The sequence below is a fragment of the Eupeodes corollae genome, chromosome 1 (genome assembly GCF_945859685.1).
Source record: "Eupeodes corollae chromosome 1, idEupCoro1.1, whole genome shotgun sequence".
Taxonomy (NCBI): Eukaryota; Metazoa; Arthropoda; class Insecta; order Diptera; family Syrphidae; genus Eupeodes; species Eupeodes corollae.
In genome coordinates, this window is record NC_079147.1 from 8072429 (window position 1) to 8296715 (window position 224287).

Below are 224287 nucleotides of genomic sequence, written 5' to 3' on the forward strand. Positions count from 1 at the left end.
CTCCATCTGGGAAGGGGCAACGTTGAACCACACAGGACAACCATAAACGATCATTGGCCGTATGAGGGCCATGTAGCAAATTACCTTCACTCTGGGGTCAAGCCGACTGCTAAAAAACAGCCGTTTCGTCAGAGCGAAGGCTCCTCTGGCCCTGGTCAGAGCAGCATTTATATGTCTGTCGAAATATAAATACTGATCTAACCAGTTACCGAGGTACTTCACTACACTTTTGTTCGTTAATGGCTGCCCGTGAAGATCAACGATGACCATCTTGCGCCAATTCATACACGTATCCCTCGTGACCCTAGCCAACGGAGTCCGGAACAGAATTGTCTCTGATTTCTGGACATTTATTTTCAGTTTCCAGTCGTCGCAATATCGCTGAATCTTGTCGAAATCACGCTGCAAGAGAATTCTAATAACCTCAACCTTTCGGGCCGTTCTGTACGCAATAAGATCGTCGGCGTACGCAATTGCCTTTGTAAGACTGCCTATCAGATCGCTGGTGTAAATGCTGAAGAGAATCGGCGAATTCACCGCTCCCTGTTGAAGACCATTTTTAATTGAGAATGTTGTGGTAGAAGTTACATTGCCACTTTTGACAACAAACTTTCTACCGTTAAGCATATCATAAAGTATATACAACAATGGCTTGCTTATGCCAAGCCTGCTTAGTTTTAGGTAAAGACCCTCTAACCATACGGTGTCAAAGGCCTTTTCCAAATCAACCAGAACAGCACCTGTGCATTGTTGTTTTGATTTATTCCATTGGATATCAGAAACGAGTTTAGACGCAGCATGAATTGTGTCATGACCCGCCTTGAACCCGAACTGTTTATCCGGAATTATTTTGTTGTCCGCAGCCCACTTGGTCAGAGCCCTATTAATGATTTTTTCGAAAACTTTGCTGATGCTCGAAAAAATCTGTATATCGGTAGCAATCTTTGAATGGATCTTTTTTTATTATACCCGCAATTTTTCGTTCATCTCTTTCTGTAAGCTTGCGCGGACGACCAGACCTGACTTTATTTTCGATTCGGTGTCCTTTATTGTAACAGTTAATCACTTTTTGTATGGTAGATTTGGGTCGTCCAACAATTTTATTAATATCCGCATTACTTTTACCTTGCTCATGGCAATTAATAATAATTTGACGCTCATTTGCCGTTAGTTCTTTCCTAACCATCGCTTTTTTGGTTTTACACAACAAAATTTCTTTAACCTTAACCTGCACGACCGATCGCTTTGTACTGATTGACACACACATGTCATATTACAAGCTTCATGTAAAAAAAAAAACAAAGCCAACAGGACCGTTACAAATTTAAACATTTAAAACTAGTAAAGTGCAGAAGTACCTAGACTTTTGCACTACTTTTTTCCATAGATTTCAAGGTTTTATTATTTTTTGCTAGAAAATAGAATTTGTTTTAGAAGTTTTTCTATTGGTAAAACAAAGAATAAGGTTTTATCATAATACATAACTTGATGCATGAAAATTAAGTTCTTAAGTTTTCTTTTCTTTCAAGGCTTATGCTCGACACTGTATTTATTTGCATAGAATAAAGCATTAGAATTTTACATGAATTAAAGTGAATACACACAGCTTGCACAGGGATATGATATTTATTTTATAATCTTACAACTGGGGAAAATATATATTTCGGTATGGCAAAAGAGATGTAGAATGAAAAACTATAGAAGGAGAACTACGGAGAAAAAACCTTCATTTAACATTTGAATCTTAAGCTAAGAATTTCTTTATTTTAGAAATCTGTTTGATAGATAAAATGGGCTTAACACTAAGGAAATTACCAGATGATAATGAAATTGCTAGTTATTTAATGCATAGATAACAAGATACAAATAATTGAATAAATAAATCAATAAATAAATAATAAAAAGATAAATAAATAAATATTCAAACGTATAAATATATAAATAAACAAACAAATAAATAAATAATGAAATACATAAATAAATAAATGAATAATTAAATAAACAAATGAAGAAACAAATAAATAAACAAATTAATAAACAAATAAATAAATAGATAAATAAATAGGTAAATAAATAGATAAATAAATAAATACATAAGTAAATAAATTAATCAATTATTTAACAAATAAATATATAAATAAATGAACAAAAGAAACAATAATTTAACATTAAAAGTGACATTGATATTACAGAGATTTGTTTGAATTTTTAACAGTTAAATCCAAACTGGTTGTTTGGTATAATATGGTTGTTTTCAAGAAAATTTAATAGCTTAGCTTTAATCACTTTTTCCAAGATTTTACTAAGGTTGATTAAAAGACTTCTTGGACGGAAGCTACTAGCTTTATTTGGTGGTTTTCCTCTTTTAAATATAGGGATAATTCTTGCCATCTTCCAAGTTTCTGGGAATTACTACAATTTGATACAAGCGTTATCTATGACGCAAATAAAACGGATAGCAATTTTTGGCAGATTTCATCATACAAAATCAAATAACCAAACGAAATTCTAAATTAATTAACTATTAATCGTCTTTTCACATCAGTCAATATAATGTTTTTTACCACGTGAAAATAGTCAAAACTAAGTTTTGTATGTACCTACGATTATAGGCATACATATAATAATCAGCAGGCACACACAAACACTTTTTAGTATTTAATTCATTCAATTATAGCGGACTGTATCAATTAATTTTTAAGAATTCTGGCTCAATAAGAAATCCGGCTCGAAGGACCAATATGTTAGCGATAGAACCAGCAGCAGCGAAAATCCAAACAATTTAACTAATAGAATAAAAAAGGAAAAAAAATGTTATGAACAACTTTATTTTGATATGTTACCATGTCAACGATCGGATTCCAAAGAGATCGATGGTCATGAGATTAGAAGTTAGGAAGATTACAATTGAGTAGATTTTGTAGACAATATATGTGTGTGAAAGTATGTATAATGTAAGAGAGAAAGAATTTCGGAGTTACTGTTTAGGCTTTAACAAAAATTAACTGTGTTACTCTTGAGTAACTTAACTAACTTAACTAACTAATTAAACATAGGGTACTTCATTTATGTTTGTGATATGTCAGCAAATAAGATTTTGTAAAAAATATAAATTTAGCTTGTAAATTAAATTGGTGTTACTATAGACAAATTATTTAAGTATTAAATCTCAAACACTATCCAAAATACTTTACGTTATAATTTCAACCTTTTCGTCTACTTATTGATTATGACTTATATTTTCTAGTTCACAGGGAGTATCTCGAAGGTATCTTTTCATTCTTGATCGAAAACTATCCCAATTTGCGTTTCTTAAATCTAAATATTGCACATTTGATCTTTTACCACTTAAAAGAATATCACATTTCAAAGGTACATGGTCGGAACTAAGAGCATGTATAGTAATTGGTTGTGTGACTAGTTCTACACAATTTGTTAACATCAAATCTATTGTTGAAGGTGAACCCTTGAATATTAGAATGAAACAACAACAACTTGTGTGTGCTACCACCAAGTTCATAGGCTGGAGTTATAGCTATTTCACGGGGACCAACCCGATCATCAGACTCCTTTAGTGGTGCTTAATCGCTTTATGTTCAATTTAATTTTTGAAGAACTTTTTGCCCGAGCTGGGCTTGAACAAGCGATCTAGCGTGTGAGGAGCTAGTGCACTACGCACTACGCCACCGCACCCACATGAAAGTTGTAAGCCAATGACAGGTTTTTTCGTTCTATCGAACTATACTGAACCGATTAGCATTTTTCTAAGCCTTTTTATTAGCTGGAAAATGTGTTGGACCATTAGGATTTAGCAAGCAAATAGGGTTCCTGGTGATGAAATCAAAAAGTAAATTCCCCCATTTATTTGCTCTTATGCAACCCCAAGAACGTTGTCTGCAATTAAAGTCGCCAGCAATTAAAAATTTTGAATCATTTCTCACTAATTTTCTTAAGCCACTTTTAAAGAAACTAATCTTTTGTGCATTTTGTGCTCCACCGGGGAAGTATATAGATCGATTATCGGAACAGGGGGAAAATCGTGAGTGCTCATATAATTGGGCACAGATCTCTGATATTGAATACGGTTTGTCTGATGACGATGAGGTGATCGATTTTTACTAGGGATTGTTGACCCTCTAATTTTCATATACTTTTCTCTACGTGGGCATGTTGAATCAGTTGACTTCTGGTTGCCGTTGCAGTTAGCACACTTAGACATGCCGATTGCTTTGCAGTACACTGTTTTGTGGTTTTCGGAACAATTACCACAATAAGTTTTCACTCTGCAATTTCGCTCTCCATGACCATACATTTGACAGTTATGGCATTGGGTGATTCTACCTTTAGATTTTCTTTGGAACTAACAACGAACTTGAGTGCGAAAAATATGTGTAATGTTTTTCCTTAGATCTGAAATTTTTATAGATCCATTTTCTAAGAACACAATATAAAAAACGTCAGTGTATTTTTCGTAGTTTTTTTAAATCATTTTTAAGTCTTTTATTTTAAGTCCAAGTGAGACTAACTCGGCTTTTAAAGTTTCAATATTGAGTTCATCTAACCTAAATAGTATTATTTTGAATTCTCTATCACTTTTATTATCATGAGTGATGAATCTAAAGACTCGCAAAATATTTTAATACCAATAGAAATTCTTTTAATAAAGTAGTCTTCGATTTTTAAATTTTTTAATAAGCTATGAACGAATTCACTAGATTTGAGAAGTAATTTTATAGGCGGTGTTTTCGCCTTTTTAATATTACGCGGATCGGCGATAGACATTTCATCGTCGTTAACATCCGAATCCGGATGGGTTTGGAGCTGGGCCTAATAATCACTATTTTTAAAGTTCATTCCAGGAGGATAATTTAACTGAGAAAACATATCGTTCTTTTTCATTTTAGCGATTGAAGATCTAAGATCATCATCACTTTTACTACGTTCTCGCTTAGGGGCTATTTTGACTTTCACTTTGTAAACAAGAAAGGTGCACGTCTGACTTATAAGATATCACGACGAGAACTGATCGTATTACTAAAGACGGATTTATGTTCTTACTTAACACCATATCATCCGACATTACTACACGCAGAAGACAAAATGCTGTTCCGATTATCATTAAGTTATCAGCAGCATTAAAATTTTTGGCAATAGGATGTTACCAAAACCAAATCTATGGTGACAAGAACGCTGAAATTGCACAGCAAACCATGTCAAAAATACTTGCCAAAGTTTTGACCTCAATCGAAAGAGTCATGTGCCTGCTGATGATGAATTTTGAAATCAATGACGAAGAGAAACGAACGTTCAAACGCTATTCTTAGAAAAATCACGAATTTCAGGTGTGATTGGGGTGGTAGAGGGAACTCATATTTAACATTTTACTTACACCTTGACAAAAAAAACTGCGCTCGCAAACACATTTGTTAGGTTGGGTTATAGTGGCTGTCCAAGATGGAAACGGACACACTTAGGCCAGTTTATTAGCCCATTGTGATACCACATGAATCTTAAGGCTTCCTCCTAAGCTCAATGGAACCAGCTTGAGTCCCTTACGAAACGTGAGAGGCTGTTTATACCGATATGATTTAAATTGTTTAGATCATTAAAGAAGAATTCTCCTAGGTAATTATTGCGTTTTCGAGCTAGAGCTTCCTCGTCCATACAGCTTCTGCAAAAGTCATTTGAGAATACGCCTAGTCTCGTGGCGTGCTTTCCTATTAGACAATGTCCGGTTATGACACCTATTATCGAGCTTATATGCGATCTGCTTAGAGAGAGCAAGCACCTTGACCGTTTTAAATCCAGTGTTGACCAGATGTTTTTTGTGGCTTGACACGTGGTGATGTTGGTCCACCTGGTGCCTGCCCTCCTCGCAGCGTCTTGCATTAGCAACAGTTTACAAGTAGCGATTGGTATGCCAGTACTTGCCAAACGTGGTAGGATGGGCTGTACTGTACCGTTCCTGGCGAGTTCATCTGCCTTACAGTTACCTGGAATGTCTCTATGGCCCGGCACCCAGCAAAGGTGAATTTTAAACTGTTGCGCCATCTCCATTAAAAATCATCGACAGTTATGGACTGTTATAGAGTTTGTAGAGACAGAGTCCAGAGATTTGATAGCGGCCTGGCTATCAGAGAAAATACAGATATCAGATGTTGATATATTGGAGTTTCAGACTCGGAAGGTCATTGTCATTCTTTTTCCTGAGTATCTTGTACATTTTAGGGAACATACTAGGGTCAAGCCACATCCATATTAAGAAAAACTTATTTCCAAGTGGAAAACGGAACTTCAGGAAATTGTGTTCAACTCCAAACTGAAGTACTTACAAAAAATGTTTAGCTTTTACTTTTTGTATAGCTAATTGTTGTTTGAATAAGGAAACGATCTTTGGCATAAACTTAAATGGGGCTTAATGTAAAATATTAGAACGAGTTTAATTTATTTACTTAAATTGCAATACAAAATAAAACTTAAGCATTTAAAAATCATTTTATTATTTTTTGTCTATATTGAGCTTAAGTAATCATTATAATTCAAAGCTTATTAATTTTTTTTAAACAAATGGTTCAATACTAATTTCAACAACAGAACAAGGAGTAGTTAACTCAAATGCTTGGAGAACAGTCGGATGCAAAACTCCAATTTTGCCAATGGGAGTATTTTTATACATAACATTCGCACATCGTCCAGGAAAGTAACTAGAATCTGAAAAAGGAATTTTAAGTTTGGTCAATAATATCCTTTCACATTTGGAAGTTTTCAATTCTCTTACCCTCAGATGCCTGTAAATAATATCCTTCTCCGGCCTTCCACGGAACTTCTAGAAGTTGCATTACTCGGTCTAACAAACCGTGGACAACTTCAAATCCAGCTGATTTACTACAGTTAACTGCGCACAATCTGCGTTCGTTCCTTGCACCAACTTCTACATTTGAAACAAATAAAGGGATAACATAAGTGATTTGTTCTTATTTTAAAAGTTACAAACCTGAATCGTCTTCAGCCAAGACGACATCGCTAACTTCAAATAATTTAAGTGGAAGGGGCATTTTACGATTGGCGACAAGAGTCTTTAGAAGACCCGGCAGCAATGAAGTTCTAACCACTTGGAACTCAAGGGTTTTGGGATTCGAAATATGAACCGCGGGTAAATCCTCAATCAACTTATTCACCTTAGTTGCTATATCATCACGCGAACATAATGTAAAAGTCAAAGCTTCAGTAAACCCAGCCTGAGCAACTTGCTCACGCAGTTGCTCCGTCAGCTTATTCAACGGATACTGCTTTGCAATATGCATGAAAGATGGCAACGACTTTGTGATATTATTGTAACCATACGCAATAGCAACATCCTCATAAATATCACAAGCGTGTATGACATCATGCCGTGTGGGAGGGATTCTGACATGCAGTTCATCTTGACCCACCAAAGTTGTTTCCAAGTACATCTTGGTTAACATGTTGGCCATTTTTTGAGGTTCCTCCGTTATGCCCACGGCTGCGTTTGCTTTGGAAGCTGATATAATTTCAGTTCGATACGCTATTTCGGGGTAAGTGCATACCGATCCGTCGGGGTTAACAACATTGCATGGCTCAATCGTAAACTTATCTGCGCAGTGAGCTGAGAACATGCATACAATGGTATCAAGTACCACTTTGGCTTTCGTTAGATCCGTGGCAGTACATTCGATGAAAACATTTTTAGTTTTTAAAGAGATTTTAGAATGATCTCCGTTTATAATTGGCGGTAATGATAGAACGACTTGGTTGGAGTCATAAATTACTGGGTATACGGGAGAGTCTCTTATGATGGGAAGGAATTGCTTCAATTGAGCGTGATTCGTGTAGAACTCCATAAGTTCGTTTCCATTCATCTTTTTGGTCTGGTTGAGAGGAATGAAGCTGATATCTTGTGGTGCACGGGCTTCATAGGTGAAAGGACCCTTGATCGTGTCGAGGTCATGTGTGCCAATGGCAACCAGAGTACGCTTCCTACAAATGTTGTGGTGCAATTTATCCTAGAAAGCAAAAGTGTTATTAGAATTAATAATTATTATTATAATTTATTAACATAAAATTAAAATGTACATATTAATGCATAAATGAGCACTAGCTGCTTGGAGCTTTTGGCTCTTAAGTGAACAAAAATGTATGTTAAATTACTGTACATTTGTACAATATTATAATGTTTTGGAGAAAATATTAGAGTTAAGAGTTTATATTTCAATCTTGTGTGATTTGATAAATTTACATAATTTTTTAATATTCTCAGGGTCTAAGTTATTCAAGATCTCTTCTACTGATGAAGTTGGGTTATAGATGCTGTTGTTGGATGTCAATGATTTGCATGCTCCTATCCCAAGGATGTGTTTCAAGTCTATTGTTGTTTGACAGAGAGTGCATGTTGGTGGGCTTTTTTTTATAAGATGTTGGTGGGTGAGTGCTGTGTGTCCTACACACACTGTTATTGTCTGACAATAACAGTGTTCATCTGCTTTGAGGTGGTGATTGGGTAGCATGGTTTGATTTTTTCGATGTTGATTAATTTGTATGGGTGTTGACAGTTGTTGTGCCAGTCACTTAGTTGTTGTTTCGTGAGTTTGTTTTTGGTTTCGCTCAAGAAATCACGTTTGGTAAGACTAGCAATCGATTTGACTGGAGCAGAGAGAGCCTCATTAGCCGCCTTATCAGCATGTTCATTACCAGGAATCCCGACATGCCCAGGTATCCACATTTATCTTCATTTGATCGGATGTTTTATCAGAAGATCTCTTATTTTGCTTATTATAACAGTTGTGTTGTTTGGATTCAGAATTGCTCTTAGAACTGCACGACTGTCTGAGCATATAACAAAATTGTTGTTTAACTTTGTCATTATAGTTGCGGATTTTAGGATCGCTGATGCTTCTGCCGTAAAAATAGACGCCATATTATCTAATAAACCTTTAGATACCAATGATCCGTCTTCGTAAGTTGATGAGAATGATGTGCTAAATTGGTTTTTCAAACCAACAGTGTATACAAATTTCCAACCATTCGATTTAATCTTTGTATATGAAAACTATAGTACTCTCATGACCAAAATTTTTTAGGGCAACAGGATGCCGAGTTATTGGCGTTAGTATCGAAATTGGAGACATTTCGGGGGAGCGAGAGAAAATATTATTTCCATTTCCATAAGCAGCCAGCAGAATAAGGGAGATAATTATTTTTCCACCCAAAATATCTACACAATTTCCTTCATTCTATTTGAGTCTATCCTCGTATAAGTTTTCATATACAAAGCTTCCATATGAAGGCCAATGAATTTGTTTTTGTTTTTTCTTTACATCAATGCACTTTTATATAAAAAAAGGTAGAGTATAACAAAAATGGCTGAACATTCTGTCCAATAAGGGGATGAATAAAATTTTTGTATGCTTACATCCCCTATTAAAGGGTCCATAGACACCACACTTGTGTTCACACTTGTGTCGGTGTGCGGAAATGTGTGCCTTGTGTGGGCTGGTGTCGACACCGATTTTCGGTGTGAGACACGGAGCGAGTAAAATCAAAAGATTTTAATTTTTTTGTGTCGGTGTCTCAATCGGTGTGATGTGTATGGGGATGCGCGCGCACATTTCCTATTCAGTTGCATGTGAATCGTATTTGAGTGTGGTGCGTCGCATGTTGTGTTAATAAAATGAAATTTCTTTCACAACTAATGTGTGTATGATTTGGTGTGTAGTGTGTGGCGGATGCCACACCATTTTCCAGTGCACCGGTGTGAACACAAGTGTGGTGTCTATGGACCCTTTTAAGGATCTTTTACCGATTTTTGTTTTTATTTACATTCATAAGGCTGCTTCTCCTTGTGTACGATCTTTATACATATATCTATGCACAAAGGTTTGTATTATGAATACAAAGCTACGATGCGATTTTTGTATTGCAGATCTTTGTAAAGAAGAAGAATATGGGGGTAGTTATACGTTTGGATATAGTTATGTATATTTTGGCTGAGAGGTATTTTGCTTTTATTTGGCATTAAGTTTTTCTGCAACATTTGAAGATTAGATTTGTTTGACCTTTAAAGTTTAAGTTTTTTTTGTAGATAAGTTATCAATTGGTAGGTGATTTTTTTTTCAGGATGTGGGTTTGATCTCAAATTCAAATTTAAGATAAAAAGGTATTGGTAGCTCGGAAGGTATTTCATAAAATTTCATAGGGAATTCCTACTAGTATCCGGACAGTGATCATATCCGTACACTTAACAATTTGCATACGTCAGTACGTTCGCGAAGTTTTTTTACTCCTCCATAGCTAAATAACAAGTAGAAATATCGACCTCAAATACATTTTTTTTTGTAGATATTGAAGCAAAAATATACGAAAAGGGCTCTAAAATGTTGGTTAAAATTTTAGTTGACTTAAAATATCAAAAAATGATTTTATCTCCAAAATAATTGTGTGCAACAAGTATAACGTTTTTGACATTAATGTTAAAATTTGAAGACAAATCGATTCAAAATTTCTACACGAAATCGCAATTCACCTGCCTTTGTCTTATCATCTTTGTATAGAAAGTCTACCGTTTTGCATATGTAAAAATACAACCAAACCAAAATTCAAACACAAAGAAACAAATGTGTATTCCCCTCGCACTCAGACTTTCGTTAATTCACTATAGTCTTTCTCTATTGCAAATTATAAAATTTATAAGTCTCCCGACTGCAATCGATTTCTCCATTAATGTCTTCGCTAGACGTTCCACAAAAAATATGTAGATGCCGCCCTATTCGACTTCCACCATGAGAGTACTATAGTTTTCATATACAAAGACTTAATAAAGTTGTTACGTCATGATATAATGCCCGGTACATATTGCTAGATGTATTACACTTTTCGTGGTCTGTCGTATCCATTATAAAAGATAATTTTTCTAGTACCCGTGGCATGATGGTTAGTGCGTTGGACTGTCATGCAAGGGGTCTGGGTTCAATCCCTGCCTGTGCCACCTTAATTTAAAAAATTAATTTGCGCGGGTACTGCCTCTTGCGAGGAATTGACAATTCCTTCAAGAGTAATTCTTGTCATGAAAAAGTGCATTCTCAAATTAGCCGTTCGGATTCGGCCTAAAATTGTAGGTCCCTTCCAATTCTGACAACAGTACTCGCACACAGGAATGGTTGCGAGTTGTAAGTCACTAGGCCCTGGTTCACAACGGACTGTTGCGCCGTCCAATTTATTTATTTTTTAAGCCTAGTACATACTTCCTCGTGAAGTGAACGTTCGCCAGTGGAGAAAGTGAACTTTTGACATTGCTCACTGGTACACACTTGTGAGTACACGTTGTGAACATGAACAAACCAAATGTCAAAGCTTCACCAACAGTTCCCGTACATTTTGCACGTGAATTGCCCGTGAACGAAAACTCTCCACTTTGTTCTCCACTCAGCTTCACAAGCAAGTTCACGAGTGAACCAAAAACTGAAATTTGTATGGGTTCACGAGATGGTTCACAAGTATGTACTAGGCTTTAAGGTGAAAAAATTGGGAAGTATTTACTGTTTTTAACAACTTAATGTCCATTTATCAGCTAATGGAGTGCGCTTGGGATATTTTGCTTTTAACGAGAGCTTAACATAGAGCTTTACTGTGCTTTCAAGAATGCGTTCATCAACATCAACTAGCTTGGCGATACGGGGCTTTGATAATATTGATTGTTGTTTTTGGAGAGTTACCATATATAAGAATACCATAATCAATCTTACTTAGTATAAGAGATCTTGTAACGTTACATGGAGTTTTTAAATGAGAATTCGATTAATTAGATGGAAAATATTTAACGATATTAACTCTAGCAGCTAGGCTTTTTTTTTAAATCAATGCAATGGTTTTTAAAATTATGTCTACCACTAAAAACAATACCTAAGATACTTAACGTATTTACATTTTGTATTTTCACATTATTAAATTTAAAAGTATATTTTTTACAAGATTTTTACGGCATATATGTAATCTTTTGCATTTGTCTACAGATTATTTTGCTCCGGGAGTATCAGACCAAGTTAAAATGTCCTAAACAACGCTGAAAATATATTTTGTTGTTCTAGAAGACTATTATGCCTGCATAATATGTAGACATCATCTGCGTAGATACAATGATCAAATTGTGGATAGTTTGTAATTAAATAACTTTATATTTCATCAAAAGTAATCAAAAACAGTACTACTGATAACGGAGACCCTTGGGGAATACCATTCTGTAAAGGGTAATAATTAGAAAAGCAATTGTTTGTTTTGACACAAATTTTTCTATTGTTCAGAAACGATTTTATATAATGAAATATCTTCGGGCCTATACCCCAGGCTTGAATTTTGTTTAAGACTTGATGAATACCAATTATATCGAAAACCTTTTCGAAGTCAAGTGACAAAATAGTCAATGGTTTCGAGCCGATAGAGCTTTTGTCACATAATAATCGAGGTGTAGGAGGGCGTCGGTCGTAACAGCCTTTGTTAGCTTTAAAAGCGACTTGCTTAATAGGTTTCTTGTTTCTAGAAACCACAGCAGTCTTTTTGCTACAATTTTTTCCGACACTTTTGAGTAAGTGATATTGGACGGTCCTCGTTAACACTCGTGTTTAATTTTGCTGGCTTTGCTAAAGGCAGAATTTATTTTTTGTTTTACTGGACTATACGTATTTACACCAGATAATCACGATAAAGCAGTTTTCGCGAACTTTGGAAGGTCCATAACTTACGACGCGGACACTAAATTTTAGGAGGCATACAAACATTTCTTGCCTAATATATCAAATTCCAAGGTTGAACCACTTTTTGGCTTTTTTTACTGAAGATATGGCTTAGGTTCTTGGAACATGCAGCAAGTAATATGCCATCTAAAAGAAACTTTATAATTTATTTGTTTTAAAGTTTCGTCGTTAAAATATGTAGGACTCCAAATGGCGGTAGTTGCGGGAGATTTACCAAAGTGGAAACTTTTTTTTATAATAAGCGCACACTCTAGAGCATAAAGCGTTAAAATACGGTAAAAAAGGTTAGACAAGAAACTTAACGACGATGTTCATGCGAAGCAAATGAACTTATGATGATATTAACACAATCAATTTAAATGCTCTACGTTCAATACTGTCCAAGAGGCTTTAATTAGTTTCAGGAGCACCAGCTCAGAGATGGGAGTTATACTCAAGCTTTGGACGTATATAAGTCTTGTAAATAGCGGCCAAATCAGAAGGGGATACAAATTCCTTGTATCGCCTTAGAACACCCAAACCCTTTGCCGAATTTTTGTCGAAAACGCGAATGTGATCGCTCCACAAGATGTTATTGGTGACACACATACTGAGAACATCGAGATGTTCAGTCACATTAATGCAAGTGCCATCTATGGATAATGGAAAGGCTTTTTTATTCCCCCTTTAATGAGCTTATCATATTTTGTAGTTGCAGTACCACACTCGAAAAAAAGGATGAAAGTATGAAAACGAATAAGAAAAGCTTAGAGTACTATCGTCACCGAAACAATGAGTTGGATTAGAAGTCGCAGACCGGAGATCATTAATAAAAATGAAAAAGAGTGATGGAGAAGAACAGAGCCTTGGGGCACACCAGCATTTAGTTTGTGGCTTTCAGACTTTAACCCATCAAATACTACTTGTATTGAACGATCCAAAAGGTAATTAGTAATTACTAATTCAATGAAGGTGAGATAGGAACCAAAAGCACGCATTTTCTATCAAATGCTTTTGAAATATGAAGTGCAATAATCTAACTTTCTCCCAAACGATGTAAAGATTTGCTCCATCATTTCAGCTCGATTCGATAACGCTAAATGCTCAAAGTTTCAAAAAACTCTTTATTCTCTGTTTTGCGAAGTAAACTAGCCCTAGATCCCAAACAACTGTCCATATTCTCATTATTTATACAGGGTGTCCCGTAAGTAATGGATAACCCTGAAATGCCTCATAGTAGACTTTATGACCGTCCTGAAAACTGATAAAAAAAGTTCTATCCCAACCACAAGAAAAGTTATATGCATTTTTTTGTTCTGTGCTTTATTTTTTTTTTCTTACTTTACATTTTTAAATACCACGGCTACATGTGAATGAGTTCCATCATTTTTTTCAGGAATATTTTAAATTACTTGTGCCAACACATAAGTAGAAGAAAATTATTATAACTGTTGGACTTCTTAGACTTCTTATTTAACATTGAATTTCAATGCAAAATGTGAAAACAAATAGTTTTTGAAAAAGGTCTCGCTTTCTCAGGATCTTACAATTTACTATAAAAAAAAAAAACAATTAAAATTAAATCAGAAGACTTTTTGTTTGGAGAAAATAACAAATAAACTAATAGCAACCAACAAAATATTTGATGGGTTTGTTAAAGCCCAATAGAACAGGTAAAATTCAAAACAAGCTAGAAAATGTAACCGTTTTTTGCACTTTTTGACATTTTTATCAATAATGTATTCGGCCCTAGAAGTTGAAAGCTTGGATTTATCATTAGGACAACATCGTAGAAACCGCCAATAAATCAAAAGTCTGCTTTGTTCAACGCTTGGCATTATTTTAACGTTTACTGTGCTAATTTTGAAAACTTTTGTTTTTTGCTAAATTTACTCTAGTATTGCAGATTTTTACCAATAACTTGCTATTGACTCTAGATATAATAATAAGTAATACCATTTTAAAATCTGCATTAAACGCGCATTTTCTAAAATAGTTGGCCACTCAGTTCATGCATTTTTTTTATACCAGCTATGATTTAACTTTTTCAAAAACTATTTGTTTTCACATTTTGCATTGAAATTCAATGTTAAATAAGAAGTCTAAGAAGTCCAACAGTTATAATAATTTTCTTCTACTTATGTGTTGGCACAAGTAATGTAAAATATTCCTGAAAAAAATGATGGAACTCATTCACATGTAGCCGTGGTATTTAAAAATGTAAAGTAAGAAAAAAAAATAAAGCACAGAACAAAAAAATGCATATAACTTTTCTTGTGGTTGGGATAGAACTTTTTTTATCAGTTTTCAGGACGGTCATAAAGTCTACTATGAGGCATTTCAGGGTTATCCATTACTTACGGGACACCCTGTATAAATAATGAGAATAGGGACAGTTCTTTGGGATCTAGGGCTAGTTTACTTCGCAAAACAGAGAAAAAAGAGTTTTTTGAAACTTTGAGCACGTGTCGGCAGCATTTAGCGTTATCGAATCGAGCTGAAATTTTGGCTAGCTAAAAATCTGCAAAGACTGATCATTTTATGGGGTTCCCCCGACCCAATTTCGAAAATCGATTTATTGCGGTCACTCTAGTGGACATTAAGAAGCTTTCGATCTTGGAGATGTTTCTAGGGTTATAATCAGGGCCGGATTGAGGGGAAGGCAACCGGGATGGAAGACTTAGGAAAATTTTTGTTTCAAATTCTAACTAGAAACACTAGTTAACCCCTTTTCCCTTGATATGTATTTTTTTTTTTGCTGGGAAAGGCAGCTGCTATCGGCTGTTCAATTTCTTGATTTCGTGCAGAATTTGTACACGTTTTTCACAGCCAGTACAGTGCGGCACCGAATTCTGATTGATGAAAAAGCTCAGCGACACGCTATTTGGAAATCAAAGAAGCTCTAACCAGCATATCTTCCAATAAAGAGCAAAAAGACATCGTGAGGAATAAAGCAACGCACCTTTGTTTGCAACATTTTGAAACGATATCTTGGGTCGATTCAACGCTACAAACAAGATGTTGAAAGGCCAGAAAATGATTCATGAATCTGCAATGTGTACACTAGAATCATTGGAATCATTCGTGGAATACAAACGAAATGATTTTGATAAATACTAGGAAGCAGCCGCATAAGAACGAGAAACGTGAGGTTGAATCCACTCGATTACGGGAAAGAACAAGACGCAAATCTGTCCCCCAAGGAAAAATACGAATTATCCGCCTTCATCGCAGTGATTGGCCAGCTTTTTGTTTCTCTTACTGAAAGATTGCATGCCTATGAAGCTGTACTTTTGAGATTTGGATTCCTGAATCACATCGAGAAGATGGATGCTGAAAATTTGCACGCTGCAACAGAGGCATTGAAAGTTTATCTGGATGATTTAGAGCCTAGTATTGGTAATGAATTGGTTCAATTAGTGTCTTTGATTGAGTCATACAAAAAGGACTATGAAACATATCAATCATCGGAACTTTTTTACAGCCAAATTCTCGAAAATCAAAATTTCAGAGCTAAATTCCCAAACTTCGGAATTGCATTGAGAATGTAATTTGTTTTGATGGTAACAAATTGCACTGGAGAGCGTTCATTTTCAAAAATGAAAATTATAAAAAAGGCTTCGAACCACGATGGGACAAAATCCTCTATCGAAGCTTTCTCTCCTGAGCATTGGAAGCGATTTCCTCCGAGAACTAGATTTCAACGACATCATCAACGATTTTTCGGCCAGAAAAGCTTGAAATGTTCCGTTCGTTAACCCTAAAATTTAATCTCAGATAATTCCTTTTTCCGTTTATATTTATACAATCTTATACAATTACTTGGTTTCATAATAATTGAAAAGCTCGAGTGAAAAAAATGGTTTACTTTATTTTGAAAATAATTTGGGGTGAGGGGGCCTCCGCCCCTTTATTGCATTGCGTTCCCATGATTCGCATTTTTTTGGGGATTGGCGGGACAAATTCTGTTTTCCATCCGCTCGAAACGAGACCTCAGTAGTACAGATGAAAAAGCTTACTGAGTGGTTTTACCAGTGTTGAAAACACCTCTTGAGACCAATAGCGGAGATACTTTCCGCACCAGCTAATGTATGTGTGTTAAAATTTCTAAGGACTCTTGCCATAGTACGAGTGCTTCCATAGAATCACTAACTCGCTCAAGAATTGGCGGCGAACTGCCTAGCAAAGAGATTAGGTTTCTCTAAACAGCAAACAAATGTCATTGACAACTAGCGTAGGAACCGAGGAAGAATACCTCATGTTTTTTACAAATGACAACAAATTTGTACTGCCTTTGAGACATTGCAGTTTTTATTTTGAAGTAATGTTTGGTCATGTATGAATTGGATCCATCGAATAAGGGCGTTACAGGCCTTCCTGGGTTGTTTTACTTTTTTTTGGGTTTCTTCAGTAGGGTTGGTGGAGGTGTGTACTCTGAACGACCGAAATTAAGTCTCTCATTCCGCCTTCCCAATCATTGTAGCTTTTTCCAGGCGGAACTTTTGGCGATTAAGGAAGTCTTGTCTTGGCTCAAAGAAAACGTAATATCAACATCTGATATCCGTATTTTCTCTGACAGCCAGGCCGCTATCAAATCTCTGGACTCTGTCTCTACAAACTCTATAACAGTCCATAACTGTCGATCATCACCCTTTGCTGGGTGCCGGGCCATAGAGACATTCCAGGTAACTGTAAGGCAGATGAACTCGCCAGGAACGGTACAGTATAGCCCATCCTACCACGTTTGGCAAGTACTGGCATACCAATCGCTACTTGTAAACTGTTGCTAATGCAAGACGCTGCGAGGAGGGCAGGCACCAGATGGACCAACATCACCACGTGTCAAGCCACAAAAAACATCTGGCCAACACTGGAGTTAAAACGTTCAAGGTGCTTGCTCTCTCTAAGCAGATCGCATATAAGCTCGATAATAGGTGTCATAACCGGACACTGTCTAATAGGAAAGAACGCCACGAGACTAGGCGTATTCTCAAATGACTTTTGCAGAAGCTGTATGGACGAGGAAAAGGAAGAAATGGTTCTTCATCTTCTCTGCACATGCCCTGCTTTAGCTCGAAAACGCAAGAATTACCTAGGAGAATTCTTTTTTAACGATCTAAATCATATCGGTATAATCAGCCTCGCACGTTTCGTAAGGGACTCTAGCTGGTTCCATTGAGCTTAGGAGGAAGCCTCGAGATTCATGTGGTATCACAATGGGCCATTAAACTGGCCTAAGTGTGTCCGTTTCCATCTTGGACAGCCACTATAACCTAACCTATCCTAACCTCAGTAGGGTTGGCTTTATAGCATAGGAACACATATGATAAGCGAACACTTAAGGGGATATTACTACCCTTATTATGTAAAGACACAGTGTGAGCACTAGGAAGAGGAGACAGAGGTAGAAATGAGGCCCTAATAATTTCTTCACAGGTCGTATCTGTTTTGGATTTAGTCAAAATTGGCACAATTTTGTCGTTTTCTCTTAACTAAGTACTTTTTAACATTTTCAGAACTGTAGAAGTTGTCAGGGAAGTTTTCTAGTTTTTGATGCACAGTTAAGTTATAATATTGTTTCGCTATTTAATAACGCTTTTATTTAAAATTTGTTTTAAGCACGTTTGAAATTAGAGATTTAATATAACCCACCGTGTATTTCTCAAGCAAGAACTTACTCATTAAACCTAAAGTCAACTTCTAAACAACATTTGGCCGAAGTAAATTAGTTTTGTAAACAATACTAAACCCTATTTTTTAACTGAGTTATAGTCCATTACAACTTTTCTGGAAGTAAGTAAAAGAGTATTGTTGAAAAAACATTAGTAACTCACTTGCAAATCAATGAACGAATTGTACGACTCTGGAGTAAATGTAACATTCCTTAGAACTGCAGCCACTGCAAACGGACGTATCTGAGCGGTTTCAGGTAGAATTTTTAAAGTTTGACGAGCTTCAACTCCGCCTTTGGGTTCGACCAATTTAAACTGAGGAGGTTTAATTCTAGAATGAGAACAAAATATAATGGACTTCTAGATTGTTGTTCCTTTAAAAATTAGTTACTTTTCTTGGAAAACCAGTAATCCAGTTACTAGACCTTCCATGCATAGCAAATCGTATCTATTTGCTGGAATATCAATGCGGTAGATGATTTCTTCAGACGCATCCTTAGCTGCTGCAACATCGCCTTGTTCTTTAGTAAGCATTTGTTTTTCAGTTGTCTGGATAAGAAAGACGACAATGGAAATGTTTATTTTTGGTAAATTTCATAGAGCACATAATTTGCATGATTTATTGTTGATTTATATTGATTTATAGTTTTACTTACCACTTCATCCAACTCAAGACCGAAAGCAAAGCAAAGTTGCTGGAACTCATCATCAGCTAAATTAGAGATTCAAGTATAGTAAAGTTAATTCTGGAATTCTGACACGAAACTTATAATTGACTTACTGTATTTTTTGCCCAGAGCATCGAAAAGTAAATCACGTTTCACACCAATCGTCGGCATTTTATTGACAATTTAAAATGTTACTTTAAATAATATTTAATTTAAAATTGTTTAATTTCCAACTTGCAATGTGGCTGCTACCCTCCTACCGTATCTTTGGATTTGACTTGACTTGACAGTTCTTAGTTCTTACAAGAATCGTGTATCACCTAATGGATAATTTGCTTACCTATTCATCAGTAGATGGCGCCACTTAAGCAAAAAATAATTTATTAAGCCTCAAACATAATATAACTCTGTTTCACACGAGAAAATTGGTGACAGTATCTATTTTGAATAGATATTTGGTTCTTTTATTACTATTTCTTTCGAAGTTTATCTTAATAAAAACGCAAACTTTTTTTTTGGGATCTTTTTAATTTTAACGATTGATTTATTTATTTACATAGAGTTCAAAATAAAATGTTGATGTGAATTCTTAAGGCTATAACAGGCTGGTTTGAGCCATTTAATGAATACAAATGTTCTAAAGCATCGGAAGTCCAAAATAATATGGCTCGATCGTGTGAACCCCTGTCGAATTCTACGAAATTCAACGAAAATGTATGTCTGTTGTTGATCTTAAATTAGAAGCAAGATTCCTAGTATCGCGAAATTACTTCGAAGACGCAATGCAAGACAGGCAAGCAAGTCCTTATTAAGAAATGCGTTTATTAATTGAAGTTGTTAAAATTCAATACTTCTCGAAAATATGGACGAAATCTTTTTATTTAACACCTTTTTAAAGACGAAATTTGTGAAGCAGAACAGGCCAGAAATGTGTAAAATTTCATGAAAACGTTATTTTGTTGCAACTATATATATATTTTTTTTTAATTCATTTTTATTAATTCATTCTTAAACCTATCTAAGCTAGACAAAAATTCATAAAACTAGCCTAATTATCCATTACTTACAACTAACTTAATGGTCCCATACGGACACTCTAAGTTAAACTATAACACTTAAAACTAATGCCTTTCGGCCCTAAGATCTATTTTACTTCATTTAAATTTAATTTCATTTATTTTTGAATTTATTAGAAAATTTGAAAAAAAAACTAATATCAATATCCTTTTTTATTTTTACTTACAAACTACTTAAAATAATGTCCTTAAATAAAACTTAAAACTAACTTAAACTACCTATTCTACCTATAAACTACTTAAAACTAGAACAACCACAGCAGCAAATTTAACTATCTAACATTTTTGTTTTTCATATTTTGTTGTTTTTTTTTTAATTTTATTTATTTTCTTTTTAATGTTTTTTTTTTTTTATTTTTTTTTTATTTGTTTTTTATTTTTTTTTTTGCCTATTCTACTTAAAACTAAACCCTAATACTATTAAACAAGTATGTAAGCCGGCCAAGGCTTAAAACCCCATCACGACTTCCCACTATCAAGTGCCGATTGAAGCCACCAAAACTAGTTCTCCTGCTTCACCCTATCAATTCGGTCCCGTTCGGTCCCTGCTGAACCGAAGGAGCTCTGCTCCACCTTGTGCCATGACGTCCCGATTGTACAGGAGTCGCCTAAAAAAGAGGAATGCCTCTGGTGGAATCAAGCCGCTCAAGCGTGCACTTTCAAAATACTCGTCGTTCGGATAGAACGCCCGAAAATTAAATTGTTGGTCGAAGACATAGCTCTTGCAATGTGACCTCGAACGAGTTTTATCACGAAATTGTCAATTCTGTTGATTCGAGCCCGTTGTATAGGACCTCGTTGGAAAAGTAATGCACATAAGAAGACTTGGCTGTTCGATATAAGCCGGTACAGCGTCGTAAACAATGCCGTTCGAACACCCGAAACTTCTCCATCTGGGAAGGGGCAACGTTGAACCACACAGGACAACCATAAACGATCATTGGCCGTATGAGGGCCATGTAGCAAATTACCTTCACTTACGTTTCGTCAGAGCGAAGGCTCCTCTGGCCCTGGTCAGAGAAGCATTTATATGTCTTTCGAAATATAAATACTGATCTAACCAGATACCGAGGTACTTCACTACACTTTTGCTCGCTAATGGCTGCCCATGAAGATCAACGATGACCATCTTGCGCCAATTCTTGCACGTATCCCTCGTGGCTCTAGCCAACGGAGTCCGGAACAGAATTGTCTCTGACTTCTGGACATTTATTTTCAGTTTCCAGTCGTCGCAATATCGCTGAATCTTGTCGAAATCACGCTGCAAGAGAATTCTAATAACCTCAACCTTTCGGGCCGTTCTGTACGCAATTAGATCGTCGGCGTACGCAATTGCCTTTGTAAGACTACCTATCAGATCGCTGGTGTAAATGCTGAAGAGAATCGGCGAATTCACCGCTCCCTGTTGAAGACCATTTTTAATTGAGAATGTTGTGGTAGAAGTTACGTTGCCACTTTTGACAACAAACTTTCTACCGTTAAGCATATCATAAAGTATATACAACAATGGCTTGCTTATGCCAAGCCTGCTCAGTTTTAGTTAAAGACCCTCTAACCATACGGTGTCAAAGGCCTTTTCCAAATCAACCAGGACAGCACCTGTGCATTGTTGTTTTGATTTATTCCATTGGATATCGGAAACGAGTTTAGACGCAGCATGAATTGTTTCATGACCCGCCTTGAACCCGAACTGTTTATCCGGAATAATTTTGTTGTCCGCAGCCCACTTAGTTAGAGCCCTATTAATGATCTTTTCGAAAACTTTGTTGATGCTCGGAAGAAGACTTATCGACCGAGGATTTGACGGGTTGGAGTTGTCCTTTCCCTTTTTCGGGAGAGGATGAACCACAGCAGTCTTCCAATGCACTGGATAACATGCATTATTCAGTGCATTATTGAAGAGCGTGGTATATATGTCAATTGCTTCCATCGGTAAATGTCTTAGTACAACGTTGGATATACCATCGACGCCTGCTGAATTTTTGTTTTTTATTGAATTGAAGATGAGCTGAAGCTTAACCTTCGTCACTAACAACGGACTTGGTCCCGTTTGCTCGGCGATTATGGCATTTGCCAAGGAATCGTCATTGAACCGCATGAAACCGCGGTTCTCAGATCGCCAATGTGTGATATCATTACGGAGGTAAAAGTGATTAAGTACCTAGGGCTCTGTTTTCCAGGTTGGGGCTAATGCTGACATTCACCTTGTACACTTGCTGGAAAGCAGCTCCCACCGCCTCCACTTTTTCCTTCGGATTTTCAATTATGTAAAAGTCATCGTCAAAGATAGCTTCCTCTGGATTTATTTGCGCTGTCATGAGTACGTCTCTGTTCTCTTTAGTTCTTTGGAGTTTAAGGCACGGAAGGTCATTATCGTTTTTTTTCCTGAATATCTTATTGATTTTGGGGAACATACTAGGGTCACTCGAATTAACTGACCGGATCTTGAATGTTGCAACCATAACCATGGTGGCCATTTTTCAGATATGGTTTTTTTAAATCCCTTATTGGAAAACGCTCTACACAAAGACTATCGAGGCCAATCTTGGCAAGCGAATGGTTTGAATGTGTACAAAAATTGGTTGGTTGACTCATGAACAATTTTATAAAGCCTTTTTTATGTTTTGGGAATCTCCTGATTTGTTTCTGTTTCCACATGAAAATTCACCCTTATATTGAAAAACAAACAATAAATTGATCGAAATGTAAATTATCATTCGTCTATTCATTCTTATCAGAGAGAAAAAACTAATCCTAAACTAAGCCTCTGAACAGCTGACTACATATGCCATTTTTCAAAGATGGACTCCATTTTTCAAATGTGGGGAGTATGCACGTCTTCTTGCATAAGGATTAGTTCCCCACATTTTTTTTATATAGAGTTAATACATATGCAAATTTATGTGCAAATCGCAGCTTGTAGGCAGAAAGCAACAGTCCAAGTTGGTTCTCTCGCTTAGTTTTTTTCTCTCTGATTCGTATATTCACCCTTATTTTGAGATTCATTTTCGATCGAAAGTTATTCGAATTCGAGAAGATTTTATTTTGAGATTCGAATGTTTGCTGATTCAATCGAAACTTCAGTTAAAAAAACACTAAGTAAACTTTGACTTTCGAATGATTCGAATTAAATGTCATTTTTGTGTCGTTCAGATATTTTCTGGTGAATAACTAAAGAAAGATATAGGCCTAGTACATACTTGTGAACCATCTCGTGAACCCAAACAAATTTCAGTTTTTGGTTCACCCGTGAACTTGCTCGTGAAGCTGAGTGGAGAACAGAGTGGAAAGTTTTCGTTCACGGGCAATTCACGTGCAAAATGTACGTGGCGAAGGGTTTTTCTGTAAACTTTATAGATGCTGACCCGTTTTGCAGAGATGCTGCCATGAAGCTCTATAGCCATGGGCCTGCGTCTAAAGACGGTGGTACCTACATTGAAAAAGGTTTGTAAATAAAATAAGTGAAGTGAAAGATAAAAATGTTCGTTTTCAACGTCTGTGCTGATTTCAATGATTTGAGCAAACATTTTTTCAATAAGGCCTTTCGGTTACTTTGTAGAGCTTACAAAAATCTTTATTATATTATAATAAATACAAAAGGCTTTACAATAAATTTATAAATACAAATTGAAATGATTAGCGAAGCTAATTGGGTAGTAATAGTTCAATTTTATAATTATTTATATACATATATTTACAATTTCTAAATAAAATTACAAATTATATTCTTACCAGAAAGAGTAAAAATCATTAATAACTTACTAAATGATCCACATAATACATATTTTTAAGAAAGCATAATAAAATGTAAACCTAACTTAACCTAAATAGTCTTTTAAAAAATGACCGTTTCTTTAAAGGGAATCCTTAGCGTGAATGTTAGATAGTTAATATCATATAAAAAAAGGACTTGTTTTCCTATAGCATACGTTGTACTAAAGTTCTTAATATTTTGTAATAAAGCATTACCTCAAAAGATTAATAATTTAAATAATAACAACTCAATGCAAATAAAAACTATAACAAAACAATGCTATTAAAATAGCCTCTTAATCACCACTAACAGCCATGACTGTATATTCAGGCATATTTGACTTGAATAAATAATACTTACCCAACCGTCCAGAATCCACCTTCATGTGTTGATGCCTAGAAAGCTTAGCATCTACTAAAGTTATAGTAGGTACTAGGTACTTACATAAACACTTGTGCCCACTGATAACAACAACAGCAGAATCAGAATAAAAGTTGTTGATAAGCCGGTTAAGTGTCGTTGCTACGTCTGTTAAAAGCCATTGATTGTCCTCTTAAAGGCCTTTGATAAGTCCCAGCAATCGAAGGAAACCTATCTAGGAGGCGAACAATTTGAAGACCATCCCTCTTGTACAGACACTACAGCGGAATGCCTATACCGTTCACAAAGTAAGTGGGTGCATAGACAAGGGATTCTGATTAGCTAAATCTAACAACAAAAATAGTTGAAATTTCTCCTCCGACGTAGTGTAAAAATTTTGACTGCAAAGTTAGTGTGCACTGATTTTGACGTTACACAATCAGCTGTTAGAAAAATTTACAAAAAAAATCAAACATTCAAAATGAAACTAGTTCAATACTACTTCAAAATAGAAGCAGCTGAAGATATTTGCAATCAAATCTTAACAGCTAATGTTTTTTAAGTGCAATAAACAAAACAATTCACTTAACAATTTTGTTTCCGATCCAGTGCATGCCGCAGCATTCATGTAACAAAACTTGAGGGCACAAAATGCGTAAGATACGGAGCAAGGTAAATTTTAGTTATCTTAAATTCTTTCAATGCAATAGTAAGCTAAAAAATATATTTAACAAAATTATTACAGATTTCGTATTTCTTGCAATTTTTCGTCTTTCGCTTTGCATACGGTTCAACATCGTGTTTGACTCTTTGGACAAGTAATTTGACCTCTACGAGGCCTGCTCGAAGTTTACACACTTCTTCCTTAACCTGGGTTATAGTGTCTCATAAACTAGTTCTAAAATTAAAGAGAGTTTTCAATGCCAGACCTCAAAAGTATTTCGAAAAAGTCTAACTGCTTAAATGTATGTTCCAAATGAGTTCCACCCCACAATGTACATTGATGACAAATACAACATTTGCAAGACCAACAGTAAACACTCAATTTCTCCTTATGACTCGGACACAAGTCCTGCTCTTCAAATTTAGTTTTTTTCTCTCTGCACTGGAGGAGGAAAAGGTAGAAATCGCACAAAGGGCGCTAAACGAATTAAAGGAACTGCGAGTGCTCAAAACAGAAAAAGTTGGACTTTGAAATACTAGATACAACGAATGATTTATTATCGATTCAAGTTATCCAAACATAATTGGTTTTGGACATTGGCTTACTATTAGCAGTCAAAAATTATGTTAATCAAAAACTAAAATCTTTTAGTACATTCATTTATTTTGATAAGAATATTGTAGTTTATTTAATTTCCGTTAATATGTTTAAATGTAAAATAATTTTTTGTTTGTATAATATATGTAATAAGTTTTCAAGAAATCATCTGATTAAGCGAATCCAAATCCTTCAGAACATTCATGAATTGCTTTCGTTAAACATGTCCGCAATTTTTCGAATGATTTATAAAGTGGCAGATCCAGTTGATTGAAACTGTAAAAATAATAAATACAAATAATAAATACATATTTTAATATTTAAACAAATATTTTATTACCATGTATGAGCACAGGGCAACCGATCAGTTGATCTATCATCTCTATGGATTTGGAACTTTTGTATTCCATTCATGCCTTCGAGGGCTGAAAAACCCTGTAAAGGAACTTTGGATGTTCCAGTAACAAACTGCAAGAATTTTGCGCGATCAGCTTGATCAAAACTCCGTAATGCTCTCCAAAACCATTGAATCTGTAAACAAAATAAAATGTTGTTATACTTAAATGAAACCTTATTCCTTTATTAAAATTTACCTGTGGTGACTTCGAATTGTACTTATGGTATTCGGTGTTTTGCTTCAAGTCTTCTATGTCAACATTTGGGAGACCCGATATAAGCAGTTCCAATTCCTGCTCATTGAAAATCGATATCAACCGTTTCGGTATTATATCATAGAACCCTTCTAAAAATGCATTCAACCTAAACGTTGGAAGACAAATTATTGAGTCAACACTTTAACAGACATTGAAATTTAATTAAAAACTTACTGCTGACGAATAGATCCACTCATTTTGAGCTGACAAACCAAACGAATATAATCAAATTTATTCTTTTCAGTTACTGTTATATTTCTTCCGTTCGGTACAAGATCACGAATCTGTGTGACTCCAAATTCTTGTACTTCTGTTGAAAATGTTAGATCATAGCCAAGCGAAGAAATGTCATTGCTCATAAGGTATGCAAGACCCTTATAAAATTCATAGTCCTGTGACTCCATGTCCGTGTATTTGACTTGGATTCCAAGAATATGTTTGTAAAATGAACGTGTGAAGTAACACTCAAGAAGTTTATTGTCGTGTATTGCTTTGGCTTTAAGAAAAAGAATTAAGAAAAAGTTATACTTTACCCGTCTTTAAATTTAATTAATTTTGTTTACCAATGACACGCCCAACAAACTTAAAGTAGCATAAATGATTGGGGTTTGCATGACTGGATGGATTTATCATATAAGTCACTCGGTCACCAGGCGAAACGCAAAACAGAGCGTACATCGGGTTAAAGATTTCCCTCGAGATAATCACGTACCATTCTCGAAGCAGACCACCTGCATCCTGACCCTCCTCGTCTATTCAAATATCAAATATATTTTGTATTGTGAATTAAAGTAAACAACAACAAAAACAAACCTTCGAACACTATATAGAAACGGTTTTTCCATTCCTCTGGGCCACGTCTGTACAACTCTCTGAATGAGTCTTCAAAAACTGTTACACGCCTTACATTGACGGTCAGCTCTTCACGTCGAACTCCCTCATCCATTCGTTCTAACTCCGTTCGGAAGTACTTCCTCTTCACGTCAAAATCTAAAATGCGAGTATGATCGACCAGCACCGAAAATGGACCGTCCGAAAGGTGCGTAGCTGATTGGCGCAGAATTTGGTTGAGAACTGTGCGATGTTTTTCGGCAAATTCAAGGAATTTCTTTTGATCACGTCGTTGTATTTCAGCTTCTTTAGCTGCGGCAGTTGCTGCGCCAGATGTTGATGGAGCAGTGTCGGTGCTTTTACTTGAGCTGCTAGCGGCAGTTAGAGATGCTGTATCACTGTCTTCCACCGTTGCAGAATCACTATTTTCTTGTTCGGTAGACTCGCCAACGCTAGCTCTGCTTGGGGCATTGCGCTGTGGCATCCTCTCATTAATTGTAAAATCGAGAGTATTCGGAATTGCCGGGGATGCTGTCGAAGAGCCGCCAATTGGACGTCTGGTAATTGTAAATGTGTCCGAACGATGATTGCCTGGCCGAACTGTTTTGGTAGCCTGTTTCTTCTTCGAAGCATGAATCAAAAAGAACGCCTCAACTGCCGGTTGTAGAATGAGAACTGCATGTTGATCGTTTGTCTGTTCCAAATGCACCAAACACTCGCTCAGAGTATCCCACAGTTCATTCAGGCAAATGATCTCACTCAGTGGTTCTATTTTTGTAACTGTTTGCAAAGTTTTGTAATCAACTAAATCCCGAACTTGCATGAAAACTTTAAGCGTTCGTAAGAAGAATGTTTGCGAAGAGGATTTTGTCAATAATGGACTCATGCTGGGCAATTGTAGCTCACAAGTAGGTTTCGATTTAGTTGGAGCTGAGATCACTACTTGAGCAGCCGTAAACCGATCGTTTATTATTCCACCACGACCCATTTTCGACTGGTTTTTGCTTGCAGCAGAAGAATCACTTTCATTGTTTGTCTTGAGATTATTTTCCTTGACTTCCTTCATGAGACTTAATATTTGCATGCGCACCAATTCTGCTAAGCCCATTACCCCTTGGATTAATAGTTGAACGACAATCTCATTGGCCTTAGCTGAGCACTGACTTAAGTGAACTATTAATTCGGTGACATATTCCAGGCCCTCTTCAGAGCAACTCTTTGTTGTTAGAACTTCAATTGCAATTTTAAGTTGCTGAATTCTGCTTGGGTAAAGTAAAGTCGGTCGAGCTTTCTTAGCATATTTCTTGCAAGGTTTGTAGCTTTCGCTTTCAGAATCTTCATCGCTGCAGGGAATGGCGTCGGGCTCACTGTCACTGTCATGGACATCTATAACGTGAGGTTTCGCCACAGGCACCACTGGCGTTTCACTTGCAAGATATGCTTTGGGTGTCTCAGTGTCAACAGTTTCAACTATTTCATCGTCTATTGCCACAGGGGTTACTTTGTCTTCTTTCGGAAGCTCAACTCCCAATGAAGCGAGCAGACGAACAAGTTTATCAGTAAGTTGTTGAGACCTTTTGACTACACTCGTTGGGAGAAGTGACATCAATTGTGCAAACGGAGAGTCTTCAAACGATAAAAAGTCCAATTTTGCTCTGTGAGGCAGTGGATTAAGAACAAAGAATGCTTCTTTGGAGCTATTGTTCGCTTGGAAAGGTCGAGTCGAGCAATCCAACTTAAGAAGCACGTCAAATACTGATGGAGTTTTCTTCTTTACACCTGCGGCCGTTGATGTACTTGCTACTTTTGATTCTTCCTCTTTGGGCACAGTGGGTGACGGTGAATGAGAAATTTTTGGTTTCTTCGCAATGTTAGTACACCAAACACCGGCAGCTGAACTCAAGCTTTGATTAGTCGACGGGTTTTGGGTACTAATTTGTCCATCCTTTTCTCCCCTCAATTTTGAATCTATCGTGTCGGTTTTTTCTGTGATATTTTCTATTTCTCTAAATGGTACAAAGTCTCTTGGGAAGTATCGAGCCAACGTTATCAAAAGATCAAGCGAGTTTCGGCACACCATTTGTGCTGCCTGGGGATGAATTCGAATGGCATTACCTTCCGTTCCGCAATAGGATGTTTCCTTACAGATTTGTTCAATACCACGTTTAATTAGAAAAACGCTGGAGCGATAGCCGAGAGCTGCATCAACTCTTAACGTCAGGTATTGTGGTCTACTGATGAGCTTACCATCTGTTCTCGTGATATCGGTTTTATCAGCCATTTTAATGATGGAAATCAACGAATCAATTATCCACTCTCTTGTCCCACTGTTATAGCATAAATGACGAATTACACGATGCAGTCGAAGTATGTTGAATTTTGCATCGTCAATGAACAACATTAAAAGCAATGCAGACAAGGCGTCTACATCGAGGAGACTTCCTTCGGTTTCCATCAAAGCCAACGCAACTGGTTTACCCTGGAGCTTTTGGAAACTTGCATCGCCAGGGCCGTTAGATGAGGATGAGTGAGAATTGTACCAGACGGAATTTGTGTGCCAGCTCGGACGACCTCGTAGGTTTTGGATGGATGGGATTCTTGGTGGAATATATGCTGTTGGTGAGAAAAAGAGATATTTTGATTTGGAAATTTAAAACAAAACCATTCTATTAAGAATTTTTGGATGAAACACATTTTGTTCCTTCGCCTTTATAAAGAAGATATTTATTATCTTGTAATTTTTATATTCTAATGATAGCAAAATACTTGAGAAATGACGATTTTAATTTAGGACAGTCTTTCACTCAAATGTAAGTCGCATTCTTATGTAATTTCCAACATACCTGTTCCACCAATAGCTGGAGTTGAGTTGGCTTGGGAATGAGTAACTAAGCGCTCATGCAGAGTTTGGCGATTGCGGTGTTCCCAATCACGCCTTAGATTTTGCGCTTCAGCTACTAAATCAGGTGGCAAACTTGCGATCTGAGAGTCTTCCATATCAGTCAAAATCTATAATTTAAAAATAAAACAAATGTTAACGTCATGCATTTAAAATTTAAAACAATTATTAAGATTTAATGGAACACCTACCGCTTGCCTGAGAGATGGTTGCAAATTTTGGAAAAATGCTGCCGCATCTACGGGATCATTCGGATTAGCAGTTTGCGCTGCTTGTCTTTGTTGTTCAATACGTTGTTGTGACAATACCTCGGCTTGAATGCTTGGAGGCAGTGCAGCCAGAAAATCAGGATTCACTTCAATTAAGGATTCATGTTCGGTTTCAATTGCATTCTGTTGGGCTCTTTGACGGTTTCGTTGTGCACGTAAATGTTCTTGAATAACTTCTTCACGCATTTCGCTTGGCAGAGCAGCCAAAAATGATGGATCAACGCCTTCAGGTATTTGAAGATCACCAAGTACCTGACGAACTTCTGGACTCATTTCGTCAGTTGCGGCAGATGCTGTGCCAGACGGAGGTGAACCTTCGGCGTCGATTGGTAAAGAACTTGAGGACAAGTTATCAGTTGTAGAAGGTGGTGTATTGGCAACATTTGAAGACGTTGTTGGCAAAGTTCCAAGAGTTACATTCAATAGAGACGATGAAGTTGTTGTCTCTGATGCTTCTGAATTGCCTTCAGTATTACGATCTGATTGATATGAGCTTGTTGTAGCACTTTGAGAAGCTCCTGTCATACCTATCGAACTAGACAATTCCTGAGGATGTGTTGGCGCCGAGAACTACACCAAATAATTATAATTTATATTTATATAGTTATTTATAATTTTATATTTAAAATGTGTGAGTAATATTCAACTATGTAGACCATTTTCCGTTACCTGTGATAAGACATTCTGGATTTCATCATCAAAGTCCATTATAACATCTTCTACATTAAGCTCTTCATCTTCTCCTTCATCCTCGTTCTCATCGTCATTGTCGTCATTATCAATTTCTTGGCGTTCCTCCGCTTCAGCTTCCTCCTCTTCATCGTCATCCTCATCTTCTTCTTCATCATCGTCTGGCAATGGCACCAATGCGGCTTCAGCTAATGCAGCCACAGCCATTTCCGTGGTTATTCGTTGGTGTAAGTTTGTAGCTAATATAATTTGAATTTCATAAAATTAAGTTCAAATGTAATTCGATTCCAAATTTTACCTAAACTTTGGTTTGCTTGAGAATCAGATTGGTTTGAAGCATCTTGGGGTGTAAGAGGTTCACCTTCTGAGTTAGAATCATCACCACTTTCAACAACGTCTGGTTCTATAATTTAAAAAAAAAGTAGTTCATTGTATTTTAAAATACCGTTTGATAAATTGAGTTACAAGAAAATATTACAGAAACCGAAAATAACTCTCCAATATAAGGGATAAGATTTGAAAGACAATTATTATTTTGGACACGAAGATCGACTTACCTCTTGTTGCATCACGGCTAGTAACGGGCGATAGATTAACACTTGAATTTTCTTGTGTGTTTCCACCATCTAAACAAATAACAAAGCGTTATTTAAAATACAAAGACAAACAAATTAAAGTCATATTACTTGTATCAAGGTCTTGGTTATCAATTTCTTCGTCATTTAGTGAATTGAATTCAATTATAGGATCAACAATATCAGACGACGAATTTGCATCACGTGCATCTGAATTTCTTGGGAGTAAAATGGGAATTGCACTCCGTCTGCTACTAGGTGATGTATTGCTTGGGACGGCTGGTGTAGTTACATTAGCACTTGGTGTACTAATTTCAGTTGATTCTTGTCCTTGAACCTTTGCAGATTCATCAGTTGATCCTGCTTGAGCTATCACAGACGCTGTTTTCCTCTTGCGCCTCTTTGTTTTAGCGCGCAATTCTTGCAATACGGGTATTAACTGATGAGCAACTGTTAAACAAATATCTGGTTGGGATTCCATATCCAAATGTTTGGCTTCCTCCAGCCACCAATGAAGTGCTAAAAAGTGACATAGAATGCAAAGAAAGTTAATTTTGGAATTCAAAGCGAACAATTTGTGAAGAAATCACCATCTTGATTGAAAAGTTCATTTTGATTCTCATCGGAATTGTTAAATGAATGAGATGTACAGTACTGTTGATCAACTAACAGCAATCTTCGAGAATCGCGTTGCAGTCTATTATTTGAGCTGGGAACGCGTCCTTCACTTGCATCTTCAGCACCAACAGTGGCATTAGTGCCAAACTGAACGCCACCAGATGATCCCAAAGCACCACCGCCACCTAGTTGATTACTCATACTGCTGGGAACTGGAATAGAAGCCGTCCCAGTTCCACTCGACAATGATTGTCCATGATGAATATAGTAATTAAAACGTGCAATTAGATCTGAAAATAGTTTTGTTAGCATTGTTAGACAATTATTTGTATTATGCTAATATTTGTTACCATCGTCAATGCTGTTATTATTTCTAGCACTTGTACTTGGACCAGTGGCTGGCGAAGAACGAACGATGCCAATGTTAATGCTTGGTAGTTGTTGTTGATGAATGGGATTGAACGAACGGCTCAAAACACTGGCGTTGGTGTTGCGTTGCCGAGTTTGGTGCACTAGAACTAAATTGTCAAGGTTGCTACCACTACCGGCGCCGCTGGTTGATGCCCCACTACTCGTTCCAGATCCTGATGGATTCAAATTAGCTAAAATAATAAAAATATAAATAAGATGGTTTAAGTTAAAACAATTTCAAACATGTTTTTCTTTGTTGAAAAATACACTTCATATACAGTGGCTCCCTCGACTTATCGGACAAATAGAATGTAAAGTTACGCATTGCAGGATTTATAATGTGCCCAGAAAATTAAAAGAAAAGAAGCTGAAGACAAACGATGAGAAGCTTCTTTTTACAACAACTAAAACCCCTTCTTATCTTGGGATACTCTAAAGATTTTTTTTTGAAATCATGAGTAAAGAAGTCAACAATGAAACAACCATAAGAAGAAGCAGCATCATCAAAGTAAGACCGAAATGGCCATGCAACTATATATAAAAAGCTAAATCAGTGAAAAAGTAGAAATTAAAGAATTAAGTTTGCTAACGAACATATGTATATCACAGGATACGTTTTATTGGAATTAGATGAAACTACATATATTTACGGCGGAAAACAAATAAAGAATTTGCCCGTTGCATTCTCGAGCTATTGTAAAGCTCGAGTTACCGATTGCACCTCATCGTGAGCGCATGCATCGTGGTCCATTTGTGTTGTTTGATACTTTTAATTGCTTTTATATACTCGATACCTAACAAAATTAATTTAAATAATTAAATTATCGCAGCCCAAGTATGGATAGTAGTTCGATTTCAAACAAATTCGATGCACTGCCCGACTGTATCCATTTTCCGCACAATGAGATCGATTTTACGGGCGATTTCAATGTTCACAATTCTTCGTGGCTGCGCTATTCTGGTCAGTGAACATACGAAGGAAGTTATATCGAAATTTTTGCTGAGTTAAACCACCTGGCTCAGTTAGTTGACGAGCCAACTCGGATTAATGACGTTGCAGGCCAATCCGCCAACACTCTTGACATGTTTCTTACCTCTGATCCAATATACTGTCAGTGTATTATCGCCTCTAGGCACATCAGAACATTGTGTCATATCTGCAAATTTCTCATGCCAAAAAACCCCAGTTTAAGTTAAAATACCTACGAGAACCGTTTGGCAATATGAGAAAGCAAACTGGGACGGTCTTAATGAATTCTTCAGGAGCTTTAACTGGTCACTATGCTTCCTCGATAGTGACGTGGACTCCAGTACAGATATGATTACAAACTTGATTCTTTATGGAATGAGAAATTTTATCCCTAATAGGGTAAAATCTATCAAACCCGAAGAAAACTCATGGTTTGATTCGAGATGTAGAACCAAAAATGTAAGTTTCCGGATTCCAACCCAACTGAGGAAAACCGGAATAAGTTCAAACAAGCTAGAAAGTCCTGTAACGGACATATAGGACGCATACAAATTTTGCATGATCAGAAATTACGGCAAAAAATACTACAATGTCCCAATTATAGTAAAAATTTCTGGTCATGTGTGCGCAACACTTATCATCGTCAGCTCAATTGATAAAGCTAATTTGCTTGCAGCACAGTTTGCTGTTGATTCGATGCTGCCAAAGAGTGATATGACTCTGCCTGTACTTGAAAGCGTAACCGGTTCTATGGGACGAATCTTCTTTCGCACTCGTTCAGTTACTAGAGTACTTAAAAATCTTGATATTCACAAATCCGCTGGCCCGGATAGTATCCCCGCTTTTGTTCTGAAGAGGTGTTCTTCAACGCTGGCATTATCCATAAATGGCACTTGCATCGAGGAAACTGAACATCTCGATATTCTCGGTATGTGTATCACCAAACACTTTTGTGGAACGATCACATACGCGATGTCGCTAAAAATGCCGCAAGATGTTTGGGTTTTCTAAGGCGATGCAAGAAGTTTTTCTCCCCCTCTGATCTGACTGTTATTTACAAGACTTATATATGTACGTCCGAAAATTGAGTATAACTCCCATATCTGGGCTGGTGCTCCCGCAACTTACTTAAGCCTCTTGGATAGTATTGAACGCAGAGCATTTAGATTGATTGATGATATTACCATCATAAGATCATTTACGTCCCTTGAACATCGTCGAAATGTTTCTTTTCTCACCCTCTTTTACCGTTATTTTAATGGTTTATGTTCTAAAGAAATAGCCAGCTGCATTTCTTAAACAGTTTAATGCTAGGAATGCTCATCAATATACCCTAGCGCCCAACTTCGGTCGTACTGTCAAGTACAGAGATTCGTTCTTTAGCCGTACTATGCGAATGTGGAATGCCTTACCACACTCTGTCTTTCCCAGCTATTGCAACATTCAGGAATTCAAAACCAATGTGCACCGACATCTCCTTTCAACCCCTCTCTCCCTTTCCTAGTGCTAACACTGTGTCTATAATCCTTTGAGTGTGCGCTTATTATAAAAAAAACACTGCTTAAGCTTTTCCTTCTGTCCTATTCTACAGGTCTCTTTAGGAGTGGATGGAAAACTGCATTTGTCCAGCCTGTTCCTAAAAAATCCTCCTCACCATCTAACTATCGTCTAATTGCACTTACGTCCCTTCTTTCTAAGGTCATGGAAACGCTGATCAATTTTCAGCTTAAGAAATGTCTTGAAGAACGGAAGCTTCTTAATGACCGGCAGTATGACTTTCGTTGCAATAGATCCACTCGTGATCTCATGGTTTATCTCACCGAACAGCGGAACAAATCTTTACATCGTTTTGGAGAAAGTAAGATTATTGCACTTGATATTTCAAAGGCATTTGATAGAGTTTGGCATCAAGCTCTCTAATCGAAAATGTGGTATTGATGAATCTCTTCTTTGTTGGGTTAGATATTACATTTAGGACCGTTCAATTCAAGTAGTATTGGACGGGTTTAAATCTGATATTCACAAAATAAACGCAGGTGTGCCCCAGGGCTCCGTTTTGTCTTCTACGCTCTTCCTTATTTTTATAAATGATCTTTTGTCTGAAAACTTCTAACCCACTAAATTGATTCGCTGATGACAGTACCCTCAGCTTCTCATATTCGTTTTTAGATTCTCATCCTTGTGCTTCGGATGCCACTATCCATGAGTGGTATTTGCATCGAGGAGATTGAACAGCTTTCAGTCCTTGGTATGTGCATTGTTGTGGAGTGATCACATATTTGACCTCGCCAAATATGCTAAGTGTTTAGGTTTTCTCCGAAGATGGAAGAAGTTTTTTACCCCTTCTGATATGGCTATAATCTATAAAGTTTATATTCGTCCGAAACTCGAGTACAATTCTTATATTTGGGCCGTTTCTCCAATAACACACTTGAGCCTCTTGGACAGAATTAAAAAAGGAGCTCTAAAATTGATAGGTGACCATTATTTAACTGAAACTTTTGTATCTCTACTACTTCTTCCATAAGCAATGATCTAATGAAATAGCCAGTTGCATTCCTCCCCTCAAACAATTCAACCGTAATACCGTTCTTTTTGGAATGCCCTTCAGTTTACACTTGAGCCGAATTTCGGACGTACTGTAAAGTACAGAGATTCTTTTTTTAGTCGCACTACACGAATGAGGAATGCTTTACCAGACTCAATATTTCCAACTCATTACAATGTGCAGGCATTCAAAACCTATGTGCATCGGTATCTCCTTTCCAATCCTATTCTCCCTTCCTAATTGCTCGCACTGTTTATAATCATTATAAGGGTATTCATATCCCCTTGAGTGCGCGCACAATATAAATAAAGCATGGGGGTAGGTCGGGCTATACGGATGGGGTGTTCGGAACTAACATTTTATGAAAGGTAAAAAGTATCATTTGGCTAACATCAATATTTTAAAACAACGTTTGGGGTCCAGTGTCATTGAGTTTGAAATACAAGACAATTTCATCATCTACCAGGACAACAAAATGGTTATAGAGTTTTACACTCTCTATACATTTTCTAAGAGAAAATGAATTGCGAAAATGTATATTTCATGTTTTCGATTTATACTTTCCCTAAATAATTTGTTAATAATAGTTTGTGGATATTTTGTTAAGGCAATAATTTTCTTGATAAAATATTTACTTGAACCATTGATTTAGATCGTTTGAAGAATTAATATATTATATAATTTCTTATCCACTGGGTATTGTTTATTATAGAAACGGATAAGAAAACATTTTCATTGCTACTTACATGAAACTGTATAACGAATTATAGGAACTCCGTCTAAACGACGATCACTTGTAGAAGCTCTCGGCTGATCTGGAGCATAGGCATGGTCAAAAATTTCAATAAACTGTCTGGTTTCTTCATCTGCATCAGCTTCACTGCGTTCTTCTCCATGTTCTTCATTTCCATCTGTAAACAAAATCCTCATTAAATCAATAAAAAAAAACTTTTGAAAAGTGAGTTGCTAAAAAGAGGTTCTTTTTGAACGTATTTAAATAAATACTTTTTAAATTGATAATGACTTACCATCATCATCACCATCTCTTTCATCGTTGTCTTCAGATGCATTCGATTCCGAATCACTTGATTCACTGCTCGTCTCGAAAGCGACATCAGCATTTGGGCTTTCTGTATCATTCAAGCCTACATTAAGATGTCGAAATACTCCATCATTAAAATATTCTGTATCATTTCCCAGAATACCATCGAACATATTATTGAACTTTAAAGAAAAATAACATATAAGTAACAAACACTATCACTCTGTAATTTCGCAAACCTGTTCGCTTGTTCTGGAATCGCCAGAGAAAAAGAAACCAGAAGCTCGTGGACGATCGGCCATCACATCTAGGATTATATGATCTGCATCTAAATCATTGGTTGATCGTCTTGATAATGTATGTATGGTGGTGGTTCCACTGCCCGAACCCTGTGCGGCATTTAAAAGCTGATCACGGCTGCGCCGATCACATTGTAACTGGGATGTCTTTTTCTTTGCTGACAATCCAGGAGAGATGGTAAGTCTTAGGAGTGTTTCCATTGGTTTGAGGACAGCATTTAGTGTTGTGACAGAGTTTGGATTGGAAAGATCAAGATGTAAAATCATTTTCGACAAATCTGTCATTATTCCTTTGCGCAAGAGTATCAAAAGAATTTCATTTCGATGCGGTGTTATTTTATTCAGCGGCATCGGATTATCGATCATTGTTGGCAAGAGCCCCACAAACACTTGTAAGCGCATGTGCTTGTCCGAACATTCTGGTAATATAAGAGCTCGTCTTATTGCAGCCTTGACCTCAGTTATTACGGTGTTCTGAACTGAAAGTTGGTCGACACAGTCTGAGAGTGATGTTATCAGAACACGAGCCATTGTGCTCACCTCACGATCTTGACAGTTCTCTTTGAGAGGCAAAAAATTGTCAAGAATAAATGATAGCGCCGACTGATCTTGTTTTATGAGAACACTATCTTTGGCGTAGTACATATGTTCGGTGATCAATTTGGGAGCAAATGTCTGGTAGGATCGAACTGCATCGGCAAGAATTTTTAAAATAGTTGACCTGGTTAGTAGGGGCTTATCATGCAAATGACTACTGCTCGGAACATGCCATCCACAGCATTGGTCACTTTGGCTGTCATCGGCTTGAGTTTTTTCAAAGGAGCCTGCATCTGTTGCTGAAGTTGATGCTTTCGGTGCAGATGTAATTCCCCCAAAAGTCAATGGTGTTTTTTCTTTGTACGCTGTTCTCGCTGCTGCCGGTGGTGGGAAATGAATGCATGGCAAGAGGAGAGCCTTTAGTAAGTCCTTGATGACGCTTGTTGATATATCATTTTCGCTTGAGTGCGAGTTACTGCAACTTGCCACATTGTCGTCAACATTCGAAGATGGTGTTGGCGCTGTCGTTTTTCTAACAATTGTTGATGCCTTGACTATAAGTCGAGTATCGTCATAGCAATTTGATTTGCCCTTCATGATGTTGTCTAAGCGAAGAACATTGGAGGCGGCACGCATGAAAGTCTTTGGATCACGTGAAACAGCTGAGCTCATTTGACGCAGGACAAAAATTAAGTCCCGATGATTGCTTGGAATCACTGACATAGTACGAGATGCAATAACTCGTTCCATAGTCGCAAGCAGAGTTTGAGGTTCTTCAAGAACGTGTCGGATCAGTAAAATGGCATACGTGGGGAATCCCATGTAGCCGCACATTTGACGCATACTCAATAAGAGATTAATGCCACCATTGTTTGCAAACACTTTTGCACTCTCTGCATCTTTTGTAAGCTTTACACATAGTTTCAAAATTGAATTTATTGTATCCAAATCAATGGCTAACTTGGGACGCATCAAACGCGCTAGACAACTCACTATAGCTCCTGTATCGTACTGTTGTAAACCAGTTGGCTCCTCATGAAGAACTATTCTATTCAAACCAGATTCCAATCCTTCACCGATGTCCCCTTCAAGCTTGCTGTCGTCATCGATTTCAAACAATCCAGATACACTCGATTCGGTATTACCAACAGCAATGGAATCAATACTTCCACCATCCGATGAGGATCGGGATTGGGGAATGTCGGCTGCTGCCTGGGAACCTGCCGACCGTGTGTTCACAGCACTTTGATCGGCGGCCTCTGATTGATCTCCGGAATCGGAGTCAGAAGAAGTTTCCGATGTTATGATAGAAGATTCTATTTTTGAGCTTCCATCAGTGACTTCGTTGACTTTAAGTCCCAATATAATCGGTCTATGGTTGCCAGTGGCTTCATTTACTTGGGACATGCAGTTAAAATTAATTGTGTATTTTTGTCGACCGCATGTGATGCGTACTGATCGCTCTCCGGCCACAAATGCTTTGTGAATGATTTCGTTGTTGGAACTTGAATATGCATTCCATTTGCCAGCGGGAGAATCGAACCATTTCCATGTTTTTGTTGTCACTGCGAGCATATTTGTTTTCCGCTGCATTATGTGGCAAGCATTGTCAATAGAATCAATGAATTCAATCAAATGTTGCAACCATCGGGGGGTAATCGGAGGTGCCCCCAACGCAATGTGTTCTTGTAAGATCGATTCAATTTTGTGCAACAACATTATTAGAGTGCTCAGTGACTTTTCATGTCGAATGGCCATGCAAAAGGTTTTACGCATATCCCTGTAGATATCGTCAAGAAGCAGACAACCAACCTTAAGCCTTATATATAGTTTTATTCCATAGCGACCTATAAGTATTTCTTCACGTTTGCTAGAATTCAAAGCATCACGAGCTTTAAGATTGTGCAACATTTTCTCCGCCCAATCTGTAATATTCTGAACTAAAGTTAACAAGAATTTTTGTTTCATATCTGGAGTGTGACGTCTATAGAGAACAGCCAACAGGTCAGCGCCAGAAGTTACAGTTTCTGGTAGCTGGTCCATTGTGTTGAACGTTTTCTTCAAGGCTTCTCTACAAAAGTTATCAATTGCAACTGCATCGGGTAACTGCACTGATTTCCAAGTTGTTTTGTTCTTCGATTCAGGTTCCGCTACCTGTGGAGCAGGTTGTGATGCTTCTGTATCTGACACAGATGTGGGTTTGTCAACGTTTGCGGGTTTGTCCTGACTCTGAACTTCTATTTCACTATTGTCCGCGCCTTCTTCATCATTGTCATCATCATCATCGTCGTCCAATTCTTGCTCAAAACTCAATAATCGTGACATTGCAGTTGCAGAAGCATTTCCGCTTGATTCAGGTCGATTTAATAGGAAATCAGTTGCCTGCTCTACTGAATTTGTGACAGCGAGAGCCTCGCTTACGTGCACTTCAGAGAATCCCATGTCCATGAATAACTTCAAATGATTCAAATTTACAGATTTTTTAACAGAATCTCTGTAAACCTTTCGTGCTTCGCCTTCTTCTTCGACCTTCTTAATTTCTTCTTTTCGCTTTTGGTACTTCTCACGAAGCATCGTTTCATTTTTAAGTATATGCTTCATGATAGCCATTATAGACTCAGCCATCCGAATGCCATAATTGGGAAGTGGTTTCTTATCCCAAATATCGGAGAGTGCGTTCAAAGCTAATGAATGAACCTTCACCATGTAGAAGACTGGTTCGAATTCAAGTAGTTGGCCTGCTGGTCCAGATGTGGGCCGCGAAGTTATATAATGCGGAGATTCGAAAATTGCTCGAGGATTTACCATTTTTTCAAGCAGTAACAACCATGCGTCTAAGAATTCGCCAGTACCTTCTGCGTACTCATTGCCTTTGATAAAGTTTTCCTTCTCTTCGTCAGCGCAGCCATAGGAGAGTGCCCATTTGAACATATCAAAGAAGGCCTCAAGGCCTCCTTCCTCACAAAACTGAGACAGCATTAAATGGAATGCGTAGCGTTTTTCATCAAAGAGCATGGGCCCAGTGAATCCAACTGAACAAATCAAGAAAGTCAACTTAAGCTTTGGAACACTTGGAGAGACTATCTTCTCATAACAAAAGCCATTAACTAGTATGTAACTTAACACTCTCGCGATGTCTCCTGCTTCTGTGCATGGGAAGTTGGCAGTAGATAGGAGTTCGTTTGTGCGTCGTTGGCGACCAGGTGTGCCAACACAAAGCTTTACCAAATTACCAAACAATTCAGCTAATGCTCGTCCGAGCCTCGAAGATGCCGCCAGTAGGGCTTTGATATAGCGCAATTGTCCAGGAGCTCCCTTTTCACGTCTTTTTGTGTCGCCGTCTATCTTCTCGCCAATACCTTGATCGGATGAGCATTTAGTTTCAGATTCTTCCTTTCCTGCGTCAACACGATTTGGAACATAAACTACTGAATCTGAAGACGATGTGGTCGAGTCAATTGAGATTGCCTCATCGTTCCCTGCAACCGTAGATTGAATTGTAACATCACTTACTCCCATTGCATTGGACGATGATGGGAATGGAGTCAAACATATAACATCATCATCGATGTCCATATCAACTCTGGCCTCTGAAGATTGTTGGGTAATTGTTTCGCTCGCAACCGTTGAGGTTGTTGCGAATGTTGAAACACTTTCACTTGCAGATGTAGTGGTCGCTGAGGATGATGGGGTTGAGACTTGTGGAGGAGTTTGCTCTGAAGACTCTTCATTAATATCAACGGTATCTCTTCTGAGTTCTGTTTGAATTCGATTTATCTCTTCATAATTATTGAAGTCGGCGCCTTTTGCTGCATTTGCATTATCTTCTGAGCACATTCCTAGCAAAATAGTACTCTCCCAAACCAAAGATGTATACAGTTGAACCAAGCTTTGCAGGAGCTTTTTGCCTCTGGCACAATCGATTCCCCATTTGCGCAGTAGAAGCATACGAACATCATTCTGGCTACTGCGACAGATGTGAACTAGCATTACAACATATCCATGGACTGCGCTCATTGCATGCAACAGTGGGGTGTAATCAGCGTTGGAAAATCCAGCTTCCATTCTCGGACAATTAGTCAACTCCTTAAGGAGGATACTTTTTTCTGGAGAATTCATATGGACAACTAGAGGATTGAGTTTTTCAACAACTTGTGAAAGTTGTTCGATTGCTACTTCAATTACTTTTGTTTCGTGGGCTAGATTCAAAACGGATTTGCAAACTGTTGCAACTGCTTGGGCTGTTGTTGTGACCGGAGAGTCAACTGGCAAATTGGGCAGTGACAATATTGAGAGCAGCGGCTGCAGTCCACCAAGGCTAACGAATTCTCGGCAGTGTTCTCCATTAGTACCATTACTGATAATGGCATCGAGAAACTTCATTACATTTAAGATATAATCAATCAATGGAACAGGCTCACGCTCCTCGGGGGTATTGCCAGAATGCTGGTATGTTGCACTTTGGGTAAAGGATGCTCTTGAGCTGGAGGCAGCGTTTTCGTTTCTATTTGAACTCCTCTGTTGAGAGGCTGATGAAATTTCCTCGTCGTCGTCGTCTTCGCCACTACTTCCGTTCCCATTGTCCTTGTTGGAATTCCGAGCTGCACTCGACTGTGATGCTGAACCAGTGTCAGATTTGGCATTGTTATTATTTGCTCGCCAGCAAATGAAGTGAGGGTCACTTCCAATACGAACAAGTTCGGTCAAAAGTTTTATTATGGACTTGGTGGCATCGGTACGCAAGCTTGGGTGGTGCTTGATTAGATCATCCATGGCATTGCCCAAATTCGTTGCCGTGTCACCTAAAGGATCTGAGCTGCGACGTCTACGCATTGCTATCAAGTAGTCTGGCGAAAGTAAGACTTGAAAGAGTCTATCAAATGGATGATAAGAAGAGAACTCTTCTAAGCCGCGCGCATTCAAGCACAGTGCAGAAAATACATTCGGGAGTGAGCCTAACACTTCTCTCGTAGCTGGAACTTCCTTACGTAAAAGTGAACGCAAAACTATATCTGTTAGACCACTGTCTTGCAATGTGCACAACAGAGACGGTTCCTGGAAAACATAGACTGTAACTACATCTGTTGCAAGCAGAAATAATGAGGGACCATAATAGTCAGCATTGCTGATTATGTTGCGCAAGGAACGTGGCAAGCTGCTTTCCATTACATTTCTCATGCCACTATTATATGCACTATCTTGAATGCTCTTTTTCAAGAAGTTAAGCATTGATTTCAGAAGAGCAGCTCGTTGTGTTACACATGCCATCTTTTTATCCTTTTCATTGGAATCAGTTTCTCTTTTCGAACCAGAAGTGCTTGCATTCGAAGAAGAGGAACCCGGCTCATTGTAGTGCAGGGATTTTGTATCGCTTTCTGATGAAATATTGCTATCTTCGTTTTCGTCCTTGTCTCTTTCGTGTTCGAATTCTAAATTTATACCTTCGGCATCGGTCATATCGGAATCTTCTTCACCCTCACGAATGGGACTTTTGATGTCATGTTTATTTGTATAATCAATTTCAGCTGTCCTCCTCCTTCTCTTCTTTTTGCCATCTTGTTGGTCTTGACGACAGTGATGAACTTCAGTTTCAAGTCGCTGAATAAATGCTCCCAATCCGTTGTTACTGTGAAACGTGTGCATATCAATATTGGTAATCAAGTCAATGACTCGTACTGCTCTTGTCACAAAGGTTATATGCTCCAGATCAGCCCCCGGCCAATTGATAACACGTAGTAAGGATTCCATCATACCACAAGCCACCAGAGCCTCGCCTCCAGCTTCATACGAGGCCAAATGGTAAAGGAAACTAAATAATGCTGTGGCCAGTGATAGTGGAAACAGATTAGTTTGCTTGAATATGTCGAATTCGGTTATATTGGTATTTTCGTAAGCAAAGGTATATTGATGCATTACTGAGTAAGATGCAACAAGATCGGTTTCCTTTGCTTGAATGGATATTAGGTGATTAATGCAAGCACGTACTAGCGTGGGTAAGAATCCATGGTACAGCGCTGCTCCTGTAACCTCTATAATTTTTGACAAACGAGATCCAGGTTTCCTATAAAAACAAATGAAAGGGGACATAGTTAAATGTATTCAAAATAATTGCAAATCGAAACAGTGTTTAATTTTAATATTTTGCAAGTGTAAAAATTTTGCTTCTATTGGTGTGATCCTTATATTTGTATTCAAAAGCTACAATTGTGTATAGGCTCTCGGAGACGTATGCTTAAATGACAACATCCAGCAAGTTAATACATAGACAGTACATTTTTTTTATAATAAGCAAACATTTAAGGGGATATTACTACCCTTATTATGTAAAGACACAGTGTGAGCACTAGAAAAGGGTGAGAGAGGTTGAAAGGAGGTGTTGGTGTACATTGATTTTGAACTCCTGAATATTACAATGCCTTGGAAAGACAGTGTAGTAAGGCATTCCACATTCGCGTAGTACGGCTAAAGAACGAATATCTGTACTTGAAGGTACGACCGAAGTTGGGCTCGAGGATATATCGTAGAAGTGCGAGTATTACGGTTGAACTGTTTAAGGGGAGGAATACAGCTGGCTATTTCACTAGAGCATAAACCGTTGAAATAATAGTAAAAGAGGGTGAGACAGGAAACTTTACGACGATGTTCGAGCGACGTAAATGATCCTATGATGGTATTATCACCAATCGATCTAAATGCTCTACGTTCAATACTGTCCAAGATGCTTAAGTAAGTTGCAGGAGCACCAGCCCAGATATGGGAGTTATACTCAAGCTTTGGACGTATGTATATAAGCCTTGTAAATAACAGCCAGATCAGAGGGGGAGAAAAACTTCTGGCATCGCCTTAGAAAACCCAAACATCTTGCGGCATTTTTGGCGACATCGCGTATGTGACCGTTCCACAAAAGGTGTTTGGTGTGATACACATACCGAGAATATCGAGATGTTCAGTTTCCTCGATGCAAGTGCCATCCATGGATAATGGCAAGGGGGTTGTATTTCGCTTTAACGATACAAGAAAGCATTGGGTTTTCGAAGCATTAAATTCCACGCGGTTTTTTAATACCCATTGTAGAATGCTGTTTAGGTCGGAATTTAATGAACTAATAATATTTTGTCGTTACAGTTCCACGTCCGAAGAGGAGGAATGTAAGTCTAAAAACGAATAATAAAAGCTAAGAGTTCTATCTTCAGCGAAACAATGAATTGGATTAGAAGTTGCAGACAGATCATTAATTAAAATGAGAATGAGTGTTGGAGATAGAACAGAGCCTTGGGGCACACCAGCATTTTTTTTGTGGCTTTTAGACTTGAACCCATCCAATACTATTTGTATTGAACGATCCGAAAGGTAATTACTAATCCAATGAAGCAGGGAGTCGTGAAAACCGAAAGCAAGCATTTTCGATAAAAGAGCCTGATGCCAAACCCTATCAAATGCTTTTGAAATATCATGTGCAATAATCTTACTTTCTCCAAAACGATGTAAAGATTTTCTCCATTGTTCGGTGAGATGAACGATGGGACCACCAGTGGACCTATTGCTAAAGCCGTATTGCCGGTCATTAAGAAGCTTTCGATCTTCAAGATATTTCTTGAGCTGATAAATTAATAAGCGTTTCCATGACCTTGGAAAGAAGGGACGTGAGTGCAATCGGTCGGTAATTAGAGGGTGAGGATGAATTGCCTTTTTTAGGGATAGGCTGGATAGATGCGGTTTTCCATCCGCTCGGAACGAGACCTGAGGAGTAGGGCGGATGCAAAAGCTACGCAGTGGTTTTACCAGCGTTTAAGAGCACCTCTTCAGAACAATAGCGGGGATACCATCCAGACCAGCAGATTTATGTATGTTGAGATCTTTTAGGACTCTCGCAACAGTCCGAGTGCGAAAATAGATTTGCCCAATAGAATACCTAACGCGATCGCTGACAGGCGGAGTCATTACACTCACTGGAGTTAGCTTTCTCGAGAGAGCTAACAAATGGAGTGTCATTGACAACGAGTGTAGGAACGAAGAAGAAGAATTTCTCATGTTTTTTACGAATGACCAACAAATTTTTCTGCCATGGACATTGCAGTATTTTTTGCCATAATATTTGGTCATGTAAAAATTTGGTCCGTCGAATATGGGCGTTGCAGGCCTTCCTGACTTGCTTGAACTTATTCCTCTTTACAGCTCGCATCGAACCATGCGTTTTCCTTAGGTCATTCCCAGGAGAATCAAACTTGTGATCATATCTGCGCTGGCGTCAACGTCACTATCGAGGAAGCATTTTGACCAGTTAAAGATCCTAAACTAATTATTGCGACCGTCCCAGTTGGCTTTCTCGTATTGCCAAACGGTTCTCTTAGGAGCTCTTTCTTGAGTTTTGACACTAGAAATTTGCTGATATGACACAATGGTCAGATGTGCCTAGAGGAAATAGAACATTAATAGTGTACTTATCAGGGTCAGAGGTAAGAAACAAGTCAAGAGTGTTTTCTGCTCGACCTACCACGTCCGATATTCGAGTGGGCTCGTTGACTAGCTGAGTTAGGTGATTCAACTCAGCGAAGATCTCAGCACACACACCTTCGGATGTTGTCTGGCCCGAATGTTGAAGCCATGAAGAATTGTGTACATTGAAATCGCCCGTACAAACGATTTCAGTCCGAGGATACAACGAAACAATTCTTTGAATGGAGTCAGACCGAGCAGCAAATTCACGAGAAGTTGATTCTCTGTCTAAATTTGGGCTTCAATTAAGGAAGCAATAAAGAATGATTTGCTTATTTATGGAAAATTTAAACCACATGAAATTATAGAAAGAATTGGTGCAAAGACCATATATTCGGTATCCTCATTTACTTGAGTTTCACTCAGTGCCAAAACAGCTGACCTGTTCAAAACAGTATGGAAGTACGCAGAGAGAAAATTCGCTGAGTATAAATTGCACTGGTTATAAAACGCAATGCAATTTGATGCACATTCTAAGCCGTGCGATTGTTAGAGAAGAGGGGAAAGTGAAGGATGGTACTCAATGTGCTATGCTGAGCTTGGCTTATCATATTTTTTTATTGTATTGTTGTTATTTATATTAAGCTGTTTTTTTTTTGGTATTGTTATTTATTATGTATATTTGTAATATTTAATAATTTGTAAGACAATTAACACGACTGGACACAAGACTCAAACAAGACGCGCAAGGGACGAACGACGCACAACACAGAGGTGACCTTCTCCAACAAAAATTCACTGACAACTGTTTATTGTTTGAAAGTTTAAGAGAAATTTTTAAACTCTATTTTGTTGGCTTCCGAATCTTAGCGATTTTGTTCGCTGTTGTTCAACTTGAAAATCCAAATGTGAACAACTTCGCATTTGGTTTTAATTCTAAATTTGATCGACCAGTTATTGTTTTTTTACTGTTTAAATTCTCACCTTAAAAGTTTATATTCAAAAGTAGGCCAGCTTTCAGTTTTCAAAATAATATTTTACCCGAGGTATTTGAGAAAGATGTCACCTAAATATCAGCCTCAATTTTAGATTTGACATTTTTGAATACGCTTTTTCTTTATTAATTCATATTCATATTAACTTGAAGAAATTAAATGATATAAAGAAAAAAGTGCAAAAATTGTGTACACACCAAAAGAGGAAGATTGGCTTGTTAGAACCGTATTGTAGTACAGTTGAATTATAGGAAATAAAAAGACGGACGGTACTACGAATAACTGCAATTAATTGGGAGCGTTTAGCCACTGAGTTGCAGCAGGCAAAGAATCAACTTGCCAATGATAATAAAACTCAATGTATTTGTTCTGAAGAGATTCAAACACGAAACATTTTTCATTTTTAATTTATATTTTATATTTTTTTGACAACCGATTTCAAAGCAAACTGGCAGTAACTAGATTGAAGATACAAATTATCAAGTTAAGTTCTACTTTGAGTGAACAAACTTGCTCTAGAATTATCATTCCATTTTATTGCTTCTTCTGACAAAAATTAATCTTGGTTTAAATACAAATATTTTAAAAATATGATGATCCGAGAGAATTATTGGGAAAATCATCCGTCTTATGCTTTTGTAAGAAGTTGTTGGCGAATAAAACAAGATGATAGGGGTCGAGCACAAAAAATTGGACGACCATGTGGTAGTTGCTAAGGCTCGACGTGTTTTTATGAGCTCGGCGATTGTTGCAAAATTCATTCCAAAACTGGTGAATTTTGACCAAAAAAACAATCGCTCAGGAGCTGTTAAATGACGTCAACGACGATCCGAGTTTGTTTGAAAGGGTCATAACTGGTAATGACACATGGGTGTACGGTTATGACGTCGAAACCAAAACACAATCGTCCACCTGGAAGTATTTAACGTCACCAAGAGCGAAAAAGACAAGTCAAATTTGATAAAATGTGAAGGTTTTGCTTACTGTTTTTTTCGATTCTAATGGCATAGTGCGTCAAAAGTTCTCACCACAAGGTCGTACGGTTAATAAGAAGTACTGCCTTGAAGTTTTGCGCCACACGTTCGCATGAAGCAATCCGAAAAAAAACGCTCAGATTTATGGAAAAACAATTCATGGCTTTTGCACCACGAAAACGCACCTGCTCACTCGTCGTTACCTGTTCGTAATTTTTTGGCCAAAAACAATACCGTAGTCACGACCCCAACCTCCATATTCACCAGATATGGATCCGTGTGACTTTTTCCTGTTTCCAAAGTTGACGGCCTTTTGCCTCGATTAAAGTAATATAGGCCGAATCGCTGAGAATGCTCGAGGACATTTCAAAAAGTGAATATCAAGAGTGCTTCGAAGATTGGAAAAAAAACGCTGGCATAAGTGTATTTTATCTGGGGGGCTACTTTGAAGGGGACCACATTGGTGTAAACGAAGAAATAAAGTTTTTTTTTTGTACTTTATGAACACACCTCGTATATCGAATATTTCTCCGTTTTTAGTCTTTTGATAGTTATATTTTTATTGACTCGTAAAGTACATAGGATAGGGTTATGTATGGAATAACACATCGGACAAATGGCCTCCACGGCTTTGCATGCACATGCGCACTCTTTTGTTGAAATTTTCCATGACCATTCTGCATAAATGTGGCTGAATTTCGTTGATGCAGCGTTGAATATCCTCCTTTAATGCACGGGTGGTTGTGGGCTTGTTGACATAGACTTGTGATTTCAAATAACCTCATAAAAAGAAGTCTAATTGTGTTAAAACACACGATCTAGGAGGCCAATTTTGATCACCGAAACGAGAGAGTACACGACCTGGAAATGTCTCATGCAGTAATTGAATTGTTTCACATGCTGTATGACATATGGCACCGTCTTGTTGAAACCACATATTGGACACATCAATATCATCCAATTTTGGCAGAAAGAACTGTGTAATCATGTCGCGATATCGAGCACCAGTAACAGTCACTGCTTGACCAGCATCATTTTCAAAAAAATATGGCCCAATTATGCCTCCAGCCCAAAATCCACACCATACAGTCACGCGTTGTGGATGCATTTGTTTTTCGACAATCACATGTCAGATGTGTTAAATCACACGATCTAGGAGGCCAATTTTGATCACCGAAACGAGAGAGTACACGACCTGGAAATGTCTCATGCAGTAATTGAATTATTTCACGGGCAGTATGACATGTGGCACCGTCTTGTTGAAACCACATATTGGACACATCAATATCATCCAATTTTGGCAGAAAGAACTGTGTAATCATGTCGCGATATCGAGCACCAGCAACAGTCACTGCTTGACCAGCATCATTTTCAAAAAAATATGGCCCAAATGCGGCAATTTTGGCGATTGACAAAGCCATCAAGATCAAAATATGCTTCATCGCTTAGGATGATTTTGCTCGAAAAATCAGGGTCCATTTGTTGATGTTCAATAATCCATTCAACGAACTCTCTTCTCTGTCCATGGTCATTAGGCTTCAATTGTTGTGTTAATTGAATTTTGTAAGCATAAAGACACAGATCTTTGGTGAGTATACGCTGTAGAGAGGTTCTTGAAATTTGTAATTCTTGTCCAAGACGTCGAATTGAAGTTCCTGGATTGTCAGCAACACTCTCACGCACTTCTTCGACATTCACATTTGAACGGCTTGTTTTTGGACGACCAGTGTGTTTGGCGTCTCCAACGGATCCAGTCTCCATGAATTTTTCAATTAATCTCTTCACAGTTGAAGAAGTTAAAACACTATTCCGACCATATTTTGTATGAAATTTTCGAACTGCAGCCGCCAAGCTTTCACTATTTTTGAAATATTCTTTAATAATGAAGACACGTTGTTCTATCGTGTAACGCTCCATTTTTAATAACCCTATACTGTTAGCTGTCAAATTGCATTTTTTTTCAGGGTTGCCAACACTTCACTGCACAAATGGCGGCAAATTCAAATCTTGCGTTAATTTTGGGACACCCTTTAGCTATCTTTTCTATATATTGCTAAACATTTTCAATAAGCCACTCTTCCTCTTTTGTGGAATATACTACTTTTGCAATGCATTTCAAGCAGGATTTAGAAAGTGCTATTTGACTATAGACCAAGTATTCAGTTTGATAAACATTGCAGAGGACTTCAAAAGAAGGAAACAAAAATTGTACACCTTTTTTGTGGATTTTCGAGCTGCGTGTGATTCAATCGCCCGTGAAGCGCTTTTTTATAAGCTTTATAAGCTTGGAGTATCAAGTAAAGTTGTTACCCTTGTCAGAGCGATGTATGAAAATAATGCGGCCTACGTTTGGGATGGGGAGCATATATCTGAAGAGTTTTCAACAGAAATGGGAATTAAACAAGGCTGTGTGTTGTGCACACTACTATTTGCTTTGTTTTGGAGGAATCCAGTTCGGAAGTACTCGTATACCAGGTCTGATATTTGCGAATGATATTGTTTTTTTTTATCTGAATCAGTGGAGGGAATGCAGCGTATGGTGAACAGACTGGAGACATACTGTGAAAATTGGAATCTGTCAGTTAATTAACAGAAGTCTAAAATTATGATATTTCGGGGCGGAGGAGGAAGATATGCAAATAATGAAAAGTGGATGTATAAAGGTGAATATGTTGCAATTGTTCGAGAGTAAAAATACTTAGGGGTATATATACAACATAAAAAAGCAATTTGAGTCCAAGCTAGTGGAATCGAAAAGAGCTTATGTGTGGAAACTTTGCATCGATATTAAAGGTGTCGAGCATAGTTCAAAGTTAACATTTTTTCATGCGACAGCAGCTTCTATAATGCTTTATGGCGCTCAATTTTGGGGATATTGCCAATACGGTGAGGTGGAAAGGTTCCTCAGGTATTTCTTAAAGCGCATTTTTCGGCTACCAATTTGCACTCCAATTTATATTCTACATTTGGAAACAACTGAACCTCCATTGTACTTAAGAACCTTAAAGCTGCATTTTGACTACATTAAGGTGATGGAAATGGACGAATAAAGATTGCAGAGATAAGTACTTAAAAAGACTTTGTCATCCAGGGTAATCTAGTCAAAAAGTGGGAGGAGTTGACCCTTAGCTTAGGTGAAAGTATTGAATTTTTACCCGGTATTAGACTTTTAGATCTAAAAGACAATTTTAAAACAATAATAGAGAAGTTAAGCCATGTCGCGTATAGAAGTTTTAAGGAGGAAGCTCAATCTTCGCAACATAGAATGATTTACAGTACGAACATACCTCCTTAACCGTTTCCTCATAAGTATGATAAATGTTATATTTAAAGTTAGAGGCGCACTATTAAATTTAAATTACGTTCCGCATCGACTAGATCTGCCGATCCCATGAGACCTTTGCAATCTTAATGTGAGAAAATGTACACCACTTCATTGCAAGATGCCCTGTTTTGATAGAGTTTCGTATAAAATATATTGGAGCAGCTGTGATGGAACTGGCTGAAACATTGGAAGTTCTGAATGGAAAAGTAGTATTTATACAAATATATTACAAGTGCATTGCGCTATAGTCAATGTATCAGCGAAGGAGACTTTTAATTAAACAACTAGGTTAATTAAACTTAGATCCATTGTCAATCTGGTAGACGGCCACTGGCCAAACCATATTTACCTTGTGAATATACATAGTTTGATAATTGTTAATTTTAAAACCATTTTTTAAGTAAAGTTTTTCTAACTAACTAGCTTCTACTTTTGGAGACTTGGGTTTCTTTGGCTATGACTGTTTCTTTTTTTAATGCACACAAACAACTAGAATTTAAGTTTCACAAAAGTTGAACAACCTGAGAATTTATGATAAGTTGAATGAAAGTAAAGAAAGTACTTCTAAACATATCTTATTTTGTAAACATTATACTTCTTTGTATACTTACTTTGGAAAATGTGGATTTCTGTCCAAATGAATGATTGACGTCAATGTTCTTAAAGCAGCAGCTCTTATTTCTACCAAATGAATGTCTTTTACTTCCAAAAGCTCAACCAATTCCTCCAAAAATCCAGGATATAGTAAATTATGAATATTGTCCAGTATTGCATTTGAATACACCAACACCGAAATTGCTTGTAAGCGTGCTTGGACAAATTGTAATCTCATGCGATAGTTATGGAAAGTTGCTGCCAAGCGGATTCTAGTTAGAATGTGCATCTAAACAAGACACAAATTAATTACATTTTTTAGAATAAACTTATTAAGGTTGCTAAATAACTTCCACAGAAACTTACTAACGGCTCAACTTCCATATAATTATAATACTTAGAAACTTATTAATGGAAATATTTAGCAAACCTAATTCCATTGAAAGAATGCTGAATGTATATTATTTATAAACTTACCCTTTGATCATCTCCCAAGTGTGGAATTTTATCGCAAACTATTTTTGCCATGGAGGCGGGTGATTCTTTGATTTTATCAAGGCCAGGAACTTCTATAAAATCCAATTGCCCTCCAGCATTATAGTATTCAAAATACAGTGTTGATGATGACCGCGGAAGTCGGGCATCTTTTTTACAGCATTGCGCAAGTGAAAATCCGTTTTCCTTTCCTCCCCAGCTCTTAAAAATTAAATAATAAATTTAGAATATTTAAATACATTGAATGCTAAGGGCACTAAACGCATTGTTGAAAGTTATCAACGGCAAGAGAATTTATATAATCTACTAAACTTAACTTTTTAAATGGTGTACACAGTAAAATTATTAAATATATTTTGTTTAATCTCTTATTGTAACTTTATTTACTTACCTCAGCAAAGTTAAAAAGTTTATTAAGCAGGGACACTTTTTTTGTGCTATTCAACCTCGGTATAAAGTTGCTCCGTTTGGAGAACATATATAAAAGATTTAAGACACACATGACTATGTCCATGTTTGTTGATGAAAGTAATTGAGTCAAGTGTTCAATAGAATTATACAAATGTCTTGAAAATGAATGTTCTATCAAGAGGGTTGTAAAATTTATTACATAAAGCAAAAGCCGAACATCCTATTCCAAAAAAAAAGGGAAAACAAAATAAATATTAATATTTTAAATTTAATTTCGAAAGCTGTTTAAATTAAAACTTACCGATGGTGTATAATTTGTGTCACAATACAAAGCAAATTCGTTTTCTGGATTTTCTTTTGCAGCTTCTGCCAAGATGTCATCAAAACGATCTAAAAGCTCAATCCAGTGATAGAGTTCACACTTTCCATAAACCCAGCCACGGAGCTTCTCCAAATATTCCAAGAGCTCTTTTCGTGTCTTTCGCGAATTCATGTCCTCTATTAGTTGGCGACACTCCGGAGTTAGCTCCGAAGTGCCTTTCTTAAGCCGATTTGTATCGACTTTCATTTTGGTTTGGTTATTGAATAAGCTATAGCAGCTTTTATTCTAAGTTTTTATAAAATTATTACTTGTTTGTTGTCATTCCTGGAATGTGAAATGAGATTTGATTATAAATTTATAAATGTAGTAACTTAATGAAAATTAAGAAAAAATATATTTCATATTCTTAAATACGTTCCTAATTAAAATTTTCATAGGATATAACCGTGCACTTTGACCTTAACTATCCAACAACTATTACTATATAAATGCCACATTTTACAGTCTGCCATTTTTCGAAAACTGGACGAATGAGAATTTTGCTTTTCTATATTCTTAAGGTAGCGCTAGGGTTCATAATAAAAACCTCAATGAACCAAGTTTTAATTCGATTGTTGTTCATTAATTTATTCATATTGAAGTGGTTTAGATCCTTTTATGAATAGTCGCTCTTTTTGGATTTATACAGGTTCAAAGTTACAATGATCCTTCCCAGAATTTATTCAAAAGTGTAGGGTCATTATCAAACAATGGGTTCGCTTTAAAGAACACTAAGTTTTCAGCAAAGCTGGGATATTTCGCGAAATAGTTACCTATCAAAATACCTTTAAACGGAAATACGAAGCATGAAAACAATGGAATGAAATTAAATAGGATAATGTGTTAGAGGCTGGCACTTGACCGATTCAGGTACTTTTAAACCACTATCAAGTCATGGTAAATTTAACGATTCTAAAAGAATATTAATAACTTCAACCAAATTGGACAATGGTGTATACAAATAAATAAATTAGGTGGTGTAACAGTCCGTTGAGAACTTGAACCTAGTGACTTACAACTCTCAACCTTTCTTGTTTGTGAGTACTGTTGTCAGGTATGGAGGCGACCTTTAATTTTAAGCCCATTCCGAAAGGCTTTTCAGAAAGCACTTTTCACGACAAGGATTACTCTTGGAGAATTTGTCAATTTCTTGCAAGAGGCAGTACCCATGAAAAAAAAACTCTAGATAGGACAGGCTAAGACCTCTGACATGACAGTCTACCGCATGGGATATATGTATATATATTACAAAGATAAGTAACAAAATCAAAAACAAACAACAATCGCTAAATAATACTTTGCGGTATTCTATACCTTCATCCGCTTATAAATTGTTTGCATATTCAAACTCTAATATCCATGTTAAATACTTAAAATTTTAACATAATCAATACATTGATTATGTTAAACGTAATTATATGCAATCTAAAATCGATTTTGGAAAGTTAATTCAGTATTTAACGCTTAATAAAAATCTAAAATTACGCTTTAAAAAACTTGTAATAGCTGTAATAGCTTCAGCTCTTCAAATGTGGTACATAGTCAAAATAGTTTCGTCTTCGAAACAATAAATAGCCTTGAAGTACTGAAAACTATAAATACACTGAATAAATCAACCTCAATTGGTGTTGAGGGCGTTTCTAATAAATTGTTAAAAAAACTGCTTTATATTTAGTGGATGTTTTGACGCATATTTTTAATAAAATTGTTTTTTTCAGGTGTCTTCCCAAATGGCTTAAAATCTGCTTGTGTTATACCCATTTTCAAAAAGGGATGTAAAGAAAAAATTATAAAAAGTAGAACCTTACGATATCTCACAAGCAAGAATTACTTTAGCCCCTCACAGTTTGGATTAAGATCGGGAATGTCAACAGAAGATGCTTTATTAAATTTCTGCTGTTCAATACAACAAGGAGTGGACAAGAAAATGAAATGTGCTGCGCTTTTTGTTGACATTACAAAAGCCTTTGATATGGTCAGTCACTCTATCCTTTTGAAAAAATTGCATGATGTTGGTTTGCGAGGATTCATCTACAATTGGTTTGAATCCTACCTGTGTAAAAGGTCTCAAATAGTCAAAGTAGGTAATGGTTCTAAGTGATTCCATGGATATTAACTTTTGTGTCCCACAAGGGTCAGTTTTTGGGCCCATTCTTTTCTTGGTTTATATAAATTCCATCTTCAATCTGCCATTTTTAGGGAAAGTTAACGCATTTGCTGATGATATAGCAATTGGATACAATTCACATAGTCCATTAAATTTGGTTTCGGATATAAACTATGATGTACATTTATTAAGGCTATGGTTTGCGGACCATAAACTTTTAGTCAGTAACAAATCCAAACTTATGATGATCAGCAATAGACTAAATGACATACAATTATTGTTCCATGCTCCGTCTTGTCCTAGGTTTAAACTCTTCAATAGCAAATGTCTAGCATCTCATTTAATAAATACTTTCAATTCTGAAGCAAACTGCTGCAGTACCTACATGCTTCAATATAGAAATAGTGAAGGATTTTAAGTATTTAGGTGTCAAAATTGACCAACATTTAAAATGGACTGAGCACATTATGGATTTAAAGCCATATCTTCTTTCAACCGTAAGATGCTTTTATCGGTTAAAAAATATTGTTCATTATCCACGTTAAAAAAGGTTTACTATGGTATTTTCCACTCGAAGTTACAATATGGTATCAGTTGTTGGGAAGGTGCATACTTAAAAAAAATCCAACAATTAACAGTTCTTCAAAAAAGTGTCCTAAGAAAAATATGCAACGCTGCCCGCCTCGCTCACTCTGCAGATTTATTTAGACAAACAGGTATTCTACCAGTAAGACACTTGTTTTTTTTAAGGTTTTGAAGATATTTTTTATGAGGAGTGGTTATTTGGAAAGCCCTATGAGTAACACATATAACATGAGAAATTCTAACTCGGTTCGATCAAACATTTTTCGAACTACACTTTTTGGGAATTCTTACACTATCGTGTCTTGCAAATTATGCAACAGCCTTCCAGCTGAATTACGAAGCATTAGAAACCGTCCACAGTTCTTAAAATAAGTTAAATTATGGATTCTTAATTTCGATACTTATAACATTTAATCTTTGTTAAACTACGTCATTTGATAATATTTATTCCCTTTATTTGGATAGAGAAGAGAGTTAGTTCGTTGAATGGATTATTGAACATCAAAAAATGGACCCTGATTTTTCGAGCAAAATCATCCTAAGCGATGAAGCACATTTTCATCTTGATGGCTTTGTCAATCGCCAAAATTGCCGCATTTGGGGTTCGGAGAACCCACATGTGATTGTCGAAAAACAAATGCATCCACACCGCGTGACTGTATGGTGTGGATTTTGGGCTGGAGGCATAATTGGGCCATATTTTTTTTTAAATGATGCTGGTCAAGCAGTGACTGTTACTGGTGCTCGATGTCGCGACATGATAACACAGTTCTTTCTGCCAAAATTGGATGATATTGATGTGTCCAATATGTGGTTTCAACAAGACGGTGCCACATGTCATACAGCCAGTGAAACAATTCAATTACTGCATGAGACATTTCCAGGTCGTGTACTCTCTCGTTTCGGTGATCAAAATTGGTCTCCTAGAGCGGGTGATTTAACATCATTAGACTTCTTTTTATGGGGTTATTTGAAATCAAAAGTCTATGTCAACAAGCCCACAATCACCCGTGCATTAAAGGAGGAGATTCAACGCTGCATCAACGAAATTCAGCCACATTTATGCAGAATGGTCATGGAAAATTTCAACAAAAGAGTGTGCATGTGCATGCAAAGCCGTGGAGGCCATTTTTCCGATGTGTTATTCCATACATAACCCTATCCTATGTACTTTACGAGTCAATAAAAATATAACTATCAAAAGACTAAAAACGGCGTTTTCTATTTAATTCAAATCTTGCGTTAATTTTGGGACACCCAAACCTTCACTAAAATTGCCAATTGCCAACAATTTTTACCCAAATGCTGTTCCATAATACACAAAATTGATAATTTGGAGACAAAAGAGAGCGCTCACGAGAGAGTAAATTAATTTCTCTTCAAACAAATTCTGCACAAGAAATTTCTGTGGGAGAATTGATTGGTCTGTCGAATGACATACTGTGGTACGTAAATTGGCTGTTGTAGACAGTTTACGTAGTGGCAGTTTTCCTCGCTGAACTGATGTGGAACATTGTTATTCTATGGTGTAGTGGACCTGCATATATTTATAACTATCAATTCCCCCCTCATTAAAGTTCGGGTTGAAGAGATTATACACTTTTATAAGTTTCAATTTCCGTTGTCTATCATCTCTCGAGTCGAAATGTTTCGATTAGTTTTTATATTTGGTATTTTGTAGCCAAATCGATTAAACAAGACATCAGAGACACCTTTAATACCCTTGAACTGGAAGAAACAGTGTAAAACTCGTTTCACACTACACTGTTTTGACCTTAACGCAAAAAAGCGGACGGCGACATTTTGTTAGAGGCGTTAAGAAGAGCATATACGCTTTCATATTATACGGTCACGGTAAAATGACGGCTCCGCGCCTTGTAGCAACTGTCTACTGACACTACAGTATACGGCAGCCGGACGGCCGGATAAGTTTAGTGGCGTACGTGACGAAATGCATGTTTTTACATCATACGATTTTATTCGTGCGGCAGAGTTGGAACTAGACTTGTGAAAAAGTATACTAAGCACAGAAACCCTGCATATATCGCGTTTTACCGTACAGTCCGGTTTTTTGCCGTACGGTCATAACCGTGTAGTGTGAAACGAGCCTAACCACTATGAAAAGTTTTTTTTGTTTTATTTCACATATTTACTTTATGAGCTCTTTCACACATGACGACTTTCTCCGTACGGATAAAAACCGTACGGTTTAATAGTAAATTAATAAAATTAAATTAAAATTAAACTAATAAAATTAACTACAGCTTTCACACTGGACTGAGACGGGTTTTCCCCGTACGGACGATTTAAAACAGACGTCTCAACGACTGAAATATACGGCGACCGTGCCGTGGCCGTCTTATCAGTGGCGTACGTGACTACGCGAACGCATTCACAACGGACAGTGGCATCGGGGGTGCGTTACGCTTTAACGACAGGAGACAGCATTGAGTTTTCGAAGCAATAAATTCTACACGGTTTTTGAATCCCCATTGGACAATGCTGAGTACCTGTGGCATGATGGTTAGTGCGTTGGACTGTCATACAAGAGTCTTGGGTTCAATGTGCCTGCCTGTGCCACCTTAATTTAAAAAAAAAAAATAATTTTCGCGGGTATTGTCTCTTGCGAGGAATTGACAAATCCTTAAAGAGTAATTCTTGTCATGAAAAAGTGCTTTCTCAAATTAGCCGTTCGGATTCGGCCTAAAATTATAGGTCCCTTCCATTCCTGACAAACAGTACTCGCACACTAGAATGGATGAGAGTTGTAAGTCACTAGACCCTGGTTCCCAATGGACTGTTGCGCCTCCCAATTTATTTTATTATTGGACAATGCTGTCAAGATCAGAATTTAGTGAGCTTATCATATGCTGCCGGCCGTTGAAATTCCATATCCGAAGGACAAGGATGTGAATCTAGAAACGATTATGAAAAGCTGAGGGTACTGTGCTTGGCGAAACAGTTTAATGGATTAGAAGTGACAGACAGTAGATCGTTTATGAATATAAGGAAGAGAGTCGGAGACAAAACGGAGCCCTGGGGGACACCAGCATTTATTTTATGAATTTCAGACTTGAAACCATAAAAAGCACGAATTGTTTATAAGAGAGCTTGGTGCCAAGCTCTATCAAATGCTTTTGAAATATCATGTGCAATAATCTTACTTTCTCCAAAACGATGTAAAGATTTGTTCCACTGTTGGTGCATACAATTCTTTTTCGTTGTTATATAGTGTACTAATTTAGATTTGTTTTGATACAATATAATCTGATTTGTTAATGCACGATTTCCTGGATCAGTTCACAACTCATTTGCTTTCAATATGTCTAGTTTAAAGTAAATTTTTAAAGAATGTTATCTAAAATGGAACAACGAGTGTGTCTAAGGTAAAAAAATGTACTTCTGGCTTTATTCATAAATATGCTTTTTAAAATTAGCAGGATATGCTTTAAAATCATATCTTCCCATACTATTTAGGAACCCCAAAGAAGGTCCGCCTGAAATTGCGTTCCACCAAAAGGAATGCTAAATCAAGGAAACATATTACATTTTGTTGCTTCTAGACATCAGCTTCCTTACGAGTCGATCATAAAACAACAATAGAAGAGAAAAAAATTTAAAATCGAAACTTTTCGATAACAATCAACATTCGCAATATGAAATATTTAAATCAAGTCGATAATAAAAAAAATTAAAAAATCGACAATCGCAATTGGGGCCGTAGTCTTTTTGAGTCTATTTAAATTCATGTAAATAAAATTAGTGATGATTCTCTTTTTAGTTTCTACAGGCATAAATCTTAAATGAACGCGTAAGTATTTATGCATAACGGTTTTTGAGCACGGAAGCTAAAAACATTATTTAAATAATTTGTCGACATGTCGATTAAACACAGTTATCACATCGAGTTTTATATATAGATGAAAACAGGTATTTCACAATTCTTTCGAATTCTTGGGTTGTGCTTTATGAACTGCGTTCTTAACATCCCCCAACAAATTTGCGATGGGGTTAAGGTCGGGGATTTAGCGGGCTACTCCATAACGGATAATTTCTTCTGCGCAAACTATGATTTTGCCTTTTTTGACGTATATGCTTTGGGTCATAGCTTTGTTGGTATACGCAAACCAACGGCATTTCCTCTTCAGCATAGGGTAACATAACATCCTCGAGAATTTGTATTACTCTTATACCCCTCATGGGATAAATAGGCCCGACCCCGTTATATGGTTTTCTCACATATTCTCGACGACCCTTGGACCCAAAAAGGACGACTTTGCTTTCATCGCTCCACACATTGCCACATCCCTATGCGCTTTAACAAACTCCATTCTCTTTGCCACATGCCTTTTCGTCAAGAATGATACCTTGCTTGAACTTCGGACTGGTAACCGCGCTTATAAAAGATTCATAATATTACAGCGCTTACAGACAGTTAAAGTCCATTTGTTGTATTTCTAGAGCCTATGGAACGGTTCTGTTTTGCTAACTGAACAATTTTTCTGTCAGTTCTTTCAGTAGTCATCCTTTTTGGGCCTCGCGTTTTCAGTTTATTTTGCCATTTTAAGGCGTTACTGACCATTTTTGATGAGCATTCTAGGATGTCTTAAATATGTTCGTACATTTTTCTCTCCAAACGCAGTTTTCGAATTTCTTCAGTACAAAGCCTTGACCGTCCCATTGTTCATTTTTGAACTAATATTTATTAATTTTTTATATGCTAGTATGATACAATTACTTAAAACTTTAAATAGTGAAATATTTACTTATCGAAAAATAAAAAAAAAATTTAATTTTTGAACACTTTTTACTCATAAACCCAAGAGCACTGCTATTTTTATGAACACTCTATATCCAGAGAGTTTAAAATAATGGGTGTTCACCGGGAAAAGTAGGGTATAACTTCAAGCTAAAAGTCTTTAATATGAAAACGAAAGACCGTTAGATGCAAGTAACATGGTCGTTTTTTTTTTGTAAGAATTTTCGTTATTTAAATAATTGACAATCTAATAAAATGTGACCAGCACTGCTATGAACACAACTGTATATTTCAAGCCATGAAAGCAAAGTATTCAAGGCTTTTACATAACTTTATAGTCAGAGAAGTCCAAAGTCAAATAATACTAATGAGAGTTTTCAAAAACTCAGTTGTAACCGTTCGGATCAGGATGTTCTTGCTAGAATAAGAGTGACCAAAATAAATTCAACTATTTTTAGAAGTTAGGATTTCAAACAACTTTATGTTTACAACAATCTTGTTTTACGCTGGCCTTAAAATTTAACTGTATTCAATATGCTCTTATTTAGCAACAAAAACTATTCAGTTTGCTGCATTTTTTAATTTAAAAGGTGTATATTTCAAAAACCTGACCGCAGATAAGATGAGATTTTAATTTAGAGCAAATAAATCTTTTGGAAAAGAATTTTTTTGTTTTGTGAAAAAAGTGTTGACAAGTGAGTGTAATTACTGTGGCATAATTGTTAAGCCATTTTTATGAAACTTGGAGACAGGTTCAAAAAAGACAATAGAAGATCATTTACTGTTGTATTTTAATTTGACATAACTCAAAGTTTGCTGTCGACGTCTTGTTGAAGGACACTCATCATTTATCTCCTCAGTTGCACCACCACTCACATTTAAAGATATCCTTACGCACTTTATTCGTCACCAGGCAGTTGATTGTCTAATATTCTAAACATCTAATAAGAATCTTTCTACGCATTCGTAGGAAGTATGCTCTTCTATGATTTATTTTCATATAAGAAACCAATAGAAGTATTGAAATGCTCTTGCGACTTTGTTAATCATCGTGAATTATCTAGAACTCCGATTTTGGAATTAAATCAAAGGCAACGAATTGGTTCAGAACAAGTTTGCGAAGTGGCCTGAAATGTATTAGCTTCTGCAATCTGGATTCCATCCCAAGTAAAGAAAACTATTAGCGGTAGTTGATACTCATGTTATGTCGTCAATGTACATACATTTCGAACAAAAAGAAAGGGAATGGGACCTTTCTATTTGTTTGAAATCATTATTGTACTTTATGCAAATGAAATTTATTTAATTGATATATAGCTCAAGCATAAAGTTGTATTGAAGATATAACTGGAAAACCTACTATCATTAAAATTATTGTTTAAGCATATTTTAAACAGAAATAAGAACAATTCATGGGGCTTTTGGTTTCAAGATGGCGGATTATGTCTACCCTTTATGAAAGAAAAAGGAATTACACATTCTTGTAAAATGCTTCAAGTTCTTTTATAAAAACAATGCTTCAATTTATGTTAAATTATATATTAAAGTTATTTTGTCCATACAATTATTATTGCCTAACAATTCAAGTGCAAAACATTCAAGAAATAAAGAATGTAAAATTGCATGTATGTACATTGAAAAAGGATTGATTGCTATTATTTTTAGTAGAATTACTTACGACTGTTTGTTTTATTTTTATTTAAAACTGGATAAGAATGAAATTTAAAGTCAGTAGTTAAGTAATTACACACTTTTATTCCTTCTAAAACTAAGATTCATGTACTCCCCTGATTCAGATTCACAAATCAGGTTCACTTCACGTATTTTTTCTTTTTGTCTGAAATTTATGAACAAAATCACTCAAATTAAACGTCAACGAAAATATATACAATCAGTTGCTGAATGCAATTAAGACAAAATCTGTCAAAATGTAAGCAGGGATGTTAACTTTTAGATGTGTCCCACGGTCTTATAATAATCGAAGTGGGAAATATCGGTATGGCACCTTTTACAACAAGCACACATTTCATTTCGAATGTACGTACATTCTGTTGTTTTTTTTAACCCAGGATCCTAATATTTTCTTTCTTTATTCTTTATTTTTTCCATAGAATATATTTAACAAAATTAGTATAAAAGATTTAAATACATGGCTAATAAGCCGTCTGTCGGAAATGCAAATTATATGAATTAAATAAATACGTTTAGAGAGAGCTCAGTTTATAAATTTCATTAAACAATAAAATTATAAAACTAATATAAAAAAAAAACAAACATTATGGTATATGACATAAATAATTATTTCAATTATAATAAATAATAATAAATTAGAACAAAGGTATACGTACATATATAAAATATAAGTTAAACTATTTCAATACACAAATTGGGCCTTAAGTTTAGCTAAAACAAAGTTTATCATAAGACCGCACGTATTAAAAGTTAACTAGCCGACTTGTGCTCGCGTTACTTCGCAAATTGTAACCACAAACATTTTTTTATTCATCTGCTCATGTTCAGTGCAGTACAACTGACTTAACCTACCAACATTTATGTGCTCTTTTTATCGACGTCATTGTAAATACTTTCTTCGAGTTATTTGTAAAGAAAATTTTAACTTAATTTCAGTTTTATTGTTCGAGGAAGTGATACAAAATTGGTAATTCAAGCTATTATAATGAATTGGAAGAATTATAATGTATTGACTTCCTCGAACCAAAAAAATAAAAAACATCTTATTTTTCTTTAGATAAATCGGCATTTCATGTGCACCGCACTGTAGTTAATTAAATGTCCATAGTAACTTAAAAAAAAGAGCCCACACTGCTCAGCGATGTGACGATAGAATTAGAGACACAAACAAATAATGTGTGTGTGTAGGTTAGTTAGTGAACTATAGAATGATGGAAGGGACCTACAGTTTATGTGCCGAATCCGAACGTCTAATTTGAGAAATCACTTTTTCATGACAAGAGTTACTCTTGGAGAATTTGTCAATTCCTTGCAAGAGGCATTACCCGTGAAAAGACTTAAGATGGCATAGGCAGGGATCGAACCCAAGACCTCTGGCATGACAGTCCAACGCATTTACCATCATTCCACGGGTACTACAGTTGATGAACTATACAATACAGAAAAATTGAATATGTAGGTAGGTAGGTAAGAGAAAAAAACGTAACTATTAAATGGAACACATTTTAAGAGAAAAAGAGCATGGGAAGAAAAGAAAATTAAAAATGTTGGAATGATAATGAAATGAAACAAAGCATCGAACTCGCGATTGTGATGGAATCTAATTTTCTGGATAAAATAAATTCAAAAAGTTTATAATTTTACAATTTGTTTTTATTTATTTCTGAGGTTGTATGTTTAGTTTAGAAGTGGTTTAAAGCTTAAAATTTGCGCAACAATATTGACTTTATGAAGCAATGCTAATCTTTGTCGATTTTTGTATAGGTTTTAAGATATATGTATATATATAAGTCAACTAATGAAAAAAAATGTAAAATTAATAATATTTAAGTTTAACAAATAATTAATGAAAAGAATTAAAGCCATAAACACTCTCATAACAATATAGAAAATAATAAAATATATTTCAAATAAATCGGTTGACTACTTTCTGAGATCTTGCGTAACAAACTTTAAAATGGTTTCGCTTTTATATAATAGTATAGAGTATAGATATACATGTTTCTATATGCTAGAGCCTCTGAAGCAAATCGAATGAGAGTTTTCCATCCACTTTCTTCATTTAAAATTGCAAAACATTCTCCAGTTGTAAACAAAACTTTTATTAAAATATAATCTTCAAATTTCCTGTATTATTGGACAATAAGCTAAGAAATGGGAAATATTTTCAGCCAGATTAAGGTTACATAGTGAGCAATTCGGATTTAAATCAATAATTGAGTTCAAGCATTTCAACTCGCATTTAAAAGATGAGACTTATCTTATTGGCAGTAAACTCGTTTCAAAAATAGTTGTCATACTCGAGAGTAAGCTGTTCTTGTAGCAGACTCTCTTGCCCGGGTTATTGGTTTTAGATACATTGTTTCATATATAATAGAAATAAGGTCATAAATTTCGTTCCTAAGTGCTTCTAAATAATCAATACTTAGTGACAACGGATAGTTATTTTCTAATACCAAATCAAACCAGTCTTTAAAAGGAGAGTACCAACCCCGTAGAGCTATCAAAATAATCTTGTTTTTGAATATTGTTATTAGGTCTTACTTACTTACTTAAGGTGGCGCTACAGTCCGGGGCGGACTTGGGCCTCAACCAACAAGCGTCTCCAGCCAGCTCGGTCCCTAGCTAGCTGTCTCCAGTTTCGCACGCCAAGTTGGTTGAGGTCCTCTCCCACCTGGGTGCGCCACCTGAGTCGCGGTCTTCCTCTACTGCGCCGTCCCTCGGGATTGGATTCGAAGACCTTCCGGGCTGGAGCGTTGATGTCCATCCGCTCTACATGACCTAGCCATCTAAGCCGTTGGACTTTGATTCTGCTAACTAGGTCAGTGTCGCTGTACAGCCCGTACAGCTCGTCGTTATATCTTCTCCTCCATTCTCCATCTATGCGTACGGGACCAAAAATCACCCGAAGAATTTTTCTCTCGAAGCATCCTAAGACGCTCTCATCTTTCTTTGACAGGGTCCAGGCCTCAGCGCCATAATTATTAGGTCTACTCATGACTTTAACAATATAGTCTGCGTTAGTTTTGAGGTTTTTTAAGTAAATCGGAGGCAGACCAGTTTCAATGTAAATAGCGTAGTTTATTGTATTAGAAGGTAGTCTAAAAATACGTTTGAAAAAGTAGCGTTGGACTAATTCGATTACTTCTAAATCCTTGTATCCATAAACTTCATTAGCATATAAGAGAAAACTTTTGATAGTTGTTTTAAATACTTTAAATTTAGTCGACGCATCTATAAAGTTACTTTTGAAGAAGTTTGACCACATACAATTGATAGCTGCTTATGCTACCTTCACTTTGTCTTAAAATGAGCTCCAAGATTTAGTTTATGTGTTATAGTAAATCCTAGGTATTTGTAATCAGTCACTTCTTCTATGTTTGTGCTTAATATTCTACATACATACAAATTACTCCCAACAATCATGACCTACCATTTAAATTACTTTCCAGTTAATTCCTTGCCAAAGCGAATTGTGCGTTTCACATCCATCCATCTAACAAATGTATAAGCTTCTTATTCACACTTGCTTTTAAGAGACTCGGCTTTTTAGCTTATTGTGATTGACATCTTTGTATATAGGGTCGGTTGAAGTAAATGTGGACAGTTTTTGCATATTAAGAGAAATGTTTTTTCAGAAAATTTATTTGTATGAATTTTTTTTTTTAAGTTTGGAAAACCGAAATTATATAAATAGAAACCTAATATTCTTCTTATTATGTGTAAATAAATGTATAAAAACACAAACTCGATTTTGGACAGTGTTTACATTTACCCCTTCCTTGTTTACATTTCACCCATAATTTCAAAAATACTGGTGTAAAGGTGGCCAACTACCTTCTGTCCACTAAATGCTAGGAGATCGTGTATGGGGTTAAAATAAACAGATATAAATTTCATTTCAATTATTCACTTGGAAAATTGGTGTGTACATCTACCCCATAAAATGAATACTACCCATCAAAGACGAATTAGGGAATGACCTTCCTTTTTTTAAATAAAAACAACACCATTTTTACAAAAACAAATATATTTAATCACATGCTTTCAAAGCTTTTTGTTAGGAACAAGATACAGGTACCTGGGTAGGCCTAGGCAGTTATTAAAAGAAAACAATGTTTTCGTTCTTCAATTTTCTTTTACATTAATGGTTTTCGTGCTTTTAACATAATATTAAGAGTTGAATTCCAAGTATATCCCCCAAAAGAACTTTCCTTTTTTCAGTCGGCATCAATGCAAAGTAGTTTTTGTGGCGTCCATACTTTTCAATAGCACCACTCGAATTTCGTTTTCTCCAACGGACTTTATAACACAAACATTTCTAAAAGTAACTGATAGTCTGTTACTGTTAATTGTATCAGGAGAAACTGGCTTTCATTAAGTGTTTTGGAACCAACAGGTACTAATTGCTCATGGTCATCGTCATCATCAAATTCCTCATTCCATGAACTGTCTTCATCATATTGGTTAGGTTTTTATCTTCCATAACTTTTTGAAGTTTATCATAAAAGTCGTATACGACAAATGGGTTTCTAGCATCTTTTCTTAGTTTTTGCAGATGTTCTGGTTTTTTTGAAGTTATCTCCGGTTGGCGCTTCAAACATTTCAGTACCAGTCCTCACCTAGGGTATCGTCCTTGAATTGAGTTTTTATTCCGCTGTTTTTTAGATGTTCTCCAACAAGTTCCTTAACTTCATGTTTGTCGCAAGATAATCCCATGTTCACACGAGTAATTAAACATTTAACTATTTCATCTTCAGTCGCTTTTGGAAGGGAGGGTGATCGCCCTGACCCAATTGCATCTAATGATGATTTTCGCCCATTAATTCTTTGAAAGATGACCGATTTCGGGATTTTGTATTTTTCTCGGCTTCGCGGAATATAGTCTTTTTATTCAACACATCTCGTAAAGCGTTTTGAAGATCGTTAACACTTTAATTTACTTGTGGTTTCTTTTTTATATATGTTCAGGGATTTTAAACGCTAAAAATGGAGTTAATCGAAAAAAGTTACAGTAAAAGCGACGTTTACATTTACCCCAAAAATATGTTTACATTTACCCCATATGCTTCAATTACTAGGGCAAATGTAAACATGCAACAAAAACATACAAGTAATGACAAGAGCATGTTTTTTTTCACAGGAACTACTTCAATGCTATTTTAATTATATGTATATAACAAGAAAATAATACTTACGTTGGGAATAAAATCGACTTTTGTTAGAGGTCACAACTCACAAACTTGAATTTCGCTTTGCAAAAACAGCTTTTTTTCACAACTAAAATCTCAAGGAAATTCGAAGAACAACTCAAAGGCAATTTGTTTTTAGATGTGAAAATAACTGCCGTTTACATTTACCCCATGTTTGCAATTACCCCAACCGACCCTAATACCTGTACTAATATTATGGGGGGACAACAGCTTTTGCAGTTTTTTTACTCAACTTTTGTATAAGTACAAAACTTCTAACGCCATCTTGAGGCTACAGCGAACTTAACAAAAAATGCTCCATAGTAGAATTAGGTTTCAAATATAAGGCTGACATCTTTTTTTTTGGTTGATGTAAGAATGATTAACACGATGGAACCTATGTGGGGCTTAATTGTACTTTGCCTTTTACTTAACCCAAGGGTAAAATAGATTTTTTAAACAATTCTTTGAATCGCCATCTGTGCACGGGTGAATTTTTCAAAACCTTCGATAAATTTTGACTAATTAAATAACAGTGCTACACAAAAGTTTGCATACAAGCATAAAATAATTTGTAAGTGCATTTAAAAAAAATGGTTTTTAAGAGGATCGGTTCAGACAACATAAAATTAAAATTTAATTCAAACAAATATCAAAAAAACCTGGGTCCATATGGACACAGTCTAAATTTACCCGGCATACTGGATAATATTCAAACTTGGAAAAGGGTTTTAATAAAATTAATTACAATTTTCCATTTAATGGTTTAGAAAAATATGTTAAAATTAAAAAACTTGTCAGCAAAAAACAAAACCAACGAAAAGAATACCCAAACATAAAAAAGAAGGTAACATCATGACATCATGTATTTGTTTCCTTTAATTATTGTATGAGATAGACTGAGATAGTCATGTAAAGACGCCATACAATCTCACACCACAATACCTCCACCATCATGCTTCACAGTATTTGCATTGCATTTCGGATTAAGGGCATCATTTGGCCTTCTCCACACCCTAAGGCGACCGTCAGACCTAAAAATATTATACTTGGACTCGTCCAATAAAATTACCTAGTGCCAAAGGAAGAAGGCTCGTCAACGTACTTCTTGATACACGCAAGTCTACCTATTGATTTTATTCACTGGTTTTGGCCCATCATACTTTAATAAACCGCTTATCTCTTACTGAGAACTTTGTCAGCCGGATCATGCCTTAGATTCTACCTGCCTTGGTTCTCTGGATCATTGATCGTTCTTCTGGACGTTTGTTTCATAATTTCACTGTAGGACATTCTTTGTTTCACCTAAAGAAACTCTAAAAAACAGTCAATTCTCTAATTTGTCACATTCTAACAAACAACAACGAAACTTTTGCGGAACGAAAATTACATCTGTTTTCCTTTTTTTGTATTTATTTAAACAAGAATTAGAATTTATTTTGGATTATATCGATTATTTTTTTAAATATACTTACTTAAAAAACTTATCGCTTACCGTTCTCGAGCTATAATTATCCTTTTCCCTATTGTATCGCTGTACGCAAACGATTTCATCATTGAAATCTTTTTGACAGGTTGGCTATAGCTTTTATTGAAAATTTCTGTCACAGGACAATAAACTCCTAATTGGAATCAATAATTTTCTATCTATTTATTTATTTTAGGTGGAAATACAAAGATAATGGAACGCTTTTGTTTTGTTTTTTGACAGGTCGTTTATAGCTATCATTAATAATTTATGTCATTGAAAGAAATGTGGTGATTGAAAATCACAGACAAATTTTTACTGATCGAAAGCTGTCATTGGAATTGTGTGCAATTGGAACACAAATCAGTGAAACGATTCGTTTCACTTTTGAATATAAAAGTATCAGCTGTTCAGGATAATGAATTTCTGTCCGGAAAATAAAGAAACACAGTCAAAAATCGATTCAACAAATTTTCCGGATCAATTTCAATGATAGCTATAACCGGTTATAGTCATTAAATGTTTTTTTATTCGTTTTTCTGCTTTGTGCCTTAGGCAATTTGTTTACTGTTGCTTTCATCAGCAACATTTTTAATGATGTGATAGAAATTTTAACACCAACAACTATTCAGTAATATGAAATTTCATGATTAAACAAATTAAAATGGATTTATAAATTAAATAAAACTTTAAATCATTGCACATCATTCATCTTATTGCACATTGAAAAGGGTACAAGTATTTTTCAACTTTCAATTCTTTATAAACGGTAAAATACCGTTTTGCGAAAAATGAAGATTGTTTGTGATTTGCGATGTTTTTAGCGGGACATTAATTAGCCCGTTTTGCAATCAAAGAGTGTATTTTTAAAAGAAAATAATAATTTTTGAAGTAATCAAATATTTCTTTAATGATCTATATTTAATAAATAAAACAAAAATTAATTAGTAATGGCAAACGTAAAATGGTGCCCAAAAGAAAAAATAAGTCTAATCTTGAAAATGAAGTCAAAAGGGCGGAGGGTAACAGACATTTCTAAGTTGTTAGAATGCTCCAGGAAGCTGGTTTATAATGCCCTTCGTCATGTCAAAAAGTTTGGAGTGATTGAAAACGTTATACAAAACTCCCGGGCCAGAAAGACAACTACAAATGAAGATAGAATTATTTATAGGCTATCGACCTAGGATTTTAAACCTCCAGTGCCATTCGAAGTGAACTTTCAACGAACTATGGAGTAAATGTTTTCTCAAGGACCATACGACGCCGATTAAATGAAAACAATTTACGTGGGTGCGTTGCTCAGAGAAAAGCCCTTGTATCAAAAAAAATCTGAAATCTAGGTTACAGTTGGCCAAAGCTCACCTAGACAAACCAACTAGTTTTTGGTAAAACGTTTTCTGGAGCGATGAATCCTTATTCTGCCGGTTTGGATCGGATGAGAAAAAATATGCATGGCGTCCAAAAAAAACAAGGAATATGATCCAAGGTACAGCATTAAGACGGTGAAACACGATGAAGGCAACGTTATGGTTGGAGCTGCTTTTTCATGGCATCGCAAAAGTTGGCACCAACATGGACCAGAACTTGTACAGAGATTTCCTGTTGGATCATAATATGATACCCTACGCAGAATACAATTTGCCGTTATTATGACGCTTCATGCACGACAACGACCCTAAAAACACTTCAAAGTTAGTGAAGTGTGCCTTAGAGGTGAATAAATATACGTTTCGAAGTGGCCAGCACAATCACCCGATCTTAACCCGATCGAGAATTTGTGGAATAATGTTGAACATCACATTGAGCAAAAAAAAAAACAACTAATATAACACAATTGTGGCATGAGATTCAAAATGCTTGGTATGCAATTCCAAAGTCACGATATGAGGCGTTGGTTGAAAGTTTGCCAAGAAGAATTGCTTCCGTACTCATGGCCGTCTTTGTCCTTTTGGGGGCCTGGGCACTTTTCGAAAATGAGGCCCCTGCATGATTACATAAAAATGTTATGTTGTGTAATAAAATCGATGCTTCTGAGGATGTCGCTTTCGATTGACTTCATGGACAAACATATCAATCTTTCTTGAATCATTGTAGTCCTGAGTTCTTTTTTGATTCTTTTAAACTAAGAGAAGGAACGTTCCCATCTGCAATTGGTCACCGTCATACTTAAGAAAATTCTTAGTGTAATTTCAACATTTGGAAATTCATCTTCAATTTTATTAGTTTTTAAAAAGCTCTAGAATTTTGATTAATTTTCAAGGAACCTTTAATGTGTAAAATTTAGCAAAAGATTTGCAGTTCTCTTTTAAGTCTTCGGAATTCAGATTTCTTCATCGAAAAAAAAGTCAAAACATTGGCCAATCTTCGTATGCTGTTTCAAATGAACGCTTAGTGTGTTTTCAATTTTCCCAGTCATAAATTCTGAGGGTTAGAGAGGTCAAATAAAGTCTGGAGTGAGCTTTTTCACCTTGCATCCTTTCAGAAAGGTCCTTTTATTAGGAATCCGGGTTTTTTTGTCTGGCTGATTAATCAAAGTTATCAAAATTGTCCCTGAGCCCAATTACCTATTGCAGTTAGCAAATTTATGCAACATCCAGGGTAATATTTTGTTTTTGAATTAAGGTACTTCTTTTATAAATTCTTTGCAGAGTTCCAACATTCTGTAAGTATGGTAAATTCGAGCGTGGACATTTTTTTGCAAAAACTAAATGCTTAATGTCTGCCCTCTTGTGCCTGTCCTAAATCGTTCGCGATAGACATCAAAGCTTTTTTAATTTCCTGATATCCTTTATATTTATAAGGCGAGAAAGACTTTTTAAAACTTTTTTTGGACCTTAATGAGCAGTCAACACACTCCATCGACAAGAAGATACTGTAAAAAAGTTATACAATTTTTAATAATGTCAAAGAATTTGGTTGCTTCTAAGACACATCCAGTGGCATGCACTCCTACCAAGTTTAATGAGTGCCCTGCACAAGGTACAAAAGTGGCAAATTTACATTTTTCTTTTATTCTTGCCTGGAGACCAGAAGACTTTCATCACATATTTCGCGCGTTGTCGTAGCTTTGACCTCTGCAATCTGTTATCGAAATGTCATGATACTGCAAAAACTTCAGTATGGTTTCCGCTAAATAATCAGTTAATTGGAATTAAGTCCAAAAAACGTTTCAACAGACTCGTGATCTTTTACGTTACGAATAATAAATGTTAGGAAACGCTGATTAATTATCAGCTCAAGAAATATCTCGAAGAACGGAAGCTTCTTAATGACCGACAGTATGGTGTTCGTAGCAATAGGTCCACTGGTGATCTCATGGTCCATCTCACCGAACAGTGGAACAAATCTTTACATCGTTTTGGAGAAAGTAAGATTATTGCACTTGATATTTCAAAAGCATTTGATAGAGTTTGGCACCAAGCTCTCTTATCGAAAATGCGTGCTTTTGGTATTGATGAATCTCTTCTTCGTTGGATTAGAAATTACCTTTCTAACCGTTCAATACAAGTTGTATTGGATGGTTACAAGTCTGAAATTCTTAAAATAAATGCTGGTGTTCCCCAGGGCTCCGTTTTGTCTCCGACACTCTTTCTTATATTCATAAATGATCTTATGTCTGCCACTTCTAATCCATTAACCTGTTTTGCCGACGACAGTACCCTCAGCTTTTCATACTCGTTTATAGATTCACATCCTTGTCCTTCGGATGTGGAACTTCAACGGCAGCGTATGATAAGCTCATTAAATTCTGATCTTGACAGCATTGTCCAATGGGGAATCAAAAACCGTGTAGAATTTAATGCTTCCAAAACTCAATGCTGTCTCCTGTCGTTAAAGCGTAACCCACCCCCGATGCCGCTATCCATGTGCGGCACTTGCATCCAGGAAACTAATCAACTTTCAGTACTTGGTATGAATATCACAGATCACCTCTTATGGAATGATCACATATTCGATATCGCCAAAAATGCTGCCAGATGCTTAGGATTTCTCCGAAGATGCAAGAAATTTTTCACCCCTTCTGATCTGGCTATAATCTACAAAGCTTTTATCCGTCCAAAGCTTGAATATAATTCTCATATCTGGGCAGGTGCCCCCAAAACAAATTTAAATCTCTTGGATAGAATTCAAAAAAGGGCTTTAAAAATGATAGGCGACAGAACTATAATCGAAACATTTACATCGCTAGAACACCGTCGCAATGTTTCATGCCTTTCGTTATTTTATAGATATTTTTACAAACAATGTTCTGTCGAATTAGCCAGTTGCATTCCACCCCTTAAACAATTCAGCCGTAATACTCGCACTTCTAGGAATGCTCATCAGTTTACCCTTGAGCTCAATTTCGGGCGTACTGTTAAGTACAGAGATTCTTTCTTAAATCGCACATCGAGAATGTGGAATGCTTTGGCCAACTCTGTTTTTCCCTCCCATTTTGATGTTCAGAACTTTAAGACCAATGTGCACCGGTATCTCCTCTTAAATCCTTCCCTATTTTCCTAACGCTCGCACTGTGTTTAAATATAAACATATAAAGGGTACTAATAACCCCTTGAGTGCCTGCATATTATAAAAAAAAAAAAAAAAAAAAAAAAAAAAAGTTGATCAACATGAGACAGATCGGTTGTACTATCAACGCTAATTGATAAATATTTTGGCATTTTGACTTCTTTTACAATAGTTTTCAAAACCTGTTTTCCCACGATATGAATAAATTCATTACAGATATTTGCTGAAAGATAGCATGACCACCTGGATTTCGAAATTTGTTTAAATGATCTACGAGAAACGGTTCAAACTCGCTAAGCAACTCAATACATCCCAAATAATTCCCCTTATTGGAAGATCCGAGGATCTCAATGTCACCACGAAATTTAAGCTCTCTCGAAGCTAAAAACTTTACAACTGATACAATCATCTTCAACACTTTTTTTCAGTAACTTACTTTATTTTGATGTTGTGATATTAATACAGTATCTACTCTACCTGTCACTTTTGTTCGTGCTATGTAGGTCTTCATAGATTGTCTATGGGCAGAACTTTTTACATGTGAAATTGTTATTTTATTGATGTGTTTCCAATCGCTACATAAATAAAATTAAGTTAGCTATTCATATTTCTCTTTTAATTTGAATATAATTTCGCAGGGAATGTGATCTAAATTGTTAAGCAAGGAAAGTAGGAATTCTGATCAATTTGGGGGCCCCAGCGGATTACGGGGCCCTGGGCTTGGGCCCAGTGGTAAAGAGGGGTCTGCCTGTACTGCAAAATAAAGGATTCCCTACCGAATACTAAGAAAAACTTAGAATTGATAACTGTAAGTGAAATTTTTTCAAGAAACTGTTGAATGTGCTGTGTGTCCAGGCGAAACATTGATGTTTTTACATTCCATGCTTTTTTCATCTGTAATATGTTAAACATATTAGAGGAAGTATTATGAAAACATAGTGCTATGTATATGTAATGTTAATAAAATATAACTAATTGCATAATAAGAAAAAAAAAGAACATTAAATGGTTTTAATTTTCTTTGACAAGTGTGCTAAATTCTTGTCCACCACTGTAAGTCTGTAACATGTTCAAAAACTAAAAACAAACATTTTACTGACAGCAATAACCGGCCCCTAAATGGGCAATTCAACATCATCATTTGGAACTAACTGTAACAAATTTGAATTTCTTAATAACTTTCGGCACCTTACACAATTTGTTATTTCATTTATAATCTTTAGTTTATAATATCCGTGAAAATATTATTTTATATTGTCCGTTACTAAAAGCTTACCCTTCCTCCCTTAAGGTGTGTTTTTCTTTTCTATGGTTTCTTCTGCTGAAATTCGAGAAAGGTAAAAAGTAGTAAACAAACGTAATTGTTATTAATATTGATTATTCAGGTAAATTCCATTCATTTCCAATTAATATGAACATCTGAATCTGAATTTATTCGTCTCTTAATTAATATTTAGCGATTCATTTATGATTTTTGTTTTGTTTTCTGTTGTATATATAGTTAACATCCTACATTCACTAAATAGTATGTATAAATTAAATCTTGTTGGTTATCATTTTTATCAATATTTCGTGGTATCTTAATGCTAAATAATAATTATTCCAGTTATTTTTTTATTTTTCTTCATTAACTGTAATTTACATACATATATTTTGAATTATTTTATTATGCTTTTGTTTTTGTCTGTTTTATACTAAATAATTTATCAGTGCTAATATTATATACATTTTAAACATTAAGTAGTTATTCTATATTATTGTTTTATGGTACATAACTTAAAAAAGAAAATTATATTTAAAAACCATGTTCTAATTATGTTTTCACTTAAATAGCTGCATTTGAAATTAAATACTAAATACATGTGATGAGTTTTTATTAAACGGCCTTTTGTTTAAATTTTGTTTTATTATTTTGCTTGTATTTTGTATTATTTAATATATTTTATTTTATTTTATTTTATTTTATTTTATTTTAATCACTGGGTTGTTGCGTGTATAAATGTATTTATTATGTGTGTTTTGAATTTGTGTAGATGCTTAGAACACTAATAGTTATATATATCGTTTGTTTATAATTATTCTTATTTTGTTTTTCTTTTCTGTTTAATACGAGTGACATTTGCATTTCATTTATTATCATCATTTTTTTATTAATTCGAATAAACAATCTATAGGCAAGCTGTAAATTTACAACAATTGCTTTGTTTTTGTTATAACACAAATACGTAGTAAGTAGATATGAATATTAAATGAAAATCGAATTCTTCAGAAATCTTACAAAGTAAAAATTCTATTCGATATTTTAATTTTACAACGAAAAATGCTAGATTAATCTTTTATTTGAAATGTGTAGATGTAGACAACAGAAAATTAATATATTGTTAATAAAAATAATTGATGATTGTTTGTATTGTATAAATACGAAACAGTTTATAAAGCACAAAGTATAATATCAAAATCTCTTTTTTTTGTTTGTTTTATATAAGGTACATAAATATTTAAAAATATTATTTATATGAAAAAAAATTAACTTTAATATATTTTAATACTAAACATGACACACGAGGGCTTAAATCTAAAACACTTTCTTTTTTTGTTTATTAAATCATTTTTAGTTTCTCGGTAATATTTCTAATTTCTTATTCTTTTTATAATACATAATTATATATTTATATAAAAAAAAATAATTATTAAAACAAAAACAAATATATCAAAAAATTATTGCAACTGGGATGATGTAATTTCTAGCTTAGAATAAAATTTAATTTATTGTATTAACTTTTATTTAGTTTAATTTTATTTTAATTTATTCCCGTTTCGCACTTCTTAAGATGAAGATTTTACTTGACAATACAATTGTGGTAACATGAATTGGATTAATTTTGTTTTTTTTCTTGTGGTTTGTGAAATTTTATACTCATTACTTAATTTCAATTTTACCTATTTTGTTTACAGGAGAATTTTTATAGTCATCTACGCAAACACAAATATAATAATTGCTTTTTGTTTGATTACGTCGAATTTATTTTCGTTTGATAGGCATTTAATGTTAATTTTTGTTTTATTTCATCAATTTCATTTCTTGGTTTCTTAACTTCATTGAATGTTTTAAACATAATGCTTTTGTTTTGTGTAAGATATATATATATATATGTATATATATATAGTTATATGAGTAAGCCGTAATCTAATTGATTATACTAGTTGTTAAATGTAGTGTAGTTTAGTTAAAATAATATTTTGTTTTGTGGGCTTAAGTTCGTTTTTGTTTTTTTTTTTATTTTTTGTTTTGTTTAAGTATTAATTTATTAATTTGATTTTTGCATTTAACTCATAATTTTTGTATTCTCATTTATGATTTAATTTATTTAATTCTAGTTAAAATCCTAGTTTACCATTAAAGTGTGAGATTCCATTGGAGCTGCTGAATCATAGAGGGTGTCAGTATCTTGGGTGGGTTCGCCTTGTAACTGACATTGATTTGTTAAGGTGCCAGCACCGCAGTCACAAAAGAATCTATAAATAAAAATTTAATCAAATATTAATAATTATTTATAAAAAAAGTGATCCGTCACGGGACGTCTCGAATTTAATAAAAGAAAATGTAAGTACATTATTATTTGTTTATCCAATAAGATATACATTTGTCATACATTCTACTTCTGAATAAATTATTATCAATATGCGATACCAAACTTTTATAAAAACTTAAAAATACTTAAAAATAATATAACACCGAACCACAAGAGTTTAAAACGGTTGATAAATTAATAAAATGTTTTTAAGTGTATCACAACTTATATATATATTGCAATAATTGGGAAAGACAGTGTAGTAAAGCTCCACATTCGCGTAGTACAGCGAAAGACAAATCTCTGTACTGGACAATACGACCGAAGTTAGGGTCGAGCATTCCTAGAACCGCAAGTATTACGGTTGAACTGTTTAAGGGGATTCTGAAAAAGAATATGAAAAGCTAAGGATACTAGCTATTGAATATTTTAAATTATAAGTTGCAGACAGCAGATCAATTGGCATCAGGCTAAGTGTAACAATCTTACTTTCTCTAAAACGATGTACAAATTTGATCAACTGTTTGGTGATATGAACCATGAGATCGCCAGTGGAGCTATTGCTGCGAAACCAGTACAGTGTGTTATTAAGAACGTTTCGATCTTCGAGATATTTTCTGAGCTGATAATTAATCAGCGTTTTCATGACCTTGGAAAGAAGGGATGTAAATGCAATCGAGCAGTAAATAATGTTGTTCTAAAAGAATGAATACTTGACACTTGTTTATAATTTTAGCTTTAAACACTGAGTGAAACATCACTTAATTTATTTTTATAATAATAATAAATATATACTTTATTCTATTACTGATTATAAAATAAACATAGTTTTGTATTTCTTCCCGAATTATCTCGGTTTATTGTTTTTAAACCCGTTTTTCATCAGGTTATGGGCCCAGGTCCCGCAAGTTATTTGTTTTGTTTTTAAATTTTATTTTTAATTCGAAATAAAACTGATCATGGGTTCAAATACTGTGTCCGCAGAAAAACTGAAGGGACGAGAAAATTTTGATGTTTGGATGATTGCGGCCGAAACATGTTTGGTAATCAGAGGATTATGGGATTGCTTTGAGAATGAACTGGACGCTGCAGCTACGCCTGTCCAAATAGCAACTGATCTGAAAGCGAAGTCTGAGCTTATTTTGTTGCTTGAAACCCAAAACTATTGGTGCATAGCGGATGCTTTATCAGCTAAAAGTGCATGGGATAGCCTCACAAATGCGTTTGAAGATACTAGTCTTAGTAGGAAGGTGTATTTGCTGAAATAACTCGTTGAATTGAAATTGAACGAGTGTAATTCCATGGAAGACTACGGAACAAGATGGTTATGACGTCATAAGAGGTTAAAAATGCTGGACTAAACATTGATGATGAAGTTGTTGCGCCGTTGATGTTTGGAGGGTTGTCTGCAGATTAGAAACCCTTGGTTAGGGCTGTTGAAAACTGAACAAAAATACTAACTTGTGATGCTGTCAAGACTCCATTATTGCAAGAAGTTAAATACAATCCAAAATCAATTGGTAGTGCCATGTTTGTGAAACCAAAGTATAAGCAGCAAAAACATAAGCCACAACCCACAACAGAAGTTCACACCTAACAAGAAATTGGTCATTTCGCTGTGACTGTGTCCAAATAAGAAAAGAGTAAGAAATAATAGCCAAGAATAAAGTCTCAGAACGAGCATGGTTTGTAGATTCTGGAGCATCTGCACATATGACGATATGCGAACCTTAGGTCACCAACCCCCAAAGAAATTGTTGTTGCTAAAAATGCAAAGCTGGCGGTAGAAGGTATAGGTCATATTAATTTGACTCTTTTAGATGGTAAGAAGAAAACGAATGCTACAGTTTACGATGTACAATATGTTTCAAATTTATGCGCAAATTTGATTTCTATGAGTCAATTAGTCAAAAATGAAAAAAATAGTTGCAAGATTTTAAATGAACATAAAAAGGTTGGCATCTCTAGTTAACAATATGTATCGTTTAAATTGCATTATACATAAACCATCACCGCTGAACAATTCTATTGCTTTGCTTGCACAGAATGAAACGAATCTATGGCACCGTCGAATGGCGCTCATTTACAATTTGATGAAATTGAAGAATGCAGTCACTGGTGTATCAATCGGCGGAAAGGTACCCGTGCGAAAGAAGTTTTGGAGTTGATTCACTCCGATGTCTGTGGACCGATGTCAGTAAAATCATGTCCAGGATGGAAATTTTTTGTAACATTTGTGGAGGATTATAGTCGAAAGCTATATCTTTATCCATTGACGCAGAAGTCCGAAGTTTTCGAGACGTTTTTAACGTTCATGGCTCTTGTTAAAAACCAAAGTACGGTATGGAATATTGCAATTCAAAAAATATCTATCTGGATGTGGCATTCAACACCAAAATCAGCCCCTTACACCCCTCAACAGAACGGAGTTGCTGAAAGAATCAATAGGACGTTGAGTATATTCCAAATGGTTTTAACGAAATATAATGCTTGTTCAATAACTCGAAAATTTTATTAAACTTGGTTTTTCTCTATGGGAAATTTTGAAAATTTGCAAAAAATTTATTGTTAATAAACATGCCAACTATTTTGTGATGTTTATTGTTATTATTACTTTTTGTGTTTTTATTTGTTCCCGACGATAAAACTATAATAACAAAATGTTTGTTCATGTGTGATATTTTTGTAAATCAGTTGTCTGACAAATATACCAATGTATGTATGTAGAAAGACATCCTTCTGGCAAATTTATTGTTTCCAAAACTATAATTGTATTTATTTATTTAACAACAATTAAGAAAGATTACTTATGTTTTGTATTTACAAAAATTGTTACATATGGGTTATAATGGATAGAAGGTCCGATTCATCACTTAATTTTCTTCGTACCCGAATTATTTGTATTTTTTTTTAAATTTTTATTTTGTAACAAAACTAAACTACACCGAAACTTTTTTTCTTTAATTTGCTTAGTTATCAATGGAAATTAATAGCAGACGATACCTACTTAGCTATCGTGCAAACACTATCGTTTTGACGATTATCGTCTTACGTGAAGTGAGACTATCGTCGAAACAATATCGTCTGACGATAATCGTTTTACGGAATGACCCTCCTGAAGAATTATGGTCAAAAGTCAAACCAGATTTAAGAATGTTGCGTGGGTTTGGTAGCAAGGCTATGGTGCACATCTCAAGTGAAAAATGAAAGAAACTAGATGCCAAATCTGCAGAATGTATATTGCTTGGATTCAGCACTGAATCGAAAGCTTATCGTCTATTCAATATGGTAACACAAAAAGTTGTTGTGAGCCGCGATGTTGTTTTCTTTGAGAATTCTTGGAGTGAAAAGGTAATTGAAGATAAAGAAAGTGCAACTAACCCTTTTGTTTCTTTTTTGGAAAACTGTAATGAACTAAATGCCAGTTCTGAGGGAAACGATGAACAAGAACCGGCAATTCAGTGTGAATCGAATGCTGTTTCCTTATCTAAAATTCATTGTGAAGAAAGTGATGTCAGCAATTATGATACTGATGAAGGCGAAATGAGTTCCATTGAAACCGAAAACGAAACCGAAGACACAATACATATCGATGATGATGGTGAAGTTACAACTGGTTTAATTGAAGAAGATGTTGTTCCTGTTCGTATGTCCGATCGAATTCCTAAGCCAAATCCAAAATATCAGGCAAGTTTCAATGTTCGGTTTGAAAAAAATGACCCGGAAGATGCTTTGTCACGTCCTAAAGCACCTATGTGACAAAAAGCAATGGAAACCGAATTTGATTCTCTCTATTTTAATCACACATCGAATTTAGTAGACCTACTCAAAGACAAGCATCTTATCAAATGCAAATGGGTATTTAAAACGAAGCGAGATGTGAATGGCGATGTATTAAGGTATAAAGCTCGTTTGGTAGTTAAAGGCTGCTCGCAAAAAAAGGCATCTACTATCAAGACCCGTTTTCCATCAGTTAAAGGGTGAGGAAGATAAGCCTTTTTTGGATATGTACTGAACAAATTCTGTTTTACATTCACTGAACAAATTCTGTTTTCCATTCACTGAACAAATTCTGTTTTCTATTCACTCGGAACTAGAACTGGGGAATAGAATAAAAAAGCTAACGCATTGATTTTACCAATGTTGAAGAACATTTATTCAGAACAATAGCAGGGATAACATCCAGACCAGCGGATTTATGTGTGTTAAGATCTCTTAGGACTCTTGTCATGAAAATGAATATAATAATTATATAGCTTATTAAGGCCGTAATCATCCTTATGAAAAGACGTCTTTTAATTTTAAATCTGTTACATTTAAAGTATTGGAAAGACCTCCTTTAAAAGTCTCTACAATTTGTGTTGTCAATATCATCATGTCTCAAGACATTACATTCAGTAATCAGGATTTAGCTTTTGGTAAGGGTCCAGATAGAGAATTCTGAAACATTTTACTATTGAGCGTTTATAGCAATCAGTAAATTTATCCTAATAAATAAGAGAAAGTACCCGTGGCATTATGGTTAGTGCGTTGGACTTTCAAGCAAGGGGTCTTGGGTTCAATCCCTGCCTGTGCCACCTTAATTTAAAAAAAATAATTTGAGCGGGTATTGCCTCTTGCGAGGAATTGACAAATTCTCCAAGAGTAATTCTTGTCATGAAAAAGTGCTTTCTCAAATTAGCCGTTCGGATTCGGCCTAAAATTGTAGGTCCCTTCCATTCCTGACAACAGTACTCGCACACAGGAATGGTTGAGAGTTGTAAGTCACTAGGCCCTGGTTCACAACGGACTGTTGCGCCACCCAATTTATTTTTTATTTATAAATAAGAGGTATTAAATAGCCACAAACTTTTAGCCTTAACCAAGAATGTATTTTTGATTTGATCAGTAAATTATGCCATCGATTTAAAATTGTAATTGTGTTTCCAGATGCGTTTTGGCATTTAGAAACCAGATTTTCAGTGAAAATGAAATATAATCCTTAAAATTTTTAAAATGAAATTACGGAATAAATTTAACTTCAAATGAATTGTTTCATTTTGAAAAAAAACGTCTTGAAATTAGAAATCATCTTATGGCAGACATCACCTTTTGTTTAAAATAAAGCTATAGAGAATTTTACTGATAGCTACAACTGGCGACTAAGAAAATAATAAACATGCATAAAACATAAACAAAGTTACGGTTAACTATAGAAATAATAAAAACATATTTTTAAAGCAACTTAAAATATAATAAGATACATGATTTTTTAAACTTTTCCTTCAGTCAAGTAAATAAAGTATTTAATCTATTTTTTTTTACTAAAGAATTGTAATACAAGTGAAAAATTTTAAAACTCACCTATCATGCCTGATGAATTCTACATCATGGCCAGCGTGACAATTTTTAATGCAATTCACGCAAATTGCATTGCGATCGGTTGTATTGCAAGTTTGACATCTATAAAAATCATGCATTGGGAAGGAAGTATAACTGCTAATCTTGTACAAACATTGTCCTCCCGACACCGCCTTCTCGACTTCATCCTCATTATTGAAGATGTTATTACCACGAACAATAGGTTGTACTCCACTTGCCAAACACAAGCCACCAAATTTATTTTTAAATATTTGATTATGCTCCAGTGTAGCTGTGGCATTATTTGTGATCTCAACGCCGGCTGCCTGACCATCGTATATTCGATTTCTTCGCAGAATGGGATGACTTTGCGTTGAGATCAGTACACCAGCTTGGGTATTTCGGAATATATCGTTCTCTTCTAAAATGCCCTTTCCGCCGTTAAATATGCAAATGCCACCATCACGGCCATCGTAGATTTTGTTTCGTTTTAATGTTGGATTTGAATCGGTCTTGATCCAAACACCTGCCATGGCATTATCGAAAATCTCATTTTGTTCTAAAAGACCAAGGCCTCCATTGTAAACTAATACTCCTCCGTTTTGGCCACCCCATATTTTATTTCCTCTAATCACTGGATTGCTTCCTGTTCGTATCTGCACTCCCGAGTACAAATGGTTGAAAATGTCGTTATCCTCCAGCTTGCCATGGCCATTATCGTAAAAATACACACCGACCTAAACAAAAGAAGCAATACATTAATATATGTTATAAGAATTTTTAATAATCAAGGATTATGAACCTGTTTTCCAGAGTGAATACGATTTCTCCGAAGGACTGGAGTACTTCCAGTTGTGATCCATACGCCAGCTAATGTATTAGAATATACTTCATTTTCTTCAATAAGACCTTGGCCTTTCTCGTGCACGTAAATGCCTCCATGCTGGCCATGATGGATCTTGTTGTGGCGGACTATGGGATCACTGTTGGTGCGTATTTGAATGCCAGCCAGAGCATTTCCATAGATATTATTATGTTCAATGAGTCCACGTCCTTCCCCAAAAATGTACACGCCACCCTGATGGCCATTATAAATTTCATTTTTTCGAATGGTAGGATTGCTGTTGGAGGTTATCCAAACACCTGTAAAAATGAAATACAAATATTATGAAAAGTGTTGTTTTCGTCGAGAATTTTGTATTTTTTGACTTAAGTTAAATTTCTTTAAAATATCGCAGTGAGTTTGCACACGAATTTTAAATAAATTAGTATCCATTTGTTTATAAAATATATGGGGGATCTGTTTGATATTTTTTTTCTTAAAACTTACCAGCAAAATTATTGGAATGTATACGATTCTCTATGAATTGCCCCAGTCCATTCTCATGAACATAAATGCCACCAGTCTGGCCATGGTGAATTTCGCATTTGACTACAGTCGGATTAGCACCAGCTTTTACTTCAAATCCAGCAATTCTGTTATTGTGTATGTCATTTTTCTCAAAGTACCCCTTTAAAAAGACAATGTTCAAAATTTCCAAAAATTAAAAAAAAAAAAAAATAATAAATCATACCATTCCATTTTCGAATGTAAATATTCCTACATCACGACCATGATGGATATGGTTTTCCCTCATAATGGGACTTGCAAAATTCTTCACCCATATTCCGGCTAGTGCATTGCGACTTATTTCATTGTGCTCATAGGTGCCTTGGGCATAATCAGTCACATAGAGTCCCACATTTTCACAATCACTAATGTCACAGTTCCTTATCGCAGGATTGGCATTTAAACCTCCAACACACACAGCTGCCCCGACCACTGATGAACTTCGAACAATACAATTGTCTACAGTAGGACTACAGTTTTCACCAATGTCCAGGCAGTAGTGCTTGTGATGCGAAACAGTTGATGTTACGTCAGGCGAAAATTTGAGAGTGATGTATCCCACATAGGCATACTTTGCACCTTCGACAAACATTACTGTGGAACCTGCCTCTCGTTCTAAAATAACCGACTCTGCTACATTTCCCGGTGCGGCACCAATCAAAGCTATATCCGAATCGATGAATAGATATTCACCCTTATAATGGCCAGCGTGTAGGAATATCAAGGTGCCCACATTCTCTGGACTGGCATTATCTTCTGCTCCGTACAAGTTGGCAGCGTTCTGTTGCGAACTAAGGCCAGAAATACTATTAGGCATACCAATGTTAGCTGCGGCATTTAAAGCTGGGTTATTCGAAGAACCATGTGGCATTTTGTCGTCTGGATAATCCAGAGCAGCTTGAATTGTATTAAAGTGGATAATGTGGCGACCTTTCAACTTTTTATCTTGATAACCGGGGCGTACGTGGATGCCGCGATAGAGTTGCCGAAAGCTCTCTTTCCATGGATTAGCATAGTCAGAATCTTCCGCCTTTACAAAGACATACTTGCATATTTCTGGATTGAAAAGCGGTAGATCATATTCATAGACTGATTGATAGAGGCGCTTCCACAGTTCTGTGTCATTGGCGATTGTATTGAAACGCTTGCAGACTAGAGACAATCGACAGAGGTCCTGTTCTAGTAAGTAGGAAAAGATTGTGAGAAGGACCTCGTCAGGCATCTCGTATTGCAAGTAGTGGGCAGCAGATGGACCACTGGCTTCTGTACTTGTAGCCGTGTACATCCTCTTGGATCGTTTTCGCGCCGGCAGCATATAACAGCTGTCTTCACAGTTTAACGAGGCAGACGTAGACGTCGATGGAGTGATTGCATGATAATGAGAATTAAAGTTACCACCACACGCCACAACACCTGATGAAGGACCTGCCGTCGGAACAGTGGCTGCCGAGCATGATGCCGTTGCACTGCCAGCAGCACTGCTCGTACTAGCAACACACCATTGCTCATGGCTAGAAGATGGTAACTTGCGACGCAGATCATACGGTGACTGGTGACAACATCCTAGTGATGAACAACTGCTTACAGTTGCGGCTGCAGCGGCAACAGCAGTTGCATTGGCTGACGTTGAAGGCAAGACAAAGCTTGATGACGCTGCTGAAAGATTGCAAAATTATTATTTTATTATTTGTCTGCAACATATCGATTTAATTGGAGACACTTACTTGTATTAACAGCTGTGCTACTACTTGTGTTAGTCATGGAATTTGTGCTATCTAAAAATGGAAGAAAGAATGTTTTTAGATATTGAACGTTTCATCAGAGTTATTTTTTAATATTACTTATGCAATTGAGTGCTGAAGAACTAGTGCTAGTTGCGGCTGGGCCATTTCCACCATTTGTTGACGTCGCAGACGATGAAGATGACGATGACGATGACGATGATGTGGATGCTACAGTGGTTGTGGTGGATGTTGATGATGATGACGAAGAATTGGAGGAAGAAGATGTTGATGAAGATGATGTGGATGGTCCATTTGTGTTACCACTTGTATTGAATGCATTTGTAGAATTTGCAGAACCCGACGAGGAGCTTGAACCCCCAGTAGCTGCTGCAACACTCGGGCCACCAGTACCAGAAGGAGCAGCTCCGACAGTTGGCAAGTTTTGAAGTAATGGCTCCAGAACATTATCTATTTGGGGTAAATGAAAACGAATTGTGTTTGAAAAGATATTCTTTGTTTATGGTAATTATTCTATATAGTATTTGTTTTTGGTACACCTTAAGTAATTATTTACTGTAATATAATTAAGGTAAATTATCCCAATTGGTCGCAAGTGTCATATATGTATGTTTTGGGTATATACGCTTATACATAACTCTGATGGATCTCTAAAGACGTTCAAAAGTAAAAGCAAGGTTAAACTTAATAGAACGCACTCTCAAAGTAAATGTCACAGCACATAACTATTATGCAAATAATTTAAGAAATAAAAACTGTTTTAAACTTACGAATTGAAAGCTCTTAGCAGCTATTATTATAGCATGCTAACACTTACATTTTAATTTGTTGTTAATAAATTATAACATTAATAATAGTAGAACTTGGATAAAGCGTCCAAAAATTATCCAATGATATTTCAATTAATAACAAGTTAAAAACGGTAGAAATGAAGAGATGGATTGATACTGCATTGTATTAGGAATACCCATAGACTTTTTCTTGTTGTTTATTGATTGATTGATTGATTTGATTTATTTAGCATTTATAGTAAATATAAATTAAGCTACTTTATAATACAATTATTATATATCTTAAAAATTAGTTTTGACAAATTCATTTACATTGCGCTTATATATATTAAAATTTGTTTCCAGTTTAACATGTTCTGGCAAGGAATTAAAAATTTGAAAGCCTTTGTATATTACACTGTTTTGTGTTATTGTGTTTCTATAATTAGGAAGTCGCAAATTATTTACATTTCGCAATTGATATGGTTGGACTTCACCCACATATCTAACTAAATCACTAAAATAGCTAGGCAAATCTCCCATTCTCATTTTTTGAACAAACAATAGAACATCTACTACTAACTGTTGTTTAACGCTTAACCACTCTAGTCGATTTAACATATTTAAAATACTTGTATAACGATTACAATTTAATATTATTCGCATTGATTTGTTTTGGAGTTTTTGCAGTCTATGTATATATGTTACTTTGACTTAACAGACATAATACAGATGAACAATATTCAAAATGTGGTTTTATTATAACATTATATACTCTAATAGATGCATTGAAATCTAATTTACTTTTGATTCTTCGAAAAAATTGCACTTATCACACCTAAGTATTTTATTTGATCTACTTGTTCTATGTTTTCATTGTCTATACTTAAGTCTATATTGCACTGCGTTTTAAATATCATCGCCTTCGTTTTTTGAACATTTGTCTTCAGCTTGTTAGCTTTGAACCAGATGCTTATGCTGTCGAGATCTTCTTGTAGTTGCTGAGTTAAAGCTGACACATCTCTACCCACGATGTATATTAGGGCATCATCGGCAAACATGACTATTTTACAATGCTTCAAAACTTTGCATAATCATTTATGTATAGTAGGAACAAAACTGGTCCAAGTATTGAGCCCTGAGGCACTCCCAAAAGCGTTTGAGTTATCTCCGAAAGTTTCCCATTCACTGATGTTCTCTGAGTTCTCTGATCAAGGTATGATTTAAACCACTGAATTTCTTTTTCTCGGATACCATACTGCTTCAACTTTTGTATTAATATACCTCTGTCGATCGTTTCAAAAGCCCGCTTTAGGTCCAAGAACACTGCAATAATGGTAGATCCTGCTGCCATATCCTCTTTCCAATTTATGAGAACATAGTTTAATGCAGATTCACAGGAATGGTGACTTCTAAATCCAAACTGACTTTCGATTAAGATATTTTTGTTGTCTATGTATTTTTGCAGTTGAATTTTAACAATTTTTTCTATAAGTTTTTCGTACAATGGCAATGCGTTTACTGGTCGATATTCTTCACACCGCCTTGAGCCTTTCACTTTTTGTATTGGTGAGACCAACGATTCCTTCCATGAGCTTGGAAAACATCCTGAGAGTAAAGATTTATTTACAATTTTCGTAAGAACGTCCTCTATTTCTCCAAATGCATCCAAAAACATCTTTGGACTCATATAAAATCTTTTTTCCGTTTCATTGATGTCAATACTTCAGATAAATCAGAATTGTTCACATGACTGAATTTAAAGCGATACGGATATTCATAGCTTTTTAGTCCGATTGCATAAGAATTTTATTTTGAACGAAAAGTCCTTTGCTTTTTACTAATTCTTTTTTATACCGATTTCGCGTCCGCTTATAAGACTCCCAATCACTAATTTCTTCTGTTAGTAAGGCTCTATGGTAACAAGCTATCTTTTCTCTTTTTAAGTTTCTCAAATTATCATTAAACCACTCTACCGAGTTTTCGTTAACCACTTTTGTCTCAACATAGTTATTTACGATTCTTAACATTTCACTTGAAAAAAGATTACTTAAATAATGTACATCAACGAGTGGAAAACATATGTTTCTTAACTGACTTTGTCTGATGTCATTTATAAACGCATCTTTGTTGTACTTCATGAACTTAAAGGTTTTTTGTGGCAATTTAACTTTATTTTTTTCTTTCGATTTCAATTTCACTATTATTGTTTCATGATCAGTAATTTTTAATTCACTATTCCTTTCTGTGGAAACTAAGCACGAATTTGTAACTACATAATCTATTAACGTTTTAGAACTTGGAGTTATTCGAGTAGGGCTATGTTCGATTTGTGAAGCTGTATTTTCATAAATAATTCTTTGAATTTCTTTTTGATATGTAAAGTTTTTATCTAACCAATCTATATTAAAATCACCGACAATTATAAAGTCTTTCGCGTTTTCATTTAACTCTTCTAGCATATCTGCAAATCTATCACAAAATACTCGACACTCGAGTTATATAAAACTATGATTGTGATTGGAAAACCCTTGGCAGTTATATTTACACTCATCCACCAATGTTCGTATTGAAACTGCATTAGCTTCGGAGTACCAAATCGTATTCCTTTCTTCATATAGATACTAACACCACCTGTGTATCTAGAGATACTGTCACATCTTAAAAGTTCATAATTGTTAATGTTTAATTCACTTGTTTCGATTTGGTCGGTGAGGTGTGTTTCCGATAGTGCCACTAAATCAAATTTTTGTTCACACAAAATAGTTTCAAGTTCACAAAAGTTACCTGTTAATCCTTGAATATTAAAGTAGGCACAATTCAAAAACTTTGGTTGCTAATAAGAAGCCCGTTTTTTCTCAAACACCAAAAATATTTGGAATTGCTTGAAAGGCTAGTTTCAACTTTAAAAATGTAAAATTATACAGAAATTTACTGAGATTATCTAACTTCTGTAAATGTAAAATTATACAAAAATTTACTAGGATAATCGAACTGCTTTTGAAGACAGCAATATTTTTGATACAATGATTCATTATTTTTAGAATTACGGAATAATTTAAATGCTTTATTTTTGCGGTTATTCAAATTTATCAATTCCTTGTTAAAACATGGCGGTTTATTTGGATTTTTAAAGCGAATTTTTGGAACATATAAATTAATTGCCTTTTTAGTTTAGAAGTTAACTTTTCATAAGCATTATTTAATTCTAAATTGCTTAAAAGAGACAGTCAAAAGTATACAGATGATTTGACAATGAGATATAATCACCATTTATATAATCATAACTATGTATATTCATGTTCTAGACTGTTTACATTTTTAAAATATTTATAAAATTTGATGTTTAAATCAAATGCACAATGATGGGGGGATTTGGATAGAGGAGTTGAAGAGATAACATTTATATCAGCACAAAGTTCCTTGTCGATAAAAATTAAATCAAGGATGCAATTGAGATTATTCGAAAAGCTATTAATCTGCTTAAGATCAAGCACAGCTAATCTATCAAGAACTTCACTTTCTCAATCACATGCATAGCTAGCTAACATAAAAAGGCATTAAACATTGAAATTCCTTGTCATAAATTTATTTTAAAAATGGCAAGTTAAAATCTCTTAAAATAAGTGCATGCTGATTAATTTTTAAATATGCAATTATACAATTCCAAAAAGCTATTTGGAGGAATATAAATTAAAATAATAAATAAATCTTAAATCTTATCTAGGCTAACACAAACTATAAGTTGGTCAATATCATGACTTACATTAATACTTGTTGATAAGAAACCAATCTCAATACCAGAAAAGGATGATTTGACTGCTATCAAAACACCTACACATCTGTCAAAACCTGATGTGTTGGGACATCGATCTTTGCGGAAAACATTATAATCCTCGTTATTAAAAAGCTCGGAAGTACGATGATTTTCATTCAACCAAGTTTGTTCGAAGTCCACCAGTGTTAAGGTAGAAGAATAAATATGATTTCTCATGCGTTGGCAATAAGGTTTCGAATTAAGGCATGGATGGTGGCGTAAGACTTCCACGTGTTTCAGCATTAATACTTCCTCTTATTAGGTATTCAGGACCTGTAGATGTTGGCCGGATTCGTTTTTTGGATGGCTTAAAAACGGCTTAACCACAACGCCTATTGGCCATATGTCCGTCTGAATAGCTGTTTTGAAAGATGCAGCAGGAACACCAAGTTTGAAATTTAAAAATTCCCTAATTCATAGATGGAGATGGAGGGAAATGGATACAACTTTTTATGCCTTAACCTTAAGCATCCTTAGTGTTTCAAAAATGATTCTGATAAATAGCACATCAAACACTTGATAAAGCCAACTATCCTATGTTCAACATACGGGGCATATCTTTTGATGACTACACTTTTGCAAACTGCTCCACGATAGTCATGCGTGGGTCGTAAAGGAAATTGGACAATCAGTTCAAAAGGAAAACTTACGACCTTCTTTCTAATAATAAACAAACCAGATGGACTGCGTTTGTAAAGTCTTAGGAGAACATAGTATTACATTAAATAATGTTAATGATGAAAATATAAGAAAACTCTAAACTTGATTTCGCAGTACTACGATGATCACAACTTGTGAATTATTGAATGGAGCCACATATGTGCGAACAGGGTACACGGATTAAGTAACTCATAGAACACATACATGTATATTTTACTTAAAGGTATTTCTAGTATCTGAGTGGCTAGCTGCCAAAAAATTACAGTTCATGAGGAACCAGGGCTTAGTGACTTACAACTTTCAACTATTCCTGTGTGCAAGTAATGTTGTCAAAGATGGAATGGACCTACAGTTTATATGTCGAATCCAAACTGCTAATTTGAGAAAGCACTTTTCATTACAATAATTACTCTTGGAGGATTTGTCAATTCCTCGCAAGAGGCAGTACCCGTGAAAAAAGTTAGGTCGCACAAGAAGGGATTTTACCCAAGACCCCTTGCATGACAGTCACGCTGAATTTGTATTGCATTAAGTTTTATTTTCCTGGACAACTTGTTTTGTAAGTATGTAAGCTAATTTTCTTTATTTTAAGCAAAAACTGTGAATACCTGAAAGTTTTTTGTTCAATGCAATCTGAATAAAACCGTAAATTGAATGTTTAGCAGAAAAGATTAAGTTTACAAAATTCAATTCAAAAGTATGGATAGTAAGATGCCAAAAAAGTCAAATGAATAACTTCCAATCAGCAAAGTTGATGATAATCCTCAATTTTATCAAAAGCTATTACCTAGAACTATAAGGCGTCGTTGGAAGATAGACTTCGTGGAAACGGGAAAAATTTTCTATGCTATTCCTGAATAACCCTTTGAGATTTTGGAAAAATATGCTCTGCAGCAACTAATCTAATTTAAGAATGTTTGTTTAAAATGGTACAATTTAAGTCAGATGATTTCAAAACCGATACCTAAATGGATTCAAAATGTGCACTTTAGTAGAACCTTATCCGTTTTCTCACAGAAACGAGTGTTAGTGTATTAGCCAGACAAAAGTACGCACTTGAGTCCTATGGAAACGTAGAGAAGACCAAAAAATATCATAAAACAAACTTGTTCTTTTATTAGTGTGTGGACTGGACAAATCTAGTGATCACTGGACCAAATCGACAGCCACTGGCGAATAAAAGTGTAGTAAAGTACCTTGTCATTTGGTTGGATTAGTACTCGTATTTCGACAGACATATGAATGCTGCTCTGGCCAGAGCTGGGGAGCGTTTGCCCTGACAAAAGGTTGTTTTTTAGCAGCCGTCTTGACCACAGAGTGAAAGTGATTTGTCCGGCCGATGATTGCCTATGGGTTCGCGGTATGGTCCAACGTTGCCCCATCTCAAATGGAAAAGATTCGGGTGTTTGAGAGACAATGTCTGCGACGTTGCCTTGGACTACACAGAACACCAGCGTCGGAGTTCAAACATTACTATTCCAACCAGGTTCCATACAACAGAGCCAACATAAACAGAACAGGTAAATTTTTGCTGAAGCTTGGCAGGGGTCACATTGCGAGAGCAGTGTCGTCGACTAACAGCTTAATTTTTGGGGCTTACTACCCCAACAATGAGTACTACGAAAGTGCACGTTTAAGTGGCAACATTCCACCCGAAGATTTTGTTTATTTAGACAATTGAGGGCTGATACAGGATATGGGGGCGGTTCCGCTAATCTACCATGTCAGCCGTAAAATTGTAGAAAGGCGACTTTATAGGTAATGGATTAACATAGAGCACCCGCAAAGGCCAGTAAGATATTTTTTAAGTTTTTGAAATTTACGCTAGTTTTTTTTAAATTTTTGTGCTCTTTTTGCATAACACCGTCCGCGTTCTCACTACACATCTCCAAAAGCTCTCTACAGCATGCGATTCTCACTTTTTTCTGAGGCGCTGTGAGCAGACGTGGCACCCACCTTGCACTGACCTTTGAAAGGTTAAGATGGTCATTAAGGATGGTGTGAATGGTACCAGTCGAAAGCTTGGTGATCTCTGCCATCATTTTCACCTTTATTCGGGCATCCTCGAAAACAAGTTTTTCGACTTCTTTGATGCTTTCTCCCGTACAAGCACTAGGTGGGGCGCCGGACCGGGGGTCGTCTTCAATGCTCTCTCTGCCTCTCTTGAACTCACTTGACCACTTTTGCACAGTTGATAATGAAGGTGCGGAACCCTGGTAAACTGCCACCAATTCTTCATGAATAGTTTTTTGACTTTTTCCTTGTTAAGGGAGAAATTTAATTACAGCGCGATGCTCAATTTTCACTATCATCGTCTCAGTTGCCATTATGATTCTGTTTAAATAGAGATTTAACGGTAAATAATAATCACATTTATATGAAATTTTACATGAATGCACTAAAATAATAGTATTAATTTATAAATAAGTGAATTTATATTGAACGCCCCTCGTAATTAATTACTTTAGCTTAAAAAGAAATTAACTAAATCAATATTTAATTCTAATTAAAAAATATTACTTAAGTTATATAGCGTGGTTAAATTTGGAGGGCATATGTTAAACGTGAATCACTCCTAAACGTTTTGTTTTGCATTTAATTTGACATTTCTCAATTTCAGACTAACTCAATTTGAACCAAGAAAAGATATACAATCCAGCAACGCGTCGAAGTTATTCAGACTAATTACGAAAATTGGACTTCGTGAATTTGCGTATAATTGAAAAAATCGTGCTAAAATTTTAGTAAAACGGGTCTGTAGGAGATGCAAAAACACAGAATCAACAGAAAATATTGATTCTGTTCCCGATAGTGTGACTGAAGAGCCATCCACCTCAACTCGTCTTCGTACCCAACAATTGCACAACCCAAATTCTTCGCTGATGAATATTTTGCATAAAGACTTGCACTTACACTCTCACACGGTGCTTTTGACTTAAGAACTTAAGTCTCTTGACCATTTCAATCTTCGTCAATGGCCAGAATGTTGGCAAGAAATGGAAACAGTGTATGATCATTTTTCCAAGAACATTATCTTCAGTGATGAGCCACATTTTCACATCAGTGGATTTGTCAATAAGAAGAATTTCCACATTTAGGAGTGATTATCTAAAAACCAATGCACCCACAGAGAGAGATAAGCCAGTAAAAATTCAGGAGCTAAAGGATGAGATAATTCGGCACAATAACGGAACTTCGAACCTTAATTATGCCTCAGCGTCTTCGAACATTTGGACCATTGGATGGAGGTGCAGCACGCCGATTTCGCAGCAGCCATTTGGCCCATATTTTGTTTCTTATATAATTGAACATTAAGATTATCATAGTAAAAATAAATGACAATAATAACCAAAATAATTTGTGTTTTATTCATAATCAATATGTGTCCTTAACCACTTTTATAAGTTACTATCAGTTAACCTTGTTTTGAGTAAGTAAGTTATTTTATAATTATTAGATTAATTCACAGTCCCTGACCATATTATTAGACGCACTTTAGATTTAATGCAATATCTTAATTTCCAGCTATTTCAATCAGGTTTTCGAATGCGTATAATTGCAGAATAAAAACTACTTACTGGAAATAAAGCAACAGATTTAAAGTATTTTTTTTTAAATTAATATTTTCAGTTTTGTTTGTATTTGTTGTGTTTTTGTATTTTTTTTTTTCCATAATTTGTTGAACCTCCTTTTGCTTTAATAAAAGCCTCAATTCTACACGGTACACGGCATGATTTGACTGATTCCACCATTAGTGGGTAGTGATTCCACACGTGAATTACTCTTTCAATAAGTGACCACATCTTCCCTCTTCATCAGCTCCCACACTTTTTTAATTGGGTTCATATCAGGGCTGTTTCCAGGCCAGTCCAACATAGGTATGTATTTTTTCCTCAAATAAGTTTTTATGGACCGGGCTGTGTGGCATGGAGCTCCATCTTGCATTAAAATGTAACCATACATCCATTCTTGAACGTTAAAAATATTGCGTATAACCTAATAATTATAAAAATTCTGCAGTGCGTCTAATAATATGGTCAGAGACTGTAGGTTAAAGTGGCTGAAAAAGCCAACACACTTAGATCAGTAGTTGGTCACAATTGTGATACTACAAGCTTTTGGGGCAATAAATGTCAACATTTATCAGAGCACTAGGCTCATTATAGAAGAAGTTGAGTCTTCGTCTTTATGATATACATAGAAGCACATGATCATAGAAGATAAGAATCTGTCTCTACCTCCTCTTCATCCATACAACTTCTTTAAAAAAAAAACATTTGCCCGAGCTTCAAGACCGAAATCGTGTCTACCTTTTAGGCAGTGTCCAGATAGGAAACATTTCACGAATCGTATTTGCTCTCTACCAAGATACATATGTATATGAGTCGCCTTGAACGTTTAGCATCAGATTTGGGCAAATTATTTCATTTGTGGTTTGCTTTCTCTAAACCTAATAGCTAAAGGTAGATAATAAAGGATTTGTTACTAAACAAAGATAGATTGGTTCCATTTTGTAAACTTCCTGGAATGTGTGTCTGACCTGGCACCCAACAAATATCAATATTGAACTGTTTTGTCTTCTTCTTAAGATGTAATCCACAATTTAGCTCTGCCTACAATAATTGGATAAACGAAATTTTGATACTTAGCATTTGACTATTTAGCTTTTTATTAAAGAAAGACATTATATGAATCAACCAAAAGAATACTTTCTTTTTGTTTTTATTTATGATTTTAAACAATACTTTAAAAATATATGTAGGTACCTATTATTTTAATTTTGAAAAACTTTAATTAAACAAATTATGCTTCCACCTTTTTTTCATAAAGAAAAACTGATGAAAAATTAGATTTGATTGCTCAATTTTTTACGGAGCAACATTTGTGAGATTTAAGAATCGAAAACTGAATAATAACCTGCCTACCTACTTAGTCGGTACTCAAATTGGTCACAGGCATCTCATCAGTATAGTTTATTTCAAGGTACCTACCTGCATTACATTTACATGAAAATGTTACCCAAAGCAAAAAGAGTAACAATGCAACGGTGTACAAAATGACTCATTGCAAGTATCTACCTATGTGTATAACTCAGCTACTTGTATTTGAGGTTTTTTGTTTGCCAACAAATAAATATTCCAAGAAACTTTTTTAATCATATCACTAAGGTTATAGGGAGAGTTTTGTTTTTAAAATTATCTTATCATTTATATCAGTCATAATACCTATCCTATAAAATATTATATTTCAATAACATAGCTTTTATGGGGCTTTAAATGATGCGCACGCAAATGTATAGATTCCAGGGAAGGTACTCGTAGGTATGCTCTACAAACGAGCAGAGTCAAATTAATTTTTTATTTAAACCCAATTATCATCGCTGCCCTGCCTTAACGCATTTACCTGCGGTTCAGTGCACTTAAATGAGACATCATCTGGTTCCCTTCCCTTCACATCTATTGTATATATATTTTTCTTCTTTCTTTCAAAATAAAAATATCAAATTCATAATCTTGTTTTAATTGTATGTGCGAATCTTTTCGATAAATGCAAGATTTCATTAGATACCTACCTAAAAAATGCAAATGTTTTTATTTTCTCTTGAGACCATTTTAATGTTTTTTTTTTTCAAAAAAAATATAAACACTTAAGTGGGTTCTCATTCTCATATGAAAAAAAGAAATATTATTTCTATATATAGCAAGTTTTCATTTATCATCGAAATATATAAAACAGCAATCAATGCACCAAATGGATCGGATCGATTTCAACATAATTAGAATGTGGAACTTTCAAGAGATCCAGTTGCATGCATGGCATAGGAATAGGTATCACATACGACATATTATCTACTCGTCGTACATATTGACACTGCTCTGGGACGAAGATGGACCAAGACGAAGACGAAGACCAACCAAAAAACCAACTTACCAGATGCTCTCGAGGGCAAGGCAATTCGGTTTGCACCTTTCCGACGAGACCGTCTCACGTATACCGCAGCCATCGGCATCTTCAAATCTCTTCTTCAGCGACTGTGTTCGGTTCGTCGGTTTGGTTTCGGTATGTATGTAATGCTTATTTTTTCAGCTTCAGCTTTTGACTACACAAAGCAACCACGACCACGACCACGACGTCGAATCGAAGACGTACGACGTACGATAGACGATGGACGGCGGACGACAAAGACGATACGACGAACGACTTATTTTGCCCAGAAGCCAGAACAAATAAAAAAATATATTTTTTCACTTGCCACTTTTCTTCTTTTTTATTTTTTCTTCTTTCGATCTCTGCTAAGTACAATTAAAGCTTTTTTGTATTACAGATTGAACGCAAAGTAGAAGCAGAAGCAGATCGACGACGAGGACGAGCCTTTGTGTCTAAGACATGTTATTAAAGGCAAGATTGAAGGACCGAGGACCCAATAGATCCTTGTGATTACTACTGGTTTATTCGGGGAAGATTTTAAGGTGATTTTTTCAATCAATCCCCTAAACAAAGAGCACAAAACTGGTTCTGGTTCTGGTTCCAACCCGCGACGCCATATTTAATTTTCCCGATATACACACTGTGTGGTGCTGGTGGACGGCATTTTTTACAACAAAAAAGAATCTCAATCAATTTTCCTCGTACATATACGAAATTAAACCAACACACTCAACATAATTCACTCACACACCGCACTGGCGTTAAGTTCGGTCTTCGCTGGCGGAGCGAAGGCGAAAGGAAAAACGAAAAACGAAAAACTCGACCGACGTATTTCTCTACTCTACTAACTTGTATACGAGACAAGTTGTATGATGGGAAAAAAGATTATTGGTTTGGTTTGGTGGGTTTTACTTTCCAAAAAATTATTATTAATGACACATTTTTTCGATTTTAATTGATGTTTTTGAGTTTTCAATTGATAACTATTTTGTTGCGAATCGATTAGACTTTGAGTTGATGCAATGGATTAATTTAAAATTGCATAATTTTCCATTTAAACGAAAATAAATACACACTTGCAAGAAAACTTGTGAAGAAAGTTATTAGTAGTCAGTTTCAGTTCTCAGTTGAATTTTCAGTAGCAGGCCCAGACGAAAAGTATATGCAGGCGCAGCGCAGGGAAATTTTTATTTTTTGACGTATTTTCCTGAGGCTGAGGGTGCACTTACTTGCAAGGTGTGTTCATTTTTGTTGATTTTTGATTGCGCAGGTTTTAATGGGGTAGACTACATTGGCATAAAGAATCACAAACTCAAAGGTTTTAAGGTGTGTTCACACTAAAATGAATTGTTGCAAGGGGCAAATTATAACTATCTTAGTATTTTAGCATTGAAACCAATCATTGGAATTATTTTGACAGGTTGGTTATGGTCATAATTGAAAAAAGTAAAACTGACAAGCGGGTATATACAAAGAAAAACGCATCGCTTTTAATGGAACCAATTTTTAACTCTTTATTTTATTTCATCAATAAAGTGCAAAAGAGAAAGAAATAAATAAAAATTAAATATAAATAAATCTGTCTCGGCATGCACGTACAAGCTATTCCATGCACGTTTTTGACGTTTGTCTTTCCTTTTCTTGGTATTTTGCTTCACTTCGTGTTCGTGTTTAGTAGAGCTAATACCTCAATATGGGACACGTAAGTGCATTCAAGTGGACGATATGTATACCCAAGGCTGCCACTGCTGGAAAAAATTTTGTTTGTCCAAATTTGAAAATAAAAATGAGCACTTGTAGGTAAACATTACCAACATAATTCAGATCCGAAAAATTTGTTAGCAAAGATTACTGAATTCATTTATTTAACATATTTCTGATATTATGCAGATGACATTTATTTTTTAATTACATACAAATAAACTCACAAACTCCCTAACAAACTTAATTGAATGATGGTTAGTGCGTTGGACTGTCATGTAAGAGGTCTTGGGTTCGATCCCTGCCTATGCCATCTAAAGTCTTTTCACGGGTACTGCTTCTTGCGAGGAATTGACAAATTCTCCAATTAACTCTCGTCATGAAAAAGTGCTTTCTCGAATTAGACGTTCGGATTCGCCAAAAAAATGTAGGTCCCCTTCATTTGACAACGTTACTTGCACACATGAATGGTTGAGAGTTGTAAGTCACTAGGCCTTAGTTCTCAACGGACTGTTGTGACACCCAATTTATTATTTATTAAGTCCGATTTTGAACATTTGTAAGGTTTTTGTAATGCGTGAATAATTCTTTCTGTTCAGTAAGTACAATTCAGGCCAAGAGTTTATATTTTTAAGAAAGCTATTATTTACACAAAGTTGCTAAATGAGCTTAACCGTTGTTTCTGTTTAGCCAAGTGAGTATGTTTAAAGAACATTTTCTTTACTCAAAATGTCGAACATCTTTTTTCGTTTTCGAAAGATATGACCAAATTGACCAAGTTTAAAATAAAATTTTTAGAGGTTCAAAATCATACAATAAATAAATTACATTGGGTGGCGCAACAGTCCGTTGTGAACCAGGGCCTAGTGACTTACAACTCTCAACCATTTCTGTGTGCGAGTACTGTTGTCAGGAATGGAAGGGACCTACAATTTTGGGCCGGATCCGAACGGCTAATTTGTGAAGGCACTTTTTCATGACAAGAATTGACTGTTGTGCCACCAAATTTGACTAGATAGCCTTAAATGGCCCACCCTGTACTTATTTCTATTTCCATAATTCCTCTCAAGGATTCGATTTCAATCTTCCCAATACAAGACAAATTCGCACAGTTACCCTGATGAATACAATGGCCAGGTTACCACGTATCGAGTTATGGCAGAAAACATTTTTTAGAAATGTTTCAACCATGAACATTTTTTGTTGGATTTTGTTCATGTTGAAAGTTGCACCTCTTAATTTATTTTTATTTTTGATCATTTTTAAACTAAAGTAATCGTGGATTAAGGAAGACCCAGTATAAGGAAACTAGCCTTAAAAATGTAAGGTTACAGGAATTGATTTTGCGCTTCGTCAAAAAGTTAGTTATTTTAAGTGGTCTTTGTATTCATCTATAGTATTATCGTGGAGCTATATTTTTTACATTCAGCATACCCTCGAAATGTCTACGTAGCCACTAGGTGCCACCACCATCAAGCATAAGGTAGATAAAAACATCAATTTCTATCTGTCAATTCGGTTCGGATACAAATATAAATTAGGTATGCTACAGTTGTTGTCGTACTTAACAAAATTCGTTATCAATTCAAAAAAATAATGAACAAAATTAGATACAATTACGAATTGAGCCGTTTATTTTGAAAGTGGCATAAGTCACTTTTTCTAAAAAATCGAGTTAATGGCAACACTAAATACATCTTTTCTTTTCATTTTTAAAAAATTTGCACTCAATAAGTTGAGAACTATTGAGATTTCTTTGAAAGAAGTATTGGTAATTAACGGTATAGCAAATATCTTAAATATCTCGACTTAAAACAAAAGTGACTTATGCCACTTTCACAATAAACGGCTCAATTATCAAGGGATTTCGTGATAGTTTATTTTTTTGGGATTCGTAAAACAAAATATTAAAGCACAAACCGAAGCTATATTCGGTGGTGATAACACATTAAAAATGCATTTCTATTACTTTTAAATTGGGTTTTCATTGTTTTAATCACCCCAGACCGTTTAAAGTTGCGCAACAACTCAAGTAAGAAATTAAGTTGAGAGACAATAAATTGATTAAATTTCACGCCGCGTTGGGATTTGGGAAACAAACAGAACTCCATAAGATCTTGAATTTTTGACATCTGAGACTGAGTACTGCGACCTGACAGGCGAAGCGAAATGACATACTTTATTGTTGGTTGGGTATAGTGAAGTGCTTCCACTAGTGGAACGGCAAAGGGGAGAAGAGAAAAAAAAATAAAATCGAAATTAAATCAAGACATGCACTCACTGCTTCTGATTTTTATTCTAAACACCAAATGAATTAGTAATATTTAAAAAATGGATACAAATGTGGAAATAGCTTTGGAAGATCTTCCAAAAATCTCAAGCGCCACATCTGCGAGCTGCTGTTTCATTTTATCAATCATATACGTAGCTAGTCTCTATATTTGGAGAAGCGAACATGAAAGGTAAATAATACAGAAAATAGATGTATTTTTTCTTCCCTTAATGTTAAATATTGAATTTTCCTTCAATTGTTCTCCATTCCAGGAACCATCCATCAACGGTGAAAAAACGTTTTTGCAGTGTTTCGATTGTGATGCTTATAGCTCCAATATTTGTTTATACCTTTTCCTCCAAAGAACTGCTGGCACATCGTTCACTTTTTGAACTACTTGGTCTTCGGTGGCAAGGGCTCTTAGCTGCAATTGTTATTCCCTCATTACTCACAGCACTCCTTTTTTTGGGTCCACTTAGTGTTCAATTGTATAATGGACATTTAAAATTATACTCATGTAAGATAAATGTTTCCCTATGGAAAAAATTAGTATTTAAAGTTTTATTGTGATGATTTTGTTTTGGTAAAAGGTTTGCAGTATTGGATTCTTTGTTTTAATAATGTACTTTGGCTGCGAAATCATGTGGTTGCGCCGTTATCGGAAGAATTCACATTTCGTGCCTGCATGATGCCTTTGATATTACAGTCATTCACACCCATCAAATCTGTGTTCATAACACCGTTGTTCTTCGGAGTCGCACATTTTCATCACATCTCAGAAAGACTCAGTACGGGTCTTGACCTTAAAACAGCTGTGATAGTTTCTTGTAAGTTTATTCTTTCTCCATATGTATCTCGAATTATAAATATAAAATGTTTGAACTATAATTTTTTTGTATAGGTTTTCAGCTTACGTATACGACTCTTTTTGGATTTTATTCAGCCTATTTATTCGCAAAAACTGGACACTTTATTGCACCTGTTTTAGCGCATGCAATTTGCAACCACATGGGATTTCCAGACTTTCAGGAAGTCTTTCAACAAAATACCAAAAAGAAGATTATCTTTTGTAGCATTTATGTTTTTGGTCTTATTAGTTGGATAGTGTTGTTACCTGTTGTCACAAATCCAAGCTGGTATGGAAATACTATATTTTGGAGAGCTATTTAAATCTCAAAACAACACCGACTGTCTTCCATAGAAAATAAGCGAAAACGAAAATATTTTATATATAACTCATTCTAACATCTACCTATAGTAAATATTTTTTTATACTTTAAACAAATAAATCGTGCTGTTCTGTTTTTGTTCAAAAGTGTAGTTTTATTTTCACTTATAGGCTGGGATAGATTTATTTAAAAAATAAAAAACAAAATATTTTGCGATCTAAGCTCCTTTCAGTGTGGTTTCAAGTTCTCCAGATGCCAGAAGTTCTTTTATAATATCCAATCCACCTATGAGCTCTCCTTTCACATAGACTTGTGGGTACGTAGGCCAATCGGAATAGGTTTTCAGGCCTTGTCTAACTTCTTCGTCCGTTAATATATCAAACGTACTGTACTGGATGCTGAAAATGAATTAAATCATAATTTAATTATGTACAACTGAAGAAGGGAATTTCAATTGTCTTATACGAAAAGGGGACCAACAGCAAATAGTTAAATTTAAACCTAGGGACCTGGATACTATGCATTTTACGCAGCTGGTCAAAAAAAAATAGGTGTGAGAAAATGTTTGATATCCACTCTTGACTTGTTGCTGATTAGCGGTTGTTTTGAAAGCAAGCAATGCAACCGAAAAGAAAACTTATTCTATGAGGATAATAAACTTTTTGCATCTAAGTAATGTAATGCTAAAAGATAAGTTATTTGTGTTGGAATAAGATTCTGTTTGTTTTAGAAGTTGGCCATAAAAATAGGTGTGCTCCAAATAAAATCTAAACTTCTTATAATATTTTTTTATTTTATGGTATAAACTCTGAGGTGGGTTGTTTAAATTTTATTCATTTTATTAGCCTCAAGAAATAGTTTTTCATTTATTACTGTTGAATATGGGTCGTTAAGTCCACTGCTCGTCAGAGGAAAGGAAATTAGTTCGTCGACTTAGAGATGAGGGCAAGATCTACAAATTTATTGCGGAGGTCTTAAGCAGATACGCGAAAATAGAGATACCACTGACCGCATCATACTATGTCTAGCTAAATCTAATCCTTTTATTTCGTCAAGGACTATAGGTGCTCAAATTGATAATGGGGTCAGTGCACGCTCGATCTGAAGAAGGCTTCAGAACTCAAATCTCCCAGGAAGAATCGCCGGGAAAGTACAATTCCTTAGGGTTAGCAATATAAGGTCCAGAAAATTATTTGCCTTAAACCATGCTAATTGGAACGAACAGGTACAGGCGTACAAAAATTGCGAAATATCTTGTGGAGTGATGAAACAAATGTAAATTTGTTTTTATCGGATTCTGGGCTCAATATAAGGCGACCAAAAGGTAGGGACTACCACCCCCGCTATACACCGAAAACTATTAAACGCGCAGGAGGGAATATAATGGTGTGGAGCTGTTTTCCCTGGTACGGTGTAGGTTCTATATTCCGTTTGAATAACATCTTAATAAAATACGGATATAGTGATATTTTAGAAGATGTCATGTTACCGTTTTCTGAGGAAAACTTGCCCCTGCGATGGCACTTTCACCATACCTGTGCTACAGAGTACGGTCCTTGATCTTTTATCTGCGTTGAATGATGACTGCTCAGCCGGTCCTGATGGTATTCCCCCGATAGTACTAAAAAAGTGTAGTAATGCTTTAGTTGAACCCCTTACGTTTTTATTTAAACTTTCTCTAAAAACAGGCAAATTTCCCAGTATATGGAAGAAGTCATTTCTAACCCCAATTTTCAAGAAAAGTAACAAGTCGGATATATGCAACTACAGGCCCATTGCAAAGCTTTCTTGCATTCCTAAAGTATTTGAACAAGTTGTTTGTGATAGCGTAGCATATTTTAGTAAAAATATCATTTGCGAACAGCAACATGGTTTTGTGAAAAAAGATCAACCATTACTAATCTCCTCACATTCTCAAACATACATATGTTCAAACGCTTTAGAACAAGGTTATGAAGTTGACTGTGTATACACTGACTTAGCCACGGAATTATATTATTTAAACTAAAGGCTCTTGGTTTTCCACCATTTTTCTTAGCTTGGATTAAGTCATACCTTGAAAACAGATCCTATGAGGTAAAATTTAGAAATTGTCATTCTGAACCTTTTGTTGCTCAATCTGGTGTTCCCCAGGGAAGCCATCTTGGCCCTTTTCTGTTCATCCTGTCTATTAACGATGTATTGTCATGTCTGCGCTCAAGTGAACTTCTCATTTTTGCTGACGATATGAAGATTTTCAAAATAATAAAGTCCAACCATGATCGTATTCTTTTACAAGCCGACATTGATAGTTTCACATTTTGGTGTGGGAAAATAGCATTTTACTCAACCCTTTAAAATGCCAGACTATAACTTTCACTAAAAAACTAATCAGTAACGTATTTGACTACTGTATATCACAGCAAAAACTCTGTCGTGTCTCCACATTTAAAGATTTAGGTGTACATTTCTGTTCCAACTTAGAGTTTACACTTCACATTAATTTTATTGTTAATAAGGCAAGTTCTATGCTTGGTTTTATAAAACGCTGGGCTAAGGAGTTCAATGATCCCTATGTTACCCTTTCTTTGTATAATTGTCATGTTCGTCCTCATCTTGAATATGCTTCGCAGGTATGGACTCCCTATTACGAAATTCATAGAAAACGTATTGAATCAATTCAACGTAATTTCATTCGCTTTGCCCTTAAGGGTCTTCCTTGGGATGATGATTTGCCTCCCTATGAACATCGTATTCTACTTCTTCAAAATACTCTCCATCAAAGGCGTGTTAATAATGACTTAGTATTTTTTCATCAACTCATTAATGGTGAAATTGATGCACCTTATTTGCTTTCTTGTGTACATTTGAATTACCGAGGTGGAACTCATCACCTGCGCACATTTGATTTTATACATATTGACTTCCATAGAACTAACTATGGCAAAGAATGAAGCTTTAAGTCGAATGAGCATTTTATATAACTTAAACTGTTCATCGATAGATTTAAATTTAAATAAGGTGGGATTAAAATCATTGTTTAGAACCAGTGCTCCACTATCGTAAACGTTCTCATTTTATTTTTTGTTCTGTAATAGTTAAATGCTAACTTTGTTTTGTATTTTGTGCGTGTGTTAGGCTATATTTGTATTATTTTTTACGAACAACTAACACATGCACTTATGATGAACCTCTGATCGTAGTTTGACGCTTACTATAAGCTTACTACTTTCTGAAAATTCTGAAGTGTAAAAAGACAACAATCCTAAACAAACCGCAGGTCTTGTGAAAGATTTGTTTCGAGAGAAACAAGTATCCGTTGCCCCATGGCCAAGTCAATGACCTAATCTCAATCCTATTGAGAACTTGTGGAATGAGCTTAAGCGTCAGTTAATGGAAACCAATTGTGGGAAGCGGTTCAAAGAGATGGTATTCCATAGCCCAGCAAACATGCCGTATAGAGTCGATTCCGTGACGACTATAAAAAGTTTTGGATAATAGTGGAGGATACTCAGGTTATAAAGAGGATACTCAGGTTATTAAAGTAAGTAAAACAAAAATTGTGATAAGATACAGAAATTATTATTAAAAACGATAACATTTTTGTCCAAGTGAAAAAACCTCCAAAAGCTTCAAAAATATTTACGTAAAACTAATATTTAACATTAAAAAGGAATACAAATTTAATTAATACAAAATTAATTTTCACACCTATTTTTTTGACCAGCTGTGAATGTACATAATTTTAAAATCTTTAATTGTTTTATAGTTTGTGGTCAAATATAATGAGGGGCATCATGAATAAAATTGACTATGCAATGTTTTCTCCTATTCGAAAATTGAAAAAGTGAATACCTTTTAAATAAATAAATTGGGTGGCGCAACAGTCCGTTGTGAACCAGGGCCTAGTGACTTACAACTCTCAACCATTCCTGTGTGCGAGTACTGTTGTCAGGAATGGGAGGGACCTACAATTTTATGCCGAATCCGAACGGCTAGTTTTGAGAAAGCACTTTTTCATGACAAGAATTACTCTTGAAGGATTTGTCAATTCCTAGCAAGAGGCAGTACCCGCGAAAATTAATTTTTTTTAAATAAAGGTGGCACAGGCAGGGATTGAACCCAAGACCCCTTGCATGACAGTCCAACGCACTAACCATCATGCCACGGGTACCTTTTATTGCCCTAAATTTAATGCTTCGAAAACCCAAAGCTGCTTGTATCGTTAAAGCGAGATATACCCAATTTGCCACTATCCAAGGGTGGCACATATCGCATACGCGATGTCCCCAAAAATGTCGCAAGATAATAGGTTTTTTGAGAAGATGCAGGAAATTTGTATCCTCGTCTGATCTGGCTACAATCTACAACACCTATATACGTCCGAAACTTGAATATAACTCTCATCTCTGGGCTGGTGATCCAGTAACTTATTTTAGCCTCTAAGACAGTATTCAAAGAAGAGTTTTTAAAATGATTGAGATATTAACATCATCAACTCGTTTACGTTTGAACATCGACGAAAATTTTCTTGTCTCACCCTTTTTTACCGTTATTTTAACGGACTATGCTCTAATGAAATAGCCTGTTGCATCTCTCTCCTCAAACAATTTAATTATTTTAACGGACTATGCTCTAATGAAATAGCCAGTTGCATCTCTCCCCTCAAACAATTTAACCGTAATACCCGAGCTTCTAGTAATGCCCATCAGTTTACCCTTGAGCCCAGGTAGGTAGGTAGAAATGGCGATCTTAAGGCAACCTAGCCTGAGATCCAATTAGCGCTGTAGTGCGCCGTTTTGATACCAAAAACTCCTTTGACTTTTGATTGAAAGGGATAGATTGATAGAGAAGCTTCATAGCGATTATGTTAGAGCCATTTTGTCGCATTGAGAAAAAAGATTAGGTCTCTAATCTTTGTCTCAGATAGCTCAAGTTCTTGAAAGAATGCTTTTCCAAAGCGTTTCATTCTGGTGTTTGCCAAAGCAGGACATTTGCAGAGGAATGGATTGAGCCCAACTTTGGGCGTACTATGAAGTACAGAGATTCATTTTGAGCCGTACTACGCGAATGTTGAATGCCTAGCCACGCTCTTTCTTTCCCTGTCATTGCAATGTACAGGAAATCAAAATCAATGTCAATCATCGACACCTCCTATCCAACCCTTTTCTCTTTTCCTAATGCTCACACTGTGTCTTTAGCAAATTAAAGGTATACAAAACCTTTTAGTGTTCGCTAATTATAAAAAAAAAGATTGTATACATAAGTCATTGCAACCGTTGAATTTACAATTCGTATAATTATGACAAATACGTCATATCTCAAAAACTAAGCCTATTGTTTATACATTTGTGTATTAGGTTCTGCAGGTAGAGTTTGTAACATAACAAAGTTAGAAGTCTAAACGCTAAGGTACATACTATCTGTGTGAATCTTAATATACAACAATTAATTAATAAAGAAATACAGGTTAGTTAGGTTATTCAGATTAGCGAAAATAATGGCTTAAAGCATATTTGTGAAATATTACTTGGAAAGTCTAATTAATAGCTTAACACTTACCCAATTTCATTTACAATAGCTATGAGCTGCTTCGAGAAACCACACTTCGGAGCGTCACGACATCCTTTCATAAATATCATCACGTCCGATTTATTGATTAATGCCTTCAGTCTATCCTCCAGGGAAGCACCACTCCCAGCACCAGATTTGGATCCTAGATCTTTACATATTTGATTGATTGATGCAATATTTACACCATCCACTCTATTTACTGCTTGACCCTTTGTAAAGAATATTACAGTTGGAACAGCTTCAATCTAAATGTTAATATAGCGCAACATATTATAACCTTTAAATAATTTTCTCAAATATTAAAACAATTAAGAATTTTAAGACCTGATGCTTCATTGATATTTCGGGAAAAGTTTCCGCGGCCAAGGTGGAAAATTGCAAATTTGTGTAGCCCAGCTTAGAAATTTCAACGAGGGCATCTTGCACTTGCTTACATTGTTCTGCCCAAGGTGCTGAGAAAAGAACTACGCTCGTCTTGTCCGAGCTAGAAAAGGTTTTGGGTTAGATAGATGTACCTAGTAGATAAAATTTAAACAATTATATTTACTTTATGTGTTTGGTGTATTCTTCTTCGCTTTTTATTTCAATAACTGACATTTTAGGAGTGTTTTATTACTTTAGTTATGTGATAGTTAAATAATTTGTAATTTGTTAAAAGCCTACGTGAGTTTCGAAGCAGTTTAGCATTTACCTCACTTTTCGTTATGTCAAGTCAAGTCAATTTACATACAGCGGTTACTTTTGTGTGCCTGTTTGGTAACTCAAAACATCTGGCACTTTCTTAAGGCAATACAATTTCACAATGGGTATGTTCAACAATTCAGTACTTTATTAACTGATACAAAATGATCTTTAACTTAAGCAGTTGAAAGAATTATAAATTAATTTATTTAGTCCTATGGGAGCTTTAGTTTGTGTTTTGACACAAACTAAACGATCACCCCGAACCAATTCTTAGTTTGTGTCACAAGGAATTTTAGGTAACTGCGCGCACATTCAACTAAATCGTTGAATAATTTTCTTTAAGTGCAAGAGAAAAAAAAAGGAAGTCAATGTTTTCCTTTAACTTAAACCAATAAAAAATGTCTGTATCCTACTATGATACACGTAATTGCGCGAACATGCAACTAAATAGTTTCTTTCGTATGTTTGTATTAGTGCATTTCAGTCGAATGATTCTTTAAAGTGTGAAGAGGTTAGTAGGATACTTCCAGACGCGCAGAATAATATATCTTTTTCGTAAGTTTGTTTTCATAATTCAATTTGCTACTTTTTAAACGTCAAATGTATTTATGTACTGAAAGGAAGTGGTTATTATTGTTTGTAACCCAAAACAAAGCATATTTTAAATTTTTTTCATTTTCAGATTATTATGTACTTCAAAGTGCGTCATCGTTTAAAAAATGGAATAAAGCGTAATCCCTCATTAAACGGCACAATTATTTCAAATGGAATTTTGCCTCTCACAAATGGGAATGTTAAGAGTAAAACAACGCTGTCGCCGTCGAATCCGAATGATATTAACCAGACTGCAAATGGAAATTTATACAATAAAAAGTAACATAAACAACACTAACGGAAAAGCAGCCACAGGAGCAGCAGTATAAGGAAGAGGAGGATTCTATGATGATCTTAAGCAGAGCAAATCTTCATTCGGACATATCATGGATTTTACCTGCTCATGATATTGGGCTACATCAGTCAATTGATGTGTGACCCAAAAGTCGCGAAAAAAAATAATCGAGAGGTAAGATGACGATTTGCATCGATGTGAAATCCACGAACTGACTGAGTCTAAAATAAGATTTGTTTTCAGGGTTATGTTACGCTTTACGATGCCTTCGAGAGCTTTTAATCACGCTATATCTATCGGAGAGCTCGAGATTGCTGGAATCCACCGATTTGCAGTGTCCCTGGGGCGGAGGTAACCCTCAAGGATCTCATAATCAAGGACTACGGTTGGACATTCGAGTTCACTAGAACAGAAACACGATGTCTGAACCTGAAGTACAAATACTTATGAAAAGAATCATGCATTGATTATACTTGTCATTCGATTGTCAGAAACCACAACAAAAGTATTCAGAAAACTGAAACATGAAACATCTGACAATGTACCATTAATGGTGAGCCAAAAACAGGCAAACCATGGAAAAAAAATGTTGATTATTGTCCAAGGTGTTTTCAGTATGGAGGATTTGATTTTCCGATTTCCTGAGGTAATTGCATTAATGAAGAAATACAAAGTTTATTTGTATTTGGATGCGGCGCATAGTGTGTGAGCGATGGGACCAAATGGTCGCGGTATTACCGACCATTCTAATGGGTTTTGGCAGTGCTGGCGGTTAAATTGATAAAATAAGTGATTCAGTAGGCCTTAATTATTTACGTTAACCACGAGATCTTAATCTGATTACTTATTAAGTTAAAAGGAATAAATAAATAATTATAAATGAAGGAATAAGTTCATTTTATAATTCGTTAAAAAAGAATGTCATTTATTTGCGGTATGAGAAGGTATAACCATAAAGTTAGTTACTGTAGATCTATTATATTTGTATCACTAAAAATAAATAAGCAAAGTAAAATTAAAAGATGTTTTATTTTCATTGAAAAAAGTTAACATCCAAAAATGGCAGTGTTAAAAAACGTTTTGGCAACCAAAAACGAAAAGAAACCAAAAAAAGGAAAATCGCAGTCGTCTAGAAGCCACAATTTCGTTGGTGGTATTTTGTTTTGTGCCAATTATTAAAAATCCATTTTCAGAAATTTGTATTGACTTGTGATATTAAACAAAAATATATAATTTTGAATTCCAACAATATTTCTACTCTTTTCTATCATAATCAAAAGAATAGGACAGATTTGAAACAATTTCGTTTCGTGTATATGAGATAGAAAAAGTGAATAAATGTTTCCTATGTATAGGTTTATTTCGTTGATTGCTTTTGGAGTTGCTTATGTGCGCCATGTTTAGGCATCTAACGATCAAATTATTTGGTTTCGAAAAAGTTGCATGTGCGCGCCTAGCCTAAAGCAACTAAAAAAAAAAACATTTACAAAAAATAGGAGTTATAAATCCAAAAAGAAAACATTACTTTTTATGACTTAATGTACTCCTGCCCCTTAATGGAAAATCCCCCTCCAATTGATTTCTTATTGAAAAGTCAAATTGAAGATGAAATATAGAACCACGGTTGTACACCTGACACTATGGTTTTACTTACACTTAAATCCACTTTTTAAGATTTAGAGATGAATCTTTTTTTGATCCAGTGGATCTATTCGATTCCGAAAGTGTGAATTTATTTGTGAATACAAAACAAGTTAGAACATACAAAAATACTCAAATGGTTTGAAGGAATATCTTCACGGAAAATCAATCAATAACCTATTTTTGTATTCGGTACATTAAATCTGTTCTGTAATCAGTTGTAAGATCTGGTATGAACTATCAAGAATAAGAACTTAAACAAATATCAAGAATTAGAACTTAAACAAAATCTTTTTCAAGTCGCATCTTTGGTAATCATGTCGAAATAATTCCGTCAAGGAAATTGTGTACATTTCATGCAGCTTTCCTTATTGACAAATTAAATTCTTAAATAATGATGACACGAATACCTAACAAAAAAGTAAATATGAAATAGTTGTGGTCATGCCAAATTTAAAGTGCGTTTAACAAAAGACTTCTTTTCAAAATCTCACAATATAATTTAATCAAAAATTTCTCTACTCAATGCCAATACTATAAAAGATCCTACCTATAACAAAATACAGGTTTTGTAGTATAAAAAACTTGGAACGCATTCATCTATTTTGTAAAAAATCCCACAGAACTCACTCATCTAATTTGACATTTGTCATATTTTGTATTGTGCTATCAAAAGAAAGAAATGCATCGGTGCATATTTCTGTAGAATACTTAAAAGTCAAAACTGCGGCTAGTTTTGCTGATTTCTAAAATGTTTTCCTCACTATTTATTTAATTTGTATCTTAAGAAAAACATTTTAATTGTAAACCAATATGCCGAAACCTGCAATACTGATTTTAGAACCTTTTTATGGTGGAAGCCACAAGCAACTGATAGAGACGATAATAGAATGTATTAAAATTAGAAATGCTTGGATTCAAAAAAAAATCCTTATTTCTCTTACTTTCTACTGATCTTTAGGTATACCACCAGGAGAATATGAAGTCTATAGTCTTCCGGCTAAAAAATGGCACTGGCGAGCTCGTACAAGTGCCCTTTATTTTTCCCAAGTAATACCACTAGAGCACGAGTATAAGGTGATTTTCACCAGCTCGGTGATAAATTTGGCAGAATTGGTTGGTACTCGGTCGGACTTAATGGTATGCCGGAAAATAGTATATTTTCATGAAAACCAATTGGTTTATCCGGTGCGTGAAGCAAAGGAAAGAGACTGCCAATATGGACTAAATCAAATACTCACATGGTAAGCACTGACTAATTTGATGGTTCAATAATTGTTTGAATTAAACGTGTTGTTTCATACCATTCGAGGCCAGGTATTCCTACTTTAGAATAGAGAAGAAGAATAGAGTAGTGAGGTTGAGGTACTCATGCACTTTTGATGACTTGATTTTGCTCGATGAGTTTCGATAGTGGACGGAAATAAACTTTAAGATACGTTGAGGTCATGCTAAATCATGCCAGAAGTGCTGATGTGACGATTTACTATTTAGCTCATACATATTTTTTGTTTTCGTTGTCACTCCAAAACATTTAAGGCAACTTTCTGAGCAATGTCCTAGACGTATTTAAATAACTAATTAATTTTTACTTCTAGTATCTTAAATTAATGTTTTTGTATCTATTTTATTTTAGTTTAGCTGCCGACCAAGTAGTTTTCAACTCGAATTTCAACCGTACATCGTTCCTAGAAAGTATCACACCCTTTTTAAACATTCAACCGGATCTAAAACTTAGAAATATTCAACAAAAAATTGAACCAAAATGTGAAGTCCTTTACTTTCCTATTAAATTTCATTCAATGCCTAAAAGACTGATTGCCAACGAAAAGCAAAGCCCAAACGAAAAGGAATGTTTGCATTTAATATGGCCCCACAGATGGGAGCACGATAAAAACCCGAAACTCTTAGTTGAGGTACTTTTGGAGCTCAACAAACGTCAAGTGGATTTCAAAGTGACCATTTGTGGAGAAAACTATCAACTGGTTCCAGAGGCTTTTGAAGGTATTCAAGAGAAATTGGGTCACAAACTAGTTAACTTTGGTTTTCTGCCTCGCGATAAATATATGAAGGCATTAATGTCTGGCGATATTGTGATATCAACAGCCGGTCACGAATTCTATGGTGTTGCCATGTAACTATAAGGTTTCCCTATTTTTATAATATATACTATATTATATTCTTTTTTACAGGCTTGAAGCTACATATTGCGGGTGTATGCCAATAGCACCAAATAAATTGGTGTATCCTGAAATTTACCCAAAAGAAAATCTCTACAACACATCCAACCAACTTATTAAAATGCTCTACAATTGGTTTAGAAATCCAGAAATATTTCGTAAGCAGAGGGACAAATTTTTCGAATATTTTACATATGACAAGTACTCAGCTGAATATTTGGTTCCGAAATATTTGGAAAAACTTCGAATTTAGGTTAACATAGAGTTACGAACGGTTTATGTTGATGGAGAGCGCACAATTTTATATTACAGTTCTTCGATTAGATTCCAATTGTCTTCCGTTAAATGCAGTTAGAAATTTTTAAATACCATTACCTTTTTTCTAAATTTTATAAAATATTTGTTGCAATATATATTTATATAGGTCACCGCTTATTAAATACATATGTATGTTTTTTTTTAATAACTAGATTTTTATTTGTATTAGAATATAAATTGTATTGAGTAAGACATTGGTTGTATTGAAAGGTAATTTTATTCAAACCTTAAAACTTAAGCCCACAAAAACTGAGGTAAGTTTGACCTAAATGAACCAAATTCCGAGAGAATACATTTGTCTATTTTTGAGGTCGAAAATGGATCTCCAAATTCCACATTGTATATAATATTTGTTATAGTACTATTATGAAGAGGAAAGATCGAAGCGACATCTGAGAGGCGTGGAGATGATTGAATTTGATCCCTTTTTTTATACCCCTCAATAGTTGGGAAGAGTTGAGAATGAGAGAAAATTCAACAATAATTAAAGAATAGAAAATAGAGAAGAACATATGCAAAAGTAGTAGGAGATCGAGGGAGACAAAAGAAACAACCTTTTGACATTATATGTGTGAATGCATATTATACTTGAAGGGTAATGATTTTACGGTTATGCTTTTGCAAGAAATAGAAAAAGTATAAGAAAAACAATTACAAAGCAAACAAGTACTGCAAGAGTACTTTTTGTGGTTGGTAGTTAATATAATATATTTTTTTTTTCAATTCAATAGGGTGTTCCTGATAATCGAACGATCCAGGTGGCCTGGCCGAACGTGAAATAAAATATTCACCTGTGTGGCATGTGGCTCTTGCATTTTGGACAAAAAAAAGTTGGATATCATCTCACGGTAGCGCTCACCATTCATCTTTGAAGAAGTACGGTCAAATGATGCAACCAGCCCATAAACAGCACCAAACTTTGACTTTTCTGGATGCATTGGTAGCTCTTGCAATGCTTCTGGCTGATATTCACTCCAAAATCTACAATTCTGCTTATTAACGTACCCATTGAGCAAAAAATGAGCTTTCTCAACAGAGCATGTATTTTGATAGTAAAAATCAATAATTTGCAAGCGTTGTTTGTTTGTAGGACGATTCGGGGTTAAATTATAGAGCAAACTGAAGATGTTTGAAAGTAAAACCAAACACGAAACGTGTGTCAGCTGTTTAAACCATTGTTGCCGAAAAGATAATAACCACAAAATAACCCTTTACTTTAAATGGGACTCTTTTGTTTTCAAAAGGATTCTTTCTTGATAAGCTATTCGTAAATAATTTCGATTGCGTCAATACTTGCAGCTAAACCTCAAACTATCTACGAATTCCTTGGCAAGTTCTCATGTACTAATGTCAAATGGGCTATATGTTCTAATAACATATCCATTTTTGAGACTTTTTGTTGCTAAATTCCGAGACATGCTAATTAAAATTCCCTCCGATATCAAAATAGTGTGGAAGCATGGTCATGTTAATGTTGTAAGCAAGAAACTCTTGAAGCAAGGCACAAACTCGGCATACAATGCTCTAACAATTATGTTTGAATCTTTTACAAGAAAAGACCTCAAAAGATTAAAACCTGAAAAAAGTAAATCTGAACTATATGATTCGAAGAGTCTCACAGAAGCAATTAATGTTATCATAATGATATCTCCACACAAAAACACTTCCATTCTGTTCAAATTACTACCATGTCATCATGATACCTCATATGAAATAATAACAACAAAATATTTGAATATATTCAAAACCTTCAATTCATCATATGCCAAATATGGCAACATTTTATTTTTCACAAAAATTGAAAATTTAAAATCAAACGAGAATTTTTAAATTCCAAATTCCTACAACGTTAAAGTATACATATGTAGCTACATACAAACATATGTATGCATACGCACATCTCCTCTACATTCACACGTGAAAGCAAAAAAATTGTAAACAAATATTATTCCTTCTTGGTTTGAAATTTGTATTTTGGCTATCTCCCTCGAACATATTAATGTGAACTTAGAGGTGGTTAAGGATTATAAGTATCTTGGAACTACTATAACACCAAAGCTACATTCAACCAACATCTCAATGCGAAACTAACAGAATCAAACAAAGCTATCAATTGCAATTGGAAGGGGGTCCTCAACAAAAAATATGTAGCGCCGAGCGCCAAATATAAGCTCTTTGAAGCGGTGATGAGATCGATAACGTGCTACGCTGACCAGGTGTGTTGATTTCTTCAATATGACCAAGTAGAAAAGCTTTTGAGATACTTTATCAAACAAATATTTTGGCTTCCAGAAAACACCCCTAACTACATGCTACATCTGGAGACTAGACTTTCTCCGCTGTACATCTTTACACTAAAAATACATTTTAACTACATTTTGAAAGTAATGGCTCTGCCAAGTCATCGTCTTCCCAGGATCATTGCGCGGCATCTTCATAACCGAAAATCGCTATTGTTTTAGAGAGTGGATGCTCCCAGAGCAGTCACATAATATTGAATTGCTAAAAATGGGACCGATACTTGGAAGTGTAGCTTCGATACACTGCTCGCAAGGATTGAAAAAGACAATGTCTGTAACTTCACCGAGATGGCAGAACGAAGCAACACGCCAAGTATGTACAAGGGTCTGCAGCATAACCTCCACGCCAGCAACTATTTTGATGACCGCTACACGTTGGAGACAATCTCTACTATCTTTAAATCGAGAGGAGAGTTACTACATCTGAATTACTGAACATATTGTGCAGATGAAAACACAGAGTGTACACTATGCAACCACAGGGTTAGAGAAGACGTACTGCACTTCCTAGAAATGTGCCCTATTCTTGCTGCAATCAGAAGAAAAGGAAAAGAGCGTCTTATCTTTCGATGAAGCCAATGGAATCCTAAATGGACAGGAGCGCTAAAATACCGATACCAAATTCCGATCTAAGCCTTCTGAACGCACCTGAAATCAACCCTACAAAACGAACCTTATGAATCTTGATACAAATTTGTTTAGTTAATTAACTTAATACAACTTAAAAATATTAACAATTCTATTTGTATTGCACTTGTTTAAATTATACCCTTTCTTCTGGCTGACTGCGAAATTAAAACATAAACAATTAATCTGATAAATAAATAATAAAATCACATTTTTACTTACTACTATTAATGCTTATGAAACTTAAACAAATCTACTTTTCTCATTATTTCTTTAGAAATTTTTGTCCTCATTCTTAATTCCCTACCAAGTACTTTGATACACTGCTCAATAGTTGTGGAGATGAAATAAAAAATTTCGTCTAATAGTAGTACTACAATAAATATAAAATATAATATATTAATAAATTACATATACAATGGATTATATTAGTTTAGATTAATAATATCAAAATAGTCTATGATTTATTTTATCTAAATAATAGAAACTTAGGGAACACGTAAAACGTATTCCCTGCAATCATGTCTTCATCCTATCTTAGACATTTGATCCCTGAGAACGCAACGTATAAAATTTTAAGAAAATGAAATATGTATAATAAGAAACAAAAATAAAATACAAATTGTGCACTCCGACTTAAGTTCAATGGGGATTTTGCGGCTTTTAGTGTAATGCATTTCGCTTTACATATAGCACATCGTTAAGTGAAAGAATTTCCGTTTTTATCAATTTAACTCTTGATATCTGAAACAACGTTTGTTTGAACTTAACCTAAACTGCAGGTGTCTAAGTTAAGCGTGGTATGAGTCCAATTTAAAATATTCACTCTTAATTACGGCTGCCTTTTTAACAAAAGGGCTGTAAAACGAGAGGTCTCTGGAGGTTATATAAGTTACATAAATTTTAATATGAGCTGTGTCCTTTAGCTGTAAAAGGGTCACTTGATCTTCATCGGTACTAATAAATCAAGACGTCTTAATTTAAAACGTTAAAATTAATTAAAATATTTATTATAAACCATTCCTTTTCACAGATTCAATTTTCCTAAAGTAAATATACATATAATATAATTTATTTAATATAGTGTAAAAAAAATATTTCTAAAATATTGATAACAAATATTTGTGTGGTAAACTACCACCTCGGCTATCTTTCGGCCATCGCATCATCGTAACACTTACTTTTTCCTTGTTTTATTTTGAAATTCAGTCAACAGAAATCTCGTTCGTAGTTCATTTGCACATCCGAACACAGTATTTAAGTAGTGACAATCAGTCACTGTTGCTTTGGTGTTGAGATTGATTGAGCAGGGCAACATTGCTGGCTTTGAGTCTAGCAATAGTGGCATTCGATACAGTAGGCAAACATGGTGACATGCAAGGTGTTGAGCTATGACTTGTACTTATATCACACTGATCGAGCAAGCGAAGTAGTTCGACCATGTCCGGACCACCTGCGTTTTTGTTTTTATGCCCTTCTTCCTTAGAATCTAAAGATAGACCAGTTGTAAGGTCCCACATTTGGATTGCACCGTTGCAATGACCAGTGAGAATAAAACGTGATCCCATTCTTGAGGGACCTTCGAACTCATGCACGCAAAACGATGTTATTGTAGAACCATCGACCGACTTTATTACACAAACACGTTCGCCATCTGAAGCGTACCGAACATATAGCTGGTCGGTTTCTGGGACAACTTTTTGTACGAAAATAGGTTTATCGTGCTTTCCACCAAATGGTCCAAAATCGTTCCCGGCTGAATAGGCGTAATTCGTATCAGTGGCTTCCAGAGAGACTATCTTAAATGATGCTTTGGGTGTCGAGCCTGGCTGAGTAGAGAGCATTCCACGGAAACGCGGAACACCCCATGTCCGAACGTGATTGTACTCACTGCATACGGATATAAGATATTTTTCCGAAAGAGTAACCTTTAAAATTGCAACAGAATATATATAAAGTAACTTACTTTATGTGCTTAATTGCTATTGGAATCTTACTTTGGTCACTGGACTTTGATGAACACTAAATGTTTGGAAAAGCTGAGGCCCATGGCCTACAGTTTCAGGATGTTGTACAATTACCCGCACTGAACCTGATTTCGTTCCATAAGCTATTTCTATCCAGTTTCCACTCAAGCCTGTAAGTTTTATTACATACAATATACATTAATTTTATGTTTAACTAGAACAAATTACTAATAAAAATACATTTAAAAATAAAATCTTTTGTATAAAGCTTATACAAACATAATTAAAGGAAAAGAAAACAAGTTTATTTTTATTTCAAACAAAATAATCAATCTGAAATATGCCAGCACCGGGTAAGTTTAAGAAGGCACACAAAAAAGCGATGAAAGTATTGAGTTCTGGTTTTGTTTTTACTTTTAGAGTTCTATTGAAAATTGTCACTTCTTCACTATTTCCATAAATATGGAATATTTCTTCTTTTTTCTAGGGGCAGCTAGTTTGTTTGCAACACTATTTACTTAATGTTCTGGCTACAATAATCTGAGTGTCGAACCAAGCTATGTAAAGGCATCCATTTTATAACTTGTATAGTCTCAGATTATACCGTGTTCAAGATTGTTTTGCTTCAAGTTTGATTTAGGGTTGCTTTTAAAGCGATTAGGAATGTTATAGTTTAGTAGCTGCATGTTGCATTTATATGATTACATTTTTTTACCTCAAAGATAATATATATAAAACGAGATCCGAAAAAGGTGATGCAAAGGCTAAATGGAATAGAATGGATTCAGTTTTTAAATGTGGCAAAGCTATGTACCTGCTAACAATAATTTCAAAACAGTTGTGAGGTTTCTTCGTCAACGTTTGTTAACTCAGTAAAATAATGGATTCACTAGTTATCGTGCAACCTTGCAACCAGTTTAACTAGTTATAGCTAGCCTCGAGGCCACCAAATTGGGCAATGCATGGTATGGTTCTAGAACAACAAGACTGATACAATAGACCAGCAGGGGTTCCCAATCTTTTTTAGTCGCGGAGAAATTTTTGCGTGAGAAATTTCACGCGGAGCACTTTCATGCGCATATGCTATTTTTCGTAGTTACATGTAGCAAATTAAATATCTTTTTAAGGAAGTTCATAATTATATTTTATGAATTATAATTATATGGAGTTTCTTTTAAGTGGGAATAATGTGCCTGCAAATTTTTGCATAAAGATGAAATATCTGTTTGAATTTGGAACAACTGCAACCGTATATCAGGCTCTGTATCGAGACGGGATCTATATTTTGTTTTGGGTCCAACAAATGCAAAGAACCCTGATTCGCACACGTATGTTGTTGCAAATGGCAGAAGAATTATTTTAGCTTTCTCTGGCAATAAACTGAACTCGTCTTTCAACTTACACCAGAATTCTGATAAAGACTTCTTTGTTGCAAAAAGTTCTTTTATCGAAGAATCTAATGTCAGGTCAATCAAGCACTCAAATTGCAGCGATGTGAGGGAAAGTGGGTTTTACATACGTTTTCCTTAATGTTCAGGTGTAATTCGTCTGGAAAATAGTATATGAAGCTATTCAGCAAACCTTCTAGGTAGATATAAAACTCATTTAAAATAGCAGCGGCAATGTCCAAAGCTATTTGTTCTTTAAATTCTTTGAGCATTGGGAAGCTGTCTAGGTTACGATTTTTAATAGATGCAGCCAAAAACTGGATTTTATTTTTAAATGTTTAGGTTTTCCTAAACGTATCTGAGAGATACGTCAATTTCCATAACCAACGCTCATTACACAACATGTCCCTCAAAACAAAGTTGTCGTCAATGAGGAAGGTTCTAAATTCAGCTCTTATTTCGAAAAGCTGCGTCAGTGTTTTCCCTACTTCCGAGTGAAGAAGTAAAGACGTATGTAGACTTCCCATGTCATCACACAATACTTTAAAAAGCCTTATATTCTTTGACCGTGATTAAATAAAGTTGATTATTTTCAAACTTTCGTCCAACTTCTGCAGAAGAGCAAATCTTCTTAAAAGGACTGTAGATATTGGTAGCGCACAAATTCTATTAAAATAGCCACCCCTGCAATCAATTTTTCATCCATTTGCATCAAATTTTGTATTTTGCTAAGTCTCCGGAACGGCGTCAACTAATTTTTGGCCTTTTCACCCAAGAAACATTCAACAATGTCTTTAACACATGGTTTTATTAAGTTTTCAGCAATGGTATGGGCTTTACCAGTTTGGGCTATTCGCAACTTACCAAGTAGGACGCCATCAACGCATTTTCGTTCACTGTCTTTGAGTATAAGTAATAATTGTATGAGATTTAGTAAGCTCAGCATACTTTTTTTTGAAGACATCAGTCCTTGCAAAGTGACGTTTAAGTTTTGCGGGAAACATAGCACTTTTCGGCAACACTTTGCCGCGAATTACGGTGTGAGGTTTGTTTTCACTTGTCTCAACAAATCCAAAATTTAAATATGATTCGTACTTCCTTTTAACTGATATTTTTTTCTGTAGCATTGATCACCGTAGAACTAGTACTAGGCAAATTGTCAAGCTCAATATCTTCAGAAATCTCAAACGCCGCTGTCTCTATCGCGTCATTTTCCTTCGCACTAAAGTAAGTATATGGAAAACCGAAATTGGACAAACAAAATAAAATCATTTAAATCATTTTGTGCGGTTAGTTGCTTAAAAAGCAGAAGTTTTTAACCAGGGTTTATTTTTTTACGTAAACTATCATTTTGTTTGGACATACCCGTCAGTTGGTTATTCTTCGGCAACTTCGGGTGCTTTTGCAAAACATTCATTTGATTTTTTTAAAGATCCAGACTTAAGCCAGCGATCCATTCGAAAATTGTATGATACAAAAGTCTTCCTTACAACTAAGAAAATTATATTTCTGTTTGTCTTTTCTCGGTATTCGAATGATTGTTATAGCCTGCAGGCCTACTTTGTCTGCCATGCCGTTGAAAAAACAAAAAATTATTTGAAATTTGCTGCTGATTTTTTTAAATATGAATTTCAAATCCGACTGCTGCGATAAAAATTACAAAACATCAAAAGCCCAAATTAACTAGTTACTAGTCCGTCTTGGAATTTTTATATTTTTTCAAATATTTCTGCGGAGCACTTGGATATTCTTGGCGGAGCACCAAGTGCACACTTTGGGAAACCTGGCAATAGACTATACAATGGGTGATATGAGAAATATTTTATCTGGGTTTTAATCCTCGTTATGTTGAGCTTTTTCTAGAACTCGTATGACAAATTGTTTTAAGAAAAATCTCATACAAATGAAATAGATCGCATTTTACAGATCTATCTCGCTTGAGAGATTTCTAAAGTAAATTTACAACTGCCTACTCATTTTGTTTCTGTTCTTTTTTGTCGGAAAACTCAAATTCTTCTCAAATAAAAGGAAATTGGAATTGGAATTTTTTTAATTAGCTTGCTGAATTTTTTTTTGTCGCCATAAATTACAAAAGCAAAGAAAAAAAAAACAAGTTAAATTGACTTTTAGAACTGGTTCAATAGAACGCCGAAAGCAGACCGCTTTCTGTTTTACTTGTCAGAACACGGAAGGTAGCGATGCGTTCTGGCCCTACCGCGTTCTGTTTGACAAGGCCTTTATAGGTATACAACTCATTACCCAGAAAAAACTAACCGTCGGTTTTGCTACGATTTCGTGATCCTGTTTTTCATAGAGATTTCGGAATCAATCAAACTTCGGATTCATAATTAAAGTAAATCAGAGGACTGGATTATATTACCAAACAGCTTAGATGAAAAAACGCGCCGAAAAAATAATTCGGTTAAAAAAGCATACATACTATAAGTCTGTTTAAATAAAATGTAAGTCACGTTGCAGTGTAGTCGATTTGTTGCGTTTTTTCTATTTTATCAACTTTTGGCGTTTAGTACTTAGTTATTATGAATTGCTGTTTACAATTTTCAGAGGAGGTGTGGTAGGGCTGGATAATGCTCTTCAGTGAACCGGGACCTACAACGTAAACTCCAGCTTCACAGACTAGAGAGGGGAGTTCGAAAGTAAAGGCTAGTCGAACTCCAGGTTGGGTGGGTACGGCCATGCTGCAGCAACAGCCGCAGCGTTCCCGAGGTGTGTCAGGTCCAGCGTGAATGTCGTGTTATCTGGTGATATTGTGTCTGGTGATAGTGTGTCTGGTGATGGGGTGTCGGTCGCAGTGTTTCGATAGTCCTGTTTTGGTTTTGTGGGTTGCCCTGTGGTTGGTATGAATGTTTCAATGTGTGTTGGTTGTCGTGTGTATGTCGGTTGGTATTTTTGTTCTTTAAGGGTTATGTGTATGTTATGTATTGGTATCGTTCAAGTTTCAAGAAATTTTAGTTTTAAAAGAGCTTGGCCGAGCATCGCGAGCATGTCATCGCCTTCATAGTGGACTTTCTATCCCAACTCCCACACCCCCTTTTCCCATCCTTGTTCTGGCCTACCCTTATGGGATAGTCATTGAATCCTGCGAGCTCCTAACCTATTCTCAATCCTAAATCCCTTCCTTATTGCCTCACATTTAAATACATGCTAATACCACTTTGGTGGAATTGACATTGCCCTACAAAAAGGTCTGTTCTTTTTCTAACTATTTACAACTATAAAATTTTTCCTTGTTGCTTGGGAGAAGAAAATTGACTTAAAAAGAATTGTCATTGAAATTGGATCAAGAATTTTCATTTCACAATAAGTCAATGTTTTGTGTCTGCTCTCTTTGCGTTTCACCCTTTTGTTGAAAAATAAAATGAATATTTGATTCAGGACACACTTAGATGAATTTTTACTCACCGCTTAAAAAGGTTTTGTAAAGGATGCCAACAATATTTAATAATTGCTAAAATGACAACTTTAGTTATCAAATTATTTAGAACACTGTTGTCCAGTAAATTATGGTCTATATGAAAGCATTCCAAGATTCGAACAGTTGTCTAAATATGCCATATTTAGGAGCTAAAATACAATAGCTTAGATGGTTTTTGCTGCATTTCGCGCAGAAATTGTTTTGAAACGTTGCTTTTTCCAAAAACAAAACACACTTCTCTTGTCTTCATTTCTATTAATGCGAAGAACGCTACAAAACTTTAAAAATCCAGAAAATGAGAGAGGATCTAATATGTAAAAATGTCGGGCTTTTTTTGACGCAGTTTTTTCGAACTCAATTTCCGGGAGTCTCTTATTTCTATCGTTATCAATCTGCATTTCTCGTATTTGGATCTTATAAAGGCGTCAACAAAACTTAAAGATTGTAGAGACAAAAAAGGTTTGGTTCTTGAATTTAAGGAAATAGTTGTATTAACATAATTTGTCTAAAAAAAAAATTAAACAAAGTAAGGTAAGTAAACAAATAAGTTGGGTCGAAAAGTTTTGTAGCCGTCAAAAGTTACACGTTTCAAAACTTTTATATTAATAGATATGAAACGTTTATTATGTTTTCACTTAGCCATTAGTTTAACAAAAGTGTCACTTGATTTTTTGGGATATTTGTATTATTGAAATTCATGTTTGAATCTCAGTTCTAGAGCATCCAAAGCAAATTCACTTTAAAAGTAGATTTATTTAATTTTTTAAGATCTTTTGTATTCAACAGAAAACCAATTTTGAAAGAAATGAAATGCATGACTGGGTCGCAAGAACTTGATAATTTCTTCTAAAAAGTCTGTTAAAAAATATTGCCTATATTTTAAGATTTAAAAATGTACCTCCAAAATAAGTTCTTTTCAAAAATTTAAATGCCATTTTATTTGTCAAAAAATTTAGATTTACCTATTTTTTCAAAAATCATTTTAAAATTTGTCTTAAAAATATTTTTGGTATAAGCACTAAATAAAGAGCTTATAAATATATGAACATTTTACATTCAAATTTCGTAAAAAATGTTGTCCCCTTTCTAAAATAACGAGTTTTGCAAACAAAATTAGTATTTTATTTCAATTTGATCATTGACAAGAGCTTGCACAGAAAGAGATGAATTTTGAAATCGTTCCATTAGTTCTTGATTTTTTTGAGGTGTACCCTTCTGGAGCAATACGAAAATATGTTTTTCTTGTAGAAAGAAGCCAAATTAAGAACACACAATTTTGAGAAAGTTTTAGAAAATAAAATATGTTTGAACCAAAAAATTTGTGCGGGGACTGCTGCCCTACACTAATCAGCTGAAAATCTTAATTTCAATCAGAACAATTGTTTGGACTGTTGGGGCCAGGAAAGACAGACAGACGGAAGAAATAGGGGTTCCAGCTTTTTTCGACTTCTCTACCGTGCGTCGTGATGTCACATTTGATTAAAAACTCTAGTTTGAAATTGTTTACTAATGCAAAACTTGCTATATAGTTCCTATATGTCGCAGTAAATATCACTTCCATAATCACTATTCATGTGTGTCGAAAAAATGTAATATTAAAATTGAAGGCTAGTTTAAGGAATTCAAAGGCTACTTAATATAAAATTGATGATCTCTTATTCAAGGTTTCTTCTTAAGAACCTGAATATTTGCTCTTTTTCTTAGAAACAAATTTTATGAAAATAATTTAAAGCATGACTAAAGTTTTTTCAAGTTCTAAATTGAGCGAAAATAAAAATTTTGAGTTGCAGCAAACCACTTTTTTGTGAATGTCGTTAAATTACTAATAAGTCTTTAAATGAAATCTTTACTTATACAACTTAACTGTATAAGCTTTTTGGCTCATATGACCCCCCCCCCCTGGATCGACAATTGGTCAAAAGTTGATAAATTTGTGCAGTGTTTTTAGAATAGGGCTGAATATCCGATTCATATTATGTTCCTGGTCCAATCTTCAGTCAAAAGTAGTACTTTTAACAACAAAGTTTAAGGAAGTAAAATACAAATGTTGTTTTCATATACAAAAAATAAATAATTCAAAATATAATAGGGGTCATATACATTAACGCAATACGATTTCATTTGAATTGAATGCAATTCCTACAAAAAGCAACAAAATTATCTCCCAGGGGGGGTCATGACCCCTACGACCCCCCCCCCCTGGATCCGCCATTGATTCAGGATGAATTGAATAATTTTTTTGACGTAACAACAATAGTTTACAATTGTTTAAAAAGGAACAAACCTTAATTATCGCCAAATGTTTGGTGCAATGGCGGATCCAGAGGGGGGTCGTAGAGGTCATGACGCCCCTGGGAGATAAGTTGTTTGTATTTTTGTAGGAATTTCCTTCAATTCAAAACTAATCGTATTGACGCAATGGATATGACCCCTATTATATTTTGAATTATTTAATATTATTCCATAAATAGTGAACATTGAAGTGATTTTTACTTGCGACACATCGTAAAAAAATTCGAATCAAACATAAAATTACGGTGTTAGAAAAGTCAAAAAAAGTGGGTCCCCCATTCCATACGTCTGTCTGTCTGTCATGGCCCCTTAAGGACTGTGTCGATTGAAACTAAGCCGATTAGCTTAAGGCGTTTTTTTTTTTCATGTTTTAACGCTAAAAATAGCAGAAAATACATTTTTTTGGTGTAAATTCGAAAATACGAACATTTTTCAGAAATGAACCGATAGATTTTTTTAGAACTTTCTCTAATTTTTTTCTTAGTTCGGCTTCTTTTTACAAGAAAAATATATTTTGGTATTCCTCCAGAAGGGTACCCCCATAGAGTAGTTATTTTGCTTTAAAATTTTATCAAGAACTTCAATAATCTTGTCTTTTAATGCAAGCTCTTGTCGATGGTGAAATTTTTTAAATTGATGATGATTTTTGATGATCGAAAATGTCATTATTTTTTTTAATGGCATTTATATTTTTGAGAACATTTTTTGTTTGCAGGTATTGACACCGGACAATATATTTCTTTCTGTTGAATTAATCTTTTAAGGTCGTAACAAATTAAAGAAATCTATATTTTGAAGGAATTTGCTTTTGATGTTTGATTTAAACACGCATTTCAAGAATATAAATGTCCCAAAAACAGCCAAATTGACACTTTTGTTAATCTAATTTCATATCAATTAATATAAAAGCTTTGATTCTCTTGAGAACTGAAGTGAAAAGAGATTCTGAAACGTATAATTTGTGACTGCCACACAAAAGTTTCTTCCCAGCTTATTTGTTTGCCTTAGTTTATTTTTACTTATTTGATTAAATTCAAGAACCAAACATTTTTCTCTCTACAATTTTAAAGTTTTGTTGACTCCTTTAAGATGAAGCATCAGGTCCAATCTACGAGTAAGCAGACTGGTAGCGATAGTAATATAATAGACTCCCGAAAATTGAGTCCAACAAAAAAAAAAAAAAACAGAAAATTCTTGATACCAGATTCTTTCTCATTTTCTGGGGTTTTGGAATTTTTGTTGCGTTTTTCGCATTAATATAAATGAAAATTTATTTTGAAAGAAAGAAAAGTTTCAAAGCAATTTCGTACATTTCTCCATGAAAGCAATAAAAACCCTCTTAACTCAGAAAACTGTTAGAATCTTGGAATGCCTTTATATGAAGAAAGTCTACTAAATTAAATAGTTAGACTATACCTTGCTGGACAAAAGCGTTCTAAAATAATGTAATAACTAACGTTGTCATGCACATTATGTTATTAAAATTTTGTTAGCCTTCTTTAAAGAACATTTTTAAGCGGTAAGTAAAAACTCGTCTATATGTTAAGTGCGTGACCCCCTCCCCCCTGATTAAAAATATGGATCAGCCCTTGGTTTGTAGTAGACTTTAGACTGAGATTTGTCTCATTGCAAATGCTTAATCTCTCTATTTGAAGCACTATACGAATGTGGAATGCTTTACCAGACTCAATATTTCCCACTCATTACAATGTGGAGACATTCAAAACCAATGTGCATCGGTATCTCCTTTCAAACCCTATCCTCCCTTCCTTATTACTCGTACTGTGTATAATCATTATAAGGGTATTCATATCCCCTTCAGTGCGCGTACAATATAAGAAAAAAACCTCAGAACTCATTCTCACGAGATTAAGCAAATGGATTCTTCATACCACCCAATATCTCCTTACTAAACAACATTTGAGGCAAATGTGATCTTTTAGATTCAATAGCCGAAAGGACTATTGTATCGAAAATTATAGACACCATACAAATGAGTAAATGATGTTGAATGAAATTGTATATTTTTGTATCGAACACTTTTCATTGCATAGAAAGGCGATGAACAAAATACAATTTAGTTAGCATGACAAGTTTTTGCGGCTAATCGTTAAGAGATCTTTTAAAAGACTCTTTGCACAATGGATAGATGAAGTTGATAGATAGTATGTATTTCTTAAGTAATGCTATGACCAGCAAATCTTTTTTATTTTTACTTTAAATTTATTTAATTAAATAAAACGTTTCAAACCAAAACAAAAAAAAAAAAAACAAATCCATGAACAAGAATTAAAAAAAAAATAATTTATTATGCAATTTATATTACCTTCGAGTTCTCTTTCCGTTGCTGGCATTTTCCATTAATAAATTCGAATAAATTTTAATAAATAAAACAATTTCAGTTTTTGGAAGGTTGAAGAAAAATTTTGATTTAAGTAAAATTTTCATAGAAATATAAAACAAAATAAAAATTAAACATCACTTATATTTAATTAATAAATAAATTGAGTCGCGCATCGGCTTGTTCGGAAATGTAGTCTTTTAATCCTCAACCATTAATCTGGGTGTGTTTTAGGTTTTCGGCGAACAAGAAAAGGGCCTACAATTGTCTGCCTTAGCATTTTTTAGGTGGTTTTCATGGCAGGGAATAAATATTTTATGATATTCACGAAACATGGTATGTTTAGAAATTGTTTAAAATGGCAAACGTTTGCGTGAAGGCTCTTTTAATTCATTTGTTTGGTTAATATTCAAATATGCCAAAAATAAGCAACAAAAAGAAATGACTCTAAATATATTAACAAATTTTACTCAATTTACAACTATTTGAAATTCGGATAAAAATGATGATACAAAATTTGATAGTTAATTGAACAAATAGTAAACTTATCCAGTGTTTTACATCTTTGCGTGAATACCCTTATAATAAATGCAAAAGACTATAATAACAGTTATAATTTTCATTGGAAAAATTAAGCTTTTAAATTCCGACCTAAACAGCGTCGCACAATGAGGAATAAAATATCTCATGGAATTTAATGCCTCGAAAACCCAATGCAGTCTTGTTTAGTTAAAGCGATATATACCCCCCTTACCAGTATCCATGGATGGCGCTTGCATCAATGAGTCTAAAAATCTCGATATTCTCGGTATATAGTGTATCACCAATCACGTTTGGATTGCCTTAGGCGATGCAAGAAAATTGTCTCCCAGTCGGATCTGACTGTTATCTACAAGACGTCCAAAGCTTGAGTATAGCGCCCTTCTCTGGGCTGGTGCTTAGGCAACTTACTTAAGCCTCTTTGGCAGTATTGAGCATAGAGCATTTAAATTGATTTGTGATAATATCATCATTGGCTCAATTACGCGTCGCTTCAAAATCGTTGTTTCTTGTCTTATTCTTTTGTACCGTTATTTTAACAGTTTAGAAAAATAGCCAGGTGCAGTAATTCTTTTAAAAAGATTAACTCTAATACTCAAGCTTCTAGGAATGCTTTTTAATGTACTCTCGAACCATTCGTTCTTCAGCTGTTCTACGCGAATATGGAATTTCTTACCACTATCTTTACCAGTCATTGCAATATTAAGGAATTCAAAACCAATGCGCACCGACACATCCTTCATAATAAGGGTACCAATATCAGTTTCAGAGTGATTTTGAAACTTCTGTAAACGAAAAAGCAACATGCTTAAAGTTTCAGAGCCGTCGTATGGTGGACCGCACTGGACAAGATGGTAAATCTAAATAAGCTCATCAAAGTCCAGCAGTCAGCAGGTATGTGCATCACAGGAGCACTTCGCACAACACCAACCGCAGCACTGGAAGTGCCTTTAAACCTAACACCACTTGACATTTTCTCTAAAAAGGTGGCTGCCAACTCATGTGTAAGGCTTAGAACCACCTCTCAATGGACCAGTAACAATACTGGACATACTACTATTCTAGACAATTTCAGATCTATCCCAGATCGCTTAGACTATACCATCCCAAAAATGGTATTTGGTAAAAGATTCCATGTGTCCATCCCTTCAAGATCCGCCTGGGAAGAAGAGGGACCCCTGGAAGACGATGCGGTACACTTCTATACTGACGGTTCAAAGGCCGATCACGGAGTTGGAAGTGGTATCTTTTCAGAACAACTGAATCTCAGTCTATCCTATAGACTTTCCAATCAATGTAGTGTATTCTAGGCAGAAGTAATGGCGATTAAAGAAGCACTTTCCTGGCTCAAAGAAAACGTTATATCTTGTAAGGATATACGAATCTTCTCAGACAGCCAAGCCGCTCTTAAATCTCTCGCGTCTGTCTCCACAAACTCTCGAACAGTCCACGATTGTCAATCATCTCTGAATGAGATGACGGAACAGTTTAACATTCACCTCATTTGTGTGCCGGGCCACAGAGACATTTCGGGAAATTGCAAAGCCGATGAGCTCGCCAAAAACGGAACACTTCTGCCTAATGTTAGACAGAAACATAACATAGGAACACCACTTGCTACATGCAAATATCTTCTCAAGCAATATGCTCTAGAAACAACAAATGCTAGATGGTCACAAAGTACCACCTGCCTAGCAACCAAGCAAATATGGCCAAGTATTGACTTAAAACGGTCAAAAAGCTTTATATCACTGAGCAGACAAAGTATAAGCTATACAATTGGAGTAATAACGGGACACTGCCTCATAGGAAGACATGCTTTGAGGATAGGGGTCTACCCAAATGACTTCTGTAGAAGCAGCATGGACGAGGAGGAAGAGGAAACAGTCCAACACCTTCTGTGTACATGTCCAGCACTCTCCATTAGAAGGAATTACTTTCTCGGTAATCCTTTCTTCGATAACCCAAGTAAACTGGCAACGATTGACACAAAACGTCTCTCTAACTTTATTAAAAGTACAAAATGGTTTGTTTAAATTCATTACTCTCCCATGAGTAACCTCATTAGTGGTATCACAATGGACCCTTGAGGTCTACGTGCGTCAATGACATCTGGACAGCCACTCCAACCAACCTAACCTATGCATCTTCATTTCAACACCGACATGACCTACTTCGTTGTTCTCATTTATGACAATCCCATGGTTAAACATAAATATTCAGTTAAATTAGAAGCTTGTTGCATTTTACTCTACTATGGCCGTAGAAAACTTTTTCGTACTGGGTTTTTGTACTTAAACTTATTGCAAAATTATTCATGATTTTCTATTAGGTGCCAGTTAGGGGCCGGTTATAGCTATCAGTATAATACATCAGTAAAATTTTTGTTTTTATAGTTTTTGTACAGGTTCTAGAGTTATTTCAATTTAATAATTTTTTTAAAAAAGAAAAAATGCATTTAAAGTTTTATTTAATTTATAAATCCATTTTAATTTTTTTAATGATGAAATTTTATTTTACTGAACAGCTGAGTGCCAAAAGCCAAACAAAATTCCATTTCGTTTTACTATTGGTTGGTATTCCAATTGCTTACTGTTCCGATCGTATCATTAAAAATTTTGCTGATGGAAGCTATAATTGTCTATGGCACGAAACTCTATGTTATGATCGAAAGAAAACAACAATTTAGATTGAGATAAACGCTCATCAGTAAAACATTCCAGATTCCCCCTGTTTCGGCACTCCTAACATGGCCAGAGTACCACTCACTAAACCTTTCAGTGATGTACTCAAAGAGCCTAAAAAGATCATAGTAGCGGTCATTGATAGGAGCAATATTGATGGCACGATTACTTCTGACCGTTGGCAGATGGTGAAACTGGGGCTCTCGGCTGGCTTTCTCAAAGTCATGAGAGAGCATCCGGGTCCACCACCAGTAACAAGCGATTGGGGTTGGCATCAAGGTCATGTCAAACTCATCGCTTGTAACGATCAGAGGTCGCGCGATCTATATACGCTTGCTGTCGGCATGCTGGGCGAAGCCTGGCCAGGCGCAAAACTCGAGGTCGTTGCAAAGGAAGATATTCCTTGCAGGCCGAGAGCTCGAGCATGGATCCCGATAGAACCCTCTTGTCCAGATGACATTAGCGCAATGATAAGGATCAGCAACCCGAACCTCCCTTGTCACGACTGGAAGATCGCGAAACTGGAGGAGCCAAAGGGTCTTTATAGAAGTGCGATTATCTTAATCAATAAAGACTATGTGGCTTCTCTGGCGCGAGATAAGGGCGTGATAAGATACGGCTTCGAGTCAGTCACGCTCCGCGTATATAAAAAAGATGAGGCAGACGCTTCATGCGAGCCTCCACAACCTCCTTCGAAGGCTGTGTCGCAAGACGTAGTAAGTCCCATTGCTGCTATCACCTTCCCATCCTTGGATGTTGTTGATGATCTACCTGGGCCCTCTTCTGTCGCAGTACAGTCTTCTTCCGAAGCTGTGCAGCAAGACGTGGTGGGTCCCAGTGCTATCATCACCCTCCCATCCTTGGATGTGGATAAAAATGTGGCGGGCCCCTCTTCTGTCGCAGCACAGTCTTCTCCCAAAAACGTCAAAGGTTTATCCCTAATGGAGACCGACGACTCAATCGACAAAGCTTTTCCCAGTGAGGAAGAAGATGAACTATTAGGTTCCTCTTCGTCTGATCTGGATGAGCTGGATTTAACAGTGGTGGAGGTTAATCTGCCTATTTGTAGCCAAAATGCTGCAAATACTACAGATTAACCTCCAACACTCTAAAACGGCTTCGGCCTCCCTTCTTCTCCGCCTGACAAAAACTGAAGAAGATGTCATTCTCATCCAAGAACCTTGGATTGTGAAATCCCTGGTTCGAGGATTGAGAACTCCTGGCTACTACGTACTATATGTCACAGAAAAAGGTAACCCAAGGTCCTGCATACTAGTAAAACGTAATCTAAATGTATTTTTACTCCCTCATTTCAGTGATAAAGACGTCACCACAGCCAGTATGGTAATAGACAACCATACCTACTGGCTGGTATCAGCATATTTGGGCCACGACCACCAGGGTCTACTGCCTGGTACCATTCTTGAGAAGACGGTCGCTGAATCAACAAGACAGAAAACAAACCTAATTATCGGTTGTGATCCCAATGCGCACCATACTACATGGGGTAGTACCGATATAAATAACAGAGGTGAGTCTCTTTTTGATTATATTCTAACAAGTAATCTGGTAGTAAGTAATGTAGGTAGTGAACCAACCTTCGTCACAAAAAATCGACAAGAAGTTTTAGATCTGACTCTTGTCTCGTTAAATCTCTCAAATATTGAATTGGAGAGTATCAAAGGAGAACTCGTTCTCCGACCATAGATACATCCAATTCTCACTTATTGAAGAGACCCCAAAACCGATCCAATTCCGGAACTATAGGAAAACAGATTGGCCAAAATATAGGGCGACTCTGAAAAATCTGATTAAACCAGAACTTTCGGATCCGACCTTGTGCGCTCTTGAACTCGATCAAAAGGTCGATGAACTTACAGCAGCCCTCAATAAAGCCATGGAAACTGCCTGCCCCCTCACAACAGTGCGAGGAAAGAAGAAACCATATTGGTGGGCTGCTGAACTAGATATACTCAGGAGAGGTTGTAGAAGGCTTTTCAATCAAGCGAAAAAGACTAGACATCCCCAAGATTGGGATTCCTATAAAGAATCTCTCAAAAAGTATAAACTAGAATTGAGAATAGCCAAAAGATCCTCATGGAGATCCTTCTGTAACTCAATAGAAGAATTCGCGGAGGCATCAAGGATAAGGAAGATTCTCTCCACAAGTCCAACCATGCCTAGTTGTCTTAAAAAATCAGATGGTACATGGACTAACTCTTGCGAAGAAACGCTAAACCTGCTACTAGACACCCACTTCCCAGATAGCTCCCAATCCGTTAATACAACATACAGTCCTGGGTCGGGTATTAACTTAATTTTTCCTCAAGGTCTGGTTACAAAAGAAAAATTGACATGGGCTCTGAATAGTTTCAAACCTTACAAATCTCCAGGTCCAGATCAAATCATACCAGCTGAGCTAAAATATACCATTGATATAACTTCGCCCATCATTGAGATGATCTTTAAAAGTTGTATAAATCTGGTCTATATACCTCGGCGCTGGAGAGATGTAAAGGTAGTTTTCATTCCCAAGGCGGGAAAATACTCGCATGTCAACCCTAAGGATCTAAGACCTATTAGCCTATCATCTTTCATTCTCAAAACTCTGGAACGATTGATCGATATCCATATACGTAACAACATTGAGAAGGGACTATCAATGTCTCAGCATGCTTACTGCAAAGGGAAATCGGTAGAAACAGCCTTGCACACTCTGGTAAGAACTATCGAATACTCCCTAGATAAAAAGGAATACACTATGGTGGCCTTCTTGGATATTGAGGGCGCTTTCAACAACGTTGACACATCTGCTATCACTTCTGCTATGACGACCTTAAACGTCGAATACTCAATCTGTGAGTTGATTAATCTAATGCTAAAAAGCAGGATCATCAACTCCAGTTTGGGAGATTTTTGCACAAAAAGGTCTGTCAGTAGAGGCACTCCGCAAGGTGGTGTTCTGTCCCCTCTCCTGTGGAACATAGTGGTTAACCAACTACTTATATCCCTTGAGATGGATGGCTACAGAGTGGTTGCGTATGCCGATGATGTTGCTATCGCTGTCACAGGGGAACATCCTAATACACTGAGAGACCTCCTCCAAAATGCACTCAATATGCTCACTAGATGGGCTGACTTAGTATTAATCCTCAAAAAACAGACCTCGTCCTTTTCACACGGAAATACAAGATCCCAGTAATTGTACCTCCTTCGATAAAAGGTATACCACTAATTTTTACCAATGAAGCCAAATACCTTGGTCGGATATTGGACAAAAAATTAAGTTGGAAATCCAATATACAGGAAAGAGTTAAAAAAGCTACAGTAGCTCTTTTCCTTTGCAAGAAAGCTATAGGAAGCAAATGGGGTTTTCAACCTCGCATAACCTACTGGCTATACACATCGGTCATCCGACCAATACTTATGTACGGGGTTGCAGTATGGTGGACTGCACTGGAGAAAGTCACATACTGCGACATACTCAGCAGAGTTCAGCGCACTGCATGTCTCTGCATAAGCGGGGCATTGAGAACCACACCCTCAGCAGCGTTAGACACTCTCCTCCATCTGACACCCCTCGACATCTTCAGTAAACAAGTGGCAGCGAGTACAGCGATAAGACTCGACGCCTCATCTCAATGGACCAACAACAATGTGGGACACTCCATCATTTTGAACCTCTTTGGTTCTATACCAAAGTACATAGACTACACTATACCTAAACCCCTATTTGGAAAAAACTTCCAGGTATCCATTCCATCCAGAGATGAATGGGAGGACAAAAAACTCCTGGATAACAAAAGTATTCATTTTTATACAGATGGTTCTAAGACAAATGAGGGAGTTGGTGGTGGTGTGTACTCAGAAAAGCTTAATCTAAGCATCTCATTCCGCCTCCCTAATCATTGTAGCGTTTTTCAAGCGGAAATTTTGGCGATCAAAGAGGTTCTCTCCTGGCTAAGAGAAAACGTGATATCAACTTCTGATATCCGCATCTTCTCTGACAGTCAAGCTGCTATCAAATCCCTTGACGGTGTCTCGACCAAATCTTTGACGGCCCTCGATTGTCGATCGTCTCTTATGGAGATGGCGCAGCAATTTAACATTCACCTCTGTTGGGTGCCGGCCGGGCCACAGAGACATCACAGGTAATTGTAGAGCCGATGAACTCGCTAAAAATGGAACCGTCAAACCTATTTCACCTGAAAGGGAGAAGATAGGTATACCGATAGCTACATGTAAACTTATGCTAAAAGAAACAGCTTTTGCGATAGCAAATTCTAGGTGGCACAACTTACCAACATGCGCAGCCACAAAACTCATATGGCCTTCACTGGACCTAAAGCGCTCTAAAGACTTGCAGTCTTATTTAATAGAATTTGCTAAACAGATGAATAGTTATACAGTGAATAAGGATTTATGTAGGCTCTATGTAACGTTGCGAAAATTCCTATTTATAAAAAATTCTGCTATAAATTTTAGTTATACAATGCTTATATCAAAAAAAGTACCAAAAGTACTATAAAATCTGCTAGTTGTCATAACAACTAAAATATAACAAAATAATTCCAATTATTTGTATGATATTCTCTTTCGAAAATCTATATTTTTTTAAAATTCTTCGTTTCTTCGGCTCACGAGCTAAACTGGAGAGGCAGTGTTGTTTTTATTTTAATTTCAAAAAGAGAGGAGAGAAATCAAAATGATATTTACGAAATAATAATAACAATAATTTCCTTATGTAGGCTCTATTCAACCTCAAAACGCGTTTAGCTTATTATGGGACTATGCAACCTTGTATAAGTTTTATAAATAGCATTTTTGCGTTTAGAGGCATTATAGAGATTACATAACTTTATGTAGGCTCTATACAGCGTTTTTAAATAAGACTGTTGTTATCTCAAAGCAGACTTCATATTAGCTCCCTAATAGGTGTCCTTACAGGACACTGTCTTATAGGCAGACACGCAATACGACTTGGCGTAGCCTCAAATGACTTCTGTAGGAGCTGCATGGACGAAGAAGAAGAGGAAACAATCTCTCATCTCTTATGCACCTGCCCTGCTCTTTCACTCAAACGCAAACTTCATCTGGGGGACTACTCTTTTGATAATCCCAGCGAACTAGCTAAAAAGGATATTAAGTATCTTCTTCGCTTTATAAAAAGCTCAAAATGGTTCTACTAGTTAGAAGTAATTCTCTAGATTCATGTGGTATCACAATGGGCCTTTCTCTTGGCCTAAGTGTGTGGATTATAAATCCGCAGCCACGTTAACCTAACCTAACCCCCTGTTTCGAATTTTACTGATGGATTTTACTGATAGCTATAACCGGCCCTTAAGAAAGAGAGAGTATAGAACGTAGAATTACGTAGAAGGGACTCAAAGACGCAAACATTTAAAGATTTCTTTGTCCAAAGGTATTTTGGATTGAAAAGATTTGAACGTTTTCTCCAGTCCAAATATATTATTTCGATTGGGCTATTGATCGTACGTACAAAAGTACCACGAATGGATAAGGCGCCAGTTATAGCTATCATTGAAATCGATACGGGAAAATTTTTGAATTGATATTTGACTATGTTTTTCTTTCCCAAAGAATTTTTTTGAGGAAAAAAGTGTAATTGGGCATTTATTTTTCTCTAAAAATCTATTTTTCTATTTTCCGTTTATTTATGTTTCAATTTCACACAATTTCAATGACAGATTTCTGTCATTAAAAATTTTTCGGTGGCTTTCAATCAGGAAATTTTGTATCAATGACAGAAGCTTTTAATGATAGATATAAACGACCTGCCAAAAAAAATTCCAATGCTTGTTTTTATTGACGAAAACCAATGATAGCTATAACTGGCGCCTTACTTAAAATTTTGAACGAAACGCGTTTATCACAATACAGTATTTTTTAGCTGACCGGAGACTACAACTCAGGTAATTTCTAAATGTATGACGTAAAAGTTTAAACGTTGTTTAATATTTATTAACAATTATCTGCCGATTTTGCAAGCAAATTTAAGACTTCAAAAGCGTTCTATTTGGTCAAATATTAACCCCAAAAATTCTTCGTACGTAGCTATTGTACGTAAAAAAAAAAATCTTTGCATTATTATAATTCAAATCAAATCAAATGGGGTGGCGCAACAGTCCGTTGTGAACCAGGGCCTAGTGACTTACAACTCTCAACCATTACTGTGTGCGAGTACTGTTGTCAGGAATGGAAGGGACCTACAATTTTAGGCCGAATCCGAACGGCTAGTTTTGAGAAAGCACTTTTTCGTGACAAGAATTACTCTTGAAGGATTTGTCAATTCCTCGCAAGAGGCAGTACCCGTGAAAATTAATTTTTTTAAATTAAGGTAGCACAGGCAGGAATTGAACCCAAGACCCCTTGCATGACAGTCCAACGCACTAACCATCATGCCACGGGTACTACATTATTATAATTAAAAACTTAAATAACAATAATTCTTTTGTCAAACGTCTTGCATGAACATAACATGCATCCATATAAAGAAAATATACTATTATATTTATGCAATCAATCAATTAATAAGTTGGTACGCAGAATGGCAGGAGCTGGCTTTGTAGTGTGAAATGTCACTAGATCTGGATTTCAGTAACGTTGATGATTGCATGGTTAAACTGTATAAATTAATTGCAAGGGTTGATGAAAAACCTCGTAGTCGCTGTATAGAAGAAGCTTCATTTTCAAATCATAGATTAATTTACAAACATATCTGTCATAACCTTGGTCCAAATAACTATTTTAGAGATGAAAACAGTGTGGACTTTATTTCTATGCTGAAACTTCTAGTGGAGCTCCTGCATCTCAACTATATACCGCATAGGGAGGATCGACCCGGGCAATGCAGTTAATGCAACCGAAGGGAAAGAGAAGATGTTTTTCACTTCTTAGGAAAATGCCCTGTGCTAGTAGAAAGCAGGAATGCTTTCCTTGGATCTACAGACCCTACAGAAGAGGAAATGATAAGAATCTTAAATGAGATGACAGTGGAAAAACTTTTTATGTACTGCAAAGTGGCTAAAACTTACAGGGACAGAATAATCTGCGGAAGCTTCTGAAAATACAACGAAGTTAAAATTTATCTTGATTTTAAACTATACACAAATATGTTGGTTGGTTTTTCTTTTTGTTTAACAATTCTTGATTTTTAATGCAACCATTACTTTATATTACATTAAATTTATCTTGTCAACCTGGAAGACGGCATTGCCATGCTAATTGTGACTTTGTAAATGTATAATTATGTTAAGAAATAAATTAAATAAAATCAAATATAGTCAATAAAAAAATCTTCTATTTTTTGAAGCTTCCTAAAGATGCAGCAGAAAATGCTCAGGATATGGAAGGACAATTCCTGCAGACTATATAGCTGTTACAACAAACCGAGTTCTCTTAGGACGGAAAGGCATGAGTATTAAGTATTTAAGATTAACTAAGAGTGTTCACTATCAAATCTCTGGACTCTGTCTCTCTATAACAGTCCATAACTGTCGATCATCTCTAATGGAGATGGCGCAACAGTTTAATATTCACCTTTGCTGGGTGCCGGGCCATAGAGACATTCCAGGTAACTGTAAGGCTCGCTAGGAACGGTACAGTACAGCCCATCCTACCCCGTTTGGCAAGTACTGGCATACCAATCGCTACTTGTAAACTGCTGCTAATGCAAGACGCTGTAAGGAGGGTAGGCACCAGGTGGAACAACATCACTACGTGTCAGGTCACGTAAAACATCTGGCCAACACTAGATTTGAAACGTTCAAGGTGCTTGCCATCTCTAAGCAGATTGTATATAAGCTTGATAATAGGTGTCATAAACGGACACTGTCTAATAGGAAAGTACGCCACGTGACTAGGTGTATTCTGAAATGACTTTTGCAGAAGCTGTATGGACGAGGAAGAGGAAGAAACGGTTCTTCATCTTCTCTGCACATGCCCTGCTCTAGCTCGAAAACGCAAGAATTACCTAGGAGAATCATATAGGTATAATCAGCATCTCACGTTTCGTAAGAGACTCAAGATGTGGTATCACAATGGGCCATTAAACTGGCCTAAGTGTGTCCGTTTCCATCTTGGACAGCCACTATAACCTAACCTAACCTAAGAGTGTTCGTATGGGGTCAGGAAGTTAGTTGTAAGATATGATTTATTAGCCTAGTTTTATGAATTTTCGTTTAGCTTTAAGATGGTTTTAAAAATGTATTAAAACAAATTAATTTAATCAGTCAGGGCGAACCATTCAATATTCAACAATCCCGTTCTACCAATTTGGACAAAGAAAAGATTGCCATATTTAAGCAGAAGTATGACCTCAAAGCAGCTGGAGATAATTTGGTTAAGAGCATGCTCCAACTGATCTGTAAAATATGGTTGGAATAAAGTATGACCTATGAATGGAACCTCAGTATTGTTTGTCCCATCCTGAAAAATAGAGGCCCTCAAAACTGTACCAACTATAGAGAAATCAATATTTTTAACATCGCTTACAAAATCTTCTTTGCCGTATTATGTGAACGTCAAAAGCAAAAGAATCATAAACAACCCTATAGGTCCTAATAAGCGGGGCTTTAGACCTGGACATTCGGAAGTCGTTCAAATATTCACATAACAACAGAACTTGGAAAAAACCTAAAACATCAATTCGCGACCCACCATCTCTTCATCGATTTCAAGACCGCTTATGACAGCATCTACAGGGACGAATTGTATAGAGGCATGTCTAGTAGGGTGGGCTAAAAAGACATTTGATTCGCAGTACCTCACAAAAGTTTTTAATTACCTGTATGAGTAAATGTCTGAAAAAGATTTCTTTCGCGCATTCAATTCAAGCTTTTGAAAAGTTGCGAAAATTTGCTCGTCTTTGACTTTTTTTTAAATAATTAAATTCACTATTATCTAAACTCAATAGTTCCAAATGTTTAATTTAGCGTGTGAGAAACCAAAAAAAAATTGAAATCAGTAGTTTTTCAACATTAACAACTTTTTTATTTTACAACTTTTTGCTTAATTTTGAACAAAACTAGTAATGGTAAGTACCGCTTATTTCGATCTCCCCCTTGCGGTTTGAATAGTTAACATGGTCGCATTCAAATGTAAAAAATCCTGATCCTGGCCACCTTTCACATCCAAGGTGGTTGATTGCGGCTAATAGAGTACTCCAACTTTATGTAGGCATGGAAATACCCTTGAAGAGGTTAAGCAGTTAATACATTTTATTTTAAAATACTATATGCCTCTGTGGTTCAAAATTAAAACCAGCAAAAAGTTTACAGATGGTCCGAAATTGTTTCTGAACCCATCAGAACATCACGGCATCTATATCAAAACTTGCAAGTCATTGACTATGTGATTCAGCGGAACGCATTTTCGCTCATCCCGAAAATTTGCTTCTTGCAATGATAGTTGATGAAAGTAGATACATCAGAGAACTAGGTTTGCACCGAATTTGGAAAGCACGATCGCTTATAAAGGAAAAGCCAATTCGAAGTTTCAACACTTCAAGAATAAATTTCGTTGCTACAGACTGCAACGACATGATTTGTCGGAGGATCACGGATGAAGAAATTAAACAACTGATAGACTCTGGCACACCTTTGGCACCTGATTTTTTGATGATTTTTCTTGTCACACACAAGCAGTAGAACGGTATGTAAAGCTCGTTTCTGAAGCTTCAAAAAAGTGTGTGGAGTAGACGCAAGAGATGGCTTGATAAGAACCACCCTCCTGTCACGGTCCATTATGCCTGAATTTCTAACAAAATCGGACTTTAAAGTGCAAACTATTTAATAAAATTGTTTGTTTTTTGTTTAATTACTTTATTAACTGCTTTGCTCGAACCTTTAATTACTTAACTGCTTTGCTTGAACCTTTAACAATAAAAATTTATTAAATTCGTTGTTTTTTTTTCGTCATGCCTTAAACTCATCATTAGGACCTATTGCGTTTTCATAATAGTAGATTTTGTATATTTTTTTAAAATTTATTTTATTTGGAATTTTTGGTCAGAGTTTTACTCAGATAGAAAAAAAAACAAAGTGTTTTTTCTAGGTTTATTATCCCTGCCAAACTCTCTATAAAGGTTGGATACAACTTAACCGAACCTTTCCATATTAAAAAAGGTTTTAGACAAGGTAATGCGCTTTCATGCGATTTCTTTAACATGGTCCTTTAAAAAAAAAATAGTTCAGAGCTCCCACGTCAACACTAGAGGCACTATCTTCAAAAGTATGTCAAATTACTAGCATTATGCTGATGACACTGGCGTAATCGAAAGAACTCAACGTGATGTCAATGGGGCTTTTGTGAGTATTGAAGCAAAGGCGGCAAAAATGGATTAAATGGTTAATGAGGTATCACAAAAAGTACATGCTGTCAAGAAATGACCTACAACACCGAAATTTCGGTCAAAACGTCACTATCGACACACGAAACTTTAAGGAAGGACTTTGTCTTCTCTTGCTAATCGTTGTTTCTTTAGGCTAAGAAAGCAATCCAATATTAAAGTCTTCTCTCGAGCAACTAAAGTCTCGTTATATAAGACCCTTATTATCTCGTACAACTATAGGGTGCAGAAGCATGGACTATAAGAAAAGCGGATGAAAGCACCTTGCTTCTTTTCAAGTGAAAAGTTGTTCGCGTGACCCAAGGTCCCTTATACATAGAAGGTGAGGAAAGGAGATGGTGCAACGACGGGCTGCACAGAGATATAGACTTAGCCAAAAGGATACAAGTAAATTAAATTATGATCGATCAAATGTAAAGCAGACGTATTATACTATGACCTATACACAAGCCAAATGTAATATAATACAGTAAGAGTTAAATTACAATAAAACAAAATTATAATATAAAGACACATGTAACTTACTTGCTGTTTTTGAAGTCAAATAAACAGAAATGGCTGTAATGGGGTCTGATGCAGGATCCTTGTATAGTTCGGTCACCAACAAATCGTTATCTTTCATACGAAGGGGAAACTTTTGCATGTCTAAAAATAAATATCTCCAGCAATATATTTAAATCCCAAAATACCAAAAATCTTACCTATGTAGTATATAGATCCATTGTTGCACCCGAGCAAAAGAAATGATCCAGCACTATCGAATGAGAGAATCGGAACTAGATCCTGTATTTGCCAATGCTGAGTCATCGCATGCCAAACTCCAATCTTACCCGACGACGAGAGGGCCACCAGTTGGCTTCCAATGAAAAAGAAGTATTCGACGCGAACATTTAAGTTAAATGTTCCTATGTCAGTCTTGTTGCCGTCCTCCTGAACATTCCACAGCCTTATTTGGCTACCATATGATATGGCAATCATTTTACTCGGAACCTGATCGGCACACGAGAAGTTCACTTTCGATTCCATAGCTATGCGCTCAATGGTGGAGTCAATGTGTGGTGAAGTAAAAACCAGTTGCCAACCGTTGGAGTCTTTGAGCCGGTAGCAGGTAACAAAGTGAGCGTACGCAACTGAGATCCAGTTGTGATGGGCTTTAATAATTTGCACGCGCAAGGGGTCTACCCAGTTTGAAGTGAGTGTCGGGCTGAAGACCAGACTCACATCATTCTTAATCAGCTTATTTAGGTCAGCTGATGAATTTCGAGAGTGACGCATAAGATCTAGGGAGGCAGTTCTCGAGTGACCCGGATTGGAGGACCAAGTCCGACTGTCTTGTCTCCCTGCAAGACGAAGGTCCCACGAAGAGTTCCTCGAATGTGTTGAGTGCCTGCTGCTTCCACTCACACTAGCTGAGCTAGAAATTTCGGGAACTCGAACCATTGACCCAGGTCGTGCATTGGCAGCAGGACCAACCGCTTGCCCTGACTGTACATTTGTTGAACAAGTCGGGGCCTCTGCTCCTCCACACGACGATGAAGTCGAGTTGTTCGATGCTGTTGACGACGCAGAGTTCATTGGAATATCATTTGGTGGCAGAGTGGGTGGTGGAAGCAGGCCGTAAAACAATATATCACCACATGAGGAATGGGTGAGGTCTTCGCAGAGCATGAGACGTTTAATTAATGGCGTAATACCGTAGTATTCCGATTCGTGTCGCAAAGCTCGAACATCACACTTGCTAATATCGATGTCCTTGGTGCGAAGGTAGTTGAGAATTACAGAAAACAGAAATGGATCGCGGTCAATGAATATTGCCCCGTTTTCATCACGCAGGCTCGAGATGCGGCCACTCAAGAGTGCTGTGAAGAATGTGTCTGGAATCCATGTCAAGGTTTGTCGTGACGTAGAAAATCTGTTTTTGATTCAATAAAGAAATTGTTCAAAACAAAAGTCGATATGCCAAAAGGATTGCCGAATCCCTTTTTTTTAAGAAAAATGTATACGTAAATATTTACGTGTGGCAAATTGGGGACACTTACCTTTGTCCACCTACATTAAGGTTTATTATTTCACTTCCGTGTGAAAAATAAGACATTCTAATCTATCCGGGGCGGATATTATCGAGGATAAAAGTGCGAAAAATAAACTTAAACTCGAATTTTAGATGAAATCTATTTTATTGTTGACGTCGTCGTTGAAAAGTTCACGCAATTTCTTGTTTGTCAATTTTATACCAAAATAACGTGTAGAGAAGTGATGGTGCGACTCTACCGAATCGTTAGATTTTGGTTTTGTTTGTTTGAATGTGGGTATTTTTTGTATCCAGTGCTACCGACTATTAATTTACTACTTTCCTGTCCTATTTTGTACGTAATTTTTTCAATTACCGATTTTTCAATAAAAACAATAATAATTTCGATTAATCTGGACATTGGGTGTCTTATGGAAGTTTCACCTTGACTAAGCCGATGTATTTTTAGCAAAACTTTATGGCTGCATAGGATATATGTATATAAATATATATATTTAAATAATTACAAAAGACAGAAATATTTGTGGAATTAATTTCATTGCAATTTATTATCATAACCTGACCATCTTTTCGAAGCTAAATTTCATAGATGCTTAGTTGTTTAGTTGTTTAACGGCTTAACTTTCCATTACCGCAGCACGGATTTTGACCCCTCATTTATTTTTATTTTAAATTAATTTTCAAAGTTCACTTTTTTACATACAAAACACCTAGCTGTATTAGTACGCCGTGTTATTAATTCAAAAACGCTTATTTTACGCCCAAAAAATGAAATACAAAAAAGAAGGGTTAAGTCCGAAAAAGAAAATATTTTTTTCTATGACTTAAGTACTATTCACATGAGCACGACCAACGACCAACGAATGAACGAATATTCGTCGATTTTGACGTTTCTTTCACATGAGAGTTTTTAATTCGTCGCGATTGAAGCCACAGCCGAACACCATTCACCACCGAAACCAAAATAAGAATGATTTTTTAGGTTAAGTACGCGCGATTATTTTATTCGTTGCGAGTGTGGATTATGTGGAACGCGAATAAAGTTTGAAAGTTCGTATCAACTATAATTTTTTTCGCGACGAATAAATTTGTTTTCTTAAACTTATTAATATATTATATTGAAAAGTAAAAGTATGTATCATAAATCAAATGGAAACTATATTGCTATCGTTTTGTTAAGAATTTGTGTGGAAATATGTCTTCAAACGTATAAAAACTCATATTTTGTAATTCATTCGTCGTTCGTTGGTCGCGCTCATGTGAATACTACTTTAATGGGTTTTCCTCGCCTTAATATTTAAAACATGTTCTATTAAGACCCCTACCTAACTGTAAAAAAATTAGAAAGAAATTCGTGCTGCAGAAATGGAAAGTCGCCCCCTCATTTTTATTGATCGATATTGTAAGGGGGGGGTCCGTTACGGACAGCACAGCTAGATATTGGTCGTTTGGTGTTGTGTTGCCTGTAATGAAATTAATAAGAGGGTTGGGATGTGTTGAAATTTTCCTTAACATGTTAGTGTATTAAGGGGTTGGAGGTATTCGTAAAGGACGTAAAAACGGACGAAAATTGGTTTCCTAGACCTTCTTTTCAAACGGAATCAAATACTTTGTTAATATCAAGCGAGCAGGCTATTGTCGTTTAGTCTTTGTTTATACCAAAAGTTGTGTCAGAAATGTTGAAGAAGAACTGGTTATCCTACTCTAGACCCAATTACTGACTCAGTGAGCGAAGTTTTCTAGAGATTAGGTAGCAAAGATATGGGATGAAATTCTGTCACACTAATTACTTGCGGCTTTTTGGGGATTGGAAATATTATGGCTATTTTCCATTTATCAGGGAAGAAACTGCTGATGATACAATTATTCAAAATAACTGTGAGGAAGATAATAGCAATTGACGGAGACCTATTTATGACAAAATTGGAAACTTTATCAGCTCCAGGCACTTCCACTTTGGATTGTCCCAAGAAATCAATCTGATTGGTAAAGGAGTCGTCAATAGTCGTGAAGACTGATGAATTATTCTCAGAGAACGGTGTGAGGGGTTCAGGGGACTGAGACGTTAGTCTCGGGCAGATAGGCGGGAATTAGGAGTGGCACTACTTCCAAATTTGTCAGAAAAGGCTGTAACCTTTTTAACGCCACACGAAGGGGGTATTCTGGTCCAGAGACATGAATTTTAGGTAATTTTTGAAGTGCTGTAAAAAAAAGTAAGCAACAATTTTACCATCAATTTTTGTATACATTATTTATTCACATTAGAAGCAAAATTCCGTTAGTTATCAGCTGATGGAGTGGTGCGTCTCAAAAATTTGGTGCGTGACCATACCCACTGTTTTAACTCTCCTAGAAATCGGAAATCAAAAACTAAAAAAGATTATTAATCTATAATAATGTCGCAATGTCTGGAACTACGGAATACAAACATTTTTTTTTACAAAATGGCTACTGCCTAAAGAAAAAAAAATGTTACCACTTTCTTGAACATTCTTTGATTTGTTAAAAATAGTAAAAACTATTATACGGATGGCCGTAGTTCCGGATTAGACAAGTCCTTAAAGAAGACTCTCTTAAAATTTCAAGTAAATTGGTTCGGCAGAACCTGAGAAATCGTGGGTATCAGATTCAAAAAGACAGTTCTGAGAAAAACGCGTTTAAAGTACCCCATTATGTTTTTTGTTCGATTAGTTGCAGCCCAACCGATTTGGATGGCTGCTCAGCAAAATATTTATTTCTCCGAAAATAATTTGAATTTGGGAAAATCCTCTCGTAGACATATTCTTAGATAGTTAAACTTAGAGGATAATTCTGTTTCAAGTGTAACTACATTTAAGGGGTTTTAGTAGAGTGATAATCGAGGTGATTATCTTAACTTTATATACTACAATTTAGCTTCATCAGTAAACACACTTCTTCGGTTAAAGTGTTCTTCGTAAGCCATTTTATTTTTCAAATTAAATTATTTTCCAGAATTCCCAAGTTTTCTTTTGTGGCATTAACCGATTCATGGTTAATTACCAAATATTGTTGAACAGATATATCAACTCTGTTTGACATTCACTACTTTCAGAGCATAGACAATTACGGTCTGAACTTCTCTTAAATTGATCTACCAGATAGATCTGCATGGAGCCTGTTCTTTATAGCTAGTGGCTTTTCATTAGATTCGGTGGGAATATAAAGAAACTTTGGAATTTATTTTTTGTATTTTGTTTATTTTGTCAAACTTTATAATAATATATTTGCCTAGAAAAAAAACTAATAAACAACAGATGGCATTTGAAAATTGATTATGATTTTTTCCGTCAAACCTATAAGAAGGAAGGAAGAAGGTGGAATCCGGTACGTGACTGTTTACCTCCGCCGGTTTACCTCTGTCAGGTTACCGCCGCCGGTTTACCTCTGCCAGTTTACCTCTGGACAGTTTACCACCGCCGGTTTACCTCTGGACAGTTTACCTCCAGAGCAGTTAAGGTAATTTTAAATGTGTCTTATTTTGCTCACAGGGTGCTTCTTTGGTAATGCAAGGCCCAATCTTACTACTTTTGGCGTTTTATAATATGGTGCCATTTGGCAGAGAGTTTATTTATTTTAAACAATTTTTACTAAATCTACTGGACTGAAATTTACTTACTTTTTTAGAGGATAGAGGACTGTCCTTACAAAACAAAAAAACACAAAAACTTAATTAAATATCAAATGAATATTTTGCTTTATAAAAAAACCCTGTGGAAGTGTCATAGTTAATTTCATAAAATATGAAAATAAAGAACAACACAAAACTAAATGTCAAAAGTTTTCAATTAGAAGGTAGTTTTGAAAATAATAAACTACGTTACCTGCTCTGTCCAGGACCCATGTTCTGTAACTCTGACAATAATTTTTCGCGTCGTTAAAAAATTAAACGATTCGTTCCCCACTTATCGCCACTGGAAAAAATTGTGTGTCTATAACTGAACGCGATAACTTTAGTTTTGGGATTTTTTTTTACTGGAATTTCCATTGGAAGGCGATAATTCAATCTGTCATTTTTTGATTTTCAAAACAAAAATCTAAAATTGAAATCTTTTAAAGTGTCCGTTTCTACTTTTTAAAAAATATTAATAATAATATACTACAAAATGTTTAGTGCGCGAGTCCACCTAGAGCATGCGAGAGAACGCCGAAATCAAATGCGGATACAAAGGAGAAATTTGCGCGATTCAACGAATCCCTTTGAAATGCCGGAAGAGCGCTTTCGTGAATTATTTAGATTCACGAGAGAAATTGCAATGATTCTTTTGGAGGAATTACGACCCCATATGACCCAGGGACAACGAATAACTTTCATTCCCATCCCGCTAAGAGTTTGCTCTGCTCTTCACTTTTTTGCGTCAGGGTCATACCAACGAGACATTGGCCACGATTTTTCTGCCAATAGGTAGTTTTGAAAATAATAAACTACGTTACCTGCTCTGGAGGTAAACCGTCCAGAGGTAAAGCGGCGGTGGTAAACTGTCCAGAGGTAACCTGGCAGTGGTAAACCGGCGGTGGTAAACTGGCAGAGGAAAACCGGCGGAGGTGAACTATCCCGCTTCGGGTGGAATCACTTTTAAGTGGAGTTTTGTTTGAGAATTATTATCGACTAGCAGTCCATAACTGTTATGTCAATGATCTCAAATATTTAAAATTATTATTGCCACAAGGGGCTTCAGAACTTTCATTGTGGGACACGCCTAATGTGAACTAGCCTCCTTCACACATTTTGACATCTTCAATCAGCTGTCAAATCTAAATAAGTCAAAATCTCAGGTCAAAATCTAATCAGAAGTTCTAATTTCTATTTCTAATTTTTGTACTTCTTCAAAATAAATTAGTTACTTTATAAAAAAAATAAAATATAGCTAATATTCTAATAAGATGTCATGCTACGCATGTATGCGAAAATATGGAATATTTTGCAAAGAGGTTAATATAAATATCTTTAAATAAATTTTAAGATACAAATAATATCTTATTAGGTGAACTTCTTAACATTTTTGATAAATAAACAATTTGTTTTGTATTCAAATCAATAGTCTGGATGCGCCAATTGTGGATATTCCTTTTGTCTAAAATGTCTCAAAAACGAAATTGAAGTTCCTCGCAAGAATAATCAGAAACTGAAAGTTTGCTTGAGGTGCTTCGAGACACTTAAAGCTGTAGGGGCAACTAATAGCAACAAGGACTCTGCGCTTAACTCGACCAAATTAAATACTAAACTCGAACCGAATGAGATATTTCAAATGTAATATTTATTTGTAATTCCTGACTTTTCAGTTCTTAAATTGTTAACTTAAATTGTAGAACTGATCCGATAAATTCACTAGGTCCTGTCCTGGAGCCTATTTCGTCCACAAGCAATGCAACTCAAAGCAAAAACACAGATTCGGATGAAATTACCGACAACTTAGACCTGGAAATACAAAGACGACTCAAAGGCCTCAAGGGAAATGGGGATGATAACTTAGATGAGGAAAGTCTCCGTTTGCGTTTGTGTAATCTGCAAGGATTCAAACCGAAGGACTATTCGAAAAAAGATATTCTCCTATCGACAGACAAACGCACCGAACAGGAGAAGATAAACGACCTCTTGAAACAGTTTGTCGAAGAAAAAGATATTGATTCTAATGTCGCAGGAGGAGGCACCACCAATGATCCCATAACCGACATTGAAAGGCGTTTAGCTGCATTAAGAGATTCGGATCCATCTGATATGACTAAAAAACCAACGACAGACGCAAATACACCAAGTGATAACGAGGAAGACGATGAAACCATGCTTAAAAACATAATACAACGGGTAAGGTCTTCAAAATTTTAGAAAATAAATTGATCATTCATTATTTTGTATTTATGATTTAGTACGTGGATGAAGTTCGACTGCCCACTGCAAGTGGTAGTGATGCACTTTTGACAGAAGAACCATTGCAACCCGTTGCAACAACCCATCCCAACTCAACGGAAGCAACAGAAGAACTTCCTTGGTGTACGATATGCAATGAAGATGCTGTATTGCGATGTCAAAGCTGTGATGGTGATTTGTTTTGTAGAAATTGTTTCAATGAGTGTCATCAAGATGACGAAGAATGGCGTGGCCATGCAACTCAACCGTACAGCAAGCCACCAACATTCAAAGAAGATCACTTCTAATATTTTTGTTTTTAATTTCAAAAAATAAGTTAAAGGTTTTTTTTAATCTTATTTTTGGCCTAGAGAAATTATTTAAAATTAATATACATTATATTTTTTCTTTTTCTATTTCTTTAAAGGCCGCTTTCAGTTGCTTGCTTATTTGTTTGTAATAAATATTAACTTTATGTAAGAACTTATTTATTAAGATGTATCATACTGTTAAAATTGTATTTATTTATTTTAATAAAATATGCACTGTTAATTAGCATCAAATGCAGAAGATTTGAAAAATTTATAAATCAAATACATTTTTATTTTTGTATTTGGGTTTTCTGAGACAATGAAATAGATTTTTCTGTTCTTCGATTAACTATTATCTGCAAAACATACGTACGTCTTACAATTCTTGCTCATATTTTTGGGTCTTTAACCTCTTGGAAGACCGACAAAAGCGGAATTTCTTGAACTTCATAGGATAGCATAATGTTTTTGAAAATGTCAATATAAACGTGTTGATCCAAAATTGGTTCAAAGCCATAGTAGGAAAAGCAAGCCCAAACCATTATGCTTTATCCTCCATGACCTACCATTTTGAGAGTGAAATTTGAGTTATTCTCCGCGTGATCATTTTCCTCCAAGCAAAACAATTTTGCTTTCGTCCGTCCTTAAAAATTACGCCATGTTTTTTATGGTGAAAAATGTATTAGTTTTACTATTTTTGTTACCAGTACTGCACGTACACTCTGACTGTATTTAAGACACACAATATTGAGTTTGTATTTAAAGTAGAACAAGTACTGAGCAAAAGCTATATTTGTTTGTAAGATATTATACTGGTATATAGTGATAACAAAAAAAAAAAAAAAACGACATCAATTTGAAAGATAGATAAGTAAATTGATTAGTTTTGTTAAATAGATTTTTAGTCGAAAAAAATTTTTACCAATGTAAGTAGCATTTTTAAAATTTTTACAAGTTGGATGAATGAAATTGATTTCGGAGATATCAAGAACCGAACATCAATTTTTACCAAATTTGCGTACTATTTCTTGTAGATTTTATTTTTGTATGAAAAAACGGACTGTTGGATTTTTATAAAAAAAACTACTGAATATCGAAAACAATATTTTCTGTGAAATACAAAAAGTTTGAAGACAATATTTTTAATTTTTGAAAAGCTATTTGAGTCGAAAGTAAATTAGTATTTAGTATAGTTTTTATTGTTTTTTGTTAGGTTTTTATTTTTGTAAAAAAAAATGAAAGTACTCATACGCCGTAGTGTGTGTCATCATCATCATAATCATCAATTAAATTCAAATAAATCAGATTGCAATTTGACAAAATCTGTGTTACATTATTATTTTGTAGTTGATCTTAAAAGATAATGTCTTTGTGTCGTTGAATAGTCAAGACGTGTTTTTGTTTGGCTCTGCATTGCAATGTCTACAATTTGTTTTGAGTGTGATAAAATCATTAATAATGATGAAACAATATTGTGCGGAATTTGTTCATTGACTTTTCATATTTCGTGCTCTAATATATGTCCAAGCATTCTAAAAGTAATTAAAACTAATGCTAATCTGTGCTGGAGGTGTAACACCTGCATGACTAATACCAGTCTTAAATCTTTTGCCAAACTTGATTTTGTTCTAAGCTCTATTAGTAATATAAAAGTGTCTCTCAGTGAATTGAAATCTGAGTTGTATGCCCATATAAGTGCCCAGTGCCAAGTGGATGATAATTTAAATCTTGCTACAAAAAGTAAAAACAAGAACAAAAAAAATGATAATTCTAATGTCTATTCCCAAAGAGTTCTTCGATCCAATTTACCGGTAGTTAATCTTTCGACTCATAATAATGGGGGGACAAGGGAAGTGGCCAAAAAAAATAATAATAATAAGAAAAAGAGTACAAAGGCTGCTCTTTCCCTTCCCATAGTCAATCAACCACTACCATTACGTGCGTTTTGTTCGCATTTCATATATAGTAAAGTGAGAAATTCCCAACAAAACGATCCGCAGTGGCCAGATTTTTGTATTTAAAAATTGGTACAACTGAAAGAAGATCTGTCAAAATAATAATAAAAAAAAAACACACAAATAAGAAGAAAGTTTTGTGAAAATCAAAAGTCAAAATTAACTTAACAAGAAAAACTAACTAAAACTAATAAAATGGATAATTTTCAAGAATGTCAAAAACCTATCCATAGTGAGATTCTACACGAACTTTTATCGGTGTTATTCTCACTATGGATATTGTTTTTGTTATTCGTGTAAAATCCTACTTCACTATGGATAGATTTCCCAACAAAACACTTGTAATTGAACATTTATAGGTGTTTTATCCTTCAGGATACCTTTCGGGAGCTTGATAAAAAAAAGGATTTCTTTTAAATTTAAGCACAAAGAACAGAATCTTATATGTATATAGTTCTATATATGCATCTACGTGCATACCTATATTACATACATATATATCTAATTGCAAATAAAATCGACATTTTACCTTGGTGGCTGGATAATTATTTCCTTTTCAGTTTCTCGAACACTGATTGTAATTTAAAAAAAAATAAACGTACAAAACAATTGCCTTTTTTTGGCAAAGATAATTGGAATATTTAAATTATTGTTCGGATTCACTTTAAGATGACTGAGGGCTTTTTATAAAAGAAGTTTCCTCTCCGGCTATTATATTTGGAAAAGGTCTAGGCTTCCTAGCCAACCTGCGGACTACCCGTTTTCATATAATAGAGAAAAGCTCCTATCCCGTTGATGGTTCTCTAATTCACCAACACACGAATCCCAGTTCTTATCTCACGCTTCTGAATCAGCGCGGATTGGTCTCTTTTTGTAACGTGGAAATGTTGCTTCTTAGAAAATCTACTCAACCTAAGCTTCCTAACCAACATTTCCACTTTACCGCCTCCGTATCTGCAACGATTGCTACCAACTATTAAGTGTTGCCTTCTTTTTGTTGCATACTTTTGAAAATGAGCTTGTAGGTAACAGGGCTTTGCATTTTGCAAGTGTATCGCCCACAAGGAACATGCAAAGGAACCCACGACCTATCTAATAAAAACAGAGATAAAAAAAAAAAACATTCCAAAAAAAAATCGTGACTTGAAACGAATTTACGTTACATAACAAAAATAGGAAGTAAACATCAAAGAAACTCAAGTATTGATTGGCAATAAAGCAATCGGATTAAGTCTTGTCAAATAAAATGTAAACACAAAAATATACATACGCACATATACACATACCTCTGTATGAGAATTGGAGATTGGTTATGCAATGACCATATGGTTACATTTTGTTAGTTTTGCTTTTGTTTTTGTTTTTGTTTTCTTTTTCTTTTTGTTTTGCCGTCGGCAAATGAAGTTTGAAAAAGATGCTTTGCCGACGGGAAATAGAAGGTTAAAAAAAATGTTTTGCCGTCGGAAGAACGCATTTTTAATGGTTTAAAAATGTTTCTTAGTGAAACGAATTATGAAAATGTTTTTTTTTTTTCACCAGGAATCATTTGATTCAAGGAAAACGTGGGACGCGAACCCACTTAACTTTTATCTAGTCGGGCAAAAATAAAAAATTAAGAAAATTATATTCATTGTCTCATATCCTTGGCATGGAATATACCTAAGGATTTGCCATTTAAATTCTCTAGTTCATACATGGCACTGCCTATAACTTTTTTAACGCGACATTTGACAAATTTAGGCAAAAGTTTAGCGCTAATGCCCTGAGTAAAGTTACTCTGCGCGAAGTTTCGATGAAAAACTTCTTGTCCTTCACGATAATTGACGGCTTTCGCACGAGTATTGTACGTGTTTTTTGACTTAACGTATGCCCTGAATATATTCTTCGATATATTTTGTCTCGCGAGGGCGGTTTTCACAGCCTTTGGCAAGACTAACATTTCCGAGTCGTTCAAGGCATCCAGTTTTCGTAAAAGTCGGTATGAGGATCCGTGAGATATCATGTTTTGCCCAAATAGAGCAAAGTATGGTTGGCAATTCAACGATTCATGTACATCGGAACGTAGAGCGCAAGCTATGCTTGACAAGTGATCGTCCCAATCATTTTGCTCCTTAGATATCATCACCCTCAACTTACTCAAAACGCTCCTGTTAACGCGCTCGGCAATGTTAGCCTGCGGAGAATATAGTGCCGTGCGGATGTGCTGCACACCATAATTAGACAAAAACCGTTTAAACTCGCTGGAGATGAATTGTCGCCCATTATCGGAATGAATATATTCAGGGGTCCCGAAAGTATGAAAAATATCGCTTTCGAGGAAAGCTATAACTTTCGACGAGGTAGCTTTCGTCATTGGTTTGAGGAACACGAATTTAGTGAAAGCGTCAACTACTACGAAAACAGATACATTTCCTCGCTTCGTACGCGGATAAGGTCCCAAAAAATCTATGTACAACCTCTGAATTGGTCTTTCCGTCACGATCTGCTTGGTGATTGGTGGACGAAGAACCTTATTTGGGGCCTTTACCATTTTACAAGTATCGCAGTCACTCACGAACGCTTTTATGTCTTTAGCCATTTTTGGCCAGTAGTACTTATTTTTTAAATGACAATAAGTTTTCGTAAAACCACCATGACAACTGAGTTTAGATTCATGGACTGATTTAATACATTCGTAAGTGAGAGCATCTGGCAACCAAAGACGCCACAATGAATCCTCCTCCACCACATCACCAGTCCTGAACCTTACTCTTTTGTATATATATTTTCCCGATACAACAAGGTCAGGAAGAGCAGATTGATTGGAAAGGATGCTCTTTCTCAACTGAGAATATTGTTCCGAATCGAATTCAACAGAATCAAGATCGATCTCTTTACCTATTGTTAAAGAATCTAGCTCTTCATAGTCAGCTTTTGAAACGGTTAACTCTGCAGAAATCTCTTCCATCTCCATTCGCGACAGGACATCCGGCACTACGTTGAGAGCCCCTTTTCGATGTTCAATTGTAAAATCATAGCCTTGCAATTCCAGGCTCCATCTAGCCAGTCGTCCGGATAACTCCTTCATCGACATCAGCCATTTTAGGCTAGAATGGTCTGTTATTATTTTGAAAGGTAATCCATCAACATAGGGCCTAAACTTCCTGACGCTTAATACAGCTGCAAGACATTCCTGCTCAGTAACTGTGTAATTTTTTTGCGCTTTGTTCAACTTTTTTGACATATAGGCAATAGGTGATTCATTATCGTTCTCATCCAACTGGAAAAGAACACCACCCACTCCATCGGAAGACGCGTCGCACTGGATGACAAATTCTTTCGAAAAATCAGGTTGTTTTAACACTGGTGATGAGGAAAGTGCATCCTTAAGCTTGTTGAAAGCCAACACCGCTTCGGGTGTTAATTCAAATTTTGTCTTCTTCTTAAGGCAATCCGTAAGTGGAGCGGTGACATCAGCGTAATTTCGAATGAATCGGCGATACCATCCGGTAAGACCGAGAAACCTTCGCACTTGTCGAATTGTTGTTGGAAGCGGAAAGTTAACCATTGCCTCCACCTTGTCAGGATTAGTCTTCAAAGTTCCTTGGCCGACAATATACCCAAGGAATTTTATCTCCCGCATGCAGAACTTGCTTTTGTCTAAGTTGATGGTAAGGTTCGCTCGACGAAGGCAAGCTGCCACTTCGGTAAGAATGCGCATATGAGACTTGAAGTCTGCAGTACAAATAAGCAAATCGTCTAAGTAAACAAACACATTATCACGGAGATGACTGGGCACCACTTGGTCGATAACTCGACACATTGTCTGACCCGCGTTACTAAGACCAAAAGGCATTACTCTGAACTGGTAGAGTGGCCTACCAGGTACTGCAAACGCGGTTTTCTCTCGAGACTTCTCGTCAAGGGGTATTTGCCAGTACGCGTCCTTTAAGTCGATCCCCGTGATAAAGTGAGTGTCTCTTATGCGACTCAATAAGCCTTCAACGTGAGGCAACGGATACGCATCCTTTACCGTGACTGCGTTAACTTTTCGAAAGTCGAGACATAACCGAACTTTACCAGGCTTTCGCACCAAAACGACCGGACAGCTCCATGGCGAATTACTGACTTCAATAACTCCAAGCTCTAACATGCGGTCCAATTCCTTGTACGCCTCTTCTTGACGAACTGGAGACAGTGGGTAATGTCGAGATTTAATTGGTACAGCGTTACCTGTATCGATTGTATGACATCCTAGACTCGTTTTCCCTAAGCCTAACACCATAAAGTTGGGAAACAGGTTTTTCACTTTATCTAACTGAAGTTTTTGTTCTGGAAGAAGATCTATCAGTTGGGCGTCATCTTTAAAATTTACCTCCTCGTCACCATTGTCAATATTTCCTTCAATTTCACTGATTTCAGGCATTAAATGAAAATTTCGCCAAAAGTTCATCCCAAGGTAAAGCTTTTGAGTGAGGTTGGGGATTAGATAATAAGTAATTGGTTTGGTAACTCCGTTGTACGTTGTTGGAACTTCGCAATATCCCACGATATCATGCGATTTTCCATCCGCAGTCCGCACTGCGTTTTTATATGGAATTACTTCTGCACCAATTTTCTTTACCAATGTCCAACCATCTTTTCCAATAACGGAGATTGAAGCTCCGCTATCTAACAACCCGAAGACAGATTCATCGTAAAGCTTTACGTCGGCATACATCCGACCATCTGAATTAGATGAAATTATAGTTTCGACAATTTGCTTACGAAATTTTTTTCGTTGTCGAAACCTTCGACGACACTTTTGAATATGAAAGCTTGATACATTATAGCCATGCCCAAAAATTCGAGCACGAACTTTGGCATAATTCATCTTGCGATCATGTAATGTCTGAAGATTAAACGCTTTAATGGGATAGGATGCAACTTCAGAATCTTCGACGTGACTTCGTTCCAAGATCTTGATTGGAACGTCTTTATCAGGAGCTTTACTTAAATTGTTGTTGAATGGAAATGATTTTATTGTTGGGAGTGGTTCGGAGCATTCCTGGTGGAACGAAGATCCCCACTCCTCCTCTCGTTCCCGTACAGGTTTCCCGAGTGTTTACCGCATTCCACAGTACTCACATCTTTTGCTCCACAAAGAAAGCAAAACAAATTTCTGGTTCTTGATGGACAGAAATGATACGCATGGCCTTTCTGGTCACAATTCCAGCAAACATAGTTTGCCGTTGAAGTTGCTTTTCGAGCACCTGAAAAAGCTGCAACTTCCTCAGCCTCGAAAGGTTCAACTTCTTGGTTTTCCGCAATAGCAACTTCATGTACTACTTTTGGTACTAAGGATCTTTTAGCTAAAAATCGCTCAGCCTCTCGCGCTTTATTTCTGAGCTCTTCAAGGCTCTTTACATTCGCAGCCAACAAGATTTCACCGAGTTTATCCTTAGTGTTGTTTCGAATAACGTTTATCATCTTCTTTTCGTCAAACGGTTCCATTAATCGGTCGTTGAGACCCGCTACAGCATAGTAAAAATCATCGAATGACTCCTTAGGACCTTGCCTTCGTGTAAGCAAACGCATATATATTTCGACATCACTTTCGAGTCTACCGAACTCCTTGTTCATTGCCGTTTTGACGTCACTAAATTTTGCATTAGGGTTTCTTTTAAGATATGCCCAAAACCATTTGTTTGGCCTACTTCCGGATGAGAGCAAAATTTGAAAATTTGCCATCATCTGTTCATCTGTATAACCAGAGGATTTTTGCATACGTTTGACTTTGAACAAAAATTCGGAAACATTTTCAGACCCATCATAGTTGATATTCCACCGATCAAGCCTACATCTATCTGGCGTGCTAAGCGAAGACGATGCTGCAATTGATTGCCTTGGCTCCGAGGTAAGAACTTCCGGCCCTCTATCAGCGTTTATCGAAAACGGATTAATATTCCTTGAATTATTTTTTTCTTGTTGATTGATACCAATCGACTCCAACTTTGCTATGACGTTATTCATAAAAACATTTAACGTCTGCATGAGCCTAACCTGATTACCAGTTATCGATGACTCTATGCGATCCAACAATTCATTTGTTTCATCTACTCTAATTGCATTATGGTTAGTACCACCGCTTTCAGGGGCTTCACCTTCGGCTGTATTTTGTACCCTACCGCCAATGTCAACATTTTCGTTTTCAGTGTTCATGGTAGATGTTAAATCAGAAACAATTGAGTTAATATCTTCAGAAAAACTAAACGTATTATTAAGATCAAAACGATCGATCGTATTTCTAAATCTTTGAACAAACTGACTTCCTGAAGTTTCTCTTGGAAAGACTTTCTTCTCTGTTTGCTCATACCTCAACCAGAATCTACCGAGTATACCCCTTCAATACAAAAAAAAAAGACTTCCGCTACTGACTCTTTGAATCCGAGAAAAAAACTCAAGATCAATGAATTAATCAGTTCGAAAACCCTCACCAGAACAGGACACTCGAACTCTATTTTGGTCCTAATGCAGGTTGAACTAGGAAAATTCAAAAAAAAAACTATCTATTTGGAAGTATAAACCAAAAAAAATGCAATTTGCTTTGTGTGCTCAAAAATGTAAATAAAAAAAATGTACCTAATAGTAAAAGTATTAAACTAAAAAAATATATAATTCGAAAACTCGATTATCAAAGGACGTTCAAATTTTAAAATTATTTTCAAAGATAAAAAAAATGTATGTAATCTGTAATTCAATTCAAAGTAATTGTAATTCTATACTGTTTATATTTTTGATTATAGTTCACAATTTCCACCCTTTTTCCAACAGGATGTTTAATATTAAACTAAATTTTAAAAATGATATCTCAACAAAAAAAATCAAATTGAAAATCAACTATAAGTTTTTGAGACGATAAGGAAAATTTCATAAGGATACGTGACCAAATTCAACACGAACATCCAGCTCCAAACCTGAAATTCTTGTTCGAACTTACCATCAAATATAATATTTTAAAGAAAAATAATTCAAAAATGTTTTCAAAATATATAAAAAAAATGTATTATGTTATTATATTAAGAAAATTTAAAAACTTCAAAATGATTGATTATTATTAAATATTGTGTTTATTTTCAAAGTGTATCTTCATAAAAAAATAAAGGGATGAGAATCTGATAAGAGAAATACATAGGAAAAGAAATGATAAAAACGGAAAAGAAGCCGTGTTCTGCGAGCCAGATAATAAAACAAAATTAAAATAAACTACTTTAACTATTGTTAAAAAAAGGACTTGAGAAAAAGAAAATGTAATCTTTGAGTTTCAGAACTCCAAGGACGAATCACTTACTTCATCCTTGAAGGACTCTAAAACTCTCCGAAAATAAATGACTTGCTGGAAGGACCTCCGAATACGCCTTTTCATAAACGGGTCTCTTCCGAGCATTAAGATTTGTTTAAAGTGTGTGCCACTTGTCTTGCTATTTGAGTTCCTTATCAAGAATACTCAAAGACTTAAACACTTGATTCACATCACTTTTTAATAAAAAGAAAATTTTGATTATGTTTCACTTATGGCAACGCGGAACCAAATACCTCATATCCAGTAACCGGGACTCACAAAATCAACATAATCAAATTCGAATTTAAATGAAAAAAAAAATATATAAAGAATGTTAATAAATTATTTAAAAATTATAAAAAAAACTAAATGAATTGGCTCAAAATAACTCTTTAGCCACTCTATCTTCAGAATTCAGATAGAGGGCTCCACGTTGCGGGCGCCATTTGTAACGAGCCGCTTTGCCTGTTTGGGGTCGTGACTGGCTTAATAGAACCCGTAGCTCAGCGGTTTCGAAGGTTCTTCGACCCAGGACTCATCACAAAAAAATAATACCAGTCTAGCATCCCGGTGGTAGTGATGCGCGAGATATTTATCATAACCCTCCCTACCTGGTTGTCTTCCTCGCTAAGAACAACCCCATTCCTCGGCTTCTTTTCCTTATCACTTCTTCCCCATTTTCCCCTTACTCTCTCATCCCTTTAGAAAAAATTTAAGCCATCATCTTCATGATTTAAGGCTTCATAAAAATTCCATCGCTTTTCTTTTTAAATAACAAATTATTTTATTTAGATAATTAAATTTTAAAAGGCTATAAACTGTATATATATATGTTTATATGCATGTAGCAAATTTTAAATTTTTATTTTACACAAAAATTAATTTAATACTTTAAATCTTGTATTTAATTTTACATAACAAAATAAATATTTCAACTCCCCTTTATGCGGAACCCCCCCTTTGTTTGAAGTTATATATATACGAACGTATATCTTCCTTTTTTTTTTGCATACTTTAGGGATACCCGGTTTCGGTTATTTTGAAAATGAGCTTGTAGGTAACAAATAACAGCCTAACTCAAGTTAAGAAAACGAGTATTCTTTTCTGAATTTAGGAACAACCGCCTAAGTTGATTTAAGACAAAAAAGAAAAATGGCAGTTTTTAAAAATACTCAGATACTGAATTTCTTAAGTTCACTTAAGCTCTTATTCTAATTTTTTTTTGTACAAATAAAGAAACATTTTTGCCATACTGAAGATAGGTCTTTATGAAAAAACGAAAAATTGGTACCTAAAAGACTTAACTTAAGATAAGAAACCGACGTTAAATAAACTTCATATTTTGTGTGAGTAAAGTTGTTTTTCCAAATTTTTATTTTGAAAAATTGACTTAAGCTATTAGGTTTTTTGTTAATAACTTCCGTTTTAAAAGAGGTACAGGCACAAAAAATTGAGTGGAAGTAGATTTTGATATTCCGAACACGATTATGATAATATCTCAATTTCGTCATAACTCGAGTTAGGCGGTTATGACTTGTAGCCACAGAAATGTTTACCCCTATAAAGAGGGAGCCACAATATAAACAACTGCAGTAGCAGTTGAGTCGTCGTCGTCGGCCTTGTCGTGGTAGGTAGGTAGAAATGGCGATCTCAAGGCAACCTAGCCCGAGATCCAATTAGCGCTGTAGTGCGTCGTTTTGATACCAAAAACTCGTTTGACCTGTGATTGAAAGGGACAGATTTATAGAGAAGTTTCATAGCGATTATGTTAGAGCCATTTTGTCGCATTGAGAAAAAAGATTAGGTCTCTTATCTTTGTCTCAGATAGCTTATCAAGTTCTTGACAGAATGCTTTTCCAAAGTATTTCATTCTAGTGTTTGCCAAAGCAGGACATTTGCAGAGGAAATGGATTATCGTTTCACTTTCTCTTTGGTCACTACAACTACGGCAATAGGTGTTGTAGGAGATACCCAACTTCTCCGTATGAACTCCTATAGGCTGATGTCCGGTACAAACCGCAACAATCCTGGCTGTGTCTTGCCTATAATGCAGTTGGGTAAACTGCTCCACCTTCGGTTTGATTCAGTTTGGTAGGTAGAAAAGATTTTACCCTTCATATCACCAAGAGGAATGTTAACCATTTCCGCAAGTGAGCTATGAAGGGCCGACCCTTGCCTGGCTAGCTCGTCAGGCCGTTCATTTCCCACGATACCACTATGACCCGGAACCCAGATCAGGGTGACACCGAGGTTAATATTTAGGCTTGCAAGCTCATCGAGACATTGCTGAACCAATTTAGATGAGGATATGGCCGAGTTAATGGCTTTCACAGCTGCCTGACTGTCGGTAAAGATAGCCGCATTTCGGTTTTGTTTAAGTATCTTACATGCCTCCCTTATTGCCAGCAGTTCAGCCTGAAAAACGCTAGCAAAGTCAGGAAGCCTAAAGGATTTGGCTACATTTAGGGACTCAGAAAAGATCCCAGAACCAACTCCGCACTTCATCTTTGAGCCGTCAGTATAGATGGTTGTGTCGAAACCTATCGACACGATGTCATCCTCCCAATCTTCTCTGGATGGGAAAATAACCTTAAAACCCTTACTATGGCTCAAAGTAGGAGTGCAGTAGTCAGTGTCTACCGAGACAATATCTGAGGGAATCAACCAGCTGTTTGATTCCTTCAGCCTATAATAGCGCTGCAGGAAACTATGTATTTAATAAAAAGGTCGTTCGAAAAGTACGCATGGCCCCTGTGGTGCCCACGCAAGCTGTTCTTTGAACCTTCTTTAACTTATCGATATTATAGGCTTTGCTAAGAGCAGGCCACCACACAATCGACCCATATGTTAAGATTGGACGTACTACGGCTGTGTACGTCCATAAAATCATCTTCGACTGAAGTCCCCACTTTTTGCCGAAAGTTTTGCTGCAGGCGTAGAAGACAACACTAGCTTTCTTAACCCGTACTTCAATATTAAGTTTCCAGTTTAGTTTAGGGTCGAGTATAACTCCGAAATATTTTGCACTGGAAGACAATGATAGGATTTGACCGTTGAGTCGTGGTAGCGTAAAGGGCGGTACTTTAGTTTTGGTGGTAAAGAGTAACAGTTCAGTTTTACTTTGGTTAACTCCTAGTCCAAAACTCGCGGCCCAGTTGCTAACTTTCTTCAAAGCTGACTCCGTGATTTCACTAATCACAAAGGTGTACTTTCCTGACACCAACAGCACCAAATCATCCTAATTTAACGAGAATTGTATCCATGACCAGAAGCCATAGAAGAGACGAAAGGACACCACACTGGGGTGTTCCCCTACTCACGTGTTTTGTTGCGATTGTATTGCCTAGAGTGGCCCGAATCTTCCTACCACTGAGCATAGAAATAATCCATTCTCGAATGAAGTCTTCTACACCGAACTTAACGAGCGATTCTTCTATGGATTCGGTAAGGGCGTTGTTAAAGCACCTTCTATGTCTAGGAAGGTGGCAAGAGTAAATTCTTTACAATAGATTGTTTGTTCTACAGTACGCACTACCTCATCGAGGGCAGTCTCCGTAGATTTGCCCTTAAGATAAGCATACTAAGAGCTTTCGAGAGGTCGTCCATCTAGGATTTCTCTAATCAAGAATGCGCTCCAAAGTTTTTAGCACAAAGATGTTTAGCTTATTGGTCTGAAATCCTTGCCTACCCACTTTCGGGATAAAAACTACTTTGACCTGTCTCCACGACATGGGCACATGTTTGAGAAGGAGGCATCCTTTGAAAATTTGTTCTAGCCATGGAGCTGCCACATCATGCAACTTTTGAAGCATAACTGGCAGTATGCCATCCATGCCTGGGGTTTATATGGAGGAAAAGTATTGATGGCCCACAAAATATTTTCTCTGGTTATAACGGAATTGACTTGTTCCACACGAGCTACGTTTAGCTCTGTGGTGTCAAGCGATTCGGGGTTATCACTCTCGCAACCCGGAAAGTGCGTCTTCATCAGTAGCTCAAGAGATTCGGCTGGAGAGGCTGTCCAGGTTCCATCAGGCTTTTTTAGAAATGAAGGATTACAATGTTCCTTCGATAAAACTTTGCTGAGCCTTGCGGAGTCCTTTATGTCTTCGATTGATTGACAGTATTCTCTCCAGCCTTGTCTTTTGGCTGATGACAGGGCTTGCTTGTAAATTTTAAGAGAGTCTTTATACGGTTGGTAAAACTTATGTTTGTGGCAGATATTGAAAATTGTCCTCGGCATTTTCCTAAGACTGGACAGTTCTTAATTCCACCTAGAAGGAAGGGTTTTACGGCTATATTTAACTGGGCAAGAGACTCTTAAAGCTTTACTTCTAGAAGTTTCAAAGGTTTTCACCTTTGATTCAAGGTCTCCTATCGATTCAGTGAGATTCGGTAAGTTGCTTAGTTTGGAATTAGCGATTTGACTCAATTTCGTCAAGTCAGTTCTTTTGGGATTTCTATAAGGCGGAGGGTTTTTCGACTCGAAATTAATTTGAAAAAGAATCCACTTGTGATCCGAAAACGAATTCAAAGGGGAAACTCTCCAATTCTCATCTCAACATCAAGCACATCCTCCCATCCATCATAATTTTCCGAGCTCGGAAAGACGAAAGTGGGAGTATTGCCTCTGTTACAAATGGTCATATCATTTTCAATAATAAAATCAAAAAGTGACAAACCTCGTTCGTTGATCTCAGAACTTTCCAAAGGTTATGCCGAGCATTTGCGTAGCCTCCGATCAGAAGGTTTGCCTTTTTGATTTTAGCTTCGGTTATGATTTTGCACACCTCCTCCGGAGGTGATGGTGCATTATGGGCAGAGTAAAAGGAGGCCTTGTCATAGTTGGTGGTGTTTTGTTTGTTTTTTTGTTTTCTTTTATTTTGTATTCCTTTTTTTATATGTGATTCATTTTTTTATTATTAAAATACAGCCCACACGGGTACAATATTTAAACAAATCTTATATATTCTTTTTTTCAAAAACCAATACTGCTCCTATAATTATTTCGGTGGGTGTATTTAAGTAAGACTACAAAAAACAGACCCCAGAAATCAAGGACCCATAAAATCATTAAGCCTTATTGGAATTTTGTATATTTGTTAACTTAGATATTCCATCTAAGTCAGAAAACAGTTTGAATGACGAGTTTCAATGAAAACTTTAACACTCAGACCAATCGCAGTGAAATTCAGTGAAAATAAAAAAAAACATAAAAGAATTTACTAACAAAATTAAAAATATTGTTTATTTTTAAATAGAAGGAATGTATTTCGTTTCGTGTTCTTTTGGAATACAGGATATAATAATTCAATACGTATTTAAACTTATTTTCTAAGAACCCTGCGACTTAAATTGCCTTAGTTTTTCCTTAACTTGAAATTTACTTTATTGCTTAACACATGACCAGGCTCTTAAGATTATACATTTCTATTTTCCAAATCTTTATTATGTAATTTTACGTATAAGATATGTAGAAAATAAAGAAAGAAAAATATTAAAGATAATGTAATAATAATTCAAAAAAAGATCACATTTTAATCCAAAACCAATAGAAATTAAAAAAACTAAAGAATAGTTTTGTAGAGATTATTAAATAATTTTTCGTTTGTGTTTGAGTGAAACGAACATAAGCAATGTGCTAAAAAGATTCTTTAAATTTAATTACATCTACGAACTTTAAGAGATATCCAAGTAAGTTTATTACGTGTTCGTGTGGGGTGTCAATTTTATGTTCATAATGATAAAAATTGATTTACGTTGTGTAACTTTGCGCTTTGCCTGGCCACAGGCATAGGCACAGGCAGACGAAAGTTATATGGCATGTTTAGTTTTTTTACAGCTCACCATGCTCACCACCCTTTTTGATGACCTTCAATTTTTCTTGTGCTGGGGGTTTGGTGTCTTGAGGTATTTTTTCAACAATCGGAGCTGGGTCCTTAGGAGGCGTACGTGTTGCTGGCTTAGGTGTGGCTTGAGGTGTGGGCTTTGCAGCTGGGGCTGGTTTTGGAGTGGGTTTGGCCGCCGGAGTTGGTGTGGCTGCTGGTTTTGGTGCAGTTGCTGGCTTTGGTGCAGCTGCTGGCTTTGGTGCAGGTTTGGGTGTTGTTGTTACTGGTCTTGGTGTTGTTGTTGGCTTTGGTGTCGTTGTAGTTGGTTTAGGAGTCGTTGTGGTCGGCCTTGGGGTAGTTGTAGTTGGTTTGGGAGTTGTGGTTGGTTTAGGAGTTGTTGTTGGCCTGGGAGTTGTGGTTGGCCTGGGGGTTGTAGTTGGTTTAGGTGTTGTCGTTGGCCTTGGGGTAGTAGTGGTGGTGGTGGTTGTTGGCCTAGGAGTGGTAGTTGTAGCTTTAGCAACAACGGGAACAACAGGCTCGATATTAGCAGCATTATCATACCGCACATTGCGAACTTTAATCTGAGGCGATTTAGGCAATTTGACTTTAGCAATGAAACGATTGTAAGGCGATCCCAAAAGCAAATTATCTTCAAGCTCAAGCACATGCGAGACATGCCCAACAGACTTATCGAACCCGTGCAAAGACCCTACGATGTTTCCATTCCAGTCAACACGAACAATTGTCGAACGCTTAGGCAGGAAAGGCACAACCACTTCGCCATGTCCAATCGAATGGATAAATCTCTGAGTCAATACGTTAGGGAATACATTGTTGAGCATACGGAAAGGCATTTCGAAGAGCACCAACAAACGCGATACGAATTTACGAATTGTTGGGAATTCTGAGAAGATAGCAAAGAGCGATGGATGATCAGCATCTTTGAAAACTAAAAGTGGAATCCATATTCCTTCACTGTCGGGCGTTAGATTATCGGGTAATCCGGGTAAACCATCAACAAACACCTCATGTTGTCCCTTCTTTGCGCCTTTAAGATAATATTTCAATAGACGTGACGAACCAGTTTCAGCAACAACAACGAATTCCTCATTTGGACTGATAACAACTCCATTGGGGAAGAACAGTTCATCGAGGAGACATTTGCTTTCATTCTTCACTCTATCGTAGTGGAACAATCTAAAGAAAAAAAAATAATGTATTAATAGAATATGATAAAGTACATCATTAATAATTAATTAAAATATTTAAATTTTGTATACACAGTTATGGACAAGTAAACAGCACACTCCTAGTTTTGTTTTTTTTTCACATACACTACCGATCAAAGGTTTGAGACCACCTTCAAAGGGTTGCCTTATTTGTAACTGGCACTTGAGTTTATGAATGAATATAGGATTTTACCTGCACTGTTAACTTAGACCATTCATAAAAGGTGCAAGTAAAAAATCCCAGATATTAATCCTTTTCTGTAGATTATGAGTAATTTTGTGAAAAAAAGGTAAAAAAAAACAGGGGTGGAATCGGCTAAGGTGATTTTTGATTGTCACCTTTGTGATCATAAAAAGTGATCAAACTAATTTTTGCGTCTGTGTAAGGTGATCACCAAATTTTGTTTAGAATTTGGTATCACTTTAAAAGAAATTCACTGACGTCTGTTACAATTGCAGTGGTTGTATTCAAAAACCGATCTGAAGCTATCCGGATTATTATGTAATTATAAGTTTTGATGTACCAAGTAGCCACGATGATGTTCTGCCTGCACAATAGTCAGTATTTAACTTTTCTAGTTGAGCACTCTGTCTCCATACAAAGCTGTCGTGAGCACTCCCGCCATATTTTGCATTTATTGCCAGAATTTTTCTGTTCTCGTTGCAGATTTATTCAACAAAAATTAATGAATCAAAAAATTGACTTACGATCATAGCGTTTACACTATGTCTTCCTTTTCTATTGAAATACATATGCTCATTTTCCGAAGGACGGAGAATCATAATATGACTCCCATCAATGCAGCCGATTACTAGGAAACAAATAATAAAATAAAAAACAAGTAATAAAATTAGTTTATTTTTACTAAGAACCAAAATCCTGACTCCAGGAATTTGATATTTTTCGTAGAAGAACATTTTTGCTTCTGAAGCCGATTGATTAAATTTGATTGTAAGTGGGCACAATTTCCTCTCCAGTTGTCTTAAGGTCAAAGAAATAACCTCACAAACAGTACTTTGTCCCCATGAAGCTGACCACTGACCAGTCAGCGCCAACTAGCCTTTGGTAGCCACCACCTCCAAGAAAATTTAAAGTCACGGCTAATCGAAGAATAGGGGGAATGTGTGTTGACCGCATATATAGCACATATGCGTACTTACTTTTTACTTGGAAGATTAAGAATGTTTATTTTATTGCGGAGGTTAATCCTTAAGAGCCGGACATTTCTATTATGATTAATATTTTCATTTTCAACATTTTCAGAATGTAAAATCAAAGGCACAAACACATTCATATTGTCTTGAAATTTCAGCAACTAAAAATAAAAATCAATTTCGAATGAAAGTGACAACTAAAGAGCTGTCACCAGAAAAAGTCACCAAATCGTGATTGTCACCGGTGACTATCACCTTACACAGACCGAATTTGTTGATTGTGACTGTCACCTATCACAAATCACCTTACGCGATTCCACCCCAGTATTGGGTTTTTGGCATCTATTTGGATTTCCCATAGCTTTTATTTTGTATGACTTTTTACATTCAATTTGGAATTTTTGTATGACTGCGCTAATATTAAAGTGTAAAAAAATGTAAAATTTGAATACCTACATACATATATATTCAGGATTTTGTATATAATGCTCGGTTTGATCATATTTAAATTTATTTGGGACTATGATCTTCTCCAGTAAACAAAGTGCCCATTATGGGAAAAGTTAAGGAATTAACTATTGAAACTTGATTTGCGATTATGATTCTTATTGAAGAAGGCTATTCGCAAAGAGAAATCGCCACAAAACTAAAGATATCCAAAGGAGCACTTCACAGGACCATACAGCGTTACTCTAGTACCGGCGGTTTTAAGGATAAACCGAGGTCAGGACGACCTAGAGTTACGACGAAAACCGAAGATCTGCATATCATCAGCAAGCGTTCTGGAAGAAAACAGCACCAGAAATACGCGCCGAGATCAATTAAATCCGGGAAGAACCATTATCTGTATCAACGATACAACGAAGGCTAAGGCATGCTGCGTTGCAGTGCAGGAACTACTTCTACGACCACAAAACAAGATGAAACGGTTGGTATGGGCCAAAACCCATAAGGATTGGACAGATAAAGACTTCAACAGAGTCTAATGGAGCGATGAGTCCAAGTTTGAGATATTTGGCTCAAATCGCAGAGTGTACGTCAGGCGCAGTGCTGAACAGAAGATGCTACCAGACTGTTTAGTCCCAACTGTAAAGCATGGAGGCGGTTCGGTAATGGTGTGGGGATGTATTTCCTTCGATGGAGTAGGAGATCTAACACGAATGATCGGAAGAATGGATAAAGAACTCTATAAAACGATATTGGAAGACCACGTTTTGGAATCTGGACTTCCATTAATCGTTGAAGGTTTTGTATTCCAGCAAGACAATGACCCGAAACAAACTTCAAAACTTTGCCGGAGATACCTGAAACAAAAGAAGATGAGGAAATTCTAAAAGTAATGGTATGGCCACCGCAGTCTCCAGATATTAACCCCATTGAGCTCTTATGGGAAGAGCTTGACAGAAATATTCGGAATCACTGCATAACATCGGAATCTGCTCTTTGGGAAACTCCATAAAATAGCTGGAATAATATTCTACAAAAAAAATAGAAAACCTTGTAAGAAGATTGCCCAGAATTGTAAAAAAAATTATTGAATTTGAAGGAGGGTTTTTCGATGAAAACTCAATTTAGAGCTTTTTGAAATAAATAATTGATGTTTAGTACAAAACTAGTTTATATTTTTCTATCATTTACAACTAGACATGCTCTTCACTTTTTTCACGTATTAACTTTTTTCCTAAAACTATAGTTTAGGGGAGGGAGCATACAAATCTATCAACGATAAAAGGAAAGGGCATTTGATATGATGCGACAAAATGAACATTACTGAAAACATGTTCCTTCTATTTTCAAGTGACTGAGTTTCAAGAAGTTTACATCTAGTCGAGTACGACAGGATTTCGATGTTCTAACCTAATTTCTGAATTATAAACCTTGTAGAATTTTTTGGATCATTTCAATTCAATTTAAATAAATAGTAAGGATTCCAAATCACACAACAGTATTCTAAGTTTGATCTAACAAAGGAGTTAAATGGAGATTTAATGACAAACGGGTCCTTGAAGTCTTTTGAATTACGTTTAATAAAACCTAGCATTGAATTGGATTTAGGTACAATATATTCTATATGTTTGCTAAAGTTTAGTTTTTAATCAAACAATACATCAAGGTCCTTTTTCTCCAAAACACTTTTAAGAACAAAGTTATTAACTTTGCAATCAAAAGAAATTTTGGACAAATTGCGACAAAAGGAAAAAAATTGACATTTATTAACTACAAATAAAAGTGTACTAGAATTTAAGAAGATATTAGCCAAGTCGTTGATAAATACTTAAAAAAAGAAGGGCTGCCTTGCGGGACACCCGAGGTTGGACAAGAGATCATTGTCCCCTTAAATAGGACTCCAACCATTTTAACATATTATTTGAGTGAAAACCAAATTGTTTCAGTTTTTCAATCAAAATAGTATAAATAAGTGTAGATAACATAAATTTGGTACCCTTCTTCGAGTTTATTTGAAACGAAATTGAAAAAGATAGAAAGATTAGTGTTATTGGATCTTTCTGCAATAAATCCATGTTGAAAAGGTGAAATATGCTCCTTAAAGAGAAATGTCAACTTTTCACATATAATTTTCTCCAAGAGTTTCGGTATACTTGATAGTTACAATAGGACGGTATTTATTTACTTCCACTGAAATTGACCTTTTTCAAGAGTGGCATTGAAGATGAAATAAAGGGGCTCAGATATAGCAAGTGCACATTTCTTCAAACTAATTGGTAGAGTTTCATCAGGGCCTTGTTTGCAATCGTTATTTAAATTTAAAAGACCTTCTTCGATTTCCGAAATATTAATTTATAATTGTCGTATGTCAACCTTATAACTATGATTAGATAATTTGGCTATTCTTAATGAATCGGAACTAGATTTCAAATAATTTGATTCCAAGTAATGGGCAAACGAATAACAAATATTTGAAAGATCCAAAAATGTAGAACCAAGGTAGTTCATACTGCTAGGAATACCAATTGACATATTTTTATCATTAATAAACGACCAAAAACATTTCCCATTAGTTTATATGTTTGATTCAATCGGTTAAATGTAATTTTTATATAGAAATTTGTTAAGAACATCGAATTCTCGCGCTAGCCGGATGTATTTATTTTTTAATTCGATATTATTTTGGCAAGTGTTGTTCGATTCTCGATATCACGTGAATAAATGAGGGTATTGACTTTAAAATTATTTCATTCTGTGCTGTTGTTAAAGGAAGATAATGGCATAGTAGTTTGTATTTGTTTATGTAAGTAATAAAACTTCCAAAAAATCCTACTTAAATTCATAAAAAGTGGTTATGGCGTAAAAATCTCGCTAACAAAAACTGATATTGAAAATCATATGCGAAATATTAATGTTAACTTTTAGTTAGTTTTTTTGTAAAAATTAAGCTACTTTAAAAGAAAAAAAAAACAAGAAAACATACAAAAAGAACAAAAAGCTGATGGGAATTAGTTTTCGACAACAATTATTTTTAGGAGAATAAAGAAAGATGTTAACTTTAAACTTTGTATGTCACACATTTTTTTAATATTTTGTTAAAGTTTTAGACAATTCGACAGAAGGATACGGATGAAAAGTTATCAGTGTTGGTGCCATCCCAGCATCTTCTATTGATATATAATAAAGACAACGAATTAAAAGGAAAGACACTATAAACAAGACTATATAATTGAAAGGAAAGGTTTTATATGAAAATTTCAGAGCTTTGGCTATTTGGGAAGGATTTTTGTCTTAAATCAAAAAAAAAAAATACAAAAATAAATGAACAACTTTGCAGCAACAAATAAAAACACACGAAGTGAAAGAATGTGTGCTATTTTTCTGTCAACAAGTGAGAGTTTAACAAATAAAATAATACGCAAGTACAAAAAAACTATTCAAGATTAAGATACTTTTCAAATTTGATTATCTCCATAAGTTTATCGTTATTTGGTACCAGAAGAAAAAAAAAAATCAGTCCCATTCGTCTAAATAATGGACTGATAACATGTCTATAATGAGCTCTATCTATTTCTAATTTTAATTTCACCGGCTTCTCTTTATTTACTCACAATTGAATTGTAAGCAAATAAACAAAGTAAAATGTTTTGTAAACAAACAAAGTCTTTTGGATAACCTTGAACTTAATGTTTTAACAAAGAAAAAAGATTTATCAGCTGTTTGCAATATCGTTTCAATTTATTTTTAATTCCATTTTGTTTGTGTTTAGTTGCTGATTGTTTTGTGGTGATAAAATTTAAACTTTTCATTTCCTTATCTGGACTTTTAATAAAGCAGTAAAATACTGCCTCTATGCTGATGATGTATGTACATATATATTCTCTCTAAAAACCAAAATGTTATGGAAATCAAAAATTCACTCACAAATGCTCTTAATTACATTTTAAAATGGACAGTTTCTTCTGTAGCTTAAATTTCGTTACCAAAATGCAAACTCTTGCATGTATTTCAGTAACATTTTTGTACACCTCTGTTAATTAATGTAAATAATGTAGACATTGAGAATGTAACAATTTTAAAAATGTAGGACTATTTTAATAGTAGATACAATTGGCACAATCATTTTTTAGATCTTAAGAAATCTCTAGCTGCAAGGTCTAATATTATTAAGTATTTATCAAGTACGAAAAGTAGCGTACACGTTAAAACCCTTTGTAATATAACAAAACAACTTAAACAAGTAAAATAGATTATGGTATATTTATTTATGGCAACGCTCCGAAATCCACACTCGGGATTATTAAACCAATCTACCACCAAACAGCAAGATGTACATCCCTATTATGAGTATCAATTTGATAGTTGATAATATCTATCAACTATTTGATGAATCGGTATTATGAACATCAACTTTTAATTTTTGAACCGATTGTGAATAGTTTATTGTGAATGAGATTTTTTTCTCGTTTGACGTTTTCAATTATTGTTTTAAAATTTTGTTATGTGTCTGGACTTCTGGAGTTAAAATTGTTTTGCGAAAATGTAAGTTGTTCTAATAAAAAAGTTTTCATATTTTAAAAAATATTATTTAGGAACAGAATAGTAAGTAACAGGAAGCAATTGGAAAGAATGGTAGAATTGATGGAGCAAAATCCTGAAGTGGCAAGGGGGATGTTGTCCAAAGTGGACCTAGGAAAAAAGTGGGAAGCTATCGCAGTGGAGTTGAATAGTTTGGGGCCTCCACAACGCGACTCAACCAAGTGGCAAAGAGTGAGTATAATTTGCTTAAGTATACATTCAATTTGTAATGTTTTGATTTTAATAGGTATGGATTGATCAAAAAACAAAAATTAAAAAGAAAGTTACAAAAAATAAGATAGAGACAATTGCAACTGGCGGAGGACCTAATAAAACAATCCGATTGACTGATGATGAAGAAGCAGTAAGTCGCCTAATGCAATTTAATGCCTGTGTTAATCCCCCGGGTGTTGAATTTGGGTTGCAATTAACAAATTTGCCTGACGAAGGTGTTATTGCCGACGAAGACGAAGCAGTTTTTTGTTTGCATGCGAAAATATTCCTATAGCAACCGAATTAAACATCGTCAATAAAAAGTAATTTAAAAAAAAAAATGCGTACAAATCGCTGTTTCTTTAAATTTATATTTTATTCTATGGAGAGAATGAAAAAAACGTACCTTTTATAATTTTTTTCTAAATTTATTTGAGACGTATCAACCAAGAATTTGTGGTTGATATGATAATTGATGTGTATCTATTTTTTTGATATCCGTAATACCAAGTAATGTCAAAAAATCATTCACAATAATGATAAAATTCACAGTTCATCAACAAAGTTGATAGCCATAATACCAATGCATCAAAAATATTGTTATGTATCAAGTATCTAGTTGATAGCTATAATAGGGCTGGTAGTGTTGGCGCCTTTCGTACTAAATAAATAAATAAATTAGGTGGCGTAACATTCCATGAAGACCCAAGGCCTAGTGACTTACAACTCTCAACCATTCCTGTGTGCGAGTAATATTGTCAGTACTCCCATCAAAAACATCCTGGCAGAGGCTGGCCTCCCTACTTTTGAAGAGCGAAGAGAAAAAATCATATATAAACTATATGCTAAACTGGTATTTTCCTCGAATTCGATAACCAACAATAAAGTCAACTTAACACTGCACTGGAAAAGAAATTACAAGACACCATCAGCCATTTTCACCATCCTTCAATCTGGGAACTCTGAATTTCCAAAACAAGAGTTGTTAAAAACAAAACATTCTGCTCTACTGGAACCTGCTTGGCTCATCGACTCCAATTCCTTTATGAAATAATGAATCTCGCATCTCAAAGGAAAACCAATACAAACGTTGAGATTTATTGCAAGATTTTTCCAAGGATTTCATCTGAGCTCAAGTCAAAAAATTGGAAATTCACTTTTACGGATGGGTCCAAAACCTCAGAGAATACAAACTTTGCAAGCACAAATAAAGACGGTAGCACGATACTTTTTGGACTACTTCCACAAACCGCATCCATTTTAACTGCTGAAGCCTTTGCTCTTTTTTAATGCCATTCAAGAGGCTTTAAAAGAAGGAAATGAGCAGACAGTTTCTCTTCGATCAAAGCTGTCAAAAATACTAACAACAACTCCACCAATCTCATCAACAACATCCGCTCCTTATTGGTAAATTCAAACCAGCACATAAAACTAATGTGGACCCCTGGAAACGTTGGCATCCGTGGTAATGAGCTCGTGGATAAAGCCGCCAGCCTCGCAAGCAAGTCACCAACCTAGTTCTATAATATTTACACCAAGAATGACCTTTTGAAGAACCTCACAAGAAAACTGACCAACACCCAAGAAAACGAATGGAGAATGTACAATCACCACTATGTAGTAGTGAATCTAACACAATCAAACCTTATATACCCTACAAACAGCGAAAAATCAAAAATAAAAAACTTTATCCGACCACCTCCTCAAAATAGGACCACCTCCTCAAAATAGAACCTCTTCCCATTTGTCCTACCTCCAATTCTACATCTGACCTCCAACACCTGCTCCAAAACTGCAACAGAACTAAGCCAATCATAGAGAAAATTCTAAATGGAATCGACATCATCCAAGCGAAACGCTGAGATACCCAAGATTGTCAAATATAATAAAGATCAATCATATTCTCTTGGAAATTGAAACCATTATATAAATGTATGTGTGTAAAATTAAATATAGGGCGGTAGACCTTTGTAGCTCGAAACTTTTCGTTTCTTTATCTGCAGTAAAGCAGGTAACTTTAAAGACTTTTTGGACCATGTGTACAACGATAAAAGTAAGACAACTAATGGTAAAACATTTTGAAGAAGATATATCGAAACTCTTTATTGCAGAAATTGTTAAAAAAGCTAGTCTACATAGGACATGTCATAAAAAGATTTAAAACAACAAGATTTGTTGAAAATTTACAAGAATCTGGAAGGCGTAAGAAGTTTACTGCAAGCGCGGCGATGAACGTTGGTTTGTAAAACAACTTTTAAAAAACAGAGTCAAAAGAAAGGAATTTGTAAGCTGGTATTAAAAGAAGGATTTGTCATTCCGGAATCGTGTTTTGTTCCCTGACGAGAGTAAATTTAATTTCGATCAAATGGACAAACACGTGGAAGAAACTGAATGAATAGATCAAAGAAAAAACTTGCGGCCTACTGTAAAACATGAAGGTGGCTCCCTTATAATATGGGATGTTTTTCTGTGACTGGTACAGTTTATTCAAATTTGGAGGGAAAATTTACATCAAAGCGCACCAAAATTAGAAGAATATTAATTTCATTAAGACAACGACCTAAAACACAAGGTAAAAGGATACTCGGTTAAGTCTCTTGTATAATTATTAGAGCATGATTGAACCATCCCACAATCAACAGACTTAAATGGTATTGAGCATTTATACAAAACGACTTAAAAATTGCATTAAAGCTGAATGGGAATGGCTTATAAAATCAATACCAATCAAAGATTTGATGCGATAAAACATAGTAAAGAATTGCTAAGTACTTTCTTTCCATTGGTTGTTAATTAAAATACACGAATTATTGTTTTTTAAAAAATTGATTTACGTGATGGTTTAAAGAAAAAACAATGCGTATGTTCGATTTCTTTTTCGAAACATTTTTAGAATGTTTTGCTTTATTATTTTCTTACACCTGTAGTTCTTAAAAATTAATGTATTCTTTTTTGATTTAAGAAAAAAATTTGTTTTTTGTTATATATACCGAATAGGAACCGTGGTTTAAAGCTTTGTATGCATAACTAAAAGTTATGCTAATAATAATGCATTGGCTTATTTGTTAACCGTGATGTTATTCGCTATTATTAGCCATTGGTATAAAAAGTAACTACTAGTGCCATTTTAGTGGATCAATATTGCAATGAATTTGTTGGTCTCATTGTAAAATTGCCATATACGGTCTCAACTCAACCTCATCGTTTACAGCTTTGTGTCCATACAAATAATTATGTACTAGGGCTAAGCTTTCCAACGACATATACATTGTTGGACAGAGAATTAGAACATAATACTTTATTTTAGTAAAAATCCTTTTACCAGTTGAAAAAAGAATTTCTTAAAAATTGTCCACACTATAACAAACTATGCTGTATCATCCTGTAATCTTTGGAAATTGTCAGTTATTTACACATGTTTAGTTATTATTCCAGAAAATTAGTTCGCCGTTCGCCATTAAGTTTATGTGGCCAAAGAATAAATTGTGTGTAAATTGGAAAATAACAGTAATACTGTTCACATTCAAGAAACCTCAAACCTATTAAGACGTTCAAAAAAAAAAAATAGTCTACAATGCCATTCAATTTTTTTAAACTCATTACACGACCAATGCCATCCGAAGAAACTGGCCATAAAAAAAAGACAAGTTCTGTTAGTTCAGCATTAGCTGAATCCAAGCTACACATAAATCCCACAGAATATGTGTGGAACGATGTAGAATATCAATTTGGATGCAGGAAACTAAACAATTTACAAGAACTTTGTGAAGCTTCGAGAGTGGGTCAAAAAGTTTGACGAATGGAGTAGTTGGGTAGTAATTGACTTAACAAGGCAAATCGTCTCAAATCATTTTAAAATATAGATCGTAGAAGATGACGAAGAGGCGGGAGTGCTATCGAAAGCAAGGTTTATATCGTTTAAGCAAAGGTGTTTATAATTTGTTTTTCGGTAATTCGCCAACGAAGTAAGCACAAAATTTTTATCGAATTAAATTTTAATCGCGGAGTTTTTGTGTTCGGTTTTGGGCGAGTGTGGTAAATATTATTTAGTGTTGGTGGTTTAATGTTAATTGTTGTGCAAATAAGATTAAAAATAGATTTGAGATTTTCGTTAGGTAAACACGGGATACTAAAAATAAAGGCGTCCTTAGCGATAATTCGGTTTTCATACACGTTCAAGGAGCTTTTAAGCTTGGCAATTTTGTCAGCGGTGTTCAAGCGGTGTGATCAAAGTTATTGTTTACATTATTGATTTGATTAGAGTTTTCAATTAAACAAGATCTAGTGCTCGTACATTCGGTGGTAACTTTAGCTAGTGATATTTTGATATTACTAATTTCGGTGTTTAGAGAGTCGATATCTGATTTAATTTCGGTTTTGGCGGTTTCTAATATCACAACACGATTATTTATTTCCTGGACACTAGTTTTGACTTTATTAATTTCACGGCCGAGTTCTTCAGTTATTTTTTTCTGACTCTTCGAGTTTTTTTGGACAGAAGTGAAACAATAAACTCGCTTTGTTGACGAAGTTTTTTATCCATCCATGTCTTATCCATGATTTTTATTGATGTCGGAGTGTTCTTAGGTGTTACGATTTTACGAGATGATAAGCTTTTGGGCGAATTAATGGGTGTGGAATTCAAAGTGCGCGGTCGATTAGATGGGTTTGAAGGCATGAGTAAGTATTAGATATACGTTAATGTATTGGACTTTTATAAGTTTGAGAGCAGAGTCAAGAGAAAGATTCGTTAAATAATTTGCAAAAAGGACGCAAAAGAATATTTTTCACTTTTGTTACACATTTATTTAGACAAATAATATTTAAAATGTAAGCACTTTTGCTCAAAAAGAACTTTATACAAACAGCAAATCAGCTTATGTACAAGAAGACACAAAAACTAGCGAGGTTGAATGCGTTCATCGATCAGAAAAATAAAAAAAAAAATATGTTTGTCATCGGATCAAATACACGTCTTATCAGCAGCTCATGAGAGAGTAAGATGTCAGCTTTTTACGGGGACTTTTGCCATGGAAAAACAATGATTTAAAAGTCTGCATAGTCTTTTTAAACAAGATAGAGAGTCTATAGAAGGAAATCCCCGCTTGAGCCGACCGATTGAGGCAACTTCCTCAGACATCGTCGTTTAGGTCAATAAACTTGTTCTGGAAGATTCTCGATTTGCAAAATTGTTGGAGTATCACCAACCACACCCATTTTAAATATTCTGCGTGTCCATCTTGGCATATCTTAGGTCAGTGTAAGGTGAGTGCCTAGAATTTTTGTCAGTTGTTAAGAAACGACAGCGAGTAAAGCCTTCTCGCGGACATTTGTATCTCTCTAATGGAAACAGAGATGAAAATCGCCTCCCTTAAATTCCAGATGTGGCCCCTTCTGCATTTCCAAATCTAAAAAAAAAACTCCGTGGACAAAGATTTACCGATGATGAATAGGTGAAGTCGACAATTGCTGCCTATTTGGAATTACTTGAAATGCATTTTTTCGAAGGCATTAATAAACTTTTTGAGTGATGTGTAAAGTGCATTAGACTAAGGGAGAGTATATTGAAAAGCAAAAATAAAAATGTGCTAAATTTCATCCCCCTTTCCTTCCGCGAACTTTTTGACGCACCATCGTATATTAAAAAAGGCTAGAACAGCATTCCTATTAATCGGTGTCAATGCCTAGTAGAGTATTCCTGATAAGATACAAACTGTAGTTAGACAGAAAAGTTTCCTAACAATTTTTTATGAAAATAAAAAGTTTTTAATTAAAAAAAAAAGTATTCAATTTATTAATTTAATCTTATTTTGTGACCACCACTTGTTGAGTTAAAAATTTATATTACTGCATTTTTCGTTGTTGTTATTTTGAATTGTTTTTTTTTTTTATTAAGTTTGTTTCAAAAACAATCAAAAATAATAATCTGCGTTATTAAAATTCGTGCGAAATATCGCCGATTAATTTCAAATCCCTCTTTGAATTTTAATGTTGGTAATGAAGTTAGTCGGGTCGCACAATTTGACGGCCACCATAACTGTCTATACACATGCTAAGCCAGTCTATATGTCAGTCCTATGGTGAGTCGTTTACTTTTTGTTAATCTAGAGTTTATTTTTATTTATTCATATTAGACTTTGATTTATTAAAATGCAGTTTGTTGATATTCGAAATTATAAAAAAAAACATTAGTCCTGGGGGGTTGAATCGGCTAAGGTCATAATTGACTATAAAAGTGTTGATAGTCAAATCGACTGTAAGCTGATTCAATTCAATTCGATTGAACAATTTCGGAATATAAATGTCACAATTCAATGTTGCTCTGGTGAAATTTTAAAATGATTTCTATTTAATATTTAAATAAAAGTATCAAATTGACTGTTTTTAAATAACATTTTTACTTGTGTTTTTCGAATTACGTAAGCTTTGTCGGTGAAAAAAATGTGTTTTTGTACCTGAACTGAAAAAATATGTTCATTCGTTTTTTGTAAAGGTCTGGTAGCTCTATTCAGAAACTACATATTTGTAGGAAAATGACTATCAAATTTTTATAGTGACATCTTTTTAGGTATCAATTTGACTATCACCTTAGAAAGATCAAATTCGCTTATTTTGACTGTCAAAAATCAACAATCACTTTAGCCGATTCCACCCCTGGATTATTGGATTTTGTTTATATTGTTTGTTGATTACTTAGAAATATTTAGTAAAACTATGTGAAAGTAGTAAAAGATATTTGATTAACGTTACGTTAAATGTCAAAAGTCTGTTTTGAAAACTGTCAGTACCAATATTAAAAAATTAAATTGGGTGGCGCAACAGTCCGTTGTGAACCAGGGCCTAGTGACTTACAACTCTCAACCATTCCTGTGTGCGAGTACTGTTGTCAGGAATGGAAGGGACCTACAATTTTAGGCCGAATCCGAACGGCTAGTTTGAGAAAGCACTTTTTCATGTCAAGAATTACTCTTGAAGGATTTGTCAATTCCTCGCAAGAGGCAGTACCCGCTCAAATAATTTTTTTAAAATTAAGTTGGCACAGGCATGGATTGAACCCAAGACCCCTTGCATGACAGTCCAACGCACTAACCATCATGCCACGGGTACTACCAGTATCAATATTACATATTAATAATTATTTATTTAAATTGTAAATAAGTGATTTTAAGTGATCATTATTAAATACTAAGAGATTTTTACTCATTTTTCATTATAATACTTTCAAAACTGTGTATAACATGTATCACTACTATGTTACCTCGTCAGTCTCCTGGAATTTTTAGAAGTTTGATTTAATAACTATCGTAAACAAAATATCCTCAAAAGTAACTCAACTTTTGTATAATCACCCCTATCTTTTATTTTATTTATTTTAAAATAAATTTTGACTTTGAGCCAATTTAAATTTGTATTAATTGCTTAGGGTTATAATAAAAAAAAAACAAAGATGAATCTTATTTACGAGCAGGAACATAAGCGGATATTTTAATTAAGTAGTTACATATATTACTGTTAGCCTTAGATGCTTGAAAATAAATCTTCATAAAATTCAGCATCTTTAATTTACTTTTAGGTAAGCTAAGACAAAGAAGTAATGCTTAATAAGCATCATAGGTTCGATAAGATAAGCATAATAGATAAAAAAGAAATGAGATACGTAGTCAATGGTTTTGATGAAATTTTGAAGCTATATAGGTACGTGGAATATAAGAATTTTAATTAAATTGGATAAATAAAATCAAATAGATGCTTTCATATGCATAGTATAAATACAAACTATAAAAACATAGGTTCAAAAGAAGTACATAAAAATACTATACTAAAACTCTATAAAGTCATCAAGCTCGAAGATATCCGAACTATAAAAACATAAACGTGTGACCTAAGCGCACATTATTAAGTCAATAATAATAAAATCATTTTTCCTTTTAAACAAATCTTATACCTTCGCATTTAATTATATTTACCCACTTAGACTTACCTTCCTGATGGGTTGGCAAACACAGTGAATGCAATATCTTCAAGCAAGAAATCAGAAGATGAGTCAGTCCAGAATACGTCGCCCTTTTTATCTACGGCCAAGCTATTGAACATCATCGGTTTGCGTTTTATTTTACCATCCAGCTCCTGTTGAGCAGAGATAAGAAGCTTCTTCTTTCCATTCGATAGATTAACCTCCCACAGACCATAATAAGCATCGGCAACAATCAAGTTATTGCCAAGTGTATCGAAGGCCAAGCCCAAAGGTCGTCCACACCGTGATTCTTCAAAGATTTCTTCTGTAAACAATTTTCAAGGAAAACTTTTATTTAAAAACTTTGTCCCATTGAAACACTCGTTAAATGTGTTGTAAGTATCTACCACAAGGTTGTCCGAACTTTGCTACATGCGTAACATGATCGGCAGTTAGTTTAATAACCTCGCCACCATAAATTCCAGTGTAGATCTCATTTTTACGTGCCAGCAAATGTTCTGGGCCATAGACACGGCCTTCGAGTAACCTTTCGGCGCCTTCAAGATGAAAATTAGGTTCTAGAGCGCCTTTAAGTTCTTTCGCAGGTGTCACACTGTTTTTTAATTCCAGTTTTATACAAAATTTATACATTCTAATTTATCAAAAAAAAGTCATTGAACTTACGTGAATGCTGCAAAGGGAAAAGTGTTCCGTGGCGGAATGCCGGGTATTAAAACTACGATGAGAAAAAATACTAAAAAGTTTATCAAACGAACTCGAAGTCTGTATAAAAGTCCCATTGTGGAAAATGGTTAAAGAAAATTTGACTTTTCTTTTGTTGGGAATGTAAAATGAAAAGTAATTTTATATGAAATTTCTACACGGCGACCGGTGGTGGTGCTGCTGACTGCTGCTGCTGCTGTAAGAAGAACAAACCCAACGAAACGAACGAGAAAGTTTTAAAGAAGTGAGCTGTCATGAAAGAAAGTTTCAGAATTTTATTTCTGTTGTCTTCTCGGTACGGTAGATAGAAATAATGACGTAATCAATTTAAATGTAGACATTTCAATAAACGTAGAATGATTCCATTCAGCACGACTAATTAGATTTGTTCAGTGTGGAACACAACTTATATATGTTTAGAAACTTGAATATAAAAAATGACACGTGTATCATATGAGTTTTTCTTATTGTATTTGAACAGAGCTTTAACTGGCAAACTCTTTCTGATCAGATTGCTTAGACCTTTAATTTGTATTACTTTCTAGTTCTAGGTTCAGATAGCGATCAACAAGCTTAAAAAAATCATAGTTGTGAATAAAACGCTAAAGATGAAGATAAAAATCCAAATCTTGAGAACAAGATGACATTTTTGGTTGATATTCAAATCTTTTTATCGACTTACAAAATTATGTAAGGAATGGGTTTAAAAAACAACATTATGGGTTTTAGGGGGTGATACGTACGAAAGAATTTATGTATATATTATCTTATAGAGTGTTTTTCACAATAAACACATCTAATTTCAGGTTTGTATTAGTAACTTGGGGTCTCCATTGAACATTTCCGGTTATCCAATAGAAACCAACAATCCAGTCTATGATGCGGTCATCGCAGTTTGAATTTTTCAAGCGGATCAAAATCCTGTCATCAAATTTGACGTTTGTGTTGTATGTAGTGTTGAGCGTCCATTTTCTGCAGTCTTTTTGAAATTAAAACTTCATTTCGTTTAAATTGTGGTCGAGCGCGGTCATATCTACATATTTTTTACATTATGTAAGTACCTCTTGTGGATATTGAGATGTGTGAACTGCGTACTAGCTACCAGAATGTCTTGCCTCGCAGCGAAATCGGTCAGCCTGAATCTGTTGCCGGAGGTGGTGTCGTGCAGGCTGCATCTTCCGATTAAGCAACCAAAGATGTCTTCTCTTCCTAGCTTGGCATTAAAATCACCTAAGATAATTTTAATGTCATAGCTAGGGCACTGCTCATATTATGTCTTGTCCAAGAGCTTGAAGAATATGTCTTTGGTGTCTTCATCTTTCTTCTCTATTGGGGCATGCGCGCTTATGAGGCTTATGTTGGCGAATTTAGCCTTGATGCGGATTGTCGTGATGCGCTCGCTCACACTGTTGAAACTCAAGACTTTCTTTGTTCTCGGTAGCAGTCGCCGTAGTATATCGCAGTCTTTTAGTTTGCGTTTGTCTGGTCCATCCCATTGCACTTCTTAGATGGCGGTAATATCCGCCTTGCAGCAGTTTAGGGCTTTCGCTAATTGTTCGAAGTTCGTTGATCCGAAGTTCGTTGTCCTTATTTCGTTTCTATGGGTTGTGAATCCGTCCGTTTCCGAGGTTTGTTGGTGCTTTGCAACTAAAGGTATTTTTTACGTGCCCAGTGCCAGACCCTTAGTATAACTTCAAGGACGGGAAGTCGGATAAACCGCTGCTTACAGGTCTGGCCTCCGAATATGTCGAAGAAGCCCTATAAGGTGTTCACTAAGTAGTTCAACCTTACTGGAACTGTAGACGTCACCGTTGATTCCATCTCGAGAATTCGTCCGCTGCCGCCTGGATAGGGAGAGGTGCTTTAGTGGAAACACCTCTCCCCCTCTCTCATTTGCTGCCCCCAATAACTTTCCACTGGGGTTAGACCCCAATCTCCAGTTGAAGTACTTGGCACCCGATGTTCACCGCGGGGAGGTGAGAGTAGGTTTTGAGAAAAACCTGTCTACGCTTGTGTCCTCTTAAATGCACATGTCTACGATTTGAACATAACGAAATAATGAAATATGTATGAAAAATAAAAAGGTCAGTATTTTATTTATATATTTTAAAGAAACTATTTTAAGCCTTGAAATGGAAAACAGAATTTTTAATTTCCAACTTAACTCAAATTATCAAATTTATTATCAGCCTCAAAAATCAAACCATTCAAACTTTTTAACTTTAATTATTAGTTCAGAACTCTGAACTTAAATAGAAAACTCGCTTATCAGCTATTTGATTATATAAAAAAGAAAGAAAACAAAAATTATCAGACATGCCAACCACTTTTTCTCTTTAATATCTAAATATTACAATCATCGTATTACAGTTTTAGTTTAATAATAGTTGCAAAGTTCAAATAGCCATCTAAAATAGATATGTTCATATCTGAAACAGAACTTTTTTAATTTGAAAACATTATGAAAACACTGCTTTATGAATAACACCATTAGAACAGGCAGCGTAAACAGCACCATCAGTTCCGAGACATATTGAATTAATACAATTCTTAGCATCGGATTCTCCAACTAGTGTTGGTTTTGCTTTGTCGATGTCACTCCAGCACTTTATCTTTCCATCATACCCCGCTGAAAATAGGAATTTCTCATTTCCACGGATAGAATTTATAATCATTTCATGGCAATCCTTAAAAACATCACAGACACATTATATTTGAATTCAGCTCCAACAACCATATACTCTTATACTCACAATTAATTCCCAAATAGTTGCAAACTTTTCTCCTGTCAAATTCTTAGCTAAAACCAATCCTCTTCCCGTTCGATCGGTAAAAGCTATATAGGACCTCTTATTTTCAACCATCTCTCCCAACAAAGTTAACGGTGCTCGACCGGGAAATACAGCTTTTGTAGAATACTTTCCAGATTTTCCAGGCATGGCATCCGAAACAACAACATCAAGATCTCTAGCCGTATAAATTAAGGTACCCTCTACCGCTAGAGATTTGACCTCTTCTACAATATTGTATTTGAAGAGCATTTTATCGTTTTCCCATTTGGTTACGACACCTTTTTCATCGCCAGTGTAAAGAAGATCACCATCACAGTACATCGAATTAATCGAATCATCACATCGAACGAGTTCCTCAATTTGTTCGTTATTGACAGGATCGTTAATATACTTTACACATCCATCACAGCTGCTTGAGTACAGTTTTCCACTCTTATTAAAGGCAATGGAATATATATATGACTCATGCATATCAAGAGTTTTCACCAAGTTCAAACTATTATCCCATACCTTTTATATTGAATATTTTAAAAATTTATATAAATATTGTTTTGAAAGTGTTAAAATTATAAAAATGTAGTTCTTACTTTTATTTTTCCATCGGCACCACCACTAAAAATGTGATTATTGTTATATGCAATGCATACAGCATCACCTTCGTGCTTTTCGGCAGAAGAAATTTCAAGTTTTATCGGCATTTCAACCTTCTCCGAGTACCACAACACAACAAACTAAAAAACTTTCTAAAAATGTTTTAGAACATGCCTTTGTTTATAAATGTATTGCTATTTTTGGATTTCTAAAAATATTTTTGAAAAGAGAAATTGCTTTCGTAGTGCTGAATGTGTTCAGTGAGATATGTAATGCTGAAAGCATTAGCATTTGTGCATGACCGTTAAATAGAACTATTTAATTGTAATGAATAATAATCCTTGAGTCAAACTTTTTGTTTTTACTGTCAAGTATAGAGATTTTTTCTTTAGATTATTTGAATTCTGTCACAGAATTTCAAATAAGAGATGAAAATATAAAAACAACTTCATTACCTCAGTCCATTATACCAAACAAATTTAAAAACAATTAAAAAATACAAGAATAAGGGTCTGTTTCACAATGTAAATTAAAGTTCTGAGTAGTTGAAGCTCGTAAGGACGATCAGGAGACCCTCTAAGATCCTCTCTGTTGTATTATGTGAACGTCTGAAGCCCTTCGTCAACATCTTGATAGTTCTTTATCAGTGTGGCAGAAAAGTCCAATATCAACCAAATATTCACAACTACGGCAGATCTTTGAAAAAAACCAGGAACTCTTTATCGATTTTAAAGCCGCGTATGACAGCATCTATAGGGAAGAGCTCTACCGAGCAATGTCTAGTTTTCGCATCCCTGTCAAACTTATCCGTTTGTGCAGAATGACAATGGAGAATGCACGCTGCTCTATCAAGGTCGGGAAAGATCTTACCGATTCATTTGATGTTAAAATAGGTTCTAGACAAGGTGATGCACTCTCAATGCGACTTCTTTAACATCATTCTGGAAAGAATTGTGCAAAACTCAACCGTCAACACTAGAGGCACAATCTTCAAAAGGTCCATCCAATTACTTGGATACGCAGATGATATTAACATAATTGGAAGATCAAAGCGTGATGTCAGTGGAGCGTTTTTGAGCATTGCGGAGGAAGCGAAGAAGATGGGTTCAGTGATCAATGAGGGCAAGACCAAGTATATGCTGTCATCAAAAAGGGGCACTGAACAACGACGTCTTGGACAAAACGTCACCATAGACAGCTATAATTTTGAGGTAGTTAAGGACTTTGTCTACCTAGGCACCGCTATTATTACAGACAATGACACCAGCGCTGAAATCAAACGAAGAATAACTCTTGCAAATCGCTGCTTCCTTGGACTTAGAAGGCAATTGAGAAGTAAAGTCCTCTCTCGAGCATGTAAAATCACCATCTATAAGACACTCATCATCCCTGTTCTCATTTATGCCGCTGAGGCCTGGACCCTGTCAAAGAAAGATGAGAGCGTCTTAGGATGCTTCGAGAGAAAAATTCTTCGGGTGATTTTTGGTCCCGTATGCATAGATGGAGAATGCAGGAGATGATATAACGACGAACTGTACGGGCTGTACAGTGACACTGACCTAGTTAACAGAATTAAAGTCCAACGGCTTAGATGGCTAGGTCATATAGAGCGAATGGACATCAATGCTCCAGCCCGGAAGGTCTTCGAATCTAATCCCGAGGGACGGCATAGAAGAGAAAGACCGCAACTCAGGTGGCTCACGCAGGTGGGTGAAGACTTCAAGCTAGGAACGGAGGTGGTTGGAGACGCATGTTCGTTGTGGCCCAGGTCTACCCCGGAATGTAACGCAACGGTTCATCGGTCTAGCTCAGAGGCTAGCTTTGCAGAAGCCTTACTCACTCCTGAAAAGATCCTGTTACAGTCAAAAAGCAGACAGATGCATAGTATCTTAGGGTTAAAAGCAGACGGTTCATCGGTCTTCGTCAAAGATTAAACAAACTGCTTCCAATACGAAATACGTGATTTCCTAAAGGCTTTATATCGAAAAAGAACTTATTTAATTCATCATCCAAGGTGTTGAAAACAATATTAATTTGAATTAAAAAAGAGAGTTTGTAAAAACGTTGTTTTTCTGTTATTTTAATTCTGCTATCTCTTTTATGGACTACTTCATCTACAAAATAAGTTACTTCAAACATAACATCTAGTAAGATCCTTTGATCAAATTTAAAAAACATTCTTAATCAAATCGGAAAAGCTGTAGAAAGGAAAGATTTGTAAAAAAAGGAACACTTGGAAAATGGGACAAATCTTCTAGTAGTTTTAATAGCATATCTGCAAACCAAAAGCAACAAAACTAAAATTCGTTATATTTTTTTTGACATTTCAAACTTTTGTACACTTTGTATTTTCCGATGATAAAAAAAATCATTTTGGGGACCTGATGGATATAGCTGCTATTTTCATTATTTAAGAAAGGAAGCAATCTATTTTGAAAAACGGAACAGCAAAGGAAGCGTTGTAAAGCTTTGGGGAGCAATCACCTATTACGGGACAGTGGAGCTGTATTCTCAAAGCTCTAAAAGATTGACGGCAATCACTTATAAATCGACTCTGGAACGAGCTTTTCCGCAGGTCTCTCAATTTGGTAGATAAAAATATACTCGAACAAGATAATGCAAAAATACATACCGCACGGACAACAAAATCCTGAGTTCAGGGGCAAAATGTGAACCTATTACTAAGGCCCCCATGTTCTCCTGACGTGAACATTATGGAGAACGTGTAGGGATGGCTTTCAAGAAAAGTCTAACTTAACAAGATGGCAATACCAAATAAAAAAAAAAAAGAATGTCCCTATCCGTGTGGCACAAAGTTCATGTATTGCAAAATACAAGATCTGAATAAATATGTCTAATTACTTCACATTCCATGTTAGGCATGTTAGGTGTGCATTGGAAATTAAGTTACTGGCAACTAACAGTTACTTGGAATTGTCAGCAAAATCGATCGGCTTTTTATCATCTACTGCGCAACTTTGAACAAATGGAATTCTAAGGGTCTTATAATAAACTTGATTTTATCAAATTGTTTATTTTCATTGGGGTTACTAATGTATTAAAGGTAGCCCTTTGTGAACTCGCTGTTTTTAGTTTTGTCACCCAATATTCCCTTAAATGGATAGAATTTTGCTTGGCGTATGCATTCATTTTTAATAGAATTTCTATAATCTGCATTTATGAACATTTATGAACATTTCTTCACTATTGGTCTCTTTTTTATATCCGACCAACTTGGGTAATTTCAATATTTTGCACTCTCCTTTTTGCATATTTGAAAGTGCACCACAATGTAGGCTCACCATAAGTTTATCAAAACGCTTACAATCGAAATGTCAAATTAAAAAAAAGAAAACATCGTACAAATCACAACACTCTACGAACATACCCATTGCTGATGGCACCGTTTACGTTCTTTATTTACGATATCGACGCGACAAACCAAAAGTTATGACATGCTATATGTCAAATTTGTATGAAAGGTGTGCCTTGAATTGAAATTTATCAATTCGAGTGCAAGCAAGTGATATTTATTTATATTTTTGTGTTTTAAATCATAAATAAACAATATTTAATCTACCTACGTCAATTACATTCAACAAAAACATTCACGTCCCTTCCAACGCAGCATGCCTAAACACTGCATTCGAACTGAAAAAATCATGAAATAGGAAAAATTATTAAAAGAAAAAAGAAATACTAAATGTAACGTGATATGGCAGACAATTTAATTACCAACTAATTATAAATGGAAATGGATTACTCAACGTTTTACATTGCTTTTATGACAATAAATGTAACATTAACATTTATTATGATGCTGGCAGCTTGTCTTTGTTGCAAGAAAAAGATTCCCAAGTAAGTTCTTCATCGTTTTATATCGATATTTTTGTATTTATTTTAAGTTTATATTATCTTCCATTGAAGAATGAACGAACGAAAGAAAACAGTTTTTTTTTGTTTTATTTGTGAAGACCTTTCTACCGTATCAATTATGGAGAAAGTAGGTAGTATGGTATGGTCACAGAATACACACTGACGCGGACGCAACTGACCCACAAATCACTCTTCGGAGTGCTGCAGATAATTGCAATGAAAAAATACTTTTATAAAGCCCAATAATAGATAATAATTTGGTGTATGGTTTATTTTTTAAGGAAATCATAGAGGGATGCTTTAAGTTGAAGGGAGAATTTCTGGTAATTTTCGCTTTACCTTTCTATGTTTTGATGGTATTTGAACAACAATAGTTGATCGTTTTCACGGTCTAAGGTTTGCATACACTCTTGAAAACCAGTAATTAAATCTTGAAGACAAATCATCATAGTTATGAGGACAATACAAATTAGTGAATACAAATTCGTTCAGATGAACCTTTGGTTGCATATTAAAACATATTTCTCTAAGACCAACATAACTCAGATCCATTGTTGTCTTTTATGCTTCCTTTTTCGGTTTGAAAGTTCTATCTAACATCTTATTTTTGCATTCAGATTTACGAGGTGTGTTCAAAAAGTACCCGGAATTCACGTTTAAAAAAAAAGTATTTATTGGTTAACATCAATGTGGACTTCTTCAAAGTAGGCTCCCCCCAGATTTAATACACTTATGCAAGCGTTTTTACTAATCTTCGAATGACTCTTGATATTCACTTTTAATATGTCCTTGAGCACTCTCAGCGATTCGGACATTATTACTTCAATCGAGGAAAAACGCCATCTTTTCATGAATCTCTTCAACTTTGGAAAAAACCACACGGAGCCTTATCTGGAGAATATGGAGGTTGGGGCATGACTACGGTATTATTTTGGGCAAACAAATTACGAACAAGGAACGATGAGGGAGCAGTTGCGTTATCGTGTTGCAAAAGTCATGAATTGTTTTTCCATAAATCTGAGAGTTTTTTTCGGATTGCTTCACGCAAACGTCGCATAACTTCAAAGTGATACTCTCAATTAACAGTTCAGCCTTGTGGTAAGAATTCTTCATGCACTATGCCACTATAATCGAAGAAAACAGTAAACAAAACATTCAAATTTGATCGAACTTGACGTGCGTTGGTGGCTTCCAGCTGGACGATTGTGCTTTGGTTTCGACATCATAACCGTATGACATTAAGCAAACTTGGATCGTGGTTGGCGTCATTTAACAGCTCCTGAGCGCTGTTCATGCGATTATTTTTTTTTGGTCAAAATGTAGCATTTTGGAATGGATTTTGCAAAAATCGCCGAGCGCGAAATTCAAAAATTCCGGGTACTTTTTGAACACATCTCGTACTCTTGGCTTGATAACTAGTGCATTTAATTATTATGCCTGAGGTCTTGGATTCAATCCCTGGCTGTACCAACTAAAGTTTTTTTTTCAAAGGTACTGCCTCTTGCGGGGAATTCACAAATCTCCCAGGAGTGATGAACAGTTCCTTCTGAAATTAGCTGTTCGGATTCGGCATTTAACTGTAGGTACCCTCCATCCTTGACACTACTCGAACTAGGTCCTGGTTCTCTACGAGCTGTTGTACCTACTACCTTATTTTTAACAGTCCAAAAAATATACATTGTTTTAAAAAAAAAGTAGATTTTGAATTTGAATTACATATGTGTATGCTAAACATATTTTACTTTCCAATACTATGCAACATTTACGATGCGAAGATACCTTTCATTTCATATGATATATGTCCTGTGTAAAGGAGTTACAAAGAGGGTGTTTTACGAAAAGCTGTTTAAATGATGGGAAGTTCCTCAATGTTATAAAAGAAAGATATGATAGAATGTACTGAATAGTTATGTTGTTGCTGCTGATAAACGTATGTACTGATTTCAATCAACTCTTTAGTTCGAGTGCCAAACAACCGATCGATTCCAAGTACAGGCATCGAAAATAGGCACCCGTTGCAATTCAGAACAACTTAATTGTTGTGAATTTGCATTTCATACACACACATCGACTTCCATAATGTGATACCACAATAGGCATCAGAACAGAGAGAATAATTGCGTATAACATCAACACCTGGCTATGAGCCTTAATTTGACGGCAAGTTTTTAGACTTGCTGCCGCTCGCATTGTTTATTCGCTTTGTTTTTGAAATTAACGAAAAGGATTTACGCAAATATTTACTCTCTCTTATTTGGCGAAATGATTCGAGTGAGTTCCTCTTTCTAAGCTACCAAGACATACAAAATTCACTTCTTTGTTAACCTTTGGTATTGGCTGAGTCTATCTATATATTGATTTTTTGAGTTCAATACCCTATGCATATAGGATAAACCACAGCCAACATATGTTCCTCGAATTAACCAGGGAACTACAACATATTCCGTGGTACCAAATCTACAGTGGTATGTTAGAAGAAGATAACCCTAAAAATGGTCGCCCGGCTTCTTGTGGGATGCAATCACCGGAGCTTTATCTACATGTACATCATTCCTTAAAATGATTTTTAATTCCACTTCAAACTTTTTTAAACTTATATTAAATATCGATGACACTTAGTCATTCGATTTGTATATTTACTGATACTTATTGGGCTTGTATAATTTTTATCAGTAAGTCAACCCCTGCAGAGGTAGGACGACAGTCCTGTGTTTACAATCTTTCGAAAAATTTAATCTTAGGAATTAAATAAACCGTAGCTTTTTGCGTTCACGCACAAGATGAGAATTTTCTCAGTAAGAACCACAACCTCAGCAGCGTTGGACACTCTCCTCCATCTGACACCCCTCGACATATTCAGCAAATAAATGGCAGCGAATACAGCTAAAACTCAACGCCTCATCTCAATGGATCAACAGTAATTTGGTGAACTTCATCATTTTGAACCTCTTTTGTTCTATACCAAAGTACATAGACTACACTATTCCAAAACCCCAATTTGTAAAAAAACTTCCAAGTATCCATTCCTTCCAGAGATGAAAGGGAAGACAAAAAACTCCTGGATGATAAAAGCATTCATTTTTAAAGAATGAGGGAGTTGGTAGTGGTGTGTACTCAGAAAAGCTTAATCTAAGCATCTCTTTCCGCCTCCCTAATCATTGTAGCGTCTTCCAAGCGAAAAATTTTGGCGATCAAAGAGGTTCTCTTCTGGCTAAGAGAAAACGTGATATCAACTCCTGATATCCGAATCTTCTCTGACAGTCAGGCTGCTATTAAATCTCTTGACGGTGTCTCAACCAAATATCAAACGGCTCTTGATTGTCGATCGTCTCTTATTGGGATTGGGCAGCAATTTAACATTCACCTCTGTTGGGTGCCGGGCCACAGAGACATCACGGGAAATTGTAGTGCCGATAAAGTCGCTAAAAATGGAACCGTCATGCCTATTTCACCTGAAATTGAGAAGATAGGTATACCGATAGCTACTCCTGCTAAAAGAAACAGCTTTTGCGATAACAAACTCTAGGTGACACAATTTGCCAACATGCGCAGCCATAAAATTCATATGGCCTCCATTGGACCAGACTTGTTATCTCAAAGCAGACTTCATATTAGCTCCCTAATAGGTATCCTTACGGGATACTATATTATAGGCAGCCACGCAACACGACTTGTGTGTAGCCTCAAATGACTTCCGCAGAAGCTGTATGGACGAGGAAGAAGAGAAAACAATCTCTCACCTCCTCTGCACTTGCCCTGATCTTTCACTAAGACGCAAACTTCATCTGGGAGAACACTCTCTTGATAATCCCAGTGAACTAGCTAAAAACGATATCAAATATATCCTTCTCTTTATAAAAAGCTTAAAATGGTTCGACTAGTCGAAATTAACTCTCTAGACTCATGTGATATCACAATGGGCCTCTCTTTTGGTCTAAGTGTAAGCTTTGCCTTTTTCAATAATTATGAATTGATCAGTATCATTCATCATCGAGCTGCACTGATTTCTCTAACTTGCTCCCGGGAGCCCCCACGTGGAGGTTCAACTATGCACTTCTTCCCTCCAGATTGCTGACAAGCATATAGCATTCCTACATCTACACGGAAGTCAGTTTGAATCCCAAGGCATCAGAACAGTTGGAAGTGCATTCGGTTCAATGCACTATGATATAAAACGTTATAGAAATTTTATAATTAAAAAAAATTCCAGCCTAGTAGACTACGAAAGGCCAAACCATTTAGACTTAAGAATACAGGGTAAGGTGTTCGGTAAAGAATGGATACAACACATACTCTTCTATACCTGTTAAGCCAAAGTATAAGTTGTTAACTAAATTATTTTAATATAAAATAAAAACAACATCATAAGATTTATTTTAATTTTCAAAGAAAATGTATAAATTGCTTTTCACGAACTGTTAAAAAGTTTTGATCTAAATGCTCCTCCTAAATGCAGACCGTTAATTTCAACAGTTGCTGCTTGTAGCTCTCATTGGCTTGTTGTATACTTTTTCTCTGATGTAACCCTGATATACTAGATTAAGGTACGTCAGACTTAAAGGCTACAAACTTGGTCCGAGGCTGCCGGGAATCTATAATTAAGATATGCTCATACAGACACAGTGTGTAATGTGTCCCCATTGCTTTGAAACCAATAGGGTTGGTGTAGCTCTGCAGGTGGTTTCTCAAATAAGATTGGCAGGCTATTTGCAAGGAACTCCAAATACCCTTGGCCATCTAGGTTTCCTGACAGCCCAAAGGGACCAATTATTAGTTCATTAAGTCCAATTGGGGGCTTTCATTCAATATACTTTTAAATTTAACAATTGTCAAATCATAAAACAAATTGACTACCGTATATCGTACCTAAACATTAATCTAAATATGGAGCAAATATGTCTGCGAGTTCAAACGATGAACAGATCTTCAACAACAAACCGGTTTTGAGCAACAAACCCGATCCCTCTCTTGAAATTATTCTCGTTAACAATGAAAATGATGATGAATTGGGCGATGTTGGTGAAAATAAAAATAAAATTAAAACATCTCTTAATGACGTCGATATTGTTGGGTCAATGACTGAATGCAATGGTGATTCCGAGCAAAATGCAATAAAAGAGAATGCTGATGACGATTATTCTGCATTAAAAACGTTCAAAGGAAGTAGTACCAATACGAGTGACATACTTGACGTAAATAAAACCATTATTAGGAGTGAAGCAGATGACGTAGTGCAGCCTCTCATCGAAATCTCTGAACCTGCTGCTGAGATTAACGAACTTGTATTAAATAATAACGATACAAATGTAAACAATTTAAGCAATTGGGTTAAGTTTCTGAAAAAAAAAACAAAACCTAAGCAAAACCATAATCATGGGCTTTTTGGGACAGGCTGTAGTTCATTAAATGCATTGACTTCTTCTAAATGGCTGCATGTTACTAAATTTAAAGTGGATACACTTCCGGAAGATCTTATTAATAACATCTCATCTACATCTAAAATACCTTTCAATGCCTTTAAATGCTTTAAATTAGTGAAAAAAGGCATTCCCCAATCTGACATAAAATACATTAACTTTAAACTAAGTGTTCCTTCAGATTGTTTTGATCAGCTAATGAGTGATGCTTCTTTATGGCCATGGGGTGTTAAAGTAAAGCCATTCGTTAATTATCCAAAAAACGAGAATGTTCCCCTATCAGTCAATTCAACATAACACCGTTTGCTGCTGACAGAGTTGAAAATCTCGATTATCAAAATGTTCCTGTTGTTGTTGCTGCTGCTGCTGCTGTTGTCCTGCCGCCAATGCTTTCACCAAGTAGTTTTGAAAACTTATCCTTTTATTATCAAAATGTTGGTGGGTTAAGGACCAGATTAAATCATATTTTTTTATCATTTTCCTCATATACGTATGATATTATTATATAACCTGAAACTTGGTTAACAGATAATCATTTAAGTACTGAATGTTTTTCTAATTATTACAATGTATTCAGAAAAGATAGATCAAATTTAGTGACAGGTATGGAAAGAGGTGGAGGAGTATTGATTGCAATTCGTGCTCCGCTGACATGTAGTCAAATTATTTTGGAATTAAACTCTTCCAACTCCGACATTGATATTGATCAACTTGTTTTATGTGTTAAAATAGATAAATCTGAATTATTTGTTTCAGCCAGCTATATTCCTCCTAAGAGTAATTTGGATTTGTACAAAGCTCATTTAAATAACTTAAAATCAATTTTGGATAATCTTAAAAGTTCACAACATATTTTACTAGCAGGTGATTTTAATCTTTGTAACATTGAATGGACGTTGGACTTGGAAGACAAATGCTTAAGTCCTTTCAATGTTTCGACTGAAATAGAATCTTTTGTTATAGACTTTTTGGGTCAATATAATTTAATTCAGATTAATCATTAATTTTAATTAATTAATCAAAGAAATGACCTGAATAGGATACTTGATTTGGTTTTCGTGGACAATGAGTTTCTCATTTGGCCTGACAAGTCCAACTTCCCGATCATTAAAAACTCCATTCATCATGTTGCAATTGATGGAAATATTTATTTTTACCACTTTCTAAAAAAAAGAAGTATCTATTCATAAGTATGTTTATGATTTTCGAAAAGCTGACTATGATGCAATGGTTGATTATTTATTGTCTGTATCTTGGCATAATATCCTTAGTTCACTGGACTTAGCAAATTTGTATACTGAATTTATAAGCATTTTAAATGTTGCAATTGATATCTATGTACCTAAAAGAAAATTAAAATCTAATTCTAGTCCTGCCTGGTATAACAGGAGATTGAATAATCTAAAAAATAAAAAAATAAAGCTTACAAATTATATAAAATCAACAAAGAGAATATGGAACTGCGATTAAATTACTTTAGCCGGCAACGTGAGTTCGTAATCCTAAACAAATTCTTGTATAGAAACTATCTTTTATCGGTTGAGAGTGATTTAAAATCAAACAGCAAGCATTTTTGGAATTTCATAAGTTCGAAGCGGAAGTCAAATGGAATACCTAGTTATATGAAGTACCTCGACACCACGACTAGTGAGATACCAAAAATATGCAATTTATTCGCTAATTATTTTCAATCAGTTTATTCAATAGACGCTCCTTCCATCCAAGAGATGCCTTCCGTAAATAGAATTGTCGACTTCGGCTCGGTGAACTTAAGTCGTAAAGAAATTGAAGAGGCCCTGTCTGGATTACATGCCAATAAAAGTGAAGGACCCGATGGAATTCCTGCTTGTCTTTTAAAAAATTGTGCAATTGCGTTAGCTGAACCACTTGCTATAATTTTTAATCTTTCACTTGCAGAAGGAAATTTTTTGGATAAGTGGAAAATTTCGTTTTTGTCTCCAATTGTAAAATTTCCAATATGTAAAATTTCTGCAATACCAAAAATATTCGAGAAGCTAGTTTGTAACAAACTGTCAGTTTTGTTTCAGTTTTCCAACATGGATTTGTTTCAGGTAAATCAACTGCGACAAACTTAGCTTTATTGGCTCACGATATCATATCAAATATGGAAATGATGTGTCAAACGGATATTATTTTCACAGATTTTGCGAAAGCATTCGATCGAATTAATCATAACGTCTTACTTCATAAATTAACTTCTCTAGGTATTCACTCTTCGTTATTGAAGTGGCTTAAATCATACTTGACAGGTAGAATTCAAAAAGTAAAAATAGAATGCTCGTTCTCATATGACATCTTTGTTCCATCAGGGGTTCCTCAAGGAAGTCATTTAGGGCCATTACTGTTTTTGTTATTTGTAAATGACATACCTAATGTATTTAATGATTCGATTTGCCTTCTTTTTGCGGATGATCTAAAACTTTATCGTAAAATAAGCAGTGAATCTGATTGTTCGCTCCTTTTGAAGGATCTAACAAGATTAGATGATTGGTGCTAACGGAATCACCTTCTTCTTAATATTTCTAAATGTCAAGTCTTGTCGTGTTTCAGGAATTACAACCCAATTTTGTTTGTTTATAACATCAAACACATAAAACTAGAAAGACCTAGGAGTTATCTTAGATAACAATTTGTCATTTTTACCTCACTACGACTATATGATTAATAAAGCTAATCAAATGCTTGGTTTTGTCAAAAGAAACACCAGAGAATTTTCAGATCCCTATACATTAAAATCACTATATAATTCTTTTGTAAGGTCGGTTCTAGAGTATTGCAGCATAGTCTGGAATCCTTATTATAATAATTCAAGGGATAGAATTGAGAGAGTTCAAAAGAATTTTACTAGATATGCTTTCTTTAAGTTGAAATGGAGGATTCCAAGACCGTCCTATAGTGTTCGGTGTTTGCTGTTTGGAATACAATCTCTTCAAGATAGTAGAGTATACTTTTGAGTGATGTTTATTAGAGACATCATAACGTATCATATTAATTGTCCCCCGTTACTATCATTAGTAACTGGAGGAAATGCTCCATCAAGAACAACACGTTGTCGATTTCTTATTTATGAACAGTTTCATCGTAGCAATTATGGTCGAAATGAACCTGTTTCCCGTTGTATCAGGGAGGCTAATTTAATTTGTAGCAGGATTGATTTTTATTCTAATTGTTCAAGAAACATGTTCAAATCTCTTGTATAAATAATATTTGAATAATTTGTTCCTAATTGTAATTAAATATGTTTTTATTTAATGTATACAATAAAAACATTCTATTTGTAATAGTCGTTTGTGTATTAAATACATAGTTCCCATCAACAATTTAATTATGTACCTACTTTTATCATAGTCTAAGAGATTAACTGTAATCTATTTGATGAATAAACTAAACTAAACAATGTGTTAATCTGGTCGAAAAGCTGAAAACATCGTAAAGTCCTTAAAATTGAATGTTTTGAGTACAGAAACAGTTTCACCTTTCTTTTTGGAAATTAATATTAAATTAAATAGTATTAAATACAAAAATAAAATTAAAAATAAATATTAATTCAATTCCACTATTGTTCGTTTTCAGAAATGAATTCATGGGAATGGAAGGAATGGTTAAGCTTAAGAATCCTGACGACCATATAGTCATTAACAATGTCGACCATACAACCTCACAAAATGATTTAAATCTATCAACAATATCGAATGGAGACTCAGAGAAGAGGTTTGTTATTAAAATTTATTCAAAATATGAATTCGTTTAATATTAATGCCATTTTCATTTTATAGAGCCAGTAGTGCACCGCATCGAAGTCTGCCGGACATTCCAATAAACGATACTGTAGATAATGGATCAGAGCTCTATGAAACAGTGGCTGATAAACTTGCTGGAAAGCCTCAGGACAAAAGCCGTGAGTTAATTTGTTTAAGACTGAAATTGAGATTCTTACATCTTTTGTTTTTGTTCTTATGCTTTTATAGCTAATCCAAGTTTGAAGAAACAGACAAGTGTATCTCAACACAGTTCGATTAGTCAAGCGGACGATTTTAGTTCACCATACTCCAGAGTTAAGAACTCCCCACACGATTATGCCAAGGTATAGTTTGTTATTTTGATAAAGTCAATACAAACAAAATTCTAAAGTTATGAAACCAAATTTTAAATACTATATTATTTTGTTATCTATTTCGATCTCCTTAGGTTCGTAATATGGAGCATCCCTATGCTCAACTCAATGCTCCCAGTACAAGCTCTGCAGTGGCCGGAAGCAGTAGTCAGCTAACATTTGAAACCGTTGGTGTAATATCCAACGATAACTCAGACTCCCATCGCGGATCGAATCAAAGTCTTTTGGTGGGTTCAGCAGATGCTCAGCAAGAAATGATAGCGGCCGCATCTGCGATTGCAGGGATGGTATCGGCGAGTCAAGATCTTCCATATATGACCCCGCCCATTGTTCAGCAGCCGTATTTTAGTGGTGATTCTCAAGACTCGTCAAGTAATTTGATATAAAATGAAAAATTTCCATAAATTAAAAAGAGATAACGCAATGCGTTTTTCAGAAGGTTATACCAGTATAAGCGTTCGGGAACCATTGGCAAATATTCTAGCACAATCGAAAGTTCGTCACAACCGATTGATCAAAGAAGGAAATGATTCTCACTATGCAACTGTATCCGATGATTCAGGTTTAAAACATTCTTAAAAGAGAGAAAGTTTAAAAATCAATAAAATATTCTTTACATTCGTAGATGAAACCTATGCTGCTATTGAAGATCCTAATAATCGTGCTGTAGCTGCTGAAATTTATACCAGTGGATCAGAAACATATGCTCAAATCCAGCCATCCAATCCGATTGTGGTAGCAGTTGAAATCAATACTAACAGCACGTCTACACTTCGAATGCAAGATAGTGCGGATAGTGCAAGCAGTAGTACAAGAAATAACATCAAACCAAACGACTGCACTCCGATTCCTCCGCCAGTAGATAGTTTACGTGCTCAAATGCATTCGAGGCAGGCATCCTCGTCATCTAATAATAGTTCAATGGGAAATTTAGGCTCACCAAAACCGGAGAAACGCCAAGCGAACTCTCCACTTCCACCAACTCCCAAAAATCAACAATTCCTAAGTAGCAACTCAAATCTCACATCAACATGTTCCTTAGCTTCAGGTAGGAACTCAGTCGCATCTGTGATCGAATGTATACTTCCGCAGGATGGGAGTAGCGCCGACGATTCTCCCATAAAAAAGAAAAACTTTAGTCCGTCCAAGGATAAGGACATTGAAGGAATGTATGCTAAAGTAAGTCAATTAAAATTCTGAGAGTTTTTATCGGTGGAAATTTTAATCATATAATTTATCACAGGTAATGAAGAAGAACAAATTCTCACAAAACTCTTGCTCTCAAAATAACTCTCCTATCCTCGGCCGTAAACACTTAGAAAACAATGCTTCCACACAAGAAATTACTAAAATTACCAACGAAAATGTAAATTTTAAGGATTATGTGATAAATTCTATGCACGAACCACCAACTTCAAGTAAGTTTTTTTTATTTTTGTTACTAGCCAAGTCAACTTGTCAGGACTTTACACGATTCTTATGTTTTATTTTAATATCATTGATATAGGTATAAGACGGCAACGAAGTAACAGCTACTGTACCAAGGACGATGGCTATGAAACCATTCCAGCTGACAAGATTAAAGAAAAATCTAGTACAATTGAAAATCGCAAATCGGACTGCTACGCACAGATGTTACAAAGTGAACGTCTCGTGGAACGGGGTAACTATTAGCCAATAAAATTCTAAATCACAAAAATATGCACTGAACTGCAAGAATGCGCGAATCTTAAATATAAATTGTCAATCCAAATCCAATGCTAGCCTCTATACGTTATTCGAATTGTTTCTAAGCAAGTAAGCCAAAAGTTTAATTATTTTTCGTGTTATATTTTGTTCGTTGTATTTTATGTTTGAAGTGAAAAATCATCACATCGTTCAACAGTATCATCGTCGTTTTTTTACTTATTTGAAGAGTAGTAGTTGTGTTTTATTGATCGAAAGATTTCGTTTTTTAATGAGTAGCGTTTGCATATATCTGTTATCAATGAGAAGTTCGAAAACAAACGCAGATTTGTCCAGATGGTGTTTTTGTTTCTAGAAATTTTAATATCTTTCAGAGCTTGAAACTTTAAATAACGTTAAAACCATAAGGGAAAAACGTCTAAACTTTTCATGTAGCTAAAAAACAGCCTAAAGTTGTCAATTGAAAACTAATAAACACGTTTAACTCAACAATAATAACACTTGCCTTGAATTTTCTATTAGTTTTTCAAACCAAAAAGTATTTTTTGTTCCTTTGGTTCAAAAATAAGTTAAAATGTTACAAGGTTTAAAGCGGTTCACGTAATTCAGCTAATTTACCAAATTCAATGGACAAGTCTGATTTGAACTTATCGGATTCCCAATTAATGTAAAGTATGTAAGTCGCGTTTAGCAATTAGCTCGGTTGTGTATGAATACGTAAAAAGGTCTTAGTTAGATGCTTGTTTGTGCTTTGGTGTTTTTTTAAACATGATTTCAATCATTTTTCGTCTTAACTTTCATGTATATCTTATTAGGGTGTTCCAAGAAACTCAGTGGTTTTTAGTTGTTTATTTTGCGTTTTGTAAATAAAATTTTACCTGTGTAGTTTTCTGTTCACATTTCATTTCTTATTTAAAACTATTTTCAATAGAGTTTAATTAGAACTTTGTTTAGTTTTTTTTCATCAAACATAGTTTAACTCATACCGACTACTTTAGAAAGTTAATATAATAATTAATTTAAATATAAGTATATGTACAGAAATATTAATAAATAAAAATGATAGCAATAGATAAATCTTAATTAAAAAAACAGATTGCGACAAAGCAGACATAACATTTTTTTAAAAACATCTCTTGAAATATTAGAAAAAATATCTATAACCTCAACAACAGGATTCCTTTCTCTTATGCAACGTGCACATGGTTCGTTTCTACTATAATTTCTTCTATGAAAAGTCTCACGCAAATGAAAATAAGAGCGGAGAGTCCTTGATGGAAAATAAAAAAGTATTCGTTCTAACAAAAAAATCTTTTACAAATATTATTGACAAATATTTTCTCCTTACTTCAAGCGTTTGAATATCAATAAGCAGGCGTCTATATGGATAAGATTGTACTTCTATATTCCAATTTAGTTTATAGAAAGCATACCTAGTAAAACTTTTTTGTATTTTTTCTATTCTAAAAGAATGCGTGATATAATAGAGGTTCCAAACTATGCTGCAATATTGAAGTACCGATCTAACAAATGCAATACTAAATAATAATTTGAGGGTGTAGGGGTCGGAAAAATCCCTAGAGATTCTTCTGATAAACCCTAGCATCCCTTTAGCTTTACTGATTATGTAATCGATGTGCTTATTAAACGAAAGCTTTCATCCAATATAACTCCTAAATCCTTTTTTGCCGTTACCCTATCTAAACTCGTATTGTTGATAGTATAATCAAATATGATAGGTGTTTTTTTTTCTATGGCATGTAAGGCTCTGACATTTGGCAACGTTCAGGAACAACTTCTTAGATTCAAACCATTCAGCCAGTTTTTGGATATCCTCTTGTAGATACAGACAGTCTGTTGAAGATTTTATGAGCCCAATATCTTGACATCATCGTCATACATTAGATACTTCGATTATTTAAAATTTACCGAAATGTGATTTATAAAAAGGATAAATAACAAAAGGCCAATATGACTTCCTTGCGGAACACCTGAAGTCGAACCAATACTTTTGGATTTAAACTTTCCCAATTATACAAATTAAACTCGATTTTTTAAAAAGGAAGAAATAGATTTTATGAAATTAGAATGGAAACCATTATTATTTATAATTAACTCTATCAAAAGCTTTTCCAAAATCTGTAAAGATAATAACAGTCTGTAAACCATTTTCGAACCCGCAAAGTACAGAATTGCATAGCAATGAAAGGTTTGTAGCAGTAGAGCTTCCAGATACAAAACCATGTTGGTATTCGGATATTAAATCCTTAAAAAAATATAATTTTTTACAGACAAGCATTTCGAAATTTTTTGGAATCACTGATAATTTGCAGATAGGCCTATAATTGATCACATTTTGCTTCGTGTCAGACTTAAATATTGGGGTTATCTAAGAAATCTTCCAACAGTCCAAAAAGTGGACACTTTTTATAGACTGATTAAATCAAGCTGAGCGGTAATGTTATCTGGCCCATCACTTTTATCTACATCAAGACTAGCTAGAGCCTCAAAAACATCAGACAAACTTAGGTCTATAATTCAAATATCAATAGCATAAGATGGCGAAAAATTAGATTTAAATTAATCGGCAAATAAATCGCATATAACGTTCATATCACTAGATACACAATTGGAGTACTTCATACAGTTTGGAATCGCTAAAGACTTTCTTTTAATATTTATACATTTCCAGAAGTGTTTCGAATTGTTTCTAATTTTTGACTCAGCAGAGAGAATAAAATTATTAAAAAGAAAGCTATTGAAACAGTCATATTCAAGATGGCACTGAATGTATTTCTGCTTAAGGGCCAGATTATCTTTTGTTGTTTTATAAGCTTTATATGCTTTATTTTTTCTATTTTTCAGATTAGATAATCTTCTGTTAAAGCAGGGTGGATTTGAATTGGGATTAACTATTTTTTATAATTATACATATCAAAAGTTTCATGTAGATACATTGCAAATTTTTCAAACGCATGATCAAGGCTTAAATTAATCAAGGTATTATCCCAAGTAATTGACAACAAAAAGTTATTGATTGCAACAAAGTTTGCACGTTTATAATCAAAGTAAAATTCGTTTATAATCAAAATTGTATTTTGTATATAAGTTAAAAACTTACACTCTACAGTAAGTTAAATTGAGTTTTTTATAGCAGGAAAATCAGTATTATCAATACAAGCTTCGAACTCTTTATCCACAAAAATTAAGTTGATATATTATGTTTGGCTATTGAATTTTTTTCTAAATATTTTCCATGTTTTTAGTTGAAGAAACACCAAATAACGGGATTAAAACTTGATTGTAATAGATAGAGAAGTTTTCGCTCGTTTAAATTTGAATTCGTACTTTGTATATATGAATGTTAGGCCGATGGTCTTTAAATAGTAAGGGCTGAAGACGATAGAAAGTTTTTTGTTTCTGCTACAAGAGGTTGTCGTAGATGCAAAGCTAGCCTAAAGAGGCAAGAAACAGTTTTTTTTTTATTTTAAAATTTTGAGTATTCACTCATTACATTTTATCGAATAGAATTTATAAAAAAGAAATAATCATAAACTATTAAATAAAAAAAAAATAATAAATTAAGGTCTAGTGACTTACATTCTAAACAATTCGTGTATGCAAGTAATGTTGTCGAGATGGACAGGACCTTCAGTTTAAGCCAAATCCGAACGGCCAATTTTAGAAATCACTTTTTATGACAGGAAATACTCTTGGAGAATTTATTAACTCCTCGCATTTGGCAGAAAAAAAAAACTTTTAGGTAGCATAGGCAGGGATCAAACCCAAAACCCCTCGTATGACTGTCCTACGCACAAATCATTATGCCACGGGTACTACAATTAGATATGATTATCGAGATTTAATTGAGTCTGTTTGTTGTTTGTTGGGCGAAAATTAAAAAGAACTTATTACGTGTAGGTTTGTATGTAAAAAGCAAAATACATAATTGTGTCATAATAGTATAGGAGCTCGCAACTTTTTCGAGCGAGAATTTTAGCGGTAGCGGTTGCGTTTGTTAGTGCGCATTCTAACTGTACAGGTGATAATTTTGAATTTTAAAAATAAAAAACTGTTGAAAAGTATAGCCGTATGATGAAAGTAGTTAGAGAGACTATTTTAGAATATTATTGTAGATTTGATGTGTATCAACCAGTGGTCCAGGGAGAATCATCTTAAACTTAACCCTAAGAAATGTCAGGCAATCGTCATCAGTAACACTGCAATAGATACTTCTTATTTCCCTTGTATTGAACTTGAGGGGAAAACGTTAAGCTACGTTAGAACAGTTAAGAATCTTGGGATTGTTTTTAACCAGAAACTTACATGGGACGATCACTTGACTTGTGCTGTTGGTCGAATATATGCTGCTTTGCGGGTTTTATATATATCTGCCAGTTGTCTTCCAGTTTCAACAAAAATTACTATAGCAAAATCTCTTGTCCTACCAATACTTTTCTATGGCAGTCCCATTTTCTGTGCCCTTGACAGCGCTAATAAACGAAAACTTCAAGTCGCGTTTAATAATGTTGTTCGCTTTATTTATGACTTGTGACGGTTCGATCATGTTTCGATGCAAGCAAGTAGTTCGATTGCAATAATGTGTTGTCTTGGCTTTGTTTTCCTTACCAGAATTCTATAGAAGAGTCCATCTATCTTCATTGAAAATCGTATTTGTTAACCCTTTACCACATCTTTATTTTAAAACTCAACAATAGTTTTCACATTCGTTCCCAAAAATGGCGGGATATGAAACTTTGGAATGAAGATTTTTTAACTGTTATCATTTTAGCGTAGTTAAAAATATTTGTTGATGCACTTGATGAGTTTCCATGGGTGCATATGTCCAATTACCTACACAAAAATAATCATGTCATTTTATCGACCAACAATATCATCTATTATCCTTGCAATATTCCTGTCTGTAGCCCTTTGTAAAACTACTATTGATTTAAAGATATACTAAAAGTTAATGTGTATTTTAACTTTATGATGTTGTCTTTCATCTGATACTAAATAAAGAATAAATTATAAAAGTACAGCTAAACCGAAAAAAGACGACAAAACGGTGGCTTATAGTAAATACGATGAACAATCCCACCAATTTGGTCCTTTTTCTCATAGTTTACCTTATTTTTTAAAATATTGAAATAAATTGTCGCTATCAAAAAGTTAATTGTTTAAAAAAAAAAACAGCATAAAGTACCATATTAAAGATAATAAAAACTGAAAATAGAATTATAAAGAACAAACAAATTGAATAAATTTAACTGCCTTAATTCCAGTATTAACTAACGCCTGATTTAGCTGTACCAGCAAATACCCAGTTCCAAGTAGTACTCGGTCCTTTTGACTATTTATTGTTAATACTTCTGTGAAGAAATCACTGATTCGATTATTAACAACTGGAATAATAACCAGGTTCTAGCTTGTTGCTTAGGAACAAGTCCTTATAAATACTCGGTTCTAAATTCATTAATTAATTGTGTGAAGAAATGAGTTTATACCGATTTAAGTTCTAATTCTAGGGCAAGTACTGCTCATAACGTTAGGACTTTGTGAAGAAATTGTCCGTAAGTGTTTAGTAGTAATTAATAATCTGGTTTGTTAAGTACCAGATCCATATCAATGAGAGCTTAGAGGTTTGTTTCCTTTTTATTTTGAAGTATGTAAGTTTTTCTTGTTGGTGGAAGTGACCTTTTCCAAAGTGATGAGAATATTGATGACGGGCTTTAGGTCAATGAAAAGCAATTATTTATACTGTCACGACGTTTCGTTCATGTCTATGAACATCATCAGATGTGGCAATTAATCTATATAAATATATAAATTAGCAACAATTTGATAACATGCAAAACTACGAAAACTTACACTTGCTTCATGAATATTGCACTTAAGAATAAAATCATTTAATTCACAACAGTTTTTGAAAAAATTACAAAATTAGACCTAACTACACAAAGTTCAACTGAAAAGTAACAGGCACAGCAAAATTAGTGTCAAAAGATCATAATATTATTAGAAGTTTTTATTCTCCTACTCTATAAAAAGTATTTGTACTGATTGCTTATCTCTTCCATGTAAGTTTTTTTGGTTCATGGTGTTACAGTCAATCTGCGACTAACTTCTCTCTAGAGCAGTCGGTTTTTTTTCTCTTTTAAAATGTCTAAGACCTGCGCTACTTGCAATATTTCAATAAATAAAAGATCTAAAAACATCGAAGTTATTGAGTGTGCCTTATTCTGTGGCCGTGTATTCCATAAAAACTGCGTCGCTATTTCCGACAGTGATTTTAAATCATTATTAAATCAAAACCCCTTTTGGAAATGCAATTCGTGTGCAAATTTGAATTTCTCATCATTACTCAATAATTTCAATGATCTCTCTAAGACTGTTCTTGATATAAAAAATGAACTTTCCTCTCTTAAACTACTTCTTAATAGCAGTTTCCCTCCCCGTAAAACAGCAAAAAAATCAGTATTAAGTAGTAAAAGTGCAACAACTGAAAACAATGAGATTCCTTATACTCAATTAACTGATTCAATCTCAATTCCAACATTGCCTCTTTCGTATTCTGCTGCTGCTGCTGCTCGATTACATAAATCAACATCTTCATCAACATCTTCATCAACATCTTCATCAACATCCTCATCATTACCATCATCATCATCTTCATCAACTTCATCGTCGTCATCATCATCCTCATCACTATCGTCGTCGTTACCTCATTCATCATCGTCAACCATAACAAATCCATCAAGTGCCCTTCTACCTACTCTTGTACCTATCAAGGAGATTTCTCCATATGTCAACATTAATGTACCAAAAAACAACAAAAGTGTGTGAAGAATTAAAAAAATTGTTGGTAGTGACCCTTCTTCACTTTGTGCTCTCCCAAATATAAAATGGCTTCATTTGTCAAGATTCGATAAAAATACAAAATCTAGTGACATTGTTGACAGTATTTCCCAAAAAACTAATATTCCAAAGGAAGAGTTAAAATGTTATGCTCTCATTAAAAAAGATGCAGATTTATCGACTCTTAAATTCATAACTTTTAAACTGAGTGTACCTACACATAAACTTTCTCTAGTTCTTGACCCGTCTGTATGGGGTTCCATTGTGCAAGTAAAAGAATTCATCACACATAAAAAAATAGAGAACCCAAACCCAACCCCAACAACAATAAATGCAAATGCACCTCCACCTATAAAAACTATATCAACTGTTTCTTTACAATATAATTTTTAATCGATCTCTTGAAAGTGCTGAATTTTTAAGTACGTGGAAGCTTTCTATCATTACACCAATTTATAAATTAGGAAATAGACAGGATGTTTCAAACTACCGCCCTATTTGCAAGATCTCTACCGTTCCAAAAATTTTTGAAAAATTGGTTTATGAAAAATTAACTTCAATGGTAAAACATGTTATCTCTCCCTGTCAACATGGGTTTCTCGCTGGTAGATCTACCAGCACCAACCTAACAATTTTTTCAAACACCATTTTAAACGGGCTCGAAAAAGGTTTCCAATTCGATGTTGTTTATACAGATTTTTCCAAAGCTTTTGATAGGGTGAACCATGATATATTACTTATGAAGTTGAATAAAATTGGTTTTCATTCTAATTTGCTGAACTGGATACGGACATATTTAAAGGGTCGCATTCAGTTTGTTCGTATTAATAATTTTCTTTCATCGCCTATCAATGTTACCTAGGGTGTTCCACAAGGAAGCCATCTCGGTCCGCTTTTTTTCTTGTTATTTATCAATGACATTCCCAATGTTTTCTTAAATTCTAGATGTCTAATGTACGCAGACGATTTGAAAATCTTTCGGTGTGTAAAATCTGAACAAGATTGCTATTGCTGCAAGAAGATCTTCAAAAATTATCAAATTGGTGTTGGATTAACTCCTTACACCTTAATATTGCTAAATGTCAAAGTATAACGTTTTGTCGAAAGCGTACATCAATTAATTTTTCCTATAATATAAATAATATCTTTTTATCTATAGTAACCTTTAAAAAAGATCTAGAGATAATTTTTGATCAAAAACTTGATTTCTTAAAACATATAGACTTTTTAGTTGCCAAAGGTAATTCTATGTTAGGATTTATCTTGCGCAATTCAAAGGAATTCTGTGATCCTCACACATTGAAATGTCTTTTTTTTGCGTTTGTTAGATCTACTCTTGAGTATTGCAATACTATTTGGAGCCCTTTGTACGAAGTTCACTCTTTTAGAATTGAGAAAATTCAAAAACGCTTTACAAGGGTATTAGTAAAAAGGCTTCGTTGGAGCATTGATATGCCTTCCTATGAAACAAGGTGTAAATTATTTGGAATCTAGCCTCTTAATATTCGTAGAAAGTTTTCTGGAGTTATGTTTATTCGTGATGTTTTAACTAATCATATTGATTGTTAGGAAATTTTGAGCTTAATTAACTTCAATGTTCCTGCGAGGATGCTTAGAAACCAAAATTTATTTAACATTCCATTCCACAGAACAAATTATGCTGCTAATGAACCATTGACCAGGTGCTTAAAAGAATCCAATTCTGTTTGCGATATGATCGACTTTTGTCTTGGTAGATTTTCATTTAAAAACAATTTACTCGTTATTTTGAAAAACCTTAATGGTGGAAATGTTAGTATATATTTATTTATTTATTTATTGTTTTTTATTCATTATTGATTTTGTATCTTTGTGTTGAGAGCCTTGTTATAAAATTTTAAATTTATTTGAAAGTTATTCACGTAGCAGTACGCACACAAATAAAACCCAAATGTCATTTAAATTCCATTTGAATTCGATTCCTCGATCCAGTGCCACCATATGCCTGGATCGAATTCGATTCCTCGATCTCCTCTTGTAACCAATGTAATTGTCGTTGATGATACGCAGCGTTTCGATTATCATTCTCTTATTATAGTTGTCTTCTCTTTGAAGTACTTTTACATTTTCAAAATCAGGAGAGTGGTTAAGACTAATACAGTGCGATGCCAGTGCTGTCTTCTGCGAGTCATTACTTTTTAAGCCTGATTTATGTCCTGAAAGTCTATTTTTTAATTTTTGTTTGGTGGTTCCAATATAAATTTGGTTGCATTCTTTGTCCGAGTTTTCTCAAAATCTATGGTAGCTTCATTTAGGAATCTCTATTTTGTGTGTTAATATAAGCCAAACACTGTTTTATCACAACTATTCATCTAATGCAATAATTTCATCGTTTTGCATAAGTTGAAGAGGAAAAAGAGCAAAATTTTCTTTTTTTTTTCAGGTTAAGGATAATTTTTAAAAATATGCATAATTTAATGGACAATTGTGTTAATATTGCTGATGTGAAAGCATAGAGTGGAAGTCAGTTCTAAATATTTATTAAACTTATGACTTGTTTATTATTCCTTGGATAAATCAAAAAATTTCTTTGGAACGGATAAAATGTGTATATAAGTGTTTTTGTACCGTTTATTTAGTCATGGAAGTTTCATTCTTTTAGTTTGTTGTTCGTTTTTGTTTTTTTTTTTAGTTTTCTCTTACTTAATCGAACCTGCTATCAAAATCTATTTTAATTGTGTTTCTCTTTTTTAAGGGTTATCACCACCACGTCTGCCTGTGGCTCTTATTAAAAACTTTACCAATGACTCTTCATTAAATACGGTGTTGAAATTGAACAACGAACCGGGTTACGAAAGCTTACCCGATCAGTCGTCAGCAAACAATAGCGATCCTGGATATGAGACCTTGGTAAAGAAGAGTGAAAATCAATCCCAAAGAAAAACCACCTCTGACTATGATCCAAACTACGAGGTTCTACATCCTACTAAGTATTGCACTACTGGCTCAGACGATGGATATGCGAAGGTAATGGAGAAGCCTAGACTCGATTTCGATGATATGATTGATGGCTACAGCAAGGTTAAGGAGAGAAATGCCATCGACGAAGACATTCCCGGCTACAGTCGCATTGGAGAACCAAAAACTGAAGACACTACTAAATTACATGACTATGCGAGCATAGCCGAGGCGCAGAAATTTAAAGAAAGCATCACAATAAATTGTACTTTCAACAATAACAACAACAAATACGATAAGAACTCGGAATTGTACTCAAAACTATCACAACCGCCACCACCACCGCCGCCGCCTCTTCCGCCAAATTCGTTTGAGAAGCCCCTAATTTCTCCTTCAACAAGCCAAAGTAGTGCGGATCAAGTGCTGATAATTAAAACTAGCAGTGACACACCCTCAACTACCCTCAGCAGCAGCAGTCATCAGTTATTGCCATCGAATAATTATGAATCGTTAACAGGCAGTGATTCGGATCCGAATTATGAATCAGTGCGTTATCTTGACTTGGAGAATCCCTACGAGAGATTACAAACAGAATCCACTAACACGGCTACGATAAGCTCTGACATGCCTCTCAGCACTCCATCTAGCATGGATGGGAAGAATTCAAACAGTGATTCGAAACTACTCAGTACTGGGGAGAGTGCTACTGCTAGCGAAAATGGCGATGTAGACGACTATTTTCAGGTCTGATTTAGATGCTCTTCCTATATACCTACTTAAAACGTCATTAGAGGCAAAAATAAGAAAAGAAAAGAAAACCTAATTTTAATTTATTTCCTATGATTTGTTGTTAGAAGAGTTAAAATAAAACTACGTACATACAAATAGATTTAAATCGATGCTGAGGACGCTTGTTTGTTCAGCAGGGCTTGCAGTAGTTTTCCTGTTTAGCGGATAGCGATAACGATAGCGATAGCGATAGAAAATGAATGTGATTTAAGCTTTTAAATTTTGTAGGTTATTTCTCATTCGTGTATATCATCACACTTTTATAAATCATATTCCTTAAATATTTTTTTAAATTCGATTTTCCTTCTTTATTTGATTAAATTTGTTCCGTACAAAGTATTATTCTTTAACAGATTTATTTTCTAAGTTTTGCTTTTTATTTAAAAAAGAAAAAATAAATATTACAACCGAATATTGTTAGAAATTATTTTAAGCATTAAAGTAATGTTTAGCACAATGACAACAACCTATCAACCAACAACCAATTACTATTACTATTATTTCCAATATACATAAGTATCTGTTTTGTTTTAAAATAATTTTTGTTTTGTTGTTTAAATGAACACTTCTGTAATATTTATGCATTTGCTTTTGAGCGAAACCCTTATTTAAGAAAACTTTAGACTTAAGAAATTTTTTATATGTCATATAAATGTGTGTATAATATTATATATAAAATATTTATTTCTTTACAAGACTTGCATAGAAATAAAAGAAAAAACAACTTAATAATATTTATTAAAATTGTTCTAATTGGTGGTATGTTTTTTTCTACTTTGTGTTGGATCTCTTGTTCAGAAGTTAGGATGTTTTCAGATTTGTAAAACGAATACAAAATCTATAAATAGAGAATCCTGAGTATTTCTAAACAAAACATAAAGAAGAACCTGGTTATAAATACAATTTTAGAAACTTGAATTTTTGGAATGAATTCAAGAATAATTTCTCATACTTTGGTATCCCATAATTTGAATTTATTATACATTTAGGAAAAACAATTCCTTCTCACTTCATTTTAAAAATTCATTAGCAAGGACTAAATATTATACGAGTTAGTAAATAACTTGTTATTCCAAAATTGTTATCCTTTGCTATATAGCTAAAATGTCGCACCATTAATCCGATATGTGTTGAAATTAAGATTGGTAAACTTGGACGTTCAAGAGAAGATTGAAAAGGAAACCTCGAAATTTGAGATCTTTAAAATGTTCGCTTTCAATTTAATGGGCGATCCGCTTTTCATAATTAATACCTCATTCTGATTTTAAGTAAGAGGTTAGATACTATAATCAGTTTCTTGATTAATGTTGAGAGAGATACTTTTACTTGATAAGTCGTTTAAAATGTGCTTTTGGAAACTAGGCCAGTTAGCTAGATCAGTTTTAAATTGGGGTAAAACAAGATTCGGAAGCCGCTCGACTTACTAAAGCTATTAACCTAGCTGCAAACATCGCAATACCTCAAAGCACACCAAAACCTGAAAAACACACAGTATCGTGGTGGAATTCAGAGCTCAGCTTTTTGCGGAAGGATAAAAACAAGGCTTGGAAATCGTTTAAAAAATACCCTACTCAGCAGAACCTTATTTTATACAAAAAATCCAACGCGAAATTCCAAAGGGAAGTAAAAAATAGTAAATTACAGCTTCAATAAACCCCACTTCCTCCCATTCCAAGATATTGCAAGATATTCGATGTCTTACAATATCATACCCGATGCTAAAAAACCTTCCTCTTTCAAACGAAGACATACTAATAAAACTATTTAATAACATTCTCGAAACAGGCACTATTCCACAGAATTTGAAATACTACCTCTCAATAAACCAAATAATATTATTAATGGATATCGCTCAATATCACTCATTCCTTGCGCTTTCAAAGTAATGGAAAAAGTAATTGCGAAGACTTTTGTGGTTTATAGAATTTAAAGATCTGATAAGCGAGAACCAAATAGCTTTCAAAGCAAACAAAGAAGCTATGATGCTTTACTTCATAATTTCATATCGATTCCTATATCACAAGAGGCTTTTGATAGATCCATCAAATTTTAGAAAAAATCAAAGCTTGGGGTATCGGACTCAAAATTTTCAACTACGTCAAATCGTTCTTGACTAATCACTAACTAAAGAAAAATCTGCACCATGACAAGCAATTGTTTTTCTGAATCTTATCCTCTTAACAACGGCATCCCTCAAGGTTCTCCTTTATCACCAGTGTTATTTCTTATTTAAATTCAAATCATTAATCAATTTAATTAATTTTATTTCCAATTTCTTACTGTACTTACTTAAAACAAACAACTTTTAATCCGCTTAATCCTCATCAAAGGCCAATAATTTGCATATTGTAATGCATTGGATTTGGATGATTGGAGAAAAAAACAACTATGTACGTATCATTCGATGAAAGACAATTTTAAACTTTCCTTTTTATTTTGACCACCGCCGTGAACACATCTTCCAAGCAACCCTAATTGGTAACATTTTTTCATTATACAATTAAACATACACTTTATTAAAATTTTGTCATATACAAAATAAATTTATAACGATTTAATCAAATCTTTCGAATTCTTAATTCTAAAAAAAAGTGGTCCTTCGAGCCAGATTTAAAGAATTTTTTCTAAAAAAGTTGTATGATATCTATATACATACAGTGTTGAGCATAAGTCATGGTACTCAAAGTGCCATGTCATTAAAAGCTTTGAAAGAAAAGAAAACTTAACGACTTAATTTTCATGCATCAAGTTATTTATTATGATAAAACCTTATACTTTGTTTTACCAATAGAAAAAATTCAAAAACAAATTCTATTTTCTAGCAAAAAATAATAAAACCTTGAAATCTATGAAAAAAGTAGTGCAAAAGTCTAGGTTCTTCTGCACTTTACTAGTTTTAACTGTTTAAATTTGTAACGGTCCTGTTGGCTTTGTTTTTTTTTTTGCATGAAGCTTGTAATATGACATGTGTGTGACAATCAGTACAAATTGATCGGTCGTGCAGGTTAAGGTTAAAGAAATTTTGTTGTGTAAAACCAAAAAAGCGATGGTTAGAAAAGAATTAACTGTGAATGAGCGTCAAATTATTATTAATTGCCATGATCAAGGTAAAAGTTATGCGGATATTAATAAAATAGTTGGACGACCCAACTCTACCATACAAAATGTGATTAACCGTTACAATAAAGAAAACCGAATCGAAAATAAAGTCAGGTCTGGTCGTTCACGCAAGCTTACAGAAAGAGATGAACGAAAAATCGCGAGTATAATAAAAAAAGATCCATTCAAAAGTGCTCCAAAGATTGCTACCGATATACAGATTAGTTTAAATAAAACAGTTTCTCCGTGAACACTTGCAAGATCGCTCCCGAGATCTGGGTTTAAGTTGCGAACACCTCGTAAAAAGCCGTTTGTAAGTGAAGTAAATAAAAAGAAAAGACTGGACTTTGCAAAGGATTATAAAAATAAATCAAATGAATTTTAGGACAACGTAATATTCTCCGATGAGTCTTAATTCAACATTTTTGGCTCAGATGGGAGGATTAGAGTGTGGAGAAAACAAGGCGAAGCCTTGCATCCTAAAAACACAATTAAAACTGTGAAACACAGTGGCGGTGGTGTAATGGTATAGGGGTGTATGTCATCCAGTGGTGTCGGGAATTCGACAATAATTGATGGAATTATGAATAAGGAAGTTTATTTGAACATCTTAAAACAAAACTTACAACAAAGTGCAGAGAAACTTGGGATCGTAGACACATATTACTTCCAACAGGATAACGATTCCAAGCATACGGCTACAAATGTAAAGTTGTGGTTCTCCTACAACACACCCCACATGCTAGTTACACCCCCCAAAATCTTAACCCAATCGATCATTTATGGGATGTGTTAGAGAAACGACTTCGAAAACACAATATAACGAGCAAAACCCACCTTAAAGAGCTCCCGGTATCAGAATGGCAATTAATAGGGTCAGATGTCACGCGAAAACTTGTGAACTCTATGCCAAATCGTTTAAAAGAGGTTATTAGGCTCAAAGGTTTTCCCACAAAATATTAGGTAATTATATTCTTAACATAAAACATTCGAAACCGAATCAAATTCTTTTGTCCTTCTAGGGTACCAAGACTTTTGCACTATTGTTGTTAGGGACTAATACTTTTATTTTAACTTTTTTAATATCCTTGAAGGATAATTTTCTGTTTTTCTTGTGTTAATTTGTTAAATAAACTTAAACTTGAGTAAATCAAAACATAAATTGAAAATTGTGTCTTAATATCATTTACACAACTCATTTATCAAGAATACCCACACGGGTACCAAGACTTTTGCTCGACACTGTATATGTATATATCCTTCGAAGCTATTCATGCGCAGCATATGTGATACAGTGTATTTAAACGATTTTTTTAATTGATTTCCCATCGTTTTATCGTTTCGTTAATAAAAAAATGAATGAATGAATGATTCCACAACTCTAGAAATGCTTGGTGGTATTGGTTCCAAAATCTAACGGAGAGAGTGGAGTGTGCATAGATTATCGTGCACTCAATGCAGTTACGGTGAAAAAGCAGTGTGTAATGCCGGTGGTGGAGGAGCAGCTGTCACAATTAGCAGGTAACACATTCTTCTCTACTTTAGATATGACTGCGGAGTACTATCAGATTCCCTTAAAAGAAGAATGCAAGGAGCTTACAATATTCCTAACCCCAGATGAGCTATTTGAGCACAACGTTATGCCATTTGGTTTGGTAAATGCACCAATGGTTTTCCAAGAAGTTATTCAAGAAGTAGACAAGAATCTTTCTTGCTTCAAAAATGTGATAAATTACGTAGACGAACTGATTATAGCAACGAATACATTTGACGAGGGTGTAAATGTGTTAGAAGAGGTGGTTTAAGCGATGACACGAGCTAGACTCACGCTTAGACCATCGAAATGTGATCATTAGGCCGGGTGAAAATAAGACCAAGTGTATTGAGGAGTTTACTAGGCCAACGAACTTAACGTTCTTTCGGAAATTTGTCCATGAATACTCTCGCATCTCTCAGCCGCTTACAAGACTTCTTAAAAATCAAATCAACTTCCAGTGGGAACCTGAACAACAGGAAGCGTTCGAATGTCTTAAGGCTTCAATCACTAAAGAACCAGTTCTCACACTTTTCGACACGAAGAAGGAGCACGAAGTGCATACAGATGCATGTTCAATTGGACTTTCTGGAATTCTGATGCAACGAGAATCAGACGGATCCAAACCAGTTTCGTACCTCAGTCGTCAATGCAGTGATTCCGAAAGTAAATATACCAGTTACGAATTAGAAATCTTGGCTATCGTAGAAACTTTGGAGCGATACAGGATTTATCTATTAAGTACAAGGTTTCGAGTCATCACTGATTGTAACGCGATTGTAATTACAAAAAAGACAACACCTTTACCGCCACGCAGAGCACCTTTACACAGCAGACCAGGTGTAAGAATGCAGCATGTTGACGGGATGAGCCGCATACCAACTCTTCTACCAAAGGAGCCAATGACAGTAGCTGACCAGGTATTGAAAATAGCTACTTTAGATGACAACTGGATATTAGCCATATAACTGCAAGATATGAAACTCGCAGATACCATCAATATTCTCAAAGAGGGTAAATCAAAAACTGATTCGACGACACAACAAATACGAGAGGATTACATGATTAAAGGCAGACGTCTTCATCGTAAAGTTGATGGGAATGAGAGGTTGGTGGTACCAGAGCTGGTGAGGTGGCAAATAACCAGAGCTTGCCACGATGAAGCTGGACATTTTGGGACTGATAAGACAATCCAACGGATTACAAAACATTTTTGGTTTCCCAGAATAAGACGATATGTGAAGTCATACATTGCAGCCTGCCCAGAATGTTGCTTGAACAGCTCCACGTAATGGAGGTTATGCCGATTCCTTTTCGAAGTGTCAACATCGATCATCTGGGTCCATTCCCAAAGAGCAAAAGAGGTAACCTTAATATAATTGTTGTTGTCTGTTCTTTCAGCAAGTATATTATCCTCAAAGCTCTAAGGAATACGAAGACAGCACCGGTTATCAGTATGCTGAACGAGATAATGTCAATTTTCGGTCAACCGTTACGCATTACATCGGATAGAGGTACAGCTTATACTTCAAAGTGAATTCAGTAATTTTGTCAATCACCACGGCTTGCAGCACATCAAAACAGCTGTCCGCACCCCAAGAGCTAATGGCCAGGCTGAAAGGGTCAATAAAACCCTAGCAACACTGAAGTGCTCAACCAAAAATGATAAGGATTGGGACTTAGCATTGCCAGCCATTCAATGGAACCTGAATTCACAACCGAACTCAACTAAAAAGTATTGTCCAAACGAATTGGTGTTTAACTTCAATCCCAGAGATGTCAGTCAAAACCAATTAATTCTAGCAGTACAAGATGAGGCGACAGACGAATGTGAAGATGTTGTAACTAAAACGAGAAATGCAGCGACCAGCATTATGGAGGAAAGACGTAAATGGAAAGAACGATACGATAAAAAACATCAGAGACCATATAAATATGCTGAAGGTGATCTCATCGTAATTGATCATGTTCCTCAAGCAACAAGAGATTCACATAAACTCGACAATTGTCCATATATTATCACCAAGGTTTTAGACCACGACAGATACATCGTTGAAGACCTTCCAGATAATCAATTAAAACAAAAGCGCTACAGCAACGTTATTTCGAGTGACCATATGAAGGCATGGCGTAGACTCAGTCCTGATATAGATGTTAACCGAAGCGGAACAGAACCGGAAGATGAAGATTCGTGATGAAGTTGCCGTTGAGCTGTCAAAACTCTATAAACCCAAATAACTTTAAAACATATTTAACTCTCACTATTTATACTATTTAATTTTTACATTCTTTAGTGAAAAAAAAGTACACAAGCTTTGTTTTTCTAAAGAAAGATGTATTAACTTGTAAATTTTAATTTATAATTAATAATTTTTAATAATAATAATGATAAACAGTTTAAGGAACCCTTATTAAATATATTATTATACAATAGGTCCTTTATGATATGCTTTGCTATCAGGAATCAAATAACGCTGAATATTAAAAAAATAATTAAAGGTAATAAAACTAAGCCTTGGTATTTTATAACTATCATTAAAAAATTACATTCTCTCTTGGTCATTTTAAAAGAACACTTCTTCAACCTAAAATACTATATAAACGTGTTTTAAAGGACGCATAAAATCACAATTAATAAATAAGGCATTTTAAGCTGCACGAGTTTAGATGTTGAGATTTATACCAGGCGCGCACTGGACATTTAAGTTTCTTTGCCATATTTGAACAGGGAGCTTCTTTAACCAACTATTCAGTCATTTTGGTAAGGAGTAAATAATAAATACTGTATTTTAATGGAGGGGCCCTACTCTGTATGTTGTTTCGAAAGTTAATTCTATTCGAAAGTGATTTTCGAATGGTAAGACATTCGAGGCTATTTTTTCGAATATTGAAATATTTCTTATGAGATCTGTCAAATCGAGAAATCATAACAAAACAAACATTGCAGTCAAGACAAACATTGTATTTTTAAAGAAAGAATTTATACAGACACTATTATTATAACGCTCAGTGGTTCTTTGGATGCATACGGATGGATACCATTTTAGGGCAAGGACACGATTATTCTTTTGGCTTGCAAGCTACATCAAGTTCTATTGCAGAGGCATAGAGGAAATATATTATATAATAATATATTTCCTCTATGTGCAGAGGTCTGTAGTGAAATGGAAAATATATTCGGTTCAAAAAACATACAATTTAAATGAATGAAATACAAAGGACAAAACAAAGGGGTTTTTAGATGATCCTTTGCTTAATCCGGATGCGAGCACATAAAGTCAACCAAAATCTCGAAGTGCTTTCTTTCTGTATCCCTTTAATTAAATTTATTTGCTTAAAAAGTAATTTTAATTAAGATTTTCAAAAAAAAACTTACATTTTTGATGCACACATTCAATTTCGTTATCATATTAGATGTTGAAACAAATTTTCCGTTTTTGAAATTCGAAAAAGAGTTCCCAGGTACTATTTTGCACTCAATATGCTCACTAGATGGGCTGATAACTGCGGACTTAGTATTAATCCTCAAAAAACAGACCTCGTCCTTTTCACACGGAAATAAAAGATCCCAGTAATTGTACCTCCTTCAATAAAAGGTATATCACTAATTTTTACCAATGAAGCCAAATACCTTGGTCTGATATTGGACAAAAAATTAAGTTGGAAATCCAATATACAGGAAAGAGTTAAAAAAGCTACAGTAGCTCTTTTCCTTTGCAAGAAAGCTATATGAAGAAAATGGGGTTTTCAACCTCGCATAACCTACTGGCTATACACATCGGTCATCCGAACAAAACTTATGTACGGGGTTGCAGTATGGTGGACTGCACTGGAGAAAGTCACATACTGCGACATACTCAGCAGAGTTCAGCGCTCTGCATGTATCTGCATAAGCGGGGCATTGAGAACCACACCCTCAGCAGCGTTAGACACTCTCCTCCATCTGACACCCCTCGACATCTTCAGTAAACAAGTGGCAGCGAGTACAGCGATAAGACTCGACGCCTCATCTCAATAGACCAATAACAATGTGGGACACTCCATCATTTTGAACCTCTTTGGTTCTATACCAAAGTACATAGACTACACTATACCTAAACCCCTATTTGGAAAAAACTTCCAGGTATCCATTCCATCCAGAGATGAATGGGAGGACAAAAAAATCCTGGATAACAAAAGTATTCATTTTTATACAGATGGATCTAAGACAAATGAGGGAGTTGGTGGTGGTGTGTACTCAGAAAAGCTTAATCTAAGCATCTCATTTCTCTCTCTCTTCTCATCTCAGACTTCATATTAGCTCCCTAATAGGTGTCCTTACAGGACACTGTCTTATAGGCAGACACGCAATATAACTTGGCGTAGCCTCAAATGACTTCTGTAGGAGCTGCATGGACGAAGAAGAAGAGGAAACAATCTCTCATCTCTTATGCACCTGCCCTGCTCTTTCACTCAAACGCAAACTTCATCTGGGGGACTACTCTTTTGATAATCCCAGCGAACTAGCTAAAAAGGATATTAAGTATCTTCTTCGCTTTATAAAAAGCTCAAAATGGTTCTACTAGTTAGAAGTAATTCTCTAGATTCATGTGGTATCACAATGGGCCTTTCTCTTGGCCTAAGTGTGTGGATTCTAAATCCGCAGCCACGTTAACCTAACCTAACCAGGTACTAGAATTCCGCTATCGGAATTGTCATTTCGAAAGTAGTAAATTTCAGTCCGCTTTCGAAATAGAGTGTAAAATATTCTCGCAAATTTTGATTTTCCAAACGAAATACAGACTAAGGCACGTGAGTTTAATTTCTGCAAAATGAAAGGGTTGAAAAAAGAGAGAGAAGATGCAAATGCATACAATATTCATAAATGTCTATTTGATTGTATGCTATTTTAAATCTTTCGAAGACCTACAAACGCTAAGTTTAGAGTTTTTTTTGTAACTTTCTGAAAAATTTTAAATACGAAATATTTAAATTCCAATATATTTAATTCTATGTTCTTTTTGCACGCAACTAACTGAGTTGTTATTCATATAACTGTGCAGAAGTCGAGATTTTCGAGGTTTACGAAAGTTTTAAAGTACTATAAAATGCTCTACACATTCATAGCTACCACATCTTCTAGGTCACTCGAATGGTGTGATTTACATTGTTCTTTACTTTTAAAAATTGTATAATCTTCATATACATATACAGTTTATAGGAAGTACCATAACATAATGCAAATATATAAACAAAACCTCTGTGTGGAATTACTTTTTCATTAGCAGGTTTTTAAGCTTAAACTTATCCCACTTTACTTTTCTTTAAAATTTCAAATGCAGATACATGTTATTCCACCCTAAAGATATTGGAATGTCTATATTAACTGTGAACATCACATTACAGATAAATATTTTCCCGCTCTACTTTTCTTTACAATTGCAGATGCTCAAAATGTTAATTTTGACAGATAGGTAGGTAGATAATTTCTTTATTTTACCAACAAGTAAAAACATTTTTTTTTTTAGAAATAAGACATGCCATCTCCCTAAATTGACATTTCATATTGCTTAAAGCACTAAATAAATTAAAATGTAACATAATTTTATAGGTCTTAGCAAATTACATTCTAACCTTCGGCCGTCAAAGTTAAGCCAAACTTTTGAAAAAAACTTACAAAAATTTCAAGAAATTACAACTACAATACAATTGGTAAAATACTATACAACATTCGCGGCTTTATCATGATATTCTTCGATTTTGTTGAAGCTTCTGCTAGTTATCTATAATTGTTTGGGATTGAAAATCTTAAAATTAATGCTTGCCATATACATATTCAAACTAAGGAAGTCAAAGGCTTTCGAATACGACTAATTTTAAGTGGTTTTCCAAAAATACACATTTTCAATGACATCTGCCAGAAAATGCAGCTACCACACGTCTGTCATGTACATATTCACAATTAGGGAGTCTAGGGTTTTCAGAAGAGACTGATTACAAGTGGTTTCTCAAAAGTCTAAAAACTTAACAAAAAAAACGCCTTTTGGCAACAATTATGGGAAAAGTTGTACTTTTGATTGCACTTTTTCTCTGAAAAACGGGGCACTACATGTTGATAGATAGATAGAAGTAAGTAAGTAAGTAAGTAATAAGACTACCTGAAACTTGTAAGAAACTTATATAAATGTAGAACTATTAAAACAGAATATAAATGAACCTAGCTAAAACTAGGTGTTTCTAAACATTATGTGTCATAATCATATAGTTCCTTGCATAGAGGAAATATATTAATAATATAATAGTATATAATATATTTCCTCTATTGTTATTTGATAAGTTCTGATTTGGTCTTTGCTAAATTAAACTTCAGTTTATGTTATTCATGGACAATTTAAACCCATTTTAAAACGATAATCTGGAGTCTAAAAATAAACACGTCGAACCTATGTTTAAGCTGTTTCTAAATCTATTAAACGTCAAAAATAAACAAACTAATTTAGAAAATTAAGTTATGAAGCATTTTATTTGAACATTTAAAAACAAAAATTAAAATGTCAAAGGACTAAAGATCAATATTTTGATATTTTGCTGGATATTGGAATGCTACGAACTAACAGAAAACAAAAGGTCTACTTACTTACTTACTTAAGGTGGCGCTACAGTCCGGGGCGGACCTGGGCCTCAACCAACAAGCGTCTCCAGCCAGCTCGGTCCCTAGCTAGCTGTCTCCAGTTTCGCACGCCAAGTTGGTTGAGGTCCTCTCCCACCTGGGTGCGCCACCTGAGTCGCGGTCTTCCTCTACTGCGCCGTCCCTCGGGATTGGATTCGAAGACCTTCCGGGCTGGAGCGTTGATGTCCATCCGCTCTACATGACCTAGCCATCTAAGCCGTTGGACTTTGATTCTGCTAACTAGGTCAGTGTCGCTGTACAGCCCGTACAGCTCGTCGTTATATCTTCTCCTCCATTCTCCATCTATGCGTACGGGACCAAAAATCGCCCGAAGAATTTTTCTCTCAAAGCATCCTAAGACGCTCTCATCTTTCTTTGACAGGGTCCAGGCCTCAGCGCCATAAATGAGAACCGGGATGATGAGTGTCTTATAGATGGTGATTTTACATGCTCGAGAGAGGACTTTACTTCTCAATTGCCTTCTAAGTCCAAAGAAGCAGCGATTTGCAAGAGTTATTCTTCGTTTGATTTCAGCGCTGGTGTCGTTGTCTGCATTAATAGCGGTGCCTAGGTAGACAAAGTCCTTAACTACCTCAAAGTTATAGCTGTCCATGGTGACGTTTTGCCCAAGACGTCGTTGTTCAGTGTCCTTTTTTGATGACAGCATATACTTGGTCTTGCCCTCATTGACCACTAAACCCATCTTCTTCGCTTCCGTCGCAATGCTCAAAAACGCTCCACTTACATCACGCTTTGATCTTCCAATTATGTCAATATCATCTGCGTATCCGAGTAATTGGATGGATCTTTGGAAGATTGTGCCTCTAGTGTTGACGGTTGAGTTTTGCACAATTCTTTCCATAACGATGTTGAAGAAGTCGCATGACAATGCATCGCCTTGCCTAAAACCTTTTTTGACATCAAATGCATCGGTAAGATCTTTTCCGACCTTGATAGAGCAGCGTGCATTCTCCATCGTCATTCTGCACAAACGGATAAGTTTGACAGGGATGCCAAAACTAGACATTGCTCGGTAGAGCTCTTCCCTATAGATGCTGTCATACGCGGCTTTAAAATCGATAAAGAGATGGTGTGTATCGATTTGAAGCTCCTGGGTTTTTTCCAAGATCTGCCGTAGTGTGAATATTTGGTCGATAGTGGACTTTCCTGGTCTGAAGCCACACTGATAAGGACCAATCAGGTTGTTGACGAATGGCTTCAGACGTTCACATAATACGGCAGAGAGGATCTTATACGCAATGTTAAGAAGACTGATGCCTCTGTAGTTGGCGCAGTTTAGAGGGTCTCCTTTCTTATGTATCGGGCACACTATGCTGAGATTCCACTCATCGGGCATGCTTTCTTCCGACCAAATTTTGCAGATGAGTTGGTGCATGCTCCGTACCAAGTCATCGCCTGCTGCTTTGAATAGTTCGGCAGCGATGCCGTCAGCTCCAGCAGCTTTGTTTGACTTAAGTTTAGATATAGCTATCTTCACTTCGTCAAGGTCGGGTAGGCGGAACTGTTGATCTGCGTCGCCGAGGTTGAGTGGTTCTATCTCCCTTACAGCGGAATTCGGTTCGTCATCGCCGTTATATAATTTGGAGAAGTGATCTTTCCATATTCTCAGCATCGACTGTGGTTCTACTACGATGTTCCCTTGATCGTCTTTACAGGCTTCGGTTCGTGGCTGGTACCCTTGGGAGGTTTTTTTTACCTTTTGGTAAAATTTACGAACCTCATTCCTGTTGTGACATCCCTCTATCTCCTCGATCGCGCGCTTCTCATGCTCCCTTTTTTTCCGTCTAAGAAGCCGGTGTTCCTCTCTCCTCTTCTGCTCGTAGAGCTCGCGAGCAGCTCTCGTCCTTTTGTGCAGCGCCGTTTTGTATGCCTCTTGTTTCGCTGCGTGAGCTTGCTGGCATTCGTCGTCAAACCAGGGGTTTCGCTGTGGTGGCCGTGTGAAACCTAGCACTTCAGATGCGGCATCTCTGATGGCTGCAAGGCAATGTTGCCACTGGTTTTCAATGCTTAATGCAGGAAGCATAGGACTCCTTAGGAGGTTATTAGAGACACGATCGGAAAAGGACATGGCAGTCTCTTGCGATTGTAGCCGTCTAACGTCGAATCTTTTCACAGTACTTCCTTGTTTTGGCTTGGATCGGGATATCCGTAGCCGTACCTTGGCTACAACGAGGTAGTGGTCCGAGTCAATGTTGGCCTCTCGGAATGTTCGGATATCCTGGATACTGGAGAAGTGTCGTGCGTCGATCGCAATGTGGTCAATCTGGTTGACGGTTGATTGATCAGGAGATTTCCATGTCCCCTTGTGGATATTAAGATGCGTGAACTGCGTACTAGCTACCAGAACGTCTCGCCCCGCAGCGAAATCGACCAGCCTGAATCCGTTGTCGGAGGTAGTGTCGTGCAGGCTGTATCTCCCGATTATGCCACCAAAGATGTCTTCTCTTCCTAGCTTGGCATTAAAATCTCCTAAGACAATTTTAATGTCATAGCCAGGGCACTGCTCATATGTCTTGTCCAAGAGCTCGAAGAACATATCTTTGGTGTCTTCATCTTTCTCCTCTGTTGGGGCATGCGCGCATATTAGGCTTATGTTGGCGAATTTAGCCTTGATGCGGATTGTCGTGATGCGCTCGCTCACACTGTTGAAACTCAAGACTTTTTGCCTGAGCCTAGTTCCAACAACAAATCCACACCCAAATAGACGCTGTCTTTGTTCTCGGTAGCAGTCGCCGTAGTAGATATCACAGTCTTTTAGTTTGCGTTTGCCCGGTCCATCCCATCGCACTTCTTGGATGGCTGTAATATCTGCCTTGCAGCAGTTTAGGGCTTCCGCTAATTGTTCGGCTGCACGTGGTCTGTTAAGGGACCTAACATTCCACGTACATATCCGAAGTTCGTTGTCCTTATTTCGTTTGCGTGGGTTGTCAACAGTGAATCCGTCCGTATCCGAGGCTTGTTGT

At 35.4% G+C, this 224287-nt stretch overlaps 12 protein-coding genes across 17 annotated transcripts; 5 read left to right on the plus strand and 7 right to left on the minus strand.

Moving 5' to 3' along the window:
* Positions 1–6476: 6476 nt before the first annotated feature.
* LOC129941399 (phenylalanine--tRNA ligase beta subunit) lies at positions 6477–19355 on the minus strand. Its single transcript, XM_056050023.1, has 7 exons — positions 19197–19355; positions 19072–19127; positions 18807–18964; positions 18578–18746; positions 6995–8024; positions 6779–6931; positions 6477–6711 (listed from the first exon to the last, which is right to left on the minus strand). The coding sequence occupies exons 1-7, from the start codon at positions 19252–19254 to the stop codon at positions 6560–6562; spliced, it is 1776 nt and encodes a 591-aa protein (XP_055905998.1). The 5' UTR covers positions 19255–19355; the 3' UTR covers positions 6477–6559.
* A 6225-nt stretch (positions 19356–25580) lies between these two features.
* On the minus strand, positions 25581–62751 carry LOC129942246 (E3 ubiquitin-protein ligase HUWE1). Its single transcript, XM_056051100.1, has 22 exons — positions 62597–62751; positions 53408–53752; positions 53087–53326; positions 52678–52896; positions 52218–52489; positions 37280–43937; positions 37027–37222; positions 36745–36909; positions 32420–32671; positions 32042–32359; positions 31563–31970; positions 31434–31502; positions 31175–31279; positions 30856–31115; positions 30109–30756; positions 29862–30027; positions 27001–29631; positions 26751–26939; positions 26362–26683; positions 26128–26293; positions 25875–26065; positions 25581–25810 (listed from the first exon to the last, which is right to left on the minus strand). The coding sequence occupies exons 2-22, from the start codon at positions 53672–53674 to the stop codon at positions 25708–25710; spliced, it is 13845 nt and encodes a 4614-aa protein (XP_055907075.1). The 5' UTR covers positions 53675–53752; positions 62597–62751; the 3' UTR covers positions 25581–25707.
* A 12386-nt stretch (positions 62752–75137) lies between these two features.
* Positions 75138–97431, minus strand: LOC129954172 (F-box only protein 11). 2 transcript variants are annotated; one of them, XM_056067905.1, is made up of 8 exons: positions 97002–97431; positions 85923–86273; positions 85806–85856; positions 84266–85734; positions 84022–84202; positions 83494–83834; positions 82695–83428; positions 75138–77295 (listed from the first exon to the last, which is right to left on the minus strand). In XM_056067905.1, the coding sequence occupies exons 1-8, from the start codon at positions 97078–97080 to the stop codon at positions 77166–77168; spliced, it is 3336 nt and encodes a 1111-aa protein (XP_055923880.1). In that variant the 5' UTR covers positions 97081–97431; the 3' UTR covers positions 75138–77165. The 2 variants fall into 2 exon arrangements, with proteins under 2 accessions (XP_055923880.1, XP_055923879.1); XM_056067904.1 differs by having other exon boundaries at positions 84266–85737.
* A 3433-nt stretch (positions 97432–100864) lies between these two features.
* On the plus strand, positions 100865–102280 carry LOC129941126 (CAAX prenyl protease 2). Its single transcript, XM_056049677.1, has 4 exons — positions 100865–101161; positions 101244–101488; positions 101562–101798; positions 101873–102280. Exons 1-4 carry the CDS (start codon positions 101031–101033, stop codon positions 102139–102141), a joined length of 882 nt encoding a protein of 293 aa, XP_055905652.1. The 5' UTR covers positions 100865–101030; the 3' UTR covers positions 102142–102280.
* Positions 102269–108403, minus strand: LOC129941127 (glutaredoxin 3). The gene is made up of 4 exons (XM_056049678.1): positions 108241–108403; positions 108018–108177; positions 107682–107938; positions 102269–102538 (listed from the first exon to the last, which is right to left on the minus strand). Exons 1-4 carry the CDS (start codon positions 108288–108290, stop codon positions 102358–102360), a joined length of 648 nt encoding a protein of 215 aa, XP_055905653.1. The 5' UTR covers positions 108291–108403; the 3' UTR covers positions 102269–102357.
* A 3180-nt stretch (positions 108404–111583) lies between these two features.
* On the plus strand, positions 111584–113597 carry LOC129938936 (glycosyltransferase-like domain-containing protein 1-like). The gene is made up of 4 exons (XM_056046776.1): positions 111584–111799; positions 111869–112151; positions 112544–113041; positions 113100–113597. The coding sequence occupies exons 1-4, from the start codon at positions 111721–111723 to the stop codon at positions 113338–113340; spliced, it is 1101 nt and encodes a 366-aa protein (XP_055902751.1). The 5' UTR covers positions 111584–111720; the 3' UTR covers positions 113341–113597.
* Positions 113598–117311: 3714 nt separating this feature from the next.
* Positions 117312–143577, minus strand: LOC129939021 (BTB/POZ domain-containing protein KCTD3). Of its 2 annotated transcripts, XM_056046879.1 has the most exons (6): positions 143389–143577; positions 142051–143261; positions 141875–141994; positions 127742–127762; positions 118330–118469; positions 117312–118260 (listed from the first exon to the last, which is right to left on the minus strand). In XM_056046879.1, the coding sequence occupies exons 1-6, from the start codon at positions 143442–143444 to the stop codon at positions 117604–117606; spliced, it is 2205 nt and encodes a 734-aa protein (XP_055902854.1). In that variant the 5' UTR covers positions 143445–143577; the 3' UTR covers positions 117312–117603. The 2 variants fall into 2 exon arrangements, with proteins under 2 accessions (XP_055902854.1, XP_055902855.1); XM_056046880.1 differs by lacking the exon at positions 127742–127762.
* Positions 143578–148187: 4610 nt separating this feature from the next.
* On the plus strand, positions 148188–149810 carry LOC129939339 (abscission/NoCut checkpoint regulator). The gene is made up of 4 exons (XM_056047316.1): positions 148188–148331; positions 148442–148650; positions 148710–149205; positions 149268–149810. Exons 1-4 carry the CDS (start codon positions 148284–148286, stop codon positions 149553–149555), a joined length of 1041 nt encoding a protein of 346 aa, XP_055903291.1. The 5' UTR covers positions 148188–148283; the 3' UTR covers positions 149556–149810.
* Positions 149811–164034: 14224 nt separating this feature from the next.
* Positions 164035–181222, minus strand: LOC129938439 (adipocyte plasma membrane-associated protein Hemomucin). 2 transcript variants are annotated; one of them, XM_056045998.1, is made up of 4 exons: positions 180902–181222; positions 180625–180830; positions 180245–180539; positions 164035–165838 (listed from the first exon to the last, which is right to left on the minus strand). In XM_056045998.1, the coding sequence occupies exons 1-4, from the start codon at positions 181015–181017 to the stop codon at positions 164650–164652; spliced, it is 1806 nt and encodes a 601-aa protein (XP_055901973.1). In that variant the 5' UTR covers positions 181018–181222; the 3' UTR covers positions 164035–164649. The 2 variants fall into 2 exon arrangements, with proteins under 2 accessions (XP_055901973.1, XP_055901972.1); XM_056045997.1 differs by having other exon boundaries at positions 180245–180542; positions 180902–181221.
* On the plus strand, positions 171813–172875 carry LOC129938440 (uncharacterized). 2 transcript variants are annotated; one of them, XM_056045999.1, is made up of 3 exons: positions 171813–172014; positions 172065–172242; positions 172298–172875. In XM_056045999.1, coding segments are annotated over exons 1-3 (441 nt in total). In that variant the 5' UTR covers positions 171813–172012; the 3' UTR covers positions 172559–172875. The 2 variants fall into 2 exon arrangements, with proteins under 2 accessions (XP_055901974.1, XP_055901975.1); XM_056046000.1 differs by having other exon boundaries at positions 172071–172242.
* A 2025-nt stretch (positions 181223–183247) lies between the features above and the next one.
* LOC129939423 (F-box/WD repeat-containing protein lin-23) lies at positions 183248–184459 on the minus strand. The gene is made up of 3 exons (XM_056047427.1): positions 184320–184459; positions 183694–184242; positions 183248–183627 (listed from the first exon to the last, which is right to left on the minus strand). Exons 1-3 carry the CDS (start codon positions 184428–184430, stop codon positions 183400–183402), a joined length of 888 nt encoding a protein of 295 aa, XP_055903402.1. The 5' UTR covers positions 184431–184459; the 3' UTR covers positions 183248–183399.
* A 3331-nt stretch (positions 184460–187790) lies between these two features.
* Positions 187791–210774, plus strand: LOC129938881 (serine-rich adhesin for platelets). Of its 2 annotated transcripts, none has more exons than XM_056046697.1 (10): positions 187791–188181; positions 197211–197348; positions 197414–197535; positions 197606–197721; positions 197826–198123; positions 198188–198313; positions 198377–198930; positions 198995–199169; positions 199259–199414; positions 209030–210774. In XM_056046697.1, exons 1-10 carry the CDS (start codon positions 188072–188074, stop codon positions 209980–209982), a joined length of 2748 nt encoding a protein of 915 aa, XP_055902672.1. In that variant the 5' UTR covers positions 187791–188071; the 3' UTR covers positions 209983–210774. The 2 variants fall into 2 exon arrangements, with proteins under 2 accessions (XP_055902672.1, XP_055902673.1); XM_056046698.1 differs by having other exon boundaries at positions 198191–198313.
* The last annotated feature ends 13513 nt before the right edge of the window (positions 210775–224287 follow it).

What these genes read in the sequence shown, in the direction of transcription:
- LOC129941399 (XM_056050023.1), bottom strand. Translation starts at nt 19,254, where the DNA reads ATGCCGACGATTGGTGTGAAACGTGATTTACTTTTCGATGCTCTGGGC. An exon ending in TTACTGGTTTTCCAAGAAAA is followed by an intron (nt 18,747 to 18,806) that starts GTAACTAATTTT and finishes TTCTCATTCTAG; the next exon opens with AATTAAACCTCCTCAGTTTA. An exon ending in TTATTTACAGGCATCTGAGG is followed by an intron (nt 6,712 to 6,778) that starts GTAAGAGAATTG and finishes TTCCTTTTTCAG; the next exon opens with ATTCTAGTTACTTTCCTGGA.
- LOC129942246 (XM_056051100.1), bottom strand. Translation starts at nt 53,674, where the DNA reads ATGAAAGTCGATACAAATCGGCTTAAGAAAGGCACTTCGGAGCTAACT. An exon ending in AAGAGATGGTGATGATGATG is followed by an intron (nt 36,910 to 37,026) that starts GTAAGTCATTAT and finishes TTTTGTTTACAG; the next exon opens with ATGGAAATGAAGAACATGGA. An exon ending in TCCAGCTATTGGTGGAACAG is followed by an intron (nt 29,632 to 29,861) that starts GTATGTTGGAAA and finishes TCTCACCAACAG; the next exon opens with CATATATTCCACCAAGAATC.
- LOC129954172 (XM_056067904.1), bottom strand. Translation starts at nt 97,080, where the DNA reads ATGCCGATGGCTGCGGTATACGTGAGACGGTCTCGTCGGAAAGGTGCA. An exon ending in ACATTCCAATAATTTTGCTG is followed by an intron (nt 83,835 to 84,021) that starts GTAAGTTTTAAG and finishes TCATTTTTACAG; the next exon opens with GTGTTTGGATAACCTCCAAC. An exon ending in GAATTCATCAGGCATGATAG is followed by an intron (nt 77,296 to 82,694) that starts GTGAGTTTTAAA and finishes TTTTATTTATAG; the next exon opens with ATTCTTTTGTGACTGCGGTG.
- LOC129941126 (XM_056049677.1), top strand. Translation starts at nt 101,031, where the DNA reads ATGGATACAAATGTGGAAATAGCTTTGGAAGATCTTCCAAAAATCTCA. An exon ending in ACATTTAAAATTATACTCAT is followed by an intron (nt 101,489 to 101,561) that starts GTAAGATAAATG and finishes TTTTGGTAAAAG; the next exon opens with GTTTGCAGTATTGGATTCTT. An exon ending in AACAGCTGTGATAGTTTCTT is followed by an intron (nt 101,799 to 101,872) that starts GTAAGTTTATTC and finishes TTTTTTGTATAG; the next exon opens with GTTTTCAGCTTACGTATACG.
- LOC129941127 (XM_056049678.1), bottom strand. Translation starts at nt 108,290, where the DNA reads ATGTCAGTTATTGAAATAAAAAGCGAAGAAGAATACACCAAACACATA. An exon ending in GAATACACCAAACACATAAA is followed by an intron (nt 108,178 to 108,240) that starts GTAAATATAATT and finishes AACCTTTTCTAG; the next exon opens with CTCGGACAAGACGAGCGTAG. An exon ending in AAATATCAATGAAGCATCAG is followed by an intron (nt 107,939 to 108,017) that starts GTCTTAAAATTC and finishes ATTAACATTTAG; the next exon opens with ATTGAAGCTGTTCCAACTGT.
- LOC129938936 (XM_056046776.1), top strand. Translation starts at nt 111,721, where the DNA reads ATGCCGAAACCTGCAATACTGATTTTAGAACCTTTTTATGGTGGAAGC. An exon ending in CTAAATCAAATACTCACATG is followed by an intron (nt 112,152 to 112,543) that starts GTAAGCACTGAC and finishes ATTTTATTTTAG; the next exon opens with TTTAGCTGCCGACCAAGTAG. An exon ending in GAATTCTATGGTGTTGCCAT is followed by an intron (nt 113,042 to 113,099) that starts GTAACTATAAGG and finishes TCTTTTTTACAG; the next exon opens with GCTTGAAGCTACATATTGCG.
- LOC129939021 (XM_056046879.1), bottom strand. Translation starts at nt 143,444, where the DNA reads ATGTCTTATTTTTCACACGGAAGTGAAATAATAAACCTTAATGTAGGT. An exon ending in TGGATCTATATACTACATAG is followed by an intron (nt 141,995 to 142,050) that starts GTAAGATTTTTG and finishes ATTTATTTTTAG; the next exon opens with ACATGCAAAAGTTTCCCCTT. An exon ending in AACGGAAAGAGAACTCGAAG is followed by an intron (nt 118,470 to 127,741) that starts GTAATATAAATT and finishes TAAAACTTACAG; the next exon opens with GCTTGAGTGGAAACTGGATA.
- LOC129939339 (XM_056047316.1), top strand. Translation starts at nt 148,284, where the DNA reads ATGTCATGCTACGCATGTATGCGAAAATATGGAATATTTTGCAAAGAG. An exon ending in ATGGAATATTTTGCAAAGAG is followed by an intron (nt 148,332 to 148,441) that starts GTTAATATAAAT and finishes TCAAATCAATAG; the next exon opens with TCTGGATGCGCCAATTGTGG. An exon ending in CCGAATGAGATATTTCAAAT is followed by an intron (nt 148,651 to 148,709) that starts GTAATATTTATT and finishes CTTAAATTGTAG; the next exon opens with AACTGATCCGATAAATTCAC.
- LOC129938440 (XM_056045999.1), top strand. An exon ending in ACTCAACCAAGTGGCAAAGA is followed by an intron (nt 172,243 to 172,297) that starts GTGAGTATAATT and finishes TGATTTTAATAG; the next exon opens with GTATGGATTGATCAAAAAAC.
- LOC129938439 (XM_056045997.1), bottom strand. Translation starts at nt 181,017, where the DNA reads ATGGGACTTTTATACAGACTTCGAGTTCGTTTGATAAACTTTTTAGTA. An exon ending in AAAGTTCGGACAACCTTGTG is followed by an intron (nt 180,543 to 180,624) that starts GTAGATACTTAC and finishes AATTGTTTACAG; the next exon opens with AAGAAATCTTTGAAGAATCA. An exon ending in TTTGCCAACCCATCAGGAAG is followed by an intron (nt 165,839 to 180,244) that starts GTAAGTCTAAGT and finishes TTTTTTCTTTAG; the next exon opens with ATTGTTCCACTACGATAGAG.
- LOC129939423 (XM_056047427.1), bottom strand. Translation starts at nt 184,430, where the DNA reads ATGCCGATAAAACTTGAAATTTCTTCTGCCGAAAAGCACGAAGGTGAT. An exon ending in GTGCCGATGGAAAAATAAAA is followed by an intron (nt 184,243 to 184,319) that starts GTAAGAACTACA and finishes TCAATATAAAAG; the next exon opens with GTATGGGATAATAGTTTGAA. An exon ending in CAACTATTTGGGAATTAATT is followed by an intron (nt 183,628 to 183,693) that starts GTGAGTATAAGA and finishes GATGTTTTTAAG; the next exon opens with GATTGCCATGAAATGATTAT.
- LOC129938881 (XM_056046697.1), top strand. Translation starts at nt 188,072, where the DNA reads ATGGAAATGGATTACTCAACGTTTTACATTGCTTTTATGACAATAAAT. An exon ending in AATGGAGACTCAGAGAAGAG is followed by an intron (nt 197,349 to 197,413) that starts GTTTGTTATTAA and finishes TTCATTTTATAG; the next exon opens with AGCCAGTAGTGCACCGCATC. An exon ending in TGAACGTCTCGTGGAACGGG is followed by an intron (nt 199,415 to 209,029) that starts GTAACTATTAGC and finishes CTCTTTTTTAAG; the next exon opens with GGTTATCACCACCACGTCTG.